At 47.0% G+C, this 288,358-nt stretch overlaps 2 protein-coding genes across 2 annotated transcripts; one reads left to right on the top strand and one right to left on the bottom strand.

The window, feature by feature from the left end:
* Positions 1 to 136,150: 136,150 nt before the first annotated feature.
* igfbp5b (insulin-like growth factor binding protein 5b) lies at positions 136,151 to 189,826 on the top strand. Its single transcript, XM_060827777.1, has 4 exons — positions 136,151 to 136,869; positions 182,674 to 182,897; positions 186,685 to 186,804; positions 189,131 to 189,826. The coding sequence occupies exons 1-4, from the start codon at positions 136,500 to 136,502 to the stop codon at positions 189,251 to 189,253; spliced, it is 837 nt and encodes a 278-aa protein (XP_060683760.1). The 5' UTR covers positions 136,151 to 136,499; the 3' UTR covers positions 189,254 to 189,826.
* A 24,291-nt stretch (positions 189,827 to 214,117) lies between these two features.
* LOC132817364 (insulin-like growth factor-binding protein 2) lies at positions 214,118 to 287,129 on the bottom strand. Its single transcript, XM_060827776.1, has 4 exons — positions 286,723 to 287,129; positions 221,900 to 222,105; positions 220,165 to 220,305; positions 214,118 to 214,294 (listed from the first exon to the last, which is right to left on the bottom strand). The coding sequence occupies exons 1-4, from the start codon at positions 287,093 to 287,095 to the stop codon at positions 214,130 to 214,132; spliced, it is 885 nt and encodes a 294-aa protein (XP_060683759.1). The 5' UTR covers positions 287,096 to 287,129; the 3' UTR covers positions 214,118 to 214,129.
* Positions 287,130 to 288,358: the final 1,229 nt, after the last annotated feature.

Raw genomic sequence — 288,358 nt, 5'->3', positions numbered from 1 at the left:
TGTTCCATGTTCCATTCCTATGTCCCATGTTCTGTGTTACTTGCTTTGATGATCCATGTTCTATGTTCCATGTTCTGTGTTCCATGTTTCAATGTTCCATGTTCTATGTTCCATGATCTGTGTTCCATATTCTATGTTTCATGTTCTGCGTTCCATGTTTTGATGTTCCATGTTCTATGTTCCATGTTTCAATGTTCCATGTTTCAATGTTCCATGTTCTATGTTCAATGCTCTGTGTTCCATGTTCCACATTTTATGTTCCATCTTCTGTGTTACTTGCTTTGATGATCCATGTTCTATGTTACATGTTCTGTGTTCCATGTTTCAATGTTCCATGTTCTATATTCCATGTTCCAGGTTCTATGTTCCATGATTCGATTTTACATGTTCTATATTCCATGTCCTATGTTGCATGTTCTGTGTTCCATGTTTCAATGTTCCATGTTCTATATTCCATGTTCTGTATTCCATGTTCTATGCATCATGTTCTATGTTCGGTATGTGGATGTTTCATGTTTCGATGTTCCATGTTCTGTGTTCCATGTCCTGTGTTCCATGTTTCGATGTTCCATGTTCTATGTTCCACGTTCTATGTTCCATATTTCGATGTTCCATGTTTCAATGTACCATGTTCTTTGTTCTGTGTTCCATTTTCGATGTTCCATCTTCTATGGTCCATGTTCTATTTTCCATGTTTTGATGTTCCCTGTTTCAATGTTACATCTTCTATGTTCCATGTTTTGATTTTTCATGTTGTATGTCCCATGTTCTGTGTTCCATGTTTCGATATTCCATGTTCTATGTTCCACGTTCTATGTTCCATATTTTGATGTTCCATGTATCAATGTTTCATGTTCTATGTTCTATGATCCATGATTTCATGTTCCATGTTCTATGTCCCACGTTCCTTGCTTTGATGATCCATGTTCTATGTTCCATGTTCTGCATTCCATGTTTCAATGTTCTATCTTCTATGTTCCACATTCTGTGTTCCATATTTCAATGTTCCATGTATCAATGTTTCATGTTCTAGGTTCTATGATCCATGATTTCATGTTCCATCTTCTCTGTCCCATGTTCTGTGTTACTTGCTTTGATGATCCATGTTCTATGTTCCATGTCCTGCGTTCCATGTTTCAATGTTCCATGTTCTATGTTCCACAATCTATGTTCAATATTTCAATGTTCCATGTATCAATGTTCCATGTTCTATGTTCCATGTTCCATTCCTATGTCCCATGTTCTGTGTTACTTGCTTTGATGATCCATGTTCTATGTTCCATGTTCTGTGTTCCATGTTTCTATGTTCCATTTTCTATGTTCCATGATCTGTGTTCCATATTCTATTGTTCATGTTCTATGTTCCAGGTTCTATGTTGCATGATTCGATTTTACGTGTTCATTATTCCATGTCCAATGTTCCATATTCTGTGTTCCATGTTTCAATGTTCCATGTTCTATGTTCCATGCTCTGTGTTCCATGTTCCACGTTCTATGTTCCATCTCCTGTGTTCCATGTTCCGATGTTCCATGTTCTGTGTTCCATGTTACGATGTTCGATGTTCTGTGCTCCATGTTCTACGTTCCATGTTCTGTGATACATGTTCTATGTTCGACATTCTGTGCTCCATGTTCTACGCTCCATGTTCTGTGATCCATGTTCTATACTTGATGTTCTATGTCCCATGTTGTATGTTCGACGTTCTGTGCTCCATGTTCTATGTTCCATGTCCTGCGTTCCATGTTTCAATGTTCCATCTTCTATGTTCCACAATCTATGTTCAATATTTCAATGTTCCATGTATCAATGTTCCATGTTCAATGTTCTATGTTCCATGTTCCATTCCTATGTCCCATGTTCTGTGTTACTTGCTTTGACGTTCCATGTCCTGTGTTCCATGTCCTGTGTTCCATGTTTCGATGTTCCATATTCTATGTTCCACGTTCTATGTTCCATATTTTGATGTTTCATGTATCAATGTTTCATGTTCTATGTTCTATGATCCATGATTTCATGTTCCATGTTCTATGTCCCACGTTCCTTGCTTTGATGATCCATGTTCTATGTTCCATGTTCTGCATTCCATGTTTCGATGTTCCATGTTCTATGTTCCACGTTCTATGTTCCATATTTTGATGTTCCATGTATCAATGTTTCATGTTCTATGTTCTATGTTCGATGCTTTCATGTTCCATCTTCTATGTCCCATGTTCTGTGTTACTTGCTTTGATGATCCATGTCCTATGTTCCATGTCCTGCATTCCATGTTTCAATGTTCCATCTTCTATGTTCCACAATCTATGCTCAATATTTCAATGTTCCATGTATCAATGTTCCATGTTCTATGCTCTACGTTCCATTCCTATGTCCCATGTTCTGTGTTACTTGCTTTGATGATCCATGTTCTATGTTCCATGTTCTGTGTTCCATGTTTCAATGTTCCATGTTCTATGTTCCATGATCTGTGTTCCATATTCTATGTTTCATGTTCTGCGTTCCATGTTTTGATGTTCCATGTTCTATGTTCCATGTTTCAATGTTCCATGTTTCAATGTTCCATGTTCTATGTTCAATGCTCTGTGTTCCATGTTCCACATTTTATGTTCCATCTTCTGTGTTACTTGCTTTGATGATCCATGTTCTATGTTACATGTTCTGTGTTCCATGTTTCAATGTTCCATGTTCTATATTCCATGTTCCAGGTTCTATGTTCCATGATTCGATTTTACATGTTCTATATTCCATGTCCTATGTTGCATGTTCTGTGTTCCATGTTTCAATGTTCCATGTTCTATATTCCATGTTCTGTATTCCATGTTCTATGCATCATGTTCTATGTTCGGTATGTGGATGTTTCATGTTTCGATGTTCCATGTTCTGTGTTCCATGTCCTGTGTTCCATGTTTCGATGTTCCATGTTCTATGTTCCACGTTCTATGTTCCATATTTCGATGTTCCATGTTTCAATGTACCATGTTCTTTGTTCTGTGTTCCATTTTCGATGTTCCATCTTCAATGGCCCATGTTCTATTTTCCATGTTTTGATGTTCCCTGTTTCAATGTTACATCTTCTATGTTCCATGTTTTGATTTTTCATGTTGTATGTCCCATGTTCTGTGTTCCATGTTTCGATATTCCATGTTCTATGTTCCACGTTCTATGTTCCATATTTTGATGTTCCATGTATCAATGTTTCATGTTCTATGTTCTATGATCCATGATTTCATGTTCCATGTTCTATGTCCCACGTTCCTTGCTTTGATGATCCATGTTCTATGTTCCATGTTCTGCATTCCATGTTTCAATGTTCTATCTTCTATGTTCCACATTCTGTGTTCCATATTTCAATGTTCCATGTATCAATGTTTCATGTTCTAGGTTCTATGATCCATGATTTCATGTTCCATCTTCTCTGTCCCATGTTCTGTGTTACTTGCTTTGATGATCCATGTTCTATGTTCCATGTCCTGCGTTCCATGTTTCAATGTTCTATCTTCTATGTTCCACAATCTATGTTCAATATTTCAATGTTCCATGTATCAATGTTCCATGTTCTATGTTCCATGTTCCATTCCTATGTCCCATGTTCTGTGTTACTTGCTTTGATGATCCATGTTCTATGTTCCATGTTCTGTGTTCCATGTTTCAATGTTCCATGTTCTATGTTCCATGATCTGTGTTCCATATTCTATGTTTCATGTTCTGCGTTCCATGTTTTGATGTTCCATGTTCTATGTTCCATGTTTCAATGTTCCATGTTTCAATGTTCCATGTTCTATGTTCAATGCTCTGTGTTCCATGTTCCACATTTTATGTTCCATCTTCTGTGTTACTTGCTTTGATGATCCATGTTCTATGTTACATGTTCTGTGTTCCATGTTTCAATGTTCCATGTTCTATATTCCATGTTCCAGGTTCTATGTTCCATGATTCGATTTTACATGTTCTATATTCCATGTCCTATGTTGCATGTTCTGTGTTCCATGTTTCAATGTTCCATGTTCTATATCCCATGTTCTGTATTCCATGTTCTATGCATCATGTTCTATGTTCGGTATGTGGATGTTTCATGTTTCGATGTTCCATGTTCTGTGTTCCATGTCCTGTGTTCCATGTTTCGATGTTCCATGTTCTATGTTCCACGTTCTATGTTCCATATTTCGATGTTCCATGTTTCAATGTACCATGTTCTTTGTTCTGTGTTCCATTTTCGATGTTCCATCTTCTATGGTCCATGTTCTATTTTCCATGTTTTGATGTTCCCTGTTTCAATGTTACATCTTCTATGTTCCATGTTTTGATTTTTCATGTTGTATGTCCCATGTTCTGTGTTCCATGTTTCGATATTCCATGTTCTATGTTCCACGTTCTATGTTCCATATTTTGATGTTCCATGTATCAATGTTTCATGTTCTATGTTCTATGATCCATGATTTCATGTTCCATGTTCTATGTCCCACGTTCCTTGCTTTGATGATCCATGTTCTATGTTCCATGTTCTGCATTCCATGTTTCAATGTTCTATCTTCTATGTTCCACATTCTGTGTTCCATATTTCAATGTTCCATGTATCAATGTTTCATGTTCTAGGTTCTATGATCCATGATTTCATGTTCCATCTTCTATGTCCCATGTTCTGTGTTACTTGCTTTGATGATCCATGTCCTATGTTCCATGTCCTGCGTTCCATGTTTCAATGTTCCATGTTCTATGTTCCACAATCTATGTTCAATATTTCAATGTTCCATGTATCAATGTTCCATGTTCTATGTTCCATGTTCCATTCCTATGTCCCATGTTCTGTGTTACTTGCTTTGATGATCCATGTTCTATGTTCCATGTTCTGTGTTCCATGTTTCTATGTTCCATTTTCTATGTTCCATGATCTGTGTTCCATATTCTATTGTCCATGTTCTATGTTCCAGGTTCTATGTTCCATGATTCGATTTTACGTGTTCATTATTCCATGTCCAATGTTCCATATTCTGTGTTCCATGTTTCAATGTTCCATGTTCTATGTTCCATGCTCTGTGTTCCATGTTCCACGTTCTATGTTCCATCTCCTGTGTTCCATGTTCCGATGTTCCATGTTCCATGTTCTGTGTTCCATGTTACGATGTTCGATGTTCTGTGCTCCATGTTCTACGTTCCATGTTCTGTGATACATGTTCTATGTTCGACATTCTGTGCTCCATGTTCTACGCTCCATGTTCTGTGATCCATGTTCTATACTTGATGTTCTATGTCCCATGTTCTATGTTCGACGTTCTGTGCTCAATGTTCTATGTTCCATGTCCTGCGTTCCATGTTTCAATGTTCCATCTTCTATGTTCCACAATCTATGTTCAATATTTCAATGTTCCATGTATCAATGTTCCATGTTCAATGTTCTATGTTCCATGTTCCATTCCTATGTCCCATGTTCTGTGTTACTTGCTTTGATGTTCCATGTCCTGTGTTCCATGTCCTGTGTTCCATGTTTCGATGTTCCATATTCTATGTTCCACGTTCTATGTTCCATATTTTGATGTTTCATGTATCAATGTTTCATGTTCTATGTTCTATGATCCATGATTTCATGTTCCATGTTCTATGTCCCACGTTCCTTGCTTTGATGATCCATGTTCTATGTTCCATGTTCTGCATTCCATGTTTCGATGTTCCATGTTCTATGTTCCACGTTCTATGTTCCATATTTTGATGTTCCATGTATCAATGTTTCATGTTCTATGTTCTATGTTCGATGCTTTCATGTTCCATCTTCTATGTCCCATGTTCTGTGTTACTTGCTTTGATGATCCATGTTCTATGTTCCATGTCCTGCATTCCATGTTTCAATGTTCCATCTTCTATGTTCCACAATCTATGCTCAATATTTCAATGTTCCATGTATCAATGTTCCATGTTCTATGCTCTACGTTCCATTCCTATGTCCCATGTTCTGTGTTACTTGCTTTGATGATCCATGTTCTATGTTCCATGTTCTGTGTTCCATGTTTCAATGTTCCATGTTCTATGTTCCATGATCTGTGTTCCATATTCTATGTTTCATGTTCTGCGTTCCATGTTTTGATGTTCCATGTTCTATGTTCCATGTTTCAATGTTCCATGTTTCAATGTTCCATGTTCTATGTTCAATGCTCTGTGTTCCATGTTCCACATTTTATGTTCCATCTTCTGTGTTACTTGCTTTGATGATCCATGTTCTATGTTACATGTTCTGTGTTCCATGTTTCAATGTTCCATGTTCTATATTCCATGTTCCAGGTTCTATGTTCCATGATTCGATTTTACATGTTCTATATTCCATGTCCTATGTTGCATGTTCTGTGTTCCATGTTTCAATGTTCCATGTTCTATATTCCATGTTCTATGCATCATGTTCTATGTTCGGTATGTGGATGTTTCATGTTTCGATGTTCCATGTTCTGTGTTCCATGATTCAATTTTACCTGTTATATATTCCACGTCCTATGTTCCATGTTCTGTGTTCCATGTTTCAATGTTCCATGTTCTATATTCCATGTTCTGTATTCCATGTTCTATGCACAATGTTCTGTGTTCAATACATATATGTTTCATGTTTTGATGTTCCATGTTCTCTGTTCCATGTTGCGATGTTCCATGTTCTGTATTCCATGTTTTGATGTTCCATGTTTCAATGTTCCATGTTCTATGTTCCATGCTCTGTGTTCCATGTTCCACGTTCTATGTACCATCTCCTGTGTTCCATGTTCCGATGTTCCATGTTCCATGTTCTGTGTTCCATGTTTCAATGTTCCATGTTCTATATTCCATGTTCTGTATTCCATGTTCTATGCATCATGTTCTATGTTCGGTATGTGGATGTTTCATGTTTCGATGTTCCATGTTCTGTGTTCCATGTCCTGTGTTCCATGTTTCGATGTTCCATGTTCTATGTTCCACGTTCTATGTTCCATATTTCGATGTTCCATGTTTCAATGTACCATGTTCTTTGTTCTGTGTTCCATTTTCGATGTTCCATCTTCTATGGTCCATGTTCTATTTTCCATGTTTTGATGTTCCCTGTTTCAATGTTACATCTTCTATGTTCCATGTTTTGATTTTTCATGTTGTATGTCCCATGTTCTGTGTTCCATGTTTCGATATTCCATGTTCTATGTTCCACGTTCTATGTTCCATATTTTGATGTTCCATGTATCAATGTTTCATGTTCTATGTTCTATGATCCATGATTTCATGTTCCATGTTCTATGTCCCACGTTCCTTGCTTTGATGATCCATGTTCTATGTTCCATGTTCTGCATTCCATGTTTCAATGTTCTATCTTCTATGTTCCACATTCTGTGTTCCATATTTCAATGTTCCATGTATCAATGTTTCATGTTCTAGGTTCTATGATCCATGATTTCATGTTCCATCTTCTATGTCCCATGTTCTGTGTTACTTGCTTTGATGATCCATGTTCTATGTTCCATGTCCTGCATTCCATGTTTCAATGTTCCATGTTCTATGTTCCATGATCTGTGTTCCATATTCTATGTTTCATGTTCTGCGTTCCATGTTTTGATGTTCCATGTTCTATGTTCCATGTTTCAATGTTCCATGTTTCAATGTTCCATGTTCTATGTTCAATGCTCTGTGTTCCATGTTCCACATTTTATGTTCCATCTTCTGTGTTACTTGCTTTGATGATCCATGTTCTATGTTACATGTTCTGTGTTCCATGTTCTATATTCCATGTTCCAGGTTCTATGTTCCATGATTCGATTTTACATGTTCTATATTCCATATCCTATGTTGCATGTTCTGTGTTCCATGTTTCAATGTTCCATGTTCTATATTCCATGTTCTGTATTCCATGTTCTATGCATCATGTTCTATGTTCGGTATGTGGATGTTTCATGTTTCGATGTTCCATGTTCTGTGTTCCATGTCCTGTGTTCCATGTTTCGATGTTCCATGTTCTATGTTCCACGTTCTATGTTCCATATTTTGATGTTTCATGTATCAATGTTTCATGTTCTATGTTCTATGATCCATGATTTCATGTTCCATGTTCTATGTCCCACGTTCCTTGCTTTGATGATCCATGTTCTATGTTCCATGTTCTGCATTCCATATTTCAATGTTCCATGTATCAATGTTCCATGTTCTATGTTCCATGATTCGATTTTACGTGTTCCATATTCCATGTCCAATGTTCCATATTCTGTGTTCCATGTTTCAATGTTCCATGTTCTATGTTCCATGTTCTGTGCTCCATGTTCTATGTTCCATGTTCTGCGTTCCATGTTTCAATGTTCCATCTTCTATGTTCCACAATCTATGTTCAATATTTCAATGTTCCATGTATCAATGTTCCATGTTCAATGTTCTATGTTCCATGATCCATTCCTATGTCCCATGTTCTGTGTTACTTGCTTTGATGATCCATGTTCTATGTTCCATGTTCTGTGTTCCATGTTTCTATGTTCCATTTTCTATGTTCCATGATCTGTGTTCCATATTCTATTGTCCATGTTCTATGTTCCAGGTTCTATGTTCCATGATTCGATTTTACGTGTTCATTATTCCATGTCCAATGTTCCATATTCTGTGTTCCATGTTTCAATGTTCCATGTTCTATGTTCCATGCTCTGTGTTCCATGTTCCACGTTCTATGTTCCATCTCCTGTGTTCCATGTTCCGATGTTCCATGTTCCATGTTCTGTGTTCCATGTTACGATGTTCGATGTTCTGTGCTCCATGTTCTACGTTCCATGTTCTGTGATACATGTTCTATGTTCGACATTCTGTGCTCCATGTTCTACGCTCCATGTTCTATACTTGATGTTCTATGTCCCATGTTCTATGTTCGACGTTCTGTGCTCCATGTTCTATGTTCCATGTTCTGCGTTCCATGTTTCAATGTTCCATCTTCTATATTTCACAATCTATGTTCAATATTTCAATGTTGCATGTTTCAATGTTCCATGTTCTATGTTCTATGTTCCATGTTCCATCTTCTATGTCCCATGTTCTGTGTTACTTGCTTTGATGATCCATGTTCTATGTTCCATGTTCTGCGTTACATGTTTCAATGTTCCATTTTCTATGTTCCATGATCTGTGTTCCATGTTCAATGTTCCATGTTCTATGTTCCAGGTTCTATGTTCCATGATTCGATTTTACATGTTCAATATTCCATGTCCAATGTTCCATGTTCTGTGTTCCATGTTTCAATGTTCCATGTTCTATGTTCCATGTTCTGTATTCCATGTCCTGTGTTCCATGTTTCGATGTTCCATGTTTCAATGATCCATTTTCTATGTTCCATGCTCTGTGTTCCATGTTCCACGTTCTACATTCCATCTTCTGTGTTCCATGTTCCGATGTTCCATGTTCCGATGTTCCATGTTCCATGTTACGATGTTCGATGTTCTGTGCTCCATGTTCTACGTTCCATGTTCTGTGATCCATGTTCTATGCTCGATGTTCTATGTCCCATGTTCTATGTTCGACGTTCTGTGCTCCATGTTCTATGTTCCATATTTTGATGTTTCATGTATCAATGTTTCATGTTCTATGTTCTATGTTCGATGCTTTCATGTTCCATCTTCTATGTCCCATGTTCTATGTTACTTGCTTTGATGATCCATGTTCTATGTTCCATGTCCTGCATTCCATGTTTCAATGTTCCATCTTCTATGTTCCACAATCTGTGTTCCATATTTCAATGTTCCATGTATCAATGTTCCATCTTCTATGTTCCACGATCTGTTTTCCATATTTCAATGTTCCATGTATCAATGTTCCATGTTCTATGTTCTATGTTCAATGCTTTCATGTTCCATCTTCTATGTCCCATGTTCTGTGTTACTTGCTTTGATGATCCATGTTCTATGTTCCATGTTCTGCGTTCCATGTTTCAATGTTCCACATTCTATGCTCCATCTTCTGTGTTACTTGCTTTGATGATCCATGTTCTATGTTCCATGTTCTGCGTTCCATGCTTCAATGTTCCATGTTCTATGTTCCGTGATCTGTGTTCCATATTCTATGTTCCATATTCTGCGTTCCATGTTTAGATGTTCCATGTTCTATGTTCCACATTTCAATGTTCCATTTTTCAATGTTCCATGTTCTATGTTCCATGTTTCAATATTCCATGTTCCATGTTCGATGCTCCATGTTTTCATGTTCCATGTTCTATGTCCCATGTTCTGCGTTCCTTGCTGTGATGATCCATGTTCTACGTTCCATGTTCTGCATTCCATGTTTCAATGTTCCATGATCTGTGTTCTGTTTTCTATGTTCCATGTTCTATGTTCCAGATTCTATGTACCATGATTCAATTTTACATGTTCTATATTCCAAGTCCTATGTTCCATGTTCAATTTTCCATGTTTTGATGTTCCCTGTTTCAATGTTACATCTTCTATGTTCCATGTTTTGATTTTTCATGTTGTATGTCCCATGTTCTGTGTTCCATGTTTCGATATTCCATGCGCTATGTTCCATTTTTCGAAGTTCCATGTTTCAATGTTCCATGTTCTATGTTCCATGCTCGGTGTTCCACGTTCCAAGTTCTATGTTCCATCTTCTGTGCTCCATGTTTCGATGTTCCATCTTCTGTGCTCCATGTTTCGATGTTCCATCTTCGGTGGTCCATGTTCTATGCACAATGTTCTGTGTTCCATGTTTCAATGTTCCTTGTTCTAAGTCTAATGTTCTGTATTCCATGTTCCATGTTCTCTGTTCCATGTTACGATGTTCATGTTCTGTGTTCCATGTTCTACATTCCATGTTCTATGTTCAATACTTTGATGTTCCATGTTGCGATGTTCCGTGTTCTGTGTTCCATGTTTCGGAGTTGTATGTTCTATGTTCCATGATCTGTGTTACATATTTGATGTTCCATGCTCTATGTTCCATCTTATATGTTCCATGATTCAATTTTACCTGTTATATATTCCACGTCCTATGTTCCATGTTCTGTGTTCCATGTTTCAATGTTCCATGTTCTATATTCCATGTTCTGTATTCCATGTTCTATGCACCATGTTCTGTGTTCAATACATATATGTTTCATGTTTTGATGTTCCATGTTCTCTGTTCCATGTTGCGATGTTCCATGTTCTGTATTCCATGTTTTGATGTTCCATGTTTCAATGTTCCATGTTCTATGTTCCATGCTCTGTGTTCCATGTTCCACGTTCTATGTTCCATCTCCTGTGTTCCATGTTCCGATGTTCCATGTTACATGTTCTGTGTTCCATGTTTCAATGTTCCATGTTCTATATTCCATGTTCTGTATTCCATGTTCTATGCATCATGTTCTATGTTCGGTATGTGGATGTTTCATGTTTCGATGTTCCATGTTCTGTGTTCCATGTCCTGTGTTCCATGTTTCGATGTTCCATGTTCTATGTTCCACGTTCTATGTTCCATATTTCGATGTTCCATGTTTCAATGTACCATGTTCTTTGTTCTGTGTTCCATTTTCGATGTTCCATCTTCTATGGTCCATGTTCTATTTTCCATGTTTTGATGTTCCCTGTTTCAATGTTACATCTTCTATGTTCCATGTTTTGATTTTTCATGTTGTATGTCCCATGTTCTGTGTTCCATGTTTCGATATTCCATGCGCTATGTTCCATTTTTCGAAGTTCCATGTTTCAATGTTCCATGTTCTATGTTCCATGCTCGGTGTTCCACGTTCCAAGTTCTATGTTCCATCTTCTGTGCTCCATGTTTCGATGTTCCATCTTCTGTGCTCCATGTTTCGATGTTCCATCTTCGGTGGTCCATGTTCTATGCACAATGCTCTGTGTTCCATGTTTCAATGTTCCTTGTTCTAAGTCTAATGTTCTGTATTCCATGTTCCATGTTCTCTGTTCCATGTTACGATGTTCATGTTCTGTGTTCCATGTTCTACATTCCATGTTCTATGTTCAATACTTTGATGTTCCATGTTGCGATGTTCCGTGTTCTGTGTTCCATGTTTCGGAGTTGTATGTTCTATGTTCCATGATCTCTGTTACATATTTGATGTTCCATGCTCTATGTTCCATCTTATATGTTCCATGATTCAATTTTACCTGTTATATATTCCACGTCCTATGTTCCATGTTCTGTGTTCCATGTTTCAATGTTCCATGTTCTATATTCCATGTTCTGTATTCCATGTTCTATGCACCATGTTCTGTGTTCAATACATATATGTTTCATGTTTTGATGTTCCATGTTCTCTGTTCCATGTTGCGATGTTCCATGTTCTGTATTCCATGTTTTGATGTTCCATGTTTCAATGTTCCATGTTCTATGTTCCATGCTCTGTGTTCCATGTTCCACGTTCTATGTTCCATCTCCTGTGTTCCATGTTCCGATGTTCCATGTTACATGTTCTGTGTTCCATGTTTCAATGTTCCATGTTCTATATTCCATGTTCTGTATTCCATGTTCTATGCATCATGTTCTATGTTAGGTATGTGGATGTTTCATGTTTCGATGTTCCATGTTCTGTGTTCCATGTCCTGTGTTCCATGTTTCGATGTTCCATGTTCTATGTTCCACGTTCTATGTTCCATATTTCGATGTTCCATGTTTCAATGTACCATGTTCTTTGTTCTGTGTTCCATTTTCGATGTTCCATCTTCTATGGTCCATGTTCTATTTTCCATGTTTTGATGTTCCCTGTTTCAATGTTACATCTTCTATGTTCCATGTTTTGATTTTTCATGTTGTATGTCCCATGTTCTGTGTTCCATGTTTCGATATTCCATGTTCTATGTTCCACGTTCTATGTTCCATATTTTGATGTTCCATGTATCAATGTTTCATGTTCTATGTTCTATGATCCATGATTTCATGTTCCATGTTCTATGTCCCACGTTCCTTGCTTTGATGATCCATGTTCTATGTTCCATGTTCTGCATTCCATGTTTCAATGTTCTATCTTCTATGTTCCACATTCTGTGTTCCATATTTCTATGTTCCATGTATCAATGTTTCATGTTCTAGGTTCTATGATCCATGATTTCATGTTCCATCTTCTCTGTCCCATGTTCTGTGTTACTTGCTTTGATGATCCATGTTCTATGTTCCATGTCCTGCGTTCCATGTTTCAATGTTCCATCTTCTATGTTCCACAATCTATGTTCAATATTTCAATGTTCCATGTATCAATGTTCCATGTTCTATGTTCCATGTTCCATTCCTATGTCCCATGTTCTGTGTTACTTGCTTTGATGATCCATGTTCTATGTTCCATGTTCTGTGTTCCATGTTTCTATGTTCCATTTTCTATGTTCCATGATCTGTGTTCCATATTCTAATGTCCATGTTCTATGTTCCAGGTTACATGTTCCATGATTCGATTTTACGTGTTCATTATTCCATGTCCAATGTTCCATATTCTGTGTTCCATGTTTCAATGTTCCATGTTCTATGTTCCATGCTCTGTGTTCCATGTTCCACGTTCTATGTTCCATCTTCTGTGTTACTTGCTTTGATGATCCATGTTCTATGTTACATGTTCTGTGTTCCATGTTTCAATGTTCCATGTTCTATGTTCCATGTTCTTCGTTCCATGTTTCAATGTTCCATCTTCTATGTTCCACAATCTATGTTCAATATTTCAATGTTCCATGTATCAATGTTCCATGTTCAATGTTCTATGTTCCATGATCCATTCCTATGTCCCATGTTCTGTGTTACTTGCTTTGATGATCCATTTTCTATGTTCCATGATCTGTGTTCCATATTCTATTGTCCATGTTCTATGTTCCAGGTTCTATGTTCCATGATTCGATTTTACGTGTTCATTATTCCATGTCCAATGTTCCATATTCTGTGTTCCATGTTTCAATGTTCCATGTTCTATGTTCCATGCTCTGTGTTCCATGTTCCACGTTCTATGTTCCATCTCCTGTGTTCCATGTTCCGATGTTCCATGTTCCATGTTCTGTGTTCCATGTTACGATGTTCGATGTTCTGTGCTCCATGTTCTACGTTCCATGTTCTGTGATACATGTTCTATGTTCGACATTCTGTGCTCCATGTTCTACGCTCCATGTTCTATACTTGATGTTCTATGTCCCATGTTCTATGTTCGACGTTCTGTGCTCCATGTTCTATGTTCCATGTTCTGCGTTCCATGTTTCAATGTTCCATCTTCTATATTTCACAATCTATGTTCAATATTTCAATGTTGCATGTTTCAATGTTCCATGTTCTATGTTCTATGTTCCATGTTCCATCTTCTATGTCCCATGTTCTGTGTTACTTGCTTTGATGATCCATGTTCTATGTTCCATGTTCTGCGTTACATGTTTCAATGTTCCATTTTCTATGTTCCATGATCTGTGTTCCATGTTCAATGTTCCATGTTCTATGTTCCAGGTTCTATGTTCCATGATTCGATTTTACATGTTCAATATTCCATGTCCAATGTTCCATGTTCTGTGTTCCATGTTTCAATGTTCCATGTTCTATGTTCCATGTTCTGTATTCCATGTCCTGTGTTCCATGTTTCGATGTTCCATGTTTCAATGATCCATTTTCTATGTTCCATGCTCTGTGTTCCATGTTCCACGTTCTACATTCCATCTTCTGTGTTCCATGTTCCGATGTTCCATGTTCCGATGTTCCATGTTCCATGTTACGATGTTCGATGTTCTGTGCTCCATGTTCTACGTTCCATGTTCTGTGATCCATGTTCTATGCTCGATGTTCTATGTCCCATGTTCTATGTTCGACGTTCTGTGCTCCATGTTCTATGTTCCATATTTTGATGTTTCATGTATCAATGTTTCATGTTCTATGTTCTATGATCCATGATTTCATGTTCCATGTTCTATGTCCCACGTTCCTTGCTTTGATGATCCATGTTCTATGTTCCATGTTCTGCATTCCATGTTTCGATGTTCCATGTTCTATGTTCCACGTTCTATGTTCCATATTTTGATGTTCCATGTATCAATGTTTCATGTTCTATGTTCTATGTTCGATGCTTTCATGTTCCATCTTCTATGTCCCATGTTCTATGTTACTTGCTTTGATGATCCATGTTCTATGTTCCATGTCCTGCATTCCATGTTTCAATGTTCCATCTTCTATGTTCCACAATCTGTGTTCCATATTTCAATGTTCCATGTATCAATGTTCCATCTTCTATGTTCCACGATCTGTTTTCCATATTTCAATGTTCCATGTATCAATGTTCCATGTTCTATGTTCTATGTTCAATGCTTTCATGTTCCATCTTCTATGTCCCATGTTCTGTGTTACTTGCTTTGATGATCCATGTTCTATGTTCCATGTTCTGCGTTCCATGTTTCAATGTTCCACATTCTATGCTCCATCTTCTGTGTTACTTGCTTTGATGATCCATGTTCTATGTTCCATGTTCTGCGTTCCATGCTTCAATGTTCCATGTTCTATGTTCCGTGATCTGTGTTCCATATTCTATGTTCCATATTCTGCGTTCCATGTTTAGATGTTCCATGTTCTATGTTCCACATTTCAATGTTCCATTTTTCAATGTTCCATGTTCTATGTTCCATGTTTCAATATTCCATGTTCCATGTTCGATGCTCCATGTTTTCATGTTCCATGTTCTATGTCCCATGTTCTGCGTTCCTTGCTGTGATGATCCATGTTCTACGTTCCATGTTCTGCATTCCATGTTTCAATGTTCCATGATCTGTGTTCTGTTTTCTATGTTCCATGTTCTATGTTCCAGATTCTATGTACCATGATTCAATTTTACATGTTCTATATTCCAAGTCCTATGTTCCATGTTCAATTTTCCATGTTTTGATGTTCCCTGTTTCAATGTTACATCTTCTATGTTCCATGTTTTGATTTTTCATGTTGTATGTCCCATGTTCTGTGTTCCATGTTTCGATATTCCATGCGCTATGTTCCATTTTTCGAAGTTCCATGTTTCAATGTTCCATGTTCTATGTTCCATGCTCGGTGTTCCACGTTCCAAGTTCTATGTTCCATCTTCTGTGCTCCATGTTTCGATGTTCCATCTTCTGTGCTCCATGTTTCGATGTTCCATCTTCGGTGGTCCATGTTCTATGCACAATGTTCTGTGTTCCATGTTTCAATGTTCCTTGTTCTAAGTCTAATGTTCTGTATTCCATGTTCCATGTTCTCTGTTCCATGTTACGATGTTCATGTTCTGTGTTCCATGTTCTACATTCCATGTTCTATGTTCAATACTTTGATGTTCCATGTTGCGATGTTCCGTGTTCTGTGTTCCATGTTTCGGAGTTGTATGTTCTATGTTCCATGATCTGTGTTACATATTTGATGTTCCATGCTCTATGTTCCATCTTATATGTTCCATGATTCAATTTTACCTGTTATATATTCCACGTCCTATGTTCCATGTTCTGTGTTCCATGTTTCAATGTTCCATGTTCTATATTCCATGTTCTGTATTCCATGTTCTATGCACCATGTTCTGTGTTCAATACATATATGTTTCATGTTTTGATGTTCCATGTTCTCTGTTCCATGTTGCGATGTTCCATGTTCTGTATTCCATGTTTTGATGTTCCATGTTTCAATGTTCCATGTTCTATGTTCCATGCTCTGTGTTCCATGTTCCACGTTCTATGTTCCATCTCCTGTGTTCCATGTTCCGATGTTCCATGTTACATGTTCTGTGTTCCATGTTTCAATGTTCCATGTTCTATATTCCATGTTCTGTATTCCATGTTCTATGCATCATGTTCTATGTTCGGTATGTGGATGTTTCATGTTTCGATGTTCCATGTTCTGTGTTCCATGTCCTGTGTTCCATGTTTCGATGTTCCATGTTCTATGTTCCACGTTCTATGTTCCATATTTCGATGTTCCATGTTTCAATGTACCATGTTCTTTGTTCTGTGTTCCATTTTCGATGTTCCATCTTCTATGGTCCATGTTCTATTTTCCATGTTTTGATGTTCCCTGTTTCAATGTTACATCTTCTATGTTCCATGTTTTGATTTTTCATGTTGTATGTCCCATGTTCTGTGTTCCATGTTTCGATATTCCATGCGCTATGTTCCATTTTTCGAAGTTCCATGTTTCAATGTTCCATGTTCTATGTTCCATGCTCGGTGTTCCACGTTCCAAGTTCTATGTTCCATCTTCTGTGCTCCATGTTTCGATGTTCCATCTTCTGTGCTCCATGTTTCGATGTTCCATCTTCGGTGGTCCATGTTCTATGCACAATGCTCTGTGTTCCATGTTTCAATGTTCCTTGTTCTAAGTCTAATGTTCTGTATTCCATGTTCCATGTTCTCTGTTCCATGTTACGATGTTCATGTTCTGTGTTCCATGTTCTACATTCCATGTTCTATGTTCAATACTTTGATGTTCCATGTTGCGATGTTCCGTGTTCTGTGTTCCATGTTTCGGAGTTGTATGTTCTATGTTCCATGATCTCTGTTACATATTTGATGTTCCATGCTCTATGTTCCATCTTATATGTTCCATGATTCAATTTTACCTGTTATATATTCCACGTCCTATGTTCCATGTTCTGTGTTCCATGTTTCAATGTTCCATGTTCTATATTCCATGTTCTGTATTCCATGTTCTATGCACCATGTTCTGTGTTCAATACATATATGTTTCATGTTTTGATGTTCCATGTTCTCTGTTCCATGTTGCGATGTTCCATGTTCTGTATTCCATGTTTTGATGTTCCATGTTTCAATGTTCCATGTTCTATGTTCCATGCTCTGTGTTCCATGTTCCACGTTCTATGTTCCATCTCCTGTGTTCCATGTTCCGATGTTCCATGTTACATGTTCTGTGTTCCATGTTTCAATGTTCCATGTTCTATATTCCATGTTCTGTATTCCATGTTCTATGCATCATGTTCTATGTTAGGTATGTGGATGTTTCATGTTTCGATGTTCCATGTTCTGTGTTCCATGTCCTGTGTTCCATGTTTCGATGTTCCATGTTCTATGTTCCACGTTCTATGTTCCATATTTCGATGTTCCATGTTTCAATGTACCATGTTCTTTGTTCTGTGTTCCATTTTCGATGTTCCATCTTCTATGGTCCATGTTCTATTTTCCATGTTTTGATGTTCCCTGTTTCAATGTTACATCTTCTATGTTCCATGTTTTGATTTTTCATGTTGTATGTCCCATGTTCTGTGTTCCATGTTTCGATATTCCATGTTCTATGTTCCACGTTCTATGTTCCATATTTTGATGTTCCATGTATCAATGTTTCATGTTCTATGTTCTATGATCCATGATTTCATGTTCCATGTTCTATGTCCCACGTTCCTTGCTTTGATGATCCATGTTCTATGTTCCATGTTCTGCATTCCATGTTTCAATGTTCTATCTTCTATGTTCCACATTCTGTGTTCCATATTTCTATGTTCCATGTATCAATGTTTCATGTTCTAGGTTCTATGATCCATGATTTCATGTTCCATCTTCTCTGTCCCATGTTCTGTGTTACTTGCTTTGATGATCCATGTTCTATGTTCCATGTCCTGCGTTCCATGTTTCAATGTTCCATCTTCTATGTTCCACAATCTATGTTCAATATTTCAATGTTCCATGTATCAATGTTCCATGTTCTATGTTCCATGTTCCATTCCTATGTCCCATGTTCTGTGTTACTTGCTTTGATGATCCATGTTCTATGTTCCATGTTCTGTGTTCCATGTTTCTATGTTCCATTTTCTATGTTCCATGATCTGTGTTCCATATTCTAATGTCCATGTTCTATGTTCCAGGTTACATGTTCCATGATTCGATTTTACGTGTTCATTATTCCATGTCCAATGTTCCATATTCTGTGTTCCATGTTTCAATGTTCCATGTTCTATGTTCCATGCTCTGTGTTCCATGTTCCACGTTCTATGTTCCATCTTCTGTGTTACTTGCTTTGATGATCCATGTTCTATGTTACATGTTCTGTGTTCCATGTTTCAATGTTCCATGTTCTATGTTCCATGTTCTTCGTTCCATGTTTCAATGTTCCATCTTCTATGTTCCACAATCTATGTTCAATATTTCAATGTTCCATGTATCAATGTTCCATGTTCAATGTTCTATGTTCCATGATCCATTCCTATGTCCCATGTTCTGTGTTACTTGCTTTGATGATCCATTTTCTATGTTCCATGATCTGTGTTCCATATTCTATTGTCCATGTTCTATGTTCCAGGTTCTATGTTCCATGATTCGATTTTACGTGTTCATTATTCCATGTCCAATGTTCCATATTCTGTGTTCCATGTTTCAATGTTCCATGTTCTATGTTCCATGCTCTGTGTTCCATGTTCCACGTTCTATGTTCCATCTCCTGTGTTCCATGTTCCGATGTTCCATGTTCCATGTTCTGTGTTCCATGTTACGATGTTCGATGTTCTGTGCTCCATGTTCTACGTTCCATGTTCTGTGATACATGTTCTATGTTCGACATTCTGTGCTCCATGTTCTACGCTCCATGTTCTATACTTGATGTTCTATGTCCCATGTTCTATGTTCGACGTTCTGTGCTCCATGTTCTATGTTCCATGTTCTGCGTTCCATGTTTCAATGTTCCATCTTCTATATTTCACAATCTATGTTCAATATTTCAATGTTGCATGTTTCAATGTTCCATGTTCTATGTTCTATGTTCCATGTTCCATCTTCTATGTCCCATGTTCTGTGTTACTTGCTTTGATGATCCATGTTCTATGTTCCATGTTCTGCGTTACATGTTTCAATGTTCCATTTTCTATGTTCCATGATCTGTGTTCCATGTTCAATGTTCCATGTTCTATGTTCCAGGTTCTATGTTCCATGATTCGATTTTACATGTTCAATATTCCATGTCCAATGTTCCATGTTCTGTGTTCCATGTTTCAATGTTCCATGTTCTATGTTCCATGTTCTGTATTCCATGTCCTGTGTTCCATGTTTCGATGTTCCATGTTTCAATGATCCATTTTCTATGTTCCATGCTCTGTGTTCCATGTTCCACGTTCTACATTCCATCTTCTGTGTTCCATGTTCCGATGTTCCATGTTCCGATGTTCCATGTTCCATGTTACGATGTTCGATGTTCTGTGCTCCATGTTCTACGTTCCATGTTCTGTGATCCATGTTCTATGCTCGATGTTCTATGTCCCATGTTCTATGTTCGACGTTCTGTGCTCCATGTTCTATGTTCCATATTTTGATGTTTCATGTATCAATGTTTCATGTTCTATGTTCTATGATCCATGATTTCATGTTCCATGTTCTATGTCCCACGTTCCTTGCTTTGATGATCCATGTTCTATGTTCCATGTTCTGCATTCCATGTTTCGATGTTCCATGTTCTATGTTCCACGTTCTATGTTCCATATTTTGATGTTCCATGTATCAATGTTTCATGTTCTATGTTCTATGTTCGATGCTTTCATGTTCCATCTTCTATGTCCCATGTTCTATGTTACTTGCTTTGATGATCCATGTTCTATGTTCCATGTCCTGCATTCCATGTTTCAATGTTCCATCTTCTATGTTCCACAATCTGTGTTCCATATTTCAATGTTCCATGTATCAATGTTCCATCTTCTATGTTCCACGATCTGTTTTCCATATTTCAATGTTCCATGTATCAATGTTCCATGTTCTATGTTCTATGTTCAATGCTTTCATGTTCCATCTTCTATGTCCCATGTTCTGTGTTACTTGCTTTGATGATCCATGTTCTATGTTCCATGTTCTGCGTTCCATGTTTCAATGTTCCACATTCTATGCTCCATCTTCTGTGTTACTTGCTTTGATGATCCATGTTCTATGTTCCATGTTCTGCGTTCCATGCTTCAATGTTCCATGTTCTATGTTCCGTGATCTGTGTTCCATATTCTATGTTCCATATTCTGCGTTCCATGTTTAGATGTTCCATGTTCTATGTTCCACATTTCAATGTTCCATTTTTCAATGTTCCATGTTCTATGTTCCATGTTTCAATATTCCATGTTCCATGTTCGATGCTCCATGTTTTCATGTTCCATGTTCTATGTCCCATGTTCTGCGTTCCTTGCTGTGATGATCCATGTTCTACGTTCCATGTTCTGCATTCCATGTTTCAATGTTCCATGATCTGTGTTCTGTTTTCTATGTTCCATGTTCTATGTTCCAGATTCTATGTACCATGATTCAATTTTACATGTTCTATATTCCAAGTCCTATGTTCCATGTTCAATTTTCCATGTTTTGATGTTCCCTGTTTCAATGTTACATCTTCTATGTTCCATGTTTTGATTTTTCATGTTGTATGTCCCATGTTCTGTGTTCCATGTTTCGATATTCCATGCGCTATGTTCCATTTTTCGAAGTTCCATGTTTCAATGTTCCATGTTCTATGTTCCATGCTCGGTGTTCCACGTTCCAAGTTCTATGTTCCATCTTCTGTGCTCCATGTTTCGATGTTCCATCTTCTGTGCTCCATGTTTCGATGTTCCATCTTCGGTGGTCCATGTTCTATGCACAATGTTCTGTGTTCCATGTTTCAATGTTCCTTGTTCTAAGTCTAATGTTCTGTATTCCATGTTCCATGTTCTCTGTTCCATGTTACGATGTTCATGTTCTGTGTTCCATGTTCTACATTCCATGTTCTATGTTCAATACTTTGATGTTCCATGTTGCGATGTTCCGTGTTCTGTGTTCCATGTTTCGGAGTTGTATGTTCTATGTTCCATGATCTGTGTTACATATTTGATGTTCCATGCTCTATGTTCCATCTTATATGTTCCATGATTCAATTTTACCTGTTATATATTCCACGTCCTATGTTCCATGTTCTGTGTTCCATGTTTCAATGTTCCATGTTCTATATTCCATGTTCTGTATTCCATGTTCTATGCACCATGTTCTGTGTTCAATACATATATGTTTCATGTTTTGATGTTCCATGTTCTCTGTTCCATGTTGCGATGTTCCATGTTCTGTATTCCATGTTTTGATGTTCCATGTTTCAATGTTCCATGTTCTATGTTCCATGCTCTGTGTTCCATGTTCCACGTTCTATGTTCCATCTCCTGTGTTCCATGTTCCGATGTTCCATGTTCCATGTTCTGTGTTCCATGTTACGATGTTTGATGTTCTGTGCTCCATGTTCTACGTTCCATGTTCTGTGATCCATGTTCTATACATGATGTTCTATGTCCCATGTTCTATGTTCGATGTTCTGTGCTCCATGTTCTATGTTCCATGTCCTGCGTTCCATGTTTCAATGTTCCATCTTCTATGTTCCACAATCTATGTTCAATATTTCAATGTTCCATGTATCAATGTTCCATGTTCTATGTTCCATGTTCCATTCCTATGTCCCATGTTCTGTGTTACTTGCTTTGATGATCCATGTTCTATGTTCCATGTTCTGTGTTCCATGTTTCTATGTTCCATTTTCTATGTTCCATGATCTGTGTTCCATATTCTAATGTCCATGTTCTATGTTCCAGGTTACATGTTCCATGATTCGATTTTACGTGTTCATTATTCCATGTCCAATGTTCCATATTCTGTGTTCCATGTTTCAATGTTCCATGTTCTATGTTCCATGCTCTGTGTTCCATGTTCCACGTTCTATGTTCCATCTTCTGTGTTACTTGCTTTGATGATCCATGTTCTATGTTACATGTTCTGTGTTCCATGTTTCAATGTTCCATGTTCTATATTCCATGTTCCAGGTTCTATGTTCCATGATTCGATTTTACATGTTCTATATTCCATATCCTATGTTGCATGTTCTGTGTTCCATGTTCTATATTCCATGTTCTGTATTCCATGTTCTATGCATCATGTTCTATGTTCGGTATGTGGATGTTTCATGTTTCGATGTTCCATGTTCTGTGTTCCATGTCCTGTGTTCCATGTTTCGATGTTCCATGTTCTATGTTCCACGTTCTATGTTCCATATTTTGATGTTTCATGTATCAATGTTTCATGTTCTATGTTCTATGATCCATGATTTCATGTTCCATGTTCTATGTCCCACGTTCCTTGCTTTGATGATCCATGTTCTATGTTCCATGTTCTGCATTCCATATTTCAATGTTCCATGTATCAATGTTCCATGTTCAATGTTCTATGTTCCATGTTCCATTCCTATGTCCCATGTTCTGTGTTACTTGCTTTGATGATCCATGTTCTATGTTCCATGTTCTGTGTTCCATGTTTCTATGTTCCATTTTCTATGTTCCATGATCTGTGTTCCATATTCTATTGTCCATGTTCTATGTTCCAGGTTCTATGTTCCATGATTCGATTTTACGTGTTCATTATTCCATGTCCAATGTTCCATATTCTGTGTTCCATGTTTCAATGTTCCATGTTCTATGTTCCATGCTCTGTGTTCCATGTTCCACGTTCTATGTTCCATCTCCTGTGTTCCATGTTCCGATGTTCCATGTTCCATGTTCTGTGTTCCATGTTACGATGTTCGATGTTCTGTGCTCCATGTTCTACGTTCCATGTTCTGTGATACATGTTCTATGTTCGACATTCTGTGCTCCATGTTCTATGCTCCATGTTCTGTGATCCATGTTCTATACTTGATGTTCTATGTCCCATGTTCTATGTTCGACGTTCTGTGCTCCATGTTCTATGTTCCATGTTCTGCGTTCCATGTTTCAATGTTCCATCTTCTATGTTTCACAATATACGTTCAATATTTCAATGTTCCATGTTTCTATGTTCCATTTTCTATGTTCCATGTTCTGTGTTCCATATTCTATTGTCCATGTTCTATGTTCCAGGTTCTATGTTCCATGATTCGATTTTACGTGTTCATTATTCCATGTCCAATGTTCCATATTCTGTGTTCCATGTTTCAATGTTCCATGTTCTATGTTCCATGCTCTGTGTTCCATGTTCCACGTTCTATGTTCCATCTCCTGTGTTCCATGTTCCGATGTTCCATGTTCCATGTTCTGTGTTCCATGTTACGATGTTCGATGTTCTGTGCTCCATGTTCTACGTTCCATGTTCTGTGATACATGTTCTATGTTCGACATTCTGTGCTCCATGTTCTACGCTCCATGTTCTATACTTGATGTTCTATGTCCCATGTTCTATGTTCGACGTTCTGTGCTCCATGTTCTATGTTCCATGTTCTGTGTTCCATGTTACGATGTTCGATGTTCTGTGCTCCATGTTCTACGTTCCATGTTCTGTGATACATGTTCTATGTTCGACATTCTGTGCTCCATGTTCTACGCTCCATGTTCTGTGATCCATGTTCTATACTTGATGTTCTATGTCCCATGTTCTATGTTCGACGTTCTGTGCTCCATGTTCTATGTTCCATGTTCTGCGTTCCATGTTTCAATGTTCCATCTTCTATGTTTCACAATATACGTTCAATATTTCAATGTTCCATGTTTCAATGTTCCATGTTCTATGTTCTATGTTCCATGTTCCATCTTCTATGTCCCATGTTCTGTGTTACTTGCTTTGATGATCCATGTTCTATGTTCCATGTTCTGCGTTAAATGTTTCAATGTTCCATTTTCTATGTTCCATGATCTGTGTTCCATGTGCCACGTTCTACATTCCATCTTCTGTGTTCCATGTTCCGATGTTCCATGTTCCGATGTTCCATGTTCCATGTTACGATGTTCGATGTTCTGTGCTCCATGTTCTACGTTCCATGTTCTGTGATCCATGTTCTATGCTCGATGTTCTATATCCCATGTTCTATGTTCGACGTTCTGTGCTCCATGTTCTATGTTCCATGTTCTGCGTTCCATGTTTCAATGTTCCATCTTCTATGTTCCACAATCTATGTTCCATATTTCAATGTTCCATATATCAATGTTCCATGTTCTATGTTCTATGTTCCATGTTTTCATGTTCCATCTTCTATGTCCCATGTTCTGTAGTTACTTGCTTTGATGATCCATGTTCTATGTTCCATGTTCTGCGTTCCATGTTTCAATGTTCCATTTTCTATGTTCCATGATCTGTGTTCCATATTCTATGTTCCATGTTCTGCGTTCCATGTTTTGATGTTCCATGATCTATGTTCCATGTTTCAATGTTCCATGTTTCAATGTTCCATTTTCTATGTTCCATGCTCTGTGTTCCATGTTCCACATTCTATGTTCCATCTTCTGTTTTACTTGCTTTGATGATCCATGTTCTATGTTACATGTTCTGTGTTCCATGTTTCAATGTTCCATGTTCTATATTCAATGATCTGTGTTCCACTTTCTATATTCCAGGTTCTATGTTCCATGATTCGATTTTACATGTTCTATATTCCATGTCCAATGTTGCATGTTCTTTGTTCCATGTTGCAATGTTCCATGCTCTATATTCCATGTTCTGTCTTCCATGTTCTATGCATTATGTTCTATGTTCAATACGTGGATGTTTCATGTTTCGATATTCCATGTTCTGTGTTCCATGTTGCAATGTTCCATGTTCTGTGTTCCATGTCCTGTGTTCCATGTTTCGATGTTCCATGTTCTATGTTCCACGTTCTATGTTCCATATTTTGATGTTCCATGTATCAATGTTTCATGTTCCATGTTCTATGTCCCACGTTCCATGCTTTGATGATCCATGTTCTATGTTCCATGTTCTGCATTCCATGTTTCAATGTTCCATCTTCTATGTTCCACATTCTGTGTTCCATATTTCAATGTTCCATGTATCAATGTTCCATGTTCTATGTTCTATGTTCGATGCTTTCATGTTCCATCTTCTATGTCCCATGTTCTGTGTTACTTGCTTTGATGATCCATGTTCTATGTTCCATGTTCTGCGTTCCATGTTTCAATGTTCCATGTTCTATGTCCCATGTTCTGTGTTACTTGCTTTGATGATCCATGTTCTATGTTCCATGTTCTGCGTTCCATGCTTCAATGTTCCATGTTCTATGTTCCGTGATCTGTGTTCCATATTCTATGTTCCATATTCTGCGTTCCATGTTTAGATGTTCCATGTTCTATGTTCCACATTTCAATGTTCCATTTTTCAATGTTCCATGTTCTATGTTCCATGTTTCAATATTCCATGTTCTATGTTCGATGCTCCATGTTTTCATGTTCCATGTTCTATGTCCCATGTTCTGCGTTCCTTGCTGTGATGATCCATGTTCTACATTCCATGTTCTGCATTCCATGTTTCAATGTTCCATGATCTGTGTTCTGTTTTCTATGTTCCATGTTCTATGTTCCAGATTCTATGTACCATGATTCAATTTTACATGTTCTATATTCCAAGTCCTATGTTCCATGTTCAATTTTCCATGTTTTGATGTTCCCTGTTTCAATGTTACATCTTCTATGTTCCATGTTTTGATTTTTCATGTTGTATGTCCCATGTTCTGTGTTCCATGTTTCGATATTCCATGCGCTATGTTCCATTTTTCGAAGTTCCATGTTTCAATGTTCCATGTGCTATGTTCCATGCTCGGTGTTCCACGTTCCAAGTTCTATGTTCCATCTTCTGTGCTCCATGTTTCGATGTTCCATCTTCTGTGCTCCATGTTTCGATGTTCCATCTTCGGTGGTCCATGTTCTATGCACAATGCTCTGTGTTCCATGTTTCAATGTTCCTTGTTCTAAGTCTAATGTTCTGTATTCCATGTTCCATGTTCTCTGTTCCATGTTACGATGTTCATGTTCTGTGTTCCATGTTCTACATTCCATGTTCTATGTTCAATACTTTGATGTTCCATGTTGCGATGTTCCGTGTTCTGTGTTCCATGTTTCGGAGTTGTATGTTCTATGTTCCATGATCTGTGTTACATATTTGATGTTCCATGCTCTATGTTCCATCTTATATGTTCCATGATTCAATTTTACCTGTTATATATTCCACGTCCTATGTTCCATGTTCTGTGTTCCATGTTTCAATGTTCCATGTTCTATATTCCATGTTCTGTATTCCATGTTCTATGCACCATGTTCTGTGTTCAATACATATATGTTTCATGTTTTGATGTTCCATGTTCTCTGTTCCATGTTGCGATGTTCCATGTTCTGTATTCCATGTTTTGATGTTCCATGTTTCAATGTTCCATGTTCTATGTTCCATGTTCCACGTTCTATGTTCCATCTCCTGTGTTCCATGTTCCGATGTTCCATGTTCCATGTTCTGTGTTCCATGTTACGATGTTCGATGTTCTGTGCTCCATGTTCTACGTTCCATGTTCTGTGATCCATGTTCTATGTTCGGCGTTCTGTGCTCCATGTTCTACGCTCCATGTCCTGTGATCCATGTCCTATACTTGATGTTCTATGTCCCATGTTCTATGTTCGATGTTCTGTGCTCCATGTTCTATGTTCCATGTCCTGCGTTCCATGTTTCAATGTTCCATCTTCTATGTTCCACAATCTATGTTCAATATTTCAATGTTCCATGTATCAATGTTCCATGTTCTATGTTCCATGTTCCATTCCTATGTCCCATGTTCTGTGTTACTTGCTTTGATGATCCATGTTCTATGTTCCATGTTTCTATGTTCCATTTTCTATGTTCCATGATCTGTGTGCCATATTCTATTGTCCATGTTCTATGTTCCAGGTTCTATGTTCCATGATTCGATTTTACGTGTTCCATATTCCATGTCCAATGTTCCATATTCTGTGTTCCATGTTTCAATGTTCCATGTTCTATGTTCCATGTTCTGTGCTCCAAGTTCTATGTTCCATGTTCTGCGTTCCATGTTTCAATGTTCCATCTTCTATGTTCCACAATCTATGTTCAATATTTCAATGTTCCATGTATCAATGTTCCATGTTCAATGTTCTATGTTCCATGTTCCATTCCTATGTCCCATGTTCTGTGTTACTTGCTTTGATGATCCATGTTCTATGTTCCATGTTCTGTGTTCCATGTTTCTATGTTCCATTTTCTATGTTCCATGATCTGTGTTCCATATTCTATTGTCCATGTTCTATGTTCCAGGTTCTATGTTCCATGATTCGATTTTACGTGTTCATTATTCCATGTCCAATGTTCCATGCTCTGTGTTCCATGTTCCACGTTCTATGTTCCATCTCCTGTGTTCCATGTTCCGATGTTCCATGTTCCATGTTCTATGTTCCATGTTACGATGTTCGATGTTCTGTGCTCCATGTTCTACGTTCCATGTTCTGTGATACATGTTCTATGTTCGACATTCTGTGCTCCATGTTCTACGCTCCATGTTCTGTGATCCATGTTCTATACTTGATGTTCTATGTCCCATGTTCTATGTTCGACGTTCTGTGCTCCATGTTCTATGTTCCATGTTCTGCGTTCCATGTTTCAATGTTCCATCTTCTATGTTTCACAATCTATGTTCAATATTTCAATGTTCCATGTTTCAATGTTCCATGTTCTATGTTCTATGTTCCATGTTCCATCTTCTATGTCCCATGTTCTGTGTTACTTGCTTTGACGATCCATGTTCTATGTTCCATGTTCTGCGTTACATGTTTCAATGTTCCATTTTCTATGTTCCATGATCTGTGTTCCATGTTCAATGTTCCATGTTCTATGTTCCAGGTTCTATGTTCCATGATTCGATTTTACGTGTTCAATATTCCATGTCCAATGTTCCATGTTCTGTGTTCCATGTTTCAATGTTCCATGTTCTATGTTCCATGTTCTGTATTCCATGTCCTGTGTTCCATGTTTCGATGTTCCACGTTTCAATGATCCATTTTCTATGTTCCATGCTCTGTGTTCCATGTTCCACGTTCTACATTCCATCTTCTGTGTTCCATGTTCCGATGTTCCATGTTCTGATGTTCCATGTTCCATGTTGCGATGTTCGATGTTCTGTGCTCCATGTTCTACGTTCCATGTTCTGTGATCCATGTTCTATGCTCGATGTTCTATATCCCATGTTCTATGTTCGACGTTCTGTGCTCCATGTTCTATGTTCCATGTTCTGCGTTCCATGTTTCAATGTTCCATCTTCTACGTTCCACAATCTATGTTCCATATTTCAATGTTCCATGTATCAATGTTCCATGTTCTATGTTCTATGTTCCATGTTTTCATGTTCCATCTTCTATGTCCCATGTTCTGTAGTTACTTGCTTTGATGATCCATGTTCTATGTTCCATGTTCTGCGTTCCATGTTTCAATGTTCCATTTTCTATGTTCCATGATCTGTGTTCCATATTCTATGTTCCATGTTCTGCGTTCCATGTTTTGATGTTCCATGTTCTATGTTCCATGTTTCAATGTTCCATGTTTCAATGTTCCATTTTCTATGTTCCATGCTCTGTGTTCCATGTTCCACATTCTATGTTCCATCTTCTGTTTTACTTGCTTTGATGATCCATGTTCTATGTTACATGTTCTGTGTTCCATGTTTCAATGTTCCATGTTCTATATTCAATGATCTGTGTTCCACTTTCTATATTCCAGGTTCTATGTTCCATGATTTGATTTTACATGTTCTATATTCCATGTCCAATGTTGCATGTTCTTTGTTCCATGTTGCAATGTTCCATGCTCTATATTCCATGTTCTGTCTTCCATGTTCTATGCATTATGTTCTATGTTCAATACGTGGATGTTTCATGTTTCGATATTCCATGTTCTGTGTTCCATGTTGCAATGTTCCATGTTCTGTGTTCCATGTCCTGTGTTCCATGTTTCGATGTTCCATGTTCTATGTTCCACGTTCTATGTTCCATATTTTGATGTTCCATGTATCAATGTTTCATGTTCTATGTTCTATGATCCATGATTTCATGTTCCATGTTCTATGTCCCACGTTCCTTGCTTTGATGATCCATGTTCTATGTTCCATGTTCTGCATTCCATGTTTCAATGTTCCATCTTCTATGTTCCACATTCTGTGTTCCATATTTCAATGTTCCATGTATCAATGTTCCATGTTCTATATTCTATGTTCGATGCTTTCATGTTCCATCTTCTATGTCCCATGTTCTGTGTTACTTGCTTTGATGATCCATGTTCTATGTTCCATGTTCTGCGTTCCATGTTTCAATGTTCCATGTTCTATGTCCCATCTTCTGTGTTACTTGCTTTGATGATCCATGTTCTATGTTCCATGTTCTGCGTTCCATGCTTCAATGTTCCATGTTCTATGTTCCGTGATCTGTGTTCCATATTCTATGTTCCATATTCTGCGTTCCATGTTTAGATGTTCCATGTTCTATGTTCCACATTTCAATGTTCCATGTTCTATGTTCCATGTTTCAATATTCCATGTTCTATGTTCGATGCTCCATGTTTTCATGTTCCATGTTCTATGTCCCATGTTCTGCGTTCCTTGCTGTGATGATCCATGTTCTATGTTCCATGTTCTGCATTCCATGTTTCAATGTTCCATGATCTGTGTTCTGTTTTCTATGTTCCATGTTCTATGTTCCAGATTCTATGTACCATGATTCAATTTTACATGTTCTATATTCCAAGTCCTATGTTCCATGTTCAATTTTCCATGTTTTGATGTTCCCTGTTTCAATGTTACATCTTCTATGTTCCATGTTTTGATTTTTCATGTTGTATGTCCCATGTTCTGTGTTCCATGTTTCGATATTCCATGCGCTATGTTCCATTTTTCGAAGTTCCATGTTTCAATGTTCCATGTTCTATGTTCCATGCTCGGTGTTCCACGTTACAAGTTCTATGTTCCATCTTCTGTGCTCCATGTTTCGATGTTCCATCTTCTGTGCTCCATGTTTCGATGTTCCATCTTCGGTGGTCCATGTTCTATGCACAATGTTCTGTGTTCCATGTTTCAATGTTCCTTGTTCTAAGTCTAATGTTCTGTATTCCATGTTCCATGTTCTCTGTTCCATGTTACGATGTTCATGTTCTGTGTTCCATGTTCTACATTCCATGTTCTATGTTCAATACTTTGATGTTCCATGTTGCGATGTTCTGTGTTCTGTGTTCCATGTTTCAGAGTTGTATGTTCTATGTTCCATGATCTGTGTTACATATTTGATGTTCCATGCTCTATGTTCCATCTTATATGTTCCATGATTCAATTTTACCTGTTATATATTCCACGTCCTATGTTCCATGTTCTGTGTTCCATGTTTCTATGTTCCATTTTCTATGTTCCATTTTCTATGTTCCATGATCTGTGTTCCATATTCTATTGTCCATGTTCTATGTTCCAGGTTATATGTTCCATGATTCGATTTTACGTGTTCATTATTCCATGTCCAATGTTCCATATTCTGTGTTCCATGTTTCAATGTTCCATGTTCTATGTTCCATGCTCTGTGTTCCATGTTCCACGTTCTATGTTCCATCTCCTGTGTTCCATGTTCCGATGTTCCATGTTCCATGTTCTGTGTTCCATGTTACGATGTTCGATGTTCTGTGCTCCATGTTCTACGTTCCATGTTCTGTGATACATGTTCTATGTTCGACATTCTGTGCTCCATGTTCTACGCTCCATGTTCTGTGATACATGTTCTATACTTGATGTTCTATGTCCCATGTTCTATGTTCGACGTTCTGTGCTCCATGTTCTATGTTCCATGTTCTGCGTTCCATGTTTCAATGTTCCATCTTCTATGTTTCACAATCTATGTTCAATATTTCAATGTTGCATGTTTCAATGTTCCATGTTCTATGTTCTATGTTCCATGTTCCATCTTCTATGTCCCATGTTCTGTGTTACTTGCTTTGATGATCCATGTTCTATGTTCCATGTTCTGCGTTACATGTTTCAATGTTCCATTTTCTATGTTCCATGATCTGTGTTCCATGTTCAATGTTCCATGTTCTATGTTCCAGGTTCTATGTTCCATGATTCGATTTTACGTGTTCAATATTCCATGTCCAATGTTCCATGTTCTGTGTTCCATGTTTCAATGTTCCATGTTCTATGTTCCATGTTCTGTATTCCACGTCCTGTGTTCCATGTTTCGATGTTCCATGTTTCAATGATCCATTTTCTATGTTCCATGATCTGTGTTCCATGTTCCACGTTCTACATTCCATCTTCTGTGTTCCATGTTCCGATGTTCCATGTTCTGATGTTCCATGTTCCATGTTGCGATGTTCGATGTTCTGTGCTCCATGTTCTACGTTCCATGTTCTGTGCTCCATGTTCTATGTTCCATGTTCTGCGTTCCATGTTTCAATGTTCCATCTTCTACGTTCCACAATCTATGTTCCATATTTCAATGTTCCATATATCAATGTTCCATGTTCTATGTTCTATGTTCCATGTTTTCATGTTCCATCTTCTATGTCCCATGTTCTGTAGTTACTTTCTTTGATGATCCATGTTCTATGTTCCATGTTCTGCGTTCCATGTTTCAATGTTCCATTTTCTATGTTCCATGATCTGTGTTCCATATTCTATGTTCCATGTTCTGCGTTCCATGTTTTGATGTTCCATGTTCTATGTTCCATGTTTCAATGTTCCATGTTTCAATGTTCCATTTTCTATGTTCCATGCTCTGTGTTCCATGTTCCACATTCTATGTTCCATCTTCTGTTTTACTTGCTTTGATGATCCATGTTCTATGTTACATGTTCTGTGTTCCATGTTTCAATGTTCCATGTTCTATATTCAATGATCTGTGTTCCACTTTCTATATTCCAGGTTCTATGTTCCATGATTTGATTTTACATGTTCTATATTCCATGTCCAATGTTGCATGTTCTTTGTTCCATGTTGCAATGTTCCATGCCCTATATTCCATGTTCTGTCTTCCATGTTCTATGCATTATGTTCTATGTTCAATACGTGGATGTTTCATGTTTCGATATTCCATGTTCTGTGTTCCATGTTGCAATGTTCCATGTTCTGTGTTCCATGTCCTGTGTTCCATGTTTCGATGTTCCATGTTCTATGTTCCACGTTCTATGTTCCATATTTTGATGTTCCATGTATCAATGTTTCATGTTCTATGTTCTATGATCCATGATTTCATGTTCCATGTTCTATGTCCCACGTTCCTTGCTTTGATGATCCATGTTCTATGTTCCATGTTCTGCATTCCATGTTTCAATGTTCCATCTTCTATGTTCCACATTCTGTGTTCCATATTTCAATGTTCCATGTATCAATGTTCCATGTTCTATGTTCTATGTTCGATGCTTTCATGTTCCATCTTCTATGTCCCATGTTCTGTGTTACTTGCTTTGATGATCCATGTTCTATGTTCCATGTTCTGCGTTCCATGCTTCAATGTTCCATGTTCTATGTTCCGTGATCTGTGTTCCATATTCTATGTTCCATATTCTGCGTTCCATGTTTAGATGTTCCATGTTCTATGTTCCACATTTCAATGTTCCATGTTCTATGTTCCATGTTTCAATATTCCATGTTCTATGTTCGATGCTCCATGTTTTCATGTTCCATGTTCTATGTCCCATGTTCTGCGTTCCTTGCTGTGATGATCCATGTTCTATGTTCCATGTTCTGCATTCCATGTTTCAATGTTCCATGATCTGTGTTCTGTTTTCTATGTTCCATGTTCTATGTTCCAGATTCTATGTACCATGATTCAATTTTACATGTTCTATATTCCAAGTCCTATGTTCCATGTTCAATTTTCCATGTTTTGATGTTCCCTGTTTCAATGTTACATCTTCTATGTTCCATGTTTTGATTTTTCATGTTGTATGTCCCATGTTCTGTGTTCCATGTTTCGATATTCCATGCGCTCTGTTCCATTTTTCGAAGTTCCATGTTTCAATGTTCCATGTTCTATGTTCCATGCTCGGTGTTCCACGTTCCAAGTTCTATGTTCCATCTTCTGTGCTCCATGTTTCGATGTTCCATCTTCTGTGCTCCATGTTTCGATGTTCCATCTTCGGTGGTCCATGTTCTATGCACAATGTTCTGTGTTCCATGTTTCAATGTTCCTTGTTCTAAGTCTAATGTTCTGTATTCCATGTTCCATGTTCTCTGTTCCATGTTACGATGTTCATGTTCTGTGTTACATGTTCTACATTCCATGTTCTATGTTCAATACTTTGATGTTCCATGTTGCGATGTTCTGTGTTCTGTGTTCCATGTTTCAGAGTTGTATGTTCTATGTTCCATGATCTGTGTTACATATTTGATGTTCCATGCTCTATGTTCCATCTTATATGTTCCATGATTCAATTTTACCTGTTATATATTCCACGTCCTATGTTCCATGTTCTGTGTTCCATGTTTCTATGTTCCATTTTCTATGTTCCATGATCTGTGTTCCATTTTCTATTGTCCATGTTCTATGTTCCAGGTTCTATGTTCCATGATTCGATTTTACGTGTTCATTATTCCATGTCCAATGTTCCATATTCTGTGTTCCATGTTTCAATGTTCCATGTTCTATGTTCCATGCTCTGTGTTCCATGTTCCACGTTCTATGTTCCATCTCCTGTGTTCCATGTTCCGATGTTCCATGTTCCATGTTCTGTGTTCCATGTTACGATGTTCGATGTTCTGTGCTCCATGTTCTACGTTCCATGTTCTGTGATACATGTTCTATGTTCGACATTCTGTGCTCCATGTTCTACGCTCCATGTTCTGTGATACATGTTCTATACTTGATGTTCTATGTCCCATGTTCTATGTTCGACGTTGTGTGCTCCATGTTCTATGTTCCATGTTCTGCGTTCCATGTTTCAATGTTCCATCTTCTATGTTTCACAATATACGTTCAATATTTCACTGTTCCATGTTTCAATGTTCCATGTTCTATGTTCTATGTTCCATGTTCCATCTTCTATGTCCCATGTTCTGTGTTACTTGCTTTGATGATCCATGTTCTATGTTCCATGTTCTGCGTTACATGTTTCAATGTTCCATTTTCTATGTTCCATGATCTGTGTTCCATGTTCCACGTTCTATATTCCATCTTCTGTGTTCCATGTTCCGATGTTCCATGTTCCGATGTTCCATGTTCCATGTTACGATGTTCGATGTTCTGTGCTCCATGTTCTACGTTCCATGTTCTGTGATCCATGTTCTATGCTCGATGTTCTATATCCCATGTTCTATGTTCGACGTTCTGTGCTCCATGTTCTATGTTCCATGTTCTGCGTTCCATGTTTCAATGTTCCATCTTCTACGTTCCACAATCTATGTTCCATATTTCAATGTTCCATATATCAATGTTCCATGTTCTATGTTCTATGTTCCATGTTTTCATGTTCCATCTTCTATGTCCCATGTTCTGTAGTTACTTGCTTTGATGATCCATGTTCTATGTTCCATGTTCTGCGTTCCATGTTTCAATGTTCCATTTTCTATGTTCCATGTTCTGCGTTCCATGTTTTGATGTTCCATGTTCTATGTTCCATGTTTCAATGTTCCATGTTTCAATGTTCCATTTTCTATGTTCCATGCTCTGTGTTCCATGTTCCACATTCTATGTTCCATCTTCTGTTTTACTTGCTTTGATGATCCATGTTCTATGTTACATGTTCTGTGTTCCATGTTTCAATGTTCCATGTTCTATATTCAATGATCTGTGTTCCACTTTCTATATTCCAGGTTCTATGTTCCATGATTCGATTTTACATGTTCTATATTCCATGTCCAATGTTGCATGTTCTTTGTTCCATGTTGCAATGTTCCATGCTCTATATTCCATGTTCTGTCTTCCATGTTCTATGCATTATGTTCTATGTTCAATACGTGGATGTTTCATGTTTCGATATTCCATGTTCTGTGTTCCATGTTGCAATGTTCCATGTTCTGTGTTCCATGTCCTGTGTTCCATGTTTCGATGTTCCATGTTCTATGTTCCACGTTCTATGTTCCATATTTTGATGTTCCATGTATCAATGTTTCATGTTCTATGTTCTATGATCCATGATTTCATGTTCCATGTTCTATGTCCCACGTTCCTTGCTTTGATGATCCATGTTCTATGTTCCATGTTCTGCATTCCATGTTTCAATGTTCCATCTTCTATGTTCCACATTCTGTGTTCCATATTTCAATGTTCCATGTATCAATGTTCCATGTTCTATATTCTATGTTCGATGCTTTCATGTTCCATCTTCTATGTCCCATGTTCTGTGTTACTTGCTTTGATGATCCATGTTCTATGTTCCATGTTCTGCGTTCCATGTTTCAATGTTCCATGTTCTATGTCCCATCTTCTGTGTTACTTGCTTTGATGATCCATGTTCTATGTTCCATGTTCTGCGTTCCATGCTTCAATGTTCCATGTTCTATGTTCCGTGATCTGTGTTCCATATTCTATGTTCCATATTCTGCGTTCCATGTTTAGATGTTCCATGTTCTATGTTCCACATTTCAATGTTCCATTTTTCAATGTTCCATGTTCTATGTTCCATGTTTCAATATTCCATGTTCCATGTTCGATGCTCCATGTTTTCATGTTCCATGTTCTATGTCCCATGTTCTGCGTTCCTTGCTGTGATGATCCATGTTCTACGTTCCATGTTCTGCATTCCATGTTTCAATGTTCCATGATCTGTGTTCTGTTTTCTATGTTCCATGTTCTATGTTCCAGATTCTATGTACCATGATTCAATTTTACATGTTCTATATTCCAAGTCCTATGTTCCATGTTCAATTTTCCATGTTTTGATGTTCCCTGTTTCAATGTTACATCTTCTATGTTCCATGTTTTGATTTTTCATGTTGTATGTCCCATGTTCTGTGTTCCATGTTTCGATATTCCATGTTCTATGTTCCACGTTCTATGTTCCATATTTTGATGTTCCATGTATCAATGTTTCATGTTCTATGTTCTATGATCCATGATTTCATGTTCCATGTTCTATGTCCCACGTTCCTTGCTTTGATGATCCATGTTCTATGTTCCATGTTCTGCATTCCATGTTTCGATGTTCCATGTTCTATGTTCCACGTTCTATGTTCCATATTTTGATGTTCCATGTATCAATGTTTCATGTTCTATGTTCTATGATCCATGATTTCATGTTCCATGTTCTATGTCCCATGTTCCTTGCTTTGATGATCCATGTTCTATGTTCCATGTTCTGCATTCCATGTTTCAATGTTCCATCTTCTATGTTCCACATTCTGTGTTCCATATTTCAATGTTCCATGTATCAATGTTCCATGTTCTATGTTCTATGTTCGATGCTTTCATGTTCCATCTTCTATGTCCCATGTTCTGTGTTACTTGCTTTGATGATCCATGTTCTATGTTCCATGTTCTGCGTTCCATGTTTCAATGTTCCATGTTCTATGTCCCATGGTCTGTGTTACTTGCTTTGATGATCCATGTTCTATGTTCCATGTTCTGCGTTCCATGCTTCAATGTTCCATGTTCTATGTTCCGTGATCTGTGTTCCATATTCTATGTTCCATATTCTGCGTTCCATGTTTAGATGTTCCATGTTCTATGTTCCACATTTCAATGTTCCATTTTTCAATGTTCCATGTTCTATGTTCCATGTTTCAATATTCCATGTTCCATGTTCGATGCTCCATGTTTTCATGTTCCATGTTCTATGTCCCATGTTCTGCGTTCCTTGCTGTGATGATCCATGTTCTACGTTCCATGTTCTGCATTCCATGTTTCAATGTTCCATGATCTGTGTTCTGTTTTCTATGTTCCATGTTCTATGGTCCAGATTCTATGTACCATGATTCAATTTTACATGTTCTATATTCCAAGTCCTATGTTCCATGTTCAATTTTCCATGTTTTGATGTTCCCTGTTTCAATGTTACATCTTCTATGTTCCATGTTTTGATTTTTCATGTTGTATGTCCCATGTTCTGTGTTCCATGTTTCGATATTCCATGCGCTATGTTCCATTTTTCGAAGTTCCATGTTTCAATGTTCCATGTTCTATGTTCCATGCTCGGTGTTCCACGTTACAAGTTCTATGTTCCATCTTCTGTGCTCCATGTTTCGATGTTCCATCTTCTGTGCTCCATGTTTCGATGTTCCATCTTCGGTGGTCCATGTTCTATGCACAATGTTCTGTGTTCCATGTTTCAATGTTCCTTGTTCTAAGTCTAATGTTCTGTATTCCATGTTCCATGTTCTCTGTTCCATGTTACGATGTTCATGTTCTGTGTTCCATGTTCTACATTCCATGTTCTATGTTCAATACTTTGATGTTCCATGTTGCGATGTTCTGTGTTCTGTGTTCCATGTTTCAGAGTTGTATGTTCTATGTTCCATGATCTGTGTTACATATTTGATGTTCCATGCTCTATGTTCCATCTTATATGTTCCATGATTCAATTTTACCTGTTATATATTCCACGTCCTATGTTCCATGTTCTGTGTTCCATGTTTCAATGTTCCATGTTCTATATTCCATGTTCTGTATTCCATGTTCTATGCACCATGTTCTGTGTTCAATACATAAATGTTTCATGTTTTGATGTTCCATGTTCTCTGTTCCATGTTGCGATGTTCCATGTTCTGTATTCCATGTTTTGATGTTCCATGTTTCAATGTTCCATGTTCTATGTTCCATGCTCTGTGTTCCATGTTCCACGTTCTATGTTCCATCTCCTGTGTTCCATATTCCGATGTTCCATGTTCCATGTTCTGTGTTCCATGTTACGATGTTCGATGTTCTGTGCTCCATGTTCTACGTTCCATGTTCTGTGATCCATGTTCTATGTTCGATGTTCTGTGCTCCATGTTCTACGCTCCATGTCCTGTGATCCATGTTCTATACTTGATGCTCTATGTCCCATGTTCTATGTTCGATGTTCTGTGCTCCATGTTCTATGTTCCATGTCCTGCGTTCCATGTTTCATTGTTCCATCTTCTATGTTCCACAATCTATGTTCAATATTTCAATGTTCCATGTATCAATGTTCCATGTTCTATGTTCCATGTTCCATTCCTATGTCCCATGTTCTGTGTTACTTGCTTTGATGATCCATGTTCTATGTTCCATGTTCTGTGTTCCATGTTTCAATGTTCCATGTTCTATGTTCCATGATCTGTGTTCCATATTCTATTGTCCATGTTCTATGTTCCAGGTTCTATGTTCCATGATTCGATTTTACGTGTTCATTATTCCATGTCCAATGTTCCATATTCTGTGTTCCATGTTTCAATGTTCCATGTTCTATGTTCCATGTTCTGTATTCCATGTTCTATGTTCCATGTTCTGCGTTCCATGTTTCAATGTTCCATCTTCTATGTTCCACAATCTATGTTCAATATTTCAATGTTCCATGTATCAATGTTCCATGTTCAATGTTCTATGTTCCATGTTCCATTCCTATGTCCCATGTTCTGTGTTACTTGCTTTGATGATCCATGTTCTATGTTCCATGTTCTGTGTTCCATGTTTCTATGTTCCATTTTCTATGTTCCATGATCTGTGTTCCATATTCTATTGTCCATGTTCTATGTTCCAGGTTCTATGTTCCATGATTCGATTTTACGTGTTCATTATTCCATGTCCAATGTTCCATGCTCTGTGTTCCATGTTCCACGTTCTATGTTCCATCTCCTGTGTTCCATGTTCCGATGTTCCATGTTCCATGTTCTGTGTTCCATGTTACGATGTTCGATGTTCTGTGCTCCATGTTCTACGTTCCATGTTCTGTGATACATGTTCTATGTTCGACATTCTGTGCTCCATGTTCTACGCTCCATATTCTGTGATCCATGTTCTATACTTGATGTTCTATGTCCCATGTTCTATGTTCGACGTTCTGTGCTCCATGTTCTATGTTCCATGTTCTGCGTTCCATGTTTCAATGTTCCATCTTCTATGTTTCACAATATATGTTCAATATTTCAATGTTCCATGTTTCAATGTTCCATGTTCTATGTTCTATGTTCCATGTTCCATCTTCTATGTCCCATGTTCTGTGTTACTTGCTTTGATGATCCATGTTCTATGTTCCATGTTCTGTGTTACATGTTTCAATGTTCCATGTTCTATGTTCCATGATCTGTGTTCCATGTTCAATGTTCCATGTTCTATGTTCCAGGTTCTATGTTCCATGATTCGATTTTACATGTTCAATATTCCATGTCCAATGTTCCATGTTCTGTGTTCCATGTTTCAATGTTCCATGTTCTATGTTCCATGTTCTGTATTCCATGTCCTGTGTTCCATGTTTCGATGTTCCATGTTTCAATGATCCATTTTCTATGTTCCATGATCTGTGTTCCATGTTCCACGTTCTACATTCCATCTTCTGTGTTCCATGTTCCGATGTTCCATGTTCCGATGTTCCATGTTCCATGTTACGATGTTCGATGTTCTGTGCTCCATGTTCTACGTTTCATGTTCTGTGATCCATGTTCTATGCTCGATGTTCTATGTCCCATGTTCTATGTTCGACGTTCTGTGCTCCATGTTCTATGTTCCATGTTCTGCGTTCCATGTTTCAATGTTCCATCTTCTACGTTCCACAATCTATGTTCCATATTTCAATGTTCCATGTATCAATGTTCCATGTTCTATGATCTATGTTCCATGTTTTCATGTTCCATCTTCTATGTCCCATGTTCTGTAGTTACTTGCTTTGATGATCCATGTTCTATGTTCCACGTTCTGCGTTCCATGTTTCAATGTTCCATTTTCTATGTTCCATGATCTGTGTTCCATATTCTATGTTCCATGTTCTGCGTTCCATGTTTTGATGTTCCATGTTTCAATGTTCCATTTTCTATGTTCCATGCTCTGTGTTCCATGTTCCACATTCTATGTTCCATCTTCTGTGTTACTTGCTTTGATGATCCATGTTCTATGTTCCATGTTCTGCGTTCCATGCTTCAATGTTCCATGTTCTATGTTCCGTGATCTGTGTTCCATATTCTATGTTCCATATTCTGCGTTCCATGTTTAGATGTTCCATGTTCTATGTTCCACATTTCAATGTTCCATGTTCTATGTTCCATGTTTCAATATTCCATGTTCTATGTTCGATGCTCCATGTTTTCATGTTCCATGTTCTATGTCCCATGTTCTGCGTTCCTTGCTGTGATGATCCATGTTCTACGTTCCATGTTCTGCATTCCATGTTTCAATGTTCCATGATCTGTGTTCTGTTTTCTATGTTCCATGTTCTATGTTCCAGATTCTATGTACCATGATTCAATTTTACATGTTCTATATTCCAAGTCCTATGTTCCATGTTCTATGTTCCATGTTCTGTATTCCATCTTCTATGCAACATGTTCTATGTTCAATACATGGATGTTTCATGTTTCGATGTTCCATGTTCTGTGTTCAATGTTGCGATGTTCCATGTTCTGTGTTCCATGTCCTGTGTTCCATGTTCTGATGTTCCATGTTCTATGTTCCACGTTTCGATGTTCCATGTTTCAATGTTCCATGTTCTTTGTTCTGTGTTCCATGTTTCGATGTTCCATCTTCTGTGTTCCACATTCTATGTTCCATGTATCAATGTTCCATGTTCTATGTTCTATGTTCCATGTTTTCATGTTCCATCTTCTATGTCCCATGTTCTGTGTTACTTGCATTGATGATCCATGTTCCATGTTCCATGTTCTGCATTCCATGTTTCAATGTTCCATGTTCCATGTTCTATGTTCCATAATCTGTATTCCATATTCTATGTTCCATGTTCTGCATTCCATGTTTTGATGTTCCATGTTCTATGTTTCATGTTTCAATGTTCCATGTTCCAAAGTTCCATGTTCTATGTTCTATGTTCCATGTTTTCATGTTCCATGTTCTATGTCCCATGTTCTATGTTCCTTGCCTTGGTGATCCATGTTCTATGTTCCATGTTCTGTGTTCCATGTTTCAATGTTCCATATTCTATGTTCCATGATCTGTGTTCCATATTCTATGTTCCATGTTCCAGGTTCTATGTTCCATGTTTCAATGTTCCATGTTTCAATGTTCCATGTTCTATGTTCTATGTTCCATGTTTTCATGTTCCATGTTCTATGTCCCATGTTCTATGTTCCTTGCTTTGGTGATCCATGTACTATGTTCCACATTCTGTGTTCCATGTTTCAATGATCCATGTTCCGTGATCCATGTTTCTATGTTCCATGTTCCATGTTTGATGTTTCAATGTTCCATGTTCTATGTTTCATGTTTCATTGCTCCATTTTCTATGTTCAATGTTGTATGTTCCATGTTTCAATGTTCTATGTTCCATGTTTTGATGTTACATGTTCTATTCCCGTGTTCTCTGTACCATGATCTGTGTTCCATATTCGATGTTCCATGCTCTATGTTCCATGTTCTACGTTCCATGATTCAATTTTACATGTTCTATATTCCACGACCTAGTTCCATGTTCTGTGTTCCATGTTTCAATGTTCCATGTTCTATATTCCATGTTCTGTATTCCATGTTCTATGCACCATGTTCTATGTTCAATACATGGATGTTTCATGTTTCGATGTTCCATGTTCTCTGTTCCATGTTGTGATGTTCCATGTTCTGTGTTCCATGTTCTGTATTCTATGTTTCGATGTTCCATGTGGTATGTTCCATTTTTCGAAGTTCCATGTTTCAATGTTCCATGTTCTATGTTCCATGCTCTGTGTTCCATGTTCCACGTTCTATGTTCCATCTTCTGTGTTCCATGTTTCGATGTTCCATCTTCGGTGGTCCATGTTCCACATTACATATTTCAATATTCCGTGTTCTATGTTCCAAGTTCTATGTTCCATGTTTCAATGTTCCATGTTTTATGTTCCATGTTCTGTCATCCTTTTTGTATGCACCATGTTCTATGTTCAATACATGGATGTTTCATGTTTCGATGTTCCATGTTCTCTGTTCCATGTTGCGATGTTCCATGTTCTGTGTTCCATGTTCTGTATTCTATGTTTCGATGTTCCATGTGGTATGTTCCATTTTACAAAGTTCCATGTTTCAATGTTCCATGTTCTATGTTCCATGCTCTGTGTTCCATGTTCCACGTTCTATGTTCCATCTTCTGTGGTCCATGTTCCACATTACATATTTCAATATTCCATGTTCTATGTTCCAGGTTCTGTGTTCCATGTTTTATGTTCCATGTTCTGTCATCCATTTTCTATGCACCATGTTCTATGTTCAATACTTTCATATTTCATTGCTCCACGTTCTATGTTCCATGTTGTGTGTTCAATGTTCTTTGTTCCATGATTTGATGTTCCATGTTTCAATGTTCCATGTTCTATGCTCCAAGTTCTGTGTTCCATGTTCCAATGTTCCATGTTCCGTGTTCAATGTTACGATGTTCCATGTTTCAATGTTCCATGTTCTGTGGTGCATGTTCTATGTTCCATGTTCTGTGTTCCATGTTCTGTGTTCCATGTTTTGATGCTCCATGTTTCAATGTTCCATGTTCTATGTCCCATGTTTCAATGTTCCATGTTTCAATGTTCCATGTTTTGATGTTCCATGTTCTATGTCCCATGTTCTATTTACCATGTTTCAATGTTCCATGTGTTATGTTCCATTTCTCGATGTTTCATGTTTCAATGTTCCGTGTCATTGGTTCCACGATCGGTGTTCCATCTTCCACATTCTATGTTCCATCATCTGTGTTCCATGTTTTGATGTTCCATCTTCTGTGGACCATGTTCTATGTTCCATGTTTCAATGTTCCATGTTCTATGTTCCGAGTTCTGTGTTCCATGTTCCAATGTTCCTTGTTCCATGTTCTGTGTTCCATGTTACGATGTTCCATGTTCTATGTTCCATGTTTCAATGTTCCAAGTTTCAATGTTCCATGTTCTACGTTCCATGTTTTGATGTTCCATGTTCTATGTTCCATGTTCTGTGTTCCGTATTCTATGTTCCATGTTCTATGTTCCATAATTCGATTTTACATGTTCTATATTCCATGTTCTATGTTCCCTGTTCTATGTTCAATGTTTCAATGTTCCATGTTCGATGCACCATGTTCTGTGTTCCATGTTCCATGCACCATGTTCTATGTTCAATACTTTGATGTTCCATATTTCGATGTTACATGTTCTGTATTCCATGTTGCGATATTCCATGTTCTGTGTTCCATGTTTTGATGTTCTATGTTCCACGTTCTATGTTCCATGTTTCAATGTTACATGTTTCAATGTTCCATGCTCTATGTTCTATGTTCCATGTTTTGATGTTCCATGTTCTATGTCCCATGTTCTATGTTCCATGTTTCAATGTTCCAAGTTTCAATGTTCCATGTTCTATGTTCCATGTTTTGATGTTCAATGTTCCATGTTCCATGTTCTGTGTTCTATGTTCCATGTTCTATGTTCCATAATTCGATTTTACATGTTCTATATTCCATGTTCTATGTTCCACGTTCTGTGTTCAATGTTTCAATGTTCCATGTTTGATGCACCATGTTCTGTGTTCCACGTTCCATGCACCATGTTCTATGTTCAATACTTTGATGTTCCATATTTCAATGTTCCATGTTCTGTGTTCCATGTTGTGATATTCCATGTTCTGTGTTCCATGATCTGTGTTCCATGTTTCGATGTTCTATGTTCCACGTTCTATGTTCCATGTTTCAATGTTCTATGTTCTATGTTCCATGTTTTGATGTTCCATGTTCTATGTCCCATGTTCTGCATTCCTTGTTTCAATGTTCCACATTCTCTGTTCCATCATCTGTGTTCCATATTCGATGTTCCATGCACTATGTTCCATGTTCTATGTTCCATGATTCAATTTTACATGTTCTATATTCAATGTTCTATGTTCCATGTTTCGATGTCCCATGTTCTATGTTCCATGATTTGATGTTCCATGTTCTATGTTCCATGTTCTGTGTGTAAAAAATTAGGTCTGCCCAAAAAATCGAATTTCCTATTCCTTGGATGCTGCCTAACCTGCTGTGCTTTAACCAGCAACACATTTTCATCCATGTTCTGTGTTCCATGTTTCAATGTTCCATGTTCATTGTTTCATGTTACGATGTTCCATTTCTCAATGTTCCATGTTCTATGTTCCATGTTCTATGTTCCAAGTTCTGTGTTCCATGTTCCAATGTTCCATGTTCTTTGTTTCATGTTACGATGTTCCATTTTTCAATGCTCCATGTTCTCTGTTCCATGTTTCAGTGTTCCATGTTCTACGTTCCATGTTTCAATGTTCCATCTTTCAATGTTCCATGTTTTGATGTTCCATGTTCTATGTCCCATGCTCTGTGTACCATTTTTCAATGTTCCATGTGTCACGTTCCATTTCTCGATGTTCCATGTTTCAATGTCCCATGTCATTTATTCCATGATCGGTGTTCCATGTTCCACATTCTATGTTCCATCGTCTGTCTTCCATGTTTTGATGTTCCATCTTCTGTGGACCATGTTCTATGTTCCATCTTTCAATGTTCCATGTTCTATGTTCCGAGTTCTGTGTTCCATGTTCCAATGTTCCTTGTTCCATGTTTTGTGTTCCATGTCACGATGTTCCATGTTCTATGTTCTATGTTCCATGTTTCAATGTTCCAAGTTTCAATGTTCCATGTCCTATGTTCCATGTTTTGATGTTCCATGTTCTATGTTCCATGTTCTGAGTTCCGTATTCTATGTTCCATGTTCTATGTTCCATAATTCGATTTTACTTGTTCTATATTCCATGTTCTATGTTCCATGTTCTGTGTTCAATGTTCCATGTTCTTTGTTTCATGTTACGATGTTCCATGTTTCAATGTTCCACGTTCTATGTTCCATGTTTCAATGTTCCGTGTTCTATGTTCCACATTCTCTGTTCCATGTTTCAATGTTCCATGTTCTATGTTCCATGATCTGTGTTCCATATTCGATGTTCCATGCTCTATGTTCCATGTCCTATGTCCCATGAATCATTTTAACATGTTCTATATTCCATGTTCTATGTTCCATTTTTTGATGTTCCATGTTCTTTGTTATGTGTTCGATGATCTACGTTCCATGTTTTGCTGTTCCCTGTTTCAATGTTCCATGTTCTGTGCTCCATATTGTGAAGTTTCATGCTCTGTGTTCCATCTTTCAATGTTCCATGTTCCAAGTTCAATGTTTCGAAGTTCCATATTCTATGTTTCATGTTTCATTGCTCCATGTTCTATATTCCATGTTGTATGTTCCATGTTGTGTGTTCAATAATCTACGTTCCATGCTTTGATGTTCCATGTTTCAATGTTCCATGTTCTATGTTCCAAGTTCTGTGTTCCATATTCAAATGTTCCATGTTCTGTGTTCCATGTTACGATGTTCCATGTTTCAATGTTCCATGTTCTATGTTCCATGATTCAAATTTATATGTTCTATATTCCATGTTCTACGTTCCATGTTCTGTGTTCCATGTTCTGTTTTCCATGTACTATGCACCATGTTCTATGTTCAATACTTTGATGTTCCATGTTTCAATGTTCCATGTTTCAATGTTCCATTTTTGATGTTCCATGTTCTATGTCCCATGTTCTGTGTACCATTTTTCAATGTTCCATGTGTTATGTTCCATTTCTCGATGTTCCATGTTTCAATGTTCCATTTTTGATGTTCCATGTTCTATGTCCCATGTTCTGTGTACCATTTTTCAATGTTCCATGTGTTATGTTCCATTTCTCGATGTTCCATGTTTCAATATTCCATGTCATTTGTTCCTTGATCAGTGTTCCATCTTCCACATTCTATGTTCCATCGTCTGTGTTCCATGTTTTGATGTTCCATCTTCTGTGGACCATGTTCTATGTTCCATCTTTCAATGTTCCATGTTCTATGTTCCGAGTTCTGTGTTCCATGTTCCAATGTTCCATGTTCTATGTTCCATGTTTCAATGTTCCAGGTTTCAATGTTCCATGTTCTATGTTCCATGATTCAATTTTACATGTTCTATATTCCATGTTCTATGTTCCATGTTTCGATGTCCCATGTACTATGTTCCATGATTTGATGTTCCATGTTCTATGCTCCATGTTCTGTGTTCCATGTTTCAATGTTCTATGTTCCAAAGTTCCATGTTCTTTGTTTCATGTTACATGTTCTATGTTGTGTGTTTGATGATCTACGTTCCATGTTTTGATGTTCCATGTTTCAATGTTCCATGTTCTATGTTCCATGTTCTATGATCCATGTTCTGTGCTCCATATTCTATGTTCCACATTCTCTGTTCCATGTTTCAATGTTCCATGTTCTGTGTTCCATGTTACGATGTTCCATGTTCTATGTTCCATGTTTCAATGTTCCAAGTTTCAATGTTCCATGTTCTATGTTCCATGTTTTGATGTTCCATGTTCCATGTTCTTTGTTTCATGTTACGATGTTCCATGTTTCATTGTTCCATGTTCTATGTTCCATGTTTCAATGTTCCATTTTTGATGTTCCATGTTCTATGTCCCATGTTCTGTGTACCATTTTTCAATGTTCCATGTGTTATGTTCCATTTCTCGATGTTCCATGTTTCAATGTTCCATGTCATTTGTTCCTTGATCAGTGTTCCATCTTCCACATTCTATGTTCCATCGTCTGTGTTCCATGTTTTGATGTTCCATCTTCTGTGGACCATGTTCTATGTTCCATGTTCTATGTTCCGAGTTCTGAGTTCCATGTTCCAATGTTCCACGTTCTATGTTCCATGTTTCAATGTTCCAGGTTTCAATGTTCCATGTTCTATGTTCCATGATTCAATTTTACATGTTCTATATTCCATGTTCTATGTTCCATGTTTCGATGTCCCATGTACTATGTTCCATGATTTGATGTTCCATGTTCTATGTTCCATGTTCTGTGTTCCATGTTTCAATGTTCTATGTTCCAAAGTTCCATGTTCTTTGTTTCATGTTACATGTTCTATGTTGTGTGTTTGATGATCTACATTCCATGTTTTGATGTTCCATGTTTCAATGTTCCATGTTCTATGTTCCATGTTCTATGATCCATGTTCTGTGCTCCATATTCTATGTTCCACGTTCTCTGTTCCATGTTTCAATGTTCCATGTTCTGTGTTCCATGTTGTGATGTTTCATGTTCTTTGTTCCATCTTTCAATGTTCCATGTTCCAAGTTCGATGTTTCGATGTTCCATATTCTATGTTTCATGTTTCATTGCTCCATGTTCTATGTTCCATGATGTATGTTCCATGTTGTGTGTTCAATGTTCTATGCTCCATGTTTTGATGTTCCATGTTTCAATGTTCCATGTTCTATGTTCCAAGTTCTGTGTTCCATGTTCCAATGTTCCAAGTTCTATGTTCCATGTTCTGTGTTCCATGTTCTATGCACCCTGTTCTATGTTCGATACTTTGATGTTCCATGTTTCGCTGTTCCATATTTCAATGTTCCATGTCGTGATGTTCCATGTTCTGTCTTCCATATTCTGTGTTCCATGCTTTGATGTTCCATGTTCTGGGTTCCACGTTCTATGTTCCATGTTTCAATGTTCAATGTTCCATGTTCTATGTTCTGTGTTCAATGTTTTGATGTTCCATTTTCTATGTTCCACATTTCGATGTTACATGTTTCGATGTTCCATGTTTTATGTTCCATGGTCTGTGGTCCATGTTCTATGTTCCATGTTCTGTTGTCCATGTCCTATGTTCTGTGTTTTGAGTTCCATGTTTCGATGTTCCATGCTTTGATGTTCCAAGTTCTGTGGACCATGTTCTATGTTCCATGTTCTGTGTTTCAAGTTTCGATGCTCCATGTTTTGATGTTCTATGTTCTATGCCCCATGTTCTATGTTCCATGTTCTACGTTCCATGCTCAGTTTTCCATGTTCGGTGTTCCATGTTCTGTAGTCCATCTTCTATGTTCCATGTTTCAATCTCCCATGTTCTGTGTTCCATGTTTTTATGTTCCATGTTTCAATGTTCTATGTTCTATGTTCCATGATTTGATGCTCCATATTCTATGTTCCATGTTCTGTGTTCCATGTTTCAATGTTCCATGTTCTCTGATCCCTGTTCTGTGGTCCATGATCTATGTTCCATGTTCTGTGTTCCATGCTTGGTGTTCAATGTTCTGCAGTCCATCTTCTATGTTCTGTTTCAATGTTTCAATGTTCCATGTTCGATGTGCCATGTTTTATGTTCCATGTTTTGATGCTCCATGCTTCAATGTTCCATGTTCTGTGTTCCATGTTTCAATGAAACATGTTTCAATGTTCCATGTTCTATGTTCCATGTTCCATGTTTCGATGTTCCAAGTTTCAATGTTCCATTTTCTATGTTCCATGTTTCGATGTTCTGTCTTCTGGGGGCCATGTTCTATGTTCCATGTTTCAATGTAACATGTTTCAATGTTCCTAGTTCTGTGTTCCATGTTCCAGTGTTCCATGATCTGTGTTCCATGTTACTATGTTCCATGTTCTGTGTTCCATGTTCTATGTTCCATGTTCTATGGACCATGTTTTATGTTCCACGTTCTGTGCTCCATGTTCTATGTCCCATGTTCTGTGGTCCATATTCTATGCACCATGTTCTATGTTCCAAGTTCTGTGTTCCATGTTCCAATGTTCCATGTTCCATGTTCTGTGTTGCTGGTTAAAGTACAGCAGGTCAGGCAGCATCCAAGGAACAGGAAATTTGACGTTTCGGGCCGGAGCCCTTCACCCGGCCCGAAACGTCGAATTTCCTGTTCCTTGGATGCTGCCTGACCTGCTGTGCTTTAACCAGCAACACATTTTCAGCCCACCAGTACTGTACCCCAGTGTTATACAGTGACAACATTATATCGGCACAGCATCATGGGTTGAAGGGCCTGTTCTGTGCTGTACATTTCTATGTTCTATGTTCCATTGCCCTGCAAAATAAACAGTTGGTCTGGGTGTATGTGAACTGCTGCAATCTGTAGTTACAAGGTGGAACACCCTCCACCCCACGTCTCCAATAGTAAACTGGAAGACCCCCAGGCAGACAGCCCTCTGTTGGGGATCCCTGCCTCCTGGTGACAAATAAACACACCAAGGTGTTCCAGGCAGTGGATGCAGGAGGATGGTGTGCAGCAACAGCCGAAACAAATAATGCCTCTTTGTACGAAGGAAACTCACACTGTGCATAGCTGAAAATGTGTTGCTGGTTAAAGTGCAGCAGGTCAGACAGCATCCAAGGAACAGGAAATTCAACGTTTCGGGCAAAAGCCCTTCATCAGAAGGGCTTTTGCCCGAAACGTCGAATTTCCTGTTCCTTGGATGCTGCCTGACCTGCTGTGCTTTAACCAGCAACACATTTTCAGCTCTGATCTCCAGCATCTGCAGACCTCACTTTTTACTCCATGTTCTGTGTTCCATGTTACGATGTTCCAAGTTTCAATGTTCCATGTTCTGTGTTCCATGTTTTATATTCCATGTTCTGTGTTCAATGTTTCGATGTTCTATGTTCCACGTTGTCTGTTCCATGTTTCAATGTTCCATGTTTTATGTTCCATGTTTTGATGTTCCATGTTTTATGTTCCATGTTCTATGTCCCATGTTCAGTGTTCCATACTTTGATATTCCATGTTCTATGTTCCGTGATTCAATGTTCCATGTTCTATATCCCATGTTCTGTGTTCCATTTTCTGTGTTCCATGTTTCGATGGTCCATGTTCTAAGTTCCACGGTCTATGTTCTGTGTTCCATGATTCGAGTTCCATGTTACAATGTTCCATGTTCTATGTTCCATGTTATATGCTCCATGTTCTGTGGTCCATGTACTATGTTCCATATTCTGTGTTCCATGTTTCAATGTTCCATGTTCCAAGTTCGATGTTTCAATGTTCCATGTTCTATGTTTCACGTTCTGTGCTCCATGTTCTATGTCCCATGTTCTGTGGTCCATGTTCTATGCACCATGTTCTATGTTCCATCTTTCAATGTTCCATGTTCTATGTTCCAAGTTCTGTGTTCCATGTTCCAATGTTCCAGGTTCCATGTTCTGTGTTCCATGTTACGATGTTCCAAGTTTCAATGTTCCATGTTCTGTGTTCCATGTTCTATGTTCAATGTTTCGATGTTCTATGTTCCACGTTGTCTGTTCCATGTTTCAATGTTCCATGTTCTATGTTCCATGTTTTGATGTTCCATGTTTTATGTTCCATGTTCTATGTCCCATGTTCAGTGTTCCATACTTTGATATTCCATGTTCTATGTTCCGTGATTCAATGTTTCATGTTCTATATCCCATGTTCTGTGTTCCATTTTCTGTGTTCATGTTTCGATGGTCCATGTTCTAAGTTCCACGATCTATGTTCTGTGTTCCATGATTCGAGTTCCATGTTACAATGTTCTATGCTCTATGTTCCATGTTATATGCTCCATGTTCTGTGGTCCATGTACTATGTTCCATGTTCTGTGTTCCATGTTTCAATGTTCCATGTTCCAAGTTCGATCTTTCAATGTTCCATGTTCTATGTTTCACGTTCTGTGCTCCATGTTCTATGTCCCATGTTCTGTGGTCCATGTTCTATGCACCATGTTCTATGCTCCATCTTTCAATGTTCCATGTTCTATGTTCCAAGTTCTGTGTTCCATGTTCCAATGTTCCAGGTTCCATGTTCTGTGTTCCATGTTACGATATTCCAAGTTTCAATGTTCCATGTTCTGTGTTCCATGTTCAATGTTCCATGTTCTATGTTCCATGTTGTATGGTCCATGTTTTGATGTTCCATGTTCCAATGTTCCATCTTCTATGTTCCATGTTCTATGTCTCATGTTTCAATGTCCCATGTTTCAATGTTCCATCTTCTATGTTCCATGTTTCAATGTTCCATGTTCTGTGTTCCATGTTTCAATGGTCCATGTTCTATGTTCCATGTTATGTGTTTCACATTCTGTGTTCCATGTTCTATGTTCCTTGTACTATATTCCATGTTTTTATGTTCCATGTTTCGATGTTCCATGTTTCAATGTTCCATGGTTTGTGTTCTCTGTTCTATGTTCTGTGTTCCATGTTTTTATGTTCCATGTTCTATGTTCCATGTTTTGATGTTCCATGTTTTATGTTTTATGTTCCATGTTCTATGTCCCATGTTCAGTGTTCCATACTTTGATATTCCATGTTCTATGTTCTGTGATTCAATGTTCCATGTTCTATATCCCATGTTCTGTGTTCCATTTTCTGTGTTCCATGTTTCGATGGTCCATGTTCTAAGTTCCACGATCTATGTTCTGTGTTCCATGATTCGAGTTCCATGTTACAATGTTCCATGTTCTATGTTCCATGTTATATGCTCCATGTTATGTGGTCCATGTACTATGTTCCATGTTCTGTGTTCCATGTTTCAATGTTCCATGTTCTATGTTCCATATTCTGTGTTCCATGTTTCAATGTTCCATGTTCCAAGTTCAATGTTCCAATGTTCCATGTTCTATGTTTCACCTTCTGTGCTCCATATTCTATGTCCCATGTTCTGTGGTCCATGTTCTATGCACCATGTTCTATGTTCCATCTTTCAATGTTCCATGTTCTATGTTCCAAGTTCTGTGTTCCATGTTCCAATGTTCCAGGTTCCATGTTCTGTGTTCCATGTTACGATGTTCCAAGTTTCAATGTTCCATGTTCTGTGTTCCATGTTCAATGTTCCGTGTTCTATGTTCCATGTTGTATGGTCCATGTTTTGATGTTCCATGTTCCAATGTTCCATCTTCTATGTTCCATGTTCTATGTCTCATGTTTCAATGTCCCATGTTTCAATGTTCTATCTTCTATGTTCCATGTTTTGATGTTCCATGTTCTATGTTCCATGTTTCAATGTTCCATGTTCTGTGTTCCATGTTTCAATGATCCACGTTCTATGTTCCATGTACTATATTCCATGTTTTTATGTTCCATGTTTCGATGTTCCATGGTTTGTGTTCTATGTTCTATGTTCTGTGTTCCATGTTTTTATGTTCCATGTTCTATGTCCCATGTTATATGTTCCATGATTCGATTTACATGTTCTATATTCCATATTCTATGTTCCATGTTCTGTGTTCCATGTTTCAATGTTCCATGTTTTATGTTCCATGTTCCGTGTCCCATGTTCTATGCACCATGTTCTATATTCAATACTTTGATGTTCCATGTTTCGATGTTCCATGTTCTGTGTTCCATGTTGCGATGTTCCATCTTCTATGTTCCATGTTCTGTGTTCCATGTTTTGATGTTCCATGTTCTATGTTCCACGTTCTATGTTCCATGTTTCAATGTTCCATGTTTCTATGTTCCATGTTCTATGTTCCATGTTTTGATGTTCCATGTTCTATGTCCCATGTTCTGTAGTCCATCTTCTATGTTCCATGTTTTGTGTTCCATGTTTCGATGTTCCATGTTCCATGTTCTGTGTTCCATGTTTCTAAGTTCCATGTTCTATGTTCCATGTTCTATGTTCCACGTCCTGTGTTCCTTGTTTTGATGTTCCATGTTCTATGTTCCATGTTTTATGTTCCATGTTTCGATGTCCCATGCTCTATGTTCCATTTTCTGTGTTCGATGTTCTTTGTTCCATGTTTCGATGTTCCATGCTTCAATGTTCCATGTTCTGTTTTCCATGTTTCAATGTAGCATGTTTCAATGTTCCATGTTATATGTTCCATGTTCTATGTTCCATGATTCGATTTACATGTTCTATATTCCATATTCTATGTTCCATGTTCTGTGTTCCATGTTTCAATGTTCCATGTTTTATGTTCCATGTTCCGTGTCCCATGTTCTATGCATCATGTTCTATATTCAATACTTTGATGTTCCATGTTTCGATGTTCCATGTTCCGTGTTCCATGTTGCGATGTTCCATCTTCTATGTTCCACGTTCTATGTTCCATGTTTCAATGTTCCATGTTTCTATGTTCCATGTTCTATGTTCCATGTTTTGATGTTCCATGTTCTATGTCCCATGTTCTGTAGTCCATCTTCTATGTTCCATGTTCTGTGTTCCATGTTTCGATGTTCCATGTTCCATGTTCTGTGTTCCATGTTTCTATGTTCCATGTTCTATGTTCCATGTTCTATGTTCCACGTCTTGTGTTCCATGTTTTGATGTTCCATGTTTTATGTTCCATGTTTTGATGTCCCATGCTCTATGTTCCATGCTCTGTGTTCGATGTTCTTTGTTCCATGTTTCGATGTTCCATGCTTCAATGTTCCATGTTCTGTTTTCCATGTTTCAAATGTAGCATGTTTCAATGTTCCATGTTATATGTTCCATGTTCTGTGTTCCATGTTCCTTGTTTTGATGTTCCATGTTTTGATGTTCCATGTTCTATGTTCCATGTTTTATGTTCCATGTTCTATGTTCCATGTTCTGTGTTCCATGTTCCTTGTTTTGATGTTCCATGTTTCGATGTTCCATGTTCTATGTTCCATGTTTTATGTTCCATGTTTCGATGTCCCGTGCTCTATGTTCCATGTTCTGTGTTCGATGTTCTATGTTCCATGTTTCGCTGTTCCATGCTTCAATGTTCCATGTTCTGTGTTCCACTTTTCAATGTAACATGTTCAATGTTCCATGTTCTATGTTCCATGTTCTGTGTTCCATGTTCCTTGTTTCAATGTTCCATGTTTCGATGTTCCATTTTCTATGTTCCATGTTTCGATGTTCCATGTTTTATGTTCCATGGTCTGTGTTCCATGTTCTATGTTCCATGTTCTATGTTACATGTTCTGTTGTCCATGTCCTATGTTCCATGTTCTGAGTTCCATGTTTCGATGTTCCATGCTTTGTTGTTCCATGTTCTGTGGTCCATTTTCTATGTTCCATGTTTTGTGTTTCATATTTGGATGTTCCATGTTATATGTTCCATGTTATATGTTCCATGTCCTATGTTCCATGATCTGTGTTCTATGTTCCATCGTCTGCGTTCCATGTTTCGATGTTCCGTCTTCTGTGGACCATGTTCTATGTTCAATGTTTCGATGTTCCATGTTCTATATTCTATGGTTTGATGCTCCATATTCTGTATTCCATGTTCTATGTTCCACATTTTGATGTTCCATGTTCTGTGTTCCATGTTCCCCCATACCTGGTGTCAGCTGAATGAGTGTTCTCTGGACTGTCCCCCTTGCAGCTTGACAGGGGTAGGAATGCGTTGATTGAAGGACATTTAGCCAGTGATCCCTGATTCCAGTCAAATGTTCAGATCCAAGAGGAAGTGTTTGCACTCTGAGGGGGCTGGAGCTCAATGCCTGAAAGGATAGTGGAGCCAGTTAGGAATTGAGTGGCCCTGTGTCTCTTTGTGATAAATCTCATGTTCTGGAGACCCTGAATCAAATAGATTTCAGGTGAAAGCTGTTAAACTCAATCGCAGCCTAGGTGAGAGGGACAAGGGCGGTATTTTGATAATGTGCACAACTGTGAGCCCGCATCATAGGGAAAATGTGAATACACTGGACAGCTTGCAGAAAGCGATTTACCGGAATGAACAAAGAACACAGAACAGTACAGTACAGTCCAGGCCCTTCAGCCCTTAATGTTGTACCTACCTTTTTTCCTACTCTGCTATCAAACTAACCCACACACCCTTCAATGTACTATCGTCCATGTGCCTCTCCAAGAATCGCTTGAATGTCCCTAATGTACCTAATTCTACCGTCACCACTGGCAGTGCATTCCATGCACCCACCACACTCTGTGTAAAGACTGGTTCCAGGGATAAGCAACTACAGCGATGAGGATAGATTGAAGATGTTTGGATTGTTTTCTTTTGAGAGCAGAAGGCTGAGAGGAGATTGGGAAAAGGTTTTCAAAATCATGAGCAGGTTGGACAGAGGGATAGCAAGAATCTGTCCCGCTCGTGAAAGGATCAAAACGAAGGGGGCCAGAGGTTTAAAGTGATGTGGGGAAAACATTTTCACCAAGTGAGTAGTTAGCATCTGGAAAAGTGATGGAGGCAGGTTCAACTGAGACTCTCAGGAGGGTATTGGATGGTTATTTGGAAAGAAACACTGTGTAAGGGTAAGGGGAAAGGGCAGGAGATGGATAAAGGTAATGATGTTCATTTAACACTGGGTCAAATGGCCTCCTGCTGCACCCAAACAATTCTGTGATTCTGTGAAATTGATTAAAGATTCGAATAAAGATTTGAGAGAAGGAAAACTGCCGATGGTGAGCTTTGAACAGCACTGAGAGGTGAAAACTTTCCATAATTTGACTACTAGTTGGTGGATATGGAGGTGGACACCGCAGTCAGATAAAGACATTGCCTCCTCCTCAGAGTTTTAGATTACTTACAGTGTGGAAACAGGCCCTTCGGCCCAACAAGTCCACACCGACCCGCCGAAGCGCAACCCACCCATACCCCTACATATACCCCTTACCTAACACTACGGGCAATTTAGCATGGCCAATTCACCTGACCCGCACATCTTTGGACTGTGAGAGGAAACCGGAGCACCCGGAGGAAACCCATGCAGACACGGGGAGAACGTGCAAACTCCACACAGTCAGTCGCCTGAGGCGGGAATTGAACCCAGGTCCCTGGCGCTGTGAGGCAGCAGTGCTAACCACTGTGCCACCGTGCCGCCCAGAAACCAACCGTTTCTCACTGTTGGTATGGAAGTTTCTCAGGGTAGTAGCTAAGGGGAGCAGACCACATTACAAACAGAAGGAGCTGAGTCAGCAACACTGAAACCCTCACTGCAGGCTCACTGCAGGTCAGACTGTCCATTTCTCACTCTCCTGCAGCTTCAATCCTTATCTGGAGTAACCAGTGCCTGCAGAGAGTGGACAGCATCGGTTCTCTGGCCTGGGATGGTTTGGACGCAAGCCCCACTGCCCACCCTGCCAGCACTCACACTTGGCTGTCACGCTAAGCAGATCATCTCCCCTCACGCCAAGCTCAATCCCAAGAAAAATAATAAGGAATATTAATGTTCCAAACTTCAAAAAGGTGTTAAGTTCGAATCACAAGTCAGCAAAACCCTTCTCTCTGTAAGTGTTTTTCCAATTCATTCTCAGAGACTGGAGAGGGACCAACGGAAAGGAAAACTACCAGAGGAGATTTAGAGAGACAGACAGAGAAACAGAAGACAGACAGAAAGACTGTTGGAGACAGTTAGAGAGACAGACACACAGACAGGGCGATGCAGAAGAAAATACAGGCAGACAGCAGGTGAGTGTCAGAAGGGGAGTTACAGAGGCAGAGTGGAAGAGAGAGAGTGAGATAGTAAACGATAGAGAGAAATACACAAAGCAGGAGGCAACAGAGAGAAATGACAGCAAAAGGCCAAGAAAGAGGCAGACAATTAGAGAATGACAAAGTGGACTAGGGAGCCAAACAGAAATACAGTGTCAGAAAGAGTGAGAGAGACAAGCACAGAGGGAGAGAATATCAGTGAACAGAAAGACAAACAGAGAGAGACATAACATGAGGGAAAGACAGACAGAGTGAGTGAGGAAGACAGAGAAAGACAAAAAGATTGAAAATAAAGAAAAGCAAGAGACCAGTCAGAGTGCATGTTATGTAAAAACAATGACTGCAGATGCTGGAAACCAGATTCTGGATTAGTGGTGCTGGAAGAGTACAGCAGTTCAGGCAGCATCCAATGAAGGGATTTTGCCTGAAATGTCGATTTCGCTGCTCCTCGGATGCTGCCTGAACTGCTGTGCTCTTCCAGCACCACTGATCCAGAGTGCGTATTATGCTGAGTGGCCTGGAACAGTAGAAGAGTGGACACAGAGAGAGAGAGGTTAATGTACAGATCCAAACAGAGTCCTGCTTTGGGACCAGACCAGTGTGTTGGAGCAAGATGGTCAACTGGATAAAGGGGAATGATTGGTTCCCACAGGGACATGTCCCATTGTGGAGTCCAGCTCTTTATAAAGTGTGAACAACTGTGACAGGCAAAACCAGAGACACTTCAGAAAGTACTGAACCTGCCTCAGTCGTCTTCTCAGTGAGAAAGCCCAATGTGTTAAAAAAAGAAGACTCTCCACCTGTCTGCTCAAGTGACTTTGGCAATTACCTTAAACCGATCTCCACTGATTCCCATCCTCCCTGCCATTGGCTGGTTTACACTGATCAGAAATTCAAACACCTCCCACCGAATCCCTGACCTTGAAATGGGTTAATCCCAGATGCTCCAATGCACTGTCCTATCCTTCAGAGTGGTGTCCAGAACTGAACACGTTCCCGACACTGGCCTAACCAAAAACAAAAACACAAATTGCTGGAAAAGCGTAGCAGGTCTGGTAGCATTATCCTATTCTGAGGAAGGGTCACCGGACCTAAAAACGTCAACTCTGCTTTCTTGCCACAGATGCTGCCTGACCTGCTGAGGTTTTCCAGCAATTTGTGTTTTTGTTCCTGATTTACAGCATCTGCAGTTTTTTTTGGTTTTTAATCCGGCCTAACCAGTAATTTATAAAAAGGGTCCAGCGTAACTGAATTAATTCCTGAACTTAATTCCAGAATAAATAAAACGCTGGGCCCCGTATAGATTTTTAAAAGCCTTCTCAACTTGTACTATCGGTGTCAATGATTTGTGTGCAGATACCTGCAAGGTCTCTCAATTCCTGCTGCCCCTTCCATCTGGGGAATAACTGAATATTGAGCTAGTCCCCGAGGCTGAGTCCCCAACAGCGTATTGAGTTGCAGTTTTTGGAGAGCTGACTCTGTTCTGATTCAAACTGATTTGATAATCAGACAATGAACAGGAGCAGAAGACGTGCAGGGTAAGCTCATGAGAGTTTAATTCATTGCTGCTACATTCTCATCTTGTGCGTGTCAAAGCAGAGAGCCTGCCGTTTTCCCCTTCACTACACTCGCTGGACATTGAGGCCAAATGATGGTGAGTCTGGCTTCGCACGCACACATCGGCTGAAGGGGGAGACTCACTGGGAAACTCTGAAAGGCTCATTCAATATTAAACACAGACCTTTCAGCACACTCACACCACCCATGTGATCTTCAAAACAAGAAACGCACGAGATAGAGACCTAACAGGAACAGAGGAATCACAAATTCAAGCCATTTGCTGCTCAACACTTCTCAATCTCTGCAATTCAGACCAGAATACACGGACTGATCATCAATCAGAGCTTTACTTTTCAGTTACTTTTAATTAAAAAGGTTAGAGAGAACTTTACTCTATCTATCCTCGTGCTGTCCCTGTCCTGGGAGTGTTTGATGGGGTACAGTGTAAAGTGAGCTTTACTCTGTATCTAACCCCGTGCTGTCCCTGTCCCTGGGAGTGTTTGATGGGTGACAATGTAGAGGGAGCTTTACTCTATATCTAATGGGGCAGCACGGTGGCACAGTGGTTAGCACTGCTGCCTCACAGCGCCAGAGACCCGGGTTCAATTCCCACCTCAGGCGACTGACTGTGTGGAGTTTGCACGTTCTCCCCGTGTCTGCGTGGGTTTCCTCCGGGTGCTCCGGTTTCCTCCCACAGTCCAAAGATGTGCGGGTCAGGTGAATTGGCCATGCTAAATTGCCCGTAGTGTTAGGTAAGGGGTATATGTAGGGGTATGGGTGGGTTGCGCTTCGGCGGGTCGGTGTGGACTTGTTGGGCCGAAGGGCCTGTTTCCACACCGTAAGTAATCTAATCTAATCTAATGCCATGCTGTCCCTGTCTTGGGAGTGTTTGATGGGGGTCAGTGTAGAGGGAGCTTTACTCTGTATCTAACCCCGTGCTGCCCCTGTCCTGGGAGTGTTTGATGGGGGACAGTGTAGAGAGAGCTTTATTCTGTATCTAACCCCGTGTTGTCCCTGCCCTGGGCTTAGTTGCAATGTGTCAACAAAAGTAACTATATACTTGCAAAAAGAACAATATGCAGCAGTGTGTGACATTGTGTAATGTGATTAATCATTCTCAGGCCTCACGTTCCACTAATGAGTCATGTATTTCGGTATCTATTTCACATCACACTTGTCATTCTGCATCAGGTTACGAGCTGGTGCCTGGAGCACAGAACATGTTGCTAAGCAGCCTTGCACGCTCCTGGGTGACAGTATCTGATCCGTGATAATTGTACCGATGCAGAGATCGCGTGTGGCTACGCCTGGATTTTGGAGAAGCTGGCAATTTCAAACAAAACCAGTTTAAAACTTGGGGTTATTCTGACGCAAGGTTATTGCAGGTCAGGTAGGGTGAGCAACTCTCTCCAAGTTCCCTCTCACATTCCCAACAACGAACCAAGGATTGGGCGTACGTGTGTGTGTGTTTGTGTGTGTGTGTGTGTGTGTGTGAGTGCGTCTGTGTGTGTGAGTGCATCTGTGTGTGCGTGTGTGTGTGAGTGCGTCTGTATATGCGTGTGTGAGAGTGCATCAGTGTGTGCGAGTGTGTGTGTGTGAGAGTGTGTGTGAGTGTGGGTGTGTGCAAGTGTGTATGTGTGTGCATGTGCAAGTGTGCGTGTGTGTGGGTGCGCATGTGTCTGTCAGTCTGTGTGAGATTGTGTGTGCGTGCATGTGTGCACGTGTGTGTGCGTGTGTGCACGTGTGTGTGTGCATGCATGTGCATGAGTGTGTGTGTGTCTGTGTGAGATTGTATGTGTGTATTTGTATGTGTGTGCATGCACATGTGTGTGTGTGTGTGTGTGTGTGCCTGTGTGTCTATGTCCGTGTGTCAGGGGGGTGGTTTTGTGCTGGTAATAGGGTCTCTACAGGCAAGGGCACCATTTACACCGCCCCCAAGGGCAGTTCAGAGTCGATCACATTGCTGTGGTCTGGAGTCACATGGAGACTAGCCCAGGCTCGCTGACAGTAGATTTCCCTCCCTAAAGGACTCATGAACCAGATGGGTTTTTGCGACAATTGTCAGTGATTACAAAGTTATCATTAGGACATCTTTCCTTTTCATCTTTATCAAGATTTTTTAAAAAATTAAACTCGGTCATCGTGGGAGTTGAACCCAGGTCCCCCACGAGTATTGTCCGAGTTCTTTGGATTACGAGCCCAATGACATCATCACAGCACCACAGCCTCGCCAGTCACAGCACAGTAATGAACAGCATTCCCAGAATCCATGCTACCTGTGTCTTCTTCAAATGTTGAAGAAGGGCTTATGCTCGAAACGTCGAATTCTCTATTCCTGAGATGCTGCCTGGCCTGCTGTGCTTTGACCAGCAACACATTTTCAGCTATTCTTCAAATGTTTACAATCCTGTACAAAGTCACTCTATCAATTATTTTCAGTGGCTGCTCAATGAAAGAGGAATCACATTAATCCCAAACCCTTTCACCATCCTTCTGCAAACTTCCCCATCCCGATCTCCTAACTCTCCTGCACATTTCCCCATCCCGATCTGTGGCAGTGAGTTTGGTTTGAGCCCTCAAAGAGTTTCACACGGTTATGAAGTTAAAGTCAGAGCCTGCCTTGCCAGAACGATGGTGATGATATAAGGACAGAAACATCAGAACCACAGGGTCTGAGCTGATATAGCAGCAGCCGCACATGACTCACAGAGGAATGGGAGTTGTAGATGCTGCATTCCGTCATCGATGGATGGGAACTCCCAGGCTGAGTCCCAGTGGATGTGTGGTTTGTTCATTTTGGCAAACAGCATCAACAGCAACTGTGAGGTTTTCTCTCCAGTTCCTCACTGTTAAATATTAACCCTTCCAATGCAGCAGGGCTCCAAGAGCTAAGCTGCTGCTATGGCAATTGCTCTTGGAATTCTTTGGAATGATCATGTGGAAAATGATGGCTCACAGCACCAATTCGTGCTGCTGTTTATCCTCCTGTGATCGGTTACAAACTCCCCACCCTCTTCCCAAACTGCTCAACCTCTTCAGCTGCTCCAAACGTACACCAACCTACCATTAGATTTGCATATTAATGACATTTGGGCCGGTTGACGTCTAGGACATTAACACTGTAGGAGACACTAAACTGACCTCAGTACCTCCAACTGGAGCAGCTCCAATAGTACATCGTGATTGGAAGAGAACAGAAGGCAAACTGGCCAGTATGGGAACTTGGAGTAGAAATAGGCCATTCAGCCCTTCGAGCCTGCTATGCATTTCAAAATGACCATGGGCGACACTCGAAGTCAATGCCACACTCCCAATTTCTCCCCAAACCCCCAATGCCTTTAATATTTAAAATGGATGAAACACTTTTTAAAATATGCCCAGTGACCTGGCCTCCACAGCTCTCTTGTGTTGGAAAATTCCACAGGGTCACCACCCTCTGACTATACTGAATGGCCTACCCTATATCCTGAGACTGTTTCCCTGATTCTAGCTTTAGTAGAGTGTAAAGTTGCTGTTGTTCGACCAGGTCCTAGGGCCTGCTGTCTCATTAGAGAAAGGCCAACTGGCTGTGGTTTAACCTGAGGGGCATTTTGCCTCAGGGCGAGGGGAGAGGTTGAGATTGAGAGTCCTTCATAGTCTAGATTAGAGTGGTGCTGGAAAAGCACAGCAGGTCAGGCAGCATCCGAGGAGTGGCAATTTTCCTGCTCCTCGGATGCCGCCTGACCTGCTGTGCTTTTCCAGCACCACTCTAATCTAGACTCTGGTTTCCAGCATCTGCAGTCCTCATCATTCATAATCACCTCAGCTGGTGCAGGAATAGAATCCGTGCAATTGGCATCGGTCTGCATCACAAAGCAGCCATCCAGCCAACTGAGCTATCTGCTACTGGTAAAGAGCAGAGATAATAGTGCTATTAATTAATATATTAAATGCAATTGAAATGGCAGCTGAGGCGATGTACTGCAGCTACAGCGTGTGAGTACCACTGGACACTAAGGTGATCCAGAGTGAGCACAACTTTCACAACTGTTTGCAGTTCATGCAGCTGTGGATCTGAGAGAGAGAGAGCTGGAGCCTGTGTTACAGAACTGGGTCACTTCAGGGAAATCAGAGCAGGAGTAGGCCATTCATCCCCTCAAGCCCTCCCTGTCACTCTATAAGATCATGGCTAGATCTACCCAGGGCTCAATGCCTCTTTCATGCCAGATCCTCTTAACCCTCAACCCCTCAATAGTTGAAAACTCTATCTACCTCCTCCTTAAATACTTTCAGTGAGCTAATGTCTTCAACTCCGTGGGGTGGAGAATTCCAGATATTCACTACCCCCTGAGAGAAGTAGATAGGTAAGACGATTCAATAGTCCAGATGTAATCTATGATCAGGGACAGGAGGCTGAGGCAGATCTGGGGACCCAAGAAATAGCTCTCGAGGAGCATCTGTCTCTCTTATCGCCCAACAGTTACAGACTGTTGGAGCCTGTGTGGTTGAGAGTGGGGATTGCAGGGAGAGTGAGGCACTGTCTGTTGGCCTGCCAGCTATTCACATTGTTAGAAGGAAATAAGAGTGTCCCAGTGGAAGGAGGCAATACGATCCGAGAGATGGATTCTGTTGTCTGCAGCCAGGAGCGGGAATGTTGAAGCCTGTGTATCTTGGAGGAGAAAGTGAGGTCTGCAGATGCTGGAGATCAGAGCTGAAAATGTGTTGCTGGAAAAGCGCAGCAGGTCAGGCAGCATCCAAGGAGCAGGAGATTCGAAGTTTCGGGCATAAGCCCTTCTTCAGGAATGAGGCAAAGAAGGCCTTATGCCCGAAACATCGAATCTCCTGTTCCTTGGATGCTGCCTGACCTGCTGCGCTTTTCCAGCAACACATTTTCAGCCTGTGCATCTTGCCCATTGTCAGGGTTAAGGACATCTCCTCAGGACTGGAGAGGAACCTGAAGGAGAGGAGAAGGATCCATGTGTCATCACCCGTGTTGGTCCCAATGCTATTGGTAGGACTAGTAAAGTAGTTCCTCTGAACCTATTTTGAACAGTTAGGAGCTAACCTAAAAAGCAAAGTGATCATCCCTGGATGACTACCAGAGCCATGAACAAATTAACACAGGGCAAATACAGCAGGAGTTAAGGGTATGGTTTCAGATTGGTGTGGGCGGAATGGGTTTCAGTTCATGGTTTACTGTGCTCCAGTTTTTAACATTTCCAGAACAACTAAATTGGACACAGGCTATGGAAAGGCTCAGGAATCTAACCAGTCCTAGCAGATAAAGAATAACTATGAGAAGGGGGGGCAGTCAATGCAGGACTGAGGGTGTTGGACTTAAATACACACAGTACATGAAACAAAATAAATGAGCTTGCAGTGGTGATTGAACTTGGTGGGTACAATATTGTGGGTATCACAGAGACATGGCTGCAAGGGGATCAGGGCAGAGGACTAAATATCCAAAGGTACATATCCTATCGAAAGGACAGGCAGATGGGCAGAGGGAATGGGGTTCCCTTGTCGGTAAGAAAAGAAATTCCATCGACAGCAAGAAGTGGTTGGAAGGTGTAGAATCTGTGTGAGTGGTGTTGAGGAAACACGAAAGGAAAAAAAGACCCTGATGGGAATTGTGTACAATCCTACAAACAATAGCCAGGGTGTGGGGAAGAAAAAAATCAAGAGATAGAAAACGCAAGTCAGAAAGGGATTGTTATAATAATCACGAGGGACTTCAATATGCAGGTGGGCTGGGGAAATCAGGTTGGTAGCAGATCGCTAGTGACATGGAATGTCTATGCGATGGTATTTTGGGGCCGTTTGTGGTAGAGCCCATGAGGGAGCAGGCAATTCTGGATTTGGTGATGTGCAATGAGGAAGATTTAGGGAGCTTAAGGTGAAGGAATCCCTCAGAGACAGTGACCATAATATGTTAAAATACACCCTGCAGTTTGAGAGGGAGAAGCTGGAATCAGAAGTAACGGGATTACAATTGAGTAAATTGGTGGGCGGCACGGTGGCACAGGTGGGCGGCACGGTGGCACAGTGGTTAGCACTGCTGCCTCACAGCGCCTGTAGACCCGGGTTCAATTCCCGACTCAGGCGACTGACTGTGTGGAGTTTGCACGTTCTCCCCGTGTCTGCATGGGTTTCCTCCGGGTGCTCCGGTTTCCTCCCACAGTCACAAAGATGTGCGGGTCAGGTGAATTGGCCATGCTAAATTGCCCGTAGTGTTAGGTAAGGGGTAAATGTAGGGGTATGGGTGGGTTGCGCTTCGGCGGGTCGGTGTGGACTTGTTGGGCCGAAGGGCCTGTTTCCACACTGTAAGTCTAATCTAATCTAAAGATAACATAAAAACATAAGAACATTAGAACTAGGAGCAGGAGTAGGCCGCTTGGCCCTTCGAGCCTGCTCTGCCATTCAATAAGATCATGGCTGATCTTCTCATGGACTCAGCTCCTTACCCACCCTCTCACCATATTCCTTAATTCCTTTATTGTTCAAAAAAAACTTGAAAAGCGTCGGCTGAAGTAGCATCAACCAAAACTGCACACAGTACTCCAGGTGGGGCCTCACCAGTACCCTATACAGCTGCAATATAACCCCCCCACTTTTAAACTTAATCCTTTTAGAAATGAAGGACAAAATTCCATTTGCCTTCCCAATTCCCTGTTGTCCCTGCAGACCAACCCTCTGTGATTCACGCACAAGGACACAGGTCCCTCTGCACAGCAACATGCTGCCTTGTTTTACCTTTCAAGTAATAATCTATTTTACTGTCACTCTGACCAAAATGGATGGCTTCACATTTACTAACGTTGTAGTCCATCTGCCAGACCTTTGCTCACTCACTCAATGTATCTATGTTCCTCTGTAAAGTTTCTCAGTCCTCTGCCACTCATCTTAGTGTCATCTGCAAACTTTGACACCCTACGCATGGTCCCCAACTCTAAATCATCAATATAAATTGTAAATAATTGTGGTCCCAACACTGATCCCTGAGGTACACCACTAGTCACTGATCACCAACCAGAATAGTTGATCTCCACTCTATACTTATTACAGTCAACCAATCCTCTACCCACACTAATCCTTTACCCCTAACACCATACATCCTTATCTTATGCAGCAGCCTCTTGTGCTGCACCTTGTTAAAAGCCTTTTGGAAATGTAGGTACATCACATCCACTGGGTCCCCATTGTCCACTTTGCTTGAAATGTCTTCATAGAATTGCAAAGGATTTGTGAAGCATGACCTGCCCTCCATGAACCCATGCTGCATCTGTACAATGGGACAATTTCATTCGAGATTCCCTATTGTTTCTTCCTTGATAATGGGCCAAGTATCTTGCCTACTACAGAGGTTAAGCTCACTGCTCTATAATTCCCCATCTTTTGTCTACCTCTCTTTTTAAACAGTGCCATCACATTTGCTATTTTTCAATCTGCAAGTACTGCCTCAGAGTCCAACGAATTTTGGAAAATTACCGCCAGTCCACCTGCTATTTCTCCCGCCATCTCTTTTAGCATCCTGGAATGCATTCCATCACAGCCAGGAGACTTATCTATCCTTAGCTCCATTAGCTTACCCAGCACTAACTCGTCCATAATAATAATTGTTTTCAGATCATCACCTACCTTCCTCTCTTTGTCACTTACAGACTTGTTATTAGTGTCCTCCCACTGCGAAGAGCGATACAAAGCACCTATTCAATGCCTCAGCTATTTCACCCTATCCCATAACTAACTGCCTCTTCTCATCCTCTAAAGGAACAAGGTTTACTTTAGCCATCCTTCTTTGTTTATATATTTATAGAAACTTTTGCTATCTGTCTTTATATTCTGTGCTGGTCTTTTCTTATACCCTATCTTACTTTTCTTTATAACTCTTTTGGTGGCTTTCTGTTGACGTTTAAAGTTTTCCCAATCTTCAAGACTCCTGCCATTTTTGGCCACTTTGTATGCTTTCTCTTTCACTTTCATAGCCTGCTTTATTTCCTCAGACCCCCATGGCCAGTTACCCCACCCTCGTACAGTCCTTCCTGAGACCCCCATAGCCAATTCCCCCTCCCTCTTACCGTCCTTCCTCAGACCCCCATGGCTGATTCCCCCTCCCTCTTACCGTCCTTCCTCAGACCCCCATGGCTGATTCCCCCTCCCTCTTACCGTCCTTCCTCAGACCCCCATGGCTGATTCCCCCTCCCTCTTACCGTCCTTCCTCAGACCCCCATGGCTGATTCCCCCTCCCTCTTACCGTCCTTCCTCAGACCCCCCTGGCTGATTCCCCCTCCCTCTTACCGTCCTTCCTTCTCACTGGAATATCCTTTCACTGAGCACTTTGAAAAATTGCTTTGAAAGTCCCCCTCTGCTCGCCAACTGTCCCACCATAAAACCTTTGTTTCCAGTCTCCTTGAGCCAAGTCCTCCCTCATTCTATTGCAGTCTCCCTTGTTTAAGCACAGGATCCTGGTATTGGATTTTATCTCCATGTTCTGGATCAGTGGTGCTGGAAGAGCACAGCAGTTCAGGCAGCATCCGAGGAGCAGTAAAATTGACGTTTCAGGCAAAAGCCCTTCATCAGCCCTTCACACTCTCCATCTGTATTCTAAATTCAGCCATACTGTGATCGCTCCATCCAAGAGGATCCCTGACTATAAGGTCATTAATTTATTCCTGTCTCATTACACGGACCTGATCTAGGATAGTTTACTCCCTCGTCGGTTCCATTACATACTGTTTAAAAAACTAAGGGGAGGTTGGTATAGGACAGATGTTAGAGGTAGATTCTTTACTCAGCGTGTTGTGAGTTCATGGAATGCCCTGCCAGTAGCAGTGGTGGACTCTCCCTCTTTATGGTCATTTAAACGGGCATTGGATAAGCATATGGAGGTTATTGGGCTAGTGTAGGTTAGGTAGGCTTCGATCGGCGCAACATCGAGGGCCGAAGGGCCTGTACTGCGCTGTATTTTTCTATGTTCTATGTTCTATCACGGGTACACTCAACAAACTCCTCCTCAAGGCTACCCTGACCGAGCTGCTTTGACCAATTTACATGTAGATTAAAACCCCCCCATGATAATTGTTGTTCTGTTTTTACAGGCAATAGTTATTTCTTTGCTTATTGCCCATCCCAATGTGATGTTATTACTTGGGGGCCTAGAGACTATGTTGATCAGTGACTTTTTCTTCTTAGAATTTCTCATTTCCACCCAAATAGGTTGAACCTTATTCTCCATAGAAAATATCATCTCTCAGTACCGCCCTGATGTTGTCCTTGAATATCAGAGCTACACCACCTCCCTTACCTTCCTGTCTGTCCTTCTGAACAGCTTGATACCCCTGGATATTTAACTCTTAGTCATGACTATCCTGTAACCATGTCTCAGTAATGGATACTAAATCACATTCATTTACAATGATTTATGCCGTTAACTCATCGGCCTTGTTACGAATGTTATGAGCATTCAGGTAAAGTGCTCTTATGCTAGCGTTCTTACCGTCATGGTTTACAACATCTCTCATACTTCCTGAGTTATCCTTCCTTTTTGCTTCTTTCATAGTCTGCCTTGAACCTAAAGGAGAAAGTGAGGACTGCTGATGCTGGAGATCAGAGCTGAAAATGTGTTGCTGGAAAAGCGCAGCAGGTCAGGCAGCATCCAAGGAGCAGGAGAATCGACATTTCGGGCATGAGCCCTTCTTCAGGAATGAGGAGGATGTGCCAAGCAGGCTAAGATAAAAGGTAGGTAGGGAGGGACTTGGGGAGGGGCATTGGGAATGGAGATGGAAGGAGGTTAAGGTGAGGGTGATAGGCTGGAGAGGGGGGTGGGGCGGAGAGGTCAGGAAGAAGATTGCAGGTCAAGAAGGCGGTGCTGAGTTCGAGGGTTGGGAGTGAGATAAGGTGGGGGTAGGGGAAATGAGGAAGCTGGAGAAATCTGCATTCATCCCTCGTGGTTGGAGGGTTCCTAGGCGGAAGATGAGGCGCTCTTCCGCCAGGCGTCGTGTTACCATGGTCTGGTGATGGAGGAGGCCAAGGACCTGCATATGCCCAAGGGCGGGCACTCAGTCTTTTCCCCAGGGTTGGGGAATCGCGGACTAGAGGGCATCAGGTTAAGGTTAGAGGGGAAAGAATAAAAGGGAACCTGAGGGGTAACGCTTTCACACAGAGGGTGGTACGCATCTGGAATGTGCTGCCAGCAGAAGTGGTTGAGGCGGGAACATTAACAACATTTAAAAGGCATTTGGACAAATACATGGATAGGAAAGGATTGGAAGGATATGGGCCAAGTGCAGGGAAATGGGGTTAGAGTGGATGGGTGTTTTGGTCGGAATGGACCAGTTTGGGCCAAAGGACCTGTCTCCGTGCTGTAGGGGTTGGTAGCTCAAAGTTTAATAAATGATTTAGAAGTAAACGATACTAAAGGATCAGAGACAATAACATATTTAGCACTCAGTTTGAGAGTGAGAAACATGGATCTATAACAATGTTCTGAACTGAAACAAGGATCATTACAATGGGATGAAGCCGAGCTGGCTGGACTGAACTAGGAAAGGTGTTTGACAACAAACTGTTCTGAAAGAGTGACAGATGTTTAAGAATATAGACCATGACACACAGCAAATATGTAACCCAGTGAGGAAGAAGGATTCTAGGCAGGGGTACCAATTGTGGTTAACCAGAAAAGTTAAGAATAGTAATAAATTGAAAAAAAATCCTACAATGTGGCACAGATTAGTGGTAAACCAGAGGATTTGGGAAAGTTTTAAATGTAAAAATAAATGACTGGAAACTAAACCACCAGAGTAAACTTGCAATTAATACAGAAATATACAGCAAGAGCTTCTTTAAGTACATAAAAACAGAAATAGACAATAGACAATAGGTGCAGGAGTAGGCCATTCTGCCCTTCGAGCCTGCACCACCATTCAATATGATCATGGCTGATCATCCTCAATCAGTATCCTGTTCCTGCCTTATCTCCATAACCCTTGATTCCACTATCCTTGAGAGCTCTATCCAACTCTTTCTTAAATGAATCCAGAGACTGGGCCTCCACTGCCCTCTGGGGCAGAGCATTCCACACAGCCACCACTCTCTGGGTGAAGAAGTTTCTCCTCATCTCTGTTCTAAATGGCCTACCCTTTATTTTTAAGCTGTGTCCTCTGGTTCGGCACTCACCCATCAGCGGAGTGATGGGTGTCCAATCCTTTAAAATGAGAAGATAAAGTGGACATAGGCCCCTTAGAGAATAAGGCTGAAGAAATAACAACGGGGAACTAGGAAATGGCAAAGGAGTTGAATAAATACTTTGTATTATTTTTCACAGTAAACGACACCTAATAACATTCTAAAATACTAAATATTCAAGGGGTGAAAGGCAGACAGGAAATAAATACTTGAGAAATGTTGCTGGGAAACAAATGGCACTCAACACCAATCAGCTCCCTGGACTTGATGGGATTTACTCTCAGATATTAAAGAAAGAAGCTACAGAAATAGTGAATACACTGGTCATTATCTTCCAAGAATCTTTAAATCCTGCAAAAGTCTGAGAGGATTGCAAAGCTGTCTCGTTCAAAAAAAGAGGGGTCAAAGACCAGGAACTACAGGCCAGTTAACCTAACGTTGCTGTTGGGAACATGACATGGAGGGGCCAGTGTTGGGCTGGGGTGCACAAAGTGGGGCACGGAGCGCTGTCCCTTCGTCAGGTGAAGACTTCATATGACAAAGGGTCGGGTACTGAAAGCTTGTGATTTCAAATAAACCTGTTGGACTATAACCTGGTGTTATTGACTTCTGACTTTGGAAACATGTTAAGATCTATTATAAGAGATGGAATAGCAGAACATTTAGAAACACATACATGACCATTCAGAGACAGCATCGCTTCATAAAAGGGAAAATCACAGATCCATAAGATACAGGCGCGGAATCAGGCCATTCAGCCCATTGAGTCTGCTCTGCCATATGATCATGGCTGACATGTTTCTCAACTGAAAATGTGTTGCTGGTCAAAGCACAGCAGGCCAGGCAGCATCTCAGGAATAGAGAATTCGACGTTTCGAGCATAAGCCCTTCATCAGGAATGAGAGAGAGTAGCCAAGCAGGCTAAGATAAAAGGTAGGGAGGAGGGACTTGGGGGAGGGGCGATGGAGGTGGGATAGGTGGAAGGAGGTCAAGGTGAGGGTGATAGGCCGGAGTGGGGTGGGGGCGGAGAGGTCAGGAAGAAGATTGCAGGTTAGGAGGGCGGTGCTGAGTTGAGGGAACCGACTGAGACAAGGTGGGGGGAGGGGAAATGAGGAAACTGGAGAAATCTGAATTCATACCTTGTGGTTGGAGGGTTCCCAGGCGGAAGATGAGGCGCTCCTCCTCCAGTCGTCGTGTTGTTATGTTCTGCTGGTGGAGGAGTCCAAGGACCTGCATGTCCTCATTGGAGTGGGAGGGAGAGTTAAAGTGTTGAGCCACGGGGTGGTTGGGTTGGTTGGTCCGGGCGTCCCTGAGGTGTTCTCTGAAGCGTTCCGCAAGTAAGCGGCCTGTCTCACCAATATAGAGGAGGCCACATCGGGTGCAGCGGATGCAATAGATGATGTGTGTGGAGGTGCAGGTGAACTTGTGGCGGATATGGAAGGATCCCTTGGGGCCTTGGAGGGAAGTGAGTGTGGAGGTGTGGGTGCAAGCTTTACATTTCCTGCGGTTGCAGGGGAAGGTGCCGGGGGTGGAGGTTGGGTTGGTGGGGGGTGTAGATCTGACGAGGGAGTCACGAAGGGAGTGGTCCTTGCGGAACGCTGATAGGGGAGGGGAGGGAAATATATCCTTGGTGGTGGGGTCCGTTTGGAGGTGGCGGAAATGACGGCGGATGATACGTTGTATGCGGAGGTTGGTGGGGTGGTAGGTGAGAACCAGTGGGGTTCTGTCTTGGTGGCGGTTGGAGGAGCGGGGCTCAAGGGCGGAGGAGCGGGAAGTGGAGGAGATGCGGTGGAGGGCATCGTCGATCACGTCTGGGGGGAATCTGCGGTCCTTGAAGAAGGAGGCCATCTGGGCTGTATGGTATTGGAACTGGTCCTCCTGGGAGCAGATGCGGCGGAGACGAAGGAATTGGGAATATGGGATGGCGATTTTGCAGGGGGCAGGGTGGGAGGAGGTGTAGTCCAGGTAGCTGTGGGAGTCAGTCGGTTTATAGTAGATGTCTGTGTTGAGTCAGTCGCCCGAGATCGAGATGGAAAGGTCTAGGAAGGGGAGGGAGGAGACTGAGACAGTCCAGGTGAATTTCAGGTCGGGATGGAAGGTGTTAGTGAAGTTGATGAACTGTTCAACCTCCTCGTGGGAGCACGAGGCAGCGCCGATATCCCCTTACTGATCAAGAACCTCACTATCTCTGTCTTAAATACACTCAATGACTTGGCCTCCACAGCCCTCTGTGGCAATGAGTTCCACAGATTCCCCAACCTCTGGCTGAAGAAATTCCTCCCCATCTCAGTCCTAAAGGGTTGTCCCTTCACTTGAGGCTGTGTCCTAGCCTCTCCAATTACTGAAATCATCTTCTCCATGTCCTCTTTATCCAGGCCACTAAGTATTCCGTACATTTCAGTGAGATCCCCTTTCATCTTTCTAAACTCCATTGAGTACAGACCCAGAGTCCCTGTTTATATTGTGTAAGAGGGATCTTATACTGGACTAAGAGTTTATTTTGTGGAGGCTACTGAAGTTAATTATTTATCTGAGTTTGAATGAGGTGATGGGGTGATAAATGGTAATTTCTCATTAATTACAGAATCCCGTTCCATGCTTTCTATCAACGTGGCTAAACACCCTTTATTCCTGATGAAGGGCTCTTGCCCGAAACGTCGATTTCCCTGCTCCTTGGATGCTGCCTGAGCTGCTGTGCTCTTCCAGCATCTCTCTAATGCAGAATCTGGTTTCCAGCACCTGCAGTCATTGTTTTTACCCCGTGGTTAAAATATCAGGTCATTTCAGCTCGAGTGCGTGTTTATCATTAATTTCTGTGATGACTCCCAGTAATAGCAGAGGTTGATTTCCTGCACCTTACCCAGAGAGTTGTGACACTATCTCTTTGTATTTTCCTCAAAATCCCAATAAATAGCTGTTTTTCAGTTATGGAATCGAGGGGTTCGGGGTGGTTTATATACAGAATAACAGATACCTAGGAGGGAGTTACTGACTGGAATCTAATCGAGGTGTTTGGGGTGGTTTATATACAGAATCACAGATACCCCGGGAGTAAGTTACAGTCTGCAATCTAATTGAGGGGTTTGGGGTGGTTTATATACAGAATCACAGATACCCCGGGAGTAAGTTACAGTCTGCAATCTAATTGAGGGGTTCGGGGTGGGGTTTATATACAGAATCACAGATACCCAGGAGCGAGTAACAGACTGGAATCTAATCGAGGCGTTCGGGGTGGTTTATATACAGAATAACAGATACCCGGGAGTGAGTCACAGGCTGGAATCTAATCGAGGGGTTCGGGGTGGGGTTTATATACAGAATCACAGATACCCCGGGAGGGAGTTACAGACTGGAGTCCAGTGGAATATCCTTTATATGAGGGAATGAGTGCTGTCCAGCTGATTAAATTGTTAATAACTGCAGGAACCACAGCCCCTATGTTCTCTGCTCCATTATAATTGTAGTCAAGTATGACATGTGGAATTTGAATAGCCACATGGGAGGGGTGGGCAGATTTTCCCTGAGATTATTCAGATGCCCCTCCAACTGAAAAGCTCCATAATGTTATCTGGAAGTGAGCCCCATTCCAGGCCACAGCTACAAACACAGTAAAATTAAATGTGAACAATTACTGTCCAGGCAGGGGCCTGCCCCTCACCTTTTAACCCCCTGCCTTTGTGACCCCAGTGTCTCTCCAGCCATCATTAATGATTTACGAACTGCTCACTGGAGAGCTGCCCACTCTACCCTCTGCTGAGACTGAACTGGCAGCTCCAGGAAACCACCACTGAGTGATGTGGTTGTTTTACGAGCATTACATGATGCAGTACAACTCCAGAAACAGGAATTCATAAATATATAATATAAAACACAACAAATGATAAAGAAGGAAAAATAATGTCACCACAGATTATGAGAAGACAAATTCCAAATACTGTCGCTCTCTATTCATTATTCAGAAATCGATTCATGGCAATGATCTTCCACACAGTACAACCCTCAGTGGGGTACAGCCCCACACACACTGACTCTCACTGGGGTACAGTCCCACACACACTGACTCTCACTGGGGCACACCCCCACACACACTGACTCTCACTGGGGTACACTCCCAGACACACTGACTCTCACTGGGGTACACTCCCACACGCACTGACTCTCACTGGGGTACAGTCCCACACACACTGACCCTCACTGGGATACACTCCCACACACACACTGACTCTCACTGGGGTACACTCCCACACACACTGACTCTCACTGGGGTACACTCCCACACACACTGACCCTCACTGGGGTACAGTCCCACACACACTGACCCTCACTGGGGTACATTCCCACACGCACTGACTCTCACTGGGATACAGTCCCCCACACACTGACTGTCACTGGGGTACACTCCCTCACACACTAACTCTCACTGGGGTACAGTCCCACCCACACTGACTCTCACTGGGGCTCACTCCCTTACACACTGACTTTCACTGGGATACACTCCCACACACACTGACCCTCACTGGGGTACAGTCCCACACACACCGACTCTCGCTGGGGTACAGTACCACACATACTGACTCTCACTGGGGTACAGTCCCACACACACTGACTCTCACTGGGGTACAGTCTCACACACACTGACTCTCACTGGGGTACATTCCCACACGCACTGACTCTCACTGGGGTACACTCCCACACACACTGACTCTCACTGGGGTACACTCCCACACATACTGACTCTCAGTGGGGTACACTCCCTCACACACTGACTCTCACTGGATACACTCCCACACACACTGACTTTCACTGGGATACACTCCCACACACACTGACCCTCACTGGGGTACACACCCACACACACCGACTCTCGCTGGAGTACACTCCCACACACACACTGACTCTCACTGGGGTACACACCCACACACACTGACTCTCACTGGGGTACAGTCCCACACACACTGACTCTCACTGGGGTACACTCCCACACACACTGACTCTCACTGGGGTACAGTCCCACCCACACTGACCCTCACTGGGCTACACTCGCACACACACTGACTCTCACTGGGGTACACTCCCTCACACACTGACTCTCACTGGGGTACAGTCTCACACACACTGACTCTCACTGGGGCTCACTCCCTTACACACTGACTTTCACTGGGATACACTCCCACACACACTGACCCTCACTGGGGTACAGTCCCACACACACCGACTCTCGCTGGAGTACACGCCCTCACACACTGACTCTCACTGGGGTACAGTCTCACACACACTGACTCTCGTTGGGGTACAGTCTCACACACACTGACTCTTACTGGGGTACACTCCCACACGCACTGACTCTCACTGGGGTACAGTCTCACACACACTGACTCTCACTGGGGTACACTCCCCACGCACTGACTCTAGCTGGGGTACAGTCTCACACACACTGACTCTCGCTGGGGTACAGTCTCACACACACTGACTCTCACTGGGGTACACTCCCACACACACTGACTCTTGCTGGGGTACAGTCCCCACACACACTGATACTCACTGGGGTACACTCCCTCACACGCTGATTCTCACTGGGGTACAGTCTCACACACACTGACTCTCATTGGGGCACACTCCCACACACACTGACTCTCGCTGGAGTACAGTCTCACACACACTGACTCTCACTGGGGTACACTCGCACACACACTGACTCTGGCAGGGGTACACTCCCTCACACACTGACTCTCACTGGGATACACTCCCACACACACTGACTCTCGTTGGGGTACAGTCTCACACACACTGACTCTCACTGGGGTACACTCCCACATGCACTGACTCTCACTGGGGTACAGTCTCACACACACTGACTCTCACTGGGGTACACTCCCCACACACTGACTCTAGCTGGGGTACAGTCTCACACACACTGACTCTCGCTGGGGCACACTCCCACACACACTGACTCTTGTTGGGGTACAGTCTCACACACACTGACTCTCACTGGGGTACACTCCCACACGCACTGACTCTCACTGGGGTACACTCCCTCACACACTGACCCTCACTGGATACACTCCCACACACACTGGCTTTCACTGGGATACACTCCCACACACACTGACCCTCACTGGGGTACACACCCACACACACCAACTCTCGCTGGGATACACTCCCACACACACACTGACTCTCAGTGGAGTACACTCCCACACACACTGACTCTCACTGGGGTACAGTCCCACACACGCCGACTCTCACTGGGGTACAGTCCCACACACATTGACTCTCCCTGAGGTTCACTGCCACACACACAGACTCTCACTGGGGTACACTCCCACACACACTGACTCACTGGGGTACACTCCCACACACACTGACTCTCACTGGGGTACACTCCCACACATACTGACCCTCACTGGGGTACACTCCCACACACACTGACTCACTGGGGTACAGTCCCACACACACTGACTCTCACGGGGGTACACTCCCACACACATTGACTCACTGGGGTACAATCCCACACACACTGACCCTCGCTGGGGTACACTCCCTCACACACTGACTCTCACTCGGGTACTGTCCCACACACACTCTCAGTGGGGTACACACCCTCACACACTGACTCTCACTGGGGTACAGTCCCACACACATTGACTCTCACTGGGGTACAGTCTCACACACACTGACTCTCACTGGATACACTCCCACACACACTGACTCTCACTAGGGTACAGTCTCACACACACTGACCCTCGCTGGGGTACAGTCTCACACACACTGACTCTCAGTGTGGTACACTCCCACACACACTGACTCTCACTGGGGTACAGTCTCACACACACTGACTCTCGCTGGGGTACAGTCTCACACACACTGACTCTCACTGGGTGTGCTCCCACACACACTGACTCTCACTGGGATACAGTCCCTCACACACTGACTCTCACTGGGGCACACTCCCACACACACTAACCCTCACTGGGATACAGTCCCACACACACTGACTCTCACTGGGGCACAGTCGCACACACACTGACCCTCACTGGGGTACACTCCCACACACACTGACTCTCACTGGGGTACAGTCCCACACACACTGACTCTCGCTGGGGTACACTCCCACACACACTGACTCTCACTGGGGCACACTCCCACACACACTGACTCTCACTGGGGTACAGTCTCACACACACTGACTCTCACTGGGGTACACTCCCACACACACTGACTCTCACTGGGGTACACTCCCACACACACTGACTCTCACTGGAGTACACTCCCACACACACTGACTCTCACTGGTACTGGGTCCCATACACGTTGAAGAAATTGCCATCAACAAACCCCTGACTAACAAATTTTTGAGCAATTTTATTTCAATTATTTCAAAACAATGAGTATTTGAGTTGTCAGAGAATTTTTCAGCAACTTTTTACTGAATCCTTCCTGATTTTTCTGGACCTATTAAGCGTTGTGCCAGTGACCCTGCCTCCAAATTGCCACCCCCACCCCACACAAACCCCCCCCACCCCTCATGGTCTGTGAGTAAGATCGAGTTGTGAACTGCAATCCATCACAACGGGCCTTTCGTATTAAGCGTGTGATTGGGTTATGGATTTGTTTTTTTTATTCTCCTCCTGACAGGAATAGCCTCATTTGCCAAAATTTAAATATCAAATCCCAGCACCTCCAAACGTTTCTTGTACAGCTGCAGATCATTGTACGAAAGCAATGACTCACAGCACAGGCCGGTTTTCCGTTTGGATCGACATGCAATGGATTTCCTTTCGGGGAAAGTGCAAATGTCAGTCAGGTGGACGTTCCCCTCACCCCTTTGCCTCACAACTGGTTTGCATTTCAGAGCCTTGTTTGGATCATTCCCCGAACACTCTCATTCTCAAACAGCAGTGAGATTTCTGAAACGGAGGTTCCATATTCGCCACTGCACGCCTTGCTGGATGTTCATACACAGGAGCTATCAAAGTTACAGCATGGAAACAAGGCCATTTGGCCAAACCAGGTTCATGCTGCCCCAGAGCAACTTTCCATTCTTCCTTATCTTTGGGGAAACATTGACCTCAGTCCCCTTTGTTGATGTGTGACAGAGGCCCTTGCACTTGTTTTAAAGAGGAGCTAAGTGTTTGTGTCTAAAGTCCAGCCTCGTGTTTGTTCATCAATAAATATCCCAACTGTAGATTATCACAAGACAGACTGTGGGAACTTGCTCTGCAGAAATTGGCTGCCAGATTTCCTTCAATGATTATAAACAGACCTCTCTTACCTCCCACTGAACAAACTTCATTCAGTATTTCATTGGCTGGACACTGGTTTTGATACAGCCAAAGGAATAGAATTATGGAGTGCTACAGTACAGAAGGAGGCCATTCGCCCCATCGTGTCTGCACCGGCTCCTGAAAGAGCTACCCAGCCAGTCCCACACTCCAGCCCTATCTCCATAACCCTCTAACCTCATCCCTTCAGCTCTCTTTTGAAGCCTCCAATAGAATCTTCCTCCCCCACTCTCCCTGGTAGCACATTCCAAATCCTAACAACACTCTGAGTAATGGAGTTTCTCCTGTAGGACCATAAGACATAGGAGCAGAAATTAGGCCATTCAGCCCATCGAGTCTGCTCCAGCATTCAATCATGGCTGATCAGTTCCTCAACCCGATTCTCCCACTTTCACCCTGTAACCCTTGATCCCCTTGATACTCAAGAACTTAAGCATCTCCGTCTTAAATATCCTCAGTGACCTGGCCTCCACAGCCCCCTTTGGTAATGAATTCCACAGATTCCCCACTCTCTGACTGAAGAAGTTTCTCCTTATCTCCGTTCTGAAAGGTCTTCCCTAAGGCTGTGCCCTCAGGTCCTAGTCTCTCCTTCCAATGGAAACACCTTCCCAGCATCCACTCTGTCCAAACCATTCAGCATGCTATATGTTTCAATTAGATCCCCCCTCATCCTTCTAAACTCCATCGAGTATAGACCTAAAGTCCTCAAATGTGCCTCATGTGTTAAGCTTTTCATTCCTGGAACCATTCTCGTGAACCTCCTCTGACCACGCTGCAGGGCCAGTACATCCTTCCTGGGATATGGGGCCCCAAACTGCGACATTGCTCCAAATGTGGTCTGACCAGAGCCTTCTAGAGCCTCAAAACTACACCCCTGCTTTTATATTCCAGTCCTCTCAAAATAAATGCCATCATTGCATTTGCCTTCCTAACCACTGACTCAACCTGCAAGTTTGTACCTAGAGAGAATTCTACACTAGAATGTCCAGATCTCCTTGCACTTCAGATTTCTGAATTTTCTCCCCATTTAGTAAATACTCCATGTCTCTGTTCTTCCTCCCAAAGTGCGTGGCCTCACACCTCTCCCCCATTGTACTCCATCTGCTAATTCTCTGTCCACTCTCCTAACCTGTCCAAATCCGTCTGCAGCCTCCCTGCCCCCTCAGTGCTACCTGTCCCTCCACCTATCTTTGTATCATCTGCAAACCGAGCCAGCATGCCCCCAGTTCTTTCCTCTAGATTGTCAATGTATAAAGTGGAAGGTTGTGGTTCCAACACTGACCCTTGCTGAACATCACTTGTCACCAGCTGCCATCCTGAGAGGGACCCTTTTATCCCCACTCTGTGTTTTCTGCCAGACAGCCCAGCTTCTCTCCATGCTGGCACCTTGTCTCTAACACCAAAGGCCCTAACCTGGCTCAGTCACTTCCTGTGCGGCACTTTGTCAAAGTCTTTCTTGTAGTCCAGGTCGATCACATCCGTTGGCTCTTCTTGGTCTAACCTGCTTCCTCAAAGAATTCTAGCAGATTTGTCAGGCATGACCTCTCCCCCTTGGTGAAACCACTCTGACTTTACCCTATTTTACCATACACTTCCAGGTTTTTAGAAATCTTATCCTCTACGATGAACTCCAAAATCTTACCAACAACTGAATTCAGGCTGATCGGCCTGTAATTTCTCATCTTTTGCCTCCCTCCCTTCTTAAACAGGACTGTCACATTAGTGATTTTTTGACCCTCTGGCACCCTCCCTGACTCCAGTAATTCCTGAAGGTTCACCATTCACACCCCACCACTATCTCTTCAGATATCTCCTGTTGAACTCTGGGGTGTAGTCCATCTGGCCCAGGTGATTCATCCACCTTCAGACCTCTCAGTTTTTGTAGCACCTTCTCCTTGGTGATGCCCACTATTCTCAGCTCTGCCCACCCCCCCCCCCAACTCCTTTGAGCTTTTGTCTTCCACTATGAAGACTGATGCAAAGTACTTGTTCAGTTCCTCCTCCATTTCTTTGCTCCCCATTACGACTTCTCCAGCATCATTTTCCAGCAGCCCAATGTCCACTTTTGTCCTTTATATATCTAAAGAAACTCTTGCAATCTTCTTTTATATTACTGATTAGCTAACCCTCATATTTAATCTTATCCTTCATTTTTTTGTCTGTTGTCCTCTGTTGATCTTTGTAAGCTTCCCAATCCTCTGGCTTCTCATTGCCCTTCACCGCATTATATGCTTTCTTTTTTGTTTTTATGCTGTCCCTGACTTCCCTTGTCAGCTTCATCCTCCCTTTAGTATGCCTTTTGTTTTTCCCTAGGGATGAATTTTTGTTGCATCTCCCAAAACATTCCTCATCTCAATCCTCGCTCCCTTGCTAACAATCTTGAAATTGTGATCCCTAGTTACTGACATGCCAACTAATGAAAACAGAATATCCTTCCTTAACCTGTCAATACTGTTCATCATTTTGAACACCTCAATGAGGTCACCTCTTAATCTTCTCTGCTCCAAGGAGAATAAGCCCAATCTCTCTCATTATTCCCTGTATCTAAAATCCCTAATTCCTGCAGTCATTCCACTAAATCTCCTTTATACACTCTCCAGGTTTTAACATCCTCACATACACATGCCCCCAGTACAGGTCTCAACATTTCCCAGCACACTGAGATGATTCATTCTAACCAGTCTCCATGGGAGCAGGGTCCCCATTCTCTATGTCCACACTGTCCTAACCACAAGCTGAGACATCTTCTCTGTGTCCTCTCTGTCGAATCCCCACTTCATTGTAAAGACCTCAATTAGGTCAATATTTGGGAAATAAATAAGGTTAGGGCCCCAAATCCTACCAAATGTCAGACTTTGTTTTCCCAAATTTGGTGAGGGGTTTGGGATGTGGGAGCTTGGGTTTGACTGCTTTACCCATCCCCTCAGGGCTGGTACTGAGTCAGTGAGCAGATCGAGAGGGAGGGAGGCAAGGACAGAGAGACAGAGACAGAGAGAGAGGGACAGAGAGGGAGGAACAGACAGAGAGGGAGGGAGAGATATATATAGAGAGAGATGAATAGAGAGAGGGGGAGACAGAGAGAGATAGAGAGAGGGAGAAACAGAGAGAGAGGGATAGAGAGAGAGAGAGAGATAGAGAGAGAGACAGAGAGGGAAAGACAGAGAGAGGGAGGGAGAGACAGATAGAGAGGGATAGAGAGAGGGAGAAACAGAGAGTGAGACAGAGAGACAGAGAGGGAGGGACAGAGAGGGAGGGAGAGACACACGAACAAGGAACAAGAGAAGGCCATTCAGCCCTTTCAGCTTGCTCTGCCATTTAATAAGATCGTGGCTAATCTCATTTTACCTGAACTTGACATTCCTGTATTTCCCCGATAAACTTCAATCCCCTTGGTCATCACTAAACTATCGATCTCTGCTGTAAAAACATTTAAAGATTCTGCATTCACCATGTTTTGAAGGAAGGGAATTCCAAAGGCTCACAACCCTCAGGGAGAAAGAAATGTTCCCTCATCTCTGTTTAAATGGGATTTCCCTTACTTTTAAACAATGACCCCTAGTTCTCAGTACTCCCACCTCCTTTCCACATCTACCCGGACAGCTCCCCTCAGGGTCTTATCTGTCTCAATTCAGTCCCCTCTGACTCCTCTAACCTCCCACCCTCAAGCCCAGTCTGTCCAGCCTTTCCCCAGATGCAATCCCCTCAGTCCAGGGGTTAGTCTGGTAAATCTTCTCTGAACAGCTTCCAACACATTCCCATCCCTCTGTCGGTACAGTGACCTGTGCTGTACACGGTGCTCATACCTGAGACATGACCTCCCTACTCTCACATTCAGTTCCTCTCACAATAAACCATCTCATTCTATGAGTGTTCCTGATCACTTGCTGACCATGCAGACTGACCTCCTGTGATTCCTACACTCAGACACCCAGATCCCTCTGCATCTCTGAGCTCTGCAGTTTCTCACTACTTAGATAATAAACTGCTTTTTCATTCCTTCTGCAAACTTGGACAATTTCACGTTTACCAACATTATAATCCATTGGTTATATCTTTGTCCACTCACTGAATGTGTTGATATTCCTTTGTAGGCTCTTTATCTCCTCTTCATTATTCACGTTCCAACCTCTAAAAGCAGCATTTACAATCAATGATCCCCTCGTGAACCCCAACCACTCCTGCACACTTTCCCCAAGGGAATGCTGATTGCCCATTACCCTCCATCCCAGTCCCACCCCTCTCTCTGGCCAGCCTTCAATCAACCTAAGGGTGCTGTGTTACCAAAGATCTCCAAGTTGGAGAAGGAGCTCAAATCCGATCAACAACGTACCTCAAAGTAATTGTTGTGTTTGGGAAGTGGTTGAGAAGCCACGAAGCAGCCGACATCACCAGAGGTCCCAGAATTCCCCTGGTACCTGTCAGCAAGGAAACATTCAACAGACATCAACACACCATCTCACTCAGCCCTGTACCAGCGAAATTCCCACACCAAATCTCCCCACCCACCCACACCCACACTAAACCTTCCCGCACACCCACACTCACACCAATCCACTATCACACCCACACCAAACCTCCCTACCCACCCACACCCCCACCCCCACCAAACCCCCACATCCACACCCACACCAAACCTTCCTGCACACCCACACCAAACCTCCCCCACACCCACACTAAACCTTCCCGCACACCCACACTCACACCAATCCACTGTCACACCCACACCAAACCTCCCTACCCACCCACACCCCCACCCCCACCCCCACCAAACCCCCACACCCACACCCACACCAAACCCCCACACCCACACTCACACCAAACCTCCCCACACACCCACACCAAACCCCCACACCCACACCAAACCCCCAAACCCACACCAAACCCCCAAACCCACACCCACACCCACACCAAACCCCCAAACCCACACTCACACCAAACCCCCACACCCACACCCACACCAAACCTCCCTGCACACCCATTCTCACACCAAACCCCTACACCCACACCAACCCCCCAACATATGCACCCACACTCACACCCACATCAAACACGCACACCCACACCAAACGTCCCCGCACACCCACACTGACACCAATCCCCTACCACACCCATACCTACACCAAACCACCCAACACACACACTCACACTCACACCCACACCCACACCCACACCAAATTTGTGAGTTTTCCTGCCTCAACGCCCCCCCCTTCCCCCCTCCCACACAGAGCATTGCAGACCCCCAGCACCCTCAGGGTCAAAATGTTTTTTCATAAATCCCCTATAAACAACCTCCCTTGCAGTTTAAAATTATGCCCTTTATTATAGATCGTTCGACTGAGGGGGCAGTTGCTTCCTATCCCCCCGCCCATGCCCTTCAGATTCACATACACCTCTATCAGTTACCTCCTTCAACATTCTCTACTTGAACGAAAACACTCTGAGTTTATCCAGCCTCTCTTCATCGCTGAAACATTCCGTCCCAGACAACATCCTGGTGAATCTCCCACTGAACCCCCTCCACATCCTTCCTTTCGTGTATATAGCTGGGTCGATTGCTCAGTGGTTAGCACTGCTGCCTCACAGCACTAGGGTCGCAGGTTCGATTCCAGCCTCAAGCGACTGTGTGTGTGGAGTTTGTACATTCCCCCTGTTTCTGGGTGCTCCAGTTTCCTCTCACAGTGCACACCAAAAATGTGCACGTTTCAGTGGATTAGTTAGGAGACAATGCAGGGTTACTGGGGTTGGGTGGGATGCTCTTCAGAGGGTCAGTGTGGACTCGATGGACTGAATGGCCTGCTTCCACACTGTAGGGTTTCTATGATGATGCTAGTGTAGGGACCAGAACTGCACACAGTACTTCAGCTGCCACCTGACCAACTCCCACATAACCTCCCTGCTCTTATAATCTATTCCACGACTGATAAAAGCACATGATTCGTATGCCTTCTTAACCAGCTACTACCAGGAATCTGTGGACAGGTGCTCCAAGATCTCCCTGTGCCAATGCTGAGAGGGTGAGACCCCAACTCACTGGAGGAAGAGATTCCATAGATCTCCCCATCCTCACTGATGGAGGAGCCCAGTATAGGGAAGCAAAAGGTAAGACTGAAGCATTCACAGTAATCCCCAGCACCACAGATTAGATTAGATTAGATTACTTACAGTGTGGAAACAGGCCCTTCGGCCCAACAAGTCCACACCGACCTGCCGAAGCGCAACCCACCCATACCCCTACATTTACCCCTTACCTAACACTACGGGCAATTTAGCATGGCCAATTCACCTGACCCGCACATCTTTGGACTGTGGGAGGAAACCGGAGCACCCAGAGGAAACCCACACAGACACGGGGAGAACGTGCAAACTCCACACAGTCAGTCGCCTGAGTCGGGAATTGAACCCGGGTCTCTAGCGCTGTGAGGCAGCAGTGCTAACCACTGTGCCACCGTGCCCATCAATACCCCGTATAATTACTCCCCAACCACACCCTCTGGAATTACCCCCAGACCCATTCCCTGTAATTACCCTCAGACCGCCCTCTGTAATTATCCACTGCCCTCACTCTGTAACTACCCACAATCAAACCCACAGTAATTACCCCCAGCCCCACCCTCTGGAATTACCCCCAGCCCCACACTCTGGAATTACTCCCAGCCCCACTCTCTATACAGGATAATCAGAGGGTTAGATAGGGTGGACAGGGAGAGCCTTTTTCCAAGTATGGGGACGGCAAACACGAGGGGACACAACTTTAAAGTGAGGGGAGATAGATATAGGACAGATATCAGAGGTAGTTTCTTTACTCAGAGAGTAGTAAGGGTATGGAATGCTTTGCCTGCAACGGTAGTAGATTCGCTAAGTTTAAGTACATTTAAGTCGTCATTAGACAGACATATGGACGTACATGGAATAGTGTAGGTTAGATGGGCTTCAGATTGGTATGACAGGGCGGTGCAACATCGAGGGCCGAAGGGCCTGTACTGCGCTGTAATGCTCTATGTTCTATGTACCCCCAGCCCCACTCTCTGTAATTACCCCCAGCTCCACCCTCTGGAATTATCCCCAGCCTCACTCTCTGGAATTACCTCCAGCCCCACCCCTTGTAATTACGCCCAGCCCCACTCTCTGTAATTACGCCCAGACCCACCCTCTGGAATTAGCCCCAGCCCCACCCTCTGGAATTAGCCCCAGACCCACCCTCTGGAATTACCCCTTGAGCTATGAACTGAAATTTGAATGAGTTCTTGGGTAACCAGGTATGTCTTTCCCTCTGTCATTCAGTCAGAGAGACAGGAGAGGAGCAGGAAGAGGCCATTTGGCCCATTGAGCTAGCTCCAGCATTCCATATGGCTGATCATTGAGTTTAATTCCCTAATTTCACCCTCCCCTCCATATCCCTCTATCCCTTTGGCCATAAGAGTTACATTCACCTCCTTCTCAAAAATACTAAATGTTTTGGCTTCAACTGCTTTCTGTGGCAGGGAATTCCCCCGGATCCCCACTCTCTGCGCGAAGACATTTCTCCTCAGCTCAGTCCATAATGTCCTACTCCATATCCTTAGACTGTAACCCCCTGGATCTGGGCTTCCCCACCATCAGGAACATCCTTGCTGCCTTTACCCTGTCTACTCCTGCTAGAATGTTCTTGCTTTCCGTGAAATCCCCCTCATTCTTCAAAACCCCAGTGAAGGTAACCCTAACTAACACAGCCTCTCTTCATGTGTCAGTGCTGACATTCCAGGAATCAGCCTGGGAAACCTTCACTGTACTCCCGTTACAGCAAGAACATCTTTCCCCAGGTAAGGAGACCCAAACTGCTCACAATATTCCAGGTGTGGTCTCTCCAAGGCCCTGTCTAAATGCAGCAAGATATCCCTGCTCCTGTCCTCGAACCCTCTCACTATGAAGACCAGCATCCCATTTCCCTTCCTCACTCCCTGCCGCACCTACAATGCTAACCTTCAGTGACTGGTGTTCAACAATACCCAGGTCTCGGTGAATATTCCCTTCTCTCAATTTATAACCATTCAGATCATAACCTACCTTCCTGTTTTGTTCCCACAGTAAGTAACCTCACATTTATCCACATTAAACTGCATCTGCCCATGTGTTTGCGCACTCAGTCAGCGTGTTGAGGTTTGAATCTCACCTTAAAATATCGCCGTGTACCTGAACCCTCTCGAATCGGTCATGTAGGGATGGAGCTACCGTGAGACCACACTCTGTCTTCTTCCAGCTCAGTGACTCCCTCACCTGCCGATTAAATTCATCCATTTCTGCTGGTGGAATAACAGAATAATTAGGAACACTGTTACTCTGGAAACGTTCTCCTGTGATTTGTGATCAATCTTCAGTGTTTCTGTGGGTACCCACCTAACACAATCCACCCACAATGTCTCAACATCTTCCCCAACCAGCTTTCTGTGCCGTCAGCACTGAAACAGCTCCTCTCCAACCAACCAATCTCACCACCATCTCTGCGTTTCCATCTGTCTCTGTCCCTGTGACTGTCCCTCTCTCTGTCCCTGTCCCTGTCTTTGACTCTACCTCTGTCTCTGTCTCTGTACCTTTTCCTGTCCCTGTCCCTTCTATGTCCCTGTGACTGTCCCTTTTCCTTTCCCTGTCTCTGTCCTTTTCCCTGTCCCTGTTCCTATCCCTGTCCCTGTATCTCTCCCTGTCCCTGTCCCTGTCCGTGGGAAACGTTTCCCCTTGTTATTCCGACCCTGGCTGCAGGCTTTAACATGGTGACCCCTCCACCCTCCTCCAGCCCCTCACCACCATCACCCAGCCGCTGTGACTGCTCTCTCCTTTATGATAAGGCCGGGAGGGATAGGAGCCGAAGGCAGCCATTCAGCCCATCGAGTCTGCTCCTGCTCCCATTCAGAGATTGTCAATTCAGACAAAGTCAGCAATTGTTGTTCATCTCTAATTTCCTCAGATTTAAATTCCACTATCTCCCAGGATGGGATTTCACCCAGATTACAAACCTGGCCATCTGAACTACCATCACAGTGACACTGTCAGAGGGTCAGTACTGAGGGAGTGCCGCACTGTCAGAGGGTCAGTACTGAGGGAGTGCCGCACTGTCAGGGGTCAGTACTGAGGGAGTGCCGCACTGTCAGAGGTCAGTACTGAGGGAGTGCCGCACTGTCAGGGGTCAGTACTGAGGGAGTGCCGCACTGTCGGAGAAAGGCAAAACATTTGCTGAAGCAGAGATGACCCCCCCCACCCCCCATCAGCTGTGGCAAATGATGCTTAGATTAGATTACTTACAATGTGGAACAGGCCCTTTGGCCCAACAAGTCCACACCAACCCACAACCCACCCTGACCCATTCCCCTACATTTACCTCTTCACCTAACACTATGGGCAATTTAGCATGGCCAATTCACCTGACCTGCACATCTTTGGACTGTGGGAGGAAACCGGAGCACCCGGAGGAAACCCACGCAGACACGGGGAGAACGTGCAAACTCCACACAGTCAGTCACCTGAGGCGGGAATTGAACCCAGGTCTCTGGCGCTGTGAGGCAGCAGTGCTAACAAAGAGATCTCTGGCTGTTGCTGTGGTGAACCTGTATCAGGAACCAACGCTGCTATAAAACTCTGTGTCTGCTCACTAACTTAGTGTAGTTTGTATGAGCTCCCTGTGTGTCTGTGAGCAGCCACACGCCTTACATTGGAAAGCTCCAACAGTGTCACCTGTTTCCGATGCTGTGGGGAGTGTTCAGGTTGGTATTATGGCACTCTCACTGGTACCTCTTCAAAATTACTCTTTGTATTAATTTTATTCTTGCTTGTGTAATTTTAAGTATCTGTTTTCATATTTATTAAACGTCTCTCCACAACAGGAGTCATTCTCACCAATTTGAGTTGAGGTGAAATTCGACTGTGATCTTATGGAATGACTGAGTGCTTGAATGACCTCTCCCTGTTTCTTTCAAGTTCTGTGCAATTGTGAAATCTATTAGTACATTCTGAATACCTCGGTTTAATTCTTAAATGTCTGCCTGTAATCGTTCCACCAACTTTATTTTGTTTGAGTTGTAACAAACCTGAAGTGGTCTTTAACTCCCTGATCTGCCTGCCCTCCACATGTGCTTCCGCTCTGCCTTGACAGTAAGCAGTTTTTTTGGCCGTTTTTCCAGACTGTGGCAGACCTACAGAGAAACTGTACTCCTCCTGGGAGCCAGACACTCCTGAACAAAATATATCTGAAATATTAAATTCACAAAACTTTGAAGTGAAATGTCTGGAACACTTCACTTGCTGTCATGTTAACCAGTCTTCAGCTGTGGTCTGAATTCTGCTCACCTAGGTTGGGAACACTTGGCTGGCTATCACACCCAGACATAGTAAAGCATAACGCAGCTCCTCTACAGCACAGACGGAAGCCATTCAGCCCATCGGGTCTGTGACTGAAAGAGGTCTTCAATTAGCCCTAACCACCCCGCGCCCCCCCCCCCCCCCTGCCCCCAGCTGTTACGCTGACGGATTGGAATTTGCACTCTATTTTCAGTTTTTCTCAGATTGCTACTTTAAAAGTTTGTGTTGAACCGGCTCCCTCTGCCCTCCCAGGTTGTGCATTCCAACTCACTGTGAACCCATTTCTCTCGATCCAATTAAATGTTTTCAAGTGGAATCATACCTGTTTTTCTCTCTCTCTCTCTCTCTTTCTCTCAATGTGCTTCCTGGCCTGTTGAGGATTTCAAGAACATTCTGTTATGATTTCAGTTTTCCCAAAGTGCCGTGATTTTCCTTGCTTTTGTCTGCTGTCTTTGCCAATTCCCTTGAACTGGGTTTCCCAGGTTACCATTGGAAACTGTTTGTTCCCGAAACAGCTTCAGGAATCTTTCATGTATTCAGGGATCATGGACATCACTGGCTTGGCCAGCATTTACTGCCCACTGTTAGTGAAGAAAGAACAGTACAGCACCTGAACAGACCTTCGACCCACCAAACCTGCACCAACACATGATGCCTTTCTAAACTAAAACTCTTTTGCCTCCCCACAGTCCGTATCCCTCCATTCCCTGCCTGTTCATGTCTCTGTCAAAATGCCTCTTAAACATTGCTACTGTATCCACCTCTACCTCCACCTCCTCCTACCCTGGGCAAAAGGCCCGCACCATCAATTCTATCCTGGCCTCTCAAACTTCTAGCAGTCGCCCTCATCCTCTGATGTCCAAGTGCAAACAAACCAAGTATGTCCAATCTCTCCTCATAGCTAATACGCTCCAAACCAGGTCACATCCTGGTAAACTGTTCCCGTACCCTCTCCAAAGCCTCCACATCCTTCTGGTAGTGTGGTGACCAGAACCGGACACAATATTCCAAATGTGGTCAAACTGAAATTCCATACAGATGCAGCATGGTTTGCCAGTTTTTATATCCTGTTCCCTGACTGATTAAAGTGAGCATGCCATATGCCACCCTAACCCCTTTATCCACTTGTGTTGCCACTTTCAGGGGACTGTGGACCTGTACACCTAGATCCCTCTGTACATTGATGCTACTAAGGGTTCTGCCATTTACTGTATATTTCACTCCTGGGTTGGACCTTCAAAAGACAGCTTGCATTTGTCTGGATTAACCTCCATCTACCATTTCTCTGCCATTTCTCCACCCAGGTCTCCAGCCTGTCTATATCCTGCTGTATCCTCTGGTAATCCACCTCACTATCCACAACTCTCTCAATCTTTCTAAAATCCACAAACTTACTAATGAGGGTTCCTACATCCTCCTGAAATAGTTTCTAATTATTGTAACAACTGGAGTCCCAACACTGATCTCTGCTGAATCTCCTCATGACCTGAACACATCTTTCACTGCACCCCTCTTTTGGAATTCCAAAGACACTCTTCTGTTGGTGACACTCCTCAAGCCTCCTGTTCCACTTTATATTCACTCCAACAGGCACTCCCTCTCCTTACCTTACCCTGTGACACAGGAGGAGCAGCAGCTGCCTTTCCACCTCCTCTCTCCCTACCATCCAATGCACAGCCAGCAAGGCTATACTTTACCGATTGGAATTCACCAGCTGCCGATGATTTTTGACCCCTCTGTCCTAGGCTCCTGAACTCCAAGTCAGAGTGCTGGTCGGAGGAGGCAGAGGATCAACTCCGGTGCTGTCTGGAATCAGCTGATTGGGCTGTGTTCAAACAGGCCACAGGTACCTTGGGCGAGTACATCACCACCATCACAGACTTTATCAGCAAGTCTTTGGAGGGCTGCGTACTGAGGGAGTCAATCCGAGTGTTCCCCAACAGGAATCCCTGGGCGAATCAGGACATACAGAACCTGCTAAAAACCAGGCGTGAGGCCTTCAGATCAGGAGACCACTCAAATATAAGGAATCCAAGTGTGACCTTCGCAGAGCATTAAGACAGCCAAGGACCAATACCAATCCAAACTAGAGACCCAGACAGACACCCGGCGACTATGGCAAGGACTGAATGACATCACAGGTTCTAAAAACAGACAATGTAAGATTAGCAGACAAGACACATCCCTCCCAGATCATTTCAACGCCTTCTGTCCTCGGTTTGAGTAGAATTTCGGCAGAGAGGGAACACTTATTCTGACAAGTCCTAACGAACCTATCCCAACAGTCACTGCATCAGAAGTTAGGTCAGTTTTCCTTCGGAATAATCCAAGGAAAGCGATGGGACCAGACGGAATGCCAGGCCGCGCACTCAGAGCATGTGCAGATCAGCTGGCAGAGGTCTTCTCGGACATCTCCAACCTCTCCCTGCAGCAGACCACTGTCCCTGCCTGTTCCAAGGGGCCAACATCATCCCTGTGTCTAAGAAGGCTCATGCAGTATGTCTGCAAATGTGTTGCTGGTCAAAGCACAGCAGGTTAGGCAGCATCTCAGGAATAGAGAATTCGACGTTTCGAGCATAAGCCCTTCATCAGGCTCGAAACGTCGAATTCTCTATTCCTGAGATGCTGCCTAACCTGCTGTGCTTTGACCAGCAACACATTTGCAGCTGTGATCTCCAGCATCTGCAGACCTCATTTTTTACTCATGCAGTATGTCTCAATGACTACCACCCAGTGACCCTAACTTCGGTGGTCATGAAGTGCTTTGAAAGGCTGGTCATGGCATTAATCAACTCCAGCCTCCCCACTACTCTTGACCCACTCCAATTTGCCTATTGGACCAACAGATCTACGTCAGATACTATATCACTTGCTCTTCACTCCTTCCTAGAGCATCTTGACACCAAGAACAGCGATGTAGGAATCCTACACATTGACTACAGTTCAGCCTTCAACACTATTATCCCCTCGGGACTGAATTACTAAACTTAGTGATCTCGGACTAAGCCCCACTCTCTGTAACTGGATCCTCAGTTTCCTGACCCACAGGCCACAATCAGTGAAGATTGGGGACAATATTTCATCCTCACTAACACTCAACACTGGAGCCCCCACCCCCCAGGGGTGTGTACTCAGCCCCCTACTGTACTCACTGTACACCCATGACTGTGTCGCCAAATAATGCCATTTACAAGGTCACTGATGACACCACCATAGTCGGTCGAATCTCAGATGGCGATGAAACAGATTACAGCCGGGAGGTGGGAGACCTGGGAAAATGGTGCACTGAGAACAACTGAGCTCCTAATGCCGGCAAAACCAAGGAACTCATTATTGACCTTCGGCGGGACGTTACTCATGCCCCCCGACACATTAATAGCACAGAGGGGGAACGGGTGGAGAGGGTCACGCTCCTGGGAGTGGTCATCCACAACAAGCTTTCTTGGATCTTCATGTGGATGCACTGGTTACAAAGGCCCAACAACGTCTCTTGTTCCTCAGGCAGCTGAGGAAATTTGCCATGACGGTGAATACCCTTGCCAACGTTTATAGATGCCCCATCGAGATCATTCTGTCTGGATGTACCACTACCTGGTATGGTAACTGTACCATTCAAGATCGGAGACGGTTACAGAGAGTGGGGAACTCAGCCCGGACAATCACAAAGGCCAACCTCCCATCTGTAGAATCCATCTCCCAGGCCTGCTGTCAAGGAAAGGCCGCCAGCATTCTCAAAGATCCATCCCACCCTGGCAATGCTTTTCTATAACCTCTACCATCGGGGAGAAGGTACAGAAGCCTGAACACACACACCAGCCGGTTTCACAACAGTTTCTACCCCACTGCTGTTAGAATACTGAATGGCCTCACAAACTCTTAACATTCCCCTGTCCCTGTGATTTGTTTTTGCTGCTGTTTCCCTGTTATTTACTATCGATGCTCCTTAACTCTGTGACCTGCCTGTATTGCTCACAAGACAAAGCTTTTCACTGCGCCTCGGTACACATGACAATAAATTCTATTCAATTCAATTCAAGTCAAGTCATTAAAATCAATTGTAAATAGTTGGGGTCCCAAGGACTGACTCTTGTGGCACCCCACTAATTACAGTTTACCAGACAGAGAAAGGCCCATTTATCCCGAACCTCTACTTTGTATTAGTTAGCCAATCCTTTATCCAAACTAATACATTACTCCTAACTCACGTGATCATACTTTGCCCCTTAACCTTTTGTGCAGCACCTTATCAAATACCTTCTGGAGTTGTAGAAATACTATATCTACAGGATCCCCACTATACACATTGCTTGTTATATCTTCAAAGACCTCCAGCAAATTAGTCCAACATGATTTATCTTAAATAAAACCATGCTGATTCTGATGATTATAATTTGACTTTCCACATGCTCTGTTATTACTTCCTTAATGATCGATTCTTACTATTTCCCAATTTTAAATATTAAGCTAACTGATCGGTAGTTTCCTACTTTCCACCTTCCTCCCTTTCTGAATAAGAGTGCTGTATTAGTATTTTTTCCAATCCACTGTTTCCAGGGAATTTTGGGATATTATAACCCATGGATCATGTCTAGGCCAGCATTTATTGCTCATCCCTAATTGCCCAGAGGGCAGTTCAGAGTCAGCCACCTTGCAGTGAGACTGGAGTCACATGTAGGCCAGACCAGGTAAGGATCGCCGATTCTTTCCCAAAAGTGAAACTGGGTTTTTTCCTGACAATCAAAACTGGATTTGTGGTCAACATGAGCTTCTTAATTTCAGATTAATTATTGAATTCAAATTCCCCCATTAGCAGGATTTGACCCAGATCCCAAGAACACTATGGGGATCAGTGGATGAACAGCCCAGTGATAATCCAACTAGGCCACCACATCCCATCGGTTATGGCGGCTATCACTTCCTTTAAGGCCCTGGGATGTAAGCCTGGAGATTTGACTGCCTCCAATCCCAAAAGCTTGCTCAGTGCTTCTTCCCTAGCGATGATGATTGTTCAACAGTTCTCCCTTTCTCTAATTACCTGTTACCAATCAGATGGTACACATATCCTCCACATAAAAACTGAGGCAAAATACTGATTTAGTCACTCTGCCTTTTCTGTGATCTCCACTATTCATTCCCCAGACTGATCCTCCAAGGGACCAATGTTCACTTTAGTTATTCTATTCCCTTTTATGTACTTATAGAAGCTTTTGCTATCTGTTCTTATGTTTTATGCATTTTTTCATAATTTAGGGCTTACTCTTTTAATGACTTTTTTAGTAACCCTTTATTTATCTTTAAAACTTTCCCAATCTTCAGGCCTGTCACTAGCCTTTGCAATATGATATGCCTTAGTTTTTGTCTTTGCGTGATCTTTAGCTTCCTTGTTCAGCCAGTGAGGTTTTACCTTGCTCTTACAATCTTTTTTTTCTTTCTGGAATGCATTTTGGGGGCAGCATTGTGGCTCAGTGGTTAGCACTGCTGCCTCACAGCACCATAGACCCAGGTTCGATTCCAGCCTCAGGCGACTATGTGTGTGGAGTTTGCACATTCTCCCCGTGTCTATGTGGGCTTCCTCCGGGTGCTCCAGGTTCCTCCCACAGTCTGAAGGTGTGTAGGTTAGGGGGATTGGCCATGGGAAATTGCCCCTAGTGTTAGTCAGGGTAAATGTGGGAGGATGAGTCTGGGTGGGATATTCCTCGGAGTGTCAGGGTGGGCTTATTGGGCCAAGATGGCATGTTTCCACACTGTAGGGATTCTAAATCTAAATCTATTTTAGTTGGCAGCAATTGAGCATCTCCTTAAACATGTGCTTCTGTTCATTAACTGTCCTTACCATTTAACCTTCCTGCTCTGTGCACTAGGGTCAGATCTGTCCTCATGTCTATGTAATTACTTTTGATAACTCCATGATTTGAAGATGCCAGTGTTGGACTGGGGTGGACAAAGTTAAAAATCACTCAACGCCAGGTTATAATCCAACAGGTTTATTTGGGCAGCACTTGCTTTCAGAGCGCTGCTCCTTCCTCCAAATAAACCTGTCAGAGAGACAACACCTGATGAAGGAGCAGAGCTCTGAAAGCTACTGTTTCCAAATAAACCTGTTGGCCTATAACTTGGTGCTGTGTGTTTTTTAACTTGGTAACTCCAGACCGCTAATGTGGGACTGCAGTCTTCCTCTCTGACTTTGTCTCCCTGTGTCTGTCTAGATCTATCTCTCTGTTATTGCCCGTCCTCTGTCTCTCCTTCTTTGTCTCTCCATGTCTCTCCCTCTCCATTTCTCTCGGTCTTTCACCTTCCCTGACCGTCTTTCTCTTAACCTCTGTCAACTTCTGCTTCGACTTCTGTCTGTCGCTGTTCTCTGTTCTCTCTCCATCTAAGGTGCAGTCACTGCTGTAAACAAACACCTGCCACAGACACACTGTCAATCCCAGGAAAGTACCTAACCACAATTGAGATTTGGAACACCATGCTCCCCACCCCACACCTTCCGTCATGGAGACTGTGACTTGCCAAAGAGATCCCCAGGCATCAGGAAAGCAAACAGAGAGCGTTGCATGAACAGTGCTTGGTGTGTCAGTGTGAAAATAGCAGCGCCTGAGGGACAATCAGCTGCAGGGAGGCAGTTTAACCTTTAACTTGCAGTTAGCGTGCAGCCTGCTCAGAGAAACGAGGCCAGAAATCTGCCTTTTCATTGCAATATTGAACATCTCAGCAGCCCCAGGATAGAACAAAGTTGTTCATATTATCACGCAATGAAGGCAGTGAGGACTGACTGACACCTGACAACACGGGTGAGCAGGAATCTGGCTGCACAACAATGTCTGGTTAGTGCCAACTGCAACACGGCCAGTGCTTGGGAACACAGCTGCACATCCACACGGCTCCAAACATCGGGACCCAAGCACTGACACAGGGGACATGGGGAGGGCGAGCATGGCCTCAGCATGGACTTTCAAAACAGCTTCAGAGGCAACGTCCAACACTTACAGCTGGGAGGAAACACACCAGACACTTGGAACACAGCAAGATCCCACAATAGCAAAAACCCTTTGACAGTTTGTTTTCATTGAAACTGTCCAAAGGATAATTGTTGGTGTGGGAAATGGACAGCACTCTGCACCCCACACCCCCAGCCTGATTGGCAAATAGGGACTCAGGAAAATTGTACATTCACCTGAGAAGCCTGAATAATGTGACTCCCGAAATGCGGCACTTCCTCAGCACTGATCTCCGACAGTGCAGCACTCCCTCAGCACTGACCCTCCGACAGAGCAGCACTCCCTCAGTATTGCCCCTCTGACAGTGCAGCACTCCTTCAGTACTGACCCTCTGACAGTGCGGCACTCCTTCAGTACTGACCCTCTGACAGTGCGGCACTCCCTCTGTACTGACCCTCTGACAGTGCGGCACTCCTTCAGTACTGACCCTCTGACAGTGCGGCACTCTCTCTGTACTCTGCTGGAAGTCAGATTTGTCAGCAGTGAGGGGAATGAAGGGAGTTGGCCGAACAGTAGATAAATGGAATTCTGGATTGTCAAGCAGTGATGATGTCATTGATTAGCAGTGCAGAGCCAATGGGCTCAATGGCCTCTAGTTGCTCCTTATCCTTATTGCCTTATCCCAGCATCAAGGTTGGTGAATCTTCATTCCACTCCCTCTCTGGCAATCATATCTTTCCTGAGAAAAACAGAAATGTAGAATCTGGGAGTAGGAGTAGGCCATTCGGCCCTTCAGAACTGCTCAGCCATTTAATATGATCATGACTGATACTCTATCTCAATGCCATAATCCCACTTACTCCCCATCACACTTGATGCATTGAAAATCTAAAAAAAAAATCAATCTTATTTGAACATACCCAGTGACCCGCCCTCCACAACCCTCTGTGTTGGAGAGTTCCACAGCATCACCACCTTCTGAGTGAAGAAACATTTTGTCATCTTCATACTGAAAGGCCAACCCTATATCCTGGGAATGAGTCCCTTGATTCGAGACTCCCCAATGAGGGGAAACCTCCTCCCTGCATCTAGTCTGGTCAGCCTGTTGGATTTTATACAGTTTAATCAGATCCCCCTCTCATCCTAATAAACTCTAGTGAGTAGAGGCCCAGTCAAACCAATCTCTCCCCATAGCACAGCCCTGCAATCCCTGATATCAACCGAGTGAATCTCTGCTGCACTCTCTCAATGGGAAGTATAACCTTTCTTAGACAGGAAGACCAGAATTGCACTCATTGCTCCAAGATCCTGTATTCCACTGCATGAAAACATCCCACTTCTGAGCTCTAACTCTCTCGTAATGAAGGTCAATATACCAGCTATAATTATAGATTCCCTACAGTGTGGAAATAAATCCTTCAGCCCAACAAGTCCATACTGACCCTCTGAAGAGTATCCCACCCAGACCCGTTCCCTATGTTTACCCCTGAATAACGCATCTAACCTACACATCCCTGAACACCATGGGCAATTTAGTTTGGCCAATTCACCTGACCTGCACATCTTTGGACTATGGGAGGAAACAAGAGCATACCCACACAGACACTGAGAGAAGGTACAAACTCCACACAGTCACGCGTAGGTGGAATAGAACCCAGGTCCCTGGCGCTGTGAGGCAGCAGTGCCAACTACAGAGTTACCATGCCTTCCTAATTGCTTGACGTCCTTGCAATATCCTTCCCTAACCCTAATCCTTTTTACTTTAATTGACCAGTGTGCACAGACACCCAGATCCCTTCTATATCTACACTTCCCAAGATTTCACTATTTAAATGATATTCTTCCTTTCTATAGCTCAAACTGATGTCTAACTAATGAGTCACATTACACTGCCCCTGCCATGCATCTGCCCACTCACTCAGCTTGTTTCAACCACATCGAGGCCCCCTGCATCCTCCTCACAACCCACAATCTAGAAGGACAAGGGCAGCAAATATGTGGAAACACCACCCCCTGAAAGTTCCCCTCCAAGCCCCTCACCATCCTGACTTGGAAATATATTGCCGTTCCTTCAGTGTCACTGGGCCAGAATCCTGGAATTCTCTCCCTAAGGGCATTGTGGCTATCTGTTTCTTGTCTGTCAACCAATTCCTGCTCCATGCCAATATACTGTTCTCAATGCTGTGTGCTTTAAATCTGTCCACCCATCTTTTATTTGGGACCTTCTCAAAAGCTTTCTTGATATGCAAATGCATCATATCCATCAGTTCTCCCTCCTCTATTCTACTGATTCCATTTTCACACATCTCCAGTAGGTTAATTAATCCTGATTTTCCTTTCAGAAACCCGTGTTAGTTATTAGCATGTCCCAAATGTTTTTGTTATCATATCTTTCATAATAGACTCTAGCATTTTTGTCACTATAGACATTTGGTTGACTCGTCTATAATTCTCTGTTTTCCTCTGTCTCTACAGCATTATTACTAGTTAGGTTTGTCCGCATTGTATGTGCAGGGGACAATTTCAAAGTTTCTCCCAACAAAACTTGGAAGAATTGCAAAGTATCAGGAGGACAATGTGGAACTCCAAAAGGACATTGTCAAGTCGGTGGAGTGGGTGGTAGGTGGCAGAAGGGGTTCATTGCAGAGACATGTAAACTTTGGTCAGTGGAACATTGAAAGACAATATAAAACAGAGGGTACAATTCTGAAGGGAGAGAAGAAGCAGAGAAACATGGTGTGTCTGTGCACAGAGCATTGAAGGTGGCAGGACAGGGGAGAGAGCAATTAATAAAGTACACAATGTTGTCAGCTTTATTAACGGAAGCATCGAACACAAGAGCAGGGAGGTGATGTTGAACTTGTACAAGATCCTTGTTAGGCCCTCAGCTAGAGTACAGCAGTGGGTGCCACATTATGGGAAAGGCGTGAACACAGCGGAGAGAGCGCAGAACTGATTTACAGGAATGGCTCCAGAGTTGACAAACTTCAGTGATGAAGATGGACTGAAGAAACTGGGATCAGAGAGGGGTTTTCAACACCATGAGCCGCCTGGAGAGAGCAGAGAGGGAGAAGCTGTTCCCACTTGGAAAAGGAACAAATACAAGAGGTTATAAGCTTGAAGTGATTTTTAAAGGAAGTAAATGAGAGATGATAAGAAACTCCTTCACACAGCAATTGGGGAGAGTCTGGAATGCGCTATCAGGAAATGTGTGGTGGCACGTTCAATTGAAACCTTCAAGCGGGACATTGGCTGGTTTTTTGGATAGAAGAACAGTAATGTGCAAAGGTATGCAAAGACAGCAGGTGATTGGCACTTTGTAATGGTGCTCAATGAAGAGCCAGTGTAGGACTTTCTGTAACATGTCTGTGATTCCTGATGAAAGGCTTATGCCCGAAATGTTGACTCTCCTGTTCCTCGGCTGCTGCCTCATCTGCTGTGCTTTTCCAGCACCACACTCTCGACTCTGATCTCCAGCATCTGCAGTCCTCACTTTCTCCTACGCCTGTGACCCTGTAAATCACTATTCCTCAGTTGTTGCAGCTTCTGACACAATGCATGTGCAGCAAATATCCACAATCCAGTTTTTCTTGCTACAGGCTGGATTCATTTTAGCCTGGAGCCAGAGGAAGATTCCTCAGTGTACACACCCACCTGTCACAGGTAAACTCTTCCCATGACAGAGTGGAAAGCCTGACTCAGTATTGCACGTACTTAAAGGGGCCATGTCACGGTCGGTGACTTATGGAGATAAGGTATTTCATAACAGATTGTCGGGTTGGACCTCAAGTTTTAAATCAGATTCCAAAAACAACACATCATCCTTCTGTCAAAAGGATTTTCACGTACAGTAAAGTTCATTCAGGATTATTGTATAATATTTGATAATAGGGGAGCTATCTGCTGCAAAGTTTCAACAACAGCAGAAGGTAGAGTGAGATGGTAGCATCATGGCAATCACTGGAACAGTACCTCAAATTCAGTCTACATGGTTTCAAATCCCACCAGATTGTGTGGTGAAATTGAATGCAATAAGAATCTGGAATTAAAGCTAGCCTAATAGTGATAACATAACCATTGTCAATTATCACAGAAACCCATCTGCATCATTAATGTCCTTTAGGTAAAGAAATCTGCCATTGTTACCTGTGACTCCAGACCCACAGCAATGTGGTTGATTATTAACTGCCCTCTGAAATGATTGAGTGAGACATTCAGTTCAAGAGCTGGGACATAATGTTTTTAAAAGAGTGTTGTTTGGTTAATGTGCTTCCTTGGGGGTGTGGCATGAAGGGGTGATGTCAGTCTACAATTCCAATGTCTTTAGCTATTTCACTTACAACAGCTTCTAGTTGTTCTAAAATCACAAACACCTCACAGCAAGGGTTTTAGAATCTAACTGGAAGCACACAGATAACATGTGCATACACTCACTCACGCACACGTTACCACAAATCACAGACATGGGGCCTATCAAATCCTTCCTCCAGCTAATCCTCAGGAAGGTTGTGTTTCCAGCTCCTTCGGCCCAGGAACAGCTCTTCCTACACATTCACCTCACTCTCTGCATTTAGGACTTTATTTTAAAGCCAAGCTTCTGATTATTTTTTGCACCATCTTCAGTCTCGCTGAACAAAAAACAAAGAACAATACAGCACAGGAACAGGCCCTTCGGCCCTCCAGGCCAGTGCTGACACATTTTGCCCTTCCATACTAAAACTAACTTGCCTTACAGGATCCATATCCCTCTATTCCCTTCCTATTCCTGTATCCGTCCAGATGCTTCTTGAATGCTGCGGTTGTGACTGTTTCCACACCCTCATCTGGCAGCACATTCCAGGCACTCTCTATCCTTTGTGTAAAAAACCTGCCTCATACATCCCCCCTCGCACCTTGAATCTGTGTCCCCAGTAATTGACCCCTCCACCCTGGGAAAAACCTTCCTACTTTCCACTCTATCCATACCATTCACAACCTTATAAACTTCTATCAGGTCACCCCCTCAACCTCCTGCATTCCAGTGAAAACAAACCCAGTCTATCCAACATTTCTCCATGGCTAGAATCGCCAGACCAGGCAACATCCTGGTAAACCTTTTCTGTATCCTCTCCAAAGCATCCACATCATTCTGGTAGTGTGGTGACCAGAACCGTCTGCAATATTCCAAGTATTGCCTAACTATAGTTTGAGTTTTAGAGTTACTGAGTCTGACAGCATGGATACAGATCCTTTAGCCCAAACTGGTCCATTCCGACCAAAGTACCCATCCACTCTAACCCCATTTCCCTGCACTTGGCCCATATCCTTCTAATCCTTTCCTATCCATGTATTTGTCCAAATGCCTTTTAAATGTTGTTAATGTTCCCGCCTCAACCACTTCCGCTGGCAGCTCATTCCATATGCGTACCACCCTCTGTGTGAAAGCGTTACCCCTCAGGTTCCCTTTTATTCTTTCCCCCCTAACCTTAAACTGATACCCTCTAGTCCGCGATTCCCCAACCCTGGGGAAAAGACTGAGTGCATCCACCCTATCCATGCCTTTCATGATCTTATATAGTTCTATAAGAATCCCCCCTCAGTCTCCTTATGCTCTAAAGAAAATATCCTCGCTTGTCCAGCCTCTCCCTATGACTCAGACCCTTGAGTCCTGGCAACATCCTTGTAAAGTTCTTCTGCACTCTTTCCAGTTTAATAACATCTTTCCAGGGATCAGTGCGAGGGCCCCAACTCTTTCCAATTTATACAAATGATTTGGAGGAAGGGAGGGAAATTATGGTTTTCAAATTCACACAATGATTGATGAGTTGTGAAGAGGACTCGAGGAGGTTACAAAGATATGTTGACATGTTCAGTGAGTGACAAAGACGTGGCAAATGGAATAAAAAGGAGGAATTTGTCAACACTGGCAGAAAGAATGAAAAAGCGGCTTTTCATTTGAATAGTGAGAGACTGCAGAGCTCTGATATGCAGAGGGATCTGAGTGTCTGAGTGCAGGAATCACAGAAGGGCAGTCTGCAGGGATAGCAAGTATCTGGATCAGTGGTGCTAGAAGACCACAGCAGTTCAGGCAGCATGCAATGAGCAGCGAAATCGACGTTTCAGGCAAAAGCCCTTCATCAGGAATAGCAAGTAATCAGGAATGGTCATAGATTGTGCTTGTTTATCTGGAGGGGAACTGAATGTAAGACTAGGGAATTTATGCTTCAGTTATACAGAGGTTTGCTGAGTCCATACTTAGAGCACTGTTTACAAGACATTGGGAAATACACAATATGAATGCATTGGGAGCAATTCAGAGAAGGCTTGTGAGACTAATCCCTCAAGTGAACAGATTGTCTTTTGAGGAAAGGTTGGACAGACTGTGCTGGTATCCTCCAGAGAATAAGAGGTTACTTCATTGAAGCATGAAAGGTATAGAAGGTCCTGTTCAGACTGATGTGGAAAAGGCTGTTTCCTCTTGTAGAAGAATCTAGAGTCATGGATCCAAGTTTAAAACTCAGGTGTCACCCACTTAAACCAAATCAGGTGACATTATTTTAACTCAGAGGGTCATGAGTCTGTGGAACTCTCTCCCTGAGAAAGGTGGTGGAAACAAAGTCCTTGAATATTTTTAAGGTGGAGCTGGAGGCATTGTTGTTCAGCAAGAACAGGGCGGTGAAGGGTTCTCACGGACAACAGGGAATGTGGGTTTGAGGTTACTATCCAGTTGAATGGGGGAGCCGGCTGGAGGGGCTGAATGGTCTCCTTCTGCTCCTGATTCTGATATCTGTATATTGCTGGATTAATAATGCAGAAGCCTGGGCTCCAGGGAAATGGGTCAAACCCCACCACGGTAGCAGGTAGAATTCAAATTCAGTTAATAAATTGAAACTGAATGTTAATCCCAGTGACAATGACCATGAAACTATTGTACCATCTCATCTGGGTCACTAATGTCCTTTCGGGAAAGAAACTGCCATCCTTACCTGGTCTGGCCTACATGTGACTCCAGACCCACAGCAATGTGGCTGACTCTGTACTGCCCTCTGAAATGGCTGAGCAAAGCACTCAATTCCCATCCAGAGTGAAGAAAATTAATTTCCGAAGTGATAAAACTGAAAAGCTGAGAAGTTATACTTTAACAAAAGAGCAGACACTTAACTGCTCTCTGAGAAATTAGGGATGGGCAATAGTCCCTAATCGATCATCACAATGGGATGATTTCATCCATTTGAATGAATATCAAACGCTCCTCAGAAGAGCATAAGCACTCGAAGCAGGAGTAGGCCATTCAGCCCCTCTGTTCCACCACTTGGTATGATCATGGCTAATCTCATCTCAGCATCAACTCCACTCTCCTGCCACTCTCAATTCCTTGAAAAAAATTTTAAATCTATCACTCCTTAACATCACTGACTGTCCCAGCAGCCACTACACCCTGGGGTAATGAATTCTACAGATTCACAATATGACCCCTCATTCTAGATGAGGAGAAAGTGAGGACTGCAGATGCTGGAGATCAGAGTTGAGAGTGTGGTGCTGGAAAAGCGCAGCAGGTCAGGCAGCATCCAATGAGCAGGAGAGTCAATGTTTTAGGCATAAGACCTTTATCAGATACTGCCTGACCTGCTGTGTTTTTCCATCACCTCGTTCCAGATTTTATCCTACATTGCACATCTACTTTACCATGGGAGCTGGAGTGTCAAAGACTGAGGGGTGACCTTATAGAGGTTTATAAAATCATGAGGGGCATGGATAGGGTAAATAGACAAGTTCTTTTCCCTGGGGTCGCGGAGTCTAGAACTAGAGGGCATAGGTTTAGGGTGTGAGGGGAAAGATTTAAAAGGGACCCAAGAGGCAATGTTTTCACACAGAGGGTGTAGCTTGTATGGAATGTGTTGCCAGAGGGAGTGGCGGATGTGAGTACAATTATAACATTTAAAAGACATTTGGATGGGTATATGAATAGTTACAACAGAGAGGGATATGGGCCAAATGCAGGCAAATGGGACCTGTTCAGTTTAAGAAACTTGTTCAGCATGGACGGGTGGAGCTGAAGGGTCTGTTTCTGTGTTGTTTGACTCGATGACTCTATAATCCCCTTTAGCATCATCTGTACCTCAATTAGATGCCCTCTCATTCTTCTAAACTCCTGACAGCAGAAACTTAAACTGTTCAATCTCTCTTCACATAACAAACCCCCTTATGTCTGGAATAAATTTAGTAAATCTGGGCAGCACGGTGGCTCAGAGGTTAGCACTGCTGCCTTACAGCACCCGGGTTCCAGGTTCCATTCCAGCCTCGGTCGACTGACTGTGTGGAGTTTGCACGTTCTCCCCGTGTCTGCGTGGGTTTCCTCCGGGTGCTCCGGTTTCCTCCCACAGTCCAAAGATGTGCAGGTCAGGTGAATTGGCCATGCTAAATTGCCCGTAGTGTTAGGTGTATTAGTTAGAGGGAAATGGGTCTGGGTGGGGTTACTCTTTGGAGGGTCAGTGTGGACTTGTTGAGCCGAAGGGCCTGTTTCCACACTGTAGGGAATCTAATCTAAAAAAAACAATATTCCCTCAAGCTGGCTCTGTCATTTAATTAGATCATGGTCAAGATTAGAGTGGTGCTGGAAAAGCACAGCAGATCAGGCAGGATCTGAGGAGCAGGAAAAATCAACGCTTCGGGCAAAAGCCCTTCATTAGGGATTTAATAAGATCATGACTGACCATTGACATATTCCCTTGCTGTCGCCATATTGCTGTCGTCATTAGTGAATAGAAATCTACCAGTTTCTATTTTGAACTGATACAGTGACTGAATATCCAGACCCCTGTAGGGTGCAGTTTTCAAAGATCCACCCACTATTCTATCTTCATTGACTTGTCCCTATTGTGAATCGATGTTCCCCTGGCTCTACATCCCAGCCCCTCAATCAGGAGGAATATACTTTCAGCACCCACTCTGCCAAGTTCTATAAGCATCTTCTAATTCTCAATGAGATCCCCCCTTTATTTTCTAAAATCTGGAGAGTACAGGCCCAGTTTCATTCATCTCTCTTCACTGGACACTCCTGCCATCCCAGCATTCGACACACAGGAATGGTTGGACAATTCCTGGACTGCGAACAATGACTCTCATGTGACTTGGTGGAGCTCAAAAACCAAGATGCAAAAGAGAACTGAAGATTATCTGCTGTTTCTTGGAAATGTCACCAACTTTGAAAACCAGTGCCGAGTAAAGTTTTGAACAACAGTTAAGAAATGGATTAATAGACAAGCAGACTTGGTAAAACACTAGAAGTTTTGCCTTTCATTGTCTCGCAACAGCCTCTGGATCATTGGGTTGGTTTAAAAAGGACCTCCAGTCTGGAAATAGCAAATTCCATTTCTCATTATGAGTGGGAATCAGAAGAAAGCTGGGCTATGGGCAATAGTGGTCTCTCTCACTCTCTCTGTCTCTGTCTGTCTGTCTGTCTCTCTCTCTCTCCCTCTGTCTCTCTCTCACACACACACACATTCTGTCTGAATATGGGATAACCCCAAAGAAAACTGGCTGAAGAGATATTGTGGAGAAGTATTTTTCTGTGAACCTAGGAAATCTGAATAAGTCAGTATCTCCGATCTCTCTATAAATCCTAAAAGCTGGACATTGACTCAATCCAACGAGATTATCTCACTGGCGTTCCACCTAAACTGACTATCCTCCTTGACCCTGTGACAAATAACACTTTGCTTTCATCACCAGGAAGTCAAAGGAACTGTGACAGCTGAACTCATTCTATCTTCCACAGTTAAAGTCTTGGTGAGGAGGAGCATTGTTCCTTGTTTGTGTTTTTTTCTCTAAAACCATGATGCCGCTGCAGTACCATATTGTGCATGAAACTGTGTGCTTGACTTTAAAAGAAAAGAGCTTAATTCTGCACCGTCACCTCATTAATAGTTAGTTTAACCAATTGCTTAAAGATATGTTTGATTTTAGTAATTAGACATTGTGGGTCTACCCACAGCACATGGACTGCAGCGGTTCAAGAGGAAGCTCACCCCCACCTTCTCAAGGGGCAACTAGGGGCGGGGGATAAATACTGGGCCCAACAATGCCTACATTCCACAAAAAAAATTTTTTAAAGTTATCATTAGTTTTACTGAAAAGCTTGATGAAGATCTCTTTGAGTTGATAGAACAATCATAAAGACACCTTTAGTCACAGCAGTGTCTAAGTCCACTATATGCACTTCCGAAATTCATCACAAGCAATAAATGCTGGCTCAGCCAGTGACAGAACAAAGGACAAAGAAAATTTACAGCCCAGGTACAGGCCCTTCGGCCCTCCAAGCCTGAGCCGATCCAAATCCACTGTCTAAACCTATCGCCCAATTCCTAAGCATCTGTATCCCTCTGCTCCCCCCTACTCATGCATCTGTCCAGACTCAAATGAGTCTACCCTGCCTGCCTTTACCACCTCTGCTGGCAACGCGTTCCAGACACCCACCACCCTCTGTGTGAAGTACTTGCCATATGTATCCCCCTTAAACTTTCCACCTTTCACCTTGACAGCGTGACCTCTCGTTATTGAATCCCTCACCCTGGGGAAAAGCTTATCTCTATCTATCCTGTCTATACCTTTTATGATTTTATAGATCAGGCTCCCCCCTCAATCTCCTTTTTTCTAATGAAAACAAATCTAATCTACTCAACCTCTCTTCGTAGCTAGCACCTTCCATACCAGGCAACATCCTCATAAACCTTCTCTGCACCCTCTCCAAAGCGTCCACATCCTTTTGGTAATGTGGCGCCCAGAACTGTACACAGTATTCTAAATGCGGCTGAACCAACGTCTTGTACAATTTTAACATGACTTGCCAGCTCTTATACTCAATGCCCCGCCCAATGAAGGCAAGCATACTGTATGCCTTCTTGACCACTCTATCCACCTGTGCAGCAACCTTCAGGGTACAATGGACCTACACTCCCAGATCTCCCAGCCCATCAACTTTTCCCAAGGCTCTTCCGGTTACAGTATACTGACACCCCATGAAAGCTTAGGAGAAGTCAGGAGGGTGATGGAATACTCCCCACTTGCCCTGGATGGGGGCAGCTCCAACAACACTCAAGAAACTCAACACCATCCAGGACAAAGCAGCCACTTGATTGGCACCACATCAACAAACACCCCCTCCCTCCACTACCGACACTCAGTAACAGCAGTGTGTACTATCTACAAGATGCATTGCAGAAATTCACCAAAGACCCTCAGACAGCACCTTCCAAACCCACACCCACTTCCATCTAGAAGGACAAGGGCAGCAGATCCATGGGAACACCACCCCCTGCAAGTTCCCCTCCGAGCCCCTCACCATCCTGACTTGTAAATATATCATTGTTCCTTCAGTGTCACTGGGTCAGAATCCTGGAATTCCCTCCCTAAGGGCATTGTGGGTCTACCCACAGCACATGGACTGCAGCGGGTCAAGAAGGCAGCTCACCCCACCTTCTCAAGGGGCAACTAGGGGTAATAAATACTGACCTAGTGACACCCATACCCCATGCAAAAATAAAAGTCAATCACTATCCTAGGATCCTTCTCCTTCTCTCTCTGTTCAGGGATTTTTCTCCAGCTATCCTGGGATTTCGCTCTGGGAGATTTCTCTCTCAATATCACATGATTATTTTTCACTTTTTTCCTTTTTTTTCTGCTCTCTTTTTGTATCCCAGAGTTTCTCTTTCATTCTTTGCTGGAATCTCTCTTTTCTCTATCCTGGGATTTCTCTCTCACTCTAACCTGAGTTGTTCCCTCTCCCTATCCCTACCCTCTCGCTTGGGTGAGTTCACTCTCGTTGACTCTCTATCCAATGATTTTTTTTCCCATCCCAGAATTTTTCTCTCTCTGTCTGTAATATATATACATTTATACATATATCCCTGGATTCCACACTCCCTTAATTCAATGATTTCTCTCTCTATCTGGGATTTCTCTGTCTCACTCCTATGAATTTTTCTCTCTCTCAAGACTTTTCTCCCTCTTTATACAGAGTTTCACTGCCCAACCCACACCTCAGGAAGGACATACTGGCACTGGAACGTGTCCAGCAGAGACTCACACGGATGATCCCTGGAATGGTTGGTCTAACATATGAGGAATGGCTGAGGATCCTGGGATTGTATTCATTGGAGTTTAGAAGATTAAGGGGAGACTTAATAGAAACTTACAAGATAATACATGGCTTGGAAAGGGTGGACGCTAGGAAATTGTTTCTGTTAGGCGAGGAGACTAGGACCCGTGGACACAGCCTTAAAATTAGAGGGGGTCAATTCAGAACAGAAATGCGGAGACATTTCTTCAGCCAGAGAGTGGTGGGCCTGTGGAATTCATTGCCGCAGAGTGCAGTGGAGGCCGGGACGCTAAATGTCTTCAAGGCAGAGATTGATAGATTCTTGTTGTCTCGAGGAATTAAGGGCTACGGGGAGAATGTGGGTAAGTGGAGTTGAAATGCCCATCATCCATGATTGAATGGCGGAGTGGACTCGATGGGCCGAATGGCCTTACTTCCACTCCTATGTCTTATGGTCTTATGGCCTTATTTCTCTCTCTATCACAGATTTTTTTTGATCTCTCTATCCCGGGATTTCTCTCTCTCTTTTCCTGTGATATTGGTGTCTCTCTCTCTCTATCCCAATGGTTGTCATTTCCCTCTTTCCAAGTATTTTTTTCTTTCTCTCCAACCTCACGATTTCTCTCTCTCTCTCTCTGTATCCGGGTGATTTCTTTCTATCTCTGTCCTGGGATTTATCATTCTGTCTATTCCGAGATTTCTCTCTCTCTATCCTGTGATCTTTCTCTGTCTTTCTCTATCATGTGTTTTCTCTCTCTGTCTCTCGCCTGATGATTTCTCTCTCCCTTTTTATCCCACAATTTCTCTCTCTCTCTGTGCTGATAGTTTCCCTATCGCTGGACCCCAGGATTTCTCTCTCTCTCTCTGTGCTGATAGTTTCCCTATCGCTGGACCCCAGGATCTCTCTCACTGTCTATCCTGGTAACTCTCTTTCTCTCAATCTCAGGATTTCTCTCTCTCACTTTTTCTCTCACCCTGGATTTCTGTCTATCTCTCACAAAGGAAATCTGAAGTTGCTGGTAAAGCTCAGCAGGTCTGGCAGCATCTGTGCAGAGAAATCAGAGTTAATGTTTTGGGTCCTCAGAACTGGACCTGAAACATTAACTCTGATTTCTCTTCAGATGCTGCCAGACCTGCTGAACTTTTCCAGCAACTTCTGTTTCTGTTTCTGTTTCTGTTTCTGATTTACCGCATCCACAGTTCTTCCAGTTTTCCCTCTCTCTCTATTCTCATAATTTTCCTCTCTCTCTATCAGATTACTTCTCTCTGTCTCTCTCTTTCTCAGGATTTCCCTGTGTCTCTATCTTGACTTTTTTTCTCTCTCTCCATCCCAGGATTTCTATTTCTGTATCCTTATGATTTCTCTCACTTTCTGTTCTGTGATTTCTCTTACCCTCTCTTTCCCAAGTTTTCTCTCTCCGTCTTACTTTTTTTCTCTCTCTCGCTATCCTGATGATTTCGCTTTCCCCACATACTGGAATTTCTCTCTCCCACATCCCTGGGATTCATCTCTTTCTCCATCCTGATGATTTCTCTCTCTATCCCAGGATTCTTCTCTGTCTCTATCTTATGATGTTTCTGTCTCTATACTGTGGACTTCTCTCTCTGTCTCGATCCCGGGATTTCTCGGTCTCTTTCTTGATGATTTCTCCTTATCTTTATCACAGGATTTCTCTTTCTCTTTATGCCATGATTTCTCTCTCTTCCTTTCCTAGGATTCTTACTCTCACTCCCTATCTATTCTCATGATTTCTCTCCCTCTCTCTAACCTGTGACTTCTCTCTCAATCCCAAGTTCTTTTCTCCCTCAGTCCTGGAATTTTGCTCTCTCTCTCTTTCTCTCTAATTCCCAATGGCTTCTCTTATTCTTTGTCCTCAAATTTCTCTCTTTTTAAGCCAGGATTTCTCACTCGTGGGATTTTTCTCTCTCTCTTTATTCCATGCTTCTTCTCTCTCTAACCCATGATTTTCTATCCCTTTGATTTCCATTTCCCTCTCTCCTAGGATTTTTTTCTCTCTCTCTATCCTAATGATTTCTCTCTTTCTCTATCTTGGGAATTTTTTCTCTACCTACTATATGATTTGTCTCTCTCTATCGTTACGATAATTTCTCTCTCGCGCTCCCCTGTGATTTCTCTCTCTCTCTCTCTCTCTCTCTACCCGGGATTTCTCACACTCTCTCTATCCCATCATCTCCCTCTCTCTATATTCCTGGATTTCTCACTTTCTCTCTATCTCATCATTTCCTTCCTCCTCTCTATCCCGGGAATTCTCACTCTCTCTATCCCATCATTCCCCCTCTCTCTCTATCCTGGGAATTCTCACTCTCTCTAACCCATCATTTACCTCCCCCCCCATCCTGAGTTGTCTCATTCTCTCTATCCTATCATTTCCTCCCCCTCCCCTTCCCTATTCTGTGAATTGTCACTCTATCCCATTATTTCCTCACCCTCTCTCTCCCTCCCCCTCTCTCTATGTTGGGAATTCTGATTCTCTAACCCATCAGTTCCCTACCCCTCTCTATCCTGGAAATTCTCACTTTCTCTATCCCATCATTTCCTCCTCCTCCTCTCTCTCTCTCTCTCTCTAGAGACCTGGGTTCAATTCCCGCCTCAGGCAACTGACTGTGTGGAGTTTACACATTCTCCCCGTGTCTGTGTGGGTTTCCTCCGGGTGCTCCGGTTTCCTCCCACAATCCAAAAATGTGCAGGTTAGGTGAATTGGCCATGCTAAATTGCCCGTAGTGTTAGGTAAGGGGTAAGTGTAGAGGAATGGGTCTGGGTGGGTTGCGCTTCGGCGGGTAGGTGTGGACTTGTTGGGCCGAAGGGCCTGTTTCCACACTGTAAATAATCTAATCTAATCCTGGGAATTCTCACTCTCTCTATCCCATCATTCCCTCCCCCTCTTTCTCTCTCTCTATCCTGGGAATTCTCACTCTCTCTATCCCATCATTTCCTCCTCCTCCTCTCTCTCTCTCTATCCTGGGAATTCTCACTCTCTCTATCCTATCATTTCCTCCTCCTCTCTCTCCCTCTATCCTGGGAATTCTCACTCTCTCTATCCCATCATTTCCTCCTCCTCTCTCTCTCTCTCTATCCTGGGAATTCTCACTCTCTCTATCCCATCATTTCCTCCTCCTCTCTCTCTCTCTCTATCCTGGGAATTCTCACTCTCTCTATCCCATCATTTCCTCCTCCTCCTCTCTCTCTCTCTATCCTGGGAATTCTCACTCTCTCTATCCTATCATTTCCTCCTCCTCTCTCTCCCTCTTTCCTGGGAATTCTCACTCTCTCTATCCCATCATTTCCTCCTCCTCTCTCTCTCTCTATCCTGGGAATTCTCACTCTCTCTATCCCATCATTTCCTCCTCCTCTCTCTCTCTCTCTATCCCGGGATTTGGTTGGATTTTACCTTTCCTTGATTTTTTTTTTCCCGAGGATCCGCCGCTCCCGTTGCCGTGCACGGTCCGTTTGGGCGCGTCCCCGAGTGTACCGGGAGTGCGCCTGTGGTCCTGATGCAGCGGCTCCGCGGGGCCGCGCAAACTCCACATCAGCAGAAACAGCAAATCCCGGTGCTTGTGAATTCCCAGCTTGACGTCGTAGGGTCTCCATCCTGGTATTCCCAATATCCGCTGTATCCCTGTATCTCACTATCCTGATGCTTCCAATATCCTCTTGTATTTCTGTATCCCACTATCCTGGTATTCCCAATTTCCTCTGTATCCCTCTATCTCAGTATCCAGGTATTCTCAACATCATCTATATCCTTGCATCTCACTATCCCGGTATTCCTAATGTCCTCTGTTTCCCTGTATCTCACTATTCCGGTATTCCTGATATCCTCTATATCCCTGTACCTCACTATCCTGGTTTTCTCAATATCCTCTATGTCCCTGTATCCCACTATCCCGATATCCCAGTACCCTCTCTATCCCTATATCCCTCTATCCCTGGTTCCCAAAGTTCTTCTATACCTCTATCCTTATATCCCACTATCCCTATACCTGACTATCCCTGTATCCCAATTCCCCACTATTAATGCAATGAACTGATTCAGTGCTGAAGCAACATCAGGGCAATGGACAAATTCAGGTCCAAAATCTGGAAAATGCTGGGAATTGTGAATGACAGGGTGACCATATCGTAGCCTCTCTTTACCTGTCCCTCCTCAGGATCATAACTCAACAGAGCCTGGCCACTGCAGCTTACTTTACAAGCCCCTCCCGACCCTGCACTGTGATCCTGAACTAAGGCTTTAGTAACCATTCATATTCAAACATCGCCCCTGGGTTTTACATTCAAAAACATTTCATAAAGTCTCCAATTTTACCAGCCTCTTGACTGTCTTCATCCCGAAATGTTGTATTTAATGGACCAGGGAGGGAGCTCCGTCAATAGGATTGAGTGGTTGGCTGCTTTGCTCTGACTGCCATTCTTGTTTCTGGGCTGAAAATGTGTTGCTGGTTAAAGCGCAGCAGGTCAGGCAGCATCCAAGGAACAGGAGAATCGACATTTCGGGCAAAAGCCCTTCATCAGGAATTCTTGTTTCTGCCCCTTGGTTACATGGAGACAGTGACTGCCCTCTCTCAGACTCAGTTCCCTCTCTGGTATTTTCAGATGAAGTGTGAGAGTGAGAGTTCTGTCTGCTCGGGGTCAGGGTGTGTTAGCTCATCACATATTCAGGTGTGGGTAAAACACCAGCCAGCTAGAGTTTCTGCCCCATCCCTGCACTGGCCCTAACCCTTTTCACTCTGCCCACAGGAACATCACTCACCTTCCGCTCATCTCCTCACACAACCCCAGAGATGGCAGAGACCCAGATGATACAAAATAGGTGCAAGGGCAAGGAGTCGGGATAAAAGGGGGCATTTTCAGGATGGTAACCAGTTACTAGTGGAGTGCCGCAGGGATCAGTTCTGGGACCATAATTCTTTACAATGTATATTAATGACTTGGTGTGGAAAGTGAATGTAATGTAGTCTAGTTTGTGGATGACACAAAGACTTGGGGCGGCAAGTGGTGAGGATGACCCAGCGAGTTTGCTGAAGGATATAGACAGGGTAAGTGAGTCGGCAAAAACCCTGGCAGCTGGAATTTACTGTGGGAAAATGTGAGATTGTGCAATTCGGCAGGAAGAAGAGAGGAGCTGAATATTATTTAAAAAGAGACCATAAGACCATAAGACATAGGAGTGGAAGTAAGGCCATTCAGCCCATCGAGTCCACTCCACCATTCAATCATGGCTGATGGGCATTTCAACTCCACTTACCAGCATTCTCCCCGTAGCCCTTAATTCCTTGTATAAGACAGACTACAGAAGACTACAGCACTCAGGAATTTGGGAATCCTTATCTATGGATCACAGAAAGCTAATATCCCAGTTCAGCAGGTAATGAGGAAGGCAAACAGAATATTAGCCTTTATTCCAAAGGGAATGGAGTCTAAAAATCGGGAGGTTTTGCTAAAACTATACAGGGCCATAGTGAGACCCCAGCTGGAATACTGTGAAGAGTTTTGGGGCTCCTTTATCTAAGGAAAGACAGACTGCCATTGGGGGCAGTCCAGAGAAGGTTCACTCGACTGATCCGGGGATGGAGGGACTGTCTCATGAGGAGAGGGTGAGTAGGTTGGGCCTCGACTCAATGGGGGTTAGAAGCAAAAGAGGCGACCTTATTGAAATACAGAAGATTCTTGGGGAACTCGATGGGGTAGATAGCGAAGGATTGTATCCTCATTGCAGGAGCGTCTAGGACCAGAGGGGCATCATCTCAGAGTAAGGGGTCACCCACTGAAGACAGAGATGGGGAGGGATTTCCTCTCTCGGGGGGAGTGAATCTGTGGAATTCTTTCCCACAGAGAGCTGTCGAGGCTGGGTCATTCAGGATATTCAAGACTGAGAGAGATGGATATTTAATCAGGAAGGGAATGGCGGGTTAGGGGGGAAAGGCAGGAAAGTGGACGTGAGGGTGATCAGATCAGCCTGACCTCAGTGAATCATAGAGTAGATTCAGTGGGCTGACTTACCAACTTCTGCTCTTATGTCTTATCCTTCTATCCCTATATCCCTCTATCCTACATTCCACTCTCCCTGTATCCCAATAATCCACATTCATCTATCTATCCATATATCCCTCTATCCCTATATCCCACTCTCCCTGTATCCCAACAACGCACATCCATTTATCCATATATCCCTATATTCCACTCTCCCTGTATCCCGATGACCTCCATCCATCTATCCCTATATCCCTCTATCCCTATATTCCACTCTCCCTCTATCCCAATAACCCCATCCCTCTATCTATATATCCCTCTATCCCTATACCCCACTCTCCCCGTATTCCAATAACTCCCATCCATCTATCCATAAGTCCTTCTATCTCTATACCCCTCTCCCTATATCCCAATAATCCCCATCCATCTATTCCAGGATGCCAGTTCCCATCTATCCATTTATCCCTAAATCTCTCCATCCCTATATTCCAACACTCCTTTATCCCACTATCACTATATCCCTATGTCCCTATATCCCTTCTATCCCATTATTTAGAGTCACAGAAGTTTACAGCATGAAACCGGCCCTTCGGCCCAATTTTCCCATGCTGTCCAGTTTTCACAATGTAAACTAGCCCCATTTCTTTTAGATTACTTACAGTGTGGAAACAGGCCCTTCGGCCCAACAAGTCCACACTGACACGCCGAAGCGCAACCCACCCATACCCCTATATTTACCCCTTATCTACACTAAAGGCAATTTAGCATAACAAATTCACCTGTGTTCGGCCCATATCCCTCCATACCTATCCCATCCATGTACCTGTCTCAGTTCCCGCACTACCCAGCCACTCCATACACTGACCACTCTCTGTGTGAAACAATTACCCCTCTGGACCCTTCTGTATCTCTCCCCTCTCACCTTCAACCTATGGCCTTTAGTTTTAGACACCCCAACCCTGGGGAAAACTATCTACTATCTACCTTTTCTATGCCTTTCATGATTTTATAGACCTCTATAAGGTCACCCCTCAGTCTCCCGTGCTCCAGGGAAGTAGCCCCAGCCAGTCAGCCCCTCCTTATAACTCAAACATTTCAGTCCAGGTAACATCATATCCTTTCTATAGTAGGGTGACCAGAACTGCAAGCAGTACTCTAAATGTGGCCTCACCAATGTCCTGTACAGCTGCAACAAGATGTCCCAACCCCGATACTCAGTGCTCTGACCGATGGAAGCTAACAGGCTGAAAGCTTTCTTCACCGCCCCGTCTATCTGAGACCCCACTTTCAAGCAGCTATGAACCTGTACCCCGAGATCTGTAGGGGATTTTTCCCAAAGTTTAAAAAGATAAAGTTCTATCTTTATGGGATGAAAATGATGGAAACTTCTATCAGAAAGACTTCTGGACTACACAATATAAACAAAACACACATTCGTTCTTGAGTGTTATCTCTCTCAAATGGTTTTAAAAGAAATCACCATGGCTACGGATATACTTGCAAGATAATCAATATAACCCTTCAGATATACAGAAAACCCATATGCCACTTTTTCAAATTCAAAAATAAATCTTGTTAAAATATATATAAGTCTTAAAATATATATATAAGTATTCAACGCTGGACCCAGGTTTAAGATGAGAGTGGAAGAGGGAGAATCAATGGTGGTATACGAATGAAGGGAAAGGGAAAGTGAGCAATTGGGGGTCAAGCAGAGATGAGTTAGGGGAAGTTAAAAAAAATGGAGGGAAGGTGAGAAGGAAGTGAGATGGGGATATTAGAGGAAGTTGGTGAGTGGGTGGAAGAGGTTGACGTGGGAAGTGAGCTGATGGGATGGGAGTGTAGGAGAAATTGAAGAGAAGAGAAGAGGTAAAGAGTGAAGTGGGAGAGGAGAAAGGAGTGGGAGAGGGAAGGAAGAATCTAGTGGGTTGGTGTGGAGTGAAGTGTGAGAGGAGAATGGCCTCCTACATAACTCCAGGACAGTCACTGAGAGGCTGCAGTGTAGCTCAGAGGGAGGGATGGGGTGAACAGTAAGAGGATATTGTTTAAATCAGTATCGATGACCTAGACGGAAAGAGGGATAAGATCACACTGGGAGAGTTCAGGGAGTTTGCAGAGAACTGGAGAACCATCTGTAGATTACTCCCAGAGCCAGAACCAGAGCCAGAGGCAGAGCCAGAGTCAGAGTCAGAGCTGCAGCCAGAGTCGGAGCCAGAGACAGAGACAGAGACAGAGACAGAGTCAGAGTCAGGGCCAGAGGCAGAGCTGGAGCCAGAGCTGGAGCCAGAGTCAGAGCCGGAGACAGAGACAGAGACAGAGACAGAGACAGAGACAGAGACAGGGTGGCATGGTGGCTCAGTGGTTAGCCCTGCTGCCTCACAGCTCCTGGGTCCCAGGTTCGATTCCCGCCTTGGGCAACTGTCTAGGTGGAGTTTGCACACTCTCCCCATGTCTGTGTGGGTTTCCTCCGGGTGCTCCGGTTTCCTCCCACAATCCAAAGATGTGCAAGTTAGGTGAATTAGCCATGCTAAACTGCCCGTAGTGTTAGGTTTATCATTCAGAGAGAAATGGGTCTGGGTGGGTTACTCTTGGGAGGGTCGGTGTGGACTGATTGGGCTGAAGGGCCTGTTTCCACACTGTAGGGATTCAAATCAGAGGCAGGGTCAGAGTCAGCTTGAGCTGATGGATATGGGACTGGAAAGACAGGACACGAGAAAACATTATCGATTCCTTAGCAAGATTGTTTCCAGAAGATTGGAGGAGGAGGGAGGCGAGACCTCAATGGAGAAGCACCCAATAAGATAATCAGAGGGTTAGATAGGGTGGACAGGGAGAGCCTTTTTCCAAGTATGGGAACGGCAAGCATGAGGGGGCATAGCTTTAATTGAGGGGTGATAGATATAAGACAGATGTCAGAGGGAGTTTCATTACTCAGAGTAGTAAGGGTATGGAATGCTTTGCCTGCAACGGTAGTAGATTCGCCAACTTTAAGTGCATTTAAGTCGTCATTGGGCAGGCATATGGACGTATGTGGAATAGTGTAGGTTAGATGGGCTTCAGATTGGTATGACAGGTCGGCGCAACATCGAGGGCCGAAGGGCCTGTACTGCGCTGGAATGTTGTATCTTCTATATGTTCAATACGCTTGTAGTAGGTTTTGGTGCTGTCAGTTAAAGTTGATTGGCCAGGGAAAGGTGGGAAGCTCAGAGATTCAGAACAGACAGAAGAAGTGGAACTGGAAGGGAGAAAATTAGGAAGGGTGTGCAGAAGGTAGAGTTACTACAGGGATAAATATCAATGTAAGTGAATATGTGAGTATTAAGTGAACGAGCATTAAGTGACTGAGTGCATTCACCCTATCCAGGCCTCTCATAATCTTATACAATTCTATAAGAACCCCCCCCCCCCCCCCCAGTCTCTTATGCTCTAAAGAAAAAATGTCCCAGCTTGTCCAATCTCTCCCAATAACTCAGGCCCTTGAGTATAGGCATCATCCTTGTAAATGTCTTCCGCACTCTTTCCAGTTTAATAACCCCATTCCTGTAGCAAGGTGACCAAAACTGAACACAATACTCTGAGTGCACCAATGTCCTGCATAACTGCAGTATAACTTCCCAACTGCTACACTCAGTGCCCTGACTGATGAAGGCCAGTGTGCCAAAAGCCTTCTTCACTGCCCTGTCTATCTGGGACTCCACTTTCAGAGAATTGTGCACCTTAACTCCAAGGTCCCTCTGGTCCACTACACTCCTTAAGGCCCTACCATTCACCATGTAACACCAACCTTGATTTAACTTTCCAATATGCAAGACCTCACCCTTATCTATATTAAACTCCATTTGCCATTTCTCAGCCCACTTCCCCAGCTGATCCAGGTCCTGCTGCAATTTCTGAGGACCTTCCTCACTCTCCATGATACCGCCTACTTTAGTGTCATCTGCAAACTTACTAATCATGTCTTGTACATTCTCATCCAAACCATTGATATCGATAACAAACAGTAGTGGGCCCAGCACTGACCCCTGAGGCACTCCACTAGTCACGGGCCTCCAGTCCGACAAGGACCCTTCCACTATTAACCTCTGCTTCCTACCGTCAAGCCAATTGTGCATCCAATTTGCCAGCTCCCCTGGATTCCATGCAATCATGTGGTACTTTATCAAAGACCTTACTGAAATCCATATAGACTACATCTAGTGCCCTACCCTCATCAATATTCTTGGTCATTTCATCAAAGAACTCTAACAAATTTATGAGGCATGATCTCCCAATCACAAACCCATGCTGACTACTGCTAATCAAACCCTGTCTTTCCAAATGTATGCATATCGTATATCTCAGAATCTGCTCAAGTAACTTACTCACTGGTCTACAGTTCCCAGGCTTTACTTTGCAGCCCTTCTTGGATAAAGACATAACATTCACTACCCTCCTGTCCTCCAGGACCTCACCCATGGCTAAATTGCTGTGTGTCTGGAACCAAGTGTAGGCCAGACCAGGTAAGGATGGTCGTTTCCTTCCCCAAAGGACATTAGTGACCCAGATGGGTATTCCTAACAATTAACAATGGATTCATGAACATCATTAGACTCTAAATTCCAGATTTTTAATGAATTCTAATTCCACTGTCTGTTGTGGCAGGATTGGTACCCAGGCTCCTGGAACATTCCCTGCATCTCTGGCTTAATGCGTAACTACCACTGGGTCATTATCTCCCTCTTATTGGTGGGCAGTCTACAATGTGGAGCTGAGATCATTCATCGAGTCAAAGAGGTCTACAGCATGGAAACAGGCCCTTCGGCCCAACCTGCCCATGCTGTCCAGTTTTCACAATGTAAACTAGCCCCATTTGCCTGTGTTTGGTCCCTCTCCCTCCATGCCTATCCCATCAGGTACCTGTCTGAATGTTGCTGAAATGACAAAATTGTACTCACTTCCCTCACTACCCCTGACAGCTTGTTCCAGACACTCACCACTCTCTGCGTGAAAGCATTGTCCCCTGGACCCTTTTGTATCTCTCCCCTCTCACCTCCAACCTATGCCCTCTAGTTTTGTGAACTTAATGAATGGTGGATCAGGTTTAAACGACTGAATAGCTTACTCGCATTCCTTTGTATGTCCAGGGAGTAAGGTAGTGGAGCGGGAAGTAGAGATTGACATGTGGGATGGTTAGGCGAAAGTGGGTACTGCAGATGCTGGAGATCAGAGTCAAGATTAGAGTGGTGCTGGAAAAGCACAGCAGATCAGGCAGCATCCGAGGAGCAGAAAAATCGATGTTTCAGGCAAAAGCCCTTCATCAGGAACGATTAGAATTTCGATATCACTTAGATCTTAGCTGGGGCGAGGGGTATGAATGGCAACTAAATCCTGACCATGGAGTTTTCAACTGAGCTTTGTGGGGAGGTGGCCAGTGGCTAAAAGAATGAATAGGGTCACATGGATTAGGCAAATAGTTACAGCCATGAGGAGGACGGACCTGGGAGAAGAATTGTAGAATGACGTCTACCTTATTGTACAGAATAGTGAAACCAGGATGAGACACATACCTGGAGTTCATCCAGACACCCACCCCACAGCCCCCAGCCACCAGCAACCATCAGAGGGTGACAAAGGAGCAATACATCACCAAATCCCTGAGCAGGACAGAAATATTACAATGATAATAAGGAGAATTTCAACTTGGTACCAACTGGGACAGAACGCATCTGAAAGGCACATAGGGAGCAGCTGTTTAAAAACACATTGAGTAAATTATTTTAGTCATTACAAAACAAACCTAAACAAGGTTCTCTCTGTTTTCTGACTAGCCAATCCCCTATCGGAGCTATAAATTATCCCCAGGCCTAGGTGATCTTACCAAATACCTTCTGGAAGTCCAGATGCACTGGGCCTACTGGATTGTTACTATCCACACTATTTGTTATATCTTAAAGAATTCTGTTTAATTAGTTCAACATGATTCACCCTTTATAAAAAACACATGCTGGATCTGATGGATTGCCTTTGCAAATGCCTTGTCCTTACTTCCTTAATAATGGATTCTCACAATTTCCCACATGTGAATCTAACTGGTCTGTAGGTTCTGTCTCCCTCTCTTTTTGAATAAGGGTGTAATATTGATACTTTTTCAATCCACTGGAACCTTTCCTGCATCTGGTGAATTTTGGAATATTATAACCAATGGATCCAATACTTCAGCTGCCACTTCCTATAAGACCCTGAGATGTAGGCCAACAGGCCCTAGAGACTTGTTCACCTTTAGTCCCAACAATTTGTCCTGTACTTTTGCTCTGTCAATGATGAATTTTCTAAGTTCCACCCTTGCTATAATCTCTGAATTAGCTGTTACCTTTTGGATGGTACTGGTGTCCTCCACCCTGAAAACTGAGGCAAAATATTGATTTAGCGACTCCACCATTTCTGTGTTCCTCACTATTAACTCTCCAGCCTCATCCTCTGAAGGATCAATGTTCACTTTAGCTGCTGTCTTTTATATATACTTAGAAAAGCTTTTGCTGTCTGATTTTATATTTTCTTTCCTAAATTACCTTTGCTCTTTTCTGTAACCCTTTGTTGATCTTTAAAACTTTCCTAATATTCCAGACAGCCACTCTCCTTTGCAAGATAACATGCCTTCATTTTTGACCTTACGTTATCCATAACTTCCTTGCTGAGACATGAATGTTTTATTCCCCCTTACAATCTATTTTCCTCTCTGGAATATACTTTAGAATCATAGAATCCCAACACTGAGGGAAGAGGCCATTCAGCATATCTTATCTGCACCAACTGCATTGTTGGGATCAATTGAATACCTCCTTAAACATTTGCCACTGCTCAACAACTATCTTCCCATTCAGTCTTCCTGCGTTAGGATTAAATTTGACATCATGTTGATGTAATTGTCCTTGTTTAATTCCAGATTGCAAGTGTGGACTGCTTGGATTCCAGTTTCTCAGTAACTCCCAGCTCGGCGAACAGAACCACAACAACGAGCACCCGAGCTACAAATCTTCTCACAAACTTTCTCACCCTCCAACTGAATTTGAAAGTTAGCATGTGATGATTGCTCTTTCCTAAAGGATCATCGAATCAAAGAATCATAGAATTTTACAGTACAAAGGACGGGCTCCTGAAAGAGCTACCCAGCCAATCCCTCTCTCCAGCCCTATATTCATAACTCTCTAACTTCATCCCTTTCAAATACATACACAGCTCTCTTTTGAAACCTCCTATGGAATCCCCCTCCCCCACTCTCCCAGGCAGCACATTCTGAATCCAAACGAGTTTCTGATTACTTTCCAATCATGAATTGATCCTTCTATACCACACAACATCAAATCCAAAATCTCCTGCTCCCAAGTCGGTTCCACAATATGTTACTCCCAAGAAACAATCTCTAATGCACTCTGTAAGCTCTCCCCTAAGGGTAGCCATGTCAATTTAATTAATCCAGTCTATATGAATATTAAAATTACCCATGATTATTGCTATACCTTTCTTACAAGTCCCTTCTGTTGCCTAGTTAACACTGTGCCCAACAGCAGGGTTACTCTTTGGGGACCTATAGATTACCCTCGCCAGGGATTTCTTTCTTTTGCTGTTTCTGATCTCCACCCAGACTGATCTCCTGTGCTGATATCATCTATCACTGCAGCACTAACCTCTCCCTTAACCATTCCCTTTTTGCCTACCCTTCCGAAACACTGAGTACCCTTGGATATTCAATCCTCAGGCCTGGACTCCTTGCAACCACATGTCAGTAATTGTTGTTTATAATCGTACCCATTTGTCTCTGTTTGTGCTGTTAACTCATTAACTTTATCCAAACTATATAGAAAGGATTTAATTGTGTTCTATTGTCAAACTGTCATTATCTGTCACCGTTCCTTGTTGCAATATGATGTTCACACATTCCATTCCTACCTGTTTTCTCTAGAACAATCAGACTCATCACTAACCTGCTCAACCACCTTCTCTTTTACCTTAAATTTTCTAATTTTCCCGGCAATTGAACTGCCCTGTCACTATTTAATTTAAAGCCCTATTCTAGTTATCCAATTCTCCAGGACTCTGGTCCTGATATGATTCAGATGGAGATCATCCCATTGGAACAGCTCAATCCTTCCCCAGTAATATCCCTTGAATTCAAACTCATTTCTCCCACACAAATCTTTCAGCCATGTCTTGACCTCTTTAATCTTCTTGACCCCAGGCAGATGACACAGCCTTTTGGGATGCCCGATCTTTAGTCATATTTGTTGGGGGATTGATGTTGTGAACGTTTTAGGAGAGCTCCCTGCTCTTCTACAAATACTGGCCATGGGGTAAGTGGCCAAACTGAGCCACAGTGTAATGTCGTACTGCAAATCCAGCGCCCTGAGGACAGTGGGGAGGTGATGCCCGAGTGGTATTATTGAGGGACACTTATCCACTCAGGTCTCCAGCATCTGCAGTCTTCACTTTCTCCTAGTTTCTGTTAATCCAGAGGCCTAGCTAATGCTCTGGGGACCTGGGTTCAAATCCTACCAGATGGTGGAATTTGAATTCAATTTTTAAAAATCTGGAATTAAGAATCTGTTAGTTGTTGGGAAAACCCCATCTGGTTCACTAATGATCTTTAGGGAAGGAAATCTGCCATCTTAACCTGGTCTGGCCTACACGTGACTCCAGGCCCACAGCAAGATGGTTGACTTTTAAACTGCTCTCTGGGAAATTAGAAATGTGCAACAAATGTTGGCCCAGCCAGCAGTGGCCACACCCTGTGAATGAATAAATAATAAATATAAATAAAATTACCACAAGGATCTGTTTTGGGTCCACTGCTGTTTCTCATTTTAATAAATGACCTGGATGAGTGCATAGAAGGATGGCAGTGAGGCCAGTGGAGTTGTGGATATGACAAAGGATGTTGTAGGTTACAGAGAGACATAGATAAGCTGCAGAGTTGGGCTGAGAAATGGCAAATGGAGTTTAATGCAGAAAAGTGTGAGGTAATTCACTTTGGAAGGAGTAGCCAAAATACAGAGTACTGGGCTAATGGTAAGATTCTTGGTAGTGTAGATGAGCAGAGAGATCTCGGTGTCCATGAACACAGATCCCTGAAAGTTGCCACCCAGGTTGATAGATTTGTAAGAAGGCATACAGTGTGTTAGTTGTTATTAGTAGAGGGATCGAGTTTCAGAACCATGAGGTTATGCTACAACTGAACAAAACTCCATGCAGCCACACTTGGAGTATTGCGTGCAGTTCTGGTCACCGCATTATAGGAAGGATGTAGAAGCTTTGGAAAGGGTTCAGAGGAGATTTACTGGGATGTTGCCTGGTATGGAGGGAAGGTCTTACGGGGAAAGGCTGAGGGACTTGAGGCTGTTTTTGATTGAGAGAAGAAGGTTGAGAGGCGACTTAATTGAGACATATAAGATAATCAGAGGATTAGATAGGATGGACTGGGAGAGCCTTTTTCCTCAGATGGTGATGGCTGCCACAGACTCACCAACTTTAAGGACAGTTAAATGATCATTGAATAAACATATGGATGAGAATGGAATAGTGTAGGTTAGATGGGCTTCAGTTTGGTTCAACAGGTTGGCACAACATCGAGGGCTGAAGGGCCTGTACTGCGCTGTAACATTCTATGTTCTATGTTCTAAATTTCTTAAGAAATGGTGAACTTGTGGTGAAGTCACTGAGTGCCAGAGGTTAATGCTCTGGGGAGCTGCGTTCCAAAGAAGTGCAACTGGACTCAAAACATTAGTTCCCCGCAGACACTACCAGACCTGCTGAGTTTCTCCAGCACTGTCTGTGTCTGTTCCAAATCTCTACATCACACCTGGTGGAATTTACAATCAGTTAATAAATCCAGAAATTAAAGCCAATCCCATGGAACCACATAAGCATTGCTGATTTATGCAAAAACTTATCCAGTAACGTCCTTTCAAGAAGGAATCTGCCATCCTTACCTGGTCTGACCTACATGTGACTCCAGGCCCACAGCAATGTGATTGATTCTTAACAGCCCTCTGAAATGGCCTTAACAAACTGCAAGGATGTGTCAAAATATTATGACATCTAAAGAAAAGAATAGAATGGAACAGGACAGGCCAGTCTGAATAATGTGAAAGAATTGCATCTTTTGCCCAAGGAGTAATCTGTGATTTGAATTTGTTTTTACCCTCAGGCCATGTGCTTGACATTGAATGCTTTGTTGTTATGAGAGCATGAGACATTGAACCCATTGAGTCAGCTCCATCATTCAGAGAAACATAGAAAATAATAGCAGGAGTAGGCCATTCGGCCCTTTGAGTTTACTCTGCCATTTAAAGAACAAAGAACAGTACAGCACAGGAACAGGCCCTTCAGCCCATCAAGTTGGCACTGACACATGATGCCTTTCCAATCTAAAATCCTTTTGCCTCTACACAGTCCGTATCACTCTATTTCCCGCCTGTTCATGTCTCTGTCGAGATGCCTCTTAAACATTGCTGCTGTATCCACCTCCACCCCTTCCTCTGGCAGCACGTTCCAGACACTCACCGCCCTCTGTGTAAGACACCTGCCTCTCACATCTTCTTTTACCTTAAACCTATGTCCCCGAGTAACTGACATTTCTACCCTGGGGGAAAAAAACTCGCACCATCAATTCTATCCAAGACTCTTGTATCTTTGTAAACTTCTATCAGTCGCCCCTCAGCCTCTGTTGTTCAAGTGAAAACAAACCAAGTTTGTCCAATTTCTCCTCCAATACCCTCCAAATCAGGTCACATCCTGGTAAACTGTTTCTGTACCCTCTCCAAAACCTCCACACCCTTCTGGTAGTGTGGTGACCAGAACTGGACACAATATTCCAAATGTGGCCGAACTAAAGTTCTGTACAGCTGCAGCACGGCCTGTCAGTTCTTATACTCAGTGCCCTGACAGATGAAGGTGAGCATGCCCCATGCTTTCTTGAGTGCCTTATCCATTTGCCTTACCACGTTCAGGGAGCTGTGGAACTGTATGCCCAGATTCCTCTGTATGTTGATGCTAAGGGTTCTGCTATTTACTGTATACTTCCCTCCTAGTTTAGGCCTTCCAAACTCTATCACCTCACATTAGTCAGGATTAAATTCCCACCTGCTATTTCTCTGTCCAACTCTCCAGCCTGTCTATATTCTGCTACATCCTTTGGTAATCCTCCTCACTTTCCACAGCTCCCTCAATCTTTGTGTTATTCACAAACTTCCTAATCAGATCACCTACATCCTCCTCCAGACTAGTTATATATATGTTACCCAACAGGGAACATCACTGGGCACAGATCTCCAGTCAGAAAAGCACCCTTCCATCGCTACTCTCTGTCTTCTGTCTTTGTGCATCGGAAATCATGTCTCACGAGCTTGACTGAGTTTTTTGAAGAAGTAACAAAGATGATTGATGAGGGCAGAGTGGTAGATGTCATCTATATGGACTTCAGTAAGGCACTCGATAAGGTTCCCCATGGGAGGCTGGTTGGCAAGGTTAGATCTCACGGAAGGCAGGAAGAATTAACCATTTGGACCCCAGCTATTCACAATATATATGTTAATGATTTAGATTAGAGAAATAAAACTGGCTCAAAGGTAAAAGACAGAGGGTGTTGGTGGAGCATTGTTTTTCAGACTGGAGGCCTGTGACCAGTGGAGTGCCACAAGGATCAGTGCTGGGTCCTCTACTTTTCGTCATTTATATAAATGATTTGGATGTGAGCTTAAAAGGTAAAGTTAGTAAGTTTGCAGATGATACACCAAACATGGAGGTGTAGTAGACAGCGAAAAAGGTTACCTCAAATTACAATGGGATCTGGACCAGATGGGCCAATGGGCTGAGGAGTGGCAGATGGAGTTTAATTCAGATAAATGTGAGGTGCAGCATTTTGGGAAAGCAAATCTTAGCAGGACTTATAAACTTAATGGTAAGGTCCTAAGGAGTGTTGCTGAACAAAGAGATCTTGGAGTGCAGGTTCATCATTCTTTGAAAGTGGGGTCGCAGGACGATAGGATAGTGAAGAAGGCGTTTGGTATGCTTTCCTTTATTGGTCAGAGTACTGAGTACAGGAGTTGGGAGGTCACGTTGCGGCTGTACAGGACATTGGTTAGGCCACTGTTGGAATATTGCATGCAATTCTGGTCTCCTTGCTATCGGAAAGATGTTGTGAAACTTGAAAGGGTTCAGAAAAGATTTACAAGGTTGTTGCCAGGGTTGGAGGATCTGAGCTATAGGAAGAGGCTGAACAGGCTGGGGCTGTTTTCCCTGGAGTGTCGGAGGCTGAGGGGTGACCTTATAGAGATTTATAAAATCATGAGGGGCATGGATAGGATAAATAGACAAAATCTTTTCCTGGGGTGGGGAAGTCCACAACTAGAGAGCATAGGTTTAGGGTGAGCGGGGAAAAATATGAAAGAGACCTAAGGGGCAACTTTTTCACACAGAAGTTGGTGCATGTATGGAATGAGCTGCCAGAGGAAGTGGTGGAGGCTGGTACAATTGCAACATTTAAAAGGCATCTGGATGGGTATATGAATACAGAACATAGAACATAGAACAGTACAGCACAGAACAGGCCCTTCAGCCCATGATGTTGTGCTGACCACTGATCCTCATGTAAGCACCCTCAAATGTCTGTGACCATATGCGTGTCCAGCAGTCACTTAAATATCCCCAATGACTTTGCTTCCACAACTGTTGCTGGCAATACGTTCCATGCTCTCACAACTCTCTGTATAAAGAACCCGCCTCTGACATCCCCTCTATACTTTCCTCCAACCAGCTTAAAACTATGACCCCTCGTTTTAGCCATTTCTGCCCTAGGAAATAATTTCTGGCTATCGACTCTATCTATGCCCCTCATTATCTTGTATACCTCAATTAGGTCCCCTCTCCTCCTCCTTTTCTCCAAAGAAAAAAGTCCGAGCTCAGTCAACCTCTCTTCATAAGATAAGCCCTCCAGACCCGGCAGCATCCTGGTAAACCTCCTCTGAACCCTCTCCAAAGCATCCACATCTTTCCTATAATAGGGCAACCAGAACTGGACGCAGTATTTCAAGTGCAGTCTAACCAAAGTTTTGTAGAGCTGCAACAAGATCTCACGACTCTTAAACTCAATCCCCCTGTTAATGAAAGCCAAAACACCATATGCTTTCTTAACAACCCTGTCCACTTGGGTGGCCATTTTAAGGGATCTATGTACCGGCACACCAAGATCCCTCTGTTCCTCCACACTGCCAAGAATCCTATCCTTAATCCTGTACTCAGCTTTCAAATTTGACCTTCCAAAATGCATCACCTCACATTTATCCAGGTTGAACTTCATCTGTCACCTCTCAGCCCATCTCTGCATCCTGTCAATGTCCCGCTGCAGCCTACAACAGCCCTCTATACTGTCAATGACACCTCCAACCTTTGTGTCGTCTGCAAACTTGCTGACCCATCCTTCAATTGCCCTCATCCAAGTCATTAATAAAAATTACAAACAGTAGAGGCCCAAGGACAGTGCCCTGTGGAACACCACTCACCACAGACTTCCAGGCAGAATATTTTCCTTCTACTACCACTCGCTGTCTTCTGTTGGCCAGACAATTCTATATCCAGACAGCTAAGTTCCCCTGTATCCCATTCCTCCTGACCTTCTGAATGAGCCTACCATGGGGAACCTTATCAAATGCCTTGCTGAAGTCCATATACACCACATCCACAGCTCGACCCTCATCAACTTTTCTAGTCACATCCTCAAAGAACTCGATAAGGTTTGTGAGGCATGACCTGCCCCTCACAAAGCCGTGCTGACTGCATTTAATCAAGCCATGTTCTTCCAAATGGTCATAAATCCTATAGGAAGGTTTAGAGGGATATGGGCCAGGTGCTGGCAGATGGGACTAGATTGGGTTGGGATATCTGGTCAGCATAGACTGGTTGGCCTGAAGGGTCTGTTTCCGTGCTGTACACCTCTATGACTCTATGACTCTAAATTACACTGCAAAATCTCCACGTCCTCCTAATAGTTCACTTTCCCACACAGCTTTGTGTCATCCTCAAATCTGGAGATATAACATTTATTTCTCAAGTCTAAATCATTAACATATATATGCGAATAGAAAGGGGCCAAGCACTGATCCCAGTGGGACCCCACTAATCACTGCCTTGGAAAAAGACTGGTTTACCACTACTCTTTATTTCTTGTCTTTTTTTTGTTCATTTGGGACTTGGGTATCGCTGGCCAGGCCCAGTATTTATTATCCCGTCCCTAGTTGCCCCTTGAGAAGGTGGGGGTGAGTTGCCTTCTTGACCCGCTGCAGTTCATGTGCTGTGGGTAGACCCAGTAATGCCTTAGGGAGGGAAATCTAGGATTCTGACCCAGGGATGGTTAATAATTAGTTTCTCTCCATCTCACTGCACTATCCACAATCCCATTAATCCTTCATGTGCAACCTTTTCAAAAGCCTTCTGAAAAATCCAGAACCACTTCCTAGATTCCACTGCATCCCCCACAATGATGGCATCGCGGCAACAGCCTCAGTACTCAACACCAACAGCTATCAATCTCCAAACACCGTCCTACAACTCATCCACTTCATCTTCGACCACAACGTCTTCACCTTCAACAACTGGTTCTTCATCCAGACACACGGGACAGCCATGGGGACCAAATTTGCATCTCAATATGCCAACATTTTCATGCACAGGCTCGAACAAGACTTCTTCTCTCTGCAGGACCTCCAACCAAAATTATTCACCAGGTACATTGACAACATTTTCTTCCTCTAGACCCATGGCGAGGAGTCACTGATAAAACTACACAGTAATACCAACAAGTTTCATCCCACCATCAAACTCACTATGGACTACTCTCGACTATCCGTCTCATTCTTGGACATATGCATCTCCAAGGATGGCACCTCAGTACTTCACTACCGCAAACCCATGGATAACTTCATGATGTTACTGTTCTGCAGCTTCCACCTGACACATATTAAAACAGCCATACCCTATGGGTAAGCCCTCTACATACACAGGAGCTATTCAAGTGAGGAGGAATATGACGGGCACCTGGAAGTACTCAGGGATGCCCTCATAAGAATGGGGTACACTGCCCAACTCATCGACCACCAGTTCCGAAGTGCCACAGCAAGGAACCGTAATGACCTCCTCAGGAGACAGACATGTGCTGCAACTGACAGGGTACCCTTCATTGTTCAGTACTTCCCAGGAGCTGAATAACTACGCCATGTTCTTTGTGACCTGCAACGCATTATCAGTGAGAATGAAAACCTCGCCAAGACCTGCCACACACCTCCACTTCTCATCTTTAAACAACCACCAAACCTCAAACAGATCATTGTTCGTAGCAAACTGTCCGGCTTTCAGGACAACTCCATACAACCCTGTCACAGCAGACGCTGCAAGACGTGTCAGAGTGTAGACACAGATACCACCATTACGAGTGCGGGCACCTCCCACCGTGTATGTGGCAGGTACTCATGTGACTCAGCCAACGCTGTCTATCTGACACGCTGCAGGTAAGGATACCCTGAGGCGTGGTACATTGGTGAGACCGAGCAGAGGCTACGGCAACGGATGAACGGGCACCACACAACAATCGCCAGACAGGGGTGTTCCCTCCCAGTCAGGGAACACTTCAGCGATCCGGGACATTAGGCCTCGGACCTTCAGGTGACCGTCCTCCGAGACAGACTTCAGGACAGACAACAATGCAGAGTGGCCGAGCCGAGGCTGAGAGCCGGGTTCAATACCCATGGGGATGGCCTCAACCAGGAGCTTGGGCTCATGTCACACTACAGGTGACCACACTGCACTTTATACACACACACACACACACACACACACACACACACACACACACACACACACACACCAGACTCATACACTCACACAGACCTTCTCTCATACCCACGCTCTCTCTCATATGCTCACACATACACTCCCAGACTCACACACACACACGCACCATCTCACAGACTTTACACTCACACTCACACGCATACACATGCACACAATCTCTCACACTCGTACCCCACCCCCTCATACACACCAATATGCACACACACACGTTTGTGGAGTGAATTTGTACTTGCAGAATTACATTTTATTTTGCTCAAAAACTGCATGAATCCATGTAAGATTCTGTAAATCCCTTTTTTAGATTAGAATCAGTTGGAACATTGGGGCACAGTCTCACACAGGGCACCTCACACCTTCAATGCTGTACCTGGGCTGACATAGCACCTATTATTAAAGAATGTAACTTTAAGAAAGTTTTGTGATTTACATATGAAAGAACTGAAACCAACATGGTCATTCTAAAAAATGAGAGACAACAAACAATCCAGATCTTTTTCAATATATAATTTCAGTTACATCACACTGTAAACTTTTGTTAAAAATTCTGTCTTATGATCTCCACAACCACCTGATGAAGGAGCAGCGCTCCGAAAGCTAGTGCTTCCAAATAAACCTGTTGGACTATAACCTGGTGTTGTGGGATTTTGAACTTTGTACACCCCAGTCCAACATCAGTGTCTCCAAATCCTGATTCCACTTGATCATGCTCTATGTTCTGTGTAACTCTATCAGTTTCATCCTCAATAACTCTAGTCGAATTGTCAAATCCTTTCAACTATAATGGATTGCAGTGGTTCAAGAAGGCAGCTCATCGGACCCGAGTTCGATTCGCGCCTCGGGTGACTGTGTGGAGTTTGCACATTCTCCCCGTGTCTGCGTGGGTTTCCTCCGGGTGCTCCGGTTTCCTCCCACAGTCCAAAGATGTGCAAGTCAGGGTGAATTGGCCATGCTAAATTGTCCATAGTGTTAGGTGCATTAGTCAAGGGTAAATATAGGGTAGGGGAACGGGGATGGGTGGGTTACTCTTCAGAGGGTTGTTGTGGACTTGTTGGGCCGAAGGGCCTGTTTCCACGCTGTAGGGAATCTAATCCCCACCTTTTAAAGGGGCAACTAGGGACAGGCATTCAATACTGGTCTTAGAATCCCTACAGTGCAGAAGCAGGCCATTCGGACCATCGAGACCATACCGACATCTGAGGAGCTAATCCACCCAGGCTGCACATCCCTGGACTTTATGGGGAAAAACTGAGGTCTGCAGATGCTGGAGATCAGAGCTGAAAATGTGTTGCTGGAAAAACGCAGCAGGTCAGGCAGCATCCAAGGAGCAGGAGAATCGACGTTTCGGGCATAAGCCCTTCATCAGGAATCATGACTGAAACGTCGATTCTCCTGTTCCTTGGATGCTGCCTGACCTGCTGCGTTTTTCCAGCAACACATTTTCAACCCTGGACTTTATGGGGCAACTTAGCAAGGCCAATCCACCCTAACTTTGAGATTTATGAAATCTGTAAGGTATTGAACAATTGATTTACTGTGTGACACGTTGGTTTGCTGCTTTGACCCAACAAGACACTGGCGATCACAAACTGTTCAATACCGCTGAATTTATAAACACAATTCTGTAAAACTTTAGCTGCGTTGCACTATAAGGTGCTACTGCCTCCGAGTGGCCAGGGTTATTACTGCAGCCTTAGAAAATGTAAAAGGGTTAAAGGATTCGTTAAATAATACCCTTGTTTTAAAAGTTAAAATCTTTTTTTAAACTTTTGTGGCGCCAGAGACCGCCCACCCTCTCCTCAGTCTTTCTTGGATCAAAGTATAAACGAGAATATGAGCAAGGTCCATTCAGATTCTGAAAACCATCTCTGACAGCTTGGCCAGAGTTGCTCCAAGGTGTAATCAGACTCATCAGCAACTTCCCAGTCAGGATCTACTGCCTTCAGGAGTGTGAGGCTGACAGAGAGAGCTGGAAACAGAGCTGGGAGTCACAGCGGGCATCAAATCAATTTTAGGAAGTCAAGATAGAAAAGAACATGAGGGGTCTCAGCTACTAAAACAAAGGGGTGACCACCATTAACAGGAAGGAGGAAGTGACAAATGGGAGATGTGGGGACACCTGGGGCAGAGAGTTATAATGAAGGTAACAGTTGAAGATAAATGGACGGAGACAGAGAAATGAGAAAGCAGACTGCAGGGTGGGGGGAGTGAACATAAGAACTGACTGGGAGGAGCAGGCCATTCGGCCCCTCAATCCTGCTGGCTGTTCAACAAGAGAATGTCTGACCTGATTACCCCACATTCTCGCCCTTACCCTATCCCCCTCCCAAATAAAACTGTTCGTCAGGAATCTCCCTCCATCTTCAAAATATTCAATAACCACACCCCGTCTTTCCACCCCCTCCACCCTCCATCATTGTCTGGGGCTTTCTCTGCTGGTTAAGATGCTGAGTTTAGGACTCTCTGCTGGTTAAAGTGCTGGGTTTGGGGCTCTCTGTTGGTTAATGTGTTGGGTTTGGGGCTCTCTGATGGTTAAGGTGCTGAGTTTGGGACTCTCTGCTGGTTAAGGTGCTGGGTTTGGGACTCTCTGCTGGTTCATGTGTTGGGTTTGGGACTCTCTGCTGGTTAATGTTCTGGGTTTGGGACTCTCTCTGCTGGTTAAGGTGCTGGGTTTGGGACTCTCTGCTGGTTAATTTGTTGGGTTTGGGACTCTCTCTGCTGGTTAAGGTGCTGGGTTTGGGACTCTCTGCTGGTTAATTTGTTGGGTTTGGGACTCTCTCTGCTGGTTAAGGTGCTGGGTTTGGGACTCTCTGCTGGTTAATGTGTTGGGTTTGGGACTCTCTGCTGGTTAATGTGCACGGTTTGGGACTCTCTCTGCTGGTTAATGTGCTGGTTTGGGACTCTCTGCTGGTTAATGTGCACGGTTTGGGATTCTCTATTAGTGCTGGTTTTGGGACTCTCTCTGCTGGTTAAGGTGCTGGGTTTGGGACTCTCTGCTGGTTAATGTTTTGGGTTTGGGATTCTGCTGGTTAATGTGCAGGTTTTGGGATTCTCTGCTGGTTAATTGCATGGTTTGGGACTCTCTCTGCTGGTTAATGTGCTGGGTTTGGGACTCTCTCTGCTGGTTAATGTGCTGGGATTGCCCCATTAGCTATCAGAGGGGATAATGGTAACTGAGCAAAGTTGCCCCAGAACCGTAAACCTTCAGGAAGAGTGGAGGTGATGAAGTGTGTAGGAATGCCTAAAAGAAGTATTTGAGGTTCAAAACTAATTATACAGGAAATAGCGTGTTGTCCGGTATGTTTGCGGCTGGGGCACAGGGTAGTGGATGCTGCAGTTTCTTGAAGCTTGAGTTAAACCTCATCGGGGGGTCACTGGGTTCAGGTCCAAGCCCCAACCACACACCCCCCCCCCACCCCCGCCCACCCCCACCACCCCCACCCCACAGGAAGGAGATACCGGCCTTGGAGGGGATCAGAGCACACTCTCCAGAAACTTCCCGTGGCTGAAAGGGTTAAATTGCACGGACAGGGTTTATAATCCCCTGGAGAGGAAGATTAAAGAAAGATCTCTATCAAGGTAGATCTCTGTGATCTTGCCCATCCCCCAGGCAGGCCTTAAGTTGCCTGAAGCCCCAGGTACAGACGATAACTCCCTTACTTTCTCCAACTGTCTGCTCTCTCCTCCTTTAAGGGGTTCCTTAGGCCTACCTCCTCATCCAGTATCACATCTTGTCGCTCACTCTCATATTTAAGGTGCTGAAGTATCCAGGACCATTTTGCGATGTTGAATTTATATTCAGTTTATAACACAGAAGCTGTTATTGTGAGCAGGATAAACTACCACCATGAACTGAGTCACTTGATGGAAATTAACTGTTTCCTCGGGTGTTGGGGGTCTAGAAAAAGGGTCAGACACCTAATGTTATGAGCCAGGGTCAAGGGTGATGTCAGAAAACACCGTGATTCATGAAGAGATTTGGAAATCTGTCACTGTCTCCATCAAAAACTGGAAAAGAACTGTGGGTGAATTCGTGAACTTCCCAGGTGGAAACATAGAAACATAGAGAATAGGAGCAGGAGGAGGCCAGTCAGCCCTTTGAGCCTACTCGGCCATCCATCACCATCATGGCTGATCATCCAGCTCAATGGATGGTTTCTTCTCATGCCCCTTGATGTCTTTAAAATCTAAAAAATCACCTTGATCTTTCAAGAATATCTGTGGCAGAGAATTCCACAGGTTCACCACCCTGAGAGTGAAGAAAGATTTCCTCATTTCAAACTGACTGGCTTATCCTATATCCTGGGATTGTGTCCCCTGGTTCTGGATTCCCCTTCCAGAGAAAATATCCTCACTGCATCTAGTCTGTCCAGCCCTGATAGAATGTTATACATTTCAATCAGACCCCTCCCTCACTCATTCTAAACTTGAGTGAATACAGACCCAGTCAAACATCTTTTCATCCAGCAGTCATAACCAACGACCCCTCCCACCCCAGTTATATACTCTTCCACTGTCTTCTGTTAGGGAGAAGATATAAAAGTTTAAAAACATATATAAACAGATTTAAGAACAGCTTCTCCCTTGCTATTATCAGATTTTTGAACAGACCTCTCAAATGTTAATGTTGATCTCTCTCTGTCTCTGCACCTTCCCTGCAGCTATAACACTGTATTCCACACTCTGTTCTGCTATCCTGATGCACTTTGTATGGTATAATCTGCCTGCAAAGCATGTAAAACAATACTTTACACTGTATCTTAGTCCATGTGACAACAATCAATCAGTCAATCAATCCTGCCATCTCCATTGTCAGCTTTGACAAAGGGTCAGTTAGACTCGAAACGTCAGCTCTTTTCTCTCCATACAGGTGCTGCCAGACCTGCTGAGATTTTCCAGCATTTTCTCTTTAGGTTTCAGATTTCAGCATCCGCAGTAATTTGCTTTTTCTGCCATCCCCAGTTTCCGTTGAGTGAACCTCCAGTGCACTCTGTCTATGGCAGTATATCCTTTCTTAGACAGGGAGACTAAAACCATGCACAATGCTCCAGTTGTGGTCTCACCAAGGCCCTGTACAGCTGCATGAAGGCATTCCTACTTCTGAACTCAAATCCTCTCTCAATGACGGCCAATATACCACTTGCCTTCCAAACTGCTTGCAGCAGCTGTCTGTCTAGTTTCATTGACTGGTGTACAAGAACACCCAGATCCCTTTACACATCCACACTTGCCAATATTAAATAAACTCTTAGTTCTGTTTTTCACACAAAGTGTATAACTTCACACTACCTGCTGTGTGTTTGCCCACTCACTCAAAATCACCTTGAAGTCAAGATGTGATGCTGGAAAAGCACAGCCGTCAGGCAGCATCCAAGGAGCAGGAGAATTGACGTTTTGGGCAAAAGCCCTTCATCAATCCGAGACGTCAATTTTCCTGCTTCTCAGATGCTGCCTGACCGGCTGTGCTTTTCCAGCACCACACTCTTCGACTCTGATCTCCAGCATCTGCAATTCTCACTTTCTCCTCAATCATTTTGACGTTTCCCTGCATCCTCCTTAACCCCACAATCCCACCCAGATTCGTGTCATCAGCAAACATGGAAATGTTGCATATAGTTGGCTCATCCAGGTCACTGAAGTTATCACATGAATAGCTGGGGCTTGATCCCCACGGTACCTGACCAGCCACTGCCTGCCACTTGGAAAATGACCCATTTATTCCCACCCTCTGTTTTCTATCTGTCATCCAGATCTCGCTCCATGCCAAAATGCTACCCCCTAATCCAAGGGTTTTAATTTTTCCCACCAAACTCTTATGAGGAATCTTATTGAAATCTTTTTGAAAATCTAAATACACCACATCCACTGGTCCTCCGTTAGTAATTTTACAGTTAAATCCTCAAAACAACGCTCCATTAGGTTTGTTAATCATGATTTGCCTTTTATAAACCCATGCTGGCTTTATCCAATCCTGCTAATGCTTTCCAAATGTTCTGTGATCATGTTGTTGATACCAGGCTCCAGCATGCTCCCCAGGATTGATGCCGGGCTCAGTGGTCTGCAATTTCTTACTTGTCCCTTTTTTTTCACTTTGTGTGCTCATTGGTCGATCAGATTTTATGGGATAGGGTGAGGAGTGAATGGGATAGGGTGAAGAGTGAATGGGATAGGGTGAGGAGTGAATGGGATAGGGTGAGGAGTGAATGGGATAGGGTGAGGAGTGAATGTCAACTGATACAGGGGAACCATGACCTAACTGGATGATGGAACAGGATCAAAGGTGCTGGACTCTCTCACCCTGTTCCTCTGGCTAGCAGTGAGATGCACTCTGTAACCAGCGAGGACAGCAGGATCCAGTCACTGTGTTGAATCAGCAGAAACCCTTCAATATTTAAACTCAGAGTCAATGGATCCAGCCTTCAAAGGCTGGCCTGTCTTACCTGCTGTCTCCCTGAGGGTCTGTGTGTGTGTCTGTGTGTGTGTGTGTCTGTGTGTGTGTGTGTCTGTGTCTGTGTGTGTGTGTGTGTGTTTTGTTTCAGAAATATACTTTATTCATAAAGTATATAATCCAGTCACAAATGCACTTTAGGTCTGTATCTGTCTCACTCTGTGTCTGTTTGACCATTTATGTTTCTCCATGTGTGTGTGCCTGTCTCTCTCCCTGACTCTCTCTTTCTGTGGATCTCTTTCTGTCTCTCCCCCCCCCCCCCCCCCGACCATTTGCGTGTATCTGTGTGTATCTCTCTCCTGTCCATCTCTCTCTGTATCTCAGTCTTTCTATACCTATTTCTCTCTGTCTTCCCCACCCCCCACTCTTTCTCCATTTCTGTCTCCCTGTCTCTCTCTGAACCTGTCACCCTCTCTGATTTTGCTTCTATTATTCCCCTTGTTCTCTGATGTACACTCTCTGGGAGAATGAGAAACCCGAGTGGGTTAAATCACCATCTCCGCTGATTACAGTAAATAATACGTTGGTTCAAATTTACAAATGGGTGTCACCTTTCAGACGGGAGCGGAGTGAATGTTGGGGGCTGGCTTACAGCTGGGAGCTGGATTTGCAAATAAACCTCGGTCCGGAGGAGTGATTAATTCAAAGCGGGGGTGTCTATTTAAAAAGGGCATTGGGCAGCGAGTGAACAGATTGTGAAGCAGAGAGAGACGGAGACGCTGCTCTCTCTCTCTGATACTCCAGGTTTCACAACTTTTTCAGCACACAACTTTGTGTTTGCAATTTTTGTTTTTGCAAAAAAAGAAAGTACTTTTTTAAAGGAAGGAGAAAATAAAAGGGGCAATTTGAAAACTTCTGTTTGGAAGCAAAGTTTTGGAGAAGTTTTTGGAAAGTTGGGGAAAGTTGAGTGTTGTTTGCAGTGAGTTCAGGAGGCTCGGTGCTTGTGTCTCTGTGCCTGTGTGTGTGTGTCTCTGGGAGCTGCTGGATCTGACCATGTTATTGTGGACTATCTCGCTGTTGCTCCTGGCTGGGTGCAGCTGCTGTCAGGCACTGGGGCCGATGGTGAACTGTGAGCCGTGTGATGAGAAGGCAGAGTCCCTGTGCCAGGCACAGCCTGTGGGCTGTCAGTTGGTGAAAGAGCCGGGCTGTGGCTGCTGTATGACCTGTGCCCTGACCGAGGGCCAGAGCTGCGGGGTCTACACTGAGATCTGCGGCACAGACCTCAAGTGCCTGCCCAAGCCGGAGGAGGAGAAACCGCTGCACGCCTTGTTACACGGCCGTGGGATCTGCCTGCCCGCCCGCAGTTACCGGCACAGCCAGGAGGAGGCAGCCGCCGCTGCTGCTGCACCCCAGCCCCGGCCAGGTCAGTGCTCCCCCCTGCACCCCTCACCCTGCTCCCCCCTGCACCCCTCACCCACACACCCCTCACCCTGCACCCCCACACCCCTCACCCTGCACCCCCACACCCCTCACCCACACACCCCTCACCCTGCACCCCACACCCCTCACCCTGCACCCCCACACCCCTCACCCACACACCCCTCACCCTGCACCCCACACCCCTCACCCTGCACCCCCACACCCCTCACCCCCACACCCCTCACCCCCACACCCCTCACCCCCACACCCCTCACCCCACACTCCTCACCCCCACACCCCTCACCCTGCTCCCCCACACCCCTCACCCTGCACCCCACACTCCTCACCCTGCACCCCCACACCCCTCACCCCCACACCCCTCACCCTGCTCCCCACACCCCTCACCCTGCACCCCACACTCCTCACCCTGCACCCCACACCCCTCACCCTGCACCCCACACTCCTCACCCTACACCCCACACCCCTCGCCCTGCACCCCACACCCCACACCCCTCACCCCCACACCCCTCACCCTGCTCCCCCACACCCCTCACCCTGCACCCCACACTCCTCACCCTGCACCCCACACCCCTCACCCTGCACCCCACACCCCTCACCCCTCACCCCCACACCCCTCACCCTGCACCCCACACATCCCTCACCCTGCACCCCCACACTCCTCACCCTGCACCCCACACCCCTCACCCTGCACCCCACAAACCCCCTGCACCACTCTCTCCCCACGCCCCCCACTCACCCCCCCGTACTCCCACACCCCTCACCCTGCACCCCACACACCTATTGCACCACTCTCACCCTGCACCCCTCTCCCTGCACTCCCCACTCACCCCCCCGTACCTCCACACCATTCTCCCTGCACCCCATACGCCCCTCACCCTGCACCCCACTGACCCCCCTGCACCACCTTCACACTTCACCACCCTCTCCCCACACCCCTCTCCCCTCACCCCATACCACTCACCCTCTGCACCACCCTCACCCTGCACCACCCTCTCCCCACACCCCTCTCCCTGCACCCCTCTCCCTGCACCCCCCATTCACCCCTGCACCCACACACCCCTTGCACCACCCTCACCCTGCACTCCTCTCCCCACACCCCTCACCCTGCACCCCCACTCACCTCCCCGCACCACCCTCCCCCTCCCCCCTCACCCTGAACCCCTCTCCCCACACACCCCCACTCACCCCCCTGCACTCCATATCCTCTGCACCACCCTCTCCCCACACCCATCACCCTGCACCCCACACACCCCCTGCACCACCCTCACCCAGCACCCCTCTCCCTGCACCCCCCACTCAGCCACCTGCATCCCCACACTCTTCTGCACCCCCTCCTCGACACCCCTCACCCTGCACCCCCTTCACCCTCCTTGCCTCACAGCCCTCTCCCTGCACCCCCTCTCCCCCCTCTGCACCCCCACACCCCCTACACCATTCTCTCCCCACACCCCTCACTCTGCACCCCACATGCCCCCTGCACCACCCTCACCCTGCACTCCTCTCCGTGCACCCCCAACTCACCCACTTGCATCCCCATACTCCTCTGCACCCCCTCCCCACGCCCGTCACCCTGCACCCCCCTACACCCCCCCTTGCCCCACACCTCTCTCCCTGCAACCCCCACACACCATCCTGCACCCCCTCACTCTGCACCCCTTGCATCCCCCTCCCCCACACCCCTCTCCCTGCACCCCCACACACACCCTCTCCAGCCACACACCCCTGCACCCCCCTCCACTGCACCCCCACCCCTCTCCCCATGCACCCCCTCTCCCTGCACTCCCCTCCCACAGTTCACCCCCCTGCACCTCCCCTTTACCCCTTCACTCCCACAGGTCACCCCCCCCCCCCCCGCACCCTCTCCCTTTCTCCTTCCCACCCCTTCTACAGGTGATCTACCTGCCCCTACCTTGGCCAGAGGTGATTGACTTGCCCCACACATTTCCCCCTCCTCCCAGAATCAACATTCCTCTGGAGATCTACCTGCTCCCCAGGCAATATACCTGCCCAGGCCAATCTATCCATCCTGAGCTAATCTGTCTTATACCAGAATTCTGCTTGTTCCAGGTAAGCTATCTGCCACGGGTAATCTACCTGCTCCCAGTAATCACCCTAACCCAGCCAGCACCCCCTCAGAGTCCCGTCCCTCTGGCTGAGCAAATGTCTCCTCATCTCAGTTCCATAGGGTTGTCCCTTCACTCTGAAGCTGTGCTCTTGGGTCCCAGTCTCTCCGACTGGTAGAAACATCTTCTCCATGTCCACTCTATCCAAGTATTTCCATATTCCTATAAATTTTGATCTGATCCCCCTCATCCTTCTAAACTCCATCGAGTACAGACTCAGAGCCATCAATCGCTCCTCATACGACAAGCCCTTCATCCCTGGAATCGTTCTTGGGAATGTCCTCTGCATCCCCTCCAAGACCAGCACCTCCTTCCTTAGATACAGGGTCCACAACTGGCCACAATATTCCACAGAGTGATAAAGAGACACTATTGAGGGGTGGGGTATAGGACACACCGTGAGAAGAGAGAGAGAGATAAAATAACAAGACAGAAACAGATCAAAACAGGGTGAGAGATGGAAAGTGGGAGATAGAGGGATCAATAACAGCAAAGAGGTCAATAACAGGGCAGAACAGAGATAGCGACAGAGTGTGTGGGACAGTAAAAAAAATGAGAGAGGGTGTATGATATAGTGAAGGAGAGAGAGAGACAGAGAGAGACAGTGGGAAAGAAAGATTCAAATGGTGACAGGAATAGACATAAAGAGAAAAGATAGAAACTCACGATAATTTGGAAACAAAGGAAGGGGCCATTCCAGAGAGAGATGGAGAGAAAGAGAAAGCACAAAATTAGAATGGGGGACAGATCCAGGTGGGGAGAGAGAAAGAGACAGACAGACACCAGGGAGAAATAACCAGCGTGCAGCATATTTATTATTAACTGTGACAGATTGGGTCACCTAATGATGCAGTTTACAGGAATATGAGAGAGAGAGAGAGAAAGAGAGTGACCCAGGACAGATATTTGGATGTGGGGGTCGCTGGCTGGACAGCATTAATTGCCTGTCCCTAGTTGACCCTTGAGAAGGTGGGGGTGAGCTGCCTTCTTGACCCGCTGCAGTCCATGTGCTGTGGGTAGACCCACAATGCCCTTAGGGAGGGAATTCCAGGATTCTGACCCAGTGACACTGAAGGAACGGTGATATATTTCCAAGTCAGGATGGTGAGGGGCTCGGAGGGGAACTTGCAGGGGGTGGTGTTCCCATGGATCTGCTGCCCTTGTCCTTCTCGATGGAAGTGGGTGTGGGTTTGGAAGGTGCTGCCTGAGGGTCTTTGGTGAGTTTCTGCAGTGCATCTTGTAGATGGTACACACTGCTGTTACTGAGTGTGGGTGGGGGGAGGGAGGGGATGGTACACACTGCTGTTACTGAGTGTGGGTGGGGGGAGGGAGGGGATGGTACACACTGCTGTTACTGAGTGTGGGTGGGGGGAGGGAGGGGATGGTACACACTGCTGTTACTGAGTGTGGGTGGGGGAGGGAGGGGATGGTACACACTGCTGCTACTTTGTGTGGGTGGGGGAGGGAGGGGATGGTACACACTGCTGCTACTTTGTGTGGGTGGGGGAGGGAGGGGATGGTACACACTGCTGTTACTGAGTGTGGGTGGGGGAGGGAGGGGATGGTACACACTGCTGCTACTTTGTGTGGGTGGGGGAGGGAGGGGACGGTACACACTGCTGTTACTGAGTGTGGGTGGGGGAGGGAGGGGATGGTACACACTGCTGTTACTGAGTGTGGGTGGGGGAGGGAGGGGATGGTACACACTGCTGTTACTGAGTGTGGGTGGGGGAGGGAGTGGGTGTTTGTGGATGTGGTGCCAATCAAGCGGCTGCTTTGTCCTGGATGGTGTTGAGCTTCTTGAGTGTTGTTGGAGCTGCCCCCATCCAGGGCAAGTGGGGAGTATTCCATCACACTCCGGACTTGTGCCTTGTAGATGGAGGGCAGACTTTGGGGAGTCAGGAGGGGAGTTACTCACTGCAGGATTCCCAGCCTCTGACCTGCTCCTGTAGCCGCTGGCAGATAGAGAAAGAGAGAGTGACTGTCATGTGAGAGAGAGAGAGAGACAGATAAACCGAGAGTGACCCAGAATAGATGGACAGAGAAAAAGAGAGAGACAGAGAGAGAGAGAGAGCTTGACTAAAATTCAAGTTGCAGTATCCCTGTCACAGAAGGATGGGGTTGGTGTGGGCTTGCAGGGAGTAAGGCTGTTTGTGGAGGAGATGGGTAAGGGAAAGTGGGATCTCTCTCTGTCTCTGTAGCTGTGAAACTGGATTTTGTCTTGACAAACAAGCCCTGGGCTGACAGGGAACGGGGAGGGAGGGAGACGGAGCTGGGGGAAGGAGAGCGGAGAGTGAGTTCGAAGCAGTGTGCTGCTGCAGAATCTCCCAGCCTCCGAACATGTGCTCATTAAATGTTAGAATTCAGAGCTCAACTTGCACTGTGCGATTGTGGCTGACAGGAGATAAGTCAGAAGTGTGGCCTTGTTCCGTGCACTAGTGATGCTGCCTGTGCCTCTCGCTCACACCCTGACAGCTGCTCCCATCATACAGATGTGCAGAAAGCCAGCCAGATGTCGCTGTCTTCCATCCAGCTGCTGCCTTTTGCACTGCAGCTGTCAGAGGGAGACACAGCAGCTGAAATTTGCGAGGCCCCCAACGCAGGATTCCCAGGAATGCTTGTAAACTCTGGATCAGCTGTTTGGCAAGAAACAGAGACTTGATTGCAAGGACAGAGGCTCAGAACAGTCTTTGACAAACAGAATCCGGGAGAGAGATTGAGGAGAGGCACGAAACGTAAACTCACAAAAGGGGATAAGAGACAAAGTCTAGGAAAATCCCTTGGCCAAAGAGTGATCACACTAACTCCATGGTACAAGCAGACTGGACAGGAACTCACAGACTCATAGACATTTACAATGTAGATGGTGGCCATCTCATCCCAGCTGTGCATTAACAATCTGACTACTCATAGAACATAGAACATTCCAGCACAGTACAGGCCCTTCGGCCCTCGATGTGGTGCCGACCTGTGGGACCAACTTGAAGTCTATCCATCCTACACTGTTCCATTCTCATCCACATGTCTATCCAATGACCATTTAAATGCCCCTTAAAGTTGGCCAGTCTCCTACTACTGCAGGCAGGGTGTTCCACGCCCCTACAACTCTCTGAGTAAAGAAAATACCTCTGGCGTCTGTCCTATATCTATCACTCCTCAATTTAAAGCTATGCCCCCTTGTGCTAGCCGTCACCATCTGAGGAAAAAAACTCTCCCTGTCCACCCTATCTAACCCTCTGATTATCTTGTATGTCTCAATTAAGTCACCTCTCAACCTTCTTCTCTCCAACAAAGACATCCTCAAGGAATTGAATACAAGAGTAAAGTGCACAGGCAGAGTGTCAGTGCTGAGGGAGTGCCGTACTGACAGAGGGTCAGTGCTGAGGGAGTGCCGCACTGACAGAGTGTCAGTGCTGAGGGAGTGCCGCACTGACAGAGGGTCAGTGCTGAGGGAGTGCCGTACTGTCAGGGGGTCAGTACTGAGGGAGTGCCGCACTATCGGAGGGTCAGTACTGAGGGAGTGCAGTACTGTCGGAGGGTCAGTACTGAGGGAGTGCCACATTGCCAGAGGGTCAGTACTGAGGGAGTGCCGCACTGTCAAAGGGTCAGTGCTGAGGAAGTGCCGCACTGTCAGTGGGTTAGTACTGAGGGAGTGCCGCACTTTCGGAGGGTCAGTACTGAGGGAATGCTGCTCTGTCATAGGGTCAGTACTGAGGGAGTGCTGCACTGTCAGAGGGTCAGTACTGTGGGAGTGCCGCACTGTCCGATGGTCAGTACTGTGGGAGTGCCGCACTGTCCGATGGTCAGTACTGTGGGAGTGCTGCACTGTCAGAGGGTCAGTGCTGAGGGAGTGCCGCACTGTCAGGAGGTCAGTGCTGAGGGAGTGCCCCACTGTCAGAGGGTCAGTATTGAGGGAGTGCCACACTGTCAGAGGGTCAGTACTGTGGGAGTGCCCTATTGTCGGGATCTCTCATTCTTCTCTGGCCACAGGAGAGGTGCCAGAGGACTGGAGGACAGCCAAGGTGGGACTGTTATTCAAGAAGGGAGGAAGGGATAAACCAGGAACCTACAGGCTAGTCAGTCTAACCTCAGTGGTGCGGAAACTATTCGAAGCTATTCTGAGGGACAGGATTAATCTGTATTTGGAGAGGCAGGGATTAGTTTAGAGCAGTCAGCATCATTTTCTTAAGGGAAGCTTCTGTCTGACCAATGTGATTGAATTTTTCAAAGATGTGACCAGGTTTGTAGATGAGGACAATGCTTTTGATGTAGTTTACTCAGTCTTCAGCAAGGCTTTTGATCAGGTCTCCTATGGGAGACTGATAGTGAAGCTAAGAGCTTATGAGATACAAGGAAATTTGGGAAATTGGATCCCGTATTGGCTGAGAGGCAGGAAACAGAGGATGATGGTTGAGGGGTGTTTCTCCATCTGGAAACTTGTGTCCAGAAGGGTCCCACAGAGATCAATGTTTGGGCCCTTTTGTTTGTATAAATGATTTAGTATTGAATGTAGGAGGTTGATGAGTAAGTTCACAGATGATGCAAAAATTGTTCGGCTGGTAAATAGTAATGAAGACAGCCTTAGGCTGCTGGAGGATAGAGGTGGGCTGGTCAGTACTTCATCAATGACCTTCCCTCCATCAGAAGGTCAGAAGTGGGGATGGTCCCCGATGATTACACAATGTTCAGCCCCATTCCCCTCTCCTCAGGGACTGAAGCAGTCCGTGTTCAAATGCAACAAGATCTGGACAATATCCAGGCTTGGGCTGACAAGGGGCAAGGAACATTCACACCATGCAAATATCAGGCAACAACAAACAAGAGACAATGTCTTAGTGGTATTACCATTGGACTGTTATCCAGAAACCCAGGTAATGTTCTGATGACCTGGGTTCGAATCCTGCTGTGGGAAAATGGAAATTGTTGGATAGCCCATCTGGTTCACTGATGCCCTTCTGCCATCCTTCCCTGGTCTGGCCCACATGTGACTCCAGACCCACAGCAATGTGGTTAACTCTTAACTGCCCTGTGCACAATTAGGGATAGGCAATAAATGCTGGCCCAGCCAGCGACACCCACATCCTGTGACTAAAAAACACAAATCACTGCCCCATGATATACAATGCTGTCACCCACATCAATATCCTCAGGGTTACCATTAACCAAAGTTCACCTGGATTCACCACATAAACACAGCGGCTACAGGAGCAGCTCAGAGGCTGGGAATCCTGCAGTGAGTAACTCCCCTCCTGACTCCCCAAAGCCTGTCCACCATCTACAAGGCACACGTCCAGAGTGTGATGGAATACTCCCCACTTGCCCTGGATGGGGGCAGCTCCAACAACACTCAAGAAGCTCAACACCATCCAGGACAAAGCAGCCGCTTGATTGGCCCCACATCCACAAACACCCACTCCCTCCCCCACCCACACTCAGTAACAGCAGTGTGTACCATCCCCTCCCTCCCCCACCCACACTCAGTAACAGCAGTGTGTACCATCCCCTCCCTCCCCCACCCACACTCAGTAACAGCAGTGTGTACCATCCCCTCCCTCCCCCACCCACACTCAGTAACAGCAATGTGTACCATTCCCTCCCTCCCCCACCCACACTCAGTAGCATCAGTGTGTACCATCCCCTCCCTCCCCCAACCCACACTCAGTAGCATCAGTGTGTACCATCCCCTCCCTCCCCCACCCACACGCAGTAGCAGCAGTGTGTACCACTCACTCCCTTCCCCACCCACACTCAGTAACAGCAGTGTGTACCATCCCCTCCCTCCCCCATCCACGCTCAGTAGCAGCAGTGTGTACCATCCCCTCCCTCCCCCACCCACACTCAGTAACAGCAGTGTGTACCATCCCCTCCCTCCCCCACCCACACGCAGTAGCAGCAGTGTGTACCATTCCCTCCCCCCCACCCACACTCAGTAACAGCAGTGTGTACCACCCACTCCCTCCCCCACCCACACTCAGTAACAGCAGTGTGTACCATCCCCTCCCTTCCCCACCCACACTCAGTAACAGCAGTGTGTACCATCTCCTCCCTCCCCCCACCCACACTCAGTAACAGCAGTGTGTACCATCCCCTCCCTCCCCCCACCCACACTCAGTAACAGCAGTGTGTACCATCCCCTCCCTCCCCCACCCACACTCAGTAACAGCAGTGTGTACCATCCCCTCCCTCCCCCACCCACACTCAGTAACAGCAGTGTGTACCATCCCCTCCCTCCCCCACCCACACTCAGTAACAGCAGTGTGTACCATCCCCTCCCTCCCCCACCCACACTCAGTAACAGCAGTGTGTACCATCTACAAGATGCTCTGCAGAAACTCACCAAAGACCCTCAGGCAGCACCTTCCAAACCCACACCCACTTCCATCGAGAAGGACAAGGGCAGCAGATCCATGGGAACACCACGCCCTGCAAGTTCCCCTCCGAGCCCCTCACCATCCTGACTTGGAAATATATCGCTGTTCCTTCAGTGTCACTGGGTCAGAATCCTGGAATTCCCTCCCTAAGGGCATTGTGGGTCTACCCACAGCACATGGACTGCAGCGGGTCAAGAAGGCAGCTCACCCCCACCTTCTCAAGGGGGGCAACTAGGGACAGGGAATAAATACTGGGCCCAGCCAGTGACGCCCATGTCCCAAGAATGAATACAAATAAATGGAATTTAATCTGGATTAGTTTGAGATGATATCCCTGGACAGCACGAATAGGCAAGGGAATACATGATGAATGATAGAGCCCTGAAAAGTCCCTAGGATCAGAGGGACCTCGGTGTACATGTCCGCTGATCCCAGGGCAGGTTGATAAAGTGGTGGAGAAGGCACAGGGAATACTTGTCTTCATTGTCTGAATCCAGTATAAGAGCAGGAGGTGATGCTGGATCTGGATACAGTGTTGGTCAGGCCACAGCGAGAGTATTGTGTGGGGTTCAGGAACCCACATTATAGGAGGGATGTGATAGCATAGGAGAGGGGGCAGAGGGAGATTTACCAGGATGTTGCCTGGGCTGGAGAGCTTCAGGTATAAAGAGAGATTGGACAGACTGGAGTTGTTTTTCTGAGAACAGCGGAGACTGAGGGGGCCGTGATGAAGATGGATAAAATGGTGAGGGAGGTAGGAAGGAGTCTTGCCTGTTGGTGGAAGAAACAATACCCGGGGCATAGATTGAAGGGAAGGGGCATGAGGGTTAGATTAGATTACTTACAGTGTGGAAACAGGCCCTTCGGCCCAACAAGTCCACACCGACCCGCCGAAGCGCAACCCATCCATACCCCTTACCTAACACTACGGGCAATTTAGCATGGCCAATTCACCTGACCCGCACATCTTTGGACTGTGGGAGGAAACCGGAGCACCCGGAGGAAACCCACGCAGGAACGGGGAGAACGTGCAAACTCCACACAGTCAGTCGCCTGAGTTGGGAATTGAACCCAGGTCCCTGGCGCTGTGAGGTTAGGGGAATGTGATGGGAAACTTTTTCACCCACAGTGGCGTGAGAATCTGCAACTGACTGCCTGTGAGGGTGGGAGAGGCAGGAGCCCTCACCACAGTGAAGGAGGATTTCAATGTACCCTTGAAATGCCAAGGTATACAAGGCTGGGGGACAAGAGCTGGGAAATGAGGTTAAGATAGTGAGGTGCTTTTTTGACTGGCAAAGGCTTGATTGGCTGAAGGGTCTTTTCTTGTGCTATAGATCCCTGTGACTATATTTTCTCTGTTCTGCTCTGAACAGTGTTTATCACGTGGACCACATGCATTTATCATCACTGACCTGTGTTTATCATCACTGACATGTGTTTATCATCACCGACATGTGTTTATCATCACTGACTGTTTGCACACGTGTTTATCATCACTGACCTGTGTTTATCATCACTGTTTCCACATGTGTTTATCATCACTGACCTGTGTTTATCATCACTGTTTCCACATGTGTTTATCATCACTGACCTGTGTTTATCATCACTGACTGTTTACACACGTGTTTATCATCACTGACATGTGTTTATCATCACTGTTTCCACATGTGTTTATCATCACTCACCTATGCATATCATCGCTGAATGTTTCCACATGTGTTTATCATCACTGACTGTTTGCACACGTGTTTACCATCACTGACCTGTGTTTATCATCGCTGACTGTTTACACATGTGTTTATCATCACTGACCTGTGTTTATCATCACTGACTGTTTACACGCATGTTTATCATCACTGACATGTGTTAATCATCACTGACTGTTTACACACGTGTTTATCATCACTGACATGTGTTTATCATCACTGTTTCCACATGTGTTTATCATCACTGACATGTGTTTATCATCCCTGACTGTTTACACACGTGATTATAATCACTGACATGTGTTTATCATCACTGTTTCCACATGTGTTTATCATCACTCACCTATGCATATCATCGCTGAATGTTTCCACATGTGTTTATCATCACTGACTGTTTGCACACGTGTTTACCATCACTGACCTGTGTTTATCATCGCTGACTGTTTACACATGTGTTTATCATCACTGACCTGTGTTTATCATCACTGACATGTGTTTATCATCACTGACTGTTTACACATGTGTTTATCATCACTGACCTGTGTTTATCATCACTGACTGTTTACACACGTGTTTATCATCACTGACCTGTGTTTATCATCACTGAATGTTTCCACATGTGTTTATCATCACTGACTGTTTACACACGTGTTTATCATCACTGACATGTGTTTATCATCACTGAACGTTTCCACATGTGTTTATCATCACTGACATGTGTTTATCATCACTGACTGTTTACACACGTGTTTATCATCACTGACATGTGTTTATCATCACTGACTGTTTACACGCGTGTTTATCATCACTGACATGTGTTTATCATCACTGACATGTGTTTATCATCACTGACATGTGTTTATCATCACTGAATGTTTGCACGTGTTTATCATCACTGACCTGTTTATCGTCACTGAATGTTTCCACATGTGTTTATCATCACTGACTGTTTACACACGTGTTTATTATCACTGACATGTGTTTACCATCACTGACATGTGTTTATCATCACTGACTGTTTACACACGTGTTTACCATCACTGACATGTGTTTACCATCACTGACATGTGTTTATCATTACTGACCTGTGTTTATCATCACTGACATGTGTTTATCATCACTGACTGTTTCCATATGTGTTTATCATCACTGATATGTACAGAGGAGGGTCAGTGCTCATTCAGCAGTATAAGGATCACTCGCTGTGTAACTGTACAGAGTCAGTGTTTATTTAGCAGGTAAGGGTCACTCCCTGTGTAACCGTACGAAGTCAGAGTTTATTCAAAAGGGTAAAGGTCTCTTGCTGTGTAACTGTGCAGAGTCAGTGTTTATTCAGCAGGGTAAGGGTCACTCACTGTGTAACTGTACAGGGTCAGGGTTTATTCAGTAGGACAAAGGTTACTCGCTGTGTAACCGTACAGGTCAGTGCTTATTTAGCATTGTAAGTGTCATCACTGTATAAGTGTGCTGAGTCGATGTTTATTCAGTAGGGAAACGTTCACTCACTGCGTAACTGTGCAGAGTCAGTGTTTATTCAGCAGGGTAAGGGTCACTCACTGTGTAACCGTACAGAGTCAGTACTTATTCAGCAGGGTAAGGGTCACTCACTGTGTAACTGTGCAGCATCAGTGTTTATTTAGCAGAGTAATGGTTACTGTCTGTGTACCTGTACAGAGTCAGTGTTTATTTAGCAGGGTACGGGTCAAGTGTTATGTAACCGTACAGAGTCAGTGTTTATTCAGCAGGGTAAGGGTCACTTGCTGTGTAACTGTACAAAGTCAGTGTATATTCAGCAGGGTAAGGGTCACTCACTGTGTAACTGTACAGAGTCAGTGTATATTCAGCAGGGTAAGGTTCACCCGCTGTGTAACTGTACAGAGTCTGTGTTTATTCAGCAGGGTAAGGGGCAATCACTGTGTAACTGTGCAGCATCAGTGTTTATTCATTAGAGTAATGGTCACTCTCTGTGTACCTGTACAGAGTCAGTGTTTATTTAGCATTCATCGTGTAATCGCACAGCATCAGTATTTATTCAGCAGGTTAAGGGTCGCTCACTGTGTAACTGTACAGGGTCAGGGATTTTTCAGAAGGACGAAGGTTACTCGCAGTGTAACTGTACAGAATCCGTGCTTATTTATCAGGGTAAGTGTCATCACTGCATAAGTGTGCTAAGTCAATGTTTATTCAGTAGGTGTTCACTCACTGTGTAACTGTGCAGAGTCAGAGTTTATTCAGGAAGGTAAGGGTCACTCACTGTGTAACGGTACAGAGTCGGTGTTTATTCAGTCGGGTAAGGGTCACACAATGTGTAACTGTGCAGAGTCATTATTTATTCAGCATGAGTTAGGGTAACCCGCTGTGTAACTGTACAGAATCAGTTTTTATTCAGCAGGGTAAGGGTCATTACTGCGTAACTGTGTAGAGTCAATGGTTATGTTGTAGGGTAAGGGTCACTCACTGGGTAACTGTGCAGCATCAGTGTTTATTCAGCAGGATAAGGGTCGCTCACTGCGTAACTGTACAGAGTCAGAGTTTATTCAGCAGGGTAAGGGTCACTCACTGTGTAACTGTACAGGGTCAGGGTTTATTCAGCAGGGTAAGGAACAGTCATTTTGTAACTGAACAGGGCCTGAGTTTATTCAGTAAGACAAATGTTACTCGCTGTCTAACTATACAGAGTCAGTCCTTATTCAGCAGGGTCAGGGTCACTCACTGTGTAATTGTACAGAGTCAGTGTTTATTCAGCAGGGTAAGGGTCACTCGCTGTGTAACTGTACAGAGTCTGTGTTTGTTCAGCAGGGTCAGGGTCATTCCTGAGTCAAAGTGCAAAGTCATTTTTTATTCAGTAGGGTAAGGGTCACTCACTGGGTAACTGTGCAGCATCAGTGTTTATTCATTTGAGTAATGGTCACTCTCTGTGTACCTGTACAGAGTCAGTGTTTATTTAGCATTCATCGTGTAATTGCACAGCATCAGTATTTATTCAGCAGGTTAAGGGTCGCCCACTGCGTAACTTACAAAGTCAGAATTTTTTCAGTCGGGTAAGGGTCACTCACTGTGTAACCGTACAGAGTCAGCGTTTATTCAGCAGGTTAAGGGTCACTCACTGTGTAACCGTACAGGGTCAGGGTTTATTCAGCAGGGTAAGGGTCACTCACTGTGTAACCATACAGAGTCTGTGTTTATTCAGCAGGGTAAGGGTCACTCACTGTGTAACTGTCCAGAGTCAGTATTTATTCAGCAGGGTAAGGGTCACTGACTGTGTAACCGTACAGAGTCAGTGTTTATTCAGCAGGGTAAGGGTCACTCACTGTGTAACCGTACAGAGTCAGTGTTTATTCAGCAGTGGAAGGGTCACTCATTGTGTAACTGTACAGAATCAGTGTTTATTCAGCAGGGTAAGGGTCACACACTGTGTAACTGTACAGAGTCAGTGTTTATACAGCAGGGTAAGGGTCACTCACTGTGTAACTGTACAGAGTCAGTGTTTATTCAGCAGGGTAAGGGTCACACACTGTGTAACTGCACAGAGTCAGGGTTTATTCAGCAGGGTCAGGATCACTCACTGTGTAACCGCACAGAGTAAGTGTTTATTCAGCAGGGTAAGGGTCACACACTGTGTAACTGTACAGAGTCAGGGTTTATTCAGTATGACAAAGGTTACTCACTGTGTAACTCTACAGAATCAGTATTTATTCAGCAGAGTAAGGGTCACACACTGTGTAACTGCACAGAGTCAGGGTTTATTCAGCAGGGTCAGGATCACTCACTGTGTAACCGCACAGAGTAAGTGTTTATTCAGCAGTGTAAGGGTCACACACTGTGTTATCGTACAGAGTCAGTGTTTATTCAGCAGAGTAAGGTTCACTCACTGTGTAACTGGAGAGAGTCAGTGTTTATTCAGCAGGGTAAGGGTCACACATTGTGTAACTGTACAGAGTCAGTGTTTATTCAGCAGTGTAAGGGTACACATTGTGTAACCGTACAGAGTCACTGTTTATTCAGCCAGCTCGCGGACGCCTCCTCCTACTGCCCCCTTGACCATGACCCCACCTCTCACCACCAAACCATCATCTCCCAGACCATCCAGGACCTCATCACCTCAGGGGATCTCCCATCCACCGCCTCCAACCTCATAGTCCCACAATCCCGCACCGCCCGTTTCTACCTCCTGCCCAAAATCCACAAACCTGACTGCCCCGGCCGACCCATTGTCTCAGCCTGCTCCTGCCCCACTGAACTCATCTCCGTGTACCTCGACACGGTTCTGTCCCCTTTAGTCCAAGAACTCCCCACCTACGTTCGGGACACCACCCACGCCCTCCACCTCCTCCAGGATTTTCGCTTCCCCGGTCCCCAATGCCTTATTTTCACTATGGACATCCAGTCCCTGTACACCTCCATCCCCCATCACGAAGGACTCAAAGCCCTCCGCTTCTTCCTTTCCCGCCGCACCAACCAGTACCCTTCCACTGACATCCTCCTTCGACTGACTGAACTGGTCCTCACCCTGAATAACTTCTCTTTTCAATCCTCCCACTTCCTCCAAACTAAAGGAGTTGCCATGGGCACCCGCATGGGCCCCAGCTATGCCTGTCTCTTCGTAGGATATGTGGAACAGTCCATCTTCCGCAACTACACTGGCACCACCCCCCACCTTTTCCTCCGCTACATCGATGACTGTATCGGCGCTGCCTCGTGCTCCCACGAGGAGGTTGAACAGTTCATCAACTTTACTAACACCTTCCATCCCGACCTGAAATTCACCTGGACTGTCTCAGACTCCTCCCTCCCCTTCCTAGACCTTTCCATTTCTATCTCGGGCGACTGACTCAACACAGACATCTACTATAAACCGACTGACTCCCACAGCTACCTGGACTACACCTCCTCCCACCCTGCCCCCTGCAAAAACTCCATCCCATATTCCCAAATCCTTCGTCTCCGCCGCATCTGCTCCCAGGAGGACCAGTTCCAACACCGCACAGCCCAGATGGCCTCCTTCTTCAAGGACCGCAGATTCCCCCCAGACGTGATCGACGATGCCCTCCACCGCATCTCCTCCACTTCCCGCTCCTCCGCCCTTGAGCCCCGCTCCTCCAACCGCCACCAAGACAGAACCCCACTGGTTCTCACCTACCACCCCACCAACCTCCGCATACAACGTATCATCCGCCGCCATTTCCGCCACCTCCAAACGGACCCCACCACCAAGGATATATTTACCTCCTCTCCCCTATCAGCGTTCCGCAAAGACCACTCCCTTCGTGACTCCCTCGTCAGGTTCACACCCCCCACCAACCCAACCTCCACTCCCGGCACCTTCCCCTGCAACCGCAGGAAATGTAAAACTTGCGCCCACACCTCCTCCCTCACTTCCCTCCAAGGCCCCAAGGGATCCTTCCATATCCGCCACAAATTCACCTGCACCTCCACACACATCATTTACTGCATCCGCTGCACCCGATGTGGCCTCCTCTATATTGGGGAGACGGGCCGCTTACTTGCGGAAAGCTTCAGAGAACACCTCTGGGACGCCCGGACCAACCAACCCAACCACCCCGTGGCTCAACACTTTAACTCTCCCTCCCACTCCACCGAGGACATGCAGGTCCTTGGACTCCTCCATCGGCAGAACATAACAACACGATGGTTGGAGGAAGAGCGCCTCATCTTCCACCTGGGAACCCTCCAACCACAAGGATTGAACTCAGATTTCTCCAGCTTCCTCATTTCCCCTCCCCCCACCTTGTCTCAGTCGGTTCCCTCAACTCAGCACCGCCCTCCTAACCTGCAATCTTCTTCCTAACCTCTCCGCCCCCACCCCACTCCGGCCTATCACCCTCACCTTGACCTCCTTCCACCTATCACATCTCCATCGCCCCTCCCCCAAGTCCCTCCTCCCTACCTTTTATCTTAGCCTGCTTGGCACACTCTCCTCATTCCTGATGAAGGGCTTATGCCCAAAACGTCGAATTTCCTATTCCTTGGATGCTGCCTGGCCTGCTGTGCTTTAACCAGCAACACATTTTCAACTGTGATCTCCAGCATCTGCAGACCTTATTTTTTACCCGAAGTTTATTCAGTAGGGTAAGGTTCACCCGCTGTGTAACTGTACAGTGTCAGTGTTTATTCAGCAGGGTCAGAGTCATTCCTGCGTAATTCTGCAGAGTCAGTGTTTATTCAGTAGGGTAAGGGTCACTCACTGGGTAACTGTGCAGCATCATGTTTATTCATTAGAGTAATGGTCACTCTCTGTGTAACTGTACAGAATCAGTGTTTATTTAGCATTCATCGTGTAATCGCACAGCATCAGTATTTATTCAGCAGGGTAAGGGTCGCTCACTGCCTAACTGTACAGAGTCAGAATTTATTCAGTCGGGTAAGTGTCACTCACTGTGTCACTGTTCAGAGTCAGTGTTTATTCAGCAGGGGAAGGGTCACTCGCTGTGTAGCCGTAGAGTCAGTATTTATTCAGCAGGGTAAGGCCACTCATTGTGTTACTGTACAGAGTCAGTATTTATTCAGCAGAGTACGGGTCACTCACTGTGTAACCGTACAGAGTCAGTACTTATTCAGCAGGAGAAGGGTCACTCGCTGTGTAACTGTACAGAATCAGTGTTTATTCAGCAGGGTAAGGGTCATTCCTGCGTAATTCTGCAGAGTCATTGTTTATTCAGTAGGGTAAGGGTCACTCACTGGGTAACTGTGCAGCATTAGTGTTTATTCACTAGAGTAATGGTTACTGTCTGTGTACCTGTACAGAGTCAGTGTTTATTTAGCATTCATCGTGTAATCGCACAGCATCAGTATTTATTCAGCAGGTTAAGGGTCGCTCACTGCCTAACTGTACAGAGTCAGAGTTTATTCAGCAGGGTAAGGGGCACTCACTGTGTAACTGTACAGGGTCAGGGTTTATTCAGTAGGACAAAGGTTACTCGCTGTGTAACTGTACAGAGTCAGTGTTTATTTAGCACGGTAAGGGTCACTCACTGTGTAACTGTACAGAGTCAGCATTTATTCAGCCGGGTAAGGGTCACTCACTGCGTAACTGTACAGAGTCAGTGTTTATTCATTAGGGTAAGGGTCATTTACTATGTAACCGTACAGATTCAGTGTTTATTCAGCAGGGTATGGGTGACTCACTGTGTACCTGTACAGAGTCAGTGTTTATTCAGTAGGGTATGGGTCACTCACTGTGTAGCCATACAGAGTCAGTATTTATTCAGCAGGGTAAGACCACTCATTGTGTTACTGTACAGAGTCAGTATTTATTCAGCAGGGTAATGGTCACTCTGTGTGTAACTGTCAGTGTTTATTCAGGAGGGTAAGGGTCACTCACTCTGTAACCGTACAGAGCCTGTATTTATTCAGCAGGGTAAGGGTCACTCACTGTTTAACTGTGCAGAGTCAGTACTTATTCAGCAGGGGAAGGGTCACTCGCTGTGTAACTGTACAGAATCAGTGTTTTTTCAGCAGGTTAAGGGTCACTCACTGTGCAACCGTACAGAGTCAGTATTTATTCAGCAGTGTAAGGGTCACACACTGTGTTACCGTACAGAGTCAGTGTTTGTTCAGCAGAGTAAGGTTCACTCACTGTGTAAATGTACAGAGTCAGTGTTTATTTAGCACGGTAAGGGTCACTCACTGTGTAACTGTACAGAGTCAGCATTTATTCAGCCGGGTAAGGGTCACTCACTGCGTAACTGTACAGAGTCAGTGTTTATTCAGTAGGGTAAGGGTCATTTACTATGTAACCGTACAGATTTAGTGTTTATTCAGCAGGGTATGGGTGACTCACTGTGTAACTGTATAGAGTCAGCATTTATTCAGCAGGGTAAGGGGCACTCACTGTGTAACTGTACAGAGTCAGTGTTTATTCAGCAGGGTAAGGGTCACTCGCTGTGTAACTGTAGAGTCAGTGTTTATTCAGCTGGGTAAGGGTCACTCGCTGTGTAACTGTACAGAGACTGTGTTTTTCAGCAGGTTAAGGGTCACTCACTGTGTAACTTTGCAGAGTCAGGACTTATTCAGCAGGGGAAGGGTCACTCGCTGTGTACCTGTACAGAATCAGTGTTTTTTCAGCAGTGTAAGGGTCACACACTGTGTAACCGTACAGAGTCAGTGTTTATTCAGCAGGGTAAGGGTCACTCACTGTGTAACCGTACAGAGTCAGTGTTTATTCAGCAGTGGAAGGGTCACTCATTGTGTAACTGTACAGAATCAGTGTTTATTCAGCAGGGTAAGGGTCACTCACTGTGTAACTGTACAGAGTCAGTGTTTATTCAGCAGGGTAAGGGTCACACACTGTGTAACTGTACAGAGTCAGGGTTTATTCAGTATGACAAAGGTTACTCACTGTGTAACTCTACAGAATCAGTATTTATTCAGCAGAGTAAGGGTCACACACTGTGTAACTGCACAGAGTCAGGGTTTATTCAGCAGGGTCAGGATCACTCACTGTGTAACCGCACAGAGTAAGTGTTTATTCAGCAGTGTAAGGGTCACACACTGTGTTATCGTACAGAGTCAGTGTTTATTCAGCAGAGTAAGGTTCACTCACTGTGTAACTGGAGAGAGTCAGTGTTTATTCAGCAGGGTAAGGGTACACATTGTGTAACCGTACAGAGTCACTGTTTATTCAGCCAGCTCGCGGACGCCTCCTCCTACTGCCCCCTTGACCATGACCCCACCTCTCACCACCAAACCATCATCTCCCAGACCATCCAGGACCTCATCACCTCAGGGGATCTCCCATCCACCGCCTCCAACCTCATAGTCCCACAATCCCGCACCGCCCGTTTCTACCTCCTGCCCAAAATCCACAAACCTGACTGCCCCGGCCGACCCATTGTCTCAGCCTGCTCCTGCCCCACTGAACTCATCTCCGTGTACCTCGACACGGTTCTGTCCCCTTTAGTCCAAGAACTCCCCACCTACGTTCGGGACACCACCCACGCCCTCCACCTCCTCCAGGATTTTCGCTTCCCCGGTCCCCAATGCCTTATTTTCACTATGGACATCCAGTCCCTGTACACCTCCATCCCCCATCACGAAGGACTCAAAGCCCTCCGCTTCTTCCTTTCCCGCCGCACCAACCAGTACCCTTCCACTGACACCCTCCTTCAACTGACTGAACTGGTCCTCACCCTGAATAACTTCTCTTTTCAATCCTCCCACTTCCTCCAAACTAAAGGAGTTGCCATGGGCACCCGCATGGGCCTCAGCTATGCCTGTCTCTTCGTAGGATATGTGGAACAGTCCATCTTCCGCAACTACACTGGCACCACCCCCCACCTTTTCCTCCGCTACATCGATGACTGTATCGGCGCTGCCTCGTGCTCCCACGAGGAGGTTGAACAGTTCATCAACTTTACTAACACCTTCCATCCCGACCTGAAATTCACCTGGACTGTCTCAGACTCCTCCCTCCCCTTCCTAGACCTTTCCATTTCTATCTCGGGCGACCGACTCAACACAGACATCTACTATAAACCGACTGACTCCCACAGCTACCTGGACTACACCTCCTCCCACCCTGCCCCCTGTAAAAACTCCATCCCATATTCCCAATTCCTTCGTCTCCGCCGCATCTGCTCCCAGGAGGACCAGTTCCAACACCGCACAGCCCAGATGGCCTCCTTCTTCAAGGACCGCAGATTCCCCCCAGACGTGATCGACGATGCCCTCCACCGCATCTCCTCCACTTCCTGCTCCTCCGCCCTTGAGCCCCGCTCCTCCAACCGCCACCAAGACAGAACCCCACTGGTTCTCACCTACCACCCCACCAACCTCCGCATACAACGTATCATCCGCCGTCATTTCCGCCACCTCCAAACGGACCCCACCACCAGGGATATATTTCCCTCCCCTCCCCTATCAGCGTTCCGCAAAGACCACTCCCTTCGTGACTCCCTCGTCAGGTTCACACCCCCCACCAACCCAACCTCCACTCCCGGCACCTTCCCCTGCAACTGCAGGAAATGTAAAACTTGCGCCCACACCTCCTCCCTCACTTCCCTCCAAGGCCCCAAGGGATCCTTCCATATCCGCCACAAATTCACCTGCACCTCCACACACATCATTTACTGCATCCGCTGCACCCGATGTGGCCTCCTCTATATTGGGGAGACGGGCCGCTTACTTGCGGAAAGCTTCAGAGAACACCTCTGGGACGCCCGGACCAACCAACCCAACCACCCCGTGGCTCAACACTTTAACTCTCCCTCTCACTCCACCGAGGACATGCAGGTCCTTGGACTCCTCCATCGGCAGAACATAACAACACGATGGTTGGAGGAAGAGCGCCTCATCTTCCGCCTGGGAACCCTCCAACCACAAGGGATGAACTCAGATTTCTCCAGTTTCCTCATTTCCCCTCCCCCCACCTTGTCTCAGTCGGTTCCCTCAACTCAGCACCGCCCTCCTAACCTGCAATCTTCTTCCTAACCTCTCCGCCCCCACCCCACTCCGGCCTATCACCCTCACCTTGACCTCCTTCCACCTATCACATCTCCATCGCCCCTCCCCCAAGTCCCTCCTCCCTACCTTTTATCTTAGCCTGCTTGGCACACTCTCCTCATTCCTGATGAAGGGCTTATGCCCGAAACGTCGAATTTCCTATTCCTTGGATGCTGCCTGACCTGCTGCGCTTTAACCAGCAACACATTTTCAACTGTGATCTCCAGCATCTGCAGACCTTATTTTTTACCCGAAGTTTATTCAGTAGGGTAAGGTTCACCCGCTGTGTAACTGTACAGTGTCAGTGTTTATTCAGCAGGGTCAGAGTCATTCCTGCGTAATTCTGCAGAGTCATTGTTTATTCAGTAGGGTAAGGGTCACTCACTGGGTAACTGTGCAGCATCAGTGTTTATTCACTAGAGTAATGGTTACTGTCTGTGTACCTGTACAGAGTCAGTGTTTATTTAGCATTCAACGTGTAATTGCACAGCATCAGTATTTATTCAGCAGGGTAAGGGTCACTCACTGTGTAACCGTACAGAGTCAGTGTTTATACAGCAGGGTAAGGGTCACTCACTGTGTAACTGTACAGAGTCAGAGTTTATTCAGCAGGTTAAGGGTCACTCACTGTGCAACCGTACAGAGTCAGTATTTATTCAGCAGTGTAAGGGTCACACACTGTGTTACCGTACAGAGTCAGTGTTTGTTCAGCAGAGTAAGGTTCACTCACTGTGTAAATGTACAGAGTCAGTGTTTATTCAGCAGGGTAAGGGTCACTCACTGTGTAACCGTACAGAGTCAGTGTTTATACAGCAGGGTACGGTTCACCCGCTGTGTAAGTGTACAGAGTCAGTGTTTATTCAGCAGGGTAAGGGTCACTCACTGTGTAGCCGTACAGAGTCAGAGTTTATTCAGCAGGGTAAGGGTCACTCACTGTGTAACCGTACAGAGTCATTGTTTATTCAGTAGGGTAAGGGTCACTCACTGGGTAACTGTACAGAGTCAGTGTTTATTCGGCAGGGTAAGGGTCATTCCTGCGTAATTCTGCAGAGTCATTGTCTATTCAGTAGGGTAAGGGTCACTCACTGGGTAACTGTGCATCATCGGTGTTTATTCACTAGAGTAATGGTTACTGTCTGTGTACCTGTACAGAGTCAGTGTTCATTTAGCATTCATCGTGTAATCGCACAGCATCTGTATTTATTCAGCAGGATAAGGGTCGCTCACTGCGTAACTGTACAGGGTCAGGGTTTATTCAGCAGGGTAAGGGTCACTCGCTGTGTAACTGTACAGAGACTGTGTTTTTCAGCAGGTTAAGGGTCACTCACTGTTTAACTGTGCAGAGTCAGGACTTATTCAGCAGGGGAAGGGTCACTCGCTGTGTACCTGTACAGAGTCAGTGATTAGTCAGTAGGGTATGGGTCACTCAGTGTGTAGCCGTACAGAGTCAGTATTTATTCAGCAGGGTAAGACCACTCATTGTGTTACTGTACAGAGTCAGTATTTATTCAGCGGGGTAATGGTCACTCTGTGTGTAACTGTCAGTGTTTATTCAGGAGGGTAAGGGTCACTCACTGTTTAACTGTGCAGAGTCAGTACTTATTCAGCAGGGGAAGGGTCACTCGCTGTGTAACTGTACAGAATCAGTGTTTATTCAGCAGGTTAAGGGTCACTCACTGTGCAACCGTACAGAGTCAGTATTTATTCAGCATTGTAAGGGTCACACACTGTGTTACTGTACAGAGTCAGTGTTTGTTCAGCAGAGTAAGGTTCACTCACTGTGTAACTGTACAGAGTCAGTGTTTATTCAGCAGGTTAAGGGTCACGAACTGTGTAACTGTATAGAGTCAGCATTTATTCAGCAAGGTAAGGGTCACTCATTGTGTAACTGTACAGAATCAGTGTTTATTCAGCAGGGTAAGGGTCACTCACTCTGTAACTGTACAGAGTCAGTATTTATTCAGCAGGGTAAGGGTAACTCAATGTGTAATTGTACAGACTCAATGTTTATTCAGCAGGGTAAGGGTCACTCACTGTGTAACCGTACAGACACAGTGTTTATTCAGCTGGGTAAGGGTCACTCACTGTGTAACTGTACAGTCAGTGTTTATTCAGCAGGGTAAGGGTCACTCACTGTGTAGCTGTGCAGAGTCAGGTCTTATTCAGCAGGGGAAGTGTCACTCGCTGTGTACCTGTACAGAGTCAGTGTTTATTCGGTAGGGTATGGGTCACTCACTGTGTAGCCGTACAGAGTCAGTATTTATTCAGCAGGGTAAGAGTCATTACTGCGTAACTGTGCAGCATTAGTGTTTATTCATTTGAGTAATGGTCACTCTCTGTGTAACTGTACAGAGTCAGTGTTTATTTAGCATTCATCGTGTAATCGCACAGCATCAGTGTTTATTCAGCAGGATAAGGGTCGCTCACTGTGTAACTGTACAGAGTCAGTATTTATTCAGCAGGGTAAGGGTCATTCCTGCGTAATTCTGCAGAGTCATTGTTTATTCAGCAGGGTAAGGGTCACTCACTGTGTAACTGTACAGAGTCAGTGTTTATTCAGCAGAGTAAGGGTCACTCACTGTGTAAGTGTACAGAGTCAGTGTTTATTCAGCAGGGTAATGGTCACTCACTGTGTAACTGTACAGAGTCAGTGTTTATTCAGCAGGGTAAGGGTCACTTGCTGTGTAACTGTACAGAGTCAGTGTTTATTCAGCAGGGTAAGAGTCATTCCTGCGTAATTCTGCAGAGTCATTGTTTATTCAGTAGGGTAAGGGTCACTCACTGGGTAACTGTGCAGCATCAGTGTTTATTCACTAGAGTAATGGTTACTCTCTGTGTACCTGTACGGAGTCAGTGTTTATTTAGCATTCATCGTGTAATCGCACAGCATCAGTGTTTATTCAGCAGGATAAGGGTCGCTCACTGCCTAACTGTACAGAGTCAGAGTTTATTCAGCAGGGTAAGGGTCACTCACTGTGTAACTGTACAGGGTCAGGGTTTATTCAGTAGGACAAAGGTTACTCGCTGTGTAACTATACAGAGTCAGTGTTTATTTAGCACGGTAAGGGTCACTCACTGTGTAACTGTTCAGAGTCAGCATTTATTCAGCAAGGTAAGGGTCACTCACTGTGTAACTGTGCAGAGTCAGTACTTATTCAGCAGGAGAAGGGTCACTCGCTGTGTAACTGTACAGAATCAGTGTTTATTCAGCAGGTTAAGGGTCACTCACTGTGCAACCGTACAGAGTCAGTATTTATTCAGCAGTGTAAGGGTCACTGACTGTGTAAGTGTACCGAGTCAGTGTTTATTCAGCAGAGTAAGGTTCACTCACTGTGTATCCGTACAGTGTCAGTGTTTATTCAGCAGGGTAAGGGTCACTCACTGTGTAACCGTACAGAATCAGTGTGTATTCAGTAGGTTGAGGGTCACTTACTGTGTAACTGCATAGAGTCAGTGTTTATACAGCAGGGTAAGGGTCACTCACTGTGTAACCGTACAGAGTCAATATTTATTCAGCAGGGTAAGGGTCACACACTGTGTTACCATACAGAGTCAGTGTTTATTCAGCAGAGTAAGGTTCACCCGCTGTGTAACTGTACAGAGTCAGTGTTTATTCAGCAGGGTAAGGGTCACACACGGTGTTACCGTACAGAGTCATTATTTATTCAGCAAGGTAAGGGTCACTCACTGCGTATCTGTCCAAAGTCAATGATTATTCAGCAGGGTACGGGTAACACATTGTGTAACCGTACAGAGTCAGTATTTATTCAGCAGGGTAATGGTCACACTGTGTGTAACTGTCAGTGTTTATTCAGGAGGGTAAGGGTCACTCACTCTGTAACCGTACAGAGCCTGTATTTATTCAGCAGGGTAAGGTCACTCATTGTGTAACTGTACAGAGTCAGTATTTATTCAGCAGGGTAAGGGTCACTAAATGTGTAACTGTGCAGAGTCAGTACTTATTCAGCAGGGGAAGGATCATTCCCTTGTAACTGTACAGAATTTGTGTTTATTCAGCAGGTTAAGGGTCACTCACTGTGCAACCGTATAGAGTCAGTATTTATTCAGCAGGGTAAGGGTCACACACTGTGTTACCATACAGAGTCAGTGTTTATTCAGCAGAGTAAGGTTCACTCACTGTGTAACTGTACCGAGTTAGTGATTATTCAGCAGGGTAAGGGACACTCGCTGTGTCACTGTACAGAGTCAGTGTTTATTCAGCAAGGTAAGGGTCACTCACTGTGTAACTGTGCAGAGTCAGGACTTATTCAGCAGGGGAAGGGTCACTTGCTGTGTACCTGAACAGAGTCAGTGTTTATTCAGTAGGGTATGGGTCACTCACTGTGTAACTGTACAGAGTCAGTATTTATTCAGCAGGGTAAGGGTCACACACTGTGTTACCGTACAGGGTCAGTGTCTATTCAGCAGGGTAATGGTCACTCACTGTGTAACTGTACAGAGTCAGTGTTTATTCAGGAGTGTAAGGGTCACTCACTCTGTAATCGTACAGAGCCTGTATTTATTCAGCAGGGTAAGGGTCACACACTGTGTTACCGTACAGAGTCAGCTTTTATTCGGCAGAGTATGGTTCACTCACTGTGTAACTGTACAGAGTCAGTGTTTATTCAGTTGGGTAAGGGTCACACACTGTGTTACCGTACAGAGTCATTATTTATTCAGCAAGGTAAGGGTCACTCACTGCGTATCTGTACAAAGTCAGTGATTATTCAGCAGGGAAAGGGTCACTCACTGTGTAACTGTACAGAGTCAGTACTTATTCAGCAGGGGAAGGGTCATTCACTGTGTAACTGTATAGAGTCAGTGTTTATTCAGCAAGGTCAGGGTCACTCACTGTGTAACCCTACAGAGTCAGTGTGTATTCAGCAGAGTAAGGGTCACTCACTGTGTAACCGTACAGAGTCAGGGTTTATTCAGCAGGGTAAGGGTCACTTACTGTGTAACTGTACAGAGTCAATGTTTATTCAGCAGGGTAAGGGTCCCTCACTGTGTAACTGTACAGAGTCAATGTTAATTCAGCAGGGTAATGGTCACTCACTGTGTAACTGTACAGAGTCAGTGCCTATTCAGCAGGGTAAGGGTCACTCACTGTAATTGTTCAGAGTCAGTGTTTATTCAGCAGGGGAAAGGTCACTCGCTGTGTAACCGTACAGAGTCAGTGTTTATTCAGCAGCGTAAGGGTGACTCAGTGTATATCTGTACAGAATCAGTGTTTATTCAGCAGGGTAAGGGTCACTCACTGCATAACTGTGCAGAGTCAACGTTTATTCAGTAGGGTGATTTGATCAGGTTCCCCATGGTAGGCTCATTCAGAAGGTCAGGAGGAATGGGATGCAGGGGAACTTAGCTGTCTGGATACAGAATTGGCTGGCCAACAGAAGACAGCGAGTGGTAGTAGAAGGAAAATATTCTCCCTGGAAGTCAGTGGTGAGTGGTGTTCCACAGGGCTCTGTCCTTGGGCCTCTACTGTTTGCAATTTTTATTAATGACCTGGATGAGGGGATTGAAGGATGGGTCAGCAAGTTTGCAGATGACACAAAGGTTGGAGGTGTCGTTGACAGTATAGAGGGCTGTTGTAGGCTGCAGCGGGACATTGACAGGATGCAGAGATGGGCTGAGAGGTGGCAGATGGAGTTTAACCTGGATAAATGTGAGGTGATGCATTTTGGAAGGTCGAATTTGAAAGCTGAGTACAGGATTAAGGATAGGATTCTTGGCAATGTGGAGGAACAGAGGGATCTTGGTGTGCAGGTACATAGATCCCTTAAAATGGCCACCCAAGTGGACAGGGTTGTTAAGAAAGCATATGGTGTTTTGGCTTTCATTAACAGGGGGATTGAGTTTAAGAGTCGTGAGATCTTGTTGCAGCTCTACAAAACTTTGGTTAAACTGCACTTGGAATACTGCGTCCAGTTCTGGTCGCCCTATTATAGGAAAGATGTGGATGCTTTGGAGAGGGTTCAGAGGAGGTTTACCAGGATGCCGCCTGGACTGGAGGGCTTATCCTATGAGGAGAGGTTGACTGAGCTCGGACTTTTTTCATTGGAGAAAAGGAGGAGGAGAGGGGACCTAATTGAGGTGTACAAGATAATGAGAGGCATAGATAGAGTCGATAGCCAGAGACTATTTCCCAGGGCAGAAATGACTAACACGAGGGGTCATAGTTTTAAGCTGGTTGGAGGAAAGTATAGAGGGGATGTCAGAGGCGGGTTCTTTACACAGAGAGGGTTGTGACAGCATGGAATGCGTTGCCAGCAGCAGTTGTGGAAGCAAGGTCATTGGGGACATTTAAGAGACTGCTGGACGTGCACATGGTCACAGACATTTGAGGGTACATACATGAGGATCAGTGGTCGGCACAACATGGTGGGCTGAAGGGCCTGTTCTGTGCTGTACTGTTCTATGTTCTATGTTCTATGTAAGGGTCACTAACTGCGTAACTGCACAGAGTCAATGTTTATTCAGCAGGGTAAGGGTCACTCACTGTGTAACTGTACAGAGTCAGGGTTTATTCAGTAGGGTAAGGGTCACTCACTGTGTAACTGTACAGGGTCAGGGTTTATTCAGTAGGACAAAGGTTACTCGCTGTGTAACTGTACAGGGTCCGTGCTTATTTAGCAGGATAAGTGTCATCACTGCATAAGTGTGCTGAGTCAATGTTTATGCAGTAGGGAAACGTTCACTCACTACGTAACTGTGCAGAGCCAGAGTTTATTCAGCAGAGTAAGGGTCACTCACTGTGTAACTGTACAGAGTCAGTGTTTATTCAGCAGGGTAAGGGTCACTCACTGTGTAACCGTGCAGAGTCAATGTTTATACAGTAGGCTAAGGGTCACTCATTGCGTAACTGCAGCATCAGTGTTTATTCATTAAAGTATTTGTCACTCTCTGTGTAACCGTACAGAGTCAGTGTTTATTTAGCATTCATCGTGTAATTGCACAGCATCAGTATTTATTCAGCAGGATAAGGGTCACTCACTGCGTTACTGTGCAGAGTCAGTGTTTATTCAGTAGGGTGATTTGATAAGGTTCCCCATGGTAGGCTCATTCAGAAGGTCAGGAGGAATGGGATGCAGGGGAACTTAGCTGTCTGGATACAGAATTGGCTGGCCAACAGAAGACAGCGAGTGGTAGTAGAAGGAAAATATTCTCTGTGGAAGTCAGTGGTGAGTGGTGTTCCACAGGGCTCTGTCCTTGGGCCTCTACTGTTTGCAATTTTTATTAATGACTTGGATGAGAGAATTGAAAGATGGGTCATCAAGTTTGCAGATGACACAAAGTTTGGAGGTGTCGTTGACAGTATAGAGGGCTGTTGTAGGCTGCAGCGGGACATTGACAGGATGCAGAGATGGGCTGAGAGGTGGCAGATGGAGTTCAACCTGGATAAATGCGAGGTGATGCACTTTGGAAGGTCGAATTTGAAAGCTGAGTACAGGATTAAGGATAGGATTCTTGGCAGTGTGGAGGAACAGAGGGATCTTGGGGTGCAGGTACATAGATCCCTTAAAATGGCCACCCAAGTGGACAGGGTTGTTAAGAAAGCATATGGTGTTTTGGCTTTCATTAACAGGGGGATTGAGTTTAAGAGTCGTGAGATCTTGTTGCAGCTCTATAAAACTTTGGTTAAACTGCACTTGGAATACTGCGTCCAGTTCTGTTCGCCCTATTATAGGAAAGATGTGGATGCTTTGGAGAGGGTTCAGAGGAGGTTTACCAGGATGCTGCCTGGAATGGAGGGCTTATCCTATGAGGAGAGGTTGACTGAGCTCAGACTTTTTTCATTGGAGAAAAGGAGGAGGAGAGAGGGGCTAATTGAGGTGTACAAGATAATGAGAGGCATAGATAGAGTCGATAGCCAGAGACTATTTCCCAGGGCAGAAATGACTAACACGAGGGGTCATAGTTTTAAGCTGGTTGGAGGAAAGTATAGAGGGGATGTCAGAGACGGATTCTTTACACAGAGAGTTGTGAGAGCATGGAATGCGTTGCCAGCAGCAGTTGTGGAAGCAAGGTCATTGGGGACATTTAAGAGACTGCTGGACATGCACATGGTCACAGAAATTTGAGGGTGCATACATGGGGATCAGTGGTCGGCACAACATCGTGGGCTGAAGGGCCTGTTCTGTGCTGTACTGTTCTATGTTCTATGTAAGGGTCACACACTGTGTAACCGTACAGAGTCAGTGTTTATTCAGCAGGGTAAGGGTCACTCACTGCGTAAGTCTACAAAGTCAGTGTTTATTCAGTAGGGGCAGGGTCACTCACGTTGTACCTGTATAGAGTCAGGATTTATTCAGTAGGGTCAGGGCCACTCACTGTGTAATCGTACAGAGTCGTGATTATTCAGCAGAATAAGGGTCACTCACTGTGTAACCATACAGAGACAGAGTTTATTCAGCAGGGTAAGGGTCACTCACTGTGTAACCATACAGAGTCAGTGTTTATTCAGCAGGGTAAGGGTCACTCACTGTGTAACTGTACAGAGTCAGTGTTTATTCAGCAGGGTAAGGATCACTGTGTAACCGTACAGAGTCAGTGTTTATTCAGCAGGGTAAGGGTCACTCGCTGTGTAACTGGACAGAGTCAGTGTTTATTCAGCAGGGTCAATGTCACTGTGTAACCGTACAGAGTCAGTGTTTATTCAGCAGGGTAAGGGTCACTCGCTGTGTAACTGGACAGAGTCAGTGTTTATTCAGCAGTGTAAGGGTCACTCACTGTGTAACCGTACAGAGTCAGTGTTTATTCAGCAGGGTAAGGGTCACTCACTGTGTAACCGTACAGAGACAGTGTTTATTCAGCAGGGTAAGGGTCACTCACTATGTAACCGTACAGAGTCAGTTCTCATTCAGCAAGGTAAGGGTCACTCACTGTGTAACCGTACAGAGACAGTGTTTATTCAGCAGGGTAAGGGTCACTCCGTAACCGTACAAAGTCAGTGTTTATTCAGCAGGGTAAGGGTCACTCACTGTGTAACTGTACAGATTCAGTGTTTATTCAGCAGGGTAAGGTTCACTCACAGTGTAACTCTACAGAGTCAGTGTTTATTCAGTAGTGTAACAATCATTCACTGTGTAACTGTACAGAGTCAGTGTTTATTCAGCAGGGTATGGGTCACTCGCTGTGTAACTGTACAGAGTCAGGCTTTATACAGCAGGGTAATGGTCACTCACTGTGTAACTGTACAGTCTCAGTGTTTATTCAGCAGGGTAAAGGTCACTCACTTGGTAACTGTACAGAGTCAGAGTTTATTCAGTTGGGTAAGTGTCACTCATTGTGTAACTGTACAGGTAAAAAATGAGGTCTGCAGATGCTGGAGATCACAGCTGCAAATGTGTTGCTGGTCAAAGCACAGCAGGCCAGGCAGCATCTCAGGAATAGAGAATTCGACGTTTCGAGCATAAGCCCTTTATCAGGAAGGGCTTATGCTCGAAATGTCGAATTCTCTATTCCTGAGATGCTGCCTGGCCTGCTGTGCTTTGACCAGCAACACATTTGCAGGTGTAACTGTACAGGGTCAGGGTTTTTTCAGTAGGACAAAGGTTACTCGCTGTGTAACTATACATAGTCCATAAGACCAAAAGACCATAAGACATAGGTGTGGAAGTAAGGCCATTCGGCCCATCGAGTCCACTCCGCCATTCAATCATGGCTGATGGGCATTTCAACTCCACTTACCCGCATTCTCCCCGTAGCCCTTAATTCCTCGTGACATCAAGAATCTATCAATCTCTGCCTTGAAGACATTTAGCGTCCCGTTCTCCACTGTACTCTGCGGCAATGAATTCCACAGGCCCACCACTCTCTGGCTGAAGAAATGTCTCCGCATTTCTGTTCTGAATTGACCCCCTCTAATTTTAAGGCTGTGTCCACGGGTCCTAGTCTCCTCGCCTAATGGAAAAAATTTCCCAGCATCCACCCTTTCCAAGCCATGTATTATCTTATAAGTTTCTATTAAGTCTCCCCGTAATCTTCTAAATGCCAATGAATACAATCCCAGGATCCTCGGCCGTTCCTCGTATGTTAGACCAACCATTCCAGGGATCATCCGTGTGAATCTCCGCTGGACACGTTCCAGTGCCAGTATGTCCTTCCTGAGGTGTGGGGACCAAAACTGGACACAGTACTCCAAATGGGGCCTAACCAGAGCTTTATAAAGTCTCAGTAGCACAACGGTGCTTTTATATTCCAACCCTCTTGAGATAAGAGACAACATTACATTCGCTTTCTTAATCACGGACTCAACCTGCATGTTTACCTTTAGGGAATCCTCGACTAGCACTCCCAGATCCCTTTGTACTTTGGCTTTACGAATTTTCTCACCGTTTAGAAAGTAGTCTATGCTTTTATTCTTTTTTCCAAAGTGCAAGACCTCGCATTTGCTCACGTTGAATTCCATCAGCCATTTCCTGGACCACTCTCCCAAACTGTTACTGTACAGAGTCAGTGTTTATTCAGCAGGGTAAGGGTCACTCAATGTGTAACTGTACAGATTTTGTGTATATTCAGCGGGGTAAGGGTCACTCACTGTGTAATCGTGCAGAGTCAGTGTTTATTCAGCAGGGTAAGGGTCACTCACTGTGTAACTGTACAGAGTCAGTGTTTATTCAGCAGGGTAAGGGTCACTCACTGTGTAACTGTACAGAGTCAGTGTTTATTCAGCAGGGTAAGGGTCACTCACTGTGTAACTGTGCAGAGTCAGTGTTTATTCAGCAGGGTAAGGGTCACTCACTGTGTAACTGTACAGAATCAGTGTTTATTCAGCAGGGTAAGGGTCACTCACTGTGTAATCGTGCAGAGTCAGTGTTTATTCAGCAGGGTAAGGGTCACTCACTGTGTAACTGTACAGAGTCAGTGTTTATTCAGCAGGGTAAGGGTCACTCACTGTGTAACTGTACAGAGTCAGTGTTTATTCAGCAGGGTAAGGGTCACTCGCTGTGTAACTGTACAGAGTCAGTGTTTATTCAGCAGGGTAAGGGTCACTCACTGTGTAACTGTGCAGAGTCAGTGTTTATTCAGCAGGGTAAGGGTCACTCACTGTGTAACTGTACAGAATCAGTGTTTATTCAGCAGGGTAAGGGTCATTCTCTGTGTAACCGTACAGGGTCAGTGTTTATTCAGCAGGGTAAGGGTCACTCACTGTGTAACTGTACAGAGTCGGTGTGTATTCAGCATTGAATGGGTTAAGACTGTTGCTCATGTGCTTTTTCTGGACCTGTCTAATGTAATCTTTGACAGAATGCCAAAACTTTTAAAAATATATATATATTATTTTTAAACTACTCTAAGCAGGTTTATTTTTACTGCGGTGTTTCCATATTCACTCTCTCACCCAAAAAATACTTGCTGTGTAATGTGTAAGATGTGGACGGAGTGACCATTTGGAATGGAGCTGAGTTCCTGAGTCCTGTGTGACATGCCCACCTTCTGGGTTATCGTGGGTCTGCTGTCAGACAGGCACCAAGGGGAACAGAGTAAAATACAGCCTGCAGCAGCAAGGCAGAGTTCCCTACTCACCCGCTCTCAGCCCGCAATATGGTTTGGTCAGACTCCGGAATTTGGAAGTGATCGAGCAAGTTGTGCTCCAAATGCAGTTGAAATTGTGCAGGAGGTGTCTGGCTTTAAGTTTCTGAAATAAATTAATTTGCATGATCAAAATCTTATAATTATAACTATCAATGAACCATTGCAATTAGGCAGAGCAACAGAATGACATTGTTGATATAATTAGCAGAAGTAAGAGCATAGATTTATTTTCACCGGGTTGAAATCGTCCTGATACTTCACAATATGTACATTTCAGGCAGGCTGTTCTTCTGAACATCTGCTGTCATAGAATCACTGAGAAAATCCAATGTATCACCAGTCTCACACACTGACTCTCACTGGGGTACACACCCACACACACTGACTCTCACTGGGGTACACTCACACACACTGACTCTCACTGGGGTACAGTCCTACACACACACTGACTCACACTGGGGTACAGTCCCACACACACTGACCCTCACTGGGGTACAGTCCCACACACTGACTGTCACTGGGGTACAGTCCCACACACACTGACTCTCATTGGGGTACAGTCCCACACACACTGACTCTCACTGGAGTACAGTCCCACACACACTGACTCTCACTGGGGTACACTCCCACACACTGACTGTCACTGGGGTACAGTCCCACACACACTGACCCTCACTGGGGTACAGTCCCACACACTGACTGTCACTGGGGTACAGTCCCACACACACTGACTCTCACTGGGGTACAGTCCCACACACACTGACTCTCACTGGAGTACACACCCACACACACTGACTCTCATTGGGATACACTCCCACACACACTGACTCTCACTGGGGTACACTCCCACACACACTGACCCTCACTGGGGTACAGTCCCACACACACTGACTCTCACTGGGGTACACTCCCACACACACTGACTCTCGTTGGGGTACACTCCCTCACACACTGACTCTCGTTGGGGTACACACCCACACACACTGACTCTCACTGGGGTACAGTCCTACACACACACTGACTCTCACTGGGGTACAGTCCCACACACACTGACCCTCACTGGGGTACAGTCCCACACACACTGACTCTCAGTGGGGTACAGTCCCACACACACTGACCCTCACTGGGGTACACACCCACACAAACTGACTCTCACTGGGGTACAGTCCCACACACACTGACTCTCACTGGGGTACACTCCCACACACACTGACTCTCACTGGGGTACAGTCCCTCACACACTGACTCTCACTGGGGTACACTCCCACACACACTGACTCTCATTGGGATACACTCCCACACACACTGACTCTCACTGGGGTACAGTCCCACACACACTGACTCTCACTGGAGTACACACCCACACACACTGACTCTCATTGGGATACACTCCCACACACACTGACTCTCACTGGGGTACAGTCCCACACACACTGACCCTCACTGGGGTACAGTCCCACACACACTGACTCTCACTGGGGTACAGTCCCACACACACTGACTCTCGTTGGGATACAGTCCCTCACACACTGACTCTCACTGGGGTACAGTCCCACACACACTGACTCTCACTGGGGTACACTCCCTCACACACTGACTCTCGTTGGGGTACACACCCACACACACTGACTCTCACTGGGGTACAGTCCTACACACACACTGACTCTCACTGGGGTACAGTCCCACACACACTGACCCTCACTGGGGTACAGTCCCACACACACTGACTCTCACTGGGGTACAGTCCCACACACACTGACCCTCACTGGGGTACACACCCACACAAACTGACTCTCACTAGGGTACACACCCACACACACTGACTCTCACTGGGGTACAGTCCTACACACACACTGACTCTCACTGGGGTACAGTCCCACACACACTGACTCTCACTGGGGTACACTCACACACACTGACTCTCACTGGGGTACAGTCCTACACACACACTGACTCACACTGGGGTACAGTCCCACACACACTGACCCTCACTGGGGTACAGTCCCACACACTGACTGTCACTGGGGTACAGTCCCACACACACTGACTCTCATTGGGGTACAGTCCCACACACACTGACTCTCACTGGGGTACACTCCCACACACTGACTGTCACTGGGGTACAGTCCCACACACACTGACCCTCACTGGGGTACAGTCCCACACACTGACTGTCACTGGGGTACAGTCCCACACACACTGACTCTCACTGGGGTACAGTCCCACACACACTGACTCTCACTGGAGTACACACCCACACACACTGACTCTCATTGGGATACACTCCCACACACACTGACTCTCACTGGGGTACACTCCCACACACACTGACCCTCACTGGGGTACAGTCCCACACACACTGACTCTCACTGGGGTACACTCCCACACACACTGACTCTCGTTGGGGTACACTCCCTCACACACTGACTCTCGTTGGGGTACACACCCACACACACTGACTCTCACTGGGGTACAGTCCTACACACACACTGACTCTCACTGGGGTACAGTCCCACACACACTGACCCTCACTGGGGTACAGTCCCACACACACTGACTCTCAGTGGGGTACAGTCCCACACACACTGACCCTCACTGGGGTACACACCCACACAAACTGACTCTCACTGGGGTACAGTCCCACACACACTGACTCTCACTGGGGTACAGTCCCACACACACTGACTCTCATTGGGGTACAGTCCCTCACACACTGACTCTCACTGGGGTACACTCCCACACACACTGACTCTCATTGGGATACACTCCCACACACACTGACTCTCACTGGGGTACAGTCCCACACACACTGACTCTCACTGGAGTACACACCCACACACACTGACTCTCATTGGGATACACTCCCACACACACTGACTCTCACTGGGGTACACTCCCACACACTGACTGTCACTGGGGTACAGTCCCACACACACTGACTCTCATTGGGGTACAGTCCCACACACACTGACTCTCACTGGGGTACACTCCCACACACTGACTGTCACTGGGGTACAGTCCCACACACACTGACCCTCACTGGGGTACAGTCCCACACACTGACTGTCACTGGGGTACAGTCCCACACACACTGACTCTCACTGGGGTACAGTCCCACACACACTGACTCTCACTGGTGTACACACCCACACACACTGACTCTCATTGGGATACACTCCCACACACACTGACTCTCACTGGGGTACACTCCCACACACACTGACCCTCACTGGGGTACAGTCCCACACACACTGACTCTCACTGGGGTACACTCCCACACACACTGACTCTCGTTGGGGTACACTCCCTCACACACTGACTCTCGTTGGGGTACACACCCACACACACTGACTCTCACTGGGGTACAGTCCTACACACACACTGACTCTCACTGGGGTACAGTCCCACACACACTGACCCTCACTGGGGTACAGTCCCACACACACTGACTCTCAGTGGGGTACAGTCCCACACACACTGACCCTCACTGGGGTACACACCCACACAAACTGACTCTCACTGGGGTACAGTCCCACACACACTGACTCTCACTGGGGTACAGTCCCACACACACTGACTCTCATTGGGGTACAGTCCCTCACACACTGACTCTCACTGGGGTACACTCCCACACACACTGACTCTCATTGGGATACACTCCCACACACACTGACTCTCACTGGGGTACAGTCCCACACACACTGACTCTCACTGGAGTACACACCCACACACACTGACTCTCATTGGGATACACTCCCACACACACTGACTCTCACTGGGGTACACTCCCACACACACTGACCCTCACTGGGGTACAGTCCCACACACACTGACTCTCACTGGGGTACAGTCCCACACACACTGACTCTCGTTGGGATACAGTCCCTCACACACTGACTCTCACTGGGGTACAGTCCCACACACACTGACTCTCATTGGGGTACACTCCCTCACACACTGACTCTCGTTGGGGTACACACCCACACACACTGACTCTCACTGGGGTACAGTCCTACACACACACTGACTCTCACTGGGGTACAGTCCCACACACACTGACCCTCACTGGGGTACAGTCCCACACACACTGACTCTCACTGGGGTACAGTCCCACACACACTGACCCTCACTGGGGTACACACCCACACAAACTGACTCTCACTAGGGTACACACCCACACACACTGACTCTCACTGGGGTACAGTCCTACACACACACTGACTCTCACTGGGGTACAGTCCCACACACACTGACTCTCACTGGGGTACACTCACACACACTGACTCTCACTGGGGTACAGTCCTACACACACACTGACTCACACTGGGGTACAGTCCCACACGCACTGACCCTCACTGGGGTACAGTCCCACACACTGACTGTCACTGGGGTACAGTCCCACACACACTGACTCTCATTGGGGTACAGTCCCACACACACTGACTCTCACTGGAGTACAGTCCCACACACACTGACTCTCACTGGGGTACACTCACACACACTGACTCTCACTGGGGTACAGTCCTACACACACACTGACTCACACTGGGGTACAGTCCCACACACACTGACCCTCACTGGGGTACAGTCCCACACACTGACTGTCACTGGGGTACAGTCCCACACACACTGACTCTCATTGGGGTACAGTCCCACACACACTGACTCTCACTGGGGTACACTCCCACACACTGACTGTCACTGGGGTACAGTCCCACACACACTGACCCTCACTGGGGTACAGTCCCACACACTGACTGTCACTGGGGTACAGTCCCACACACACTGACTCTCACTGGGGTACAGTCCCACACACACTGACTCTCACTGGAGTACACACCCACACACACTGACTCTCATTGGGATACACTCCCACACACACTGACTCTCACTGGGGTACACTCCCACACACACTGACCCTCACTGGGGTACAGTCCCACACACACTGACTCTCACTGGGGTACACTCCCACACACACTGACTCTCGTTGGGGTACACTCCCTCACACACTGACTCTCGTTGGGGTACACACCCACACACACTGACTCTCACTGGGGTACAGTCCTACACACACACTGACTCTCACTGGGGTACAGTCCCACACACACTGACCCTCACTGGGGTACAGTCCCACACACACTGACTCTCAGTGGGGTACAGTCCCACACACACTGACCCTCACTGGGGTACACACCCACACAAACTGACTCTCACTGGGGTACAGTCCCACACACACTGACTCTCACTGGGGTACAGTCCCACACACACTGACTCTCATTGGGGTACAGTCCCTCACACACTGACTCTCACTGGGGTACACTCCCACACACACTGACTCTCATTGGGATACACTCCCACACACACTGACTCTCACTGGGGTACAGTCCCACACACACTGACTCTCACTGGAGTACACACCCACACACACTGACTCTCATTGGGATACACTCCCACACACACTGACTCTCACTGGGGTACACTCCCACACACTGACTGTCACTGGGGTACAGTCCCACACACACTGACTCTCATTGGGGTACAGTCCCACACACACTGACTCTCACTGGGGTACACTCCCACACACTGACTGTCACTGGGGTACAGTCCCACACACACTGACCCTCACTGGGGTACAGTCCCACACACTGACTGTCACTGGGGTACAGTCCCACACACACTGACTCTCACTGGGGTACAGTCCCACACACACTGACTCTCACTGGAGTACACACCCACACACACTGACTCTCATTGGGATACACTCCCACACACACTGACTCTCACTGGGGTACACTCCCACACACACTGACCCTCACTGGGGTACAGTCCCACACACACTGACTCTCACTGGGGTACACTCCCACACACACTGACTCTCGTTGGGGTACACTCCCTCACACACTGACTCTCGTTGGGGTACACACCCACACACACTGACTCTCACTGGGGTACAGTCCTACACACACACTGACTCTCACTGGGGTACAGTCCCACACACACTGACCCTCACTGGGGTACAGTCCCACACACACTGACTCTCAGTGGGGTACAGTCCCACACACACTGACCCTCACTGGGGTACACACCCACACAAACTGACTCTCACTGGGGTACAGTCCCACACACACTGACTCTCACTGGGGTACAGTCCCACACACACTGACTCTCATTGGGGTACAGTCCCTCACACACTGACTCTCACTGGGGTACACTCCCACACACACTGACTCTCATTGGGATACACTCCCACACACACTGACTCTCACTGGGGTACAGTCCCACACACACTGACTCTCACTGGAGTACACACCCACACACACTGACTCTCATTGGGATACACTCCCACACACACTGACTCTCACTGGGGTACACTCCCACACACACTGACCCTCACTGGGGTACAGTCCCACACACACTGACTCTCACTGGGGTACAGTCCCACACACACTGACTCTCGTTGGGATACAGTCCCTCACACACTGACTCTCACTGGGGTACAGTCCCACACACACTGACTCTCATTGGGGTACACTCCCTCACACACTGACTCTCGTTGGGGTACACACCCACACACACTGACTCTCACTGGGGTACAGTCCTACACACACACTGACTCTCACTGGGGTACAGTCCCACACACACTGACCCTCACTGGGGTACAGTCCCACACACACTGACTCTCACTGGGGTACAGTCCCACACACACTGACCCTCACTGGGGTACACACCCACACAAACTGACTCTCACTAGGGTACACACCCACACACACTGACTCTCACTGGGGTACAGTCCTACACACACACTGACTCTCACTGGGGTACAGTCCCACACACACTGACTCTCACTGGGGTACACTCACACACACTGACTCTCACTGGGGTACAGTCCTACACACACACTGACTCACACTGGGGTACAGTCCCACACGCACTGACCCTCACTGGGGTACAGTCCCACACACTGACTGTCACTGGGGTACAGTCCCACACACACTGACTCTCATTGGGGTACAGTCCCACACACACTGACTCTCACTGGAGTACAGTCCCACACACACTGACTCTCACTGAGGTACACTCCCACACACACTGACCCTCACTGGGGTACAGTCCCACACACACTGACTCTCACTGGGGTACAGTCCCACACACACTGACTCTCGTTGGGATACAGTCCCTCACACACTGACTCTCACTGGGGTACAGTCCCACACACACTGACTCTCATTGGGGTACACTCCCTCACACACTGACTCTCGTTGGGGTACACACCCACACACACTGACTCTCACTGGGGTACAGTCCTACACACACACTGACTCTCACTGGGGTACAGTCCCACACACACTGACCCTCACTGGGGTACAGTCCCACACACACTGACTCTCACTGGGGTACAGTCCCACACACACTGACCCTCACTGGGGTACACACCCACACAAACTGACTCTCACTAGGGTACACACCCACACACACTGACTCTCACTGGGGTACAGTCCTACACACACACTGACTCTCACTGGGGTACAGTCCCACACACACTGACTCTCACTGGGGTACACTCACACACACTGACTCTCACTGGGGTACAGTCCTACACACACACTGACTCACACTGGGGTACAGTCCCACACACACTGACCCTCACTGGGGTACAGTCCCACACACTGACTGTCACTGGGGTACAGTCCCACACACACTGACTCTCATTGGGGTACAGTCCCACACACACTGACTCTCACTGAGGTACAGACCCACACACACTGACCCTCACTGGGATACAGTCCCACACACACTGACTCTCACTGGGGTACACTCCCACACACACTGACTCTCACTGGGGTACAGACCCACACACACTGACCCTCACTGGGATACAGTCCCACACACACTGACTCTCACTGGGGTACACTCCCACACACACTGACTCTCACTGGGGTACACACCCACACACACTGACTCTCACTGGGGTACACTCCCTCACACACTGACTCTCACTGGGGTACACTCCCTCACACACTGACTCTCATTGGGGTACACACCCACACACACTGACTCTCACTGGGGTACACTCCCTCACACACTGACTCTCACTGGGGTACACACCCACACACACTGACTCTCATTGGGGTACACTCCCACACACACTGACCCTCACTGGGGTACAGACCCACACACACTGACCCTCACTGGGATACAGTCCCACACACACTGACTCTCACTGGGGTACACACCCACACACACTGACCCTCACTGGGGTACAGACCCACACACACTGACCCTCACTGGGATACAGTCCCACACACACTGACTCTCACTGGGGTACACACCCACACACACTGACTCTCACTGGGAAGGTGTTGCAGTGAAGTGAGTTTCTGGTGTAACCAGACACCAAACTCTCTGATATATTTAAAGTCCGGAAGGCAGTTGTTGGCATCGTCGCTCACTGTCGATCCTGAGCCAGATTCTCTCGCTGTTTTGTTCGTTGCCAGAATTTGAGGATAAAGGTGAAGATTGTTTCCTCACCTTTCCCTCTGTCGCCTCTTTGCCCTGTGCATTCCAACCCTACAGTCCCACCGCACCTTTAACCCACACCCCTCGACCTGTACCTCACCATCTTCATTCCCAACAGTCCTTCACCCAGAGGTACACCCTCTACCCTGAACTGTAATATCTTTCATCTCTGTCCCTATGGCAACTGACTCTCCTGCCACTGGGAAACAGCTTTTCCTTATTCACTCGATTAAAATACTGCCAGAAATTTAAACACCTCCAATAAAATACCAGCATTAGATTCTGAACAACCCCAGTGTCCTCAGACTCTCCCTGGTCCCATTTGAGTGAATTTCCTCATGGTCCTGAGAATCTTCCTAAAGTGTAGAGACTGAATCCGACACAACTCTCACACTGATGCCTGAGCTAGTGATTTGGAAAGGGTTTAGTGTAATGGTCTTGCTTTGATAATCTCGGGCTGTTGTAATGGATCCAAGCAAGTTCCTGGTCCTCACTGCACTTTATAAATTTCAGGCAGTGAACTGCAAGTGACAAGACCATCTGCACATGATTCAATCCAGAATTCATTTACTTTCAATAAAACTGCGGTAAAAACTCAGGCTGTAGTTCTGGGCTCCTCCCTCAGCGCTGACAGAATTCCAGTGATATGGGTTTTTTTTATCCCTGTGAAAGATACGGAGAGATTAAGGAGGCTATTTCCCTTTCTTCTGTTTTTAGAAAGCTGGGATTTTGAATGTTGGCAGTTCTTGTTTAGAGTGAGTGCTCAACACAGCGTGGAACCACCACAAACCAGTACTGTCCAGCTCTGTGAGGTGACATTAACTAATCTCTTTAACGCGCTCAGCTCACTACATATCCAATTTAAAATCCCCACTATCGAGTTTGGAATCTGTCATTGGCTCCACCCTCTACCTGCACCCCGAACTTTGGAATTCTCTCTCTAAAGTCTCTCTCTTCTCTAAGATAATCTGAGAACCTCATTATAATTGATAACATCTGAAGGGTTTGGCTGGGATAAATGTAGTGGAGATGTTTCTCCAAATGGAAGAGTCTCAACCTTGTGGTCATCCTTTCAAAATCAAGGGTCATCCATTTAAAGGCTCACCAATCTCCTTCAGGGAAGGAAATCTGCCCTCCTTACCCAGTCTGGCCTACACGTGACTCCAGACCCACAGTGATGTGGTTGACTCTCAGTCACCTTCTGAAAAGGGGCAGTAAGTCACTCAGTTATACCAATCGCTACAAGTCTCAAAGAAATGAAACTGGACGGGTCACCTGGCATCGACCCAGGAACCGGAAAAGACAGCGGCAGAAACAGCCCTGTCTGACCCTGCAGTGTCCTCCTCACTGCCATCTGGGGGCTAGTGCCAACATTGGGAGAGCTGTCTCACAGACTCATCCAGCAACAGCCTGGTATAGCCATAGCGACAGGATCATCCCTTACAGACAATGTTCCAGACCCCACCATCACCATCCCAGGGTATGGCCTCTCCCACCCGCAGGACTGACCCAGCAGAGGGTCGGCACAACGGGATACAGTCGCGAGGGAGTTGCCTCAGCATTAACTCCGGACCCCATGGGGTCTCATAGCCTCAGGTTAAACATGGGTAAGGAAACCTCCTGCTCATAATCACATACCACCCTTCCTTGGCTGATGAGTTGGTACTCCTTCATATTGAACAACACTTCGAGGAAGCACTGAGGGGGACAAGGGCACAGAGAGTACTCTGGGTGGGGGGGATTTCACTGTCCCACCACCAGGAGTGGCTCGGCAGCAGCATTACTGATCGAGCTGGTCAGGTCCTTAGAGGCCACAGCTGCTGGACTGGGTCTGGGACAGGTGGTGAGGGAACCAACAAGGGGGAGAAACAGACTTGACCCCATCCTTACCAAGCTGCCAGCTGCAGGTGTATCTGACCATGACAGTATTGGTTAGAGTGACCACCGCACAGTCCTTGTGGAGACAAAGTCCCACCTTCACATTGAGAATCCCCTCCATTGGGTTGTGTGGCACTATCACCGTGCTCAATGGGACAGACCTCAAACTGATCGAGCAACTCCAGACTGGGCATCCAGGAGGCGCTGTGGGTCACCAACAGCAGCAGCTCCCTCTACACTCCAGCACAATCTGTAAGCTCATGGCTTGACATATCCCCCACTCAACCATTACCATTAAACCAGGGGATTGACCCGGGTTCAATGGAGAGTGCAGGAGGGTATGCCAGGAGCAGCACTGGGCAGACCTGGAGGTGAGGTGTCAGCCTGGTGAAGCTACCAAACAGGACTACTTTCACACCAAACAGCATAAACAGCATGTGACAGACAGAGCTAAACGATCCCACAACCAATGGATCAGATCGAAGCTCTGCAGTCCTGCCACACCCAGTGGTAAACGGTGGTGGATGATTAAACACTGGAGCAGGGGGCTCCACAAATCCCCCCCACCCTCAATGATGGAGGAGCCCAGCACATCAGGGCAAAGGTTAAGGCTGAAGCTTTCCCAGAACCTTCAGCCAGCCGTGCCGAGTGGGTGACCCACCTCAGCCTCCTCCAGTGGTCCCCATCGTCACAGACACCAGTCTCCAGCCAATGGGATTCACTCCACGTGATATCAAGAAACAGCTGCAGACACTGGATACTGTAAAGGCTATGGGCCCTGACAACGCTCCAGCAATAGTACTGAAGACGTGTGCTCCAGACCTTGCCACTCCCCTCGCCAAGCTGTTCCAGTCCAGTTACAACACTGGCATCTACCCGACAATGTGGAACATTGCCCAGGTATGTCCTGTACAGAAAAAGCAGGACAGATCCAACCCGGCCAATTCCTGCCCCATCAGTCTCCTCTCAATCATCAGTAACGTGATGGAAGGGGTCAGTAACAGAGTTATCAAGCAGCACCTGCTCAGCAATAACCTGCTCAGTGACGCCCAGTTTGGGTTCCCCCAGGGTCACTCAGCTCCTGACCTCATTACAGCCTTGGGTCAAACATGGACAAAGGAGCTGGATTCCGGAGGGGAGGGGAGAGGGACAGTCCTTGACATCGAGGCTGCATTCGACCGAGTGTGGCATCACGGAGCCCTGGCTAAACCGGAATCAGTGGGTATCAGGGGGCAGCCTCTCCCCTGGTTAGAGTCATACCCGACACAGAGGGAGATGGTTGTGGGTGTTGGAGGTCAGTCATCTCAGCTCCAGGACATCAGCTCACGGAGGCAGCTCACCACCACTTTCTCAGGGGAAGATTTTGGACAATAAATGCTGGGCCCAGCCAGTGGCACACACATCCCATGAATCAATAAAGAAAATGGGGATGAGGGCAATGCTTTTCCTCATAGGGTCATGAGTCTCAATGGAAGCAGAGTCATTGAATATTTCCAAGTCAGGTGTGTGATAGTGAAAGGTTATTCGGGTCAGGCAGGAATGTGGGGTGATCAGATCAGCCATCATTACATTGAATGATGGAGCAGGATGTGGGGGTGAGTCGCTTTCCCCAACTCCAAATTCATTTCTTTGCTTCGAATTCTTAACCAATCCTTTGACAGGGCACCTCAAAGTCACCTTGTGTTGTTTAACTATGTTAAAAGCTCCACTTAAATGAATGTTGTTCTACCCGGGATGTTCAATGACAAAGCTGTATTTCATAAAGAGAAGGGAGATCTCCCAGTTTCAAAAGATTAATCTTTCAGATTCGTTCCTGCTTCCCAATTAGCAGTGAACTTGCAGAGAGCTGTGAGGGGCTTCGGAGATTGGGTGACAGTATGCAGACAAGGAAAGTTGTTGGGGTGGGGGAGGTGGGGGAGGTGGGGGTGCGGTGAAGCATATCGAAGTGGGATGGGAGTGTGAGGGAGAGGCAGTGAAAGAGAGAGAGAAAGGGATTGGGGAGAGAGAGAGAGACAGACACACATCAGCTGGCTACAATCTAACCTCACAATCTCAGTCAATCCCAAAGAGTCTACAGCAGAGGGGAGGCAGCATTACTCAGCTGTTTGATGGGTTGATTGAGTTGTTGGGTTACACCACCTACTGGCAGTGACCAGACACAGGCCCTGAAACCAAAACAGATCAGATTGCAGAAACTCAGCAGCTCTGGCAGTGTCTGCGGGAAGAGATCAGAGTTAATGTTTTGAGTCCTGAGAGATTCTTTCTTCCCTGTGTGGCTGAGAGTGGGGGCTGCAGGGAGACTGAGGAAACTGACTATAGCACCATGGTTGAAAATGTGTTGCTGGTTAAAGCACAGCAGGTCAGGCAGCATCCAAGGAATGGGAAATTCGACGTTTCGGGCATAAGCCCTTCATCATAGCACCATGGGACAGGGAACCATTCAGGAGCTGGGGAGGGGGTGGGGAGAGAAATGTAGTTGTAATCGGGGAGCGTATAGTCAGGGGAATAGACACTGTTCTCCCTGGGCTGGATTGAGAGTCCCGAAGGCCGGGTTACCTGCCTGGTGCCCGGGATCAGGATATCCCATCTGGGCTGCAGAGGAACTTGGAGTGGGAGGAGAAAGATCCAATTGTTGTGGTCCATGTCAGTGCCAATGATATCATAGAAAGAGGAAATGAGGGAGTATGAGCAGCTAAGGACTAAATTAAAAAGCAGGAACAAAAAGGTAATAATCTCTGGATGACTCGGTGTGCCATGAGGAAATTGGCACAGGGTCAGTAATTGATCGATCCACTGTTATCACAAATACCGAGAGACAGTGAAAAGTGTTGTGTTGTGAGTTCTGCAGGCGGATTGTAATGTACAAAGTGGATCAATAAGGTTAAAGAGGCAAACGCATGGTTCAAATCTTGGTGTGGGAGAAATGGGTTTAAATTCGTGGGAGATTGGCACCAGTACTGGGGCAGGAGAGGACGGGCTGCAGCTGAATCACGCTGGGCCGTGAGTCCTGGTCAATCATAAACCTCAGGCTCTGGACAGGCCTTTAAGTTATTTAGTGGGGGAGGGGGAGGGAAGCCGAGGTCTGCACTGACTCCTGAACTTCTGTCCTCCACATGTCAGAGTGCAGCACTCCCACAGCCCTGCTCAGTGTGATGTTAAATCACTATTTGTCTGGGGTTTTGTTTTGTAGTGAAGGACCCTCCTGAGACAGAGGAGTCGATTTCTTTGGACACGGCTGAGGAAGGTTACAGTTCCAATCCAATGCCCAAAAAGCACAGTCGTTTGCCTAACCACAAGGTGGAAGCATTGAACAAGGATCGCAAAAAGAGGCTGCACATTTCCAAAATCATCTCCTCCTCGGAGAACACATCCCACGACCGACGTCTCCCTGGCCACAAGCAGGAATCAGAACTTGTAAGTCCTTGAGGATCATAGTGTCTCTGTAGAACACAACATTGACTATGCTGCTTCCCCAGCCCCTCTGGGTCCCACCAAATCATACAGCCAATCAGGGCCACTGCCCTTTCTTTGAAGACTTATCTAATTTCTGATTTGGAGATGCCGGTGTTGGACTGGGGTGTACAAAGTTAAAAATTACACAACGTCAGGTTATAGTCCAACAGGTTTAATTGGAAGCACTAGCTTTCGGAGGTACGTTGTGAAGTATAAGATTGTAAGACACAGAATTTATGACTATATTCCCTACAGTGTGGAAACAGGCCATTCGGCCCAATGACCCTCCGAAGAGTAACCCACCCAGACCCATTTCCCTCTGACTAATGCACCTAACACTATGGGTAATTTAGCATGGCCAATTCACCTGACCTGCACATCTTTTGACTGTGGGAGGAAACCAGAGCACCCAGAGGAAACCCACGCAGACACGGGGAGAACGTGCAAACTCCACACAGACAGTCACTCGAGGCTGGAATTGAACCTGGGACCCTGGCACTGTGAGGCTGTAGTGCTAACCTATAAATTCTGTCTTACAATCTTATTCTCTGAAAGTGCTCTGAAAGCTAGTGCTTCCAAATAAACCTGTTGGACTATAACCTGGTGTTGTGTGATTTTTAACTTTATTTAATTTCTCTCTCTCTCTCTCTCTCTCTCTCTCTCTCTCTGCCTCTCACACCCTCTCCCCTGATCTTTCCTTATGATGCTCGAATTATTTTCCCTTTGGCCATTATTTCAATTCCCCTTAGAAAATTAACTTTCACAGACCCTTCAAGCATCACTTGAGAGACGATGGCCGAGTAGTATTATTCCGGATCGTTAATCCAGGTAATGTTCAGGAGACCCAGGTTCAAATCCCCACCGTGGCAGATGGTGGAATTTGAATTCAATAAAAATCTGGAATTAGGAGTTTGCTGATGACCACAGAACAATTGTTGGAAAAGCCCACCTGGTTCAGTGATGTCCCTCAGAGAGGGAAATCTGCCATCCTTACCTGGTCTGGCCTACCTGTGACTCCAGACCCACAGTAGCATGAGTGACTCAACTATTCCCTGGGGGCTAATGTTCGCCTAGTCAGTGACACCCTTATCTCATAAGTGAATAATAAAAACAATTCCAGATCGTAACAAGTTGTTGAGGCCAGAATCATCCTTATCTTCCCCTTGGATTCTTTCAGCATTGTCTTAGTTTGTAACTCTTATAGTTACTGATCCTCCCACCCCTCTATCAAATCCTCTTATCATTTGAAAACCTCAATTAAATCTTCCCATCGAACTTCCTCTTCTCAAAAATGAACTGTTCCAACTTTTCCAGCCTCCACACATTCCTTGCATTGTTGCTTCCTCTCTGGATAGTCTTCACTGTACCCTCTCTCAGGCCATGACATCCTTCCTAACGTTGGGAGCCTGGAACTGAACACTGCAGGATGTTGTAAGATTAAAAGAGAAAGCTTATAAAGTGACCAGAAATCATAAAAAAAAATCTGAGGACTGAGAAATTCTTGGAATGCAGCAAAGGATGATAAAGAAACTGATAAAAAAAGATTAGCAGAAACAATTAAGAATGCAATCTAACAAAAACATAAAAATAGACTGTGAAAGCTATTGCTTAAGGAGGAAACGTCTGGCTAAATGAATGTGGGTCCATTAGAAGCAGAATCAGGAACATTTATAATAGGGAATAGAGAAATGATGGAAAAACTAAATAATTCCTTGGTATCTGATTTCACTGAGGAGGATTTGAGAAATCTCCCAGAACCTAGAGATTGAAGTGACTGGAAATGAGGAGCTGCCCCACAGAAAGCCTCCTCTCCGGATGTGTCACGGCTCTGCCCCAGGACCACAATAAATCACAGAGAGTCGTGAACACAGCCCAGTCCATCCCCAAACCCAGCCTTCCATCCACTGACTCCGTCTACACTTCCCGCTGTCTCAGCAAAGACCCCTCCCACCCCGTTATAGTCTCTTCCACCGGACTAAAGGTACAAAACTTGAAAACACGTGCCAACAGATTTAAGAACAGCTCCTTCCTGGCTGTTATGAGAATCATGTGCAGACCTCTCAGGTAACGGACCGCTCTGAGGAAGGGTCACCAAACCTGAAATGTTAACTCTGATTACTCTTCACAGATCCTGCCAGACCTGCTGAGCTTTTCCAGCAACTTCTGTTTCTATCTCTCATAAATTAGAGTTGATTCCTCTCTGCACCTTCTCTGTCGCTGTAACTCTATATTCTGCATTCTGTTCTATTACCCTGGTGTACGTATGTAAGGTATGATTGTCTGGTTAGCACACAAACACTACTTTTCACTCTATCACAGTACAGGTGACAATAATAAATCAAATCAAAAAGAGAAAGAAAATAGGAAACTAAGGACCTGTTAGCCTTTCATCAAGAGTTGGTAAATGTTAGGATTGATTATAAAGGATGAGATAAACAAACACTTCGATGACATTGATTGGATTGGGCAGAGTCAGCATGGATTTGAGAATGGGGAGGATTTCACTAACAGAACTAATAAAAGAATACTGATGGGTTGTAGTATACTTAGATTTTCAGAAGGCTTTTGATAAAGTCTCCCACAGGAAGCTGGTTAAAAACAGTTTGTACTTGGGAGGGAATGTCCTGGCATGGATTAATAATTGGGGGCTAAGAGGCAGAAACCAGAGATGGACAGATTTCTGATGACCAGTGGGGAACAGGGCTATGGGGATGGGGTGGAGAAACAGCATCAAAGTGCTTAATCAACCATAATCACATAGAATGGTGAGGCAAACTTAACAGGCTGAATGGCCTGCTCCTATTTTTAAGTCCTATGAAGCCTACCCATAGTTAACAAATGGTTTAGTAAAACTGTCTTGTTATAGTATAACTCTCCGCTTCTGATTACTAACCAAATACGACTTTCTCAACTTCTACTACAGAACTCTCCTTCTCACCTTAAATGCATATCGTACATACATCCCACAAGTTCCTGCATACTATTTTCTGTTGTCTCTTTATTGGATACTGCCTTTCCTCATTCTTTTCACAATAAGAATCATGATTCTCTGCATTAAACTTCACCTGCCATGGGGGCCTACCCCACTTGACCAGCTCACCTTCACTGTTATTGTTCCTTCTGTTATGGAGAAATCCAAGCAGGACTTCCAGAGAGCCACCTTCACTGGGAGCAGGGTAAAAATGTGGGTCTGGTTACCACATTCTGGGGCACCTCGGGATGGGCAGCAATACTGGGCCTTGCCCATATCCCATGAATTCATTAAAAATGGTGACTGCCAGCCATTCACAAAAGGAGGAGGCTGGATAAACACACAAGAGATGGACCAGGTAAAAACAAGGACTGCAGACGCTGGAAACCAGAGTCTAGATTAGAATGGTGCTGGAAAAACACAGCAGGTCAGGCAGCATCCGAGGGGCAGGAAAGTCAACGATTCGGGCAAAAGCCCTTCATCAGGAATAGAGCTCCTTTAGCCCGAAACGTTGATTTTCCTGCTCCTCGGATGCTGCCTGACCTGCTGTGTTTTTCCAGCACCACTCTAATCTAGACACAAGAGGTGTACCACAGCCTGGGGGGTGGGTTGAGATAAGGAGGTGGTGGAGGGAGGGGGGTGAGGGGAGAGGAGAAGCAGCCAGGGGTTCAGAAACACACTCCTGGTTACAGACAAGCAAATGACCAATGGAATCTGCAGGTCAGTGGTTTGTAGTTCCCTTATGGAGGTGTAACTGGTCTGTCCTTTAACCCACAGGGTCCTTGCCGCCGACAAATGCAGGTGGTGTTGCAGAACCTGAAGAAAGCTGCCTACCTGAGTCCACATGAGGTTTATATCCCGAACTGTGACCGTAAAGGCCTGTACAAAAGGAAACAGGTCCGTGAGTATTGTCGGAACTCATGCAACCTGCTAGCACTGTCCCTTTGCACAAAATAATTGCAATTGTACTAGCCTCCTCCCCTGGCAGCTCATTCCATACACGCACCACCCACCAGGTGAAAAAGTTGCCCCTTAGGTCTCTATTCCCCTCTCACCTTAATCCTATACCATCCAGTTTTGAACTTACCTACCCTGGGGAACACACCTTGGCTATTCATCCTATCCAAGCCCCTCATGATTTTATAAACAATCTCTTCAGCCAGAAGGTGGGGACTCTGTGGAACTCATTGTGGCAGAAGGTAGTGGAGACCAAGTCATTGAGTGTATTTAAGAAGCAGATAAATAGGATCTTGATTCTCAAAGGGGTGAAGAGTCACAGGGAGAAGGCAGGAGGATGGGGTTGAGAAACACATCAGCCATGATCAAATGGCCAAGTGGATTCAATGGCCCAAACAGCCAAAATCTGCTTCAATATCTTATCGTCTTATGGAACCATTCTTGAACGTCATTTCTGCACGTCCTCTGATACATTCGGGTCTTTTCTGTAATGTGGTGCCTACAGCCATACACAGTACCCCAGCTGAGGTTTAATAAGTGTGTTATCAAAATTAATGATCATGTTCTTGCCCCTTGTACACTGTATGTGTTCAGAAAGTCCTGCATCGTGAATGGCTGTTTAACCCTGCTCCCCACCACTCCTGCCATCTTTCACAACTTGTATGCACATACGCCCAGGTCCCTCTGCTCCTGCACCCCACCAAACCCCTCAATCCCTCCCTGCCGCACTCCACTAACACCCCATACCTTCCCCCCAGTCCTGTTAGATCATAACTATTTCCTTTTCAACAGTGTCTCCTGTTTCTTCCAATCAAAATGATTCACATGACATTTCTTTGCATTAAACTTCATCTGTCATATATCCACCAACCTGTCTGTAAAATATACCACTGTCCACTTCACACTGAAAACAGTTCCTGCACAACAGGCTCGAGCAGCTGAATGGCCTCCTGATGTTTCTGTGTAACAGGCTTTAGGGGCAGAATCATGAGGCTGCCTGGGCCCAGTATTTATTCCCCGGTCCCTAATTGCCCGTTGAGAAGGTGGGGATGAGATGCCTTCTTGACCCGCTGCAGTCCATGTGCTGTGGGTAGACCCACAATGCCCTTAGGGAGGGAATTCCAGGATTCTGACCCAGTGACACTGAAGGAACGGTGATATATTTCCAAGTCAGGATGGTGAGGGGCTCGGAGGGGAACTTGCAGGGGGTGGTGTTCCCATGGATCTGCTGCCCTTGTCCTTCTCGATGGAAGTGGGTGTGGGTTTGGAAGGTGCTGCCTGAGGGTCTTTGGGAATGGTGTTAGTGTGGAAGGAGGCCATTTGGCCTTTGTGTCTGTGCCAACTCTCCACAAAAACAATTCATCCAGTGTCGTTCCCTACCTTCCTCAGTAACCCCAGACACATAGAGGAGTAGGCCATTTGGTCCATTGAGACTGTTCCACCATTCAATATGATCTTGACTGTTAATCCAACACAGTCGCCACCACCCACATCCCACTCCCCCATTGTCGCTCCATACACTTTGATCCCTTTAGCTCTAAGATCTAAAAGCTAATTCATTCCTGAGTACAACCAGCATTTTGGCATCAACTGCCGTCTTTGGTAGTGAATTGCATGAGACAACCATCCTTTTCTGATAATGACCCATTCTCCTCTGTAAGCCTGTGTCACACCAGTGAGGTGATGGCCTCGTGGGTATGATCGCAGGCCTATCAATCCAGAGACCCAGGTAATGTTCTGGGGACCTGAGTTTGAATCCCACTGTGACATTGGCGGAATTTGAAATCAGTAAATATCTATAATTAAGAATCTAATGGTTTGTTAAACCATTGTCGTAAACATCCATCTGGGTCACTAATGTCCTTTAGAGAAGGAAACTGCCATCCTTACTTGGTCTGGCCTACATGTGACTCCTGTATTCCTGATGAAGAGCTTTTGCCCGAAATGTCGATTTTCCTGCTCCTCGCATGCTGCCTGACCTGCTGTGCTTTTCCAGCACCACTCTAATCTAGACTCTGGTTTCCAGCGTCTGCAGTCATTGTTTTTACCTACATGTGACTCCAGACCCACAGCAATGTGGATGACTCTTCGACCCCGTCAGGGCAGTTAGGGATGGGCAGTAAGTGCTGGGCCAGCCCGTTGCACCCTCATTCTGTGAGTGATGAAAGTAAATGCAGGCAGGAAGTTTGCCCTGCAGCTCACCTTGCTTTGCTGAATGACCTGGTCAGATTTTACGTTGACTAGGAGTGTCCGTTCCTCCTCACAGTGCAAGCCCTCGAAGGGGAAACGACGAGGCCTGTGTTGGTGTGTGAATAAGCATGGACTGAAACTGCCTGGCTCCGACTTCAAGCACCGCGACTTTCAGTGTCACAGCTTTGAGAGCAACTGATGTCACTGTGTCGTTGAAACCCTCAGGCAACATGTTAAGCTCCTCTCCAACCAACTGAGCTATCTTCTCACCAGCTGGGTGGCTGACTACAGATTATAAACCTTTGGCAGTGAGTGCATCAAAGTATAATAATTTAAACAAAAATTGTATGTAAAGATTTTTCGGGGCATCGGATTGGTTGAACCTGCGTGAGCTTATTATTTTGGCTTTTCAATCTCTACCAAAGAAACACGTTTCAATTCAGATTGGATTTGGGAAGAAAATGCTGGAGGATGGGGTAATAATGTCCTCTCTGTAAACCATACGGCCTTTCTCATCACGAGTTAAGGAGATCTTCACCCATCCAAAAAAATGCACTTAAAGAAAGAGCCCAGGCCTTCAACCCGATCTTTCACCAGACACGCGGACACGGACCCTATAGAGCTGCAGGGATTTGCATCGGACAAGGGACTGGGGACAGCCATTGTCGGGAGTGACCTCCTCCTCACTTTCATCTGAGCCCTACTGGAGCTGGATGTGGTAGGGGGAAGGAGGATAGGGATGAGTGCGTCGGGAGGTTGCAGGTCTGGGAATGAGGGGGAGCTGGGGCGGGGGGGGGATGTTGGTGTGGGAATGAGGGGGTGTGGGGGGGAGCTAGTCTGGGAATGAGGGGGAGCTGGAGGGGAGCTGTGGGGGGATGTTGGTGGGAATGGGGGGGAGCTGGGGTGGGATGTTGGTGTGGGAATGAGGGGGAGATTGGGGGGAGTTGGGGGGGATGTTGGTGTGGGAATGGGGGAACTAGGGTGGGATGTTGGTGTGGGAATAGGGGGGAGCTGTGGGGGGATGTTGGTGGGAATGGGGGGGAGCTGGGGGTAGGATGTTGGTGTGGGAATGGGGGGGAGATTGGGGGTGCTGGGGGTGATGTTAGTGTGGGAATGGGGGAACTAGGGTGGGATGTTGGTGTGGGAATGCAGGGGAGATTGGGGGTGCTGGGGGGGATGTTGGTGTGGGAATGGGGGAACTAGGGTGGGATGTTGGTGTGGGAATAGGGGGGAGCTGGGGGGGATGTTGGTGTGGGAATGGGGGGGAGTTAGGGTGGGATGTTGGTGTGGGAATGCGGGGGAGATTGGGGGTGCTGGGGGTGATGTTAGTGTGGGAATGGGGGAACTAGGGTGGGATGTTGGTGTGGGAATAGGGGGGAGCTGAGGGGGGATGTTGGCGTGGGAATGGGGGGGAGCTGGGGTGGGTTGAGGGGAACTGGGAATGGGGATGGTGGAGTTGAGGCAGGGGAGTTACGTTGGGGCCAGGATAAAGGGTCAGGTGGTGTTGGATGACATATCACCTGACCCGGGAATCCACAGACCCTGACACATGGTGGGATCCCACTTTGCAGACCATCCTCGGAGCGTGCATGCTGGAATCAGGCAAGTTACTCTGGGCTGGGAGGTGAAGGGGAAGGGGGTGACTGGTGAGTGGGTGAATTTGTTAGTTCAGAGATACTGACCTCCCAGTGGACATCACATCATTGGCCTGTTTTCAGTCACAAGGCAGAGTGATTCCCCATGCAGCACTTTGCTGCAGTACCTGTTTGCTACCAATGGGGGGGGGGGGCGCGGAATAACTCGGAGGGTGACTAAATGCAGGTACTGCACTGACAGGCTCTCCAGCTGCTCCTCCAACAAGTAACACCCAGTGGCCTAGGGCTCCCAAGTCATTAGCTCCCTCCTTCCCTCGCCCCACCCTTACCCCCCCCCCCCCCCCCCCCCAACCCCCACCCCCACTCCCCCAACCCCAGGCGGAGAAGCTGACTTGTGGCTGGTGTTACCAGCTCCAGTAACACCAACCCCCAACCCTCCCACAACCCAGAACACTCACACATTCCTCCCACCCTTGTGTGTTGTTCACTTAGTTAAGACATGAGGTCCCTTGGCCTCGAAGGAGTGGGAGTGGAGGGTGGGGTGGATGGGTACATGGTGTGGCTGGTGGGGAGAGGGAGGCGGTTTGTTGACTTTTACCTTCTGTCCTGTGGGCTCTAGATGCCCCCCAGGCCTTCAGTCAACCTTCAGATACCACTGAGCTATTTGACATTGTCATAACCCAGTCCATCCCTTCCCCACCCAGCATCCCCCATCTGCAAGACCCCACCTCCCCCCACCCGCTTTCCTTCACTCCCCACATCAGGGAAGAGTCAGGCCGGGGGCTGGAAGGCTGAGTTCCCATTTCAGGAATGTCCTCTCGGAGCTCTGGCTGATGGATTCAGTCACCCGAGGGGATGTCAATGACACCGACAGGGAGAAAAATGTCAAATGGGTGGGAAATGTTAAGAAGCCTTTAGCTGAGGGAGGGGGGGGTGGGTGGGGGGTGGTTCCTTTAATCGAAATAGGGGAAACCGTACAAGTTAAATACATCCGGGGGGAGGGGGGGTGGGGATTGTAGGAAAACCTCACGAAGCACAACCCGTAAAGAGGTCTCCCTCCTTATGGATTTTGTGTGGAATTTAAGACGGCAAATGCTGAATGAATATTATTTTCTGTGTTTGAATTTTCTTGTTACACTGTTTGCTGAGCTTTGTACATGGTTTCTCCCAGACACTCAGAACATTATGTTTTATTTTGGATTTCTTCGTCATCTCGCTGACTAGCACTCCCAGTCTGACTGTCCAATTTCTTCGTCATCTCGCTGACTAGCACTCCCAGTCTGACTGTCCAATTTCTTCGTCATCTCGCTGACTAGCACTCCCAGTCTGACTGTCCAATTTCTTCGTCATCTCGCTGACTAGCACTCCCAGTCTGACTGTCCAATCCTCACTCACTCCAACAGATTCAGGGAAATGCAAAGACCGAGTTCGCTCAATGCTGTCCTCCCCTTTGGCAAGGTGTCTCTTAGTCACTGACAGATAGTTCCCCTCAGCCCAGGCTGGGAATACAATTCAGGGGGAGAAAGGGGGCGAGAGACGGGGCAAAGCCTTGGGGTAGGGGGCTGATCATTAGGGACTGAGCTGAGGAGAAATGTCTTCACTAAGAGTTTGGTTAATCTCCATCACAGAGGGTTGTAGATGCTGCATTGTTCAATGTTGTGGAGATCGGCCTAGACAGAGTTTGTTCTCTCGGTTTGGAGATGCCGGTGTCGGACTGGGGTGTACCAAGTTACAAATCACACAACACCAGGTTATAGTCCAACAGGTTTAATTGGAAGCACTAGCTTTCAGAGTGCTGCTCCTTCATCTATCACCTGATGGAGGAGCGTCACTCCGAAAGCTAGTGTGCTTCCAATTAAACCTGTTGGACTATAACCTGGTGTTGTGTGATTTTTAACTTTGTTCACTTGGGGAATCAAGGTGGGGGGCGGTTTGTGGGGATGTCGAATTTTAACCACAATCACATTAAATGGTGGAGCAGCGTCAAAGGTCTGAGTAACCCGTCCCTGCTCCTGTTGCTGGCTCTCTGACTCACTGGGAGGGGCTGGCTGGTTCCTGATATGTCACTGCTCCATATGGAGGGGGAGGTCTGCTGGGGTAACAGTGGCTCACGTTGGGGGGAGACCATGGTTTCTGTCTCAGATATAGGCTTTCAGGATACCTGGAACTGCAATTCCTCTCACTGTCAACAGAAACCACTATCGACCGGGGTAAGGTCAAGTAGAAAACCTGGAGAGGAACCCCAGGGAGAACCCCAGGGATTTACAGGAACCCCACCCCATGGCAGGCCAGGCATCTGCAGAAGCTATGTTCATATCTCCCCAAGGACCGGGCTGCGTGGGGGAGGGGCTGTCATGATAATGTCATTTTAATGAATATAATTGGATTTGGAAACAGGGCTCTGAGCTGGTTGACTGTATCCCCAAGATAATTGGTGTGAAGACCCATGTGGGTCACTCATGCCCTTAGGGAAGGAATCAACCGTCCTCACCCTGCCTGGTTTACATGTGTCCCCACCCCTCGCAGCGATGAGGCTGACTGTAAACTGAGGTCCCCTTTATGGGGTAATGGTGTCAGTCAGTACTACAGGAACACCAGGGTCACCTCCCGCAACCTCACAGCCACTCTGTCACTGCCCCCAAACCCCCCCCAGGGAGGGCAATGGACGGAGGTATCTCAGTGTCTCCACCCTGGTGGAGGGTGGGGGGATTTCAATGTGCCTGTTGTTCTCCCCGCTCGGGCTGTAGACCAAGCTGTGAATGAGGACAGGGCTGTCCTCGCCGGAGAGGGGCTGGTGAATGGTTGACGGAGGGATATCAAATGCAGGCTGAGGTTGTTGGGAAGGGTTTTCGGGAAGTTGGCTGATGATTGAGTGATCGGTGTGAGGAGTTGGAGATGTAAGTGGCTTAAGGAGCAAGCGGGATTGTTGAGGAGCACAGAAGGGGAGTGGGGGAACTCACTTTGACCCAGTTACACTGAGGGGAGAATGAGGGGTTCAAACAGGATCTCAAGCAAATACTGGCGTGACCATCTAAACAACCCCTCCCCATTCAAACCCACCCCCTCACCAAGTCGTCCGAACCTGTGAAACCCCTGAACTTAACGACGGTGTATCTTGAGGAGAAACCTTCTTTTATGTCCAATAAAACAAGACGTTTATCAAATATTCTGGTTAAAATTTTGTATGAAATATATTTGTAACATTTCTGGTGAACACTGTATGCTATTTATTCAATTTGTAATTTATCTACTCCTCCATCTTTGTCTTTGGTAATGACAAAGCATTTATTTAAATAAAGATTCATATGCATCATCCAGACAGTGTCCGTGGATTTCACATGGGAACCTATAAACTCAAAGCACTGGAACCTGCCTCCCCCACGAGAGATCACTACACTACAGTGGAGAGAGTGGGTAGGAGACACGGACACCAGGGAGAGAGGGGGGTACCAGGGAGAGAGGGGGGTACCAGGGAGAGAGGGGGGGTACCAGGGAGAGAGGGGGGGATGCCAGGGAGAGAGGGGGGATACCAAGGAGAGCGAGGGGGATACCAGGGAGAGAGGGGGGATACCAGGGAGAGAGGGGGGATACCAGGGAGAGAGGGGGGATACCAAGGAGAGCGAGGGGGATACCAGGGAGAGAGAGGGGGATACCAAGGAGAGAGGGTGGGATACCAGGGAGTCAGGGAGATACCAGAGAGAGAGGGGTATACCAGGGAGAGACGGGGATACCAGGGAGAGAGAGGGATACTAGGGGGTCTGGAGGATACCAGGGAGTCAGGCGGATACCAGGGAGTCAGGGAGATACCAGGGGAGTGGGAGAAGATGGTGGAAGACGGGAAGGCACTGGGGGTGGGTGGAGGTGGGAGGGGGGCATGGTGGTGGTCAGGGTGTTGCAGGTGGGAGATGGTGTTGGGAGAGGGGTGGATGGTGGGACTGAGGGTTAATGGGAGGCAGTAGGGATGAAGGAAGAGAGACTGTAGGACTGGAAATGGTGTGTACCCCTGGAGTCAACTCTCTATAATTTATCGAAATGATTGAGGTGAAGGGGGTGAAGGTACAGGAGTTACATTTTCTGATGACACAAACATTGGTCAGAAAACTCGTTGTGAAGAGGAGATACAAAGGGGTTCAGTGAGTGGGTAAAGACCTGGCAAAAGGAGTATAATGTTAGAAAATGTGAAATAGTTAATTTCGGTGGAAAGAATGAAAATGAAGCAAATTATCTAAAAGACAGGATTGTTAATTCCTTAAAGCAGAGAGTGACACCGTGGGTCTACATGCAGCACATGGACTACAATGGTTGATGAAGACAGCTCTCCCCTGGGTGTGTATGTAGATGGGGGTGGCTGCTGCCCCTTTAAGGGAGTGGGTCATGTGACCTCGGGTGGGCACATTGGGTCAGTCTTGAACTGTGTGACTACAAACCTATCATAAGTAATTCCCTGGTTTAAGGTTACTGACCTACCTGGTGGTCTATTTAGAATTAATAAACTGACCATAAATGTAACAACAACCACCTTCCCAAGGGGCAACAAGGAATAGACAATAAACCCTGGCCCAGGTAGTGACACCATGTCCCATGAATGAATACAAATAACTGAGGGGAGATCTGATACAAAGTTATGAGGGGCATAGACAGGGTAGATAGGGGGAAACTCTCCTGAAAATGTGTTGCTGGTTAAAGCGCAGCAGGTCAGGCAGCATCCAAGGAATAGGAAATTCGACGTTTCGGTCATGAGCCCTTCATCAGGCTCATGCCCGAAACGTCGAATTTCCTGTTCCTTGGATGCTGCCTAACCTGCTGTGCTTTAACCAGCAACACATTTTCAGCTCTGATCTCCAGCATCTGCAGACCTCACTTTTTACAGGGGGAAACTCTTCCCCTTGATAAAAGGTTCAATAGCCAAAGAGTGGAGATTTAAGGTCAAGGCAAGATTATTAGAGGGCTGTGGGAGTCTGGAACTCTGCCTTTAAGGATGGGCGATATAGAGACCCTGATCACAGTGAAGGAGGATTTAGATGTGTACTTGTGAGACCACGGTAGACAAGGCTATGTGAAGAGTGCTGGGAAATAAGGTTAGGATAGTCAGATGCTAGATGACAGTTGTGGACGTGATGGGCAGAAAGGCCTTCTTCCATCCTGTGAAAATGTGGTGACTGTATGATACTCTCTAAGTAGTGAGAAACTGCAGAGCTCAGAGATGCAGAGGGATCTGGGTGTCGGAGTGTAGGGATCACAGGAGGTCAGTCTGCATGGTCAGCAAGTGATCAGGAACACTCATAGAATGAGATGGTTTATTGTGAGAGAAATTGACTTTAAGAGTAGGAGATTATGCCTCAGATATACAGAGTATTGGTGAGACCCCACCAGGAGCACCGTGTACAGCACAGGTCACTGTACTGACAGAGGGATGGGAATGTGTTGGAAGCTGTTCAGAGAAGGTTTACCAGACTAATCCAAGGACTGAGGGGATTGTCATCTGGGGAAAGGCTGGACAGACTGGGCTTGAGGGTGGGAGGTTGGAAGAGTCAGAGGGGACTGAATTGAGACAGATAAGACCCTGAGGGGAGCTATCCGGGCAGATGTGGAGAGGATGGTTCCTCTTGTGGGAGAATCTAAAACTAGAGTCATTGTTTAAACATCTCATTTAACGTAGGTTGAGAGTTTTATTTTCTTTTCAAAGGCCATGGGTCTTTAGAGATCTGTCCCTGCGGAGATAGTGGAAACAGAATATTAACACCGAAACAGAGGCTGTTGTTCAGCAAGAACAAGGAACTGAGATGTTCTCAGGGAAATGTGGGTTTGAGGTTACAATCAAACCACTATGATCCTATTGAATGGGGGAGAAGGCTCTAGGGGCTGAATGGCCTCCTCTTGTTGTATACATGAGGTAGCGGAATAAAGAGATGAGCTTTCTAAACCAAGTTACATTTAGATTTAGGTTTTGTTGTAGTATACTCAAGTAGAGGGTACAAGAGTCATGGGGCAGGTCATGCCTCACAAACCTGATTGAATTCTTTGAGGATGTGACAAAACACATTGATGAAGGTAGAGCAGTAGATGTGGTCTACATGGCAAGCTCATTCAGAAAGTAAGGAGGCATGTGCTCCAGGGAAATCCATCTGACTGGATACAGAACTGGCCGACCCATAGAAGACAGAGGGTGGTGGTAGATGGAAGGTATTCAGCCTGGAGTTCAGTGACCAGTGGGGTTCTGCAGGGATCTGTTCTTGAACATCTGCTCTTTGTGATTTTTATAAATGACCCAGATGAGGAAGTGGAAAGGTAGGCTGGCAAGTTTGCCAATGACGCAAAGGTTGGTGGAGTTGTGAATAGTGCGGAGGGCCGTTGTAGTTGCCATGGGACATTGACAGGTTGCAGAGCTGGAAGAAAGTGAGGACTGCAGATGCTGGAGATCAGAGTGTGGTGCTGGAAAAGCACAGCAGGTCAGGCAGTACCCGAGGGGCAGGAGAATCAATGTTTTAAGCATAAGCTCTTCATCAGGATTATGCCTGAAACGTTGGTTCTCCTGCTCCTCTGATGCTGCCAGACCGCTGTGCTTTTTCAGGATGGAAAGCTGGGCTGAGATGTAGCTGATGGAGTTCAACCTGGAAGATTGTGAAGTGATTGATTTTGGAAGGTAAATTTGAATGCAGATTACAGGGTTAAAGGCAGGATTCTTGGCTGTGTGCAGGAACAGCAGGATCTTGGGGTCCATGTCCATACATCCCTCAAAGTTGCCACCCAAGTTGATAGGGTTGTTAAGAAGGCATACGGTGTGTTGGCCTTCATTAGCAGTGGGATTGAGTTTAAGAGCTGTGAGGTTTTACTGCAGCTCTACAGAGCCCTGGTTAGATTGTAATATTGTGTTCAGTTCTGGTTGCTTTATTCTTGCAAGGATGAGGAAGCTTTAGAGAGGGTGCAGAGGAGATTTCCCAGGATGCTGCCTGGTCTGGAGGGCATGTCTTATGATGAAAAGTTGAGGGAGCTAGGGCTTTTCTCATTGGAACGAAGCAGGGTGAGAGGTGACTTAATAGAGGTGTACAAGATGATGAGAGGCAGAGAGTGGATAGCCAGAGACCTTTTCCCAGGGCAGAAATGGCTACCATAATGGGGATGTTATTTTAAGGTGATTGGAGGAAGGTTTCGGGGAGATGTCAGAGGTAGGTTCTTTACACAGAGAGTGGGGGGTGTGTGGAATACACTGCCAGTGGTGGGAGTAGAGTCAGAGACATCAGGGACATGTAAGTGACTCTTGGATAGGCCCTTGGATGATAGTATAATGAAGGGTGTGTAGTTTAGTTTAATCATAGAATAGGATAAAAGACTGCTAAAACATCCAGGGTTGAAGGGCCTGTACTGTGCTGTATTGTTCTAAGAGTAGAGTGAAAAGTGTACAATGTGGTCATTTCTTGAATATAAAGGTAATGTCGCCCTAGTCCCAGAGGACCACGGGGATGCTTTGTTCATTCGGGAGAGCCGACTGCTTTAACCTGAGGGTCACCACACCTCAGCTGAGGGGAGAGGTTGAGAAGGAGTGACCTTCATGGTATTAGCATTGGGCTGTTAATCCAGTGACCCAGGTAATGTTCTGGGGACCTGGGTTTGAATCCTGCCATGGCAGAGAGTGGAGTTTGAATTCAATGAAAACAAAAATTGGAATTGGGAGTGTATCGATGAGCATGGGCCATTGCCAATTGTTGGGGAAAAGCCCACCCGAAAATCTCCTCCCCTCACCCAGTCTGGCTTACATGGGAATCCAGAACCACAGCAATACGGTTGCCTCTGGGATGGGTATTAATTACTCACCCAGCCAGCAAAGCCCTCATCCTGGGAATGACTTTTTTTTAAAACTGGTGCAGGAATTGATTAGACTAAATTCCCTACAGTGTGGAAACAGGCCCTTCGGCCCAACAAGTCCACGCCGATCTTCCGAACAGTAACCCACTTCCCTCTAACTAACACTACGGGCAATTTAGTATGGCCAGTCTACCTAAGCTGCGCATCTTTGGACTGTGGGAGGAAATCAGAGCACCCAGAGGAAACCCACACAGACACGGGGAGAATGTGCAAACTCCGAGGCTGGAATCGAACCCAGGTTCCTGGTGCTTTGAGGCAGCAGTGCTAACCACTGAGCCACCGTGCCACCCTATTGTCATCACCAACATAGACAGCACTCTGCACAGATAAAAACACATTGAGTTATATTTAATCAACTCCGCATGGAACAAAATCAATATTTTAGTCAGCACTGAGCAAGCATCAACAGATAGGACAACCGAAACACTGCGAGGGTCCCTGAGCACTCACACAGCAAAGGGGGTCTGAACATCACAACTCGAAAACATTAAGGACTTCTTGTCTCATCAGAGAGAGAGAGAGCAAGGTCACACTACACGTCACACTCTAGATTTCACAGCCCACTGTCGGGGGGAGTGGGCAAACGCAACAAGAGTGGGATGTGGTGGCAGAGGGAGGGGGGGCATAAACAGGGGAGGGGAGAGAATTCGATGGCAGAGCAGTGGGAGCAGAGGGAGAAATAGCAGGTAAAGGTGGGAAGCAACAGTGCCAGTCTGTTCCAGATTTAGTAAGAGACAGGAAAAGGCAAGTTGGAGCAGAAGGTAGGAGTAAATAGCCCAGGGCGGGTGGTGGGGGGAGGAATCAGACAGAAAGTGGGCAAGGGAGGGTGTGTGGAAATGTAGTTAATGCAGGAACCGGCCAAGGGGATGAAAAAGAGACTCACAGAGGCACAGAGAGCGGTAAAGAGGCTGGGAGTGAGAGGAAGTCAATTAGATAAACTTAGACAGACAGAGAGGTATGCTAGATTCAGAGAGAACGATAGAGGAGAGTGAGCTGGTGAGACAGAATAATAAGAGTTGCATGGAACAAGAGAGAGATGTAACACACGCACAGAATGGAGTGAGTCACACAGGGCAAGAATTGTCAAGCAATTCAGTAACACAGGGCCCTGGGGGGTGGGGGGAGAGGAGTTACTGAGTGACAGTGTGAGGGAGCTGGATTAACATCAGTAGGGATACAGTCAGTAACACAGGGCACAGTGAACACATTTGCAGTTCTCTGGGTTCTGATGTGATGATTTTTAGTGTTGTTTTTGATGACAGTGTGGTCAGCAACTGAGAGAACTATGTACAGTATTGTCAGGGAAGTTGTGTTTGATTGATTGGTGTTGTAGACTTGATGGGCTGAATGGCCTATTATCTATGGGGTTTTATGGACCCACAATGCCCTTAGGGAAGGAATTTCAGGAAGAATGTTTCTGAGATCTTGCTGTGCCCAAGCTGACTGGAGATGTTGGGGTGTCCAGAGGTGATATATAAATACACATTTGGTTGCTCTTTCTTCCTCAGATGGAGACATGGTCCGCAGCAGAATGTTCCCCCAGTCAGGGAGGACGGGGGATTATTCTCTGTTTCCTGCAGATTCAGAGTAAACAGCAAGTTGTGCACACCACCCCCCTCCCCACTGTGCATGCCTGACCCTCCTCACCATGTATACCTGACCCCCTCCCCACCGTGAATACCTGACCATCCCAACCGTGTATATCTGACCCTCCCCCCATGTGTACCTGACACCCTCCCCACCGTGTATACCTGACACCCCCCCCCCCACGAGTATACCTGATCATCTCCACCATGTGTACTCGAACTGCCCAACATGTATCGAACCCTCACATTGTGTACCTCATCCCACTGTTTGTACCTGAACCCCCCCACTGTGTACCTGCCTTCCCCAACACCGTGTCCCTGTATCCAAATTCCTCACATATCTGCCCCCTCACCCCGTGTCCCTGCCCCCTCACCCCGTGCCCCTGCCCCTCACTCCGTGTCCTGCCACCTCACCCCGTGTCCCTATCCCCCCTCACCCCACGTCCCTGTCCCCTCACCCCGTGTCCCTACCCCCCCTCACCCCGTGTCCCTGCCCCCTCACCCCGTGTCCCTACCCCCCTCACCCCACGTCCCTGTCCCCTCACCCCGTGTCCCTACCCCCCTCACTCTGTATCCTGCCCCCTCACCCTGTGACCCTGTCCCCTCACCCCGTGTCCCTGCCCCTTCACCCCGTGTCTCTGCCCCCTCACCCCGTGTCCTGCCCCCTCACCCAGTGTCCCTGTCCCCTCACCCCGTGTCTCTGCCCCCTCAACCCGTGTCCCTGTCCCCTCACCCCGTGTCCCTGCCCCCTCACCCCGTGACCCTGTCCCCTCACCCCGTGACCCTGTCTCCTCACCCTGTGTCCCTGCCCCCTCACCCCGTGTCTCTGTCCCCTCACCCCGTGTCCTGCCCCCTCACCCCGTGTCCCTGCCCCCTCACCCCGTGTCCCTGTCCCCTCACCCCGTGTCTCTGTCCCCTCACCCCGTGTCCTGCCCCCTCACACCGTGTCCCTGCCCCCTCACCCCATGTCCCTGCCCCCTCACCCCATGTCCCTACCCCGTGACCCTGTCCCCTCACCCTGTAAACCTACCCCCCTCACCCCATGTCCCTGCCCCCTCACCCCATGTCTCTGCCCCCTCACCCCGTGTCCCTGTCCCCTCACCCCGTGTCTCTGCCCCCTCACCCCGTGTCCCTACCCCCCTCACCCCGTGTCCTGCCCCCTCACCCCGTGTCCCTACCCCCCTCACCCCGTGTCCTGCCCCCTCACCCCGTGTCCCTGCCCCCTCACCCCGTGTCCTGCCCCCTCACACCGTGTCCCTGCCCCCTCACCCCATGTCCCTGCCCCCTCACCCCATGTCCCTACCCCGTGACCCTGTCCCCTCACCCTGTAAACCTACCCCCCTCACCCCGTGTCCCTGCCCCCTTACCCCATGTCCCTGTCCCCTCACCCTGTGTCCCTGCCCTCTCACCCCGTGTACCTGCCCCCCCCCCCTCACTGCTCTGAGCCCACGGACACAGGCTCCTTCTGGGTCAGCTTCCTGTAGCTCTGTTTTGGATACAGCTGGTGTGTAACACAGTCGCTCACCTCTCGTGACCAGTGTGTCTCGGAAGAAATTCACTCCCTTCTCCAGGTGGCAAAGAGGTCGACGGAGCAAACTCCGCTGTGTCCACCTCAGATTCCGAGGTATCTTTGGAGAAGAAGAGCCCATGGGTTCTGGAACCGTCAGGAAGGCTGTCGAGGAGCCCGGCATGTTTTGCTCCCATGTTTTGCAGCTTTCACATGGTCCTTGTGCTTGTTCAGGACCACTGCACCCACCCGAACTTTATACATCACTAGACTTGACCCCACGTTGACCTTACCTCTTACCCATGCTGGCCCATTCCCAAGTTTCCTGCACCAAACTTCATCCACTAAAGTAAACTGTCTCTTGCTCAGAGGGCTCTTGTGTCTGGCATTGATATTCCTGATGCAGTTTCACCCTTGCACTCTGACCCGGCCCGGAAAGGTCAGATTTAACCTGGGGTGGGGTCTTCTCCCCATGAAACAACTTTCCCTGGAGTTGCAGGAGGGGTGTTCCTATAGTCAAACAGAAACTGGCACAGGTTGGTATCGAGTGAAGTTGAAGGCTGTTTCTTTAAGTCTGCCTTGAAGCAGACCCGCTTCACTGGGCACTGTCCCACCAACGCAGCTGTGTCTCCATCCAATCCCGGCCACCAGACATAACCTCTCGCCAACATCTTCACTGGGGAACCCCTGGATGACCTTGGAGGAGTTCAGCCAGTATCTGGCAGTGACCTTTGCTCAGGACAATCACTCTTGCTCCCTAGAAGAATATGCCTCCCCCTACAGTGATCTGATCTCTCTGGTTGTGATGGCCGTTCAGTTTCTCCCATTGCCCACCAGCTGCTATAGTTTTGCCTGGGCTGGATCTTTCTGCACCCATAGTCCAGTGGTGTTACCACTGGTGATGAATCTGCCGGGGGGAGGCAGCTGAATGCATCCACATTTGCTATTTGGCCCCCAGAACGGTGATCCAATGTGTAATTACATGCAGTTAGTATTAGAGCCTACTGCTGAATTCACTCTGAAGCTATCCCCGTGTCTGCGTGGGTTTCTTCCGGGTGCTCCGGTTTCCTCCCAAAGTCCAAAGATGTGCAGTTCAGGTGAATTGGCCATGCTAAATTGCTCGTAGTGTTAGGTAAGGGGTAAATGTAGGGGAATGGGTCGGTTGCGCTTTGACAGGTCGGTGTGGACTTATTGGGCCGAAGGGCCTGTTTCCAGACTGTAAGTAATCTAATCTATTGGCATCACTGCCTTGTTCTCATTAAATAGAACTTGTAGGGGTTTGTGGTCTGTTATTATAAATTTACATCTGTAAAGGTATTGCTGAACTTCCTGACTCCAAATATGACCTCCCAAGCTTCCTTCTCTACCTGGCAATATTTGCGCTCTGCATTAGCCAAAGTCCTAGATGTATACCTACTGGACGTTCCTCCCCCTAGGGCCACCATGAGCTAATACCACCCTGATGCCATGTGAGAAGGCATCACATGTCATTAGCACATCTCATTTGGAATCACAGTGTGCCAACACCTTAGATGGTAGGAGCACGTTTCTTCACTTGCCTGAAAACGATGGGTTGGCTTCATGATCACTTTCAAGGCTGACTCTTTTTAAGGAGTCGATGGGGAGGCCAGACTGTGTATGAACTTTCTGTCATAATTCACCAGCTCAGGGAAAGGCCTAAGCTCCAGTACAGGCATCAGAGTGGGGCACCTTTGATCGCCCTCAGTTTATCTTCCAATGGGTGTAAGTTGGTCTTGTCAACTTTGTGGGGTTGTGAATCTGAGGAATTCCCTGCCCAGTGAAGCAGTTGAAGATTCTTAATTGAATGTTTTTAAGACAAAGGTAGATGGATTTTTGAACCATAAAAGAATTAAGATTTATGATGAGAGGGCGGGTAAGGAGCTGAGTCCATGAAAGGATCAGCCATTATCTTATTGAATGGCAGAGCAGGCTTGAAGGGCCAGACGGCCTACTCCTGCTCCTAGTTCCTGTGTGGCCCAAGTAGGTCACTCAGAGTGCCTGGAACATACGTTTCTAAGGCATACATCCACCTGGGAGGAATGTCTAAGGACTAGGTCCAGTTCTCTAGTGTTCCTATTGACCTTCCCAGTTATTACCATGCCATCCAGATAACTGGCAACCTGGGGTAGACATTGTAAGATGCTCTCCTTCGTCTGCTGGAAAATGGCACAGGCTGACCACACCCCACATAGCCTTAAATTAAGGGGTGGTAGGTACAGGACAGATGTTAGGGGTAGATTCTTTACTCAGCGAGTCGTGAGTTCATGGAATGCCCTGCCAGTAACAGTGGTGGACTCTCCCTCTTTATGAGCATTTAAACGGGCATTGGATAAGCATATGGAGGATAGTGGGCTAGTGTAGGTTAGGTGGGCTTGGATCAGCGCAACATTGAGGGCCGAAGGGCCTGTACTGCGCTGTATTTTTCTACATGGCAATCTTGTAAATTGGTACAAATTCCTTATGGGTATTAGTTATAACATACTCCTAGGAATCCTCATCTAACCACAATTGCAGGTACACTTGACTCATGTCCATCTTTGTGAAGGACAGCCCCACCCCGACTTGGGCACTTGCTTTGCGTACAAATCCTCACTGTGAGGGATTGGGTGTTTATCCAGCTGTGAGGAGTGGTTTACCATTTGCTTAAATTCCCCATGACGGTGAACTGACCCCTCAGGGCTTCACAATCAGCACGACGGGTGCTGCCTATTAGGGACATTGACAACTGCTGGACATGCCCAGGGACAGCAGTGAGTTGAGGGGTGACTAGGAGGACGTTATTTTAGTTTAGATTAGGAATAATCCTCAGCACAACATCGTGGAGCGAAGGGCCTGTTCTGTACTGTACTTTTCTATGTTCTATGTTCTAAACTGAATAGGTTTAATGGTTCCTTTGCTTTCTGATTTCAGCCACCCGATTCCTGCTTCTACCTTTGTCTGTAAGGCAAACGGGTGAAAGTGAGGACTGCAGATACTGGAGATCAGAGTCTAGGTTAGAGTGGTGCTGGAAAAGCACAGCAGGTCAGGCAGCATCCGAGGAGCAGGAAAACCAATGTTTCGGGCAGGAGACCTTCATCAGGAAAGACACTGGGCAGGCCTTCCAGAATCCGGGAATTGCTTCCGAGTGAACCTGCAAGGTTGTCTTTGCTCCTTTGGTAGTTCCTGGACCTTCACAGAACATAGAAAAGTATAGCACAGAACAAGCCTTTTGGCCCATGATGTTGCGCCAAGATTTAATTGTAATGTAAAATATAGTAACAACCTCCGCCCCCCCTCAACTCACTGCCATCCATCTTCATGTCCATGGCCAGCAGTCACTTAAATGTCCCCAATGACTCTGCTTCCACCACCACAGCTGGCAGCACATTCCATACATTCACAACTCTCTGCGTTAAGAACCTACCTCTGACATCTCCTTTATACCTTCCTCCTAATAACTTCAAACTATGACCCCTTGTGCCAGTCAATCCTGCCCTGAAGATATGTCTCTGGCTATTGACTCTATCTCTTCCTCTCATTCCTCTCTTCCTCGTGCTCCCACAAGGAGGTTGAACAGTTCATCAACTTTACCAACACCTTCCACCTGGACCGTCTCAGACTCCTCCCTCCCCTTCCTAGACCTTTCCATCTCTATCTCGAGCGACCGAATCAACACAGACATCTACTATAAACCGACTGACTCCCACAGCTACCTGGACTACACCTCCTCCCACACTGCCCCCTGTAAAAACTCCATCCCATATTCCCAATTCCTTCGTCTCCGCCGCATCTGCTCCCAGGAGGACCAGTTCCAACACCGCACAGCCCAGATGGCCTCCTTCTTCAAGGACCGCAGATTCCCCCCAGACGTGATCGACGATGCCATCCACCGCATCTCCTCCACTTCCTGCTCCTCCTCCGCCCTTGAGCCCCACTCCTCCAACCGCCACCAAGACAGAACCCCATTGGTTCTCACCTACCACCCCACCAACCTCCGCATACAGCATATCATCCGCCGTCATTTCCGCCACCTCCAAACGGACCCCACCACCAGGGATATATTTCCCTCCCCTCCCCTATCAGCGTTCCGCAAAGACCACTCCCTCCGTGACTCCCTCGTCAGGTCCACAACCCCCACCAACCCAACCTCCACTCCCGGCACCTTCCCCTGCAACCGCAGGAAATGCAAAACTTGCGCCCACACCTCCTCCCTTACCTCTCTCCAAGGCCCCAAGGGATCCTTCCATATCCGCCACAAATTCACCTGCACCTCCACACACATCATTTACTGCATCCGCTGCACCTGATGTGGCCTCCTCTATATTGGGGAGACGGGCCGCCTATTTGCGGAACGCTTCAGGGAACACCTCTGGGACGCCCAGACCAACCAACCCAACCACCCCGTGGCTCAACACTTTAACTCCCCCTCCCACTCCACCAAGGACATGCAGGTCCTTGGACTCCTCCATCGCCAGAACATAACAACACGACGGTTGGAGGAAGAGCGCCTCATCTTCCGCCTGGGAACCCTCCAACCACAAGGGATGAACTCAGATTTCTCCAGTTTCCTCATTTCCCCTCCCCCCACCTTGTCTCAGTCGATTCCCTCGAACTCAGCACCACCTTCCTAACCTGCAATCCTCTTCCTGACCTCTCCGCCCTCACCCCACTCCGGCCTATCACCCTCACCTTGACCTCCTTCCACCTATCGCATCTCCATCGCCCCTCCCCCAAGTCCCTCCTCCCTACCTTTTATCTTAGTCTGCCTGGCTACTCTCTCCTCATTCCTGATGAGGGGCCCTGGCCAGAAACGTCGAATTTCCTGTTCCTTGGATGCTGCCTGACCTGCTGTGCTTTAACCAGCAACACATTTTCAGCTCTGATCTTCAGCATCTGCAGACCTCACTTTTTACTCTTCCTCTCATTACCTTGTATACCTCGATCGGGTCTCCTCTCTTCCTCCTTTTCTCCAGAGAGAAAAGTCCGAGCCTATTCAGCCTTTCTTCATAAGCCAAGCCCTCCAGTCCCTGCAGCTTCCTGGTAAACCTTCTTTACACCCTCCCCAAAGCCTCTGTATCTTTCCTATAGTAGGGCGACCAGAACTGGACACAATATTCCAAGTGTGGTCTCACCAGGGACTTGTAGAGCTGCAGCAAAACCTCGCAGCTCTTAAACTCAATCCCCCTGTTAATGAAAGCCAAAACACCATATGCTTTCTTAACAATCCTATCCACTTGGGTGGCAACTTTGAAGGATCTATGTACTTGCACACCCAGATCCCTCTGTTCCTCCACACTGCCAAGAATCCTGTCTTTAATCCTATATTCAGCATTCGAGTTCGACCTTCCAAAATGCATCACTTCACATTTATCCAGGTTGAACTCCATCTGCCATTTCTCAGCCCAGCTCTGCATCCTGTCTATGTCACGCTGCAGCCTCCAGTAGCCCTCGATACTATCAACGGCACCTCCAACCTCTGTGTCATCTGCAAATTTACTAACCCACCCCTCAACCTCCTCATCCAAGTCATTTATAAAAACTACAAAGAGCAGAGGCCCAAGTACAGAGCCCTGTGGGACCCCACTCAACACTGTCCTCCAGGCAGAATACTTTCCATCTACAACCACTCTCTGCCTTAAAAACTTCCTGAAAAACTTCCGGGTATTTAATTAGGACTTCACTCAAGGCAGCTAATTTCTAATTAAGAACTGTTGAGCAAGTCGAGGTGAATCTTTCTCAACCAATTCCACCCCATCAGGCTTGGGCCCAAGCCTTTTACTATGATCACTAGGAACTGAACCAGCTGCTTCTCATAACAGACCGGAACTGAAGTTGTTCCCTTAACCTGCAGCAGTTCCCCGAGCTGAGGTCTTACACAAACTTAATGGTTGGAGTCCAGAGTGAATCAAGATTAGTTCCACAATCAGTGATACAGCCGCCCCAGTATCAACCTCCATCAGAACTGGGTGACCATTTAACCAGACGTTTATTTTGATTGGCTGTGATTTGAATGTTGCTAAGCCATGTAACTGTTCCAAACCGGCTGGAGGTGGGATTTCCAGGGTGTGTACTCTCCTGGTCACTGGCCTAACAGTTCTCTTACTCAATTCAGGCCGAGTGGGATTATTTTGCTGTCCGGAGACTGCGTATCAGCAGGGACTAACAATAGCTTTCCTGACAGATCCTGAAGAACATTTTAATATCTTGGCTGAGGCTTGACTGTGTTTTGAAGTGTTGCTCTGGGCTGTCCCAGAGTCCTGGCCTGGCTGCTGGTGAGAAGGGCTCTGCCTGTGAGATCCTTTATGCACGCCCGGACTCTCAGCCGCACCGCACACTGCCCTCGAAGCGGCTGTGGGGGGATGACACTATCACACACCTCCTTCTGGAATGTGCCTGTGCAGAGGAAGTCTGGAGAGGAATGCAGTGGTGCTTGTCGAGTTTCGTCCCGAGCAGCTCCGTGACGCGGGACTCCGTGCTCTACAGCCTGTTCCCCAGGACACACACCGAGACGAACATCAACTGTGCCTGGAGGATCATCAACTCGGTGAAGGACGCTCTCTGGGCGGTCCGAAACCTGTTGATCTTCCAGCTGAAGGAGTTGACCCCGACTGAGTGTTGCAGACTGGCACATTCCAAGGTCCAGGACTACGTGTTGAGGGACGCGCTGAAGCTTGGGGCAGCTGCTGCCAAGGCGCGGTGGGGAAAGACCACTGTGTAACATCTGCCTGACTAAAGAACAACAGGGGGCCCACGCAGTAATCGGGCTCCGCTGACACCTCAGCTAAATATATGGATGTATGATTGAAAAATGTACAGACCTGTACATAACAATGATAAATTCTGATCTCTGTGCGTAAATGTTTACTTCTGTATGGCATGACCAACTGTACAGACCATCAAATTATTTTATGAATAAAGTATATTTTTGAAATATAAAGAAAAAGTCCTAGAGTCCCTCTGTTCAGGCTGTGCAATTGTGTTCATTCAGGTGGTGTTTCCCAAGCTCAGTCAGGCTGGCCAGGGGGGTCCGCTGCTATCAGAATACCCTGCTGTAACTCAGATTCTCCACTTACTGCATTTTCCATCAGACATGGGAGCAGAAATTCGGCCATTCGGCCCATTGAGGCCGCTCTGCCATTCAATCATAGCTGATAAATTTCTTGATCCCCTCGACAATCAAGAACCTATCTAACCATCTTAAATAAACTCAATGACCTGGCCTCCACAGCTCTCTGTGGCAATGAGTTCTATCGATACCCCACCCTCTGGCTGAAGACATTTCTCCTTATCTCCGTTCTAAAGCGTCTTCCCTTTACTCTTCAGGTCCTAGTCTCTCCTACCAGTGGAGACATCTTCCCAATGTCCACTCTGTCCAGGCCATTCCGTATGCTGTAAGTTTTAATTTGATTCACTCTTATCCTCTTGAACCAGAGGGGTTCAAATGCCGGAGGAAAGATCACAGAAGCGCTTCACAGGAGGCTCCCAAGCACTGAGGATGTCACGTAGACAGGGGACGAAACATCTGCAACACAAATTCCCAGCTCAGCGAACAGAACCACAACAACGAGTTACAAATCTTCTCCCAACCTTTGGGTACTAATATCCTGGGGGGGAGTTTTGCTGGTGCTATTCGGGTGGGTTTAAACCAGCTCAGCTGGGGATGGGAACCTGAGGCGTAGTTGCAGTGTACAGGAGGATGAGAGTAGGAAGGACAGGGACAGGATTTTAGGGTCACAGGAACGGGCTGGCAGACAGTGAAGTGGTTTGAAGTGTGTCTACTCCAACGCCAGAAGTATCCGGAATAAGGTAGGTGAGCTTGCAGCATGGATAGGTACCTGGGACTACGATGTTGTGGCCATTACTGAGACATGGATAGAGCAGGGTGAGGAATGGATGTTGCAGGTTCCAGGGTTTAGATCTTTCATTAAGAACAGGCAAGGCGGTAAAAGAGGGGGAGGTGTGGCCTTGTTAGTCAAGGATTGTGTAACGGTGGTTGAGAGAACTTTTGATGAGAACTCGTCACTGAGGTAGTGTGGGCTGAGGTTAGAAACAGGGAGAGGAGAGGTCACACTGCTTGGAATTTTTTATAGGCCTCCGCAGAGTTCCAGGGAGGTGGAAGACAGGATTGGCAAAATTATTCTGGGAAGGAGTGAAAGGAACAGGGTGGTCATTATGGGGGACTTTAACTTCCCCCAACATTGACTGGAAGTGCTATAACTCTAGCATGCCGGATGGATCAGTTTTTGTCCAATGTGTACAGGAGGGTTTCCTGACACAGTATGTCAAAGGGCCGACAAGAGGAGAGGCCACACTGGGTCTGGTACTTGGTAATGAACCAGGCCAGGTGTTTGATTTAGTTGTAGGTGAGCACTTTGGAGAGAGTGACCATAATTCAGTTACGTTTAGTTTAGCGATGGAAAGGGATAGGTACATGGCACAGGTCAAGAGTTATCGATGGGGCAAGGGCAATTATAATGCAATTAGGCAAGAATTAAGATGCATAGAATGTGGTAGCAAAATGCATAGGATGCTGACAATGGAAATGTGGAGCTGGTTTAAGGAATCGTTATTGTGTGTCCTTGATAGTTATGTCCCTGTCAGGCAGGAAGGAAGTGATAAGGTAAGGGAACCGTGGTTTACTACAGGAATTACATCTCTTGTTAAGCAGATGAAGGAGGCTTATGTGTTGATAAGGCAAGATGGTTCAGATGAAGTGATGGAGAGTTACAGATCAGCTAGGCAGGATTTAAAGAGAGAGTTAAGAAGAGCAAAGAGAGGACATGAGTAGTCTTTAGCAAATAGAATAAAGGAGAATCCTAAAGCTTTCTATAGGTATGTGAGGAATAAAAGGATGACTAGGGTAGGAATAGGGCCAGTCAAAGACAGAAGTGGGAAGTTGTATGTGGACCCTGTGGAGATCGGAGAGGTGCTAAATGAACATTTCTCATCGGTTTTCACTCAGGAAAAGGAGAATATTGTAGAGGAGAAGAATAATGCACTGGCTATTAAGACTTGAAAGGATTGAGGTTAGTAAGGAGGAAGTGTTATCAATTCTAGAAGGTGTGAAAGTAGATAAGTCGCCTGCTCCAGATGGGATTTATCTGAGTGTTCTCTGGGAAGCTCGGGAGGAGATGACAGAGCCTTTGGCTTTGATCTTTGAGTGGTCATTGTCTACAGGTTTCGTACCAGAGGACTGCAGGATTGCAAATGGTGTGCTCTTGTTCAAGAAGGGCAGTAAAGATGACCCAGGTAATTAAAGACCCGTGAGCCTTACTTCTGTTGTCGGAAAGGTTTTGGAAAGGATTATAAGAGATAAGATTTATAATCATCTAGCAAGCAACAATTTGATTTCAGATAGTCAACATGGTTTCGTCAAGGGTCGTGTCTCACAAACCCCATTGAGTTTTTTGAGAAGGTGACTAAGCATGTAATTGAGGATCGGGCAGTTGACATAGATTTCAGTAAAGCCTTTGATAAGGTTCCACATGGTAGGCTGTTGGAGAAAATATAGAGGCATGGGATTGAGGGTGATTTAGCAGTTTGGATTAGAAACTGACTTTCTGAAAGAAGGCAGCGAGTGGTTGTTGATGGAAAATATTCAGCCTGGAGTCTGGTTACTAGTGGTGTGCCACAAGGATCTGTTTTGGGACCACTGCTGTTTGTCATTTTTATAAATGACTTGGACAAAGGCACAGATGGATGGATTAGTAAATTTGCAGATGACACTAAAGTCGGTGGAGTAGTGGACGGTGTGGAAGAATGTTACAGGTTGCAGGGGGACTTCGATAAACTGTAGAATTGGGCTGAGAGGTGGCAAATGGAGTTCAATGCAGATAAATGTGAGGTGATGCACCTTGGGAAAAATAACAGGAAGGCAAAATACTGGGTCAGTGGAAAGATTCTCAGTAGTGTGGATGTGCAGAGGGATCTTCGAGTCCATGTACACAGATCCCTGAAAGTTGCCATCCAGGTGAATAGTGCTGTTAAGAAGGTATACGGTGTGTTAGGTTTCATTGGGAGAGGGCTTGAGTTCCGGAGCTGCAATATCATGCTGCAACTATACAAAACGCTGGTGCGGCCACACTTGGAATATTGTGTACAGTTCTGGTCGCCCCATGACAGGAAGGATGTGGAAGCATTGGAAAAGGTGCAGAGGAGATTTACCAGGATGTTGCCTGGTCTGGAGGGAAGGTCTCATGAGGAAAGGCTGAGAGACTTGGGTCTGTTCTCATTGGAGAGAAGAAGGTTAAGAGGGGATTTGATAAAGACATACAAGATGATCAGAGGATTAGATAGGGTAGGCAGTGAGAGTCATTTTCCTAGGATGATGATGTCAGCTTGTACAAGGGGACATAGCTGCAAGTTGAGGGGTGATAGATTTAAGGCAGATGTCAGAGGCAGGTTCTTTACTCAGAGAGTGGTAAGGGCGTGGAATGCCCTACCTGCCAATGTAGTTAACTCAGCCACATTAGGGAGATTTAAACAATCCTTGGATAAGCACATGGATGATGATGGGATAGTGTAGGGGAAATGGGCTTAGATTAGTTCACAGGTCGGCACAATATCGAGGGCCGAAGGGCCTGTTCTGCGCTGTATTGTTCTAAGTTCTATCCTTCTAAAGTGTCCTCAAACATTCCTGATATGTTAAACTTTAGATTAGATTAGATTACTTACAGTGTGGAAACACGCCCTTCGGCCCAACAAGTCCACACTGACCCGCCGAAGTGCAACCCCACCCATACATTTACTCCTTCACCTAACATTATGGGTAATTTCCCATGGCCAATTCACCTAACCTGCACATCTTTGGATTGTGGGAGGAAATCGGAGCACCTGGAGGAAACCCACGCAGACACGGGGAGAATGTGCAAACTCCACACAGTTGCCTGAGGCAGGAATTGAATCCGGGTCCTGGCACTGGGGGGCAGCAGTGCTAACCACTGTGCCACCGTGCGGGACCATTCTCATGAACTTCCTCTGGACCTGCTCCAAGGGCAGTACGTCTTCCTGAGATATGGGGCCCAAAACTGTGCACAATACTCCGAATGTCTGACCAGAGCCTGACAAAGCCTCTGAAGTATATCCCTGCCTCTATGTTCTAGCATTCTTGAAATAAATACCAACACTGTTTGCCTTCCTAACTACCCAGTCAACCTCCAAGTTAATCTTAACAGAAGGACTCCCCAGACACTTTGCACTTCAGATTTCTGAATTTTCTCCCCATTTAGAAATGATAAAGCCAGTTGTAGTTCCTGTTTGAAGTCCAGTTGGGCTTTTGCTAGTAGGTTCTTTTGTGTGGTTACATCACTAATTCCACAGACCAACTGATTGCTCAGTATCTCATTCAGGGTTAAACCGAAGTCACACACCTCTGCCAATCATCTTAACATCATCAAAAACCCCAACTCTCCAGTAAAACCGATACTGTCTCTGAATTAAAGGAGATTTCAGATCATAACGTTCCTCAATCCGGCAACTCTTGGGAGTTTTAGTATCTGGTGCTCCAGGGAAAGTCCGGCTCCTAATGTCTGAAAAAGCTGTCAGGAGAAATACTGTTTGCTTTCTATCTACTCCGGTGTCATTTGCTCAGACAAAATAACACATTCTTTCCACACTCTGGGCCCAGTATTCAATAGCAGGATCAAACAAGTCCATCTTTCCAAATAATGACATGATGCTGGAAATGCTGACCCCAACTGTAATTTCTATAATTTCTTCAGGAGTGTGCTTTTCTCTCATTGCCAATGAAATAACTCCACGGAGGCCGGTATCCTGACACCAAGTCCCCCTTTATTTACACACGGAGAATCCCTGACACTGATCCAGCTCCCTCAGGGCCAGCTCTCAGAGTGAACTGAACCTCTGACCTTCCTGTTTATATCTGTCAGCCAGGGCTCCCTGATTGAGGCTGTTAACCTGGTCCAATCAGGAAGCTCACATTCTATGAGATTCATCTGGCTGACCTCATTACAATCTCTGCACCACATGTACACTCCACCCCTCACCACATACATACACCACCCCCTCCATGTACACACTCCACCCCCTCCCCCCAGCCTGAGGTAAACACTCTGCTCCCACGGTGTACACACCCCAGTGTACACACTCCACCCCCGCCATGAAGACAAACCACTCCCCCGTGTACATACTCCGCTGCCCCCGTGTATACAGCTCACCCTCCCCTGTGTACAGACACGTGGCAGTATAGTGGCTGTGACTGAAGTGAGCTGGATAGATGCAGCATTAATACAAAGGCAGTGATGTGTTGTGTGAAGGGAGGAGCCGCTGATGAGGACATTGGGAGGTAGTCTTCTTATTTACTCACCAACTGATCATCTAATCCCCACTTCATCAACTTCCATCAAAAAGTAAATCCCGTTTAGTCATTTCATCTGTTCCCAATATCCCTCCCCCTCTCAATACCCACCCATTCATCTCATGGATCCTCTACGAATCCCTTCCCCATGTGTCCCCTTCTCCACGTTCCCCTTCCCTCCTCCCCCTCCCCTCCCGTCCCACAGTATTTAGGCAGCGGCTTGAGGTTGTGGGTCAGTGTTCTGTTCCAGACTAGCACAGCACCGATGACACTCTGGATCACCCCGGACTCTTGGGGTTCCTGGAATGGCTTTCCCAGTGTGGGGGTTCACACACCAGCACTCCCCCCGCTGCCCATTCAGGGATGTCTTACACTGCAGAGAAAAAAACAACATACAAAGTGAATGAGTCGGAGGGAGACACGTCTCCCCAAACTCCCCCCCCCCCACACTCACACAGCACACCCCCTCCCCATACCCCCAGCATTACCCAGATCACCTCCTCTGTCTCCCCCCCCACACCTACTCTCCTTCACTCATTCTGTCCCCAAACCCTCCCCCACCCACTCCCACCCTCACACCCCTGACATCACCCACATCATCTCCTCCCACACCTACTCCCCTTCCCCCACTCCCTCAGCTCCAACATCACCCACATCACCTCCGCCCCCTCCCCCCGCACCTACTCTCCTTCTCCCACTCTGTCCCCAACCCTTCCCCACCTACACCCACCCCCATACTCCCAAAATCACCCACATCACCTCCTCTGTCTCCCCCCTACATCTACCCCCTTCCCCCACTCCCTCCCCAAATCTTCCCCCACCCACCCCCACCCTCACACCCCTGACATCACCCACATCATCTCCTCCCACACCTACTCCCCTTCCCCCACTCTCTCCTCCACCCCCACAGCCTCAACATCACCCACATCACCTCCTCCCCCTCCCCCCACACCTACTCCCCTTCCACTCCCTCCCCCACCCCCACAGCCTCGACATCACCCACATCACCTCCTCCCCCTCCCTCCCACACCTATTCCCCTTCCCCCACTCTCTCCCCCACCCCCACAGCCTCGACATCACCCACATCATCTCTTCCCACTCCCTCCCACACCTACTCCCCTTCCCCCACTCTCTCCCCCACCCCCACAGCCTCGACATCACCCACATCACCTCCTCCCCCCCCCCCCCCCACACCTACTCCCCTTCCCCCACTCCCTCCCCCACCCCCACAGCCTCGACATCACCCACATCATCTCCTCCCACTCCCCTTCCATTCCATCCCACAGCCGCTCCCCTACCCCCTCTCACACCCAGCATATTCAGCCTCTCCCTCTATAACTCAAACCCTCCAACCCTGGCAACATCCTTGTCAATCTTTTCCGCATCCTCTCGAGTTTAACAACTTCCTTCCTACACCCACAGAGTCATACAGTGTAGAAACAGGCCCTTCAGCCCACTGTGTCTCTGCTGATCCACAAACAACAACCTACACCACTCCCATTTCCCTGCCCCTGGTCCACAGCTGACGGTGCCCTGATAAGAGCTCATCCAGATGGGTCTTCAATGTTGGGATAGTCCCGGCCCCCATCACCCTCTCAGGCAGCACTTTCTACCACCCTCTGGGTAAGAAAGTATTTCCTCAGATCCCCTCTAAACCACTCACTCTTCACCTTAAACTTACACCCTCTGGACTTAGACACATCTACCATGGGGACCAGATTCTCACAATCTACCCCCTCTCTGCCTCTCAGAATTTTGTACAGTCAGTTCTTCCATAACGCAATGGTTGCGTTCTTGTGCAACATGGTGTTACAGAAACATCGCGCTTTAGAGACAGCATTTAAAGTATTGGCAATGTAATCGCATTACAGCCAACACAAATTTTAAAAGTTTGCGCTGAATAGTATCCCCAACTCGTCAATCATGTTACAGTGAATTTGAATTAACAAAATGCAGGTTAGATTAGACTTACAGTGTGGAAACAGGCCCTTCGGCCCAACAAGTCCACACCGACCCGCCGAAGCGAAACCCACCCATACCCCTACATTACCCCTTACCTAACACTACGGGCAATTTAGCATGGCCAATTCACCTGACCCGCACATCTTTGGACTGTGGGAGGAAACCGGAGCACCCGGAGGAAACCCACGCAGACACGGGGAGAACGTGCAAACTCCACACAGTCAGTCGCCTGAGTCGGGAATTGAACCCGGGTCTTCAGGCGCTGTGAGGCAGCAGTGCTAACCACTGTGCCACCGTGCCGCCCACAAAGTTATAGCAGAACGACCTGTCCACCTCATTTAGACCCCCCCCTCAGCCGCGTCTGCTTCAAGGATTGATTTGGAGATGCCAGTGTTGGACTGGGGTGTACAAAGTTAAAAATCACACAACACCAGGTTATAGTCCAACAGGTTTATTTGGAAGCACTAGCTTTCGGAGCGACGCTCCTTCTGAAAGTCTGTTCTTGCAAATAAACCTCTTGGACTATAACCTGGTGTTGAGTGATTTTTAACTTGCTCCAAGGAAAACAATCCCAGCCTATCCAGTCTCTCATCGTCCCAGGCAACATCCTCTGCCCTCCCTCCAGCACAATCACGTCTTTCTGATAGTGTGGGGACCAGAACTGCACACAGTACTCCAGCTGTGGTCTCAACAATGTTTTAGAAATTTGTAACGAGGCTTCCTTGGTCTTATATTGTACACCCTGGATAATGAAGGCAAGCATCCCATTGGCCTTCTTCCCCACCGTGTCTCCCTGTGCTGACACCTTCAGGGATCTATAGACTTGTACACACCAAGGTCCCTTCGTTCCTCATTGCTCCTGAGGGACTGACCCTTCATTGTGTATATTCTTCCCTCATTATTCCTCACACTTACCAACATTAATTTCCATCTGCCATTGTTCTGCCCAATTTACCAGCTAATCAATATCAGACTGTAGCCTGAGGCCATCCTCCTCACTATCAATACCACCACTGATGATTGTGTCATCTGAAAATAGACTAATTATATCACGTACATTCACATCCAGGCTGTTAATGTACATAACAAACAGCAAGGCTCCTGGTCCCAGCCCCAGGCCCAGGCCCAGGCCCAGCCCCAGGCCCGGTCCCAGCCCCAGGCCCGGTCCCAGCCCCAGGCCCAGGCCCAGGCCCAGGCCCAGGCCCAGCCCCAGACCCAGCCCCAGGCCCAGGCCGAGCCACAGCCCCAGGCCCAGCCCCAGGCCCAGGCCCAGGCCGAACCACAGCCCCAGTCCCAGGCCCAGGCCGAGCCACAGCCCCAGGCCCAGCCCCAGTCCCAGGCCCAGGCCGAGCCACAGCCCCAGGCCCAGCCCCAGTCCCAGGCCCAGGCCGAGCCACAGCCTCAGCCCCCAGCCCCAGTCCTAGGCCCAGGCCCAGCCCCAGCCTCAGCCTCAGCCCCAGGCCCAGGCCCAGGCCCAGGCCCAGCCCCAGTCCCTGTGATACATCGCTGGAGCCAGGCTCCCTTCCACAGACACAGCCCTCCACTATCACCCTTTGCCTCCTGTTTGGAAGCCAGTTAGGGATCCAGTTTGCCAACTTGCCTTGGATCCCATTGGCTGTTAGTTTTGGACCAGCCTTCCATCTGGGACCTTACTGAAGTCCATGTAAACACATCAACTGTACTATCCTCATCAATTTATTTAGTCACCTTTTCAAAAGGCTCGCTAAATTAGTCTGTCAGGTGCTGACTATCCCTGATCAATCCCTGCCTTTCCAAGTATTGATTAATCTGTCCCTCGGAATGTTTTCCCACAATTTCCCTCCCACTGACATGAGACTATCTGCTCTGTAATTACCTGGCCGCTCCCTGCTGTGCTTCTTGAACAAAGGAATCCCATTAGCTATCCTCCAGTAATCTGGCCCTTCACCTGTGCCCAGCGAGGTTTTAAATATCTCCACCAGGGCCCCAGCAAACCCCCCTCCCCACTCCCTTACCATCCAATGCAGCCTGGGATACTTTTAAAATAAATGTATTTGTGTGTTAAGGGTGTGCCTGTTGTCAGACCCGGTTCAAATCGCCTTTGTGAAATCTAGATGTTTAACGTCTGCACAATCCTTACCCCTTTCCATGATGGCTTTGAAATTACAGTCATGGTCACTATTTCCAAAATGCATGTGACTGGCTTCATTCCCAAAGATTAGGTTTGGCACTGCCCGATTTATAGTCGGGTTATCTACAGATTGGCATAAATAGCTCTCCTTTTTCAACCTGTCTAACTCTTTCACACGGCGGCCATCCCAGTTCATGTTAGTGAGGTTTAAATCCCCTGTGACTACACCCTGACCCTCACACCTCACTTTGATTTGCCATCAGATTTAATCCTGTATCGCCCTCTGACAGTTGGGAGGCCTGGAGTATTATCCCAGCAAACGGTCACCCATTTTTGTTATTTCTAAGCTCTACCCCATGGCTTCATTTGAAGACCTTTCTGAGACTTCTTCCCACAATACGGCGGAGATTGTTTTCTTTACCAATAATGCAATACCAATAATCCTGAAGAAGGGCTTATGCCCGAAACGTCGATTCTCCTGCTCCTTGGATGCTGCCTGACCTGCTGCGCTTTTCCAGCAACACATTTTCAGCAATAATGCAATGCTCCCATCAACCCAGCCCCATCCCCATCACATCCTGAAATGTGTACATCCTGGGAATGTTGAGTGCCAGTCCAGTCCTTCACTCAATCATGTCTCAGTGATTACAACAGTATCATAGTCCCATGGGCTGATCAATGTTCTAAGTTCATCAGGAGAAAGTGAGGACTGCAGATGCTGGAGACCAGAGTCTAGATTAGTGTGGTGCTGAAAAAGCACAGCAGGTCAGGCAGCATCCGAGGAACAGGAAAATCAACGTTTCAGGCAAAAGCTTTTCATCGGGAAAGAGGCACGTTCTTTTCCTGATGAAAGGCTTTTGCCCGAAATGTCAATTCTCCTGCTCCTCAGATGCTGCCTGACCTGTTGCGCTCACCAGTCAACTCCTTGTATTAAAATAGATATAATTTAGCTTTCAGAAGATGGGGTGTAGGTATATAATTCTTTGCAGGGTGGTTAAGAAGGCATTTAGCACACTTACTGTCATTGCTCAGCCCTTTGAGTGTAGGGGTTCGGACGTCATATTGAAATGATACAGGAAATTGGTGAGGCCTCTTCTGGAATACTGTGTCCGGTCTGGACACCAAGGTAGAGGAAGGATATTGTTAAGCTGAGGGGCATTCAGAAGAGATTTCCCAGGATGTTGCCGAGGGTGGAAGGTTTGAGTTATAAAGAGAGGCTGGATCAGCTGGGACTGTTTTCACTGGAGCGTTGGAGGTGATTCAATAGAAGTTTATAAAATAATGCGAGGTATAGATAGAGTTAATGGGAGTTGTCTTTTCCCTGGGGTGGGGAATCTCCAGACTAGGGGGCACACTTTTAAAGTGATAGGAGAGAGATTTAAGAAGAACAAAAAGAGACAAGTTGTTTACAGAGAGGGGGTGGAATGACCTTCCTGACAAGGTGCTGGGTTTGGGAACATTTGGAGAGATACATAAATAGGAAAAGTTGGAGGGATATGGGCCAGGAGCAGGCAGGTGGGACTAGATTCGTTTGGGATTATGTTCGGCACGGACTGGTTAGACCGAAGGATCAGTTTCTGTGTTGTATGACTCTCGTGAATTATCCTGTCTATGTCTGTCCTAATATTCCTTCTATATCTGAGTGGATCTTGCTCCCAAATTGACATCTACTCTGTTCCCACACTCTCTGCCAAATTAGTGCAAAACAGCATGAGCAAACCTCCCAGTTAGGAGACTGGAGTAAAACTCCCTCTACACACTGTCCCCTTTCAAACCAGCCCAGGACAGGGACAGCATGGGGTTAGATACAGAGTAAAGCTCCCTCTACACTGTCCCCCATCAGACACCCCCAGGACAGGGACAGCACGGGGTTAGATACAGAGTAAAGCTCCCTCTACACTGTCCCCCATCAGACACCCCCAGGACAGGGACAGCACGGTGTTAGATACAGAGTAAAGCTCCCTCTACACTGTCCCCCATCAGACACCCCCAGGACAGGGACAGCACGGGGTTAGATACAGAGTAAAGCTCCCTCTGCACTGTTCCCCATCAGACACCCCCAGGACAGGGACAGCACGGGGTTAGATACAGAGTAAAGCTCCCTCTGCACTGTTCCCCATCAGACACCCCCAGGACAGGGACAGCACGGGGTTAGATACAGCCAGTGTTACCTGTTTGAGGTTATAAAGGCCACGCCAGTCACAGTTTGGGATGTGCAGTGAGTAGAGATGCTCCAATGGTCCCCGTTCATCAGGAAGCCTCAGGGATGAAATCCTCTCCAAGACCTGGTCCAACTCCACTTGGCAAGTCGTCTGTGCACAGGGGTAAAAGGTCGAGGGTTATGGCAATGTCAGGCATGGAGGAGAATCCCTCGACATTGTCCCCATCAAACACGCTCTGGAATCCCCTCCCTAAGGGCATTGTGGGTCTACCCACAGCACATGGACTGCAGCGGGTCAAGAAGGCAGCTCACCCCTACCTTCTCAAGGGGCAACTAGGGACGAGGAATGCATACTGAGCCCAACTAGTGACTCCTATTTCTCATGAGTGAATAAAAAATGATTAGAAACAGTTTGAAATGAGTGTACTGCATTTCAGAACCCAAACCTTTCCTTCCTCACCACCCAGGCTCCAACAGGAGGTTTCTGTCCAATTCTGAGGTTCACACTATCAGAGGGATGTCAGGGTCTTGGGTAGGGTGTGGAGGAGATTCACTCGAATGGGATCTGGGACGGGGGAGGTCAGAGCATGTGGAGAGACTGGTGACTCTGGGACTGCTCTCCTTCAGGGTGAGGTGGCTAACAAAGTCATTTAACCAAGTGTTCAAAAGTATAAGGGATTTCCATGGAAAAGGTGCCAGTGGGTGGATGGGAGCTAATCAGAGAGATTGAAAAGAATTTATAAATGACCACCCAGCACACAGCCCTCAAGGTTTTATTTCTGAACAAGAGCGAGACAGACAGAGAGAACAAGAGTGGGAGAGAGAGAGAGACAGAGAGAACGAGAGAGAGAGACAGAGAAAGACAGAGAGAACGAGACAGAGAGACAGAGAGAACGAGAGAGAGAGAGAGACAAGGAGAGACAGAGAGAACGAGAGAGAGAGACTGAGAGAATGAGAGAGAGAAACAGAGAGAGACAGAGAGAACAAGAGTGGGAGAGAGAGAGAGAGAGAACGAGAGAGAGAGAGAGAGAGAGAGTGAAAGAATGAGAGAGAGAAACAGAGAGAGACAGAGAGAACAAGAGAAAGAGAGAGAGAGAGAGAGAGTTGAATTCTCTACCACAAAAAGCAGCTGAGGCCAAAATATTGAACATTCTCAAGAAGGAGTTAGAGTTCTCAGGGATAAAAGAATGGAAGGGTGTGGAGAAGAGGCAGGAACAGGGGATGGGGTTAGGTCATACTGAATAGTGGAGCAGGCTCAATGGGCTGAATGGCCCAAAACTTGCTCCTATTTTCTATGTCAGGGAGAAAGAGAGAGAGGGAAAATGAGAGAGAGAGTGATAGTGAGAGAGAGGAATAAAGAAGGAAGGAATAGCAGAGTGGGACAGAGATGGAATGGGAAGGGGGTGAGGGTCTGAGAGATTAAGAAAATGTCAAGGTGTTTGAATGTAAGATGGTGGAGACTGGGTCGAATTTGGGACAATAGGAGGGAGGGAGAGAGAAAGAGAGAGGGGTGGACATAGCTATGGATGGGGTTAGGGAGACAGTGGGATTCGGGATGGAGCTGTGTCCAATCCCAGTGAGGAGTGTGCCGTTGGATTGTAGCACTGTTGGATAGTCCAAGGGGGTGAGTGCAGTTGGAGCAATGCTCCAAGCTCGGTCTCCGTGAGTTATATGAGAATGAGTAAACACTGTCAGCAATCAGCAGCTGAGATTCTGTTGGAAAGGGGGAGCCCGGAATGGTTTACCAGCTGGGGCCAGGTTCTCCTGGGCTCCTCACTGCCTTTGTTCCCTCGATCCATCGACCGCCACTGGGCGTTGTTACGTTCCCGGATTACTGCTGTCGTCTTCGATCCCACTCTCACCGGCTTCCGGCCCATCACACTGGTGTTTGGGTAATTCAGGTGATTGTCAATCAGCTCAGGGCTCAGGTGCTCCTCCTGCCTCTCTCCACCTTACACATGGAGAAAGAGAGATAAAGAGATCATTTACACCATACAATGTAGGGGAGGTAGGCCATTCAGCCCATCATGGTACACCTTACCAAATACTGAGGTTAAGGCTGATCTGATCATCCTCAACCCCACTTTTCTGCCTTTCCCCCAACCTGCCATTCCCTTCCTGATTAAACATCCATCTCTCTCTCTCTCAGCCTTGAATATCCTGAATGTCCCAGCCTTGACAGCCTTCTATGGGAAAGAGTTCCACAGATTCACTCCCCTCACAGACAGAAGGAATCCCTCCTCATCTCTGTCTTCAGTGGGTGACTCCTTACTCTGAGATGATGCCCCTCTGGTGCTAGACTTGCCCCACATGGGAAACAGCCTCTTCACACACCCCCATCTCAAGGCCCCTCAGAACCTTGTATGTTTCTATAAGGCCACCTCTCATTGTCCTGAACACTGCGGTGAAGAAGCCTAATTATTACAGACATATCGAGAGAGAGGTAATACATCAAAGAATTTACCTGCATTGCTTTAGCACCTCTCACTGCCTCAGGCAATACTAATATGTGTTACAGCCAATGACATACATCTTGAGGTGTAGTTGTTGTTGTAATATAGGGGGCATTCTGTTAGCTGTGTCATCTGTCTGGCGCCTGGCTTCAGTACATCCCACACCCTCTCCCCTTCACCCCCCCACCACCCCCCCCATCCCCATCACCCCCCCACCCCCATTCCCCCCTCCACCACCCCCTACCCCCCCACTCCCATCTCCCACCCCACCAAATCTGGACAAGGAGAATCCATCCAGGATCCAGTGACCACAATACAATGGGAACTATGTTCCACAAAGAGAGAGTTTAAGCAGCTCAGATCCAAATGTCAGCCCAGAATAAAGAAGATTCTCATCACTGAGGCGTTCCCTGGGCATCAGGTCCAGCAGATTAATGCGTTGCACACATCACTCGAGGAGTGGGGTTAGGGAGGGTCGGTTCTCAGGAACAAGGAGATGTTCGTTAAAATGGGCTCTATTTAAACTGGCCTGGGACCAGTGTCCCAGCCAATTCTATAACTAAAACCTTGGACAAGGTTTGAAACAACAAGGTGGGGTGGGGAGGTGCTGTTGTATAAAATACAGAATTCAAGGAAAAACTAAGCCAGTAGCTGACTGTAGGAATCAGGGTGGAGGGGTAAGCAGAATGGGACAGAGACAGAGACAGAAGGACAAGCTGAACATGATTGGCACCACACCCACAAACACCCACTCCCTCCCCCCACCCACACTCAGTAACAGCAGAGTGTACCATCCCCTCCCTCCCCCACCCACACTCAGTAACAGCAGAGTGTACCATCCCCTCCCTCCCCCACCCACACTCAGTAACAGCAGAGTGTACCATCCCCTCCCTCCCCCCACCCACACTCAGTAACAGCAGAGTGTACCATCCCCTCCCTCCCCCACCCACACTCAGTAACAGCAGAGTGTACCATCCCCTCCCTCCCCCCACCCACACTCAGTAACAGCAGAGTGTACCATCCCCTCCCTCCCCCACCCACACTCAGTAACAGCAGTGTGTACCATCCCCTCCCTCCCCCACCCACACTCAGTAACACCAGTGTGTACCATCCCCTCCCTCCCCCACCCACACTCAGTAACAGCAGTGTGTACCATCTACAAGATGCCCTGCAGAAACTCACCAAAGACCCTCAGGCAGCAACTTCCAAACCCACACCCACTTCCATCGAGAAGGACAAGGGCAGCAGATCCATGGGAACACCACCCCCTGCAAGTTCCCCTCCAAGCCCCTCACCATCCTGACTTGGAAATATATCACCGTTCCTTCAGTGTCACTGGGTCAGAATCCTGGAATTCCCTCCCTAAGGGCATTGTGGGTCTACCCACAGCACATGGACTGCAGCGGGTCAAGAAGGCAGCTCACCCCCACCTTCTCAAGGGGCAACTAGGGACAGGGTAATAAATGATGGGCCCAGCCAGCGACATCGTCTAATGAGTGAATTTAAAAGAACAACTAAAGTGTTCTGATGAAATTAAGTAAATAATTATCCAGGAAATGTTAGATTCTTATATACCCTAATCTAATTCCTCAGTAAATATTCAATTGACACCATACTTAACTCTCCACTTTCAGAGTGGGACAAAGTTCAAATCCGCCCCCCCCCCGCCAACAGGAATTGGTGTTGTGTGGGTTTAATAAGTACATCTGGAATATAATACTGGTTTCAGTAAAGGCTGACCATGAAACAGACCGTTTAAAAGTGACCCAGTTTATATTATTCCACTTTAACATAACATTCACAACCCCTTTAGTTCATGTTTTAATTGCAATGTTGTGACCTGTCTGTTCTCAAGTTTTCCCTCTGGCCGCCTGTCCAATACTCAGGCCTTTGCTCAGTTACTAAGACCATCAGAAATAGGAAAAGGAGTAGGCTATTCAGCCCCTCAACTCTACACCGTAATTCAATAGGAACATGGCTGATCTGTCAATCTTCACATCCACTGTCCTGTCCATTCCCCTTAACCCTTGATTCCCCAACTGATCAAGAATCTCACTCTCTCTGTCAGCGTTAAATATCCACGCGGACTCTGCCCCCACAGCTCCCTGCGGTAAGGAGTTCCAAAGACTCTCAATCCTCTGAGAGAACAAATCCCTCCTCACCTCGGTCTTCAGTTGGTGCCCCTTTTCCCTGAGATTGTGCCCTCTGTCCCAGACTCTCCCATGAGGGGAAGCTTCCTCTCAGCGTCGACCCTGTCAAACCCCTAAAGGATCCAATGTGTTTCCATGAGATCACCTCTCGATCTTCGAAACCCCAGGGAGTACAGTCCCAGTCGAGAGTGTGTTGCTGGAAAAGCACAGTAGGTCAGGCCGCATCTGAGGAGCGGAAGAATTGAAATTTTGAGCATAAGCCCTTCATTGGGAAGCTTTCCTGATGAAGAGCTTATGCCCGAAACATTGACTCTCCTGCTCCTCGGATGCTGCCTGACCTACTGTGCTTTTCCAGCGCCACACTCTCAACTCTGAACTCCAGCACCTGCAATCCTCACATTCCCCTGAATACAGTCCCAAGCTGTTTAGCCTTTGAGCATAAGAGGACTCATCTATCCCGGGGATCCCGGAGAGAACCGGGACCTGCCCTCACTCCCAGTTTACCTTCCCCAATGCCACCCTGAATCCCATTGCCAATTGCCTCTTTCTGCACTGGCTCCATTTCTGAACTTACACTGAAGGGCTGAGCTCCACCTCGTGGCTGGGAGTCATTACTGCAGGAAGAACTACCCGCACCGACCAACTCTGCCACTAGATGGAGTCTGGTCAGTGAAATTAGTTTAAGGTGGACTTCCAGCACCATATTTATAACATTTATTCTCAGTTATACACTGCATTTATTCTAGTGTTTAAACTTTATTGTTGGACTTGCATTACTTATGGGTAAAGGCATTTATGAATGTACACCATAAAGGAACAAATTACTGAAGATGCTGGTATCTGTACTGCCAATGCTGGGGATCACAACAGGTTAGACGGCATCCAGAGAGAGAGGGCATGCGTAAACTTGATGGGATTGCCAGCATTTGTTGTCTTCATTTCTACTCAATACTCTTTTTTCAAAGTTGCTCTGTATTGGAAAAGGACTGAACTACCTAAACGGTGCAGTATCTGGAGGTTCAGTTTATTTTTCAGAATGTATATTGTACAGCATAGTATTTCACTCTGCACTTTGCTTTTTCTGAGCAAAACATGTCTGCAGGAAGCTAACTCTGGCATTATTAAGGAGAAACATCATCTCAGCTCTGGGGAGAGGCAATGGCTTTGTGGTCAGTACAATGAATCCACGGGCTGCCGGTAATGGTTTGGAGATCTGGGTTTGAATTTCACCACGGGGGTGGAATGTGAATTCAATAAAAATCTGGAATTTAGAATCTAATGATGACGAAGAAACTGTTGTTTTGTTTTGGGGGAAAGCCCCATCTGCTCAATGATGGCCTTACCAGTTGCACAGTAATGTGGTGGACTCACTGAGGGACAGGCAATAAACGCTGGCGTAGCCAGCAATGGCCCACATCCTGGGGATGAATTATAAATAAATACACCCAACCTGTCAGGTTCCTTTGGAATCTGGTCTGTTTCAATAACATTACCCTCTTGTTTTCCTGAGCTCCAACTGTTACAGGCCCAACCAATGTAACCTCTTCTCACACAGCAACAGCCCTCCCTCACCGCAGGCGTCAGGTGAGTGAGCCTTGATTGAAATGCTTTGAATGAAATTATGTTCCTTTCTATCTTTTGGTGACCAAACCATTCTGTGATGTGGTCTCAGCAACACCCTATCGTTTCCAGTGACCTTAATGTTCAGCATCTACTCACTGGCTGCAGCTGCTAATGGATTGTAACAGTCACATCCCTCTATACCGCAGAACCCCTGCAATCTTTCTCCATTTAAATAAAATGCTGTTTTTCTATTCTTCCCACCAACATAGACAGGTTCTCCATTCCCACATTGTACTCCATCTTCCAAACCTGTGTCCACTTGCTGAACTGTCAATATCACCTCGTGTCCTCTACACATCTCGCTTTCTGACCTATCTTTCAGTCATCAGTAAAGTTAACTCCACATGGTCAATCCCCAGGTACATATTTATTGTAATGGAATGGGAGTAAAGGGGTGGTCTAGGGATAGGGTGAGGAACTGGGACAGAGACAGAGAGTAGGGTGAGCTTATTCACCGAAGGACCAACCCAAGAAGCCGGAGATCTTTGTGCTACAACTCAACTCTGGTGGGTCTAGACCCACCATCACTGGGGGAATCAGCTTTCATTGAAATTATCACTCACTAACTCATGCAGTTGAGTTCAGTTTTAACATAAATACTTAAATAGGCCCAACTATCTCAGAGGAACAAAGGAACAGGAGTAGGCCATTCAGCCCCTCCAGCCTGTCCCACCATACAGTGAAATCATGGCTGATCTGTGGCCTTTCTCTGTCTCCCTGCCTTTGGCCTATATCCCTTCTTACCTTTATTTCGCAAACATAAACCTCAGATTTAAATTTAACACCTATTCCAGCACCCACTGCCATATATGGCAGAGAGTTCCAAACCTTTCCCACCCTGTGTGTGTGGAAGTGCTTCTGAACATCTCTCCTGAACGCTCTAGCCCCCATTCTCAGACTATGCCCCTGGTTCTAGAATCCCCAACCAGTGGAAACAGTTTATCTTCATCTGCCCTAATTTTCCTGTGAATGCCTTGAAGACTTTGGTCAGGTCGTCAATGAGATCAACCCGAACCTTCTAAATCCGAGAGAAAACGGAGTTGAGAGTGTGGCCCTGAGAAGGTCCAGCCGGCCAGGCAGCATCTGAGGAGCAGGAGAATCCACATTTCTGTGTGGGGCTGGAGAGGCCAGAGAGATAACTGGGAGGAGTTTTGGACTGGACCCAACCCCAACCCCTCCCACTTATCTCTCAGCCCCTGGCCCACAAGCCTCATTCGTGATGAAGGGCTTTTGCCCGAAACGTTGACTCTCCTGCTCCTCGGATGCTGCCTGACCTGCTGTGCTTTTCCAGCACCACACTCTCGACTCTGATCTCCAGCATCTGCAGTCCTCACTGTCCCCTTGAGAGAAAGCTGGTCTCATCTGTATAATCACGCCACAGAACAGGGTCCCTGAACTCCAGGTACCAAACCAGCAACTCGATTCTGTGAGCAATGTGTCAATGAAACTAACCCTTTTTCCCTTCCATCTCTCTGACAGCCTGATAATACATTTGCCGTACGGATGGAAACATTCACTGACTCGCTATAACGGGCTCCGCGCTGCTCTGAAATTCAAACTAGGAATGGAATAGCCAACGGTGCTGCTGGTTGAGTAATCGGCTTGTTCTCTGCTGTTGTCTACCTGACTGTTGGGATTCCTGTAGTACCACACACTATAGAAACACAGAAACTAGGAACAGGAGGAGGCCATTCAGCCCTTTGAGCCTGCTGCACCATTCCATAGCTTCATGGCTGATCATCCCAATGGCTCAGCCTCTGGTCCCACTTTCTCCTCCCATACCCATGATCCATTCAGACCGAAGAATTAGATCAAACTCCTCCTTGAACATGTCCAGTGTTTCTACCCCATCCATGTTCAGTGACAGGGGTCAGTGTAAGTGTGAACCTTGTAAAATGACCCCAAGCCATTCACTCTGTGCGAATGAACAGCTGAAATAGGGAGCATCCGACCCATTGAGCAGCTTAGTCCCCATGCTGATTCTCTCTGTATCATCACACAAACGGGCCTACAGCAGTCACTCTCCCTTCTAGAAGATGACCAACCTCACCCCAGACGTTCTGGAAGGAGAAGGAACAACAGGCATCACCCCGGCCATTCCTCATTGCAGTTGTGTGGATCTCCGAGATTTGGGAACAGAAGTGGATCAATGTATGCGGAGCTCCCCAGCAGCTGCTAGAGGGAATATTGACAATGGGGATCTGATTTTGTCCATGCTGTTACGTTGCAGTAGCAACCCGTGTGGTGTTCACCACAAACAGGACAGCCATCAAGTCAGAGATATCCTGCCTCTCACACATACCAGTAAGGGTGGGGGATGATTTCCAGGGCTATTGTGATATCAGGTACATCAGCCATACTGCCCACAGACCGGCCAATCACATCAGGCAGCAAGTCCCTTCAGCTGCCAATAACAAGGCAGCTACTATCTAGAACCAATCAGCCCCAAACCCCCACCTCCCTTCAACAAGTACAGTATCCTACATCAACATCTGGACAACATTCACTGAATAATCCGGCTTGTGCTAACTATTACACTGACAGTCAACTGAGAATTGCCAGGTGGCTGGGGGCCAGGTGTAAGTGCTGGAAGTGCAGGTAAACGTTGGGAACATATTTTTATGGAATATGAAAATTAGCCATTGGAAGGTTTCGACATCACCGGGTTAGCGAGGGATTTCCCACAGACCATCACCAGGTTAGAGAGGGATTTCCCACAGACCATCACCAGGTTAGTGAGGGATTTCCCACAGACCATCACCAGGTTAGAGAGGGATTTCCCACAGACCATCACCAGGTTAGTGAGGGATTTCCCACAGACCATCACCAGGTTAGTGAGGGATTTAACACAGACATCACCGGGTTAGAGAGGGATTTAACACAGACCATCACCAGGTTAGTGAGGGATTTAACACAGACCATCACCGGGTTAGCGAGGGATTTAACACAGACCATCACCAGGTGAGAGAGGGATTTCCCACAGACCATCACCAGGTTAGAGAGGGATAAGCGAGGGATTTAACACAGACATCACTGGGTTAGCGAGGGATTTAACACAGACATCACCGGGTTAGAGAGGGATTTCCCACAGACCATCAGCAGGTTAGTGAGGGATTTAACACAGACCATCACCGGGTTAGAGAGGGATTTAACACAGACATCACCAGGTTATAGAACATTGAACATAGAACATTACAGCGCAGTACAGGCCCTTCGGCCCTCGATGTTGCGCCGCCCTGTCATACCAATCTGAAGCCCATCTAACTTACACTATTCCATGTACGTCCATATGCCTGTCCAATGACGACTTAAATGTACTTAAAGTTGGTGAGTCTACTACTGTTGCAGGCAGTGCGTTTGAAGTCCCTACTACTCTCTGAGTAAAGAAACTCCCTCTGACATCTGTCCTATATCGATCTCTCCTCAATTTAAAGCTATGCCCCCCTCGTGTTCGCCATCACCATACTTGGAAAAAGGCTCTCCCTGTCCACCCTATCTAACCCTCTGATTATCTTATATGTCTCTATTAATTCACCTCTCAACCTTCTTCTCTCTAACGAGAACAGCCTCAGTTCCCTCAGCCTTTCCCCGTAAGGCCTTCCCTCCATACCAGGTAACATCCCAGTAAATCTCCTCTGTACCCTTTCCAAAGCTTCCACATCCTTCCTATAATGCGGTGACCAGAACTGGACACAATACTCCAAGTGCGGCCGCACCAGGGTTTTGTACAGCTGCAGCATAACCTCATGGTTCTGGAACTCGATCCCTCTATTAATAAAAGCTAAAACACTGTATGCCTCCTTAACAACCCTGTCAACCTGGGTGGCAACTTTCAGGGATCTGTGTACCTGGACACCGAGATCTCTCTGCACATCTACACTGCCAAGAATCTTACCATTAGCCCCGGACTCTGCATTCCGGTTACTCCGACCAAAGTGAATCGGCGACAGAGCTAGTCCTGAATGGAGACTGTCATGTAGAGGCAACATGATCATATGTTGGAGAGGGACTGGAATGTCAGGACTTTACAGTCACTTTCTATTATCATTCTGGATGTTTTAAACTCCCCTCCCATGCTAACCTATGTTTTTTACTCTGTACCAAGGTGCCCTGTACCTAAGACAGTGCCAAGTGGCGATATTACAAACTTTTCACCGCACTCATTCAAATATACCTGGCAACAAAGGCTGCTCTATTCTATTCTCAAAGCCTGTCCACCATCTACAAGGCACAAGTCCGGAGGGTGATGGAATACTCCCCACTTGCCCTGGATGGGGGCAGATCCAACAACACTCAAGAAGCTCAACACCATCCAGGACAAAGCAGCCGCTTGATTGGCACCACACCCACAAACACCCACTTCCACCACAACCAACATTCAGTAGCAGCAGTGTGTACCATCGACAAGATGCATTGCAGAAACTCACCAAAGATCCTTACACAGTGCGGCGTTCCCTCAGTACTGACCCTCTGACAGTGCAGCACTCCCTCAGTACTGACGCTCTGACAGTGCAGCACTCCCTCAGTACTGACCCTCTGACAGTATGGCACTCCCTCGGCACCGACCCTTCGACAGTGCAGCACTCCCTCAGTACTGACCCTCCGACAGTGCAGCACTCCCTCAGTGCGGCACTCCCTCAGTACTGACCCTCTGACAGTGCGGCACTCCCTCAGTACTGACCCTCCGACAGTGCAGCACTCCCTCAGCACTGACCCTCTGACAGTGCGGCACTCCCTCAGCACTGACCCTCTGACAGTGCCGCACTCCCTCAGAACTGACCCTCCAACAGTGCAGCACTCCCTCAGCACTGACCCTTTGATAGTGCAGCACTCCCTCAGCATTGACCCTTTGATAGTGCAGCACTCCCTCAGCACTGACCCTCTGACAGTGCGGCACTCCCTCAGCACTGACCCTCTGACAGTGCGGCACTCCCTCAGCACTGACCCTCTGACAGTGCGGCACTCCCTCAGTACTGACCCTCTGACAGTGCGGTACTCCCTCAGTACTGACCCTCCGACAGTGCGGCACTCCCTCAGTACTGACCCTCTGACAGTTTTGGCCTCATGTGTTGTGTTGAATTGCTGGGGTGGACTCTGGCTGTGCAAGGTGCTGCCTCGGAGAAGCCGATGTGTCTGACCGGTTCAAAGCTGATAGAAATGGCATGCCAGCCTTAACAGTCTCACTGGAAGAGTGTAGATTTGTAGTTAAGGATAGTGTCCCTCTCTCCCACCCCTCAGTAGGATTGGGAACCCAGACACAGGCAGATTCTGGATGGGGGGTGAGGGGGACATGGATTGCTGAGAGTTAGTTCCATTAGTATAGAGGAAACGTAGCTCTGGGGGGGGAGCGGTGGCTCAGCGGTTAGCACTGCTGCCTCACAACGCCAGGGACCCAGGTTTGAATCCAGCCTTGATTCCAGTCCATGTGGGTTTTCTCTCACAGTCCGAAGATGTGCAGGTCAGGTGAAGTGGCCATGTTAAATTGCCCGTAGTGCTGGGTACATTAGTTAGAGGTATGGGTCGGGGTAGGGTTACTCTTCAGAGGGTAGGTGTGGACATGTTGGGCTGAGGGCTCTGTTTCCACACTGTAGGGAATCTAATCTAATAGAGATGTAGCTCTTGGCATTGTGTGCAGTCTTCACCAACCCCCAACATCCTGAGCAGTGCATGCTGCAAGTCAAAAACAACATAAATCACCTTGTAAAGTTAATTTTTAGGAACAGACTACTTCCAGGAATTTACTTTCTTGCCAAATTGAACACTGGCGCGTTCTGCTGCCTGTAAACATTGTCAGGCTATTCCCTTTCCTGATTCCGCTTCCATTCTGGGATAAACGGTGAGTGGATGTCAACTCTGCTCAGTGTCCACGTGCCAACCCTTGCTCCATCCTCACACCCTATCACTCCCTCTATCACACCATGATCCAGCAGGGGATGAGCCCATTCAGCCCATCATGCCTGCACTGGCTCTTTGAGAGTTCTATCCCATTAGTTCCACTCCTTTTTTTAAATTAATTGATGGGATAAGGGTGTTGCTGGCTGGGCCAGCACTTATTACCCAGAGGGCTGTTAAGAGTTATCCATGTTGCTGTGGGTCTGGAGTCACGTGTAGGCCAGACCAGGTCAGGATGGCTGCTTCCCGCCCTAAAGGGCCTTAGTGACCCAGATGAATGTTTCCAACAATGGATTCATGGTCATCATTAGGCACCTAATTTTATTGAATTTCAATTCCACCATCTGCTGTGGTGGGATTTGAACCCAGGACATTATCTGGGTCTCTGGATGAACAGTCCAGCACTGGGCCATTGCTGCCCCCTTATGTTGGTGTGTTAAAAACACGGGGTTTTAAACCTCCTTCAATCTTTTGCACATGTGGGCTGACACCTCTGAACATATTCACTTGGAGCAGTATCAGTGCATTAATCAGTGAACATGAACCGAGGCAGTGGGCACACAGCTCACCAGGCAAGTGAGCCAGTCCAATCTTGGTTATTTTGTGCCTGAAAAGCCCCCTGGGACATGGAAGTCACTGGTTGGACCCATCATTTATTCCCCGTCCCTAGTTGCCCCTTGAGAAGGTGGGGGTGAGCTGCCTTCTTGACCCGCTGCAGTCCATGTGCTGTGGGTAGACCCACAATGTCCCTTAGGGAGGGAATTCCAGGATTCTGACCCAGTGACACTGAAGGAACGGTGATATATTTCCAAGTCAGGATGGTGAGGGGCTTGGAGGGGAACTTGCAGGGGGTGGTGTTCCCATGGATCTGCTGCCCTTGTCCTTCTGGATGGAAGTGGGTGTGGGTTTGGATGGTGCTGTCTGAGGGTCTTTGGTGAGTTTCTGCAGAGCATCTTGTAGATGGTGGACAGGCTTTGGGGAGTCAGGAGGGGAGTTACTCCCCACAGGATTCCCAGCCTCTGAGCTGCTCCTGTAGCCGCTGTGTTTATGTGGTGAGTCCAGTTGACTGGTCCATGGTAACCCCCAGGATGTTGATAAAGTGATGGTAAAGCCACTGAATGTCAAAGGGTGATGGTGAGATTGTCAGTTGTTGAAGATGGTGATTAGCTGGCAGTTATGTGGTGTGAATGTTATCTGCCACTTGTCAGTCCAAGACTGATTGGGTGACAATCTTAGCTTCAGTATCAATGGTGCTGAATATTGGCAGACATCCTGGCATTACAGACACGATACAAATCCCAGCTGTTTCATTGTCAACTCAATACTAAAGCTGTCAGCTCCTGTGCAGTTCAATACCCAGGAGACAGGGAGCTGGGATTCTGATCAGGAAGATTCCTGAAGAAGGGCTTATGCCCGAAATGTCGATTCTCCTGTTCCTTGGATGCTGCCTGACCTGCTGCACTTTTCCAGCAACACAGTTTCAGCTCTGATCTCCAGCATCTGCAGTCCTCACTTTCTCCTACAAGAGATGGTTGATATCATAACACCAGTGACCACGCACCCACCCTCCCATCCTGGCACCTTCCCCTGCCACCGCAGGAACTGTAAAACCTGTACCCACACCTCCTCCCTCACCAACATCCAATGCCCCAAAGGAGTCTTCCACATCCAAAGTTTTACCTGCACATCCACTAATATCATTGATTGTATCCGTTGCTCCCGATGCGGTCTCCTCTACATTGGGGATACTGGGCGCCTCCTAGCAGAGCGCTTTAGGGAACATCTCCGGGACACCCCCACCAATCAACCACACCGCCCCGTGGCCCAACATTTCAACTCCCCCTCCCACTCTGCCGAGGACATGGAGGTCCTGGGCCTCCTTCACCGCCCCTCCCTCACACCAGACGCCTGGAGGAAGAACGCCTCATCTTCCGCCTCGGAACACTTCAACCCCAGGGCATCAATGTGGACTTCAACAGCTTCCTCATTTCCCTTTCCCCCACCTCCCCCCAGCTCCAACCTTCCAGCTCAGCACCATCCTCATGACCTGTTCTACCTGCCTATCTCCCTTCCCCCCTATCCACTCCACCCTCCCCTCTGACCTATCACCACCATCCCCGCCCCCATTCACCCATTGTTCTCTTTGCTACGTTCTCCCCAGCTCCACACCCCCCCATTTATCTCTCCGCCTTGGAGGCACTCTGCCTTGATTCCTGATGAAGGGGCTTATGCCCAAAATGTTGATTTTCCTGCTCCTTGGATGCTGCCTGACCTGCTGCACTTTTCCAGCACCGCTCTAGTCTAGACACCAGTGAGAGTTATCGTGAGATGGAGGAGAGATCTGGTGAAGACAGGTTGGCTCTGTGAACCAAGGCTCACTTGTTGAATGGATCCTTTGCAAAGGCAGCTGTTCTTGCTGGGAATAGACAGGAAAATTCAAGGGTTTCTTTCCCCCTCGAGGGCTGGTGCAATGAGGAGCTTATAACTCGACTCTGTTAACACTCTCTCACTTCTCAGTAAACAAAGTGAAAATATGCTCTCAATGTTCAGACAGACAAGTCGTCCTGGCAGGAGTACAGCAAACCAGGTCATAAAAAATTAAGGGTTTCTAGGAAATAAGAAACAGAGAAAACAAGATCTAATAAAATGTGAAACAGATTTCCTTGCTCCACTCTCCGAGTCCTCGTTCCCATTTCTCTCACCTCAGTCAAGGTGCAGAAAAGTGTCAAAACAGGCTCTGAATTTGAGGCATTTGATGATTTGACAAAGCGCAGATATGATGTGAACCCTGTGGCCCTCATGTAAAACCAAATTATAAAGAACCAGAGAATCACGAAGCTCAGAGTTAGATTATGCCATGCTAGCTCATTCACAAATCCATGTGATTTACCACAGCAGTAAGGCCAGAAGATTGGCTAAATACTTAGAAACCAGGAAAGGAATAAGCAAGGCATTTATAAAGGGGTAAAAATTGGAGAATGAGAAAAAAAACTAGCAAGAAATAGATAAACAGACAATAAGAGTTTCTACTAACATGTAAAAGGAAGAGAGTAGTTAAAGTGAGTGTTGAGTCCTTTGATGTTAAGGTTGAGAAATTAAGAATAGAAAGACAAAAAAATTTGAATTATGTGTCTGTCTTCATACTAGGAGACATAGAAACCATCCCAAAATGAGAAGGACACACAGAGCGGACAGGGTCTGTGCAAATTGGAAAGAGAAGCATTGATCAATTCTAATCACCACCAGTAAGAAAGAACAAAGAAACCCAATGGGATTAAAGGTTGATAAGTCCCCTCCCACAGACATCCTGCATCCTGAGGTTTTTGAAGAAGTGCCTCCAGAAATAAGAGATGCATGGTTTGTAAATATCCCAAAATCCAAGATTTTGGAAAACCTACAGGTGATTGGAAAGTAGTAACCCTAACTCTTCTACAAAAGGAAAGACACTGAAGGCAGAAGACGATAGAACATCTATCTCAATCAGATAGATCCACAGCATAGTACAAGACCCTTCTGCCCATTGACCTGCACCAGTCAAAATCAAACCCCTCCCTATTCTAATCCCATTTCCCAGCTTTGTCTGCCTTGGTATCTCGGGGAACATTGAAATCCTTCTTCAATGTGGTGAGGGTTCCTGCCTCTCCCACCCTCACAGGCAATCAGTTCCAGATTCCCACCCACAGGGGGAAAAAGGGTTTCCTCACATCCCCCTAACACTCCTGCCCCTTCCCTTAAACCCACATCCTTGGGCATTAATCCTTCCACCAAGGGGAAAGATTCCTTCCTACCTCCCTCACCATTTTATCCATCTTCATCACGGCCCCCTCAGTCTCCGCTGTCCTCAGGGAAACAATCCCAGTCTGTCCAATCTCTCTCTATACCTGAAGCTCTCCAGCCCAGGCAACATCCTGGTAAATCTCCCTCTGCCCCCTCTCCTATGCTATCACATCCCTCCTATAATGTGGGTTCCTGAACCCCACACAATACTCTCACTGTGGCCTGACCAGATTAGACTAGATTAGATTAGACTTACAGTGTGGAAACAGGCCCTTCGGCCTAACAAGTCCACACCGACCCGCCGAAGCGCAACCCACCCATACCCCTACATTTACCCCTTACCTAACACTACGGGCAATTTAGCGTGGCCAATTCACCTGACCCACACATCTTTGTGACTGTGGGAGGAAACCGGAGCACCCGGAGGAAACCCACGCAGACACGGGGAGAACGTGCAAACTCCACACAGTCAGTCGCCTGAGTCGGGAATTGAACACGGGTCTCAGGTGCTGTGAGGCAGCAGTGCTAACCACTGTGCCACCGTGCCGCCCACAAATGCCACCGTGCCGCCCACATTGTATCCAGATCCAGCATCACCTCCTGCTCTTGATCTCGATGTCTCAGTATTCCATGTGCCCCCATAACCACTTTATGCCCCTATCCTGATACCTTAACAGACAGTGTGCACACACACACACACTCACAGACACACGCTCACACAGACACACACTCACAGACACACGCTCACACAGACACACGCTCACACAGACACACGCTCACACAGACACACGCTCACACAGACACACGCTCACACAGACAGACACACCCCAAGCTCCCTCTGACCCTCGGTGTGTCCCAGGGTCCTACTGTTCACCCTGTACTCCCTTTCCTTGCTTGTCCTGCCCAGGGATATCACCTCACACTTATCCAGATTGATTTCCATTTGTTACTGACCAGTCCAGCTATATCCACCAGTAATGTAAAGTTCCTGACGATTTTCCACCCCAGTAACGTTTGCATCATCTGTGAAACTAATGATAAACTCTAATACCTTCAATTCCATTTGCGTATCAGACCAACAGATCTACATCACATACTATATCACTTGCCCTTCACTCCTCCCTGGAACATCTTGACACCAAGAACAGCGATGTAGGAATCCTACACATTGACTACAGTTCAGCCTTCAACACTATTATCCCCTCGAGACTGAATTACTAAACTTAGTGATCTCGGACTAAGCCCCACTCTCTGTAACTGGATCCTCAGTTTCCTGACCCACAGGCCACAATCAGTGAAGATTGGGGACAATATTTCATTCTCACTAACACTCAACACTGGAGCCCCCACCCCCCAGGGCTGCATACTCAGCCCCCTACTGTACTCACTGTACACCCATGGCTGCGTCACCAAATACCAGACTAATGCCATTTACAAGGTCACTGATGACATCACCATAGTCGGTCGAATCTCAGATGGCGATGAAACAGATTACAGCCGGGAGGTGGGAGTCCTGGAAACATGGTGCACTGAGAACAACCGAGCTCCCAATGCCGGCAAAACCAAGGAACTCATTATTGACCTTCGGCAGGATGTTACTCATGCCCCCCGACACATTAACAGCACAGAGGGGGAACGGGTGGAGAGGGTCACGCTCCTGGGAGTGGTCATCCACAACAAGCTTTCTTGGATCTTCATGTGGATGCACTGGTTACAAAGGCCCAACAACGTCTCTTCTTCCTCAGGCAGCTGAGGAAATTTGCCATGACGGCGAATACCCGTGCCAACGTTTATAGGCGCCCCATCGAGAGCATTCTGTCTGGGTGTATCACGACCTGGTATGGCAACTGTACCATTCAGGATCGGAGACGGTTACAGAGAGTGGGGAATTCAGCCCGGACAATCACAAAGGCCACCCTCCCATCTATAGAACCCATCTACCAGGCCCGCTGTCAAGGAAAGGCCCCCAGCATTCTCAAAGATCCATCCCACCCTGGCAATGTTTTTCTACAACCTCTCCCATCGGGGAGAAGGTACAGAAGCCTGAACACACACACCAGCCGGTTTCACAACAGTTTATACCCCACTGCTGTTAGAATACTGAATGGCCTCACAGACTCTTAACATTCCCCTGTCCCTGTGTTTTGTTTTTGCTGCTGTTTCCCTGTTATTTACTATCGATGCTCCTTAACTCTGGGATCTGCCTGTATTGCTCACAAGACAAAGCTTTTCACTGTGCCTCAGTACACATGACAATAAATTCAATTCAATTCATTTATATCAAACACAAACATTAAAGGTCCAAGACTCACCACTGAGAGAGTGCCGCACTGTCAGAGGGTCAGTGCTGAGGGAGTGCCGCACCGTCAGAGGGTCAGTACTGAGGGAGTGCCGCACTGTCGGAGGGTCACTAGGTTACTTGGGTAAGGTTTTTTTTCTCTCCCCTTATTTAAACGCGGGCTCCGAGTTTTAGGCCTCAGTCTCTCGGAAGACTTCGCGACGGCTGGTGGGTAAGTTTGGTCGTTTATTTAATAGTTAAAAATTTAAAGTTTTCTTTCAAAAAAAGCGGTAGCAGACCCGGAAGGCGCGCTAGGTTACTTGGGTAAGGTTTTTTTTTCTCCCCTTATTTAAACGCGCAGGCGAGTCACCCGAGGCACTACACGAGTAGTGCCTCCCACCCTTCCACCTCCTCTAACCTAATAATAAGACCAATTGTGACTAGCGGGTAAGTGCTGCATTTTCCTTGTTTGTTTCTTTAGATTTAGTTGGTTTTGTTGTTTTTTTTTAAGGAAAGCTTACTTTTAGAGGGATGGCAGTGCAGAGAGGGCAACGTTCCTCTTGCAACATGTATGAGGTGAGGGAAGCCATTAGCGTCCCTGCTGAGTACACTTGCAAGAAGTGCACCCATCTCCAGCTCCTCCAAACCCGTGTTAGGGAACTGGAGCTGGAGTTGGATGAACTGCGGATCATTCGGGAGGCAGAGGAGGTCATAGATCGGAGCTTTAGGCAAGTAGTTACTCCGAAAGTTCAAGATAGATGGGTGACAGTGAGGGGGAGTGGGAGGAGGAAGCCAGTGCAGGGACCCCCTGCGGTCATTCCCCTCAAGAACAAGTATACCGTTTTGGATACTTGTGGGGGGGATGACTTACCAGGGGCAAGCAACGAGGTTCAGGCCTCTGGCACGGAGCCTGGCCCCGTTGCTCAGAAGGGTAGGGTGGAGAAAGGTAGAGCAATAGTTCTTGGGGACTCGATAGTGAGGGGTACAGACAGACGGTTTTGTGGGGGCGACAGGGACTCACGTTTGGTATGTTGCCTCCCAGGTGCAAGGGTACGTGATGTCGCTGATCGTGTTTTCCGGGTCCTTAAGGGGGAGGGGGAGCAGCCCCAGATCGTGGTCCACGTTGGCACCAACGATATAGGTAGGAAGAGGGGTGAGGATGTCAGACAGGCTTTCAGGGAGCTAGGTTGGAAGCTCAGAGTTAGAACGAACAGAGTTGTAGTCTCTGGTTTGTTACCCGTGCCACGTGATAGAGAGTCGAGGAATAGGGAGAGAGAGCAGTTAAATGCGTGGCTACAGGGATGGTGCAGGAGGGAGGGATTCCGGTTTCTGGACAACTGGGGTCCTTTCTGGGGAAGGTGGGACCTCTATAAAAAGGATGGGCTACACCTGAACCTGAGGGGCACCAGTATCCTTGGGGGGAGGTTTGCTAGTGCTCTTTGGGAGGGTTTAAACTAACTCCGTGGGGGCATGGGAACCAGGACTGTAGCTTTAGGGTACAGGACCTTGAGTGTAGGGAGGTTAGGAATAATGCAGTGATCTCTAAGGAGGGTGCCTGTAACCAGAAGGGTGGATTGAAGTGTGTATACTTCAATGCCAGAAGTATAAGGAATAAGGTAGGTGAACTTGCAGCGTGGGTTGGTACCTGGGACTTCGATGTTGTGGCCATTACAGAGACTTGGGTAGAACAGGGACAAGAATGGCTGTTGCACGTTCCAGGGTTCAAATGTTTTAGTAGGATCAGACATGGGGGTAAAAAAGGGGGAGGCGTGGCATTACTTGTCAAAGATAGTATCACAGCAGTGGAATGGACGATGGAAGAGGACTTGCCATCTGAGGTAGTTTGGGCTGAGGTTAGAAATAGGAAAGGTGAGGTCACCCTGTTAGGTGTTTTCTACAGGCCTCCTAATAGTCCTAGAGAAGTAGAGGATAATATTGCGAGGATGATTCAGGAAAAGAGTGAAGGTAGCAGGGTGGTTGTTATGGGGGACTTTAACTTCCCAGATATTGACTGGGAGAGCTATAGCTCGAGTTCATTAGATGGGTCGGTGTTTGTACAATGTGTGCAGGAGGGTTTCCTGACACAATATGTCGACAGGCCAACAAGAGGGGAGGCGATATTGGATTTGGTTCTAGGTAATGAACCAGGCCAGGTGTTAGACTTGGAGGTAGGTGAGCACTTCGGGGACAGTGACCACAACTCGGTGACTTTTACTTTAGTGATGGAGAGGGATAATCGTGCGCCGCAGGGCAAGAGTTATAGCTGGGGGCAGGGAAATTATGATGCAGTGAGGCATGACTTAGGATGTGTGGATTGGAAAAACAGGCTTCAAGAGAAGAACACTAATGAGATGTGGGGATTGTTCAAGGAGCAGCTACTGCGTGTCCTCGATAGGTATGTACCAGGCAGGCATGGTGTAAAGGGCCTTGTGAGGCAGCCGTGGTTTAGTAAGGAATTGGAGTCCCTTGTGAAAGGGAAGAAGGCGGCATATGTAAAGATGAGGCGTGAAGGTTCAGTTGGGGCGATTGAGAGTTATAAGGTAGCCAGGAAGGAGCTAAAGAGGGAGCTAAGAGAAGCGAGAAGGGGACATGAAAAGTCTTTAGCTGGTAGGATTAGGGAAAACCCAAAGGCTTTCTATAGGTATGTCAAGAATAAAAGGATGACTAGGGTAGGTATCGGTCCAGTCAAGGATAGTAGTGGGAAGTTGTGTGTGGAGGCGGAGGAGATTGGAGAGACATTAAATCAATACTTTTCATCAGTATTCACTCAGGAACAGGACACTGTTGCTGATGTGAATATGGAATCACAAATAATTAGAATGGATGCCCTGGAAATATGCAGGGAAGAGGTTTTGGGAATATTGGAAAGGATGAATATAGACAAGTCTCCTGGACCCTCAGAACGTGCAGCCCTCCACTCCCTCCGCTCCAATCCCAACCTCACCATCAAACCCGCAGACAAGGGAGGCGCGGTGGTAGTTTGGCGCACTGACCTGTACACCGCTGAAGCCAAACGCCAGCTCGCGGACGCCTCCTCTTATCGCCCCCTTGACCACGACCCCACCTCCCACCACCAAACCATCATCTCCCAGACCATCCAGGACCTCATCACCTCAGGGGATCTCCCATCCACCGCCTCCAACCTCATAGTCCCACAACCCCGCACCGCCCGTTTCTACCTCCTGCCCAAAATCCACAAACCTGCCTGCCCCGGCCGACCCATTGTCTCAGCCTGCTCCTGCCCCACCGAACTCATCTCCCAATACCTCGACACGGTCCTGTCCCCTTTAGTCCAAGAACTCCCCACCTACGTTCGGGACACCACCCACGCCCTCCACCTCCTCCAGGATTTTCGCTTCCCCGGTCCCCAACGCCTTATTTTCACTATGGACATCCAGTCCCTGTACACCTCCATCCCCCATCACGAAGGACTCAAAGCCCTCCGCTTCTTCCTTTCCCGCCGCACTAACCAGTACCCTTCCACTGACACCCTCCTTCGACTGACTGAACTGGTCCTCACCCTGAATAACTTCTCTTTTCAATCCTCCCACTTCCTCCAAACTAAAGGAGTTGCCATGGGCACCCGCATGGGCCCCAGCTATGCCTGCCTCTTTGTAGGATATGTGGAACAGTCCATCTTCCGCAACTACACTGGCACCACCCCCCACCTTTTCCTCCGCTACATCGATGACTGTATCGGCGCTGCCTCGTGCTCCCACGAGGAGGTTGAACAGTTCATCAACTTTACTAACACCTTCCATCCCGACCTGAAATTCACCTGGACTGTCTCAGACTCCTCCCTCCCCTTCCTAGACCTTTCCATTTCTATCTCGGGCGACCGACTCAACACAGACATCTATTATAAACCGACTGACTCCCACAGCTACCTGGACTACACCTCCTCCCACCCTGCCCCCTGTAAAAACGCCATCCCATATTCCCAATTCCTTCGTCTCCGCCGCATCTGCTCCCAGGAGGACCAATTCCAACACCGCACAACCCAGATGGCCTCCTTCTTCAAGGACCGCAGATTCCCCCCAGACGTGATCGACGATGCCCTCCACCGCATCTCCTCCACTTCCCGCTCCTCCGCCCTTGAGCCCCGCTCCTCCAACCGCCACCAAGACAGAACCCCACTGGTTCTCACCTACCACCCCACCAACCTGCGCATACAACGTATTATCCGCCGCCATTTCCGCCACCTCCAAACGGACCCCACCACCAAGGATATATTTCCCTCCCCTCCCCTATCAGCGTTCCGCAAGGACCACTCCCTTCGTGACTCCCTTGTCAGATCCACACCCCCCACCAACCCAACCTCCACCCCCGGCACCTTCCCCTGCAACCGCAGGAAATGTAAAACTTGCGCCCACACCTCCACACTCACTTCCCTCCAAGGCCCCAAGGGATCCTTCCATATCCGCCACAAGTTCACCTGTACCTCCACACACATCATCTATTGCATCCGCTGCACCCGATGTGGCCTCCTCTATATTGGTGAGACAGGCCGCTTACTTGCGGAACGCTTCAGAGAACACCTCTGGGCCGCCCGAACCAACCAACCCAATCACCCCGTGGCTCAACACTTTAACTCCCCCTCCCACTCCACCGAGGACATGCAGGTCCTTGGACTCCTCCACCGGCAGAACACAACTACACGACGGCTGGAGGAGGAGCGCCTCATCTTCCGCCTGGGAACCCTCCAACCACAAGGTATGAATTCAGATTTCTCCAGCTTCCTCATTTCCCCTCCCCCCACCTTGTCTCAGTCGGTTCCCTCAACTCAGCACCGCCCTCCTAACCTGCAATCCTCTTCCTGACCTCTCCGCCCCCACCCCACTCCGGCCTATCACCCTCACCTTGACCTCCTTCCACCTATCCCACCTCCATCGCCCCTCCCCCTAGTCCCTCCTCCCTACCTTTTATCTCAGCCGGCTTGGCTCTCTCTCTCTTATTCCTGATGAAGGGCTTATGCTCGAAACGTCGAATTCTCTATTCCTGAGATGCTGCCTAACCTGCTGTGCTTTGACCAGCAACACATTTGCAGCTGATGGCATTTACCCCAGGATCCTATGGGAAGCTAGGGAGGAGATAGCAGAGCCATTGGCCTGGATTTTTATGTCGTCATTGTCAACGGGAATAGTACCAGAGGACTGGAGGATAGCGAATGTGGTCCCATTGTTCAAGAAAGGGAGTAGGGATAGCCCTAGTAACTATAGGCCAGTGAGTCTGACTTCAGTGGTGGGCAAAGTCTTAGAGAGAATGGTAAGGGATAAGATTTATGAACATCTGGGTAGGAATAACGTGATCAGGGATAGCCAGCATGGTTTTGTGAAGGGCAGGTTGTGCCTCACAAACCTTATTGAGTTCTTTGAGAAGGTGACTAAGGAAGTGGACGAGGGTAAAGCAGTAGATGTTGTGTATATGGATTTTAGTAAGGCGTTCGATAAGGTTCCCCATGGTAGGCTAATGCTAAAACTACGGAGGTATGGCATTGAGGATACATTAGAGGTTTGGATTAGGAATTGGCTGGCTGGAAGGAGACAGAGGGTAGCAGTTGATGGATTATGTTCATCTTGGAGCGCAGTTACTAGCGGTGTACCACAAGGATCTGTTTTGGGACCATTGCTTTTTGTTATCTTTATAAATGATCTAGAGGAAGGACTTGAAAGCTGGGTAAGCAAGTTTGCGGATGACACAAAAGTCGGTGGAGTTGTGGATAGTGAGGAAGGAAGTGGTAGGTTACAGCGGGATATAGATAAGTTGCAGAGCTGGGCGGAAATGTAGCAAATGGAATTCAATGTAGCTAAGTGCGAAGTCGTTCACTTTGGTAGGAATAACAAGATGATGGATTACTGGGCTAATGGTAGGCTACTTGGTAGTGTGGATGAGCAGAGGGATCTTGGTGTCCATGTACACAGATCTCTGAAAGTTGCCACCCAGGTAAATAGTGCTGTGAGGAAGGCATATGGTGTACTGGGCTTTATTGGCAGAGGAATTGAGTTCCGGAGTCCTGAGGTCATGTTGCAGTTGTATAAGACTCTGGTGAGGCCTCATCTGGAGTATTGTGTGCAGTTTTGGTCGCCATACTATAGGAAGGATGTGGAAGCTTTAGAACGAGTGCAGAGGAGGTTTACCAGGATGTTGCCTGGAATGGTAGGAAAATCTTATGAGGAAAGGCTGAGGCACTTGGGGCTGTTCTCATTGGAGAAGAGAAGGTTTAGGGGAGATCTGATAGAAGTGTATAAGATGATTAGGGGTTTAGATAGGGTAGATACTAAGAACCTTTTACCGCTAATGGAGTCAGGTGTTACTAGGGGACATAGCTTTAAATTAAGGGGAGGTAGGTATAGGACAGATGTTAGGGGTAGATTCTTCACACAGCGGGTTGTGAGTTCATGGAATGCCCTGCCCGTATCAGTGGTGAACTCTCCTTCTTTATGGTCATTTAAGCGGGCATTGGATAGGCATTTGGAAGTTATTGGGCTAGTATAGGTTAGGTAGGATTCGGTCGGCGCAACATCGAGGGCCAAAGGGCCTGTACTGCGCTGTATCCTTCTATGTTCTATGTTCTATGTCAGTGCTGAGGGAGTGCCGCACTGTCAGAGGGTCAGTGCTGAAGGAATGCCGCATTGTCAGAGGGTCAGTACTGAGGGAGTGCTGCACTGTCGGAGGGTCAGTACTGAGGGAGGGCCGCACTGTCAGAGGGTCAGTGCTGAGGGAGTGCCGCACTGTCAGAGGGTCCGTACTGAGGGAGTGCCGCACTGTCAGAGGGTCAGTGCTGAGGGAGTGCCGCACTGTCAGAGGGAACTGGAGGCAGATTGAGGAGTGAAGTAAATCCAGATGGTCTTGTTTCAGGTTGCAGGATCTCTGTTGTTTCAATATGTCAAGAGTGGCTTATGATTAAGTGTCAGCAGTAGATCATGAGCAGGAGGCTCCCACAGATCAAACTAAATGCAGCCACATTCCCCCCATTCCTGTATTCCTGATGAAGGGCTTTTGCCTGAAACGTCAATATTACTGCTCCCCAGATGCTGCCTGAACTGCTGTGCTTTTCCAGCCGCTCTAATCCACTCTCCCCACCCCCCCATTTACAGTCTGGCAGTGGTGTGGGCACTCGTACAAACACTCAGTGATTGAACAGTTGAATGTATTTGTCAATCACTTTCTCTCCCGCCCGCCTTGTTTACCCAGTGACCTACAACTTGTGTCCCTCCAGTTAGCAAACTACTTTCCCTCATTCAGGCTAACAAAGCCCCACTGTGATGGGGACCACCCACTGAATCTCACCTTTAACCCTCGCCCCTTGGAGCACAGCCACCCCCGCATCTCCAGTCTCTCCACATTTGCTGGATATTATCATCCCATCTCCCAGCACTTGGTCCACAGCGCGGTCTGTTGTGGTGCTTCAAATGTTCATCAAAATATTTCTGAATAAGCACCAGGTTCCCACAACCTGGGTTAAAAATATTCATGAAATATAAAAAGATTATGAGGGGCACAGACAGGGTAAATAGACAGGGTATTTTCCCTGGGGTGGGGGAGTCCAGTACTAGGGGGCATAGGTTTAGGGTGAGAGGGAAAAGATATAAAAGAGACCTAAGGGGCAACTTTTTCACTCAGCGGGTGGTACATGTATGGAATGAGCTGCCAGAGGATGTGGTGGAGGCTGGTACAATTGCAGCATTTAAGAGGCATTTGGATGGATATATGAATAGGAAGGGTTTGGAGGGATATGGGCCGGGTGCTGGCAGGTGGGACTGGATTGGTTGCGATATCTGGTCGGGATGGATGATTCAGGGTGTACATCTCTACGACTCTATGATTCTCTAACCCTCCTGATCTTCATTTTAAACTATGGCCCTGGTTCCTGGCCCCTTGTACTCAGGGGAATAGTTTCACCCCACCTACCCTGCCTCTGCCCCCTTTGTAAACATCAGATCTCAGCTTTCTCTGCTTGAAAGAAAACATTCCGAGTTTATCCAGCCTCTCTCCATCGCTCCATCCCAGACACCATCCTGGTGAGTCTCCCTCTGCACCCCCTCCAGCACAATCACATCCTTCCCATTGTGTGGGGACCAGAACTACATACACTACTCCAACTGTGTATTGTTGTGTACAGCTCAATCATAAAAAAGAAACATCAAGCAGTACAGCACAGGGACAGGCCCTTTGGGACAGACCATGATGCCATTCTAACCCATTCCCATCTGCCTGCGTGTGGCCCATATCCCTCTATTCCCTGTGTCTGTGTCTCTGAGTAAATGCCTCTTAAACGTTGTTATTGTATCTCCCTCTCTCCCCTCCCCTGGCAGCGTGTCCCAGGCTCCTCCCACCCTCTGGGTAAAAAACTTGCCTCACACATCTCCTTTAACCTGTCCCCCTCTCCCCTTAACCCTATGCCCCCTAGTATTTGGCATTCCCACCCTGTCTATCCACCCGGTCCATGCCTCTCATAATGTTATACACTTCCATCAGGTCACCCCTCAGCCTCCAACGCTCGGGTGAAAACAATCCAGCTTTGTCCACCCTCTCCTTATTGCTAATACCCTCCAATCCAGGCAACATCCTGGGAAACCTCTCCTGTCCCCTCTCCGAAGCCTCCACATCCTTCCTATAGTGTGGTGACTGAAACTACACACAATGCTCCAAATGTGACCTAACTAAAGGGTTATAAAGCTGCAGCATGACTTGCTAACCTTTATACTCAGTGCCCCGATGATGACGGGAAGCATGCGGTGTGCCTTCCTTACCCCTTACCCACTTGTGCTGCCCCTTTCAGGGAGCTATGGACTTGCATCCCAAGATCCCTCTGGATATCAGTGCTCCCAAGGGTCCTGCTATCTGCTGTGTACTGTCCTGTTGCATTTGACCTCCCACAATGCATCACCTCACACTTGTCCAGATTAAACTCCATCTGCCATTTCTCAGCTGACCTATGTCCCACTGCATCCTTTGACAACCTTCCTCACTATCCACAACTCCACCCATTCTTGTGTCTACAAATCAGGTCACCTACAAATTCATCCAAACCATTCATATGTTATGACAGATAACAAACAACAAATAACCTCAAACAGACACAGAGAATGCTGGAGAAACTCAACAGGTCTTCTGTGAAAGGAGGAACAGAATGAACATTCTGAGTTCAGCACAGCCTTTCCATAACCACCTTGTTCCCGTATTCATAGAAGGATACAGCGCAGTACAGGCCCTTCGGCCCTCGATGTTGCGCCGACCGAATCCTACCTAACCTATACTAGCCCAATAACTTCCAAATGCCTATCCAATGCCCGCTTAAATGACCATAAAGAAGAAGAGTTCACCACTGATACGGGCAGGGCATTCCATGAACTCACAACCCGCTGTGTGAAGAATCTACCCCTAACATCTGTCCTATACCTACCACCCCTTAATTTAAAGCTATGTCCCCTAGTAACACCTGACTCCATTAGCGGTAAAAGGTTCTTAGTATCTACCCTATCTAAACCCCTAATCATCTTATACACTTCTATCAGATCTCCCCTAAACCTTCTCTTCTCCAATGAGAACAGCCCCAAGTGCCTCAGCCTTTCCTCATAAGATTTTCCTACCATTCCAGGCAACATCCTGGTAAACCTCCTCTGCACTCGTTCTAAAGCTTCCACATCCTTCCTATAGTATGGTGACCAAAACTGCACACAATACTCCAGATGAGGCCTCACCAGAGTCTTATACAACTGCAACATGACCTCAGGACTCCGGAACTCAATTCCTCTGCCAATAAAGCCCAGTACACCATATGCCTTCCTCACAGCACTATTTACCTGGGTGGCAACTAATTCAGGCAAGTATCCCTCATACCGTCCTCACCATTTCACCTTCCTGTCCTACTGCCTTCAAGGATCTATGGACATACGGTGCATACAGATGTCCCTCTGATCCTCTGTACTTCCTAGGGTCCTCCTACTCAACCTGCACCAGTGCTGCCAATCAGATCGCCACACCCATCCCAATCAGATCGCCACACCCATCCCAATCGGATCAGCACACCCATCCCACTCGGATCGCCACACCCATCCCAATCGGATCGCCACACCCATCCCAATCGGATCGCCACACCCATCCCAATCGGATTATTATTCACTGCAAAAGTGTGCTCCCCTGAAATTGCTGCCAGTTTTAGATCTGCAGGGAGCCTAGTATTCCTGAAATTACCCTGGGGGCTGAAGGGCTGGGGGGGTGGAGGGGTCAGGTATCTCAGACCAGTGCCCCTCCCTAACTCTGCATTGGGAACCTCCGCGGGACCTGTACAGTCAGGACTGAAAACCGTACACAACATTACAACCCAAGGGATGGTCTCGCTCCTGACACTGACAGACAACATCTCGACCCACTTGCTCCCCCCCCTCTCCAACTACAAGCCCCAGTGACAATGCTGCTACTGTGGCAGGTTCCTGTTCTGTCTGAACGTTGGGGTAGTCTCACAGAGGAAGGAGGGTGGGGGAGCTCATTGCGAACAGATGACTGATGGCTTGTGTTTTTACAAATAAAACCTATTGTAGAACACGCTGTTCCTGAGCTCTGCCCAGCTTTCAGAGCTGCAGCTGCCAGTAAACATAGCAACTCTCACAGCAGAAAGCAATTATATCAGACCCCTTCGCAATACCCAGAAATAACAGTGAAAGCAACAGACAGAATCACAGGAACAAGAGGAGACCGTTCAGCCCCTCTAGACTGTGACACAGGAACAGAAGGGTCTAGATTAGAGTAATGCTTGTAAAGCACAGCAGGTCAGGCAGCATCCAAGGAGCAAGAAAATTGACGTTCGCGCAAAACCCTTCATCAGGATTAAGGGCTTTTGCCCGAAACATCAATTTTCCTGCTCTTCAGATGCTGCCTGACCTGCTGCGCTTTTCCAGCACCACTCTGATCTAGAGTCTGGTTTCCAGCATTCTGCAGTCTCATTTTTGCCAACAGGAACAGGAGGGGACCTTTCAGCCTCTCTAGACTGTGACACAGGAACGGGCAGATGCCTTGAAGCCCATTCAGCCACTTCCAGGGGGCAGTCAGCCTTTCGACTGGGTCCAGCAGTTCAGGAGGAGCATGATTGATCGGAACGTGAACTCCATTACCCAGCTCAGTCTGTTCACAGCAAATGGCCTTCACTCAACCAGACTGCATCCATTATTGTTTGAGAAGATACCAACTATACAGAACCCTCCCGTTTAACGGCAGTAAGGCTTTGTGTGTGTATGAATGTGTGTGAGCACCTGTGCATGTGAGCACGCGTGTGTGAGACAATGTGAGTGTGTGTGCGTGTGCGTCTGTGTTAGCGTGTGGGTGCATGAGAGTGTGTGAGAGAGAGTGTGTGAGAGAGAGTGTGTGTGAGAGAGTGTGTGCGTGAGAGAGGGTGTGAGAGAGAGGGTGTGAGAGAGAGGGTGTGAGAGAGAGGGGGTGTGAGAGGGGGGTGTGAGAGGGTGTGAGAGAAAGGGTGTGAGAGAAAGGGTGTGAGAGAAAGGGTGTGAGAGAAAGGGTGTGAGAGAAAGGATGTGAGAGAAAGGGTGTGTGAGAGAGGTGTGTGAGAGGGGGGTGTGAGAGAGAGGGCGTGTGTTGGAGGGGGGAGGTTCCAGATTTCATCAGCGCGAGAAAGTGATTCCTGAGACCACACCGACCCCTGGTTTCAATATGGATGTCTCAGCCCTGGTACCATCGGAGGAAATTATTTCCCCCAAATCAGACCAGATCAAGCCCTTAATCAGCTGAAACACTTTGATTAAATGACCGATATATATTCGCGATCTCTTCAAAATTTAACTCATTCAAGCTCAGGGATGAGCTGTTGTCACATACCTCTATTCCCAGGGACACTGACACAGGCAGAGAGACAACACAGTTCCATCCCTCACCCTGATACACATAACCCCAGCTGTATCCCTCACTCTGATACACATAACCCCAGCTATATCCCTCACTGTGATACACATAACCCCAGCTGTATCCCTCACTCTGATACACATAACCCCAGCTGTATCCCTCACTCTGATACACATAACCCCAACTGTATCCCTCACTGTGATACACATAACCCCAGCTATATCCCTCACTGTGATACACATAACCCCAGCTGCATCCCTCACTCTGATACACATAACCCCAGCTGTATCCCTCACTCTGATACACATAACCCCAGCTGTATCCCTCACTCTGATACACATAACCCCAGCTGTATCCCTCACTCTGATACACATAACCCCAGCTGTATCCCTCACTCTGATACACATAACCCCAACTGTAACCCTCACTCTGATACGCATAACCTCAGCTGTATCCCTCACTGTGATACACATAACCCCAGCTGTATCCCTCACTCTGATACACATAACCCCAGCTGTATCCCTCACTCTGATACACATAACCCCAGCTGTATCCCTCACTCTGATACACATAACCACAGCTATATCCCTCACTGTGATACACATAACCCCAGCTGTATCCCTCACTCTGATACACATAACCCCAGCTGTATCCCTCACTGTGATACACATAACCCCAGCTGTATCCCTCACTCTGATACACATAACCCCAACTGTAACCCTCACTCTGATACACATAACCTCAGCTGTATCCCTCACTGTGATACACATAACCCCAGCTGTATCCCTCACTGTGATACACATAACCCCAGCTTTATCCCTCACTCTGATACACATAACCCCAGCTGTATCCCTCACTCTGATACACATAACCCCAGCTGTATCCCTCACTGTGATACACATAACCCCAGCTTTATCCCTCACTCTGATACACATAACCCCAGCTGTATCCCTCACTCTGATACACATAACCCCAGCTGTATCCCTCACTCTGATACACATAACCCCAGCTGTATCCCTCACTGTGATACACATAACCCCAGCTGTATCCCTCACTGTGATACACATAACCCCAGCTGCATCCCTCACTCTGATACACATAACCTTGCTGTATCCCTCACTGTGATACACATAACCCCAGCTGTATCCCTCACTGTGATACACATAACCCCAGCTGCATCCCTCACTCTGATACACATAACCCCAGCTGTATCCCTCACTGTGATACACATATCCCCAGCTGCATCCCTCACTGTGATACACATAACCCCAGCTGCATCCCTCACTCTGATACACATAACCCCAGCTGTATCCCTCACTGTGATACACATATCCCCAGCTGCATCCCTCACTGTGATACACATAACCCCAGCTGCATCCCTCACTGTGATACACATAACCCCAGCTGCATCCCTCACTCTGATACACATAACCCCAGCTGTATCCCTCACTCTGATACACATAACCCCAGCTGTATCCCTCACTGTGATACACATATCCCCAGCTGCATCCCTCACTGTGATACACATATCCCCAGCTGCATCCCTCACTGTGATACACATAACCCCAGCTGTATCCCTCACTGTGATACACATAACCCCAGCTGCATCCCTCACTGATACACATAACCCCAGCTGTATCCCTCACTGTGATACACATATCCCCAGCTGCATCCCTCACTGTGATACACATATCCCCAGCTGCATCCCTCACTGTGATACACATAACCCCGGCTGTATCCCTCACTGTGATACACATAACCCCAGCTGTATCCCTCACTCTGATACACATAACCCCAGCTGTATCCCTCACTGTGATACACATATCCCCAGCTGTATCCCTCACTCTGATACACATAACCCCAGCTGTATCCCTCACTGTGATACACATAACCCCAGCTGTATCCCTCACTGTGATACACATAACCCCAGCTGTATCCCTCACTCTGATACACATAACCCCAACTGTAACCCTCACTCTGATACACATAACCTCAGCTGTATCCCTCACTGTGATACACATAACCCCAGCTGTATCCCTCACTCTGATACACATAACCCCAGCTTTATCCCTCACTCTGATACACATAACCCCAGCTGTATCCCTCACTCTGATACACATAACCCCAGCTGTATCCCTCACTGTGATACACATAACCCCAGCTTTATCCCTCACTCTGATACACATAACCTTGCTGTATCCCTCACTGTGATACACATAACCCCAGCTGTATCCCTCACTGTGATACACATATCCCCAGCTGTATCCCTCACTGTGATACACATAACCCCAGCTGTATCCCTCACTCTGATACACATAACCCCAGCTTTATCCCTCACTCTGATACACATAACCCCAGCTGTATCCCTCACTCTGATACACATAACCTTGCTGTATCCCTCACTCTGATACACATAACCACAGCTGTATCCCTCACTCTGATACACATAACCCCAGCTGTATCCCTCACTGTGATACACATAACCCCAGCTTTATCCCTCACTCTGATACACATAACCCCAACTGTAACCCTCACTCTGATACACATAACCTCAGCTGTATCCCTCACTGTGATACACATAACCCCAGCTGTATCCCTCACTCTGATACACATAACCCCAGCTTTATCCCTCACTCTGATACACATAACCCCAGCTGTATCCCTCACTCTGATACACATAACCCCAGCTGTATCCCTCACTGTGATACACATAACCCCAGCTTTATCCCTCACTCTGATACACATAACCTTGCTGTATCCCTCACTGTGATACACATAACCCCAGCTGTATCCCTCACTGTGATACACATATCCCCAGCTGTATCCCTCACTGTGATACACATAACCCCAGCTGTATCCCTCACTCTGATACACATAACCCCAGCTTTATCCCTCACTCTGATACACATAACCCCAGCTGTATCCCTCACTCTGATACACATAACCTTGCTGTATCCCTCACTGTGATACACATAACCCCAGCTGTATCCCTCACTCTGATACACATAACCCCAGCTGTATCCCTCACTCTGATACACATAACCCCAGCTGCATCCCTCACTCTGATACACATAACCCCAGCTGTATCCCTCACTCTGATACACATAACCCCAGCTGTATCCCTCACTCTGATACACATAACCTTGCTGTATCCCTCACTGTGATACACATAACCCCAGCTGTATCCCTCACTGTGATACACATAATCCCAGCTGTATCCCTCACTGTGATACACATAACCCCAGCTGTATCCCTCACTCTGATACACATAACCCCAGCTGCATCCCTCACTCTGATACACATAACCCCAGCTGTATCCCTCACTCTGATACACATATCCCCAGCTGCATCCCTCACTGTGATACACATAACCCCAGCTGTATCCCTCACTGTGATACACATAACCCCAGCTATATCCCTCACTCTGATACACATAACCCCAGCTGCATCCCTCACTCTGATACACATAACCCCAGCTATATCCCTCACTCTGATACACATAACCCCAGCTGTAACCCTCACTCTGATACACATAACCCCAGCTGTATCCCTCACTGTGATACACATAACCCCAGCTGTATCCCTCACTCTGATACACATAACCTTGCTGTATCTCTCACTGTGATACACATAACCCCAGCTGTATCCCTCACTCTGATACACATAACCCCAGCTATATCCCTCACTGTGATACACATAACCCCAGCTGTATCCCTCACTGTGATACACATAACCCCAGCTATATCCCTCACTGTGATACACATAACCCCAGCTGTATCCCTCACTCTGATGCACATAACCCCAGCTGTATCCCTCACTGTGATACACATAACCCCAGCTGCATCCCTCACTCTGATACACATAACCTTGCTGTATCCCTCACTGTGATACACATAACCCCAGCTGCATCCCTCACTCTGATACACATAACCCCAGCTATATCCCTCACTGTGATACACATAACCCCAGCTATATCCCTCACTGTGATCCACATAACCCCAGCTTTAGCCCTCACTGTGATACACATAACCCCAGCTGCATCCCTCACTCTGATACACATAACCCCAGCTGTATCCCTCACTCTGATACACATAACCCCAGCTTTAGCCCTCACTGTGATACACATAACCCCAGCTGTAGCCCTCACTGTGATACACATAACCCCAGCTGTATCCCTCACTGTGATACACATAACCCCAGCTGTATCCCTCACTCTGATACACATAACCCCAGCTGTATCCCTCACTCTGATACACATAACCCCAGCTGTATCCCTCACTCTGATACACATAACCCCAGCTGTATCCCTCACTCTGATACACATATCCCCAGCTTTAGCCCTCACTGCAGCGTCTGTCCTCGGTGACGGGTGAAGGTGGCTGTTAGATTCCTGGTCATTTCTGCCAACATTCTTGCTCCTGATCACTGTCCTGTGATCCTTGGCTGGGACGAGCAGGGCATTCAGACCATCTAAGGCACGTCCTACCCAGCCCCACCCACCTTAACCTAGCCCTGTAACCCTACATTTCCCCCAGCCAATCTAACCTAAACTGCATACCGTTGGACTGTGGCAGGAAAGTGCAGCACCCGGTGAACGTCTGTGTGGAGTTTGTACACTCGTCTGAGGCTGGAATCGAACTCAGGACCCTGGCACTGAGAGGTAGCAGTGCTAAACACTGAGCTACTGGAGCAGGAATCCTGTTTGATTTCCTCTCTCCTTATGACCCACGGATCAACATGGGGGGAGGGATCATCAAGTCTCCCCACCACTGATCACAGCCCAGTGATCACTAGGTACACAAGAAACAGAGCGAGTCAGCACGGGAGAGAATAATACAGCAGAGTGGCACCTGTACCAAAGTGAGGGTCAGTGTGTGTGGGAATGTACCCCAGTGAGGGTCAGTGTGTGTGGGAGTGTACCCCAGTGAGGGTCAGTGTGTGTGGGACTGTATCCCAGTGAGAGTCAGTGTGTGTGAGGGAGTGTACCCCAGTGAGAGTCAGTGTGTGTGAGACTGTACCAAAGTGAGGGTCAGTGTGTGAGGGACTGTACCCCAGTGAGAGTCAGTGTGTATGGGAGTGTACCCCAGTGAGAGTCAGTGTGTGTGGGACTGTACCCCAGTGAGAGTCCGTGTGTGAGGGACTGTACCCCAGTGAGAGTCAGTGTGTGTGGGAGTGTACCCCAGTGAGAGTCAGTGTGTGTGGGACTGTATCCCAGTGAGGGTCAGTGTGTGTGGGAGTGTACCCCAGTGAGATTCAGTGTGTGTGGAATAGTGTAGGTTAGATGGGCTTCACATTAGTACGACAGGTCGGTGCAACATCGAGGGCTGCAGGGCCTGGACTGTGCTGTAATGTTCTATGAGTTCTATGTTAATGAGCAGACCTGCCCTTTCCCTCACTATCCTGTTGCTCCTGAAATACACATAAAATGCCTTGGGACTTTCCTTTATGCTGCTTGCCATTGACATTTCATGGCTTCTTCTGCCCTCCTCATTCCTTGTGTAATGTCCTTCCTCGAACAGCCCCTTCCCTCGTATCAATTATCGACATTTTGTTTCAAGAACCCCTCCTGCACACACCAAACAAATTCTTCCCCGTCTCAGCCCCTGTCAGTGAGGATGTCCCAAACAATGGTGGATAACATCAATCAACTTGATTTGTCTTTCCAGTATCAGCAGAAAGAAACAGAACACTGAGGAAGCTCGAATTAAAAACAGAAAGTGAGAAACAGAGAGAGAGAGAGCGTGAGCATCAGCATTAATGTTTCTAGTGGCAAGTTCCCCTCCCAGCCCCTCACCATCCTGACTTGGAAATATATCGCCGTTCCTTCAGTGTCACTGGGTCAGAATCCTGGAATTCCCTCCCTAAGGGCATTGTGGGTCTACCCACAGCACATGGACTGCAGCGGGTCAGGAAGGCAGCTCACCCCCACCTTCTCAAGGGGCAACTAGGGACGGGGTAATAAATCCTGGCCCAGCCAGCGATTCCCATGTCCCATGAATGAGTAGAACAGATCCTTCTTTAGAACAGAAGGTGGAAAATAATCTGAGGGGTTTCAAGCCACTGGCAGGTGAGAGTAGGGGGAGGTGTAGGATGAAGCATTTTTGAAATGTAATCTCTGTAGCAAACACCAACCAAGCCACAAACAGCAAAATGATAATGACAGCTTGGCTTGTGCATCCGAGGATTGGGATTGGACTGTGCAGCTGTACTATCAGCAGCAGCCAGCAGAGGTCCTCAGCAGCCTACATAATCTCAGCCTCAGGCAGCAAGGTCTTCAGCCAGTCTGGCCGCAGGAGTTCCCTCGTCTCCATCACCTCCCTGTAAAGTGTCACACACCCCAGGGAGGGGACGCTGTGCTGATCATGTCACCAGGCTGGTCATCCAGACCCCTGGGGCTAACAATGTGGGGACGTGAGTTTGAATTTGACCAGACTGGGAAGTTTGAACTCAACTCAGTAATAATCTGAGATTAAAAATCAATATGTCGATTGTTATAAACATCTGGGACACAAATGTCCTTTAGGGAGGGAAATCTGCCATCCTTACCTGGTCTGGCCTACATGTGACTCCAGACCCACAGCCATGTGGCTGAGTCTTAAACTGCCCTCTGGGTAATTAGAGATAGACAATAAATACTAGCCCAGCTCGTAACTGCCCTGAGTGGACCATAAACCCCTGTCTCTAGCCAGATTTCCTTTCTCAAACTCCTATTATTGACACCATCAGTCACCATTCGATTTCAGCAGCAGGGTCAGATCACTGGATGTTGTACTGGGGATTACAGGAGGATTTTTTTCCTTTAAATATGAATTCGAGAACAGCTCCTTCCCCGCTGTTAACAGACTTTTGAATGGACTTCTCAAATATTAATTCAGATCTCTCGCTTTGCTCTGTCGCTGTATCACTGTATCGTGCACTCTGTTCTGTGATACACTTTGTAAACATAGAACATTGAAAAGTACAGCACAGAACAGGCCCTTTGGCCCACCATGTTGTGCCGAGATTTAATCCTAATGTAAAATATAGCAGCTTAACCAACATACCCCTCAACTCACTGCTCTCCATGTGCCTGTCCAGCAGTCGCTTAAATGTCCCCAATGACTCTGCTTCCACCACCACAGCTGGCAACACATTCCATGCATTCACAACTCTCTGCATTAAGAACCTACCTCTGACGTCTCCTTTATACCTTCCTCCTAATATCTTCAAACTATGACCCCTCGTACCAGTCAATCCTGCCTTGGGGAAAAGTCTCTGGCTATTGACTCTATCTATTCCTCTCATTACCTTGTACACCTCGATCAGGTCTCCTCTCTTCCTCCTCCTCTCCAGAGAGAAAAGTCCGAGCTTATATAACCTTTCTTCATAAGGCAAGCCCTCCAGTCCAGGCAGCATCCTGGTAAACCTTCTTTTCATCCTCTCTAAAGCCTCTGTATCTTTCCTGTAATCAGACAATCAGAACTGGACACAACATCCCAAGTGTGGTCTCACCTGGGACTTGTAGAGCTGCAAGATCCCCCTGTTAATGAAAGCCAAAACACCATATGCTTTCTTAACAACCCTATCCACTTGGGAGGCAACTTTGAGGGATCTATGTACTTGCACACCCAGATCCCTCTGTTCCTCCACACTGCCAAGGATCCTGTCTTTAATCCTATATTCAGCAATCGGGTTCGACCTTCCAAAATGCATCACTTCGCATTTATCCAGGTTGAACTCCATCTGCCATTTCTCAGCCCAGCTCTGCATCCTGTCTATGTCGCGCTGTAGCCTGCAACAGCCCTCGATACTATCAATGACACCTCCAACCTTTGTGTCATCTGCAAATTTACTAACCCACCCCTCAACCTCCTCATCCAAGTCATTTATAAAAACTACAAAGAGCAGAGGCTCAAGAACAGAGCCCTGTAGGACCCCACTCAACACTGACCTCCAGGCAGAATACTTTCCATCTACAACCACTCTCTGCCTTCTGTCAGCCAGCCAATTCTGAATCCAGATAGCCAAATCCCGCTGTATCCCATACTTCCTGACTTTATGAATGAGCCTACCATGGGGAACCTTATCCCATTCCTTGCTGAAATCCATATACACCACATCCACTGCTTGACCGTCGTTGACCTGTCTTGACACCTCCTTAACTCAATAAGAGTTGTGAGACATGACTTGCCCCTCACAAAGCCATGCTGACTGCCTTTAATCATAGTATTATTTTCTAAATAGTCATAAATCCTACCCCTCAGAATTCTTTCCAAAATCTTGCTGACCACAGATGTGAGACTGACGGGTCTGTAATTGTCAGGGATTTCCCTATTACCTTTCTTGAAAAGAGGAACAACATTCACCTCCTTCCAATCCTCCGGAACGACTCCTGTGGAGAGTGAGGAGGTAAATATCCTCGCCAGCGGCTAACAACCTCCTTTCTTGCTTCCCAGAGCAGCCTGGGATAAATCTGGTCTGGCCCTGGGGACCTATCAATCTTAATGTTTGCCAAAATTTCCAGCACATCAACTTCATCAATCTCGATCTGGTCAGGACTGTATCCCAGCTTCTCTAAGTCTTCATTTACAACAAGTTCCCTTTCCTTGATGAAAATCGAAGCAAAAGACTCATTTAGTGCTTCCCCTATCTGCTCAGACTCCACGCACAACTTCCCTCCACTATCCCTGATCCGGCCCTACCTTCTCCCTGATCATTCTCTTATTCCTCACGTATGAGTAAAATGCCTTTGGGTTCTCCCAAATCCTTCTTGCCAAACCTTTTTCATGCCCCCTCCTGGCTCTCCTCAGTCCATTTCTGAGCTCCATCCAAACCATCTGCACTTAGGAGGTTCCAGTCGATAATGGGAAAGTTGAAATCACCCATAACAACAACCCTGCTACACCTGCATTTTTCCAGAATCTGCCCGCCTATGAGATCTTCAATCCCCTACTGCTATTAGGGGGTCTGTAGAAAGCCCCCAATGCGGTGGCTGTTCCCTTGCTGTTCCTAACTTCCACCCATACTGACTCAGTAGATAAACCTTCCTCAACAACCTTCGTTTTTGTCGCTGTGATGCACTCTCTGATTAACAATGCTACACCCCCTCCTCTTTTCCCACCCTCCCTGTTCTTTTTAAACATTCTAAACCCTGGAACATCAAGCAACTATTCCTGACCCTGTGAACCCCATGTCTCTGTTATGGCCACAACATCGTAGCCCCAAGTACTGATCCATGCTCTATGTTCATTGCTCTTATTTCTGACACTCCTTGCGTTAAAGCAGACAGACTTTAACCGACCCCTTTGTTTCATCGTGTGAGAAACCTTCCCGATAGATTCAATATATCCTGTTACTGTCCTGTCTGTAACTGACCCCCCCTCTCAGGCATGTGGCTCTGATTCCCACCCCCCTGCCAAACTAGTTTAAACCCTCCTGATTGTACGGTACAATCTGCCTATGGAGCACACAACACTTCTCACTGTATCCTGGCATGTGACAATAAAACAATCCTCCCTCTGGTGTGTTCTAGAGCATGACTCACAAGAGGTCTAATCTGCAAGGATAGCAGGTAATCAAGACAGCTCGTAGGTTTTATTGTACGGGGAATTAAATGCATGAGAGGGAGATTATGGTTCAGTTACCACACTTGGAGTACTGTTATGATCCTGCTCACCTTGTTTAAAGGAAGGATATTACTGGGTTTGAAGCATTTCAGAGAAGGTCTAGCAGTTGAATACCTGGAATGAGCAGGTAGTTTAATGAGGAAACGTTGGGCAGGCTCAGCTTGTATCCATTGGAGTTTAAGAGAGACTAAGGACTACAGATGCTGGAGAGTCAGAGACAAACCGGGTGGGGTTGGAAAAGCCCAGCAGGTCAGGCAGGAAAAGCCCTTCATCAGGAATGTGGGGGGAGGTGGGTGGGGCCTGAGAGATACATGGGGGGTTTGGGGGAAGGGAGCTGACAGTGTGATAGGTAGATGAAGGTGGGGATTGAAGGTGATAGGTCAGAGGGGAAGGTGGAGCGGATCAGTGGGAAGGAAGATGGACAGGTCAAGGGGGCGTTGCCGAGTTGGAGGGTTGGATCTGGGATAACGTGAGGGGAGGGGAGATGAGGAAACTGGTGAATTCGATGTTGATCCTGTGGGGTTGGAGGGTCCCAAGGTGGAAGGTGAGGCGTCGGGTGTCGGGTGGTAAAGGAGTGGCGATGGAGGAGGCCCAGGACCTGCATGACCTTGGCGGAGTTGGAGGGGGAGTTGAAACGGTCAGCCACGGGGCAGTGGGATTGGTTGGTGGGTGTATCTCAGAGATGTTCTCTGAAACATTCAGCAAGTTGGTGTCCTGTCTCCCCAATGTAGAGGAGACCGCATCAGGAGCAACAGACACAGTAGATGAGATGCAGGAAAATCTCTGTTGGATGTGAAAAGATTGGTCTTTAGAAGAGCGAGATGGAATGGATGCAGAGATTTTGATCATTTTTAAGTCCACGGTAAAGAGATTGTGAAATACGAGTGACGGGAAGGCTTTTGGGGGGAGGAGGAAGGTGGATTTGGGGAATGAGTAGGAAAGTGGATTTGGGATTTTCAGAACAGAGCAACCACAAACTGCCCTCAAGGGAGTGTGGACACAAGGGTCTGAGTCCTTCTATTCTGGTTTGTGTTCATAAAAGCAACTCAGCGTATATCTCATGGGAAATTATAGTGAGGCAACAAATACTGGTCTCACAGTGATACCACACTCTTGAATTCAAGTTTTAAATGAATCACATTTTAAAACATTCACTCATGGGCATCACCGTCTGGGCCCAGTATTTATTCCCCCGTCCCTAGTTGCCCCTTGAGAAGGTGGGGGTGAGCTGCCTTCTTGACCCGCTGCAGTCCATGTGCTGTGGGTAGACCCACAATGCCCTTAGGGAGGGAATTCCAGGATTCTGACCCAGTGACACTGAAGGAACGGTGATATATTTCCATGTCAGGATGGTGAGGGGCTCGGAGGGGAACTTGCAGGGGGTGGTGTTCCCATGGATCTGCTGCCCTTGTCCTTCTCGATGGAAGTGGGTGTGGGTTTGGAAGGTGCTGTCTGAGGGTCTTTGGTGAGTTTCTGCAGGGCATCTTGTAGATGGTACACACTGCTGTTACTGAGTGTGGGTGGGGGAGGGAGGGGATGTTACACACTGCTGTTACTGAGTGTGGGTGGGGGAGGGAGGGGATGGTACACACTGCTGCTACTGAGTGTGGGTGGGGGAGGGAGGGGATGGTACACACTGCTGTTACTGAGTGTGGGTGGGGGAGGGAGGGGATGGTACACACTGCTGTTACTGAGTGTGGGTGGGGGAGGGAGGGGATGTTACACACTGCTGTTACTGAGTGTGGGTGGGGGAGGGAGGGGATGGTACACACTGCTGCTACTGAGTGTGGGTGGGGGAGGGAGGGGATGGTACACACTGCTGTTACTGAGTGTGGGTGGGGGAGGGAGGGGATGGTACACACTGCTGTTACTGAGTGTGGGTGGGGGGAGGGAGGGGATGGTACACACTGCTGTTACTGAGTGTGGGTGGGGGAGGGAGGGGATGGTACACACTGCTGTTACTGAGTGTGGGTGGGGGGAGGGAGGGGATGGTACACACTGCTGTTACTGAGTGTGGGTGGGGGAGGGAGGGGATGTTACACACTGCTGTTACTGAGTGTGGGTGGGGGAGGGAGGGGATGGTACACACTGCTGCTACTGAGTGTGGGTGGGGGAGGGAGGGGATGGTACACACTGCTGTTACTGAGTGTGGGTGGGGGAGGGAGGGGATGGTACACACTGCTGTTACTGAGTGTGGGTGGGGGGAGGGAGGGGATGGTACACACTGCTGTTACTGAGTGTGGGTGGGGGAGGGAGGGGATGGTACACACTGCTGTTACTGAGTGTGGGTGGGGGGAGGGAGGGGATGGTACACACTGCTGTTACTGAGTGTGGGTGGGGGAGGGAGGGGATGTTACACACTGCTGTTACTGAGTGTGGGTGGGGGAGGGAGGGGATGGTACACACTGCTGCTACTGAGTGTGGGTGGGGGAGGGAGGGGATGGTACACACTGCTGTTACTGAGTGTGGGTGGGGGAGGGAGGGGATGGTACACACTGCTGTTACTGAGTGTGGGTAGGGGAGGGAGGGGATGGTACACACTGCTGTTACTGAGTGTGGGTGGGGGAGGGAGGGGATGGTACACACTGCTGTTACTGAGTGTGGGTGGGGGAGGGAGGGGGTGGTACACACTGCTGTTACTGAGTGTGGGTGGGGGAGGGAGGGGGTGTTTGTGGATGTGGGGCCAATCAAGCAGCTGCTTTGTCCTGGATGGTGTTGAGCTTCTTGAGTGTTGTTGGAGCTGCCCCCATCCAGACAGGTGACTCCACAATACGAACGAGAAATTTCATGCCAAAATACTCTGTACACTAACACACTGTACACTTGGAAAAGGTTAAGATATAGGATTTCTAATCATCTAGAAAGGAATAAGTCGATTGGGGTAGTCAATACGGTTTGTGAAGGGTAGGTTGTGCCTCACTAACCTTATTGAGTTCTTTGAGAAGGTGACCAAACAGGTAGATGAGGGTAAAGTGGTTGATGTGGTGTATATGGATTTCAGTAAGGGGTTTGATAAGGTTCCCCACGGTAGGCTATTGTACTAAATACGGAGGTATGGGATTGAGGGTGACTTAACGGTTTGGATCAGAAATTGGTTAACTGAAAGAAGACAGAGGGTGGTGGTTGATGGGAAATGTTCATCCTGGAGTTCAGTTACCAGTGGGGTACCACAAGGGTCTGTTTTGGGTCCACTGCTGTTTGTCATTTTTATAAATGACCTGGATGAGGGCGTAGAAGGGTGGGTTAGTAAATTTGCGGATGACACTGAGGTCAGTGGAATTGTGGACAGTGCTGAAGGATGTTGCAGGTTACAGAGGGACATTGATAAGCTGCAGAGCTGGGCTGAGAGATGGCAAATGGAGTTTAATGTGGGAAAGTGTGAGGTGATTCACTTTGGAAGGAGGAACAGGAATGCAGAGTACTGGGCTAATGGTAAGATTCTTGGCAGTGTAGATGAGCAGAGAGATCTCGGTGTCCATGTACATAAATCCCTGAAAATTGCCACCCAGGTTGACAGGGTTGTTAAGAAGGCATACAGTGTATTAGCTTTTATTGGTAGAGGGATCGAGTTCCAGAACCATGAGGTTATGCTGCAGCTGTACAAAACTCTGGTGCGGCCGCACTTGGAGTATTGTGTCCAGTTCTGGTCACCGCATTATAGGAAGGATGTGGAAGCTTTGGAAAGGGTGCAGAGGAGACTTACTGGGATGTTGCCTGGTCTGGAGGGATGGTCTTATGAGGAAAGGCTGAGGGACTTGAGGCTGTTTTCGTTAGAGCGAAGAAGGTTGAGAGGTAATAGACTTAATAGAGACATACAAGATAATCAGAGGGTTAGATAGGGTGCTGAAAATGTGTTGCTGGTCAAAGCACAGCAGGTTAGGCAGCATCCAAGGAACAGGAAATTCTGATGAAGGGCTTATGCCCGAAACGTCGAATTTCCTGTTCCTTGGATGCTGCCTAACCTGCTGTGCTTTAACCAGCAACACATTTTCAGCTCTGATCTCCAGCATCTGCAGACCTCATTTTTTACTCTACGGTTAGATAGAGTGGACAGGGAGAGCCTTTTTCCCTTGGATGGTGTTGTCTAGCATGAGGGGGCATAGCTTTAAATTGAGGGGTGGTAGATATAGGACAGATGTCAGAGGTAGTTTCTTTACTCAGAGAGTAGGAGGGATGTGGAACACCCTGCCTGCAACAGTAGTAGATTCACCAACTTTAAGGGCAATTAAATGGTTATTGAATAAACATATGGATGAAGATGGAATAGTGTAGGTTAGATGGGCTTCAGATTAATTCCACAGGTCGGCGCAACATCGAGGGCCGAAGGGCCTCTACTGCGTTGGAATGTTCTATGAGTGACAATGAATGGTTAAGTACGCTGGAATGGGTCATCAACACTGAACAACAGACAAAGACAAAGAAAAGAGTAGCCCTACAAGAAAAAACTGGCCAAGCTTACACACAGCAACAACACGGACAATTCAGAGACTCTGTTAGACTGACCACTCTCAGACATGGAAAAGGCCATCCTAGTACAAGGGATATGGACAAAAAGGACTTCATAACAGCATTGAAAACCACCCTGAAAGACAACAGACATATGGAAGAAATCCAGCAGGACATCAGACAGGCAATAGCACCAACACTAAGCAGAATGAAAGAAGGGAACACCTACAACACACAGAAAAGCCTGGAAGGTCTCAGAGAGGACTGTAATCCTACCGGCAGACAAAGGACACATGACCATCATCCTGAACAGAACACAATACATTGAAAAAGCAAACACACTACTCACAGATACCGACACCTACCAACAGGTGGTGAGGGACCTGACTCCACAGCTAGAAAACCATCTTACAGCAAACCCTGAGGAAACTTCACAAGGCAGGTGACATTAACAGGACAGACCTCCAGAGAATGAAGCTTGAAGAATCCAACACACCCCGTTTCTATGGATTACCTAAGGTATGCAAACCAGGGCCCCCCCCCTCAGAACCATTGTCTCACTCCCTGCTACACCGACATACAGTCTAACAAAGGAACTGCAACACAAACTGAAACACCGTGTAGAAGACTCCCACCGCTCCATCCACTCCACCCAGGAATTCCTTAACAGCATCAAAGACACCAAGGTAGAAGATGGTGAGGTCATGGTTTCCTTCGATGTGATCGCCCTAATCACATCAACAACCTTCACCCAGACCAAAGAAACACTGGCCTCACTGCTAGGCAAACCAAGGACAAACAGCTGACAGCACCAACTCCATCAGCAAAGCCAGCATCCTGAAGCTAGTAGACCTGTGCCTCATAACCCACATCACCTTCAATGACAAGACCAACAAACAAATCAATGGGACACCCATGGGATCACCAATATCAGGATTCTTGAAGCAGTTATGCAGAGGTTGGAATGAACAGCCCTCCCCATGATCTAGCCCAAGCTTTGGATCCACTGTGTGGATGACACCTTTGTCATCATGAAACGAAACAAATTGGAATAAACCCACAAACACATAAACAACATCCTTAACGGTATAAAGTTCACCAATGAGGGAGAGAATAATAACAGACTCCCCTTATTAGATGTCACATTCGAATGAAAAGCCAGTGGAAAGCTGCAGACCAGCATCTACAGGAAAGCCACACTGACCAGATGCTCAACTACAGGAGCAATCATCCCAACACCCACAAACAAAGCTGCATCAGGACATTATTTAAACTGGCCATAACACAATGCAGCACCCAAGAACTACAAGAGGCCGAGGTAAAACATCTAAATGAGGATTCAGGAACAACGGGTATCTGATAAACACAGTCCGCTTATTTTGTACACAACAGACATAAACAAGAAGACACAACACGCTCAGAAACTGTAGCCACCCTACCGTACATCAAAGACATCTCGGAGATGACTAGACTACTCCGGCCCCTAGACACCATGGTAGCTCACAAACCCACCACCACACTGACCCAGCTCCTGATGACTCTAAAGGACACAGTACCAACCATCAGCAGAACAAACGGTCATTTACAAAATACCCTGAAAGGACTACAACAAACATTATATCGTGAGCCCGCTGTCAAGGAAAGGCCGCCAGCATTCTCAAAGATCCATCCCACCCTGGCAATGCTTTTCTACAACCTCTCCCATCGGGGAGAAGGGACAGAAGCCTGAACACACACACCAGCCGGTTTCACAACAGTTTCTACCCCACTGTTGTTAGAATACTGAATGGTCTCACAAACTCTTAACATTCCCCTGTCCCTGTGTTTTGTTTTTGCTGCTGTTTCCCTGTTATTTACTATCGATGCTCCTTAACTCTGGGATCTGCCTGTATGGTCCGCAAGACAAAGCTTTTCACTGCGCCTCGGTACATATGACAATAAATTCAATTCAATTCAATTCATTGGACAGACGGGCAGGAAACTAGCCACCAGGATAGATGAGCACCTACTAGCCACCAAAAGACATGTCCAACTCTCACTGGTATCCGTACACACAGATGATGAGGGACATCAGTTTGACTGGGACAATACATCAATCCTGGGAGAGGCTAAACAAAGACGGGCAGAGGAATTCCTAAATGCCTGGAATTCAAACCAGAACTCCGTTAACAAACATTTATCAACCTCTCAGAAAAAGAACCAGAAGTGATGTCACCCACCACAACAGACCAGGACACACAAACAGCAGGTGGCACTTCAACAGAGGCTCACTGATAATGTTAAAAGATATTATTTTCATGGTGATGAAACGTTTGGGAAGAAAACTTCCAGCTCAGTGAGCAAACTCACAACCTGAAATGGGAGTATTCCATCACCTTCCTGACTGGTGCCTTGTAGATGGTGGACAGGCTTTGGGGAGTCAGGAGGGGAGTTACTCTCTGCAGGATTCCCAGCCTCTGACCTTCTCCTGCAGCCACTGTGTTTATGTGGTGGGTCCAGCTGAGTTTCTGGTCAATGGTGTCCCCCAGGATGTTGATAGTGAGGGATTCAGTGATGGTAACACCATTGAGTGTCAAGGGGCAGTGGTTAGATTGTCTCTTATTGGTGGTGGTCACAGCCTGGCATCTGTGTGGCGTGAATGTTCCTTGCCCCTTGTCAGCCCAAGCAGCATCCGAGGAGCAGGAGAATCGACGTTTCAGCTCTTATGCCTGCTACATCGATTCTCCTGCTCCGCGGACGCTGCCTGACCTGCTGCGCCTTTCCAGCAACACACTTTTCAACTCTGGTCTCCAGCATCTGCAGTCCTCACTTTCTCCTAGTTGTCAGCCCAAACCTGGATATTGACCAGATCTTGTTCCATTTGAACACAGACTGCTTCAGTCCCTGAGGAGAGGGGAATGGGGCTGAACATTGTGTAATCATCGGGGACCATCCCCACTTCTGACCTTCTGATGGAGGGAAGGTCATTGATGAAGCAGCTGAAGATGGTTGGGTCTAGGACACTCCCCTGAGGGACTCCTGCAGAGATGTCCTGAAGCTGAGATGACTGACCTCCAACAACCACAACCATCTCCCTCTGTGTCGGGTATGACTCTAACCAGGGGAGAGGCTGCCCCCCGATACCCATTGATTCCGGTTTAGCCAGGGCTCCGTGATGCCACACTCGGTCAAATGGAGGCAGTTGTTAGCCTGAAAACCTGCCACTTAAAAACAGACATTTATTTCCCTAGCACCTTTCACCACCTCAGAACGTAGTGAAGCTGTTTGCAGCTAATGAAAGAGTTCTGAATTGCAATCCCACCGCACTGCCAAATACACCCAGCAAGATCCCAAAGGGAGCTACCTGAATGATTGGACAGCCTTTGTATTGATGGCCCTGGAGAGCTGAGCACCAGCTGGGACTTGGGACAACTCAGTTATGGATCACCATAAGGACCACACAAAGAGTTAACATCTCAGCTCACGCCAACACTCACCCTGCCCCCATCCCCAATGCCTCCTCCCTCCAGAGACAAAAACAAAAGGTGAATTGTTCCTCGTTTACCTCCCTCCCTATTCCTTTTGAAACATCTAAACCTTTTTGGATGTAGGTTTGCTCACGGAGCTGCAAGGTTCATTTCCAAGCGTGTCGTTACCTTACTCGGTAACATCTTCAGTGGGCCTCAGGCGGTGCAATGCTGAAAACTCCTGCTCTCTATTTATGTGTTTGGGTTTCTTTAGGTTGGTGATGTCATTTCCTGTAGCCAACGTTGGTTAAGGAGCTACAACAAAGACCAAAACACTTAGGAGAAGTCTCACAGCACTCCATCCAATCCACCCAAGAATTCCTGAAGACCATCAAAGACATTAAGATAGAAGAGGATGAAATAATGGTCTCCTTTGATCTAACAGCAATAAACATTAACCTGGCCAAGGAAACAACAACAAACTGCCATTCCTAGATGTCACAGTAGAGCAAACAGCCAATGGGGAGCTTCAAACCAGTGTCTACAGAAAACAACACGTACGGAACAAATATTCAACGACAGAAGCAATCATCCCAACATTCACAAACGAAGCTGCATCAGAACATTATTCCAACGAGCCAACACACACTGCAGCACAGAGGAACTACACAGAGCAGAGGAAAATCACCTAAACAGTGTATTCAAAAAGAATGGGTACCCAATGAACACAGTCCGCCGATTTCACAGCAACAAACCCAAACGCGCAGACACAACACATCCAGAAACCCGAGCCACTCTCCCCATGTCAAAGACATCTCGGAAATGACTGCCAGACTACTCAGACCCCTTGGCATCATGGTAGCCCACAAACCCACCAACACACTAAAACAGCAGCTAATGAACTTGAAAGACCCCACACAGACAACAAGCAAAACTAATGTCATTTACAAAATACCATGCAAGGACTGTAACAAACACTACATTGGACAAACAGGCAGAAAACTAGCCACCAGGATACATGAACACCAACTAGCCACAAAACGACATGACCCTCTCTCACTATTATCCTCACATACGGATGAGGAAGGACACCACTTCGACTGGGACAACACATCCATCCTAGGACAAGCCAAACAGAGACACGCATGAAAATTCCTAGAAGCATGACATTCCAACCAGAACTCTATCAACAAACACATTGACTTGGACCCAATTTACCATAGGAGATCACATTACCACAGGAAATGACATCACCAACCCAAAGAAACCCAAACATATAAATAGAAAGCAGGAATCATCAGCAATGCTTTGCCTGGAGGCTGACTGAAGATGTTACCTAGTAAAGTGGCGAAACGTCTGGAAATGAACCTTCCAGCTCAGTGAGCAAACCTACATCCAGAACCTCAACCTGAGCTACAAATCTTCTCAAAACTCACTAACATCTAAACCCTGTTACATCCAACAGCCATTCCTGCCCCCGTGATATCCAAGTCTCCGTAATGGCCACAACATCATAGCTCCAAGTACTCATCCATGCTCAGAGTTCGTCACCCTCATTCCTGATACTTCTTGCATTAAAATAGACACTTCAGCCCATCACACTGACTGCAGCTTTGCCCTATCAACTGTCTATCCCTCCTCACAGACTCTCTGCATGCTCTATCTGGCTGTATACCAGCTACCCCATTCTCTGATCTGGAGCTCTGGTTCCAATCTAGTTTAAACTCTCCCAAAGAGCTCTTGTAAACCTCCCGCGCAGGATATTGGTGTCCCTCGAGTTCACGAGCAACCTGTCCTTCTTGTACAGGTCCCACCTTCCCCAGAAAGTATCCCAATGATCCACATATGTGAACCCTCCCTTCTACACCAGCCCTGCAGCCATGCATTTAGCTACACTCGCTGTCTGTTCCTAGCCTCAATAGCCCGTAGCACTGGTAGCAAGCCTGAGAATACCACTCTACTCATCCTGCCTTCTAGCCTCCAACCTAACTCCCTATATTCACTTTTCATGTCCTCCTCACTTTCCCTACCTATGCCATTGGTACTGATGTGTACCACGACTTTGGCTGCTCTCTCTCCCCCTCCCAGCCAGAGGTGGAAACAATCATGTACACACAGCAAAAGCCTAAGACCATGAGATATCGGAGCAGACTGAGGCCATTCAGCCCATTGAGTCTGCTCCACCACTTGATCATGTTTCACAACCCCATTCTCCTGCCTTCTCCCTGTAACCCCGGTCCCTCAATTTCGGACTGAGATGAGGAGGAACTCTTTCCCCCAGGGGGTTGGGAATCTGTGGAAATCCCTGCCCAGTGAAGGAGTCGACGCTACCTCAGTAAAGGTTTTTAAAGCTAAGACAGAAATTTTTTTGACCAGTAAAGGAATTAAGGGATACGGTGAGAGGGTGGGTAAGTGGAGCTGAGGCCATGATCTTATTGAATGGGAAAGCAGGCTCAAAGGGCCAGACGGTCCACTCCTGCTCCTAGTTCTAATGTTCTTATGTTGTGTTTTTGATCCCCTGACCAATCACAAACCTTTCTAATTCTGTCTACAATACAGTCAATGACTTGGCCCCCACAGCCCTCTGTGGTAATGAGCTCCACAGTTCCCCACCCTCTGGCTGAAGAGATTTCTCCTCATCTCAGGTTGTCCCTTCACTCGAAGGCTGTGCCCTTTGGTCCCAGTCTCTCATACTGCTGGAAACATCTTCTTCACGTCCTCTCTATCCAGGCCTCTCAGTATTCTGTACATTTCAATTAGGTCTCCCTCACCATTCTAAACTCCGGCGAGTACAGAGCCAGAATTCTCAAATCACTCCACATATGACAAACCCTTCATCCCCAGGATCACCTCCTCTGGACCCCCCCCCCCATTGCCAGCACATCCATCCTTAGATACGTGGCCCAAAACTGCTCTCAATATTCCAAATGAGCTCTGACCAAAGGCTTATAGGGTCTCAGCAATACGTTTCTGATCTTGTATTCTAGCCCTGTTGAACAGGGGCTGAATGGAGTAGTTTGTTTCTCGGCAAAGTGACCTCCAGCAAATGAGAGGCCTTTAAAAGTGAGATAGCTAGAGTTCAAGGTCTGTATATTCCTGTCAGGGTGAAGGGCAAGGTTGGCAGGAACAGGGAACCCTGGATGACAAAGAGATATTGCGGCTTTGACCAGAAAAAAAGGAGGAGGTGTGGCTCAGGTACAGTCAGCTGGGATCAAGGGAATACAGAGTTTACTGAGGAAGGAAATCAGGAGGGTGAAAAGAGTGCCCAAGATAGCCTTGGCTGAGAAGATCAGGGTGAATCCAAAGAGGTTCTTTAAGTACATTAAAGGGAAAAGAATAACTAGAGAATAGGACCCCCTCAAGGACCAAGGTGGACATGTCTGTGTAGAACCGCAGGAGATGGGTGAGGTCCTCAATGAATATTTCTCCTGTGTTTACCGTGGAGAAAGACAAGAAGACACGGGAACTTGGGTAACTTTCTGGTGATATCTTGGGGACAGAGGAAGAGGTCTTTGATATATTAGAATGCATGAAGGTGGACACATCTCCTGGTCCTGACCAGAGACATCCAAGAACCCTGCAAGAGGCTGGAGAATAAACTGCAGGGCCCCTAGCTGATATTTTTACATCAACGTTAGCCACGGGTGAGGTCTCAAAAGACTGGAGGCCAGTGAATGTTGTGCCCTGAATGAAGAAGGGCCGCAAAAAACAAACCCTGGGAATGATCGAGCAGTCAGTTTAACATCTGTGGTGGGTCAGTTACTTGAGAAGGTTCTAAGGGATAAGACATAGATGCATTTGGAAAGACAGGGCTTGATTACGAATAGTCAGTATGGCTTTGTGAGTGGGAGACCATGTCTCATAAGTTTGTTAGAGTTTTTTTATGAAGTGATCAGGAAGGTTGATGAGGGCAGGCCGGTAGATGTAGTCTACGTGGACTTCAATAAGGCCTTTGATAAGGTTCCACATGGGGGAGCTGGCAAATTGGAAACACAATTGGCTTGATGGTAGGAAGCAGTGGGTAATAGTGGAAGGATCCTTGTCGGACTGGAGGCCTCAGGGGTCGGTGCTGGGCCATTGCTGTTTGTTATCGATATCAATGAATGGATGAGAATGTACAAGGGATGATTAGTAAGTTTGCAGCTGACACTAAAGTAGGCGATATCATGGACAGTGAGGAAGGTCCTCAGAAATTGCAGCAGGACCTGGATCAGCTGGGGAAGTGGGCCGAGAAATGGCAAATGGAGTTTAATATCGATAAAGGGTGAGGGTTTGTATTTTGGAAAGTTAAATCAAGGTAGGAGTTTCATGGTGAATGGTAGGACCTTAAGGAGTGTAGTGGACCAGAGGGACCTTGGAGTTAAGGTGCACGGTTCTCTGAAAGTGGAGTCCCAGGTAGACAGGGCAGTGCAGAAGGCTTTTGGCACACTGGCCTTCATCAGTCAGGGCACTGAGTGTAGAAGTTGGGAAGTTATGCTGCAGTTGTACAGGACGTTGGTGAGGCAGCACTTGGAGTATTGTGATCAGTTTTGGTCACCTTGCTACAGGAATGGGGTTATTAAACTGGAAAGAGTGTGGAAGAAATTTACAAGGATATTACCAGGACTCAATGGTCTGAGTTATAGGGAGAGGGTGGACAAGCTGGGACCTTTTTTCTGTAAAGAGTAAGAGACTGAGGGGGGAATCTTATTGAGGTGTATAAGATCATGAGAGGCCTGGATAGGGTGGGATGCACTCAGTCTTTTTCCCAGGGTTGGGGAATCGCGGACTAGAGGGTATCAGTTTAAGGTTAGAGAGGAAAAATAAAAGGGAACCTGAGGGGTAACGCTTTCACACAGAGGGTGGTGCGCATATGGAATGAGCTGCCAGCGGAAGTGGTTGAGGCGGGAACATTAACAACATTTAAAAGGCATTTGGACAAATACATGGATAGGAAAGGATTAGAAGTTTGTGAGAAGATTTGTAGCTCGGGTGCTCGTTGTTGTGGTTCTGTTCGCCGAGCTGGGGGTTTGTGTTGCAGACGTTTTGTCCCCTGTCTCAGTGACATCCTCAGTGCTTGGGAGCCTCCTGTGAAGCGCTTCTGTGATGTTTCCTCCAGCATTTATAGTGGTTTGTCTCTGCCGCTTCCGGTTGTCAGTTCCAGCTGTCCGCTGCAGTGGCCGGTATATTGGGTCCAGGTCGATGTGCTTATTGATTGAATCTGTGGATGAGTGCCATGCCTCTAGGAATTCCCTGGCTGTTCTCTGTTTGGCTTGTCCTATAATAGTAGTGTTGTCCCAGTCGAACTCATGTTGCTTGTCATCTGCGTGTGTGGGTACTAAGGATAGCTGGTCATGTCGTTCCGAACTGACAGCCAGACTACTGCGACCACTAGGACTCATAACAGCACACAAACCAACAGCCACTCTCAGACAACAACTCACCAGGACAAAGGACCCAATACCCAGCATGAGCAAAACCAACGTAGTGTACAAAATCCCATGCAAGGACTGCACAAAACAGTACATAGGACAAACAGGAAGACAGCTAACGATCCACATCCATGAACACCAACTAGCCACGAAACGACAAGACCAGCTATCCTTAGTAGCCACACACTCAGATGACAAGCAACATGAATTCGACTGGGACAACACTACTATTATAGGACAAGCCAAACAGAGAACAGCCAGGGAATTCCTAGAGGCATGGCACTCATCCACAGATTCAATCAATAAGCACATCGACCTGGCCCCAATATACCGGCCACTGCAGCGGACAGCTGGAACTGACAACCGGAAGCGGCAGATTCAAACCACTATAAATGCCGGAGGAAACATCACAGAAGCGCTTCACAGGAGGCTCCCAAGCACTGAGGATGTCACCTAGGAAGGAGACGAAACGTCCGCAACACAAACCCCCAGCTCAGCGAACAGAATCGCAACAACGAACAACCGAGCTACAAATCTTCTCCCAAACTTTGAATTAGGATTAGTGTGCCTTTAGTGATAGTTATGTTGAAGAAGACTCGATGGGTAAACGGGCCTTTTCTGCACGGTATAGATCTGTGACAATGCCCTCAGTTCCTTTGTACTGATCACCAATGTAAATCATGAACAGCTGTGGTCCCAACACTGACCCCTGTGGAACTCCACTAGACACCAGCTGCCATCCTGAAATGTCCCCTTTATCCCCACTCTCTGCCTTCCTCCAGCCAGCCAATCCTCTGTCCAGGCCAGTACCTTGTCCCTAACACCATGGGCTCTTATCTTATTTAGCAGCCTCCTGTGCAGCACCCTGTCAAAGGCCTTCTGGTAATCAAAACCGATCACATCCTCTGGCTCTCCTTTGCCTAACTTGAGTATTAACTCCTCAACAAATCCTAACAGCTGTGTCAGGTTTGACCTCCCGGTGACGAAGCCGTGCTGACTCCGCCCTATTCTCCCATGTGCTTCCAAGGACTCCACAATCTCATCCTCAATAACGGGCTGTAAAATCTGACCAATAAACAAGGTCAGGCTAACCAGCCGATAGGTTCCTGTCTTCTTCCTTCCTCCCTTCTTAAACAGAAGGATGGCATTAAACATTTTCCACTCCTCTGGGACCCTCCCTGAATCCAGTGACTCCTGAAAGATCACCACCAATGCTGCTACCATCTCCTCAGCTCTCTCCTTCAGTATCATGGGCTGGAGGTTATTCCCCAGCAGCTTCTCCTTAGTGATGGTCACTCCACACACCTCTGCCCCCAACACCCTTGAAGTTCTGGTATGCTGCTGGTATGCTCCCACTGTGAAAACAGATGCAAAATACCGATTCAGATCCTCTGCCATTTCTCTGTTCCCCATTACTATTTCTCCAGCCTCGATTTCCAGCAGACTAATGTCCATTCTTACCTCTCTTTCACTTTTTAAGATATCTCAAAATACTCCTGCAGTCTTATTTTCTGTAACTGGCTAACTTCAATCAACCTCTCACCCTGATTACTTTTTTAGTTAAAAATCCCCCAACACCAGGTGAAGGTCCAACAGGTTTATTTGGAAGCACTAGCTTTCGGAGCGCTGCTCCTTCATCAGGTGGTTGTGGAGAATAAGATCGTAAGACACAGAATGTATAACAAATGTTTACGGTGTGATGTAACTGAAATTATATATCGGAAAGTTCCCGTGAGATTGTAAACTTAAAAAAGGTTTTGCGATTTACATATGAAAGAACTGAAACCAATAAGGTCATTCTAAAAGATGAGAGACTGAAACAATCCAGGTCTTTTTCAATATATCATCTCAGTTACATCACACGGTAAACTTTTGCTAAAAATTCTGTGTCTTACAATCTTATCCTCCACAACCACCTGATAAAGGAGCGTCGCACTGAAAGCTAGTGCTTCCAATTAAACCTGTTGGACTATAAGCTGGTGTTGTGTGATTTTTAACTCTGTCCACAAGGGTGTCTCATTTTAAAACAATTTTTTAGTTATACTCTGGTGGTGCTAACCCTCTGGATTCCCACTAATACGTGGCTAAAGAACTAACTAACTCCTCACCACCAGCACATGCTCCTCCGACATTCTGGGTTCAGTTAGAAAGGCCAGCCCGAAACTGAACACTCAGTAACCTCACCGCACACCGCCCACTGTCCCCGCCGCACACCGCCCACTGTCCCCGCCGCACACCGCCCACTGTCCCCGCCGCACACCGCCCACTGTCCCCGCCGCACACCGCCCACTGTCCCCGTCGCACACCGCCCACTGTCCCTGTCCCCACCGCACACCGCCCACTGTCCCCACCGCACACCGCCCACTGTCCCCACCGCACACCGCCCACTGTCCTCACCGCACACCGCCCACTGTCCCCACCGCACACCGCCCACTGTCCTCACCGCACACCGCCCACTGTCCCCGCCGCACACCGCCCACTGTCCCCGCCGCACACCGCCCACTGTCCCCACCGCCCACTGTCCCCCCCGCACACCGCCCACTGTCCCCGTCGCACACCGCCCACTGTCCCCACCGCACACCGCCCACTGTCCCCACCGCACACTGTCCTCACCGCACACCGCCCACTGTCCTCGCCGCACACCGCCCACTGTCCCCGCCGCACACCGCCCACTGTCCCCACCGCCCACTGTCCCCCCCCGCACACCGCCCACTGTCACCGTCGCACACCGCCCACTGTCCCCGTCACACACCGCCCACTGTCCCCGTCACACACCGCCCACTGTCCTCACCGCACACCGCCCACTGTCCCCACCGCACACCGCCCACTGTCCCCACCGCACACCGCCCACTGTCCCCACCGCACACTGTCCTCACCGCACACCGCACACTGTCCTCACCGCACACCGCCCACTGTCCCCACCGCCCACTGTCCCCACCGCACACCGCCCACTGTCCCCACCGCCCACTGTCCCCGTCACACACCGCCCACTGTCCCCGTCGCACACCGCCCACTGTCCTCACCGCACACCGCCCACTGTCCTCACCGCACACCGCCCACTGTCCCCGCCGCACACCGCCCACTGTCCCCGCCGCACACCGCCCACTGTCCCCGCCGCACACCGCCCACTGTCCCCGTCGCACACCGCCCACTGTCCCTGTCCCCACCGCACACCGCCCACTGTCCCCACCGCACACCGCCCACTGTCCCCACCGCACACCGCCCACTGTCCTCACCGCACACCGCCCACTGTCCCCACCGCACACCGCCCACTGTCCTCACCGCACACCGCCCACTGTCCCCGCCGCACACCGCCCACTGTCCCCACCGCACACCGCCCACTGTCCCCACCGCCCACTGTCCCCACCGCACACCGCCCACTGTCCCCACCGCCCACTGTCCCCGTCACACACCGCCCACTGTCCCCGTCGCACACCGCCCACTGTCCTCACCGCACACCGCCCACTGTCCTCACCGCACACCGCCCACTGTCACCGTCACACACCGCCCACTGTCCCCACCGCACACCGCCCACTGTCCTCACCGCACACCGCCCACTGTCCCCGTCGCACACCGCCCACTGTCCCCGTCGCACGCCGCCCACTGTCCCCGTCGCACGCCGCCCACTGTCCCCGTCGCACGCCGCCCACTGTCCTCACCGCACGCCGCCCACTGTCCTCACCGCACGCCGCCCACTGTCCCCACCGCACACCGCCCACTGTCCCCGTCGCACACCGCCCACTGTCCCCGTCGCACACCGCCCACTGTCCCCGTCGCACACCGCCCACTGTCCCCGTCGCACACCGCCCACTGTCCTCAGCGCACACCGCCCACTGTCCCCGTCGCACACCGCCCACTGTCCCCGTCACACACCGCCCACTGTCCCCGTCACACACCGCCCACTGTCCCCGTCACACATCGCCCACTGTCCTCAGCGCACATCGCCCACTGTCCTCAGCGCACATCGCCCACTGTCCTCAGCGCACACCGCCCACTGTCCCCGTCGCACATCGCCCACTGTCCCCACCGCACACCGCCCACTGTCCCCACCGCACACCGCCCACTGTCCCCACCGCACGCCGCCCACTGTCCCCACCGCACGCCGCCCACTGTCCCCACCGCACGCCGCCCACTGTCCCCACCGCACGCCGCCCACTGTCCTCAGCGCACATCGCCCACTGTCCTCAGCGCACACCGCCCACTGTCCCCGTCGCACACCGCCCACTGTCCCCGTCGCACATCGCCCACTGTCCCCACCGCACATCGCCCACTGTCCCCACCGCACGCCGCCCACTGTCCCCACCGCACGCCGCCCACTGTCCCCACCGCACGCCGCCCACTGTCCCCCCCCGCACGCCGCCCACTGTCCTCACCGCACACCGCCCACTGTCCTCACCGCACACCGCCCACTGTCCTCACCGCACACCGCCCACTGTCCCCACCGCACGCCGCCCACTGTCCTCACCGCACGCCGCCCACTGTCCCCGTCGCACACCGCCCACTGTCCCCGTCGCACACCGCCCACTGTCCCCGTCGCACACCGCCCACTGTCCCCGTCGCACACCGCCCACTGTCCCCGTCGCACACCGCCCACTGTCCTCAGCGCACACCGCCCACTGTCCTCAGCGCACACCGCCCACTGTCCTCACCGCACACCGCCCACTGTCCTCAGCGCACATCGTCCACTGTCCCCACCGCACGCCGCCCACTGTCCCCACCGCACGCCGCCCACTGTCCCCGTCGCACACCGCCCACTGTCCCCGTCGCACACCGCCCACTGTCCCCGTCGCACACCGCCCACTGTCCCCGTCGCACACCGCCCACTGTCCCCGTCGCACACCGCCCACTGTCCCCGTCGCACACCGCCCACTGTCCCCGTCGCACACCGCCCACTGTCCCCGTCACACACCGCCCACTGTCCTCAGCGCACACCGCCCACTGTCCCCGTCGCACACCGCCCACTGTCCCCGTCGCACACCGCCCACTGTCCCCGTCACACACCGCCCACTGTCCCCGTCACACACCGCCCACTGTCCTCAGCGCACACCGCCCACTGTCCTCAGCGCACATCGCCCACTGTCCTCAGCGCACATCGTCCACTGTCCCCACCGCACGCCGCCCACTGTCCCCACCGCACGCCGCCCACTGTCCCCACCGCACGCCGCCCACTGTCCCCGTCACACACCGCCCACTGTCCCCGTCGCACACCGCCCACTGTCCTCACCGCACACCGCCCACTGTCCTCACCGCACACCGCCCACTGTCCTCACCGCACATCGCCCACTGTCCTCACCGCACACCGCCCACTGTCCCCGTCGCACATCGCCCACTGTCCCCGTCGCACACCGCCCACTGTCCCCACCGCACGCCGCCCACTGTCCCCACCGCACGCCGCCCACTGTCCCCACCGCACGCCGCCCACTGTCCCCCCTGCACGCCGCCCACTGTCCCCCCCGCACGCCGCCCACTGTCCCCCCCCGCACACCGCCCACTGTCCTCACCGCACACCGCCCACTGTCCTCACCGCACACCGCCCACTGTCCCCACCGCACGCCGCCCACTGTCCTCACCGCACGCCGCCCACTGTCCCCGTCGCACACCGCCCACTGTCCCCGTCGCACACCGCCCACTGTCCCCGTCGCACACCGCCCACTGTCCCCGTCGCACACCGCCCACTGTCCCCGTCACACACCGCCCACTGTCCCCGTCGCACACCGCCCACTGTCCCCGTCACACACCGCCCACTGTCCCCGTCACACACCGCCCACTGTCCTCAGCGCACACCGCCCACTGTCCCCGTCGCACACCGCCCACTGTCCCCGTCGCACACCGCCCACTGTCCCCGTCACACACCGCCCACTGTCCCCGTCACACACCGCCCACTGTCCCCGTCACACACCGCCCACTGTCCTCAGCGCACATCGCCCACTGTCCTCAGCGCACATCGCCCACTGTCCTCAGCGCACATCGCCCACTGTCCTCAGCGCACATCGCCCACTGTCCCCACCGCACGCCGCCCACTGTCCCCACCGCACGCCGCCCACTGTCCCCGTCACACACCGCCCACTGTCCCCGTCACACACCGCCCACTGTCCCCGTCGCACACCGCCCACTGTCCTCACCGCACACCGCCCACTGTCCTCACCGCACACCGCCCACTGTCCTCACCGCACATCGCCCACTGTCCTCAGCGCACATCGCCCACTGTCCTCAGCGCACATCGCCCACTGTCCTCAGCGCACACCGCCCACTGTCCTCAGCGCACACCGCCCACTGTCCTCAGCGCACACCGCCCACTGTCCCCGTCGCACATCGCCCACTGTCCCCACCGCACACCGCCCACTGTCCCCGTCGCACATCGCCCACTGTCCTCACCGCACACTGTCCTCACCGCACACCGCCCACTGTCCTCACCGCACACCGCCCACTGTCCCCACCACACTGTCCACTCAAGGCAGGAGCAAGAACATGATAAGTGTTAACTGCGTACCCAGACACTTCAATTGTACAGAGAGCTTAGCGACATAGAGATGTACAGCACGGAAACAGACCCTTCGGTCCAACCCGTCCATACCGACCAGATATCCTAACCCAATCTAGACCCACCTGCCAGCACCCGGCCCATATCCCTCCAAACCCTTCCTATTCATATACCCATCCAAATGACTCTTAAATGTTGCAATTGTACCAGCCTCCACCATATCCTCTGGCAGCTCATTCCATACACGTACCACCCTCTGTATGAAAAAGTTGCCCCTTAGGTCTCTTTTATATCTTTCCCCTCTCACCCTAAACCTATACCCTCTAGTTCTGGACTCCCCCACCCCAGGGAAAAGACTTTGCCTATTTACCCTATCCATGCCCCTCATAATTTTGTAAACCTCAATAAGGTCACCCCTCAGCCTCTGACGCTCCAGGGAAAACAGCTCCAGCCTGTTCAGCCTCTCCCTGTCGCTCAGATCCTCCAACCCTGGCAACATCCTTGTAAATCTTTTCTGAACCCTTTCAAGTTTCACAACATCTTTCCGATAGGAAGGAGACCAGAATTGCACGCAATATCCAACAGTGGCCTAACCAATGTCCTGTACAGCCGCAACATGACCTCCCAATTCCTGTGCTCAATACTCTGACCAATAAAGGAAAGCATACCAGACACCTTCTTCACTATCCTATCTACCTGCGACTCCATTTTCAAGGAGCTATGAACCTGCACTCCAAGGTCTCTTTGTTCAGCAACACTCCCTGGGACCTTACCACTTATTCCGAATCTAACCCCGTGCTGTCCCTGTTCTGGAAGGGTTTGATGGGGACAGTGTCGAGGGAGCTTTACTCTGTATCTAACCCCATGCTGTCCCTGTCCTGGGAGTGTTTGATGGGGTCAGTGTAGAGGGAGCTTTACTCTGCATCTAACCCCATGCTGTCCCTGTCCTGGGAGTGTTTAATAGGGACAGTGTAGAGGAAGCTTTACTCTGTATCTAACCCCGTGCTGTCCCTGTCCTGGGAGTGTTTGATGGGGACAGTGTCGAGGGAGCTTTACTCTGTATGTAACCCCGTGCTGTCCCTGTCCTGGGAGTGTTTGATGGGGACAGTGTCGAGGGAGCTTTACTCTGTATCTAACCCCGTGCTGTCCCTGTCCTGGGAGTGTTTGATGTTCAGGAACTGAAGCCTAATGTCACGTGTTGCCTGTATGTACAGGTAACAGAGCCTGTTTTTGTGTTTTCTGTGTATGTACAGCTCCTTTGATCATGGGCACGGTGAAATAAACAGGTGGTTAATGATTGAAGCACTTTTAGGAGACTCCATTAATCATTTGTAGGCCATTCCTGAGATTATTTGTATTTTTGTAATACTTAGGGTTTTTATTTTCACAGCTCTCTCTGTCTTTCTCTCTCTCTCTCTTAGACTCTTCCAAGAACAATATTCACTTAGCCCTTCTCCCTCTCTGCATTCCACCCTCCACCACTCAGTGTTCTATGTGAACTGTCACCAGCCACACACTATATGGAGTTACTGGGTCAGTGATTTAACCCTGTCCAGTCCCAGAGGAAGTGAGGGGGCAGTGTGGGAGAGAGGCTAGAGAATTTCAAGAGAGGGGAGCAGTTCAGAGGTCAGGGGCTAAGAGAGGGCTGTTAGGAGGCATCACAGAGTCGTTTGGATGTCAGTGAGTGAGTGAGAGCTGGGACACAACAAGGTGACAGTGGTGGCACTACACAGGGGCAGTGAGCACTCAAGGATCTGCGGTGGGGGTGGGGAGGATCCCGACAATAAATGGGATCTTCCCCTGCCATAGTTTGTGAGCCCGGAAGAGGAGAGCGGGTGAACAGTTTAAAACGGCATTAAGCTTCTGCAGAAAGGAGCCTTGTCTCTGCTGAACGTGGGAGAGTTTGCCAGTGTCTTTCTTCCCCTGCCCATTGCCCTGCGCTCCATCACCGAGTTGGGGAGGGGGGGGGGGTCAGAGGAGGGAGAATGTAGGAATGCAGAGATCCCAGTGTGAACAGGCGGTGGGAGGGAGAGCTGAGAGTGGGGGGTGGGAGATTGGCCATTCTGCAAGCCAGTGTTATTTCTGTTCACAGTCTTGGCACAGCTTGTAACAAAGACCATGACCCCAGTCCCGCTCACAGATCACATTCGCTGCGTAACTACCAAATCCCCCACCCCTCCCCCTCCCCCCTCCCTCCCTCTCCACTTGACTGAACATAGGAACAAAGCACATCATTGAGACACAGGCATGGCATGCAATCTCTATTCCTCGATCTCGCTCCCTCATCCTCTCTATCCCTCTTCCAGTCTCTCTCGCTCTCTCCCACTTCCTCCTCCGTGCTCCCCTACCCCTTACACACAAACAGTTAGTTTTAATTCCACCTCCTGAGATGTTTTTCTGGCATTAGTTTTAAAGAGAAATCACACAAAAACCTGAGCCACCTGTGGAGAACCACGCCCACCTCTCTCCCGACACTGGCTCACTTTAAGCTGCCAGCGTTACAAACACAATCTCATCTTTCTAGAAGGAAAAGATCAGGCAAATTCGGAACTCAGTCTGTGGGACACATGCAACTGTGTGATGCTACAGTGAGTTAAGTTTCTAGAAAATTGGAGGAGTCGTGGACGATGAAGAAGGTTACCTCAGATTACAACGGGATCTGGACCAGATGGGCCAATGGGCTGAGGAGTGACAGATGGAGTTTAATTTAGATAAATGTGAGGTGCTGTTAGAAACATAAGAATCCTACTCATTGGTTACAGTTCAGCCTTCAACACTATTATCCCCTCGGGACTGAATTACTAAACTTAGTGATCTCAGACTAAGCCCCACTCTCTGTAACTGGATCCTCAGTTTCCTGACCCACTGGCCACAATCAGTGAAGATTGGGGACAATATTTCATCCTCACTAACACTCAACACTGGAGCCCCCACCCCCCAGGGCTGCATACTCAGCCCCCTACTGTACTCACTGTACACCCGTGGCTGTGTCACCAAATACCAGACTAATGCCATTTACAAGGTCACTGATGACACCACCATAGTCGGTCGAATCTCACATGGCGATGAAACAGATTACAGCCGGGAGGTGGGAGTCCTGGAAAAATGGTGCACTGAGAACAACCGAGCTCCCAATGCCAGCAAAACCAAGGAGCTCATTATTGACCTTCGGCGGGATGTTACTCATGCCCCCCGACACATTAACAGCTCAGAGGGGGAATGGGTGGAGAGGGTCAAGCTCCTGGGAGTGGTCATCCACAACAAGCTTTCTTGGATCTTCATGCGGACGCACTGGTTACAAAGGCCCAACAACGTCTCTTCTTCCTCAGGCAGCTGAGGAAATTTGCCATGACGGTGAATACCTTTACCAACGTTTATAGGTGCGCCATCGAGAGCATTCTGTCTGGGTGTATCACTACCTGGTATGGTAACTGTACCATTCAGGATCGGAGACGGTTACAGAGAGTGGTGAACTCGGCCTGGACAATCACAAAGACCACCCTCCCATCTATAGAATCCATCTCCCAGGCCCGCTGTCAAGGAAAGGCCCCCAGCATTCTCAAAGATCCATCCCAACCTGGCAATGTTTTTCTACAACCTCTACCATCGGGGAGAAGGGACAGAAGCCTGAACACACGCACCAGCCGGTTTCACAACAGTTTCTACCCCACTGCTGTTAGAATACTGAATGGCCTCACAGACTCTTAACATTCCCCTGTCCCTGTGTTTTGTTTTTGCTGCTGTTTCCCTGTTATTTACTATCGATGCTCCTTAACTCTGGGATCTGCCTGTATTGCTCACAAGACAAAGCTTTTCACTGTCCTCGGTACATGTGACAATAAATTCAATTCAAATGCGGGCAGATTTACACACTTAATGGTAAGGTCCTAGGGAGTGTTGCTGAACAAAGAGACCTTGAAGTGCAGGTTCATAGCTCCTTGAAAGTGGAGTTGCAGGTAGATAGGATAGTGAGGAAGGTGTTTAGTATGCTTATTGGTCAGTGAGTATAGGAACTGAGAGGTCATGTTGCAGCTGTACAGGACATTGTACAGGACAATACTGCATTCAATTCTGGTCTCCTTCCCTCTGGCTCAGTGGTTAGCACTACTGCCTCACAGCGCTAGGGTCCCAGGTTCAATACCAGCCTCGGGCAACTGTCTGTGATGACTTTGCGCATCCTCCCCAAATTTGTGGGGGTTTCCTCCCACCAATCAAAAATGTGCAGGCTTGATGAATTGGCCATTGATAAATTACCCATAGAGTAGGTTATTAGTTAGAGGTAAATATAGGGTAGCGGAATGTGGCTGGGTGGGTTACTCTTCGGAGGGTCAGTGTGGACTTGTTGGGCCGAAGGGCCTGTTCCAACACTGCAGGGATTCAAATTCTGTAGGAAAGATGTTGTAAAACATGAAAAGATTCAGAAAAGATTTACAAGGATGTTGCCAAGGTTGGAGGATCTGAGCTACAGGGAGAGGCTGGGGCTGTTTTTCTTGGAGCATCGGAGGCTGAGGGGTGACTTTATAGAGGTTTATAAAATCCTGAGACCGTATGACCATGAGCCATAGGAGCAGAAATTAGGCCATTCAGCCCATCGGGTCTGCCCTGCCATTCAATCCTGGCTGCCATTCTCCTGCTTTCTCCCCCTAGCCCTTGATCCCCTTGACAATCAGGAACCTATCTAGCTCTGTCTTAAATATCCTCAGTGACCTGGCCTCCACAGCCCCCTTTGGTAATGAATTCCGTAGATTCCCCACTCTCTGACTGAAGAAGTCTCTCCTTATCTCCGTTCTGAAAGGTCTTCCGTTTACTCTAAGGCTGTGTCCTCGGGTCCTAGTCTCTCCTTCCGATGGTAACACCTTCCCAGCATCCACTCTGTCCAGGCCATTCGGTATTGTGTAAGTTTCAATTAGATCTCCCTTCATCTTTCTAAACTCCCATTGAGTATAAACCCAGAGTCCACAAACGTTCCTCATGTGTTAAGCCTTTCATCCCTAGGACCATTCCCGTGTACCTCCTCTGTATCCACTCCAGGGCCAGTACATCCTTCCTGGGATACGGGGCCCCAAACTGTGACATTACTCCAAATGTGGTCTGACCAGAGCCTGCTAGAGCCTCAGAAGTACGTCCCTGCTTTTATATTCCAGTCCTCTCGAGATGAATGCCAGCATTGTATTTGCCTTCCTAACTACCGACCCAACCTGCAAGTTAACCTGGAGAGAATCCTGGACTCGGACTCCCAAGTCCCTTTGTACTTCAGATTTCTGAATTTTCTCCCTGTTTAGAAAATAGTCTGTGCCTCGATTCTCCCACCAAGGACACAGAGAGAGTGAACAGCCCCAGGGGAAACAGCCTGCCCCTAGCCCTATCGCAGGTCACTTCCCCAGAGTCAGGGAATCCAAAACTAGCGGGCACTGATTTCAGGAGAGAGGGGATCTAAGGGGCAACTTTTTCCACACAGAGGGTGGTGCGTGTATGGAATGAGCTGCCAGAGGAAGTGGTGGAGGCTGGTACAATTACAACTTTTTGAAGGTTTCTGGATGGGTACCTGAATAGGAAGGGTTTCCAGGGTCTTGGGGCCAAGTGCTGGCAAATAGGACTTGATCAGTTTGGAAAATCTGCTCAACCTGGCCGAGTGGAATGGAAGGATCTGGATAATCGCTATGACTCCAACTCCCAGTGTCTGGGTGAGTTTCCTCTGGGTGCTCCGGTTTCCTCCCACAGTCCAAGTTTGAGTTAGTTAGGTGGACTGGCCATGGGAAATGCAGGATTACGGGGATGGAGGGGTTTGCTCTTTAGACAGGCGGTGTGGATTCGATGGGCCGAATGGGCTGCTTCCACACTGTAGGGATTTCATGATTTTATGACTGAAAGTTCGAAAGATTTGCACTTCACGGTTTAATCACATATGGAAGCAGCTGGTACAACTAGAGCAATAAAGTTAGCAACCTCAGGTCATCGCTGGGGCAGGGAACAGAAATTACTTCCCAAAAGGTTGTAAGGAATGTTCAGACAAGGAGACTATTTTTTCTCAGAACAGTGAAAGGAACAATGGATGGGAGCTGCATTCAAACTCTCAGAGCAAAGGTTAATCTCAACATTAACTCGCTCACTGCTGAATGTTCACACTCACAGCAAAGTGTTAACAGCAGAGATGGGGAGAGGGAGCTGTCGGACCACAGCCAGTGTGACAGTGCGACCCCTCACCCTGACCGCAGCCAGTGTGACAGTGCGACCCCTCACCCTGACCGCAGCCAGTGTGACAGTGCGACCCCTCACCCTGACCTCAGCCAGTGTGACAGTGCGACCCCTCACCCTGACCACAGCCAGTGTGACAGTGCGACCCCTCACCCTGACCGCAGCCAGTGTGACAGTGCGACCCCTCACCCTGACCGCAGCCAGTGTGACAGTGCGACCCCTCACCCTGACCGCAGCCAGTGTGACAGTGCGACCCCTCACCCTGACCGCAGCCAGTGTGACAGTGCGACCCCTCACCCTGACCGCAGCCAGTGTGACAGTGCGACCCCTCACCCTGACTACAGCCAGTGTGACAGTGCGACCCCTCACCCTGACCACAGCCAGTGTGACCATTCAGCCCTCACTGTGAACATAGCCCTCACCGTTTATGTGACTTCCCAACAGCTATTTTCAGAGCATCACTCCGGGCTCCTTTAGTACTTGAAAGGAGCTATACAAATGCACGCAGTTGTTCGAAGGGGCCAGGTACCCCCTGAACCTGAGATGCCCCACAGCACCCACCACCCTCCCAGGGCCCTCCGCCAGCGGAATGCAGCGAACTCCCGCAGACTCGGGTCGAAACTCGGTAAAAAGTTTTCCTGAACTTTCCCAAGTTGTTCTCCGGGAGCGTGAACAGAGCGAGGGGGCAGCGACCGGGGCAGGTTCACCCGCAGCCGCTCCCGGGGGGGGGACACAGAGGGGAGGGGGTCCCGCGGAGAGCGAGTGGATCCCGCAGAGACGGTCCCCCGGAGAGGGTCCCGAGGAGAGGGGAATGGGGGGAGAGGGTCCCGGGGAGAGGGGAGAGGATCCGGGGAGAGGGGAATGGGGGGAGAGGGGGGAGAGGGTCCCGAGGAGAGGGGAGAGGATCCGGGGAGTGGGGAGTGGGAGTGTGTCCCGGGGAGGGGGTCCCTCTTACCGGAGTGGCTGTCTCGGGAGCGGTTGTACTCCAGGTCCCTGCGCCTCCCGCACAGCCCCTGCCCCTGCACCAGGTCCTGCAGCGGGTACTCGGTGTCGGTGCGGGGGTAACAGCGGAGTCCGGCCCCACAGCGGGGGGTGTAGACCCCGCAGGGCTCCCCCAGAGCCCGGGCACAGCTCCAGCAGCAGCCGCAGCCCGGTTCCCGCACCGTCTCCCTGCAGCCCGCTGGAGTGGGACATCCCGACAGCTGCTCCAGCCCGCACGGGGGACATCTAAATGCAACTTCATCCGCCAACAACAACCCCAGGCCCAGGGACACCAGCAGGGGCAGGGTGACCCCTCCACCGCACAGCAAGATCCCACACAGACCCATTCCCCGCACAGCCAGCAGCAAACTGAGCGGGGCACCGCTGGGTCCTAGTGCCCACCCCCTGATCCAGGGGCACCGCTGGGTCCTAGTGCCCACCCCCTGATCCAGGGGCACCGCTGGGTCCTAGTGCCCACCCCCTGATCCAGGGGCACCGCTGGGTCCTAGTGCCCCTCCTCCGATCCAGGGACACCGCTGGGTCCTACTACCCACCACCTGATCCAGGGGCACCGCTGGGTCCTACTACCCACCACCTGATCCAGGGGCACCGCTGGGTCCTAGTGCCCCTCCTCCGATCCAGGGGCACCGCTGGGTCCTACTACCCACCACCTGATCCAGGGGCACCGCTGGGTCCTAGTGCCCTCCCCGTGATCCAGGGGCACTGCTGGGTCCTACTGCCCACGCCTGATGGCAGCTGCACTGCTAGGTCCTATTGCCCTCCCCCCCACATCAATCTATGAATGCTACTGGCTCCTCATGTCCAATGTCCCATTGCAGCACAGCTCTCAACATGGTCTGGAGCCACTGCTGGGTCCGAGCACTACATTGCTGCTAGGGAAAAGTGAGGACTGCAGATGCTGGAACCCCGAGTCTAGATTAGAGTGGTGCTGGAAAAGCACAGCAGGTCAGGCAGCATCCGAGGAGCAGGAAACACTGCTGTTACTGAATGTGGGTGGGGGGAGGGAGGGGACGGTACACACTGCTGTTACTGAGTGTGGGTGGGGGAGGGAGGGGACGGTACACACTGCTGTTACTGAGTGTGGGTGGGGCAGGGAGGGGACGGTACACACTGCTGTTACTGAGTGTGGGTGGGGGAGGGAGGGGACGGTACACACTGCTGTTACTGAGTGTGGGTGGGGGAGGGAGGGGACGGTACACACTGCTGTTACTGAGTGTGGGTGGGGGAGGGAGGGGACGGTACACACTGCTGTTACTGAGTGTGGGTGGGGGAGGGAGGGGACGATACACACTGCTGTTACTGAGTGTGGGTGGGGGAGGGAGGGGACGGTACACACTGCTGCTACTGAGTGTGGGTGGGGGAGGGAGGGGACGGTACACACTGCTGTTACTGAGTGTGGGTGGGGGAGGGAGGGGACGGTACACACTGCTGTTACTGAGTGTGGGTGGGGGAGGGAGAGGATGGTACACACTGCTGTTACTGAGTGTGGGTGGGGGAGGTAGGGGGTGTTTGTGGATGTGGGGCCAATCAAGCGGCTGCTTTGTCCTGGATGGTGTTGAGCTTCTTGAGTGTTGTTGGAGCTGCCCCCA

This window comes from Hemiscyllium ocellatum, chromosome 7, assembly GCF_020745735.1.
Source record: "Hemiscyllium ocellatum isolate sHemOce1 chromosome 7, sHemOce1.pat.X.cur, whole genome shotgun sequence".
Classification (NCBI taxonomy): domain Eukaryota; kingdom Metazoa; phylum Chordata; class Chondrichthyes; order Orectolobiformes; family Hemiscylliidae; genus Hemiscyllium; species Hemiscyllium ocellatum.
Note: the sequence above shows the minus strand (reverse complement) of the source record. Positions and strands in the feature narration are given on the sequence as shown.

Bases quoted from the DNA above. Each gene is read 5' to 3' on its own strand.
- igfbp5b (XM_060827777.1), top strand. From the start codon at position 136,500: ATGTTATTGTGGACTATCTCGCTGTTGCTCCTGGCTGGGTGCAGCTGC. The intron at 182,898-186,684 runs GTAAGTCCTTGA...TTTAACCCACAG, and splicing joins ACAAGCAGGAATCAGAACTT to GGTCCTTGCCGCCGACAAAT. The intron at 186,805-189,130 runs GTCCGTGAGTAT...TCCTCCTCACAG, and splicing joins GCCTGTACAAAAGGAAACAG to TGCAAGCCCTCGAAGGGGAA.
- LOC132817364 (XM_060827776.1), bottom strand. From the start codon at position 287,095: ATGGGTCTGTGTGGGATCTTGCTGTGCGGTGGAGGGGTCACCCTGCCC. The intron at 220,306-221,899 runs GTAAACCATTCC...CCCTGTGCACAG, and splicing joins GGAGAACCTGGCCCCAGCTG to ACGACTTGCCAAGTGGAGTT. The intron at 214,295-220,164 runs GTAACACTGGCT...TTTTCTCTGCAG, and splicing joins GCCTTTATAACCTCAAACAG to TGTAAGACATCCCTGAATGG.